The 288,358-nt window shown below is 42.2% G+C and overlaps 3 protein-coding genes and 1 non-coding gene across 5 annotated transcripts in view; 2 read left to right on the top strand and 2 right to left on the bottom strand.

Annotated features, from left to right (window-relative positions):
• Window positions 1-5,319, bottom strand: part of pik3r3b (phosphoinositide-3-kinase, regulatory subunit 3b (gamma)) — a 17,736-nt gene extending 12,417 nt beyond the window's left edge. Inside the window, exon 1 of one of the 2 annotated variants that reach the window (XM_075486091.1) lies at window positions 4,768-5,319. In XM_075486091.1, coding sequence (XP_075342206.1) covers window positions 4,768-4,882 — 115 coding nt within the window. In that variant the 5' untranslated portion in view covers window positions 4,883-5,319. Of the gene's footprint in view, window positions 1-729; window positions 841-4,767 lie in introns of those variants that run through there. The other variant, XM_075486092.1, reaches the window with a different exon arrangement.
• Window positions 5,320-56,424: 51,105 nt separating this feature from the next.
• LOC142400859 (phosphatidylinositol 3-kinase regulatory subunit alpha-like) lies at window positions 56,425-266,525 on the bottom strand. The gene is made up of 7 exons (XM_075486094.1): window positions 264,096-266,525; window positions 151,122-151,190; window positions 149,306-149,380; window positions 117,730-117,861; window positions 102,398-102,590; window positions 96,759-96,844; window positions 56,425-56,544 (listed from the first exon to the last, which is right to left on the bottom strand). Exons 1-7 carry the CDS (start codon window positions 264,391-264,393, stop codon window positions 56,447-56,449), a joined length of 951 nt encoding a protein of 316 aa, XP_075342209.1. The 5' UTR covers window positions 264,394-266,525; the 3' UTR covers window positions 56,425-56,446.
• On the top strand, window positions 249,216-249,288 carry trnat-ggu (transfer RNA threonine (anticodon GGU)). Its single transcript has one exon. It is a non-coding gene; the product is annotated as a tRNA-Thr (tRNA).
• A 15,926-nt stretch (window positions 266,526-282,451) lies between the features above and the next one.
• LOC142399956 (flavin-containing monooxygenase 5-like) overlaps window positions 282,452-288,358 on the top strand; it is a 7,509-nt gene continuing 1,602 nt past the window's right edge. The window contains exons 1-7 of the mRNA XM_075484520.1: window positions 282,452-282,586; window positions 283,417-283,605; window positions 283,707-283,872; window positions 284,177-284,319; window positions 285,866-286,062; window positions 286,280-286,427; window positions 288,256-288,358. The exon at window positions 288,256-288,358 is cut by the window's right edge and continues 105 nt beyond it. Coding sequence (XP_075340635.1) covers window positions 282,452-282,586; window positions 283,417-283,605; window positions 283,707-283,872; window positions 284,177-284,319; window positions 285,866-286,062; window positions 286,280-286,427; window positions 288,256-288,358 — 1,081 coding nt within the window. The remainder of the gene's footprint in view (window positions 282,587-283,416; window positions 283,606-283,706; window positions 283,873-284,176; window positions 284,320-285,865; window positions 286,063-286,279; window positions 286,428-288,255) is intronic.

The following is a 288,358-nucleotide window of genomic DNA, read 5'->3' as shown; positions in this document are numbered from 1 at the left end:
TTGATTAAGTTTTTCTAGACACGGATATGACCTAATATAAACGATTCTGGGGAGAAAAAAATCGATTTTTAAAATCATCCCAGAAAAAAAAAAAAAAAAATTTAAATTTAAAAAAAATAAAAATAAAAAAAATTTAAAAAAAAAATTGCGATATGTACATGAATCGATTTTTTTTTGCCCACCCCTAGTGACACCTCTCACAAAGATCTTCGCTGCAGCAGGAGTTCACACGCGGGAGGAAAATTACAGCACAGACCACCATGTGGGACGAATAAACTGTCAGTTAGTTTAATTTCCACAGATTTACATCTGGACTCGCTTTAGAGTAATGCTGCAGGGAAAGCACAGTTCAAGTGTTGTGTTGGTAAAATGTAAAGAGCAACCAAAAGAAAGTCTTTAAGTTACTAATAAAACAGAAGAGAAAAGTACTTGGATAAACTAAACCACGAACAAGCGGAAATGCAGGTAGAAGACGAGCTTTTCCCAGAGATTTTGTAAAGCAAAATATCCGGGAAAAGTTCCAGGTGGAAACGGATATTTCCCCCCCCCACACACGTTTGTTACATAATGTCTGTGCAAACAGAAACCCGAACATGTTGTATTCCCCTGAACATTGTGTTTTACTAAATATAAAAGGAAAAGAGCGGGATAATGGAATGATAAAATAATCATAAAAGTTACACAACTGAGCAACGTAAGGGCAAAGAAAACAGACCGACTGTGTCTTACCGTCCTCCTCTATCGCACTCTGTGTAAGCTGCATGCTGCCACTCGTTTCATTCAGCTGTTCCCTCCTCCCTCCTTCTTCTTTCTGTATCTCATTCACTCTCCCTCTCCTCAACCTCCTCCTCCACCGCCGCCTCCTCCTCCTAATGCCGTTGCTCTCCGCTCCGTCAGACTAAAGAAAAGACCAAGCGAGCCTGATCCTAAAAGACAGATGACACGCCGACTAATCCCTGCGAGGAGGCACGCCCCCTTAGCCAATCAGGAGAGAACCAGGGCGGTGGGGGCCAAAGGAGGGGGGCCAGGCCTCACCAGAGAAAGAAAGAAAGAAAGGAGGCAGGCGGGTGGAGTTACCCAGCGGTATATCCATTCCTTCTGGGACACCGCACACACACACACGGCATCAAGCCTAAATCAACAGGTTGTTTCTGCTGAACGCTGCAAGTGGAAGCTTAACAATGTGCAAACGTGACTCGTTCATTCTTTATTTCAGAAATGTTTCTACTTTGAGACACCAGAAATAAAAGATTGGACAGAAAACAATCTGTTGACACTTAACAGTTAGACTTAGAGGTTTTTAGTTAGAACACATTTCTTTTATAATACCAGGGGATTATGATGCTGATGCAAAGCTCTGGTCACTCAGCCACACATATGAACAGCAAACATTCAGAGGATTACGCATCTTATGGGCCAACATGTCAATCCAATCCTGCAGATGATGATTACCTCCTGTATGTAAAGAGGCTTTGACATCTCCTCTGCATGAATGAAGCCTCAGTCAGAACCACTAAGCTGCTGTCGTTTATGTCAAGTACAGCATGTTGCTCTTTTCCCGCATATTTTGTAAACCCAAAGTATGGGAAAAGGCCTGTCCCATTTTTACTGGGAGCTTTCCCCGATGTTTAGTTTAACAAACCTGATGGAAAAGATCTTTCCTCTTCCTATATTTCTGCAAATAATTGTTGCAATTGAATGGTCTTTCAGTCCATAACAGAGTCAATGTCTGCCATATAGCAATGTGTAGAACACATTCTGACTTTGCAGATTGTTCACAAAAACATCTCAGATATCCCTTCGATTGATTAAAGTATTCGAGCTGAATTCAAAAAGACCCTTTGACTGTCATTCATATCCAGAGTTTGGAAATCGACATTCTGTAAAACACGGTTTGATTTAATCAAAGAAATAACTGATTCATTGAGAGAACTCCACAGCTAACACCGATGTCTAAATTGCATTGCTGCTGCATGATTATATTGCATCAGTTGAAGACACGTGTGCAAACTCAGCTTGATAATACGAGTTCACAGAATTAGAAGCTGAAACTGTTAATGAAGTTAGATGGCTTCATGTCTGTAAAATGCTGTGAAAAGATGCCGTTTCAGAGGAAAGAAAGCAGGACAGAGAACAACAAAGTGATTTGCAAAAATGGGACAGTAGGTAAATGAGCCGAGGCATGCAAAAGAAAAGATCTGGCACGCTCCTCTAATGATAACCTCCCAGTGATTTTCCATTGAAAGATGAGACTCATCATTCAGAACACGGTTGCTTCACAGAAAGAGTTGCCAGTAGAAACGCAAGCGTCGCCTTCCCCTAAGGGCACAGCAACACTCCACCTGTGCTAATCACCCCCCCGTACTTACACACAGATTTAAACACTATAACTGTCACTGAGGCTTTTGTGTTTTAATTCCAGTGTAACAATAACCATCTGCTTCTGCGCTCACCATCATCCATCCCACTTCTACTCGTCTTTCAGCCCCTCCAGCTCCTTCCCTCCACGTCTTTGTGTTTGTGCCAGGTACGTTAGGGCAAAGACGCACATTTACTTTGAATGCAAAGCAACAAAGACGGGCTGCGAGTGAGAAAAAAGATGCAACGGCAGAGGCTCACCTGATGTGATGGATGATGGGATGAGCTCATCCGAGGTGAGAGCCAACACAATGCAAAGACATACGATACAGAAAAGGCATTTCTGCATTGTAACAAACCCTGAATCTAAACATTTAATAAATAAAAAGCAAGTAAAACTCCTGCTTTGTTCTTTTTGTTGTCATGTCGATCCTTGCATGATTATATTAATTAATCAATTGCTGTAAATGCCATGGTGTCCAGAGCCAGTTAGGCATGTGAATCACCAGCAAACAGCCAGTGTGTTACAACACATCGAGCAATCACTGTCCATCGACTCCACAAAAGCTCAAACAAAAGGCAGCGAAGAGCAGAAGCAGAAGTTGGTCAGAGGGACCGAACGGAGGCATCGACTTATATTCTTTAAGAAAAGGCAAAATATGTGGAAAAAGATTCAAGATGTGAAAACACTTGAAATAAAAAGAACCCACTCCAGGTTGCATGATCTGAGCAGAAAATGTAGCCAATGCATTTTCTTACATGCTGACACACACTTCCCATAATGCTGAATATGCATTTCAAGCACCACGAACACAGTCAAATCACTTTGATCTGGAGGTACAGGTACTTCCTTTGATAAAAGTATCTCGTCCTCGGGCAACTGCCACAGATGAGACAGAACCCCACACGTTGTGATTGCAGCAGCGTTACTGTACATTTCAGGGGATAAATGAGGAGAAAAGCGGTAGAAAAAAAAAAAAAAAAAAGGGATAGAGCGGCCGGGCAAAGAGCATTCAACAGCGCCTCCTGGAAACAAACGTCCCCCATCTGCGCCATGATCCATTCAGCACACCGAGGGGAGAGAAGAGGGGGTGGGAGTCAAATGACACTGGCACAATTGCCGAGGAATGAATGAATGAAGGAATGAATGAAGGAATGAATGAAACATATTCAGTTCTGGGTGACAGTCGGGTAAAGGAGGGTACAAAGACGTATAGTTGCATGTCAGGGACGGATGTTGGGTTCTGGAAGATGTTCTGGATCTTTTATTCCAGGTTTCCTTCACTGCTCCCGTCCCACTGAGTCCCATCCCCCCTTTCCCCCACTGTCAGCACCGGGCAAAGCTGATCTCAGAATGATCCAGAAACAACTATTCAACAAACACTCCGAATCTGGAAATGTTTGCATTTTTCCTTAAGGTGCGAAATGTTGATCCTTTCTGTTGGGCTGCGTTGGGTTTTTCTGCATTTTAACCTAGTTTTGTCAAGGATGCAGATCTTTGGAGTATAATGATCATATCAAATAAGATGATTTCTGCTGGTTCTATTTACAGATTACTGTTTTTATAAATGGAGGTCTGCAGAGCTGCAGCCAAGCTAAAAATCAGCACGAAAAAGAGGGAGAAGCGCTGTCTTTCAGCCTGGAAACCAGCTCCACGTTGCCTTTCATCACAACCGGACAGAACAAAGCTTAGTGGCAACGATTAGAAATGAAGGACACCAGGGGCGAGGCTAGGGTATTTTTAGTGGTGCCAAGGCACCCCCTGGCTCAGCACATTTTTAAAATATTATATTGTGCAAAAACACTTTTTTTTTTTTTTTTTTCTTCTCTCAAGGATGCATTATTTTAGTGACCATTTTATTTATTGTCTAGCATTTGTTTTTGTTTTAACTCTTTACTCCCAAAATAAATTCAATATCTGTCTCAGGCTCTCTGTTATCCCTGTCCAAGCCACAAAGTCTTTTTGAAATGAAGAGGTCAAAATTGAATGTTGTAGGGGAAAACACTACTCAAAGCAAAACTAATACGGCTCCAAAATTTATAAATGTACTAGTTCGCCTCAATTAGTGAGAAATAATGTGCCTCTGTGAGCACTGGGGGGGCTGGGGCACCCCTAAGACCAGATCCTAAAATCGCCCCTGGTCTGCAGAGCTGCAGCCAAGCTAAAAACCAGCACGAAAAAGAGGGATAAGTGCTGTCTTTCAGCGTGGAAACCGGCTCTAAGTTGCCTTTCAGCACAACCAGACAGAACAAAGCTTAGTGGCAACGATTAGAAATGAAGGACACCATCACAGCAAAGCTTTAAAAAACTTTCACACCGATGCAGACACAACACTGCCCCCCTAACCCGGTGCAACCTCCACCCCCCGGTGGGGTGCCAGCCGCCGCCGCCGCCGGCCCCCGGCTTACCGGGCGGTTGGTCCATTTCCAGATAAAATATCAGCTCGGTGGAGTAGGGCATCATCACATCCCGCCAGTCTCCGTCCTCGCCGGCTTTTTCCGTCGTCAATACTGTGTTGTACATCGCTTTTTCTCGCTGCTAAAAACCAGACCGTCTTCCACCGCTTAAATAGAAATTGAAAAAAAAAAAAGAAAAAAATATGCCGAGTGCTAACGTGCAAAAACGACAAAAAAACAAGTTGTAAAAAAAAAAAAATTAAATGGATAAATTAAGTCTGTCTACTTGGAAGTCTTGTGTCTGAATCCCGGCTTCAGAGTGGAATAAATAGGCGGAATGTGTGGAGCAAGCACCGGGCTGCGGCGGCTTTCTCCGGCACAGTAACAGCTCGGAGCTCTTCATCAAGGCCCTCTGTGTGTGTTGTAAATATATATAAATATATATATATATATATATATAAAAGCGGGATTCAAACGCGCGGAAAAGTAGATGCCAGCTCTACTTTTTCAGTTCCCTTTCCGTCTCCTCCGCAGGTGCTGCAGTCCGGCCGGCTTCATTTTAAGACGAGCAACTGACCAGAGGAGGCCGGCGGAGTCAGACAACGGCCGGAGCGAACCACCCACCGCGGCTCGCAGGGGGGGTGGCCGGAAATCCTTTCTGTCTCCGGCGCCCAAAAACACACATCCACACAAGATTTGTTGCCATGATTCACACAATAATACTATCTACTTCTAAATGTCATGTACACTTTTAAAAAATATTTATTACCGACCGTCCTTGCATTTAAGAAATATCGCGGTCACCCCCCGTCTCTAACTCAGAGTGTGACGGCGTTTCTCTTACGAGCCCACGTCCGACCGAGCCTCAGTGCGCATGCGCAACCAAATAATTCCAGCCTTTTAAGAACAAGTGACAAATTTTCTGTGATTTTCCAGTTAAGATTTTTGACCTTCCTGCTGGTGGACTGATCAGATCTAGATTATTCATTTCTGGTGGCATAAAACAGTTTAATCATTTTATTTATATGAATTGTTCCATAATTAGTCATTAGATTATATCTTATATTCCTTTTTTAAGCTTTAAATTGAATCTTATTTACTTTTTCTTGATGTTGAATAACATATAATTCTTATTATTGTCAGTTTTTTTCCCACTTTTCTACTTTTAGACGTGATAACATTCATTATTTTGGGATTAGGATTTTTTTAAACTGAATTTCTTATATTAATTTGACTCTTTTGGTAACTGAAAGCAGTTTTAACGTAAATGTACAAAAAAGTTGAAACTATGAAGCTGTTTTTCACAGATGCAGCTAAAGAAATGGGAACAAATGATGTGTCTCTGTGACAGGCTGCTGGGAACAAAGTGCCTAAAGATCCAGTTTAAAACGGCTTCTTTGCTAAGTTGGACACAACACTGGTTCTGGACATTATCTACTTCTAAATGTCATGTACACTTTCAAAAAATATTGATTACCGACCGTCCTTGCATACAAATTCTGTGATTTTCCAGTTAGATTTTGACCTTCCTGCTGGTGGACTGATCACAACCACAAACATTTTGATGACTCAAAACATCAATTTCCAGAATTTCCATGTAAATGTGGAAATCAACCTGTATCAGGAGGCTCAGACCTGTTTTAAATACATTTTCCTGTAAAAATGAAATGCAATATTCTATATTGCTGTCAAAAAAATTAAGTAAAAACATTTCTAACCCTCCAAATGGGTATAAAACCCATTGACAATATCTGCTCTGAGCTGCTTTCTCCTCCAACACAGCCTGAACCCTCTCAGACGAGCTTTCTGTCCTTTCTTTAAGGAGTCTTCAGGAATAGTTCTCCAGGCTTCTTGAAGGACATCCCAAAGCTCTTCTTTGCTCAGTTGTCTGTTCTGTGTGGACACAACACTGGTTCATCCCTTGAGTTAGGAGCCTTTTAGTAAGCTGAACAGAGAAAAAACACATTCCTCTGAAGATGCTCAGGTACAAGGACTGGACTGAAGATGAGGGAAGAAGCAGAAAATGTCCAACGAGAAACTCTGAGGAAATCTTGCTCTGGGTCAGGACTGTATGATTATCAACAAATGCACAGATTTTCTACAGTTTTTTTTTTTGGGTCAACTTCTGATTGAAGAAGAATCTTTTTTTAACAAGTTTTATGCTTTTGTCCTTTATAGGAATCGTTGGAGTTGGAGTTCAGAGTCACAGGAAGTTAAATTTTAATCGATAGATTAGGAAAAAAGCCGGCCTTCCATTCTAAAGTTCTTACTGCATGGATGGTGGTGCATCTCCTCCATGCCCTGCGTTGGTATGCAAAGCAACGACACTCATGGAATACACAAATAAAGCAAGTTTCAGGTTAATTTTCCTACCGCAGTGAAATAAATTCAAAGCGCGACCGACTGAAAGTTAGAGCCGGATCTAAAGTCACTGCAGCCTGTTTTGGAAAATGAACACCAGCAACGTAATGAAGGCACAATGAGACGGGGATTATGTCTGAGATTAAAGATGGTGCGATCCACCCTGAGTTTATGCTCCCACGCCCTCCACCCTGCCGAACCCTCGGCCGCTCCGGAGCTCCTTTTCTATCATCAAACCATCACTTTCTGACTTTAAAACCTCGTCCCAACGCGGGGAAATGAACACTTTTCCATCCCAGTTCCCCTTTCTGCTACAGCTTAAAGGCTTTGAAGCTATAGTTTGATTGTTCTACAGAACTGTGGAGGGAAAAGATGCCATTTAGAACCCGAGCCAAACCGCCTACAGCCAGGGAAGTACAGTTACAGAAAATGATATGGAAGCCTAACTATGAGCTTTGGGATGCTAGTCAGGTGCAAACATGCATTTAGGAATCCTAAAATAAAGGGATCACTGCGCACACATCAAAACACACGCTCGTTGAGATGGATGTTATGGATTTACATGATTGTGGGCTGTTTGTGGAGCTGCTTACAGGACAGCTGTGAGGATCAGCGAGCTTCTATGGCAGCCATGGATCAAATGAGAGTGTGTTATGGAAAAGAGCTTCCAGGGAGCGGTGTCGTGTGGTTAGGATGTTCCACGCTACAGGAGGCAGCGACTCTTCTGAAGTTTGAAAAGCCCAACTGAGTACATCAGCCAGACTGCAGATCATCCATCCATCATCTTCCACTGATCCGAGGTCAGGCTGTAGAGCCAGCAGGTCCAGGAGGGAAACCCAGACGTCCTCCTGGGAACACCTCGGGGTTCCCAGGTTAGATGGGATAGATATATATCCAGAGAGTTCTGGTTCTGACCCGGGGCCTCCTCCCAGGAGACATCCAGAACCAGAGGAACCACCTCAGCTGACTCCTTTCTCCCTCCGGACGTTGGAGCTCCTCCCCCGGATGTTGGAGCTCCTCCCCTTATCTCTAAAGCTCGTACTATGCGTACGAGTGTTTATCATGAATCCTGCGTTCATTTGGTGCACATTAGCTGCAATATGTAGGTGTCCAGTAGGGGCTGTGTAAGCTTTATCGTCAATTTACTCACATACGATACCACCATTTTTCTGTCGCGACCTTGTCGTGACCTTGAGACCAACAAAATGCTGCCCTCCTTTATTCAGCCCATGTTTTCCATTTATCAGAGGGCTTCTGGCAACAGCTCCCAGTCTGAGTGACCAGGTGCGCCCCCTTGTGGAATCAGCCGGTAACAATCGTACTACAGGAAGTATTTTATTAGCCTAAGGCTGAGCACCACCCCCCCCTGAAGGAAACTCATTTCAGCCACTTGTATCCACCACCTCATTCTTTGGGTCTCTAACCAGATCTGTGACCACAGGTGAGGAATCTGCCACCCGTGGGGAGGAACCAGAGGAACCTGCCACCCGTGGGTGAGCTGTCAGGTCCTTTCACATTATTATATCTTAGTAGGTTTCTTTCATGTCTGCACCACATTATGCTCGATGCCGACAGGTGATGTCGGCCATCTTTACACCAGCTGGACTCTCTGGAACCTTTACAGTCTGAGAAACTGAAACAGCTTCACCAGAAGAAGAGGTGCAGGGAGAACATCATCCATGCACAAACATAACAGAGTTTCAGTCTCTCTGTTAAGCTTTTTGTAAATTTCCAAAGATCAAACCTTCCTGGGTTACAGATGGACCGGCTCACGAACAATAAGTCCAAGTTTTTCTGTTTCCAAACGCACCAACCGCCCAGAACATGGCAGGACCGAGGAGGTCCGTGACCCCAGGAAACGACACCAAAGAACAGCGACCGATAACTTAGCCGAGTCCCAAACAAAGATAAATCCTGATAAATACTGGAATGGACACGTTTCCCGTTCATTATTACCATTGAACACAGTTTGATTTAACTGAATTATTACAGTTAGTGTTGGAAATGTGCTCGTTAGCAGTGAAAGCTTAAAGCTTTCATAAAGTGGAACACTGTCCATTAACAGAAGGGAACGATGGCCTCAGCCCGGCCCGGAGCCTCCTGCTAATCTGCTGCTAACAGCATCATGCTAATCTGCTGCTAACAGCCTGATATCAGCACATCTCCACCAGTAACCGGTTCCAGCTGCTCCGTCCACCACTGAGCCGTCCACTGGCCAACTTCTGGGGGCAGCCATGAATGAAATCTGCCTCCCTGAACTTTTCCTCCCGTCACAGGAGGATGGAGGGTCTTCCTCCAAAAACAAAGAGGAAGAGGGGCTGGGGGGGGTATCTGTGAATGAAACCGCTCAGATTCTGTGTTTGTGGGTGTTTCACAGATGGCTCGTGCTGGACACACACAGCCCAGAGCTCCTCTCTGAGTGTGTCAAACAGGTTTAATTACCCCCGCCGCTGTGGGCAGATTGACCCCAACAATGACACAGGAACTGACTCGGCCTACAAAGGAGGAAGAAGGCGGAGCGGCGGCGTTAATCTGTGCCGTCCTCGGCCGTCGGGTCGCTGCTCCCCATTTAACTTTCACAACAATGGGACGCAGCCGCATCCAGTGGGTCATTAGCATAGCGTCTGCAGAGCTCCAACGAGCCCCAACGAGCCCCAACGAGCCCCAATGAGCCCCAACGAGCCCCAACGAGCCTCAAAAAGCCCCAACCAGCCCCAACAAGGCCCCAACAAGCCCCAACGATTCCCAATGAGCCCCAACAAGGCCCCAACAAGCCCCAATGAGCCCCAACAAGGCCCCAACAAGCCCCAACAAGCCCCAACAAGGCCCCAACAAGCCCCAACAAGCCCCAACAAGGCCCCAACCAGCCCCAACCAGCCCCAACCAACCCCAACCAGCCTCAAAGAGCCCCAACCAGCCCCAAAGAGCCCCAACGAGGCCCCAATGAGCCCCAACCAGCCCCAACCAGCCCCAATGAGCCCCATCCAGCCCCAACCAGCCCACCGCAGCACATATTGCATACTACATACTGCATACTACATACTGCATACTCATCGATCAGACAATATGCAGAGCGTTTACCCACAATGCATCTCCCTCCTGCCCGAGCCGAAATCAGCTGGCCTGAAGCTGATTTCTTTTAAGCTCTAAACTCTGTAAACTTTAGCACCATTTGAAACATTTTCAGGTGAGAAAGTAGTCGTTTAGATCCCCAACGTGTTGAAAACCTGACAAAATACCGGCTGTTTACAATTTTGTTCCCACGAATTCGGCGCTACTAAAGCTAGCCGCAGTGAGCTAACGCACTTCCTGTTATTTTCACAAAATAAAATACCCGTTGCCTTTTATCATAGGGAAAGCCATTACCATACAATTGGTGCTTTTGTTTTGAAAACAGGAAGTGAACCTACCCTCGTTGTAGCTAGCTTGAAACTGCCGTTTTGACAGGAAATGACGATCGGCGACGTCACATTACGTTGCATCTTGGGTAGTTTGAGTATGAGTAGTAACCTCATGATGCATACCCAACATTTCAGAGAATCTAGTACGCATCCGGGAACTTCTGCTTACTCAAACTCGCATACTAACTCAGAAAGTTAGTAGGAGAAGTATGCGGTTTCAAACACAGCCATGGACTTAAACTAAGATGCATGATGAAAACATAAAACCAAAAACATGGGGAAAACCCCACAAACGTGACACCCAGCATGCAGGGAGGAGCCTGGGCGAAACAAAGCGACCCTCAGTTACCTGCATCCTCAGTTATTTACTCTCAGCTGCAGACACTCACAGCTCCAATCCCAGAGAAACTCCAACGTTTTCCTGCTTCATGACAACATTAGCTCGTCTTCAGCCAACGTTTCAGTGAAGTTCATGAAGCATGAAATCTGCTCTGTCGGATGAGAAATGAATCAGATGCTCAGATGAATCCTTTCAGTATCACACCTAGGGATGGGAATTGATAAGATTTTTACGATTCCAATTCCATTTTCGATTCTGCTTAACGATTCGGTTCTTTATCGGTTCCCTTATCGATTCTCATTTGGAGAAAAAGGACAACAAACCGGTCGATTAGCATCAACTTTGTTTAGTTTAGAAGTAACACGAGTCATGACCTCACAAACCCAACAACGGTGAGGTCCACATTGGTCTATCATGGCCTGGGTAATTTAACTCTTCCTGCTCTGGTGAAAGGAGAAGCTGGAGGTAGAGGTGAACTGGGGGTAGTACCACCAGCCTCTGGCTCTGAGCCAGTCAGGCTCTGTCTCTCATGATTTCATCTAAATGTAATGCCTGAGAAGGCATTCATTTAACCTTAACCGTTACTAACAGCAGCTTTTACAATCAGGCAAATGCTGCTAACATGATAGGCAGTGTTTGTTAGTTAGTTAGTTACCTGCAGTGTTAGCCGAGGACATGCTAACGTTGCTAACGTTGCTGGGTTCAGATTCACCAACGTTAATCATTCATTCATAGTTATTGCATGTTGGTAGTATTTCCTAGCCTGACTACGTCATACTCACGATTCTAGTCAGAATGTGAGTCTGATACCGCTCAATAGAGTTTTGAGTATGGGGCGTGTTTCAACCGAACCAGGAGAAAAAATGCCTCTTCGCTCAATTGGATAGACCTACAACCAATCAGAGCAACGTAGTATGTGACGTAGATTAAGCGTCCTTCCCAAATCCTGTTGGAAGGACGGCAAAAACATCTTTTCTATCGATAAAAGTCTTTATCGCGTTCCTCTGTTCGTCTTTCAAAATGAATGCAATGTGGAGATCCTGTAGAACAGACTCGATGGCAGAATCTACACACCCTAGCTCTCCAGCGGCAGCCATGTTTGTTTCAAACTAATTAAAACCAAGCGCTCTTTAGTGACGTAGTCGATAATGTCCCTGTTGATCATCTGTCCATCATCGTATAAAGCCCGCCCTGGCAATCTGATTGGGTCGACTGTTTTGATGTCGAGCATAGAGATTTCCCAACTGAGCAGAGCCAGACCGAACTTCCCGACCAAAAATTTTATGGCACCCAGGCTAAGTATTTCCTCCCTTTGGTGAAATATTCACTTTGCAAGTTGCCTTGTTGTCGTCTTTTTTAGGGATGTGTTACCAAACTTTCGAGTGTTTGTACCGCTTGGGCGCCATGTTTACTGTTGGCTGCTGGCTGCGCTGGACTCGCCATGCAACGCTGCGTGGTGACGTCATTCGCACCCACTGGAATCGATAAGGGAATCCTTTGCAAAATCGCCAAACGATTCCAAGGAATTGAAACACCGGGAACCGGTTCTCAACAAGAACCGGTTTTCGATTCCCATCCCTAACCACACCAGCTCATCTCTGTCTGACCCACAGAAACTCTTCTCAGGAACAGGCCCATGAGCGGTTATCCTGTGGCTCACAGCTTTAATTCGCCCCCTGAGAACGTGTCTGCATGACCGTGTGATAGAGCAGCGATTCAGACGGAGACACAACACCACCGTGCACCTCCCTGACGTGCTCCCCGGTGTCAGAGAGTCACCGCTGCACCATCTATCAGCGCCTAAGCATGTGGCTCAACGGCAGCGGGGGGAGGGGAGATGCTAATCTGCTCTGTTCCAGCGCTGCAGCGAAGCAAATCAAGAAGAAGAAGAAACGGGAATGTGGCGGCATTTGCTCTCAAGTTCATCTTCTACTGTCCAGAGCGGCTCATCATCCCTCAGCCAGAGGTGGGCAGAGCAGCCAAAAATTGTACTCTAGTAAAAGTAAAAAGTATTCATCCTAATAATTACTTGAGTAAGAGTAAAAAAGTGCTCGGTGAAAAAACTACTCGAGTACTGAGTAACTGTTGAGTAACGTCTGATTTATTTGTTAACACAAGCATTCAATCAGACAGACAAAATACTAAATAATCATCTTTAGGCAAATAAGGGTTCATCCAATTGATAAAATAAATTAAAATTAATTCATTAATTACAAAATAGCTTCAATAAAAAATAAAAGAGACTTAGGAAATGTTTAAAACATATGTAACCCATATGTAACCTAAAAAACAAACATTCACCTATCCATGGGGGGAAAAACGAGTTTAGGAAACTTAGCGCTACATGTTTCCTCAAGTTAGATGTTGAGTTTCTGCTGAAATGTGCGTTTGTTTTGGTTGCCACAGAAGACACATAATGTAGCTGCTGTTTCTCACTCTTTGTAAGGTAAACATGCTTTCAGTATGAGGCCTCGTCTGCGTCTTCATTTCCCACCGTTGGTTCTGACATTTTTCATCTGTTTCTTTCTTTGTTTGCTACGACTGCTAATGCTAAAGCTAACCCGTCCCGCCGCTGAGATCGAGTATGGTCACGTGACCAGACTGCACGGCTACGTCTGATTGGTGGAACACAGTCAGGTGGTAGAGCCTTTGGCGGAAGTCTCTGGCTGCGTTCCAAACCGCATACTTCTCCTACTACTCCTACTAACTTTCTGAGTTAGTATGCGAGTTTGAGTAAGCGAGAAGTTCCCGGATGCATACTAGATTCTCCTAAATGTTGGGTATGCATCATGAGGTTACTACTCATACTCACACTACCCAAGATGCAACGTAACGTGACGACGCCGATTGTCATTTCCTGTCAAAACGGCAGTTTCAAGCTAGCTACAACGAGGGTAGGTTCACTTCCTGTTTTCAAAACAAAAGCACCAATTGTATGGTAATGGCTTTCCCTATGATAAAAGGCAACGGGTATTTTATTTTGTGAAAATAACCGGAAGTGCGTTGCTCACTGCGGCTAGCTTTAGTAGCGCCGAATTCGTGGGAACAAAATTGTAAACAGCCGGTATTTTGTCAGGTTTTCAACATGTTGGGGATCTAAAATGTAGCGGAGTAAGAGGACAGTTTCTGCTGCACAAATCTACTCAAGTAAAAGGAAAAAGTATAGAGATTTAAAACTACTCCTAGAAGTATAATGGTTTTCAAAAACTTACTGTGGATTTGTTTGAAATTTATTGTTAATTTGTGCAATAAAAAAGTTGAATTGAAATACACAATGTAAGAATGTAATGTAATGTAATCTGCTCGATATCTTTTGACTTATCTTGACTGTTGCTTGTTTTTAAATTCATTTAAACGATTTTTATTTGTTTCTCTTTATATTCTTTTATGTATTTTAATGCTTCTTCCACTCCCTGCTGCAATGCTTTTATTTTATGTAAAGTACTTTGAATTGTTTGTACATGAAATGTGCTGTATAAATCAATTTGATTTGATTTGATTTGATAAGAGTGGTTTTGTCACAGAATAAATGAACAGAATTAGGCAGTTAGAAGGTCTCTCATAGAAACACTGAAAGCAAAAAGGGTTTTAAACGCATTAAACATGATTTTGTTTGGCAAAGTTAAGGTAAAATATAGGCTGCAAAAGATCCTAAATAAAGAGCCGAACTTCCCATCTGGGGGGGTTTCAGCTGCAGTTAGGGGACGGGCAGGTGATGGAGAATGACTCTTTTTCAGCTGAACCAGACTCAAATCCTTCCACCCTCCCTTTTCTCTCTCCTTCAGATTGCTGAATCATGCCGGCTGAATCTCGGCGAGCATCTGTGACTCTTTCACCTCGGTGTTTATCGAGTGTTTCTGTTTTTTATTTCTTTATTTTCTTGCTCTGAGATTCAGACAGATGGAAGGAGTGAAACAATCCCCGCCTCCCTGTGCAGACGAGGACTGACTCAGTAACGGTGATGTCATCCTGCAATCTGAGCATCCCCGTGGTTCTGATCCCATGATGCAACACTCCGGTGACTGTGTGAAACAGGTTGCATCTGCTGCTGCTTTCTGCATCCAAAACTGCTGAGCCGCCTCTCTGTTCCCTCTGTTTTCTCTTCCTTTTCTCAGATATTTCAGTTCCTCACCTGATCAGATCCCCCCAGCTCCATCCGTCCGACCTCCACCCTCCTCTCTTTTCCCCTCCGCCCTCCCTCGGCCTCTCATCTCCTCCTTCTCTTCTGGTTGTCAAGGCAGCGGGGCAACATGGCTCAGCATTATCCAAGCAGCAGCAGCTGGTCGGCTTCTCCGACACACAGGCAGGCATTCAGAAGGGCAGCCGGCCAGGCCCAAGAGGGTCCGGCAGAGTCCGGCTGAACCGCTTCGGAAAAACATTTAACTCTTTCCTGGGAAAAACTACGTCCGTCAGACCAAGAACTGAGAGACAGACAATAAAGAGGAACAAGAAAAGTTGGTTTTACTTTGCTCAGTTCTCCACTAAAAGATTAAGATTAAGATTAAGATCAGATTTATTGTCATGCATAAAACTCATCCATGTCAACTTAGACTGTGAATATATTTGCTTTAATGACACATTCGTATGTTTATGATGTTTATGATTGTGTAAACTCCTTCTTCCTGTTCCTGGGAGCATATATCAGGGCGTCTGAGGTGTAAACTCCTTCTTCCTGTTCCTGGGAGCATATATCAGGGCGTCTGAGGTGTAAAACTCCTGCTTCCTGTTCCTGGGAGCATATATCAGGGCGTCTGAGGTGTAAAACTCCTGCTTCCTGTTCCTGGGAGCGTATATCAGGGCGTCTGAGGTGTAAAACTCCTTCTTCCTGTTCCTGGGAGCATATATCAGGGCGTCTGAGGTGTAAAACTCCTTCTTCCTGTTCCTGGGAGCATATATCAGGGCGTCTGAGGTGTAAAACTCCTTCTTCCTGTTCCTGGGAGCATATATCAGGGCGTCTGAGGTGTAAAACTCCTTCTTCCTGTTCCTGGGAGCATATATCAGGGCGTCTGAGGCGTAAAACTCCTTCTTCCTGTTCCTGGGAGCATATATCAGGGCGTCTGAGGCGTAAAACTCCTTCTTCCTGTTCCTGGGAGCGTATATCAGGGCGTCTGAGGTGTAAACTCCTTCTTCCTGTTCCTGGGAGCATATATCAGGGCGTCTGAGGGGTAAACTCCTTCTTTCTGTTCCTGGGAGCATATATCAGGGCGTCTGAGGTGTAAAACTCCTTCTTCCTGTTCCTGGGAGCATATATCAGGGCGTCTGAGGTGTAAAACTCCTTCTTCCTGTTCCTGGGAGCATATATCAGGGCGTCTGAGGTGTAAAACTCCTTCTTCCTGTTCCTAGGAGCATATATCAGGGCGTCTGAAGTCACCAGGTGTAAAACTCCCAAAAAACACAACCCTGGTATTCATTTAGTTCCCCTTTGTTTGAAAGTTCCTCATTGAACGAGCCGTTCTGATTTTGATTTTGAAAGCAGCCACTTTTCATCCCACTGTTTTAACAACAGTTCAACGCTACTGAAGAAGCTGAGCCACAAAGAGGGATCAGTTCCAACTCTCAGAGCCTGAACTTCAGAGCAGGGAAATGGAAGCATCTGAAAAGTAACTCCTCCTGGTTTATTTACTGAGTTATTTTCTCCTTTAGCAGCTGCTAATGCTAACAGCTTAGCTAATGAAGATGACACCAGCTTCTAAGGACTTATTGCTGTTCCTTGAAGCTCTCTAGTGACTGTTTAGAGATAAAATTCAGTCTGTGACATCACAACAAACTCAGATCGATTTCGGTTGTTGAGGCTGGAAACAGAATGAAGAATTCAACCTTTTATCAGCTGGCCACAACCATACGGCAGATTTGACAGTCTAGCAAGCTTTGAAACATCACTGGAGAATCTACTGAGGACTTTGTTTGATCAAAGGTCAGATTATGATCAAGCTTTCTTTATGAGAATGCAGCAGAGACCGACCATTCATCCGGTTTCTAAAGCAGAGGAACATCAGTGGACTGGTCACACTCCAGAAAAGACCAAACTGTGTTTGAAGCTAACTGTGGAGCTGCTAAACAGTCTGAAAGCAACTGCCAGGCTTTTCTTTCTTATCTGGATGCAGCACGTCAGCCCAGGCAGATTAATCAACCACAGCCTTACTTCAGACAGGACAAGAATTTAAGCTCAGCCCATTATCCCAGTACATCAGCTGATGGCTCAGCTGACAGCTCACATCAGCTTAACACTCAGCTGATCCACTTGAATGCATCCAGTTGGCAACTTTTAAACAGGGTGTGCTGTTGTAACCGACCTCTACCCGAGCTCCTCGTTCCCACAAACAGAAAGAGAACACTTCCCTTCAGTTGAAAGTTATTCTTGACTGTAGAGGAAGCCTCTGTTAAGTACAGAAACTTCATTTTGTGGATATATTGATGATATGTTGAATACCAGAGAGTTTCTGCCAAATAATGCTAAAGGGTCCCAAAGCAGCTAATGCTAACTGAGGTACTTCCTTTGATGGAAACAGCTCTAAAAACCTAAAACATTCTTTAAAAAAACAAATGTTTGCCATCCTACAGCTGCAGGGGTTGGCTATAGGGTGGTTTCTGTTTTAAAAGCCATCAGATTTCAGAGTTCAGCAATGAATGAAGATTTCACAGAGATTTCCCGCCTTTTTCAGGGAGCGGCGGGAAGGGAGCACACGGCGAGGCGGACTGGAAACAGAGCCTCAAGGAAACACTCACTGAGTAAAAACTATAAGTGGTATTAAAAAGAGTCTTGTTCTGGACACATAGATGTATTTTATGTCAGTATAATGTGTTTTATATGTTTTTTGTACAAAGTTAAAGAGGCCACTCACCAGTCTGAAGGGAAACATCGAAGCTCAAATAAAATGGGGGTGGAACTCTAACCGTAACGCCTTTTAAAATGATGGTCACGTTGTGTGAAAGAGGGTAAAAATATCTACATTTTGTTGTAAAGGAGAACTTCTACACGTGAAAATAACAAAAATTCTGGACTGAGCTGCATGTTTTGATGTATTTTCTGTATTTCTTTTAATCAAAGCTGTAGAGTCCCGCACCGACACGTTTTAGATCAGTGATAGTTGTCTTTGCTTTGGTATCCTTAATGAGGATGAGGATAAATGGTGTCCAATTTAACTTGATATGTGTGCATCTGAGTGAAAATACTGGAAAACACCAGATAAGAAACAGTCCCCGTACAGATTTACTGTTTTATCTGTGACAGATGGAAGGACTCCATCATGGAAGACTTCATCGTATTGGCTTGATGACCCAGAAGGAACAGAGATCCAATCAAAATTCAGGCTGAAATTGTGTCTGTGATCAGATTGAAGCTTTTCAGGAATGAGTCCATGTAACGCATTGGCAGGCTGGAGGTGTGAAAGCCAAACAGCAGGTCGTTCAGACTGACAGTAAGCGGAGCAGCAGCATCCCCCCACAGCTCTAAAACAACTGTGATTGGTGTGGAGGGGGAAGTCTGTGGCAGGTGTACAAACAGATTCACCCCAGAGGCCAGAGGGGACAGACAGCGCCTTTGTTTGCCTCGCCGCCTGCTGTGGGAACAAAGGTGGAGGGCCACTGTATCTGCAGGAAGTCCACGGCTTACACTAAACCAAATGAAACGTGTCAGAGCGAGCCGAGCTGACATCCTGCGAGGAGAGGGATCCCAGTACCGCTGGGGTGGAAACGGAGGATTTACGACCAGCGGAGGGGAAGAGGAGGAGTGGGTGGCGTAAACATGGGGCATGGAGATCTGTGGTGTCACTGCCAGCAGGTGCAGAGCCAGAGCTGCTGAGCTGTGGGTGTTAGCCACGAGCACAAGCTGCAACCCAGCTCATAACAGGTAAACACCGGGGTAAACAGTGTAAACACTGAGGGAAACATGAGGTAAACACTGAGGTAAACATGTAAACAATGAGGGGAATAATGAGGTAAACACTGAGGTAAACACTGAGGTAAACACTGAGGTAAACACTGAGGTAAACATGTAAACACAGAGGTAAACAATGAGGGGAACACTGAGGTAAACACTGAGGTAAACACTGAGGGAAACATGAGGTAAACACTGAGGTAAACACTGAGGTAAACACAGAGGGAAACACCGTAACCACTGAGGTAAACACTGAGGTAAACACCGAGGGAAACACTGTAACCACTGAGGTAAACACTGAGGTAAACACTGAGGTAAACACCGTAACCACTGAGGTAAACATGTAAACAGTGAGGTACACATTGAGGTAAACACTGTACACACTGAGGTAAACATGAGGTAAACACTGAGGTAAACATGAGGTAAACATGAGGTAAACACTGAGGTAAACACTGAGGTAAACACCGTAACCACTGAGGTAAACATGTAAACATGAGGTAAAGACCGTAAACACTGTACACACTGAGGTAAACACTGAGGTAAACACTGAGGTAAACACCGTAACCACTGAGGTAAACACTGAGGTAAACACCGTAACCACTGAGGTAAACACCGTAAACACTGTACACACTGAGGTAAACATGTAAACAGTGAGGTAAAAACTGAGGTAAACACCGTAACCACTGAGGTAAACATGTAAACAGTGAGGTAAAAACTGAGGTAAACACCGTAACCACTGAGGTAAACACTGAGGTAAACACCGTAACCACTGAGGTAAACACCGTAAACACTGTACACACTGAGGTAAACACCGTAAACACTGTACACACTGAGGTAAACATGTAAACAGTGAGGTACACACTGAGGTAAACACTGTACACACTGAGGTAAACATGAGGTAAACACTGAGGTAAACATGAGGTAAACATGAGGTAAACACTGAGGTAAACACTGTAAACACCGAGGTAAACACCGAGGTAAACACCGAGGTAAACACCGAGGTAAACACCGAGGTAAACACTGAGGTAAACACTGTAAACACCGAGGTAAACACTGAAGTAAACACTGAGGTAAACACTATAAACACCGAGGTAAACAATGAGGTAAACACTGAGGTAAACACAGAGGTAAACACCGAGGTAAACACTGAGGTAAACATGAGGTAAACACTGAGGTAAACACCGAGGTAAACACTGAGGTAACCACCGTAAACACTGAGGTAAACACTGAGGTAAACACTGAGGTAAACACCGAGGTAAACACCGAAGTAAACACCGAGGTAAACACCGAGGTAACCACCGTAAACACTGTACACAATGAGGTAAACATGAGGTAAACACTGAGGTAAACATGTAAACACTGAGGTAAACACTGAGGTAAACACTGAGGTAAACAATGAGGTAAACAATGAGGTAAACAATGAGGTAAACACTGAGGTAAACATGTAAACACCGAGGTAAACACTGAGGTAAACACTGAGGTAAACACCGAGGTAAACACTGAGGTAAACACCGAGGTAAACACTGAGGTAAACACTGACGTAAACACTGAGGTAACTTACTTACTTACTTAGGCCTTTAAATTCCCATAGGAACATAGGCCATTGGCGAAACTCCTCCATCCTCTCCTGTCTTGGGCCCTCCGCTCCATTCCTTCCCAAGGCTTGAGGATTTTTTAATATTCGTCAATGTTTCTGTAGCTGAATGTTTTTTTATGGTGTGAGGTAGCTGGCCTCACGCCCAACCCCCAGTTTCGGGGGGGGTTTGGAGTTGGCTTGTTAGTCCTCTTTCTTCACCTTTTGTCTTCCAGGCAATGGATTACACCTCTTACCACGTGAGGCCAGACAGGCGTGGGGTCATGTACAAGCTGTCTCGGCACGTCAAGCCCAACCAACTCCTGCTACTGTGTATTGAAAGCTGCACTAGGCACCTGCACTAGTCCAGCTATCTCTACCAGCAGCGCGAGACAGAAAAAACACTGAGGTAAACACTGAGGTAAACACTGAGGTAAACACCGAGGTAAACACCGAGGTAAACACCGAGGTAAACACTGAGGTAAACACTGAGGTAAACACTGAGGTAACCAGCGTAAACACTGAGGTAAACACCGAGGTAAACACTGAGGTAAACACTGAGGTAAACACCGAGGTAACCAGCGTAAACACTGAGGTAAACACTGAGGTAAACACTATACACACTGAGGTAAACACTGAGGTAAACACTATACACACTGAGGTAAACACTGAGGTAAACACTGAGGTAAACACCGAGGTAAACACTGAGGTAAACACTGAGGTAAACACCGAGGTAACCAGCGTAAACACTGAGGTAAACACCGAGGTAAACACTGAGGTAAACACTGAGGTAAACACCGAGGTAACCAGCGTAAACACTGAGGTAAACACTGAGGTAAACACTATACACACTGAGGTAAACACTGAGGTAAACACTATACACACTGAGGTAAACACTGAGGTAAACACTGAGGGAAACACCGAGGTAAACACCGAGGTAAACACCGAGGTAAACACTGAGGTAAACACTGAGGTAAACACTGAGGTAAACACCGAGGTAAACACCGAGGTAAACACTGAGGTAAACACCGAGGTAACCAGCGTAAACACTGAGGTAAACACTGAGGTAAACACTGAGGTAAACACTGAGGTAAACACTGAGGTAAACACTATACACACTGAGGTAAACACCGAGGTAAACACTGAGGTAAACACTGAGGTAAACACCGAGGTAAACACTGAGGTAAACACCGAGGTAAACACTGAGGTAAACACTGAGGTAAACACTGCGGTAAACACTGAGGTAAACACTGATGTAAACACATTTATGACGCGTCCTGAGCCAAAGCTACGCTGAAGATTAATAAAGTTCTCAAGGCGAAGCGCTTTCAAATTTTCTGATAATAATACTTGTATTAAATTAATTCTTTCTGCAGATTTGACGCTGGAGCTCTCTGAAGTGGAAAAAAACCTGGTGGTGTGCTAGGCTGAGTTAGCCGCTGCAGGGCTAATAGCTAAGCTAACTCGTTAGCTGATTACCAGCAGACGAACATCTGACGCACTTAGCACGTGAAAGGAGAAGATGTACAGAGATGGCTAATAAGCTAAGCTAATAAGCTAAGCTAACAGACCTCGAATGGACCGAAAGAGGAACAAAACACTGGATTCCAAGATGGCTGCCTGAACAAAGCATGAATCTGTCACAATGTGCAAAAAGAACCTGAATGTAGGAAGTTAATGATCTTTAGGGACGCTCGGTGGGGTCAAACAGGAAGTGATGCAATATGCCTAACAGCATGTTACCGAGGACGGTTTACTGTGAGATTCAATAGGAAGTAAAGCCACGTCTTAGCTTGAATAGATCTCTGAATTTGAACTACAAACATCTTTACACACATAAACTACGCTTTAAAAAATGGAATTTGTTACTAAATAAAATAAAATAAAATAAAATCCTGATTTTAGAACCTCAGAATCAGCGTTAAAGCAGCTTAAAGACGGCGTCTGAGCTCCATGTAAACCAGGATAATAAGTCCAGCTGTAACACATGCACACTGACCAACATCCGGCCCAAATATTGTTGGTTTCTGGAAACATGCAGACGGTAGTAAGAGCATAAGCAGGTTAAAGGAGCAATCTGCTGTTTTCAGCCTCCTTTGCGTGTTCAAGCAAAGAATCCGCTTTAGCTTCTTATTGGGCCAAAACTTTGATTGGATTTGCTTCTTCTGGACTTCTCTTTGAGCCTCCACTCTGTTACCTTTTTTTAAAACTTTTTTCCAGGCTGTGATGTTAAACTGGCTTTAGATCTGGTGGGAAATACAGCAGCTGAAGTTGGGAATGATATTTTCACATCACTGCAGACTGATCTCAGTCCCATACTCACACAGAATATGTTCCAAATCGAGCTCTGAGATCATCAGGTGCTACTTTATTAAATGTTCCTAAAATTAAATATAAAAAGACGGGTGAAGCCGCTTTCTGTTTTTATGCACCAAAAATCTGGAACTCTCTACCAGTGTATATTCGTCAGTCAACAGATATTACAAACTTTAAAAAGCAGCTAAAAACACATCTATACACCCTCGCCTTCTACTAGTTTTATAAATTCTATCATTGTTATTGCTACTATTTATATATTACATTTATTGTTTCTCTATTTTGTTGGTAAATTAATTTTTCTATTTTTAGTACTTTATCTTTAATTTATATCTATTTCCCCCGAGTAACATGTTCTATTGTGCTCTATTTTGTTATTATTGTAGTTATTTTACTTTATTTACTTTGTATATTGATCTTATTTGTAAAGCACTTTGAACTACATTTTGTGTATGAAAGGTGCTATATAAATAAATAATATTTATTATTATTATATTCTCCTCTGCATTATTATTATTATTATTATTATTATTATTATATTCTACTCTGCATTATTATATTATTATTACATTATTATTACTATTATTATTATTATTATTATTATTATTATTATAATATTCTCCTCAGCTGGAGTTTTATACCTGACACAAAAGGTCTGTTTTTTTTATCTTTGGAGCCCGTTGACAGTGAGAGTTTTGCTCGCCAAAGGCTCCTTGTATCATGAATAATGAGGTGAGAGAGTCTAAAGCCCAAAAACATGACTCAGGCTTTCCTGAAAAGGCGGTTATCTTGCATCAGTGAGGCTGCTGCTGCTTTATCTTGGCCTTCGGCTGTCACAGTGATGCTCACATGCTCAGCTTCACATTCAGTTCACCGTCTGTTTGGCAGGCTGCGTTAACTCTTTGTTGGGCTGGAAGCTGCACAGTTTGGTCAGGAGGAAAGGACTTAAAACGCTCCAAACAAGCCCAATCAGAGGATTCTTTCACATCTAGGTGGCTGGTTTTCTGCTCATAAAGTAACAGGCTGAGGACTGAGGCATCAGACTCCTCTCACAACCTTTAGCCACCTGTCAGAGGCTGTTAGAGGCGCCACATGATGCTTTCTGAGGAACCTCCGTACAGATCATGCAGGAAAGGCAAGGCAATTTTATTTATAGAGCACATTTATAGAGCAAGGCAATTCAAAGTGCTTCACAGCTACATAAAGTCACAAAAAGGCAATAAAATTATTAAAAAATAAAATAAAAATAATAATAATAATAATAAAAATTAAAAAAAATTAAAAAACCCATTAAAAATAATCATTAATTAATTTAAAAGTGAAGAGTGCAGATAAAATACTTTCAGGTGTCATATGCACAGCTAAACAGAACTGTTAAGTGGCTCATTTCTGCAGGCGTCTGTGCAACCATCACAACCCAGAGAGGAACTGTTGCTCAAATATCTGCCTGAAAATGAAGCCGATCGGTTTAAAAATGTGTCGTTGTGTTTGTGCATGAACGATGCACTTCCTGCTGTTCCACTCTGCAGTGAGTCCAGCACGCCTCAAACAGCTGTGGGGGCGTTCTCACCGACACACTGACCAGTGCATCAAACAAAATAACCAAAAAGAACCCGTTTGATGTTCCCTCAACACATGAGCCTCCTTCTAGTGCTTTAACCCTTTCTGCAGAGGCCTAAATCACATCAAATCATATTTATTTGTAGCACATTTCATGTACAAACAGTTCAAAGTGCTTCACATAAAATAAAAGCATTGCAGCAGGGAGTGGAAGAAGCATTAAAATACATAAATAAATAAATGAATAAAAAAAAATTATAATAATAAAAATAATGAAAAAATAAAATAAAATGAAAAATAAATAAATAAATAAATAAATAAATAAATAAATAAAATAAAATAAAATAAAATAAAATAAAATAAAATAAAATAAAAAATAAAATACATAAAAGAATATAAAGAGAAACAAATATAATAATTAAAATGATTAAAAACCAGCAACAGTCCAGATAAGTTAAAAGATATCGTGCAGATTTCATGCATAGACACATGAGAACAGAAATGTTTTTAACCTGGATTTAAAAATGTCTCCATTTGGTGAAAGTTTAATCTCCACTGGTAGATTGTTCCACTTGTTTGCAGCATAACAGCTAAATGCTGCTTCTCCATGTTTAGTTGAGACATGTTTATCTACAAATGTTTGTCTCATTTTCTTAAAAGATGTTCAAGTGTCTCAGGATCTTGTTTATTGGTGGGTCTTTGTCCGGTTCCCTCAGAGTAGGCTGGTGCCTCGGAGGCGTTGGACGCAGCAGAATGTGGTGAACATTTCATCCTCTCCACTGAGTCGCTGCCTCAGCCTTCAGTCCACAACAGGAGTCCCTCCCATGCACGTAAAGCTTAGCTTAGCTTAGCTTAGCACTTAGCTCAGCTCCTGGGTGCATGAACCCGTCCTGAGTGGCCTCACAGCTGCTTCCAAAACGCAGGAAGCATCGAAGCTGCAGCTGCAGGCTGAACCTTTAGTGTCATTTATGGGTGAAATATTTCATTCTGTAGCTGCAGCAGCAGGACGTAGATGATGTGGAACCAGAAGCTGTTGCTGCTCACTGCGTCCACTCGTTCATGTCTGAGAGTTTATGTTTATCTGAGAGTTTATGAACTCCAGGGGTCAGAGGTCAGATCTTATTGGAAACTCCTGGTAAAGAATACAGTCACACCAAAGTGAACCCCAGTGAGTAACTTTGACTATTTTTCTCTGGACTCCGGCAGACTTTTTACTCTTTTTACGATATAATACTGATGAATGAATCTATTTCTCTGCAGAGGGAGATGACCTTTGTTCTGAGTCGGTTTTATGGAAGCATGAGGAGTGATCAGAAGACAGTTCAGAGAAACTGAACTGTTAGTTTGTAATGCAGAGTAGAGTCGGAGGGAAAGCCAGACCAACAGTTTTACAGCTTTAAACACGGCTGTTCTTCATGCTTTCTTCAGTAAACTATCACATAACAACTACTTCTTTCTCTCCTGGAAATAGTTTCTCCTCCTGCACCGAATGGAGAGCTCAGATATACAATCAATACAAATAATTAGGCATCGATTGCCTGAGCTTCTTATTGGACAGGCTACACACAGCAAACAGAGTCCAACAGGATTCCACTTCAGACTCAGGCCTGGTTTCCATGGACCTGTGCGTTCCCAGGTGAATTCATACCGAGACATTTCTGTTTAACATCTGGCGCGTTGGTAAACCTAACAACTTGTTACTACATCTAGAACCCACCAGTACTACACATTGCTAAATGTATGGATTGGGTGGGTAAGACTTTTACAGGTACTTATGGTTCCGTGATTCTTTTAGTAAAACGCTGAAAAGCGGTTGTTCATATATTTATGGACGCATACAACTCTGGGAATACTAAAGGACTTATAAGCAAGTTACACCACGGTGTTAGATCGATTCTTTCATTGGATGCTCAAGAACAAGCCGGAGTAATCTAAAGTTAAATGAAGTCTTTATTTGTGGTAGCAAATGGAGTATAACAGCGCTGGACCCAGTATGACAGAACTCTCGCAGGAAATCCATCAGACAGAGCCCCGATTTCCGGTAACATTTTGTATTTATATACCTCGTTGTTTCACATAGGTTGGACTCTTTGTCGACCAAATATGATTGGATATGAGTAGGTTCAACATGCTTCATCATATTCTCTGAATAAGCCAAATCTTCCTGCTCAGGAAGGGAAGTCATGTCAGTTAAGGTCATGTCTCGTGTCCATCGTGGAAAAGCACAGCATTTAATAAAGCCAATTTTAACAACGGCATCACCTCACTGAATAAGGACAATACGGACTATGTGAAAAAAAGTTGAACGTGGTGATAACAGAGGACATGTGGCTGAAAGCCTGGGACACACTCATCCTCCACCAACTCCTGGACCTGGAGAGACTTCTGTTGGAAAAGCTTAAATCGTTTCTTTATAACTCCCAAACAGAAGCCCAAACAGACTGGCACACGGCTGGCCTGCTGGAGAGGATGTGGATGTGTGGTCTTCGCTGATCAGGCCCAAGTGGCAAATATCATTTCAAAGGTTCTATGTTTCAGTTCTAACTCTCTATTTTGGAAATATTCCGGATGGATTGAGTAAAGCTGATGATTATCTTCTTAGGGTCTTGCTGGCAGCGAGTAAAAATGCCGTCACAAGATGTTGCCTCCAGAAAAAAGCCCCCACTACAGATACTTTTGTTGATATTGTAAAACAAACTGCACGTCCTGGAATAAATGACCGACTCAATCCGACTCCAGAAAGATCTGAGCGAAAAACCATGGCAGAAATGGACCAATGAGTGAGACCGTTTTAACGTGTTGTGTACGATATTCTGACTTTCAAAAATACTGACCACCCCCGGACCCTGAATGTGTAATTGTTCAATGTTTTGTACTATAAATAAAGATCATAAATAAATAAATAAATAAATAAAACATAATAGACATGGTTTTGTTACCAGGTATGCTTCTGGTGCCTTTACCAAGAACTAAAGCGCTAAAGAAGGCTCCAACGTACAGAGCTATAACACACTGGAATAAGCTCCCGTTACATTTAACCATGATTAACAAGAAAGTTAAAACAAGAGAAGCTGTAATTAGCAAGGAAATCCATTTTTAGTTCGTTGGCCTATTCTGAAACTCCCCAGTGTTTTGTTGTTTTGTTTTTGTTCCCAATTAAGGGTTGAATTCCATTATATCTCAGTTTCGTTTTGTTAGACGTGGTTATGTTTTAATTGTAATGATTGTATTTGATCTAATTTGATTATGTTTGTAGTTTGATGTGTGAATATTTGGACCCCAGGAAGAATAGCCTCCACTGTGGTTTGGACTATTGGATCTGTAATAATTCCGTTGCTTCTGCTCTGAAATGTGTTGAATAAACAACTTAAACAACAATAAGGCTAAAAATCAAACTGATTCCCAAGTAAAAACTTCGTTGTCACACAGTTTGCCAACAGCGCGTTGAAACGATGGGAAGCTGTGAAACGTGAAGCGGCTGTAAAGCCCAACAACGCGGTGCTGAGCCGGAAACCAAAGCGGTGAACCCTAACCATAACCTTCCGGGGAAGTTTCATGGCCAGCAAAGGTGCATAAAAACGGTCAAAATACTTTGAAAAGAGTCAGAAGCTCAGAGTTTTAAGGCTCACAAACTGCAGTGTTGATCACAGTTACAGAACTCTGGCAGCGAATGGATGAGATTAAAACGATTTCCAGTGAATCAATATGACCAAGGATAGATCCAACTGGACCGTTGATTAATAGAATAGAATACAAGTACTTTATTTATCCCAGCTGGGAAATTACTTTGCAGTTGCAGCATACAGACAAGGTTATGAATAAAATGAAATAGAATATAAAATGCTATAAAATGTAAAAATGCCGTAAAATATAAATAAAACTTAAAAGCAGTACTAGCAGAGATTCAGTTTGGAATGTATGTAAATATGTAGATATGTATATGTAAAATATGTACAGCAAATGTGCAACAAATGCAGTTGTGCGAAATTGAAATGACCATAATGACCATAATTAGTGCAGAACAATGATTAACTGTTATTATACAGAGTGATGGCATGCGGCAGGAAAGATTTCCTAAGCAACGTTTAGAAAACATACAAGTAAAAGAAGAAAGAAAAGTAAAAATCTCTTCAACACAACGAGTCTAAGCTGAGAGGCAGCTGGATGTAATCCACTAACAAGATAACAATAGATTGTGCTGGATTAATGAGGGTTAGGGTGACCTAGGGTTAGGGTTGGTAACCCTAGGTAACCGAGTCTAAAACTCTCCTCATTTCCTCAGAATATTTGTTCTTCCACCAACAACCAGGAGAAAGTGGAGGTTCCGTTGCCGTAAATGAAGGATTTATCCGACAGGTAAAAAGTTGTGAGTTCAGAGGAAGTTAAAACAGAAGCGACTCGATGCCCAGTCCTGTGTGAGCCGACAACAGAACCAGGAAAAGTAACCCAACAAGGAGCCGGCCGGACTTCAGCCCTTCAGCCCCGGGTCAGCGCAGGACAGCTGAGCTGCTCACAGAGCTAATCCTGGTGATCTCGTTAGCTCGGCTCAGTTTAATGGACGTTTAATAGCCTTTGTTCTCCATGAAGTCATGAATGTGACACTGAGACGTCCAGGAGCAGGTCGAGCTTCAGAGGGTATTTACATCCAATGGGAGTCCAAGTGTCTCCATTCTCAGTCTGATTGAGACATTCTGGAGAACAGCGTCTTCTTAGTCACCGAGTTTAAAGTTAAATTCACTGAAACTTTGGGACGTTTTGGTTAAAAAAGGGCTCAATAAATAGCTCTTTCCTGTACAATTACTTCAATCTATACACCTAGAAACTACCAACCAGGCCAGAAATCTGTTTAACATCTACATGCTCCCACTGGCACAGACTATAAAAAACAACAGAATAAACTACCACAGCTATGCAGATGACACGCAGATATATATTACTATGTCACCAGGAGACCGAGGCCCTGTACAGGCTCTTGGTAAATGCATTGAGGAGATTAATGACTGGATGTGCCACAACTTTCTCCAGCTAAACAAAAACAAAACTGAGGTAATCGTCTTTGGAGCCAAAGAGAAACGATTACAGGTCACCACAGAACTTCAATCTATACACCTAGAAACTACCAACCAGTTTTATGGTCACGTGACCGTACTCGATCTCAGCGGCGGGACGGGTTAGCTTTAGCATTAGCAGTCGTAGCAAACAAAGAAAGAAACAGATGAAAAATGTCAGAACCAACGGTGGGAAATGAAGACGCAGACGAGGCCTCATACTGAAAGCATGTTTACCTTACAAAGAGTGAGAAACAGCAGCTACATTATGTGTCTTCTGTGCCAACCAAAACAAACGCACATTTCAGCAGAAACTCAACATCTAACCTGAGGAAACATGTAGCGCTAAGTTTCCTAAACTCGTTTTTCCCCCCATGGATAGGTGAATGTTTGTTTTTTAGGTTACATATGGGTTACAGATGTTTTAAACATTTCCTAAATCTCTTTTATTTTTTATTGAAGTTCTTGAATTTACCTGGATTATTTTAATTTAAGCTATTTTGTAATAAATTAATTCATTTTAATTTATTTGATCAATTGGATGAACTCTAATCTGCCTAAAGATGATTATTTAGTATTTTTGTCTGTCTGATTGAATGCTTGTGTTAACAAATAAATCAGACGTTACTCAACAGTTACTCAGTACTTGAGTAGTTTTTTCACCTTTTTTACTCTTACTCAAGTAACGGGTCAGCGCAGGACAGCTGAGCTGCTCACAGAGTTAATCCTGGTGATCTCGTTAGCTCGGTTCAGTTTAATGGACGTTTAATAGCCTTTGTTCTCCATGAAGTCATGAATGTGACACTGAGACGTCCGCGAGCAGGTCGAGCTTCAGAGGGTATTTACATCCAATGGGAGTCCAAGTGTCTCCATTCTCAGTCTGATTGAGACATTCTGGAGAACAGCGTTTTTGATCAAGGTCTTTATTGAAGATTTTCACAATATACATAATACAAACAGTATACTGTATCTAGTCTAATCCCCAGTATCCACCCATCCTACCCACCCCACCCGCCAGACCCACCAGAGACACGCAAACGAAAAAGGCCACAAAAAGACAACAACAAAACAAAACAGAACAAAAAACAGACGCAGCACAAAACAAGTGTGTGGGGTTACATTCTCTGCTTCCATTTTTTCCACAAATGTCCGGAAAGGCTGCCAAACTGCATTGAATCTCTGAGCAGATCCTTGGAGAGAGTATCTGATCTTCTCTAGTTTAAGATGCTGCATAATCTCTTTGACCCAATGAGAATGCGTAGGGGGGGCGAGGGTCTATCCACCTGAACAGTAACAGTCTCCTGGCCAACATGTTGCACTTAGAATTACTGAGACGTACACATTGCGGTGCAACACCAAATAGGGCAATAAAGGGGGAAGGATCCAACGGCTCTTCTAGCACTTTAGAGAAAGTCTTGAAAATAGATTGCCAGAAATTATATAGTCTTGGACATGTCCAGAACATATGTAATAGACTTGCAGGAGCTTGCTTGCATCTATCGCATGTGGGGTCCAACTCTGCTCTAATTCTAGACAACCTGACCTTCAGACACGAGTTTAAAGTTAAATTCATTGTCTGAGCTGAAACCATTCTGGACAGAAATGTTCAATTCCCTATCTGTGAGTTCAGAGGAAGTTAAAACAGAAGCGACTCGATGCCCAGTCCTGTATGAGCCGACAACAGAACCAGGGAAAGTAACCCAACAAGGAGCCGTCCGGACTTCAGCCCTTCAGCCCCGGGTCAGCACAGGACAGCTGAGCTGCTCACAGAGCTAATCCTGGTGATCTCGTTAGCTCGGCTCAGTTTAATGGACGTTTAATAGCCTTTGTTCTCCATGAAGTCATGAATTTGACACTGAGACGTCCAGGAGCAGGTCGAGCTTCAGAGGCAGGCGCGTAACTCCAGCAGGTTCAGCCGGTTCAGCCGCACCGGGGCCCGTGGCCGTTGCAGGGCCCGTTCATTCTCCACTGAGCTGTCATTCGGTGGAATTTCAGCGCAACGAAATTCGGCACGCCCCTAATTCACGATGCAGGATTTATTCTACGCTCACCCGTCATCCGCTGAGCTTTCAGTCAGTGGCACTTCAGTACCCTGGCCAGCGACGGTCACCTTGTCCGTCGTAAGCAAATCTTCAGCTTCTCCGCACGTCCCGCGGACCCCGTGCAGCACTTCATGATCTGTCAGCCGCTCGGACGGCTCTCTTCGCGAGAACCGGACGATCACGAGAAGCCGGCTGCCTCCGGGCCGTTCTCTATGAGAACGAAGATGTAGCAGAGGCCTACATGTTTATTCAAATTTCAGATCGTGAACCGGTGAAATAAAATGAAATGGTCACCATTGTTTGTTGTCATTATCTTTCTTAAAAGTGCGCGAAAAAGTGTTGTTTCTATGGAGATTACAAAGAATTCTGGGTATCTATGCTGCTGATCTCGGTAACTGGTCTTTGGTGGATGCATCCCCATTATCGTTGCGAGCGAAACAATGCCCTTTAAACACAAAAGCGGCTCCCAGGAGTGACAGGAGCGCAGGGAGGAACAGGACAGGGTGGCAAAACTGCCAAAACTGGACAAATTCGGGTTTACCACCAAGAGCAGTGAGAAGAACAGAACAACACCTACACCTAGCGGCGACTGTGAAGAACCATGCAACAGGTGTGAGCTCAGGATCAAACATGTTGGATTTTACCTACAACAACATAGAAAGGGTATTCATTGTAGAACGTAGAATCCACCGAGATACATATAATCACACAGATCTGACATGATCGCTGCTAGTAGATAAGCTAAATGTTAGCTATTTGAACGTTAGCATGTTACAGTGTACCGATAGAACTATGAGGCTTCGGGAGGGAGGTTTACTAACGTTCTACGCCGAACTCTAGTTGGTAGTTGTCATCCGTTACACTAGCGCTTGTTAGCCTAGACCTATAGTAAACTGCATGCTCATTCTAAATTTCGATTCGTATAATCTTTGTTGCAGCTCTCAACAGAAAGAACCTGAAACTAGCGATGGAGTCAGTGGCGCAGGTGACCTGTCTGCAGACGAAACTGTTGGCGGTAAACAGGCGTCAGGCAGTGACAGAACAGAACAGGAGCTGGACAGGACAGGAGCGGGGGAAGAACGTTATCCTACAGACAGGGGACACTGTCAAGTACATGTCTTGGACGCTTCTGTTAAAAACTACATTTTAACAATGGGTTCATGTAAACCTAGCGGCCCTTTTCCTAAAAATAGACACAATCGCTCTTTTTCTGATGTGTTTTATCATACCCAAACAAAGGCAGGTGTCAAATTGCCACGGATGTGGCTTTGCTATTCACCAAAATTGGATTGTGCTTACTGTGAACCATGCTGGCTATTTGGAGATCGCCGTTCATCGCATTATAATAACCCATTGGGTGAATGGAGTAAATGATTGGGGCCATTTGTCGCAAAAAATTGAATGTCACGAGTCCTCTCAGCCACATGTAGCAGCCTGTGTTGTGTTTGAGCAATGGAAGCTCCATGGTACCATTGACAAAGATTTGGAGAGGGATGTGCGTAATGCCGCTCTTTTTTGGCGAGGAGTGCTGGAGCGCATAGTCAATGTTACACTTACTCTGGCGTCTTGTAACCTTGCATTCAGGGCTCATCGGGAGGTACTGGGACAGCCCAATAGTGGGAATTTTCTTTCTATACTTGAGCTGCTCGCGGGTTACGACCCTTTACTGAAAGAGCTCATAAGCCGACCACAGGGTTCCATTAAATACCTAAGTCCAGCAATCCAAAACAAGCTCATTCACATACTGTCCTTGAGAGTTCAGCACGCAATCACAGCTGATATTAATGAAGCTCCGTTTTTTTCCATCATAATGGGTAGCACACAGGATATGTCCAAGCACGACCAACTCAGCCAAGTATACAGATATGTAACAATAGTTCGAAATGCGATGGACAAAGCTGTCGATGTAAAAATAATGGAGTCGTTTTTTGGGATTTGTGGAGACCGTCGATACATCCGCAAGTGAGTTGGCAGTTAATGTGCTGGACAGCATCCCGTGCAACGGTCTTGAATTATCAAAATGCCGTGGGCAGGGTTACGACAGAGCCGCAAATATGAGTGGCATTTACTCAGGGGTGCAGGCCAGAATACGGGAGAGTGAGCCGCTTGCGACATATGTTCACTGTGCAGCGCACAATTTGAATTTGGTTTTGAATGATGCAGTGAAAAACATCCCAGAGATTGACCAGTTTTATGGCACCATAGAACACATCTACACATTCTTTGGAACCAGCATTAAAAGATGGAACATGCTCAGTGGCATAAAAACAGCAGATGGCTCAGATCACCCAGATGTGACTCTGAAGCGATTATGCCCCACTCGCTGGTCCTCCAGATTCGATTCCCTCAGTGCTATACGGTACAGGTATGTGGATGTAATGCGGGTGCTGACAAAAATAGCTCTGACAAGCGACAAAAGGGATGAGCGTAACGAAGCCGCTGGGCTTACGAAATTGATGGAAAATTTCATTTAATTTTTTTGCTCGTCGTGCAGACAAAAGTGTTGGAGACTGTCAATGCTGTGTCAAAAACACTTCAAAAGACAGACACAGATTTGCAGACCGCAATTCAGTTACTAGAAAACTCGATACAAGTCCTCTCTGAGTACCGCGGTGCATTTGACGCTCGCAGACGCTCGCATGTAAATGGGGGGTTCAGAGCGCATTTGAAAATGTTAGAGCAAAGCGAGTGAAGCGTCACTTTGACGAACTGTCTGAAGATGAGCGTTTTTCCGACGCAGAGAGTTACTTCAGAGTGCATATATTTAATGGCACTCTGGACATAATAAACGCCCAACTCTCACAAAGATTCAAAAGTATGCGGGAAACGTGTCGTTTGTTTGAAGCTTTGCGTCCTACCACCCTTCAGCTCGCAGGAGATGATGACCTGTTTGCAAAAGCGAAGCGTTTATCTGATTATTATGCCAGGGACATCGCACCAACGTTTCCAAGTCAACTCCTCTCGTTTAGGTCGTGTTTCAAATCAGAGATTGCGCAAAAAACATCCATTTTACAACTGGCCACAATGCTTGTGGTGGATTATGGTACGGTAACATCCACATTCGGTGAAGTGTGCACTGCGCTCATGCTGTTTCTCACACTACCTGTGACTGTGGCAACAGCTGAGCGATCTTTTTCTAAACTAAAACTTATAAAGACATACCTAAGGAGCAGCATGGGGCAGGACAGACTCAGTGGGTTAGCTATACTATCCATTGAAAACAGGAGAGCCAGAGCATTAAATATTGGTGACATCGTTGATGATTTTGCACAACGCAAGGCTCGTAAAATGGCATTCTAGTGATGATTAATGTACAGTGATGGTCGTATGATTTTTTCTTTGTTTCTGCACAGTTGTATGAATAATTTCAGTTTCTGCGCAGGTCATGTTTAGGGCAACCATACTGTAAGAGCTTGCTGTTTCAGCAGAAGGCGAGGTTTCAGCGCTTTGAGCCTATCCATGGCATGCACTAATGTCAATGCTGTATATATTTGATTACCGTATAGGCCTACTAATAACAATGATTTGTAACGTTTTCCCATATTATTGACTCAATATTGTGGAGTATGTTTTTATGTACAACAATATAAACTACTTCTGTGCTATCTTTGATCCTTGAGGATTAGGCACCCTTATGTTAAGTCCTCCCTTAAATGTCACTATGACCACTAAAGGGCCCGTATTCCACATGTCGCACCGGGGCCCGCGGTCAGCTTCTTACGCGACTGTTCAGAGGGTATTTACATCCAATGGGAGTCTAAATGTCTCCATTCTCAGTCTGATTGAGACATTCTGGAGAACAGCGTCTTCTTAGTCACCGAGTTTAAAGTTAAATTCACTGAAACTTTGGGACGTTTTGGTTAAAAAAGGGCTCAATAAATAGCTCTTTCCTGTACAATTACTTCAATCTATACACCTAGAAACTACCAACCAGGCCAGAAATCTGTTTAACATCTACATGCTCCCACTGGCACAGACTATAAAAAACAACAGAATAAACTACCACAGCTATGCAGATGACACGCAGATATATATTACAATGTCACCAGGAGACCGAGGCCCTGTACAGGCTCTTGGTAAATGCATTGAGGAGATCAATGACTGGATGGGCCACAACTTTCTCCAGCTAAACAAAAACAAAACTGAGGTAATCGTCTTTGGAGCCAAAGAGAAACGATTACAGCAGTAGCGAACCGTGAGCACTACGGCTGGGCCTTCACCTCAGCCCTCACTGCTGAAGAAAGACCGCCTTGAAAAAGGCGATGCTATTAAGCTAGCCACAACATTGGTCTCGTCTTCCGCCATTCTGTCTCTCAACCGCTCCACTCTGCACGCTTTTCTTCTTCTTCTTCTTCATGGGTTATTATGGCGGTTGGCAGCTTAACGGAAAATGAGCATTACCGCCACCTGCTGGACTGGGGTATGGATGCAAGAGAGCCTACTCTAATGCTAGACTGGGGTGCACGCTTTTCGGACTTCTTGAAGGCCTACGATCTTTTTTTTTGGTCCCGCCCACTTCAAATCAAACCATGATTGGTCAATTTTCCCATCACTCTCCAAACCAAAACACATAGCTTGGCCTTCCCCGAGATGCGTGAAGTCCTAACCAATTAATGAGCCGGTTAATCTTGCTTCGATAGAGATGGACGATTCTGATTGGATAGTATGTGTCAGGACAGTAACGCTTTCATTGCCGATGTGAATTTGACAGTAAACTTAACTTTGGAACATAGATTAGCGAGAATGTAGTATTAAATGTATTGTATTAAATCAAAGCAATACAATGTAACTTCTCAAAAAGCCCACTCTGGAGCTCCCCCTACAGGCTTGGAGGTAATGTACGGTTACACTGTCGTAAATACAACACCCTTTCGCTTTCACGTTTCACGTTTCATGTTCGTTGACGAACCGGCGAGGAGTCAGAAGGTGCAAGCTATGTCGACCGAGAAGGTGAGAGTAATCAAATGTACCTGGGAGCGTGAGAGGGGTCTGTTTGTTTTGGCGGTAGGTGTGCCAGAAAGCAAGTCGAAGTACTTCCGCTCAGCTCCCGGGCCGCTCCAGCAAAGTTACATAGCGCAGTTTTTCCAACTCAGACCCCCGAAGGGCATAGGAGACAGGCCGATCCTAATATTAAAACTCATTCCATCCATCCATCCATCCATCATCTTCCGCTGGTCCGGGGATCGGGTCGCGGGGGCAGCAGCTTGAGCAAAGAGACCCAGACGTCCCTGTCCCCGGCCACTTCCTCCAGCTCTTCTGGGGGGACCCCGAGGCGTTCCCAGGCCAGCCGAGAGACATAGTCTCTCCAACGTGTCCTGGGTCTTCCCCGGGGCCTCCTCCCAGTGGGACGGGCCCGGAACACCTCACCGGGGAGGCGTCCAGGAGGCATTCTCACTAGATGCCCGAGCCACCTCATCTGACTCCTCTCGATGCGGAGGAGCAGCGGTTCTACTCCGAGCCTCTCCCGAATGACCGAGCTTCTCACCCTATCTCTAAGGGAGAGCCCAGACACCCTGCGGAGGAAACTCATTTCGGCCGCTTGTATTCGCAATCTTGTTCTTTCGGTCACTACCCACAGCTCGTGACCATAGGTGAGGGTAGGATCTTGTTCTTTCGGTCACTACCCACAGCTCGTGACCATAGGTGAGGGTAGGATCTCGTTCTTTCGGTCACTACCCACAGCTCGTGACCATAGGTGAGGGTAGGATCTCGTTCTTTCGGTCCCTACCCACAGCTCGTGACCATAGGTGAGGGTAGGAACATAGATTGACCGGTAAATCGAGAGCTTGGCCTTCTGGCTCAGCTCCTTCTTCACCACGACGGGCCGGTGCAGAGCCCGCATCACTGCAGACGCCGCACCGATCCGTCTGTCAATCTCCTGCTCCATTCGTCCCTCACTCGTGAACAAGACCCCGAGATACTTGAACTCCTCCGGGAAGCAGACACCCTTTCCACTTTTAAGACCAGGCTTAAAACTTTCCTTTTTTATAAAGCTTATAGTTAGGTCTGTTGAATCTGATAGTGTGTCTGCTAGTGTGTCTTGTTCTGCCTCCACCTCTGGCACCTTCTATACTTTCATTACCCCTACCCGAACCAGGGTTTGAATCCCATTCCCGCTTATCTTACCTCTTTTATTTCTCCCCCTACCCGAACCAGGGTTTGCATCCCCACCCCGCTGTGACTGGTGTGCAGTTGGTGAGAGGCTGAGGTAGCTTGTGGCTGTAAAAAGATGGTTGTTGTGGTGTGAGGAGCAGATCTATATAGGGAGTATAGAGAATTACTCACTGAGTCTGGTCCTTTACTTTATTTTATTATTTATTTTTTCGTTAGCACAAGTTTCTTGTGTTTACCTTGAATAGGGATGGCTCATGTGATCCTGAAACATCCCATAGTTAAGCTGCTATAGGCCTAGACTGCTGGGGGGCCTCATCTGACACACCTTTCCTCACTTTACTCTCTTTATGTATATGTGATATTATTGTGGTCATTAACTCGTGTTTCCCTGTTCCAACAGATATCCTTTGAATGGTGTTACAGTGCCGCCGTCGCGGTGGCCCCCTGCCCCCCCCCCCCCCCCCCCCCTTTTTCTGTCTTCTCAAACCCCAGCTGGTCGAGGCGGATGGCCACCCTTCCTGAGTCTGGTTCTGCCAGAGGTTTCTTCCTGTTCAAAGGGAGTCGTTTCTCTCCACAGTCGCCTCAGGCACGCTCAGGCCGGGAGATTGGACCGAAAAACAAAAAGTTTTCAGTGCAATCTGTTGGTTTTCTTAGCTAGGAAATTGTTTTTGAATTGGCTCTATATGAACGAATTGGATTATTTTATGAATTATGATTATTATTAATTAATTGAATTCCAATTGGCTTGAATTGGACTTACTATCTAAGTGCCTTGAGATGACATTTGTTGTATTTGGCGCTATATAAATAAAAATGAATTGAATTGAATTGAATTTGGGGAAGGATCTCATTCCCGACCCGGAGAACTCATTCTAAAACTCATTCTAGCCGCACAATTTTTTTCAAGCTGTTATTTTAAGGTAGAAATGTTACATAGTATAGTGGTACTTTAAATGAGAGTGATTGAGTTTTTTTTTATGTATACATCTATTATTATTTAATACTAATATGTTTTTGTTCTGAATTTTTTAAGGCCTTCTCTGAAGCCTAGAAGGCCCTGAGGCTTCCCCTCTGGATTACAGGCCACCACAGAACTTCAATCTATACACCTAGAAACTACCAACCAGGCCAGAAATCTTGCCTTGCCTAAAATTATTGAATTAAATAGCTTTTTAAAATCACTTTAATATAGCAAAGATGAAAAAAGAAGGATTGTTAACTGGTCCACGTTGGCTCCGTAATAATCCGCCCATGTTAGTTACTGTAAAATAATCACATTACTTTAGGAAATATTACTAAAACTCAAATTCGTTTTAATTTATTTTATTAATTGGATGAACTCTAATTGGCCTAAAGATGAGTATTTAGTATTTTTGTCTGTCTGATTGAATGCTTGTGTTAACAAATAAATCAGACGTTACTCAACAGTTACTCAGTACTTGAGTAGTTTTTTCACCAAGTACTTTTTTACTCTTATTATTCTGAAGTAACAGTACTTTTACTTGAGTACAATTTTTGGCTGCTCTACCCACCAAGACTTCTCTTAAAAGATTGTTGTGTTTTCTGCACTGCGGTGTGTTTAACTCTTTAAATGGATGCGCAGTAGATTATCTAAATGTAAATGTACTTTATTTCTACAGCCCTTTACAGACGATCCTTACGGTGTACCAAAGTGCTTTTCAGCAGGTAATAAATAAAGAGAAGAAGAAGTAAAAACAATAAAAGTACAGTGAAAGCAATAAAATACAACAACATCGAATAAGATAAAATAAGATAAAAGTGCCATCATGTCTTATTATAAAGAAAGAAACAGATAAACACGGTGAGGATTCAACCTGTCAACGTAACGAATACGAGGTAAGAACACCGTGTTTGGTGGTGGTGGCCTCGCCACTTTGTTCGATTAAATGGTCGTAGACTTAAACAAGACAACAGGAGGGTTAAAAATGTATTTTATGAGTCCAGCCCACATAAAGTCCTGATTTTTAGACATTTTTAGAATTGTAAAAGGGTTCATTTTGAGTCAGACCCAGAGGATTTGGTGCCTGAACCTGACCAAAGCTGTTGGGTGGAGCACCGACACCTGCTCCGTGTGTCAGAGGCACCGGAAGCTTTGACATAAAATGCCATATCTGACACCCTGGAAATGAGAGCAGGTACGTCCCAAAGAATAGCGGTGACCCAGGGGTCAGCGGCTAATCTTTCCCCGCCGCTGAGCAGCTGGTCAGTTACGGCGCACCCCGGCCCGTCCGGCCCGGAGGTTACATGTGACCCGGGAGACAGGCCGGACACGGCAGATAACAGAAACTGGACCCGTCTCTGTGTCACACAACCTTTTCACCCTTTGTCTGAGCCGTACAGGAGGATGAGGAGGGCGTGTAGGCCACGCCGTCAGCCCCACGCTGAGTGATTACAGCCGAGCCGCCGGCCATCGTTCGTTCGTTAAGACTCCAGAAGCCTTAAAGAACCTCAGAGCTCCTCCAGAGATGCTCGGGTGGGAGACGCCGTCCCAAGCGCATCAACAGCCGGACATTTGTCTCGCCTTAAAGGGACAGTTCGCCTCTTTAAAGGGACAGTTCGCCTCTTCTGACATGAAGCTGTGTAACATCCCATATCAGCAGCATCATTTCTGAACATCTTCTTACTCCCTGCTGCGTCCTGTGAGCAGAGTTCCAGCCTCGTTTTGGTGCTGATGAAGGTAGTCCGGCTAGTTGGCTGGGGTTTAAGAAATAAAGCGTTTTGCTTCTCAGAACAATATGCGTTCAACAGAGTAATACATTTGCATCACAAAATGGTTCTCCAGGAAAAAGTCAGACCTCACAATCTCTGGGCCCTATTTTCTCTCCCTTCGTATCACTTAAACCCCAGCCAACTAGCCGGACTACCTTCGTCAACGCCAAAACGAGGCTGGAACTCTGCTCACAGGACGCAGCAGGGGGTAATATTAGTATTACTAAGGGCCTGAGCATTTATTCTGTTTTTGAGCAATTGTTTCTAATACAAATGTATTAAATTCCCCTATTTAAATCTTTAAAGTATTTTTTTTTCAGTATCAATATCTCAGCCTATGGAGCACCTACTAACACCAAACCTTTCCAGTTATACTCTTAGCAGTATTCTGAAGATATTTACAGAAGGGTTTGTTGATAAATCATTCCTGGCCTGATTTATGTGACATTATAATAAAAAAATATGGCGAAAATCAATGTTTTTTAGGCTATGGACAGTATATTTTGATTTCCCAGGAAATTAAAGCAGATATCCTGAAATCCCTCCATAATTTTCTTTTCATTTTGTGTGTAAACAAAGAAAGGCAAGAAACGGTTTAACCTTCCTCCTCGTTTATCTCTGTTTTTCCTTTCCGCTCTGCATCCTTAGACGTCTCCTCTTCAACTCATCCGGATATGGGGTCTTATCCCCGGCATTATTTGCAAATAAACGTTCCCGTTGCCATGGTTGCGCAGCAGAAGTGCTTCCGGCAGCATCCAAACCACAGATTTTTAAACATGTTTCTGAGCTTGTAAACCGTCACCGAGTGTGTCCGGGGGTCTTAGCAGGAAGCAGCTGCTTCCTGCTAAGACCCCCGGTGGGCGGCGTGGTCAGACCCCCGGCTGAACACGGCACAGAGCGCTCTGGATGTGATGCGCTGCACATGAAAGCTGGAGGTGAGCGTCAGGGTGCGCTCGTGTCCAGAATGATGGATTAGTGGCTGAGGTTGGTGGGATTGGTGGAAATGTAGCATGAAAGCTTTGCCCCGGGGCAGAGACGCCACGACAACTGGTGACCAGGCTGTGAGAGAGTGAGGGTGGGTGTGATGAATGTGCGGCTCAGGGAGGCATCTGTGCATCCAGATGAACAGACTCTTAAGTTTACAGCTGACCTTGAAAAGCTGGCTCAGCCTCAAACACTCTGAGGCATAAATCTGCTGTTTTCCTGTGTTTGTTGTTGTCAACAGTGTGGGGATCCCTGCTTCAGACCAAAGCTTCAGACCCATCTATTGTCCACACTGAAGCAGAAATTGGTGCTTTTTTGGGGTAAATATGTGGGGAAACACAATAGTTTACATCACAGATTGACTGGTTCATGTGTTATTTAAAACCTATTAACACCGCCTGTACAGAGCTATTATCTATAATAGCTCTAGAACATATAAAACGTCATATTAAGGCACTTCGTAGATACAGTTAAATTTAAGCCAATTCATTGTAAAATAATCTTAATCAATTTATTAAATTCTTGCGTGTTTACTTTACTCGTTATTGTCGCGTTAACGCGTTAATTATTTAAAGCGATAAATATTTTATGCATATTTTGTTTTTTTAAAAATTGAAAAAAAAAGTTACATTTTTTTTGTGCCTTTAATGGAAAGTTCAGAGAGACAGGAAAAATGGGGCAGAGAGAGGGGGAACCACATGCAGCACAGGGTCGTCCGATGTGGGACTGGAACCGGGGCCAGCTGCAGCGAGGACTATAGCCTCTGTACATGGGGCGCCTGCTCAGCCCACTACGCCACGGACCCCCCCTGTTTTATTATTTATTTTATTATTGTAAAAGTCTGTTGCTCACAGGCTTTTATTTTGTAAAAGTGTTGCTCAAAGGCTTTTATTCTGTAAAAGTCTGTTGCTCACAGGCTTTTATTTTGTAAAAGTGTTGCTCAAAGGCTTTTATTCTGTAAAAGTCTGTTGCTCACAGGCTTTTATTTTGTAAAAGTCTGTTGCTCACAGGCTTTTATTTTGTAAAAGTCTGCTGCTCACAGGCTTTTATTCTGTAAAAGTATGTTGCTCACAGGCTTTTATTTTGTAAAAGTGTTGCTCAAAGGCTTTTATTTTGTAAAAGTCTGTTGCTCACAGGCTTTTATTTTGTAAAAGTCTGTTGCTCACAGGCTTTTATTTTGTAAAAGTCTGTTGCTCACAGGCTTTTATTTTGTAAAAGTCTGTTGCTCACAGGCTTTTATTTTGTAAAAGTCTGTTGCTCACAGGCTTTTATTTTGTAAAAGTCTGTTCCTCACAGGCTTTTATTATTGTAAAAGTCTGTTGCTCACAGGCTTTTATTTTGTAAAAGTCTGTTGCTCATAGGCTTTTATTTTGTAAAAGTATGTTGCTCACAGGCTTTTATTTTGTAAAAGTCTGTTGCTCACAGGCTTTTATTCTGTAAAAGTCTCTTGCTCACAGGCTTTTATTCTGTAAAAGTCTGTTGCTCACAGGATTTTATTTTGTAAAAGTCTATTGCTCACAGGCTTTTATTCTGTAAAAGTCTGTTGCTCACAGGCTTTTATTTTGTAGAAGTCTGTTGCTCACAGGCTTTTATTTTGTAAAAGTCTGTTGCTCACAGGCTTTTATTTTGTAAAAGTCTGTTGCTCACAGGCTTTTATTCTGTAAAAGTCTGTTGCTCACAGGATTTTATTTTGTAAAAGTCTGTTCCTCACAGGCTTTTATTCTGTAAAAGTCTGTTGCTCACAGGCTTTTATTTTGTAGAAGTCTGTTGCTCACAGGCTTTTATTTTGTAAAAGTCTGTTGCTCACAGGCTTTTATTTTGTAAAAGTCTGTTGCTCACAGGCTTTTATTCTGTAAAAGTCTGTTGCTCACAGGCTTTTATTTTGTAAAAGTCTGTTCCTCACAGGCTTTTATTCTGTAAAAGTCTGTTGCTCACAGGCTTTTATTTTGTAAAAGTCTGTTGCTCACAGGCTTTTATTTTGTAAAAGTCTGTTGCTCACAGGCTTTTATTTTGTAAAAGTCTGTTGCTCACAGGCTTTTATTCTGTAAAAGTCTGTTGCTCACAGGCTTTTATTTTGTAGAAGTCTGTTGCTCACAGGCTTTTATTTTGTAAAAGTCTGTTGCTCACAGGCTTTTATTTTGTAAAAGTCTGTTGCTCACAGGCTTTTATTTTGTAAAAGTCTGTCGCTCACAGGCTTTTATTTTGTAAAAGTCTGTTGCTCACAGGCTTTTATTTTGTAAAAGTCTGTTGCTCACAGGCTTTTATTTTGTAAAAGTCTGCTGCTGTCTGCTGTGGAACAGGAAAAGAAAGTAATCGGTGGATCCACCAAACATGGAGAAGGGTACGGAACTTTTACTCGGCCATTTTCATGTTAAAGTTCTTCCAGACGGCGGAGTCGACAGAACCAAAGTCATCTGTAAACACTGCCAAGTTGAATTGTCTTCTCAGCGTAGTAGTTCCAGTCTAAAATATCACTTAAAGGCAAAACACACAACTGATAGCAGCAAGTCATTCAAGGAAACAGACAGTGGAGCGAGGCTTCTACATAAAAACTACAGAAAGATGCTGATGTTAAAAGTGTGTTTGCACAACAAATGTTATGGCACTTTCATTCATATGGCAGCACATTTAAAATAAAGCTAAATGCTAAAAGCTATACGCTACTTTTGGATTCATTTTGGGATTCTGCGTACAAATGCGATTAATCGTGATTAATCAGGGAAATCATGTGATTAATTAGATTAAACATTTTAATCGTTGCCCAGCCCTAATTTTAACAGATGATGTTTTAATCAGACTGACAGGAAGTAAAACTCAAAGTTTCCTGATTTGAGGTTGTAGATAGAAAATCAGAATCAACTGAATGAATCCTTCCATTTAATGTGTTTTGCATTCATTTCTTCAGACTTCCCTCTGTGTGTCTGCAGCTCTGTAATCACAGTGAAACCCGACGCCACGCAGAAACCGTCGGTTCGACCGTACGACTGACGCAAGAAGGAAGTAATGAACTCATCCTAATTGTATTTCTGGGGAAACAAAAACACACAAATGGAACGCTCACCTTCTCTTCAGCAGAGCAGAATGTAAACAGAGGCTCACACCCCCGCCTCATCATCATCATCATCATCATCACCTTCTTCCACGCACACTCGGGGAAACTCAGGTTACTGACAGAAGTCGGCACGCTCGTCTGATTAGCTGCAGCACAAACAGGAAAATGACGCCGAGTTTCCCAGAAGAGCCGATCTGAGCTCCCCCAGAGTTCCATCTCTGAAAACAAACCCGATCCGTTGTGTTTACGCAGAGAAATGGAAGCCAGCTCCGACTCTTACCACAGAACCCCACAAACGCTTTCATTAGAGTGCTGCAGATTAAAGAGGTTTAAAGGAGCAGCCCGGAGATTTCCTCATGAAGGCTTCATGAACCTGCTGTGTGGCAGCTCACAGGTGATGTTTTCCTGCTGCCTGAATGCTGAGAAGCCACATGGAATCTAATGTTTATCTGTCCAGAGAACTGTGAGGAGACAGAAAACTCTACTCAGAAATGTTTGAGTGGTTCGAAGCCAACGTCGGTTCATATTCACTGAAGTTATGAACCTTGTTTTAAGGTGTAAAGGTGGTGTCACACCCATGGACTCATGTTTTTAGTTTTCATGTTTAGGTTATGCTTTTGTTTTCAGTCCGTCTTTAGTTTTTGTCATGCCTTAGTTTCCCTGCACTCTGTTTATTAGTGCACTCACTCCCCAATCACTCTCACTCCCTATTTAGTTTCCTGCTTCCCCTGTCAGTTTTGCCGGATCTTTGTTGCATGTTGCTGTTGTTGCTGTTAGTTCTCATGCCACGTTGCCACGACTAAGTTAAGTATTTATTCCACGCCATGTCAAGTAATTTTGTTTTGTTTTGTTTTTCCAAGTATTTATCAAGTCAAGTATTTTGAATCCGGCTCTGCCGCGCTTTTTGTTTTTACTTTGTTTTTGTGAATAAACCCGTTACCTTTTTTTGAAAGTCCGCATCCGTGTCGTCCCTTCCACCCATTCAACCTGCCAGGTGGCTGCTGCACGTCTGAGGCTCATAGCAACCTTTGAGCAGAACTGCTGGAACACATCAAGTGTAAAAGCTTTAAGAGCCGCAGAACCGGCTGCTGATGGAGGAGCCAAAGGTCCCAACATCCTCCGTCCACCCTCTGAGTCTCTCCTCTGGATCCCACCTTAGAATGTCATCACAAAGAGACATTTCTCCATCACTTCTACCTAAACGAATGCCTCAAGGCTCAGTATTGGGGCCTCTTCTCTTTGCAATGCACAACACTTCCTTGGGGCCACTCATCCACTAGCACAGCTTCTCTAATCACTGCTATGTTGATGACACCCAACAGTTTCAGGAGGAATCTCCACTCCGGGACGTCCACGTTAGGGCTGCAGCGTATCCATTCGATACGATACGATTCGATTCGATTCGATTCGATACGATACGATACGATTCGATACGATACGATTCGATTTGATACGATACAATTTGATAGAATTTCATTCGATTCGATACGATTCGATACGATTCGATACGATTCGATACGATACAATTTGATTCGATACGATTCAATTTGATAGAATTTCATTCGATTCGATACGATTCGATACGATTCGATACGATTCGATACGATTCGATTTGATACGATACAATTTGATTCGATACGATTCAATTTGATAGAATTTCATTCGATTCGATACGATTCGATACGATTCGATTTGATACGATACAATTTGATTCGACACGATTCAATTTGATAGAATTTCATTCGATTCGATACGATTCGATACGATACGATACGATACACTTACATCATTTTCTGGGGAAAAAAGGGACAGTGTGATTTGACATGAATCGTCGGTGATTGGACCGGTGGTCCGACCTTTGACCCGGAAGGACAACACCGCCAGACAAACAGAAAGAAAGGAACATGTCACAAACGTGAGAGCTGTGCACTTTATACAACATTTTTATCAACCAATTTATTACTGTTTTGTATCATGTTACCCCCTGGCAGTGTGTTGTATTACCTTAATGTTCTGTGTTTTCACTCATTGGAACATCTGACTTTTCAATAAAGTTTGCTTTAAAAAAAAAATGAATAAAAAAAAAAAAATAATAAAAAAAAATCGATAGTTAATCGGGAAACGAAATATCGATATATATCGCAGCATCGATAAAATACTGATGCTCCTTCTGGACCGCTGAGTTCCTCTCAGGAACCTCGATCGGTTCTAACACCCCTACAAACAAGGCGGTCTGAGCTCACTGCTGGTTCCATGAAGGTGGAACCAGCTTCCAGATGTTCTTGCAACACAGCGTTCCAGATGTTCTACTTGTATTCTGTCCTTAAAGCAGATGCAGAACTTAATTCTAAGACCATAAAAGCGTCGGCTGAATGAACTGTGGTCTGAAGATGACATTTTCTCTGGTCTACAGCCACCGACAGGCTTCTTTTTCAGGTTTTTCATCTTGTAAAGTGAGAAATGAGCCGTCAGTGCGCCCGTTTGGTTCAGTTTTCATTCAGTTTTTGGACATTTCTGGATGAAACTTTCAGTTTTGCCATGTTTTCCTCTCAGCGTGCCACGAGCTTCAGCCCGAGCCCGACATGCCGGTGACATCTCTGACTGACACCGTGCAGATGCAACATCTCTCACAGCATCAGTGAGTGACGGCTGGGTTTGTGCGCTGGGCTCAGATGCCCGGCGTGCTGTAACAGCAGATATGGAGGGATGACGGAGATGTGAAGAGGAGAAAGGAAGACAGTGAAATCACCAATGTGACACACTGAAGGAGGACTGCTGCCCGCCTGCCTGAATCTGTTACACTAATGAGATTCTCCTCGGTGGCGTCCTGGTCCTCTGAACAGAGTCGGAGCAACACGAGAACATCTACAGTTCCAAAGCTCAGAGACACGGCAGGCAAAAACTGTTTTTTCATGTGGTTACTTCTGAGATTTTGGGCCGGTCTGCTCCTTCAACATGTGTTCTTTCAACCTGCTATAAAGAAAGCGTTGAAAATATAAATTAAAATGTTTATTTCATCACATTTTGTTTACTCGCTGCAGCACGTTTTGCCCGAATTTACTAAAAAGTTAGCATTCCAACGCGCCATGCCGAGCTTCGTCTGTTTACTGAAATCTGTCATGACCGGTATCGTTGGAAAGCTCTGAGTCTCCTGCACAAAGATATGTCACCCAAATAACTGCACTTCCTTTCTATCAGTAACCAATCAGGAATGTCTAAAGGCGGATTTATAGCTAATGACAATATCTGATTTCTGCTAACGTGATTCGCTCATCGCATGAAAGACTGAAAGAAAAACTGAGCTTTTAGCTGAGTTTTAAAATGTTCTAACAGATTAGAGCCTGAATGAGGAAGATAGATCTGTAGATCATCTGCAAAGAATGAGAGCCAGTGAGAAAACATGATGGACTCTGACGCTCCCGTGTTTAGCTTTCGTGGAATCTCAGAAAATGCCCCAAAACACAGAAACTTTCAAAGAAAAGAAAGCAACAACTGCGCTTTGCAAGATGCATTAAAATAAAATCTATCAGATCAGCTGATTAAGCATCAGGAAGCAGCACAGCTGACCGTAAACTTAATGACAGAGGCTGCTCATACATGTCTTTTATTGTATTTTATTGAGCTTGTATTCTTTATTAATAAGATTATTTTATTCAATATTAGTATTACTAAGGGCCTGAGCATTTATTCTGTTTTTGAGCAATTGTTTCCAATACAAATGTATTAAATTCCCCTATTTAAATCTTTAAATGCCGTTTTCTCAAAATCAGTTTTTTGTATTTTTCCAGTATCAATATCTCAGCCTATGGAGCACCTACTAACACCAAACTTTCCAGTTATACACTTAGCAGTATTCTGAAGATATTTACAGAAGGATTTGTTGATAAGTCATTCCTGGCCTGATTTATGTGACATTATAATAAAAAAAATATGGAGAAAATCAATGTTTTTTAGGCTATGGACAGTATATTTTGATTTCCTAGGAAATGAAAGCAGATATCCTGAAATCCCTCTGTAATTTCCTTTTAATTTTGTGTGTAAACAAAATGAAAAAAGAATTTTGCACCTGGCTTTATCATATGTTCAGATCTATCTTCTGGAAATATATGCAAATGTGCGCATATTTAATGAGATAATGCCTAATTTGCATAATTAAACATTGAAATTTCTAAAATTTGTCATATATTTTTTTTTCATTCTTGTATAAGTAATCAACTGAGGAAGTTTCATGGTGATATCTATTATTTTAAAATATTACCCTATTCACCTGTAGTGTCTCGCCTTAAATCATCTTAATGGCCGTTTGTATCCGGTTCATCCACCTTTTTCCAGCTCAGCTATCAGCAGCAGGACTTCTCCTTAAACCCTGAGCTTTTATAAAAGGACGCATGCATGTTTTAAGGATGCAACAAGCCTGAAATAACATCCGCTTTAGAGTCACATGCACAAAGGTCACATTCTGGGCTGTTTTCCACCTGACATTCAAATGCTGTAAAGCAGCTGAGACGGTCTGATGAGAAGCTTGTTTGGGTTCCAGCGGCATGCAGTCAGAAGCACGTCGGCACAAACGTGTGCGACCTGCGCACAAGGTCTGGGAAGCATTAGCCCAATTCAATAAATCTTAAAGCTTGTAAATAAACTTTCCCCCTCTGGCAGAGATGAGAAGCAACAACAGAGCAGACATTTGTCTTCAGTCCGACTCTTTGTTGGCTTCAGTCGGCTCTGGATGCCGTTCAAACTGCTTCTCACACAGGGAAGTTTTAAAAGTTTCTGCATCTGCCTGAGAAAACCCAACGATTACAGCCGGTTTCAAACCTGCATCATGACCAGCCTGCTTAATAAAGTGATTTATTAGGTTGTTTTAGGGTAGCAAGTCATTCAAGGAAACAGACAGTGGAGCGAGGCTTCTACATAAAAACTACAGAAAGATGCTGATGTTAAAAGTGTGTTTGCACAACAAATGTTATGGCACTTTCATTCATATGGCAGCACATTTAAAATAAAGCTAAATGCTAAAAGCTATACACTACTTTTGGATTCATTTTTGGATTCTGCGTACAAATGCGATTAATCGTGATTAATCAGGGAAATCAAGAGATTAATTAGATTAAACATTTTAATAAATGCCCAGCCCTAGTTTTTTTGATGCCCCATCCGGCCTCGGCCGTTGCCTCCCTCCTGCCCTCCTGCCCCCGACTCTAGTTCTTATCATCAGTGGGTTAATTGATTGTCAACATCATGAAAGGCAACATGCAAATGAAGCTGCGCGGCCCATTGTGGTCGCGTGGGGATAATTAACGACGGAGAAAGAGGACGAGGCAGCGGAGGACAAAGGAGAGCTCTGAATTCATACGACGCCGGGCGACAGAGCAGCGAGAACAAAAGCGATTCGGAGCCGAGGCGTCGGCGGCTCGGAGCGGGGGGGGGGTATTTGGGCCGGGGGGGTATTTGGGCCGGGGCTCGGTGAGCTGGCTTAGGACAAATGGTGAAGGCTCAGGCATCAATAATTAAGAGTGTGACTCAAACACTCGCACACGGACACAGTCTGTAAGCCATGACACAGATCGAGTATAATGCCTCCTTTCCCCAGCCGCCCCCCCCCCCTCCTCCTCCACGTTGCTATAACTATATCGGGCTTATCGCCTGGACACAGGGCACCATTCACCAGCACAATATCATCATTATTTACCCCCAGATGGAGAGGCCCATTGTTAGCCGGGCACATGTTGGGGTGTGCAGATAGAACGGAGGCTGGTGGGGGGGTGTCGGGGCAACAGATTTATGTCCACACATGTCTTGACCTGGTGACCCCGCCATCCATGGGAAGCCTCCTCAGGTCTCCGTGGTGGTGGGGGGGGGGGTTGGTTTGGGTGTCTGGCAGTGCACGCCACAGCTAACAATGGTCTGGAGATCCCATATGGAGCCTGAGCTGGGGGGGGGGGGGGGGGGCGAGGTGAGCTCTGAGGTCGGGGTGCAGGGACAGCAGACAGAGGCCTTGTTCCCAGTAATTTAAGGATCAGTATTTGGCATTTTCAATTAGAGCTCTGACCCCTCAGTCTGATCTGGAACCTTCTGACGGTAACGTCTGCTTCAGATAAAACTGGGTCGATCACCACCGGGACGGATGATCATTCATGCCGACGCTCACGGCCGATTTAGAGCCACACAGTCAGCCAAAGTCATGGTGCCGGTGGTCCGCCCGCTTCAGACCGCCCAACAGAGATCAATGTTCATGCTTTAAAATGAACAGAAAAGACATAAACTCTACGGGTTAAACACAAAGCTACAGGATACACCCATCAGCCACAACATTATGACCACCAAAGAGCCATACTGTCTGGCTGTGGGTGGTAATGGTCTGCAGAAATGTTTAGGTAGGTGTCGGGATGCAGGTTCTCCCAGCAGAACACTGCATTGGATCAAAAAAGTGTTGCTCACGTTACCTGTCAGTGGTCATAATGTTATGGCTGATTGTTATGTGTTGAGGTCATAAATCAAATAAAGACATCCTGCTCAACAAAGACTGAAAGCCAGCGAGAAAAACTGAGTTTTCAGCTGAGTTTTATAATGTTCTAACAGATTAGAGTCTGAATGAGGCAGATAGATCCGTAGATCATCTGCAAAGAATGAAAAACGATGACATACTTCATATGTAATGAGAAGAGGATGGGGCCCAGTGTGGAGCCTTGAGGTACCCCTCAACTAAGCAGGGACACGGGTGAAAAATACTGATAAAAACAGGGACCTGGCTTATGAATAGCTGGAGAAAAATCAATGCAACAAGTCAGCAGGATAACAAGAATCAACTGTGAAGTAAAACCAAGGAGAATCATGTGGGTTAAATTTGTGATTTTATTTCCTGAAAACGGATGCTGACACTAAAGTCTCATCCTGTTACCGAAGACAGAATCCCACCGGCAGGAGGAGACGTGATGAAAACTGGATTTATGCAGCTGAAACTGCAGCTGAATCTAAATAAAAGGTTAAAAAAAAGTGAGAAAGAGCCGAGACAGCCATCATCCCCGAGGAAATAAAGGGCGTTAGGTATAAAAAAAAATAAATAAATCAGGGCTTTGACACACTTTCAGTTATTTCTGTTAGTTCCCATCGCTGAGATTTGGTAAATGAGAAATAAATTGCAGCAGACATTACGACTGTCTCAAGCAAATTTATTCACAAGTGCAGCAGAGGCCGGCAGGGCTGCAAAGACTTCCAGGCCTCGGGCCGTCCGTGGGGATGTGAGAGGAGTGGAGCGGAATATTCATGGAGATCTCACAGAGAAACTACTCAGAAGGAATTTTTAACTTTAGCATCAAGCGGACTTCTTAATAAGCACTTAGGGAGACATATATATGTATAAATATACTGAAAATGTTCTATACATCTGAAAACAAAGCTTTGCTAAAGGCTAAAATCCAAAGTGAGCCTCTTCGTGTGGCTGAAAAAGAGTAATTTAAGCTTTGAAATGGCGCTCCGGCCTCTTTGTGACGGCACCCTGAAGCCATTTCTGAGGCTGAGCACTCGAACCGGCCACCCCGAGGAGCCCGATAACCAAATGTGGGGTCGCCTTATCTGTCTGAACACAGATTAAGTCCACATGTGAAAAGTAAATGTTTGGGATGAGCAGAGGGTTATCGGGCAGATCTGAATTTAGCTCCCACCACAGTCTGCTGATGGTGAACACACTTTAAGGCCAGACACTCCAGGTGAATAGGCTAATATTTTAAAATAATAGATATCACCATGAAACTTCCTCGGTTGATTTCTTATACAAGTATGAAAATGAGGCATTATCTCATTAAATATGCGCACATTTGCATATATTTCCAGAAGATAAATCTGAACATGTGATAAAGCCAGGTGCAAAATTCTTTTTTCATTTTGTTTACACACAAAATGAAAAGGAAATTACAGAGGGATTTCAGGATATCTGCTTTCATTTCCTAGGAAACCAAAATATACTGTCCCTAGCCTAAAAAACATCGATTTTCGCCATATTTTTTTATTATAATGTCACATAAATCAGGCCAGGAATGATTTATCAACAAATCCTTCTGTAAATATCTTCAGAATACTGCTAAGTGTATAACTGGAAAGTTTGGTGTTAGTAGGTGCTCCATATGCTGAGATATTGATACTGGAAAAACACAAAAAACTGATTTTGAGAAAACACATTTAAAGATTTAAATAGGGGAATTCATTTTGGTAAATTTGGGCGAAACTTACTGCTGCCATTAAACAAAATGTGATGAAATAAACATTTTAATTTATGTTTTGAAATAACACATATTGAAGCAGTAGGCTGGCCCAAAATCTAAAAATTGACCACTGCATGAAAAATCCCTGTTTTTTCCCGCCGTGTCTCGCCTTAAAGCGGCACTATGCAACTTTTTCATGGTCATAAAATTGCTTGGCAATCATCAGATAGCTTGGCTGACCCGTTCTGATGAAAACGGTGACATTTCCATCTCCATCTGGTGGCCCTTGCCCGAAACAGCGCTTGCAACTTTGCCTGTGGCGCCGCGTGCTTTGTTTACCTCTGGAAGTCTCGCGACACACGAGAGCCGAGAACTACTGCTTCACGGCAGGTCTAAAGGGCTCTGAGCCGAGCCAGGGAGCCTGATAAGACACACCTCTCTCCATTAGCTGTCGACGGCTAAATTGAATGTGGTTAGCTTCTAGAGTAGTAATATATAATATGGCTAGACTGTCGCCTTATTTGCTACGGAGCTCCCCCTACAGCTTTGGGGTGTGTATTGCATGGTAAACAAACCCCGTATTATTGAAAGTTGCATAGTGCCGCTTTAAAGTAATGTCCTCCGAGAAGGACTTAAACTCCAGATGTTTCACACCTCTGGGCCACCAGTCTGACTTAGATTTAGCTAAAGTCTAAACTAAACCATCTGTAAAACGAGGCCACTGTAGTTTCTGATTACTTTGTTCTGGACACACTCAGTGGGGTCACATGGCTCTGAAAGGATCAGATTATTGGCTAAATTACAATCAGCCTGAGTTATTAAGTGCATGTAGACAGCTTAATCTGACTAAGAACTGGATCGGATCGGATTCAGACCCCGAGATAACTGGGCTGAAAGTCACTCTAAACCTGCTTGTAAGGTTTCAGGAGGAAACTGAACTGTTTTGGTAAAGTTGTCGTGTCACACCCTTGTTGAAGGAAACCATAAAGAGTGAGCGGTACTGCCCCTCCTGCCCCCTGCAGGGGTAATAACCAGAGATGGGGACTCGAGTCGCTGTTTTGATGACTTGTGACTTGACTTGACATAAAATAAAAGACTCGAGACTCGACTCGGACTTGGAAATTAAAGACTCGGAACTTGATTTGACTTGAGACACGATGACTTGAGAGTTATTCAGTTTGAATATAAAATTAATAAATTAATTAAATAAATAACATGGATTACCCGGTAGGAGCGCAGGCTGAGAATGGCGTCCTGATTGGATCCCTACCCTGTCAGTCAGCCATGCCCTCTCTGCATACCTTAGTGTTTATTGGAGAGAATAAACTCACATCAGATATGCGTCAACATGTCAGCGGGACCGAGAGTCGTTGTCTTCGGCTTTCATAATCACCATTTTGACGGCAAAAGACGAACTTAGCCTAGTCGGTAGTTAGCTAACGTTAGCTTGATATGATACGGGGTGGACAGGTTGGACACATTGGCCAATGATGTTTACTGACAGTTACTTATATCTTTGTGTTTTCACTTTATTAAGATCAGATTCTGCAGGTAAAACTGAAATAATAAGGTGACTTAACTCAACTTGCCCAAGAAAAAATTACTTGAGACTTGAAAGCTAAGACTTGAGACTTGCACATGTGTGACTTGGTCCCATCTCTAGTAATAAGTCAGAGGAAATCAGTCGTGTTTAAAGGTGCAAACACACAGTTTCTTTGGTTGTTGTCTCTGCTCGACTTGTTGATTTGAAGCATTTTTGGGTCATTATTGAGGGTCGATCTCCTCTAATTTCTCACAAAATTTCACTTTTATGCAATAAAATTGATATTAATGGGCTGAATCTTTAGCTAAAGCGGAGCCTCCATCTCAGTCTGTTGGTATCGATCGGCTTCACGGCAGACGGCTGGAACACCAGCGTTCACCCGTCTGTGCCCCCCGCCATCCTTTCTGTCCTCTAATAGGATTTCCATCCATTAGATCTTTTATCCTGACCTCCATGCATGCTAAGGAGGCGGAGACGAGCCGAGGTGTGTCGATGCGGTGGGCTGATAGGGGATCAATAGGCCTATAAAATGGACCATCAGGCGGTGAGGCAGCGGGCCGTGGGCCCCCGACCGCCTGCTGGGAGCCCAGGGGGGGGGGGGGGTATTAGAATATTAAAACAACATTCACCACGTGCTTCAGCGTCTACAAGCAGGTTTAGAGTGACTTTCAACCCAGTTATCTCGGGGTCTGAATCCGATCCGATCCAGTTCTTAGTCAGATTAAGGTGTCTACATGCACTTAATAACTCAGTCTGATTGTTATTTAGCCAATAATCCGATCCGATCCAATTTCTTTGTCTTAAGACTATTTGTATTTTAGTATTTATCGAGCCACAGAAGTATTGGACAAGTTGAAGTTTGACACCTTGGTTCTGATCTGAGGTTGTTGGAAAAGTGAAAGTTTGACCCTAAAAGTGGAATTCTTCCCAAAACACAAACCTAACCATCAGAAATAAAAGCTGTTCACACAGACTGCAGCACTGACCAGTAAAACAGAGTTTATTCTTCAGTACTGCACTGGAAAAAATCAAAGTCTTACCAAGTAGATTTGTCTCATTTCTAGTCCAAATATCTCATTACACTTAATATCAGACACAACTGCCTAACAAGCACCATTTCAGTCAGATATAGGGACTTGTTTTAATACAATACATCTGGAATATCTTGTTAAATGAAAAAGTCTTGAAAACAAATTGTTTTGAGTCATATTTCATATGAAAAAAGCTTTTTTTTTTTCATCTTTATTTATATAGCGCATTTCATACCACAGGCAACTCAGTGTGCTTTACATAAAGACGAGGCATTTAAAAGAACAGCATAAAGCAGCATAAAAACAAGCAATTTAAAGAGAAAAAAATAGAATAAAAATGAAAAGTAATCAATCAAATTCAAGATCACTTTTATCTCAAAAGTCCTAAATATCACATTTTATTTCAAGAAATCTTGACAAGCCGATTTTCACTAGTTCCATTGGCAGATTTTTTTGCTTATTTCAAGCAAAAACGTCTTTTATTTGATGTTTTTCTTACTTATTTTTGGAGGGGCATTTTTTCCAGTGTGGAGGATGACTTTGCAGAATATTTGGTAATCTGAGACAGCTGAATGACTTCATCATTTCCAACAACAACAACAGTCAGACTCTACCTGCGTCACCACGGCACTCCCTCTCAGACATTACCGTCCTTGAAAGGTTTCTGGTGACTTTGAACGTTCAGGGACAGATGAGCAACAGAGAAGTGTGCCTCGCAAGGTTTTCACAGCGACTGGAACAGAAGAAGAGACGTAACTTTCTCCGTCTAAAAGCAGTTCAGAGCAGTTCAGATCTACATCGCAGATTTGTCACCGTTTTCTTAACCAAAACGTGCTGCTGAAGTTTGAAAATCTTTTCCATTTGGAAGTTAAAGTAAATTAGTAAACACTTCTTTCTTTATCTCTGACCATTATTTAAGCTTTTTTTTTTTACACAACACCAGCAACTTTATTTGACTTCAGCCACAGATACCATGAGAGAGCTCAACCTTTTCCAAATTGAAAAAAAATCTAAATCAAATTAAGATAAATTAAACTGAATTAGACCATTTAAATCTAAGTGCCATTTTTTAACCATTTCAATCGCTTGAAATTCTGTTGCGGAACAGGGCATTTCTCAAAAAACACAGAGAACCCCAAAATAAAACATTCAATGCTAAAACATGACAAAATGAAGGCGTGAGAATACATTTCACCCCCCAAACCACCACCTGTTGCTACCAAAATGCTGAAGTTTAAAGTAGGCGCTGTTCACAGATGATAACACACTTCATACCAAATTTTGCACAACTACTTTCTGTTTCTGAGCTTAGTTATAAATACCAAGTGTGTCATTTTTTATTTAAATTTTTTTAATTTCTTTAAATTAAATTTAATTAATTAATTAAAACATTTATTTTTCTCTTTTTCCTTATAGTGACATACATTCAAGTGCACCAGAAAACAGACATTTTGCTGTTCAATCACTAAAAGATGCCAAAAGTCCAAACTTTGACTTGTGTTGGGATGTTGAACAATACACATCAAACATGTAGAGCATTGGACTGATTTTCCGAAGCATGTATGCAAATCTGATGGACACGATCGTCCCTCAACGTTTTCCAGAGAGAAAAGGCCAAAACTGGAAAACAAAAAAAAAAGAAGAGAAAACAACATTGAAGTCTTAAAAAAAATCCAGCTAAAATACATTCTTTTTACGAGGCTCCTGTCCCTTTAATGGACGCCATTTTGACCCCTCACATGCAGTTGGTCTGAGTCCCCTGGAGACTGGTTTGAGTCTGGTTGTTTAATGTTTTAAACCACCTTTCGACTCCGTTAATCGTCACTAACAGCGCGGTGTTGTTTAGGCGCCTAAACGACGTGGTTAGGTTTAGGAAAAGAACATGATTTTGACTCATTGTGTGACGAGTTTAGGACAACGTGAGGCCTTTTTTATTCAGACGGTCGGACACTATAGTAGGGAGGCAGAAATGTAAAACAACAGCTTGTCAAAGGTTCCTTCTATTCTGTGACTGAAGGTGCATTTTTCTTTATAATAAAGTGATTTTTCCTTTGAACCCTGATGCCAGCGCACATACAAATGGCTGCTCGGCGGCTCACAAGGCTGGAGCTGGAAATGGGACATTGATTTCTGCGTGAGGAACGATGGTCCTGCTGCTGAAATGCATACACCACACGCACGTATATATGCACACAGACAAGATCATTATCATTAGGACGAGGCCTTGACTGTCTGGGTGGAGACCGAAGGCCTCCATGAGGGATATTCATCAACCCAACCACCCTCAGCTCTTTGCCTGCCTGCACACATGCAGAGGATTCATATTTCCCGGATCCGACGGCTCCCCCGTGGCTCACGCTTCTTAGTTAGCTCTGAGGCTAACCCATTAGCCGAAGCCTTGTGGTGTTGTCACCTTTACAGAGGTGAAAGTTCGGCCTCATTATCGCAGTGAACACCAAGGACTTCACCTTTTTTTCCCCTCATTTAGCCCCGCAGCAGAAAGGTCGACATCATCACCTACACTGCTAAAAGTGAAATCTAAGTAAAAAGAAATATCTTAGATCAAACAGATATATGCTTATTTTTTGTCCGGTAAGATAGTTCTTCTTAGTCAGCAGTTTTTATGTTAGACTGTTTCACTTGTTTTATAAGTGTTTCTGTCCTTAATTATCTAAATAAGATATTACAGCTTGTTACTGAGATGTTAGGACCTGTTTTGAGTAAGTTGTACATGCTTGAAGCTAGAATATCATCAGTTTCAAAGCTGGTTTCAAGAAATATAAGGCCTTAGTGCATACCACTATGTCAAGATAATGGCTCTAGCATTTACTTAATTCAAGAATATTTTTCAATACATTGAGGAAATAGGCCACGTGTATTTAATTAGAATCAAGAAAAATGTACTTGTTATTAGTTAAAATTCACTAATTCTAAGGTATTTGTCGGTTAATTGAGATTAGATATTTTTAACTTGTTTTGAAAAATCTTGACGAGCCACATTTTCTTGTTCCATTGGCAGATCATTTTGCTAATTTTAAGCAAAATACACCTAATTTTTGTACTTTTTTTTCTTGTTTTTGAAAGCTGGCTTTTTGCAGTGTACAGATGCTTCCCAAGCAACTGCACTGGAAAAATCTAAATCTTACCAAGTATATTTGTCTCATTGAGTATCTCATTACACTTAATATAAGACACACTTGCCTAACAAGCACCATTTCAGCCAGATATAGGGACTCGTTTGAAGACAATACATCTGGAATATCTTGTTAAGTGAAAAAGTCTTGAAAACAAATTGTTTTGAGTTGGATTTCATATGAAACAAGCTTTTTTTTTTACATTTGAAGAGGTTTTTAAGCTAATTTCAAGATCACTTTTATCTCAAAAGTCCCAAATATCACATTTTATTTCAAGAAATCTTGACAAGCCGATTTTCATTAGTTCCATTGGCAGATTTATTTGCTTATTTCAAGCAAAAACGTCTTTTATTTGTTGTTTTTTTAACTTATTTTTGGAAGGGCATTTTTTCCAGTGCATCCCCTTCCCTTCCCATCTTTAGTCCTCATCTCTTTTCTTGTTTTCTGCCCTCTCCGTCCTGCCTATGATCTTTTTAACCCTTCTAATTTGTCAGCTGAAGCCCGACTGGCAGCATCGTTACCTCTGGGTTAGAGTTCGGCATCGCGGCCACACTCTTTCATTCGGACATCCTTGTGTAACTCTGTTCTTCCTCCCATCCTTTGCTCCGCAGCCTGTGTCTGAGCATCATTACCTCAGCTCAGGGTCAGCACTGAATGCTTATTAATTCTATCTATCCATCTATCGGTCTGTCTGTCTGACCGACGGCCACGGCTCTTTGCCATGTCTCCTACCTCCACGACTTCTCCCTTTCTGCTCATCTTCCCCCTTTCTCTCGGTTAACTCATTGAGGACCAGAGACTGTGTCGGAGGCAGACAGCAGAGCTCAGATTAGATGTAGGCCAGACGGCATAATGCGGACAGCTGAACTAAGCCCTATTAGGGAGAGTCATTACCCCGTCTGTCTCTGCTCTGCACGCACATGTACAGAGCAGGAAAACTCTGAGCTGAAGAAATAAAGAAAACACATCTAAAGATGCAAAGTTTAGGGCTGAAGTCGGACAGGAGGAGTGTAGGTGATCTTGAACGACAGGGTTGCCAACTTTTCCAAAAACCATGGAGTGAGATTTCAGCAGGTCGGATCTCAGAAGTTGTTCCACAGTACAGATATATATATATATATATCTGTGCAGATATGATGTAGATACATGTATACATTTTATGAATATGCAATAGTGCAGAGTGTAGGGCCTTCATCTAGAAAATTTTGCATTTCTTAAATGCAATTTCTTCCATTCTAGTCGATTTTAGGGTGACCAGTTAGACATGGCAAATCCTAAATCCACATCTCATTCATAGCCTACATCCTCAGCTGCCCTTCAAAAGAAAATGTTGTTTAACAGAGAGAAACTAGTCTGGGCTGGGTAGAGGGTGACCCTAACCCTTGGACAGTGCGAGTGAAACTGAGTCGCAGGTTAGAGAATTTAAGATTCTTCTCCTCACATATAAAGCTCTGAATGAGCGAGCTCCATCACATCTCAAAGATCTCACAGCTGGATGTTTTCCCAGCAGAGCACTTTGCTCTCAGGCTGCAGGTTCACTTCTGATGTCTTTCCTCCTTGGCATGGTGTTAACTCACACCAGAATAAACTGACAGAACTTCTGCTTCCATAGAGCTGCTCGCACTGACTGAGGATCAGTTCATCAGAGCATTGATCTGAGGTTGGATTCCCTGACTATGAGACCAGATGATTTTTATCCGTTCCTGTTAGAGTCTCCGGGCTGCTGGACTTCAGCCCGAGTGTGAACGTTTAATCAGCTTGGTAAGGCATCCCTGCAGCACCGAGCCGGCCCAGTGACCCTCTGATCCCTGCCTCCTCCTCAGCCACAGCCGTGCACGCGCACACGTGCACGGGCTGACACAGCTGAAAGCCTGCAGAGCTCATAGGGGCAGCAAACATGCCGAATCCCATTCAGCGGAGGCTTTTAGTGATGGAGAGTGCGGCTGAAGCCGGAGCTGAAGCAGCGCTATGAAACCCAGCCGAGGTCAGAGAGCAGAGGGGAGAGAAGGGAAGCCAACACAGGCCGGGCGGCTTCACTCCTGGGTGGGAAGATAACCACCCGCTTAGATTTCCACAGTGGAACATTCCCACTGTGTGTTTTCCCCTGAGAGGGAACGCCTCCTCAGCACAGAGAGAGCGTGTATTTCTGGTCCCGAGTTCCCCAGGGCCGTGGTCCCTCCGTGGTGGAGGCTGCAGCAACCGGGCAGCAGGAACCGGCTGCAGGAACCGGCTGCAGGAACCGGCTGCAGGAACCGGGCAGCAGGAACCGGGCAGCAGGAACCGGCTGCAGGAACCGGCTGCAGGAACCGGGCAGCAGGAACCGGGCAGCAGGAACCGAGCTGCAGGAACCGGCTGCAGGAACCGGGCCGCAGGAACCGGGTCGCAGGAACCGGCTGCAGCAACCGGGCAGCAGGAACCGGGCTGCAGGAACCGGCTGCAGGAACCGGGCCGCAGGAACCGGGCCGCAGGAACCGGCTGCAGGAACCAAGCTGCAGGAACCGGCTGCAGGAACCGGCTGCAGGAACTGGGCCGCAGGAACCGGGCCGCAGGAACCGGGCCGCAGGAACCGAGCTGCAGGAACCGGGCTGCAGGAACCGGCTGCAGGAACCGGGCTGTAGGAACTGGGCTGCAGGAACCGGGCTGCAGGAACCGGCTGCAGGAACCGGGCCGCAGGAACCGGGCCGCAGGAACCGGCTGCAGGAACCAAGCTGCAGGAACCGGCTGCAGGAACCGGCTGCAGGAACTGGGCCGCAGGAACCGGGCCGCAGGAACCGGGCCGCAGGAACCGAGCTGCAGGAACCGGGCTGCAGGAACCGGCTGCAGGAACCGGGCTGTAGGAACCGGGCTGCAGGAACCGGCTGCAGGAACCGGGCTGCAGGAACCGGCTGCAGGAACCGGCTGCAGGAACCGGGCTGCAGGAACCAGGCTGCGTGTAACATCTCCAGCACTGAGGCTGAAGCTGGCGAGGCATCAGAGTCCACATTTTGATTTATTTTTGAAGAATTAGCGAACAGAAACTTTCCTGAACCATCCTGTGAGCACGTCGTTACTTCTTCAGATCCGGATCCTTTCCCCACAGCGTTACAGGTCAGGTTCCCCGGCTGCCTCTGCACATCTGGCTGTAAAGGCAGCGTAAAAACATGCCTTCTGCTGCTGTTGAACATGTGAGACACATTAAATATTAAAGGTGAGACATCAGCTCTTCTTCAGGTGGCTCCGCCTCTTTACCGGCTCTCAGAACGCCTTCTTCTTCTTCTTCTTCTTCTTCTTCTTTTTCTTCCTCCCGGTGTTTTAAACTCTGGATGCATCGCGCTGACCTCGCTCCTCGTTGTTTACACGCAGGCAGGACCCATCAAACTGCATCCTGTGACACGCAAAGAGACGCCAAGAAGCATCTGAGCGCCCTGACACGGCCGCAGGAGGACGGGAGGGAGCGGTGGCGTGAGAGGGCACGCCACCCCAGCAGCCCCCCGGTGGGCTGCTCCTCACCGACACACTTTATCTCAGCCGCTCTGTTGGAGGTGAAGCTCAGAGGAAAACATGCTGCAGAGCTCTTAAAGCTCCTTCCTCAAACAGCTTCACACTCTGACACGCACTCTGCTGCAGACTCCCAGAGCTGTCAGGACCACCGAGGCCCCCCGAGAACCATCTGTCGGACCGCCAGAGATGGAAGGAGAAGGAGGAGGAGAAGGAGAGGGGGATGAAAAGATGGACAGAAAGGATGGAGGTGAGAACATGGGAGGAAAATTAGAGGAAAGAAGGATGTTAAAAAAGAGAAAACGAAAGAGTAAAATGATCCTGATCAGCAGTTCTGCAGCTTCCTGAAGCTCTCTCAGAGTTTCTCTTTGGACATTTTCTGCTTCTTCAGAGGAATGTGTTTTTTCTTTGTTCAGCCACTTAACTCTGAGCTGTGAACCATTCAGGCAGGAAAAAGGCTCCTAACTCAAGGGATGAACCAGTGTTGGGTCCACATTTTAAACTGGATCTTTAGGCACTTTGTTCCCAGCAGCCTGTCACAGAGACACATCATCTGTTCCCATTTCTTTAGCTGCATCTGTGAAAAACAGCTTCATAGTTTCAACTTTTTTCTACATTTACGTTTAAAACTGCTTTCAGTTACCAAAAGAGTCAAATTAATATAAGAAATTCAGTTTAAAAAGAATCCTAATCCCAAAATAATGAATGTTATCACGTCTAAAAGTAGAAAAGTAGGAAAAAACCGACAATAATAAGAATTATATGTTATTCAACATCATGAAAAAGTAAATAAGATTCAATTTAAAGCTTAAAAAAGGAACATAAGATATAATCTAATGACTAATTATGGAACAATTCATATAAATGAAATGATTAAACTGTTTTATGCCACCAGAAATGAATCATCTAGAAGCTCTTTGTGGGTTTTAGACTGGAATTAAGATTTGTTCCCATTTCTTTAGCTGCATGTGTGAAAAACAGCAAAGATAACACAGTGTGACAGACAGAAAACAGGATTTCTGCAGCAACAAGGTGATTCCCAAAGAGCTGTTAGCTGAAAACTTGGCATATCTCAGCATGGTGTGCAGTGTGTCCTTAAAACATTTGAGGAAACTGGACAAGTGGAGGACAGAAGAAGAAGTGTCAGGCCTAAAGAACTATCGATCGAGCTTTTCTTTTCCTTTTCACCGTTTTTCAGTCTAATCTCTCGAGTGGTTTCACTAATATGACGTCTTCAGTTGTACAGAAACAGAAAAGGGGTCAGATTTAAGAAACTTAAAGAAGGAAGAGATGGTGGAGGAGGGGACAGAGTGACAGGAAACCTCCCCCTCTTCAGGGATTCCTGATGCAGAAGCATTAAAGTGGTGTTTTATTCACCACTTCTATGGAAAGGCTGAACTACTCCAGCAGAGAGCTGGAACGTGTCAGCTTCTGTCACGCAACATGTCAGCTGCACATGTCAGCGCTCTGAGGGCTGCGACACCCCGACACTCCTCACCCTGCCAGCAGAAGATGGAGGCGCGCTGCTCCTCGTGTTTCTGTTTACGCGCTCACGCTCGCCGGCGCTTAATGTCACGGTTGCAGCCGGTTCCTGCAGCCCGGTTCCTGCAGCCGGTTCCTGCAGCCCGGTTGCCGCAGCCCGGTTGCCGCAGCCCGGTTGCCGCAGCCCGGTTGCCGCAGCCCGGTTGCCGCAGCCCGGTTGCCGCAGCCGGTTCCTGCAGCCGGTTCCTGCAGCCCGTTCCTGCAGCCGGTTCCTGCGGCCCGGTTCCTGCAGCCGGTTCCTGCGGCCCGGTTCCTGCAGCCTGTTCCTGCAGCCGGTTCCTGCAGCCCGGTTGCCGCAGCCGGTTCCTGCAGCCCGGTTCCTGCAGCCCGGTTCCTGCAGCCAGTTCCTGCAGCCCGGTTCCTGCGGCCCGGTTCCTGCAGCCCGGTTCCTACAGCCGGTTCCTGCAGCTTTCATTTAACTCGTATCTCCACTTAAAGCCGGCTCGGTGGTTTTAAAGACTCGACAGAACCAGAACCGTGAGGCTGCCTCAAAGCTAACTTTAACTCGTATCTCCATCCAGAACTCACGGATCCGATCAAACTGTTGTTAGTCAGGCTGAAACTGTCACCAACATGGGGCCACGTTTTTAGTTCTTAGTTTTGTGTTTTATCATGTTTAAGTTTCTCATGCCTTGCTGTTTAGTTCCTGTTTCGTTTTAGTTTTGCCATGTTTTCCCCAAAGTTTCTCTTTGCTCAGTCACCATGTTCAGGTCATTATTCACTATCAGGCCCTACAGTATTTACAGTATTTAGGTTCCCTGTTTTCTCAGAGTCAGAATGAGGTGCCTGCACCTTCACCATTTACCTTTCACACCACACCAAGTCAAGCTTAACTCATTGGCTGCCAGCCATTTTCAGTTCAGAGAGAGCCATACTGCCAAGTGTTTTTCAGTATTTTGACTGATTTTCCAAGACCCACAGAAAAGTGTGTCTTATGACTATGTACACACCGAAATTACCAAAAGAAAGAGTAGACTCTCTTCTTTGATCAGGAAAAAAAGTTTGTTTCTACCATTTTCAGTCTTTTAGTAATAGACAGTAGAACATAGGTTGGTTTCACCAAAAACAGCTGTTTGACCAAAAAAAATGGAGAAAACGAGCTCTTTTTTTTTGTGCAAAGTGGCACTGCTGCCACCTAGCGGGTAATTTTGCCAGTATATTCTCTGTTTAGTGTTTACAAGCCTAAGATTTAGTGACGAACTCCGCTAGATTCTCCCCCAGCCCGCTCCGTTAAAAAACGCAATTGACGTTTTTTTTTAAATTGACGTCTATAGACGTCTTTGGCACCGAAAGAGTTAAGGCTGAGTTATACTTCTTTTAACTGCCCTTGCGCTTGCGTCTTGCGCTTGTGTTAATGGCTTGAGACGTTTATGCTTCATTTTGCTTTGTCGGCGGTTGCGTGTGCTGCGTGGCGATTCACCGCCAGGACAGTAGGTGGAGCAGCGAGTTTTTTCAATGACAAGCCTACTACGATGAAAGGAAATTCACCGCCAGGACCTCTTCGGCAAGTCTCTCTTCGACTGGATTCATGCTTCTTCTTCTTCTTCTTGTAAATAGCCGGTATTTTGTCAGGTTTTCGACACGTTGGGGATCTAAACGACTACTTTCTCGCCTGAAAATGTTTCAAATGTTGCTAAAGTTTACAGAGTTTAGAGCAGGGCAGGAGCGGAATGCATTGTGGGTAAACGCTCTGCATACTGTCTGATCGATGAGTATGCCGTTTTCAAGTATGTAGTATGCAGTATGCAGTATGCAGTATGTAGTATGCAGTATGTAGTATGCAGTATGTAGTATGCAGTATGTAGTATGTAGTATGCAGTATGTAGTATGTAGTATGCAGTATGCAGTATGTAGTATGCAGTATGTAGTATGCAGTATGCAGTATGCAGTATGCAGTATGTAGTATGCAGTATGTAGTATGCAGTATGCAGTATGTAGTATGCAGTATGTAGTATGCAGTATGTAGTATGCAGTATGTAGTATGCAGTATGCAGTATGTAGTATGCAGTATGTAGTATGCAGTATGCAGTATGTAGTATGCAGTATGTAGTATGTAGTATGCAGTATGTAGTATGCAGTATGTAGTATGCAGTATGCAGTATGTAGTATGTAGTATGTAGTATTTAGTATGCAGTATGTAGTATGCAGTATGCAGTATGTAGTATGCAGTATGTAGTATGTAGTATGCAGTATGCAGTATGCAGTATGCAGTATGTAGTATGCAGTATGTAGTATGCAGTATGCAGTATGTAGTATGCAGTATGTAGTATGCAGTATGCAGTATGTAGTATGTAGTATGCAGTATGTAGTATGCAGTATGTAGTATGCAGTATGCAGTATGTAGTATGTAGTATGCAGTATGTAGTATGCAGTATGTAGTATGCAGTATGTAGTATGTAGTATGTAGTATGCAGTATGCAGTATGCAGTATGTAGTATGCAGTATGTAGTATGCAGTATGCAGTATGTAGTATGCAGTATGTAGTATGCAGTATGCAGTATGTAGTATGTAGTATGCAGTATGTAGTATGCAGTATGCAGTATGCAGTATGTAGTATGTAGTATGCAGTATGTAGTATGCAGTATGCAGTATGTAGTATGCAGTATGCAGTATGCAGTATGTAGTATGTAGTATGCAGTATGTAGTATGCAGTATGTAGTATGTAGTAGGCGGTTTCGAACACAGCCAGTGGCTTGCGTTGCGTCTTGCGTCACCGACTATAAATCAGGCTTAAATCTTTTTTTGTTTTTGTCCAAGTCATGATCATGTTTTGTTTTCACAGTTTGGTTCTTGTCATCCGGCTTGGTTTTATGTTAACCTTGTTCTCCGTCTGAAAATAAATCAAGTCTTGTTTTTGAAGTCGTGTCCTTTCGCCTCCCAACCAACCAACGCATCGTAACAGAAACAGATTCAGCTCTGATGATCCTTGGACTTCCTGCTTTATTTTGTAGGATTCCTCCTCTTACTTCCTTCCCTGTGCTGCACCTGTTTCCCCCTGATTCTGTCGGGTCACTTCCTGTCTTCCTCTGGTTGGTTTTCTTGCCTCAGTTCGGTTGATTAAAGTCACATGACCTCCAGCTTCTGTATCAGACCCTGATATAAAAACATCACATTAAAGACGAGCTCATAGTTTCCATGAACTGGTAAAATATCTCACTTTTACCATCTGATATGTTCTGAAACTTTCTGTTTTTATTGGACTTCAGGTCGTGCACGTGCTCTGCAGAGCAGCTGGGATTCATCCATCTGAGAAGTGTCAAAATGTTTGTGAAACAGAAGGATTGGATGACTACGTGTTGGCGTGCATGTGTACGTGCATGTGTACGTGCATGTGTACGTGCATGTGTACGTGCATGTGTACGTGCATGTGTACGTGCATGTGCTCACTGACAGGTGGGTGTTTATCTGAACAGATCCCAGCATGTTGGGGTAAAGGGGGTAAATAGAGGGGGTTGTTGTTTGGGGATAATCAGAGGCCAGCATGAGCCCTCAGGATCCTGCCGAGGCGTCCCGGTGTGAACCTGCGAGCATGTTTACGTGCATGTGTACGTGCATGTGAGCGGCAGCAGAGACAGATTTCCCTTTTCAGAGAATAATACAAATCTTATATATTCATGGCTTCTCCCACTACTCATACTAACTTTCTGAGTTAGTATGCGAGTTTGAGTAAGCGAGAAGTTCCCGGATGCATCCTAGATTCTCTGAAATGTTGGGTATGCATCATGAGGTTACTACTCATACTCAAACTACCCAAGATGCAACGTAACGTGACGTCGCTGATCCTCATTTCCTGTCAAAACGGCAGTTTCAAGCTAGCTACAACGAGGGTAGGTTCACTTCCTGTTTTCAAAACAAAAGCCCCAATTGTATGGTAATGGCTTTCCCTATGATAAAAGGCAACACAATTCTACTGAATTACAGCCACGTTAAAAAGGTGAAACCTGGAAAAACCCGCTCAGTTTTTCAATAAAAGCAACATGTCCCCACATAGGACATAAAGAAGGTTTGGGAAGTTTGAAAGTTATGAAATTAGCTGCACCAGAAAGTTTGCACCACATTTCATCAGAGTCCAACCAAAGATGGGGAAGATATTCCAGCCTGGAGACGATGGACCGACCAACAGAATGAAAGTGAAGAAGTAAAATCGGGTAAAATCCAAACTCCTCCAGCTTCAGATTACACAACAAAGATCCATTCGTGGTTAAAGTCTGGTTAATTCGTGGTGATCTAAGTCTGAGCTACAGCCAAACCGACTCAGGCTCTGAGGCCGACCAAAAGTGAAGCCGAAGCTGGAGTCTCTGCAGAGATGTGCAGCAACTCAACACACCAGCAAGCAGGAGGCCAACTTCTCTTCCTTTGCTTTAGAGTGAATAAATTCAGCTGAAAACGAACGTGCCCGAACATTTCCAGGTGGAGAGCAGCGAACCCCAACGCCTCCAGGAGTTCAGAGTCTGACTCCGATAGGGACGGGAGTGTTTGCTCATTTTCACTCAGGATATTCAGGGGCACAGACGGCAAAGAGCCGGAGTGATGGAACACTTTTCTATAAGTCTTTAGCTCCGGTCCTTTCCTCTCAGCTCAGAAGAGCGAAGCCGATACAACAAAGACATCGAGGGACGGAGATCCTTCAGGTCAATGCTCCCTCAGATTACCACTTACTTCTTTTATTTTCCAGCCATTAGCATCTAATTCCCTGCAGCCGCTGACACGTTTGGCCAGAAAAGTCCAAGATGTAGTTTCTGGTTGCTCTTTGTGAGGCGAAAAATGGCCGAATGCAGTGCAGTTTACGTCAAAATACGAGTCCAGCGAGTGTTTTGGTGCTGCTTAGACCGGCTGCATGACTTCTGATTTGTGGAAAAACTGTAAACGCAGCAGCGAGTCAGGTTCGTCTCTGCAGGATAAACACGTCAAAAGCTAAACTAAAAGGTTGGAAACGTGCAGTTGGTTGTGTGCATGAATGCTACTTCCTGCCTTTTTCTTACCAGGGCCAAGTGTCTCTGGACATTGACCGTATGCTAACTAGCGCGGCTGCAGTGGCACAAAGTGAAAGTTTTTTTACAAGCATATAATGTCCTTATTGGACCTTTCTGTTTACAACCTCCATCCCCACCATCCAACACCAAAGCATCTCTTATCCTACATGTTTACAGAAAAGTGCTGTTCACAGATAGATGAAACCATCTATAAGTGAGTAAAGGAACCGGGTAGCATCACCGGGGAGCGGTACAGGCTGCAGTGTTAGCTGCTGGAGAAGAAGAAGTATAGAACAGGAAACAACGGCTGTGTTCGAAACTGCATACTACTCCTACTACTCCTACTAACTTTCTGAGTTAGTATGCGAGTTTGAGTAAGCAGAAGTTCCCGGATGCATACTAGATTCTCCTAAATGTTGGGTATGCATCATGAGGTTACTACTCATACTCAAACTACCCAAGATGCAACGTAACGTGACGTCGCCGATCGTCATTTCCTGTCAAAACGGCAGTTTCAAGCTAGCTACAACGAGGGTAGGTTCACTTCCTGTTTTCAAAACAAAAGCACCAATTGTATGGTAATGGCTTTCCCTATGATAAAAGGCAACGGGTATTTTATTTTGTGAAAATAACAGGAAGTGCGTTGCTCACTGCGGCTAGCTTTAGTAGCACCGAATTCGTGGGAACAAAATTGTAAACAGCCGGTATTTTGTCAGGTTTTCAACACGTTGGGGATCTAAACGACTACTTTCTCACCTGAAAATGTTTCAAATGTTGCTAAAGTTTACAGAGTTTAGAGCTTAAGGGAAATCAGCTTCAGTATGCAGTATGTAGTATGCAGTATGTAGTATGCAGTATGTAGTATGCAGTATGTAGTATGCAGTATGTAGTATGTAGTATGCAGTATGTAGTATGCAGTATGTAGTATGTAGTATGCAGTATGTAGTATGCAGTATGTAGTATGCAGTATGTAGTATGTAGTATGCAGTATGTAGTATGCAGTATGTAGTATGTAGTATGCAGTATGTAGTATGTAGTATGCAGTATGCAGTATGTAGTATGGTAGTATGCAGTATGCAGTATGTAGTATGCAGTATGTAGTATGCAGTATGTAGTATGTAGTATGCAGTATGTAGTATGTAGTATGCAGTATGTAGTATGCAGTATGTAGTATGCAGTATGTAGTATGTAGTATGCAGTATGTAGTATGCAGTATGTAGTATGCAGTATGTAGTATGCAGTATGCAGTATGTAGTATGCAGTATGTAGTATGCAGTATGTAGTATGCAGTATGCAGTATGTAGTATGCAGTATGTAGTATGCAGTATGTAGTATGCAGTATGCAGTATGAGGACCATCAGAGGACCTGAAGGTCAGCGAAGGTGAGAGCTGCTCCTCTTAAGGCCAGCATGAGAGAGGATGAGCAGGCTGTAAAGCATCAGAGAGCAGTTTGGACGAGGAGCGTCTCCACCAGACAGCAGACCTCAGCAATGAGATAAGACGCTTCAGGTTAGGAGATTACCAAAGATTACAACAGATATTCTCCAGGGAAAAAGAGATAATCGGTGAGCTGCAGTTAGTCTGTCGGTTTGGAGCGTAACTTCTGCTGGGTGCGTGTTAAAGCATCTTTTCCTGAGCGTGACCTCGCCCTGCACACAGCTCCACAATCCAACATGAAAAATGTAAGTTTCCATGTGGGGAACATTCCCAGGCCGCTGCCAATGTGTCAGCAGCTGCTGAGAAAACACCAACATGTGGGCAGAGAAACGCACCGAGGGGCCGACAGGCTGGAGCTGGAAAAAATCAAAGTCTTACCAAGTATATTCGTCTCATTTCTAGTCAAAATATCTCATTACACTTAATATAAGACACAACTGCCTAACAAGCAGCATTTCAGCCAGATATAGGGACTTGTTTTAATACAAAACATCTGGAATATCTTGTTAAGTGAAAAAGTCTTGAAAACAAATTGTTTTGAGTCACATATCATATGAAAAAAGCTTTTTTTATTACATTTGAAGAGGTTTTTAAGCTAATTTCAAGATCACTTTTATCTCAAAAGTCCTAAATATCACATCTTATTTCAAGAAATCTGGACAAGCCGATTTTCACAAGTTCCATTGGCATTTTTTTTGCTTATTTCAAGCAAAAACGTCTTTTATTTGTTGTTTTTTTACTTATTTTTGGAGGGGCATTTTTTCCAGTGTGGAGCTGGGGCCGCGGAGCCGAGCATCTGCAGATGTTTAACTTCCCAGTTTGACTTCAGGACTAAATAATCCATGTTTGCGTCACACCAAGTTGGACGGCCTGTGTTCAGAAATACTCCAGTTCTGCGTCAGAGTTAGTGAGACATATACTTCAGCTCACCACAGTGTGAAGGGAGCTGAAAGTTAAAGCCTTACACGTGCACGTGCACACACTCTGAGGAGGTGGGAGTCAGTTTTAAATGGAAAACGACCTGCATCAGGTGTGCCAAAAGGGTTTCTGCCTCAGGGGGAGGAGTCTCTGCCTCGGGGGGAGGAGTCTTTGCCTCGGGGGGAGGAGTCTCTGCCTCAGAAGGAGGAGTTTCTGTCTCGGGGGAGGAGTCTCTGCCTCAGAAGGAGGAGTTTCTGCCTCGGGGGGAGGAGTCTCCACATCGGGGAGGAGTCTGCCTCAGAAGGAGGAGTTTCTGCCTCGGGGGGAGGAGTCTCCACATCGGGGGAGGAGTGTGCCTCAGAAGGAGGAGTTTCTGCCTCGGGGGGAGGAGTGTGCCTCAGAAGGAGGAGTCTCTGCCTCAGGGGGAGGAGTCTCTGCCTCAGAAGGAGGAGTTTCTGCCTCAGGGGGAGGAGTCTCTGCCTCAGAGGGAGGAGTCTCTGCCTCAGGAGGAGGAGTCTCTGCCTCAGAAGGAGGGGTCTCCACATCGGGGGAGGAGTCTGCCTCAGAAGGAGTAGTCTCTGCCTCAGAAGGAGGAGTCTCCACATCAGGGGGAGGAGTCTGCCTCAGAAGGAGGAGTCTCCACATCGGGGGAGGAGTCTGCCTCAGAAGGAGGAGGAGTCTCTGCCTCAGAAGGAGGAGTCTCCACATCAGGGGGAGGAGTTTCTGCCTCAGAAGGAGGAGTCTCTGCCTCAGGGGGAGGAGTCTCTGCCTCAGGGGGAGGAGTTTCTGCCTCGGTGGGAGGATCTTTCTCCACAACAAGGTTCTGAGGAATCTTCTTCATGAAACTCTCCCAACATGACCGCCCAGAGGCCCTTTATCATCCCACACCGCTCTGCTGCTCATAATCAGTGGTGGGGACAAGATTAATATTTTTTTGGGATGCTTTCTTTTGGGTTTACTGACAGTTACTTATATCTTTGTGTTTTCACTTTATTAAGATCAGATTCTGCAGGTAAAGCAGCGATAATAAGGTGACTTGACTTGACCAAGAAAAAAATTACTTGGAACTTATACATGTGTGACTTGGTCCCATCTCTAAAACACACAACTGATAGCAGCAAGTCATTCAAGGAAACAGACAGTGGAGCGAGGCTTCTACATAAAAACTACAGAAAGATGCTGATGTTAAAAGTGTGTTTGCACAACAAATGTTATGGCACTTTCATTCATATGGCAGCACATTTAAAATAAAGCTAAATGCTAAAAGCTATACGCTACTTTTGGATCCAACTCTGGCTCAAACATGTACGGATTGATGTGAGATGCTGTCGAACCACTCGCATAGAGATGCTCAATATCAAGAAGTAAGCGATGGAAAATACTCGTCTTTGTTATGTGGCGCAGAACTGGACGGAGAGCTGGTTTTAAAGCTTCTCGTTCAGTCTGAGGACAGATGAAGGTGTTTGTGGTGTCTCCAGGCCTGCGTTTTCCACCGGAGGAACGCTGCTTTTTCACGTTTTAATGAGAGATTAGCCAGAAAGAAGACGAGAGCCTCTCACGTCTTCCTTTGATTATTTTAAGATGGCATTTCTAAGTGACATTTACAGAGAATTACCAGAGACCCAGCTGACACTGAGGAAAAGTAGGGAAATAAGGCCCCTCATAAGGGAAGTCCTGCTTTCTAACGCTCACAGAGAGCGCCGACGGGTCGGGATAATTAACCCGGATAATCAGAGCTCGCTCCTCCTGTTATCACTGGGTAATTGCAGACTTCTAATCCTCATTTCCAGTAATTAATCATATGTGAACACTGAACCGCTGCCAATTACGACACACAATAAGAGCTCATTTAGGATTCATAAACACAGCCTTCATCATCCTCATCATCAACAGAGAGCGCTGCCTCCTCCGGCTCAGAAATATTCTCCTCATCCTCATCATCATCCTCATCCTCATCATCATCATTTCTATCTGTATCAATAGACTCTTCATCCATTCACTTCAATTGAAATTTATTCATAAAGCGCCAACAAACGCCATCTCATGGCACCGTAAAGATCCAGTCCAATTGAAGCCAATTCAAGCAATTACAAATGAGTCCAATCCAACAAAGAAAGCTGCCCGGCTAAGGAAAGGTTATTGCATCGAATTTTAAAATGGCTGAAACAGGTTAATTAACAGAAATCCGGAGCAGCAGCCCCAGAGGATCCAGCTGGTTTGGATCCCTCCTGCATGGAAACTCTCAGCTGCTCTGTTCAGGCTCCAAACTTCCATCTTTCTGCATCTTTCAGTGAAAACACTAAAGTGTTTATTAATCCGGCTGAATTCCCCATAAAGCTGCTCTCAGTCACAGATTTTATAACCATAACGCCACAGTTGCGATAAGCTAGCACACGAAATAAAACGAATTACCGGCTGTGTGGAGTCACCAGAAGGGGGCGGTACAGGCTACGCTGTTAGTGGCTGTAATTCAGTAGAAGAAGTAGTTTTTCTAACAGGAAACAAAGGAGAAGGAGAATGCAGACGAAGTTCAAGTAGTGTGCAGTGAGGATGTGCCCAGGGAGAGAACAGGGACTGTATTCTGTCATGTTGAATAACCTAAATATATTAAGTCAATATTATTAAAGTGTGACAGCAATAATCAGAAATCAGTGTTTTAATATATGAATATACTGTAAATTCAGTAAATCAATAAATAGGTGGTTTTTTTTGGTCGGGTATGCCACCCCAAGATTTTGCCTTGCCCCCACCAGCCACCCTTAGGATTTATTTCTGCCCCACTGGATGGTGGGGCTTTCAACGGGTCGACCTGATGGTGGAGACGGGGTAAAGGTGGAGGTAGATGGGCCACAGGGGGGTCTGAATGGAAACCAGTGTGTCAGCAGTAATGAGGACTGGGTTTCTCTGAGTACTGATGAAGAACCGGGGGGGAGTTCCTGATCCTCTCTGACACTCGGCTGATCAGCTGATGATACAAAACTACTCGATAAAAACTTTCAACTGCAAACTGAAACATGTTTAATCAGTTATTCAGTCCAGCGACTTACGTTTAAACCAATATTTTAAGGTAAATATTGTTATATGAGATCTGGAAATCAATGCATTCTGTTTTTGTCTTCCTGACTTTTTGAGTTGAAATATGAACTCAGTGTTAAAAACTAAAGTCCTGGAAATGCTCTTTGAGAAAGAAAATATTTGTTTTCTTTCCCTTCACAGGTTTTCTTTAAAGTCGGGGAAGAAACTAAAAAAGTTTCCCACCGCTCGTCTTTCTTTTCTTTGAGTCCGTGAGGCTCGTGGACGTCTCGCTGTTTCTCCACCAACTCTAATCAGCTCGGGCGGCTGGAGCTTTTAGTGCTGTGCCAAAGATTGTGTGTCTGAGTGTGAATATAATATCAGATATGGATTATCTCTGCGAGGAGCCCACGGCTGCAGGGAGCCTCATCACTTATTAAGCAGCTGCACTGTGGATCTCCAACATGAAAGCCGGCTGCCTGGGAGACGCCGTGGCAGCCGGCTCAGTCACCCCTCAGTCTCGATCGATAGAAAAGTTCTTCAACTTTCAGGAGGAAGTATCGACAGTGAAGGAGTGAACAAAGCTGCACGGCCAGACAACACAACAACACTTCTGCTGTGGGAGGAACCCTGGTGCTCAGGTCCTGAAGAGAAAACTGGCCAAAGTTTTAATTTGGCTGTCCTGTTTACATGGCTCCACTGCTGTAACTGAATAATACAGAAACAGTGTGGGCGCCGGCGCCGTTATACATAAAACATGGATGCAGGACTGAAAGTTGCACGAAAACAGCTTGAATCTTTATTGTAAACCTAAAGATACGAGTGACTTCATCACCTTTGGCCAAAGAAAAACTTCTGTTTCTCATTGTTTAGACCTTCTGTAAAGGTGACATATTGTGTAAATATATATCAGGGCGTCTGAAGTGTAAAACTCCTTCTTCCTGTTCCTGGGAGCATATATCAGGGCGTCTGAGGTGTAAAACTCCTTCTTCCTGTTCCTGGGAGCATATATCGGGGCGTCTGAGTGTAAAACTCCTTCTTCCTGTTCCTGGGGGCATATATCAGGGCGTCTGAGGTGTAAAACTCCTTCTTCCTGTTCCTGGGAGCATATATCAGGGCGTCTGAGGTGTAAAACTCCTTCTTCCTGTTCCTGGGAGCATATATCAGGGCGTCTGAGGTGTAAAACTCCTTCTTCCTGTTCCTGGGAGCATATATCAGGACGTCTGAGGTGTAAAACTCCTTCTTCCTGTTCCTGGGAGCATATATCGGGGCGTCTGAGGTGTAAAACTCCTTCTTCCTGTTCCTGGGGGCATATATCGGGGCGTCTGAGGTGTAAAACTCCTTCTTCCTGTTCCTAGGAGCATATATCAGGGCGTCTGAGGTGTAAAACTCCTTCTTCCTGTTCCTGGGAGCATATATCGGGGCGTCTGAGGTGTAAAACTCCTTCTTCCTGTTCCTAGGAGCATATATCGGGGCGTCTGAGGTGTAAAACTCCTTCTTCCTGTTCCTGGGAGCATATATCGGGGCGTCTGAGGTGTAAAACTCCTTCTTCCTGTTCCTGGGAGCATATATCAGGGCGTCTGAGGTGTAAAACTCCTTCTTCCTGTTCCTGGGAGCATATATCAGGGCGTCTGAGGTGTAAAACTCCTTCTTCCTGTTCCTGGGAGCATATATCAGGGCGTCTGAGGTGTAAAACTCCTTCTTCCTGTTCCTGGGGGCATATATCAGGGCGTCTGAGGTGTAAAACTCCTTCTTCCTGTTCCTGGGAGCATATATCGGGGCGTCTGAAGTGTATAAACTCCTTCTTCCTGTTCCTGGGAGCATATATCGGGGCGTCTGAGGTGTAAAACTCCTTCTTCCTGTTCCTGGGAGCATATATCGGGGCATCTGAGGGGTAAAACTCCTTCTTCCTGTTCCTGGGAGCATATATCAGGGCGTCTGAGGTGTAAAACTCCTTCTTCCTGTTCCTGGGAGCATATATCAGGGCGTCTGAGGTGTAAAACTCCTTCTTCCTGTTCCTGGGAGCATATATCAGGGCGTCTGAGGTGTAAACTCCTTCTTCCTGTTCCTGGGAGCATATATCAGGGCGTCTGAGGTGTAAAACTCCTTCTTCCTGTTCCTGGGAGCATATATCAGGGCGTCTGAAGTGTAAAACTCCTTCTTCCTGTTCCTGGGAGCATATATCAGGGCGTCTGAGGTGTAAAACTCCTTCTTCCTGTTCCTGGGAGCATATATCCGGGCGTCTGAGGTGTAAAACTCCTTCTTCCTGTTCCTGGGAGCATATATCAGGGCGTCTGAGGTGTAAAACTCCTTCTTCCTGTTCCTGGGAGCATATATCAGGGCGTCTGAAGTGTTAAACTCCTTCTTCCTGTTCCTGGGAGCATATATCAGGGCGTCTGAGGTGTAAAACTCCTTCTTCCTGTTCCTGGGAGCGTATATCAGGGAGTCTGAGGTGTAAAACTCCTGCAAAGTGTGCGGCTTTAACCGGCTGAAGCCTGATGTGACACCAGGGCAGCAGAGCAGCACTCAGAAAGCTTTAAGGTGACATATGAAAGCCATTATCTGATATGTGACACCAGCAGGATTAATCCACAGCCCGAGCCTCTCCCACTGTTTGATTAATTAAATAAGGACCCGCTTCAGTCCATTGTTTGTTGTGTGCTCAGTCCTCTGCAGATATGTGCACATCAGGGGAATCCCTCCAGGTCGCGGCGGGTCGCAGCAGAATGAAGCTAATGAGATTAGTTAGAAGGGCCGGAATTAAAAGTCTGCACGTTGAATTCATTGAAAAGCTAATTTAATAAGAGGTCTGGGAGAGCAGCTCCGGGCAGATCAGCTCCTCCCAGTCGCCTGATAAGAAGTGGAACGATATGGTGGCGGCCTGCGAGGAGACGCTCTGATCACATGACCAGCCGAGAACACGATTAATTCTGCCACCGCCGTAAATGTGGTGAAGCACGTTCCCTTTTCTCCATCTCAGGCGGTTTGGATTTAATCTTTTTCTGCCACTTATCCCGGATCAAGTGGCAGTGAGCAGTGTGGAAGAGGAAGACGCCCCGACTGTTCCCCGGCCGTTAATCTCCCCGGTGAGTCCTGGTGTCTCCCAGGCACCAAACCCCCGCCGGGAGGCGTCCTGCCCAGGACCCCCAAACCACCTCAACTCCCTCTTTGATGCGGAGACGCAACGATTCGGCTCCTAACCTATACACAGGGGCGCGGAAAAGGAGAAGGATTATAGGGGCCCATGATTAAGGCTACACGAAACTGAAACGAGGGTTTTTTGAAAACGGGTACGAAAATTATTGCGACCACACGGGAAAGCTGCTGTAAAGACTCAGGTCCAGATGGAAAGGCTGAAAACGATGCAGTACACACGCCACGCCTCTAGGTGCGCTGTAAGCCCCCCCCACCGGTTACACCAGAACAATAGAAGAAGCAATGCGCATGCGTGTACGCCCCCACTTCTACCAGCGAAGCTCACGTTGTTCCTTCAACAACGCCGCTGCAGTTAGCAGTGTCTGCAGCAGTGCTGCTATCAATGCTGTGGGCTCCATGATGATCGCTGTCTGTCCTTGTTGTGTTGTCTTCTTCTTCCAGATTTTGAATGGAAGCTGCTTTTTGTTCTGGTCACTGACATATGTGTATAGGTCACTGCGTTGGCCATGTGGCTGTGACGCAGATGTAAACGAATCCGTTTTGGCTGTAACAATGGAAACGAAACGACGCCGTTCTCAGATCTTCCCACTCTGGAACCCGTTCTCCAAAACTATCGTTTTGGGGTAGTGGGAACGCCGGCTCCGTGTGGCCGCGACAGCCAAACGATAAGCAAAAGTATCGTTTACAGTGAAAAACGTTTTCGTGTAGCCGCAGCCTGAGAGGGGCCCAGAGAGGCCCTAATAAAATTATAATACTGACAAAAAATAATAGTTATTAACTAACTTATAATCACAAATCTATTTTATTTATATTCAACAATCATATCAAATCAGTCACCAAATATGAATTTGTGTTTCTATGTCATTTAAATATAAAATTAGTTAATTTACTGCCAGGTGTTGGCATTTCTGATCCCTTTAGTATGTTAGTAACCGATCCTCGTGCATTTCCTCCTGCTGCGATCTCTCAGAAGGCAAATTAGAGGGAAAAAGAGGCTGTACCGAGCTGCTGAGGACTCAGGAAGGAAAGCGGAGAGGCCTCACTGATGAAGACAGAAAAGGGAGGACACATGGCAGCCGGGGACGCAGAGGACATCTGTGGCTCTGCAGGTCTGAAGCGATGCCAGCGATGAGGTCATGGCGGCCTGAAGCCTGCAGGTGAGCCGCAGAGCTCCGTAATCAGAGAGGATTCAGCACCACAGCCTGATAAAAGCTGCTCTCACACCCTAATGACCCGCGTTAATGATGCGGTTTATGCATCCACCGCTCATCTCTTTCTGCCTGAAGCTAAGTTCCACTCTACACCAGAGCAGCACCCGGTTTAACCCGTGGTGTTCAGCTTAAAGAGCCCCCGTTAGGCTCATTTGCTGGTTGATCATTTCATTTGACGCTCGACTGGAGCAGGATTACACGCTGAAACGTTCAGGGAACACGTTGTGCTTTTAGAATAAAGAACAAAAAGATACATTTCAAGCATCCAAACCTGAAGTTGATGCCAGTTTGAGGGTTTCCAGTGTGATACTACTACTTCTTTATCTATAAAGCACTTTAAAACAACAGCAGCTGCGACAAAGGGACGAAAATCAATAAACATGCAAAATATGGAAAAGACAACAGAATGGCTGTGTTCCAAACTGCATACTTCTCCTACTACTCCTACTAACTTTTTGAGTTAGTATGCGAGTTTGAGTAAGCGAGAAGTTCCCGGTTTCGAACACAGCCCATGTCTCTGCTCCATGGGGGAGTATGGGTTATATTCGATACGAGTGGAAAAATGTACAAGGAAAATGTTGATGGAATATTGATATGTGGAATAAATAAAAAGTTCATTACAAAAAATAAAGAAAATGTCTGGATGGAGCATTTAAGCTAAACCTTCGATGTAAAAGAGGAACGTTGAGACGAAAATCTCGATTCAGAGCGGCCGACATGAGGATCCGTCTGATTGGACGCATCATAAACAGCAGATTTCAGACCTTTGGACACTCTTCTTCTGTGTTAAAGTGTTGAACAGCGCATCATAAACAGCAGATTTCAGACCTTTGGTCACTCTTCTTCTGTGTTAAAGTGTTGAACAGCGCATCATAAACAGCAGATTTCAGACCTTTGGTCACTCTTCTTCTGTGTTAAAGTGTTGAACAGCGCATCATAAACAGCAGATTTCAGACCTTTGGACACTCTTCTTCTGTGTTAGTGTTGAACAGCGCATCATAAACAGCAGATTTCAGACCTTTGGTCACTCTTCTTCTGTGTTAAAGTGTTGAACAGCGCATCATAAACAGCAGATTTCAGACCTTTGGACACTCTTCTTCTGTGTTAGTGTTGAACAGCGCATCATAAACAGCAGATTTCAGACCTTTGGTCACTCTTCTTCTGTGTTAGTGTTGAACAGTGCATCATAAACAGCAGATTTCAGACCATTGGACACTCTTCTTCTGTGTTAAAGTGTTGAACAGCGCATCATAAACAGCAGATTTCAGACCTTTGGTCACTCTTCTTCTGTGTTAGTGTTGAACAGCGCATCATAAACAGCAGATTTCAGACCTTTGGACACTCTTCTTCTGTGTTAAAGTGTTGAACAGCGCATCATAAACAGCAGATTTCAGACCTTTGGTCACTCTTCTTCTGTGTTAGTGTTGAACAGTGCATCATAAACAGCAGATTTCAGACCTTTGGTCACTCTTCTTCTGTGTTAGTGTTGAACAGCGCATCATAAACAGCAGATTTCAGACCTTTGGTCACTCTTCTTCTGTGTTAAAGTGTTGAACAGCGCATCATAAACAGCAGATTTCAGACCTTTGGACACTCTTCTTCTGTGTTAGTGTTGAACAGTGCATCATAAACAGCAGATTTCAGACCTTTGGTCACTCTTCTTCTGTGTTAGTGTTGAACAGCGCATCATAAACAGCAGATTTCAGACCTTTGGTCACTCTTCTTCTGTGTTAAAGTGTTGAACAGCGCATCATAAACAGCAGATTTCAGACCTTTGGACACTCTTCTTCTGTGTTAAAGTGTTGAACAGCGCATCATAAACAGCAGATTTCAGACCTTTGGACACTCTTCTTCTGTGTTAGTGCTGAACAGCGCATCATAAACAGCAGATTTCAGACCTTTGGACACTCTTCTTCTGTGTTAAAGTGTTGAACAGCGCATCATAAACAGCAGATTTCAGACCTTTGGACACTCTTCTTCTGTGTTAGTGCTGAACAGTGCATCATAAACAGCAGATTTCAGACCTTTGGTCACTCTTCTTCTGTGTTAGTGCTGAACAGCGCATCATAAACAGCAGATTTCAGACCTTTGGACACTCTTCTTCTGTGTTAGTGTTGAACAGCGCATCATAAACAGCAGATTTCAGACCTTTGGTCACTCTTCTTCTGTGTTAGTGCTGAACAGCGCATCATAAACAGCAGATTTCAGACCTTTGGTCACTCTTCTTCTGTGTTAGTGCTGAACAGCGCATCATAAACAGCAGATTTCAGACCTTTGGTCACTCTTCTTCTGTGTTAGTGCTGAACAGCGCATCATAAACAGCAGATTTCAGACCTTTGGACACTCTTCTTCTGTGTTAGTGTTGAACAGCGCATCATAAACAGCAGATTTCAGACCTTTGGACACTCTTCTTCTGTGTTAGTGTTGAACAGTGCATCATAAACAGCAGATTTCAGACCTTTGGACACTCTTCTTCTGTGTTAGTGTTGAACAGCGCATCATAAACAGCAGATTTCAGACCTTTGGACACTCTTCTTCTGTGTTAGTGTTGAACAGCGCATCATAAACAGCAGATTTCAGACCTTTGGACACTCTTCTTCTGTGTTAGTGCTGAACAGCGCATCATAAACAGCAGATTTCAGACCTTTGGACACTCTTCTTCTGTGTTAGTGTTGAACAGTGCATCATAAACAGCAGATTTCAGACCTTTGGACACTCTTCTTCTGTGTTAGTGTTGAACAGCGCATCATAAACAGCAGATTTCAGACCTTTGGACACTCTTCTTCTGTGTTAGTGCTGAACAGCGCATCATAAACAGCAGATTTCAGACCTTTGGACACTCTTCTTCTGTGTTAAAGTGTTGAACAGCGCATCATAAACAGCAGATTTCAGACCTTTGGACACTCTTCTTCTGTGTTAGTGCTGAACAGCGCATCATAAACAGCAGATTTCAGACCTTTGGTCACTCTTCTTCTGTGTTAGTGTTGAACAGTGCATCATAAACAGCAGATTTCAGACCTTTGGACACTCTTCTTCTGTGTTAGTGTTGAACAGCGCATCATAAACAGCAGATTTCAGACCTTTGGTCACTCTTCTTCTGTGTTAGTGTTGAACAGCGCATCATAAACAGCAGATTTCAGACCTTTGGACACTCTTCTTCTGTGTTAGTGTTGAACAGCGCATCATAAACAGCAGATTTCAGACCTTTGGACACTCTTCTGTGTTAAAGTGTTGAACAGCGCATCATAAACAGCAGATTTCAGACCTTTGGACACTCTTCTTCTGTGTTAAAGTGTTGAACAGCGCATCATAAACAGCAGATTTCAGACCTTTGGACACTCTTCTTCTGTGTTAGTGTTGAACAGCGCATCATAAACAGCAGATTTCAGACCTTTGGACACTCTTCTTCTGTGTTAGTGCTGAACAGCGCATCATAAACAGCAGATTTCAGACCTTTGGTCACTCTTCTTCTGTGTTAGTGTTGAACAGCGCATCATAAACAGCAGATTTCAGACCTTTGGACACTCTTCTTCTGTGTTAAAGTGTTGAACAGCGCATCATAAACAGCAGATTTCAGACCTTTGGACACTCTTCTTCTGTGTTAAAGTGTTGAACAGCGCATCATAAACAGCAGATTTCAGACCTTTGGTCACTCTTCTTCTGTGTTAGTGTTGAACAGCGCATCATAAACAGCAGATTTCAGACCTTTGGACACTCTTCTTCTGTGTTAAAGTGTTGAACAGCGCATCATAAACAGCAGATTTCAGACCTTTGGACACTCTTCTTCTGTTAAAGTGTTGAACAGCGCATCATAAACAGCAGATTTCAGACCTTTGGTCACTCTTCTTCTGTGTTAGTGTTGAACAGCGCATCATAAACAGCAGATTTCAGACCTTTGGACACTCTTCTTCTGTGTTAGTGTTGAACAGCGCATCATAAACAGCAGATTTCAGACCTTTGGACACTCTTCTTCTGTGTTAGTGTTGAACAGCGCATCATAAACAGCAGATTTCAGACCTTTGGACACTCTTCTTCTGTGTTAAAGTGCTGAACAGCGCATCATAAACAGCAGATTTCAGACCTTTGGACACTCTTCTTCTGTGTTAAAGTGCTGAACAGCGCATCATAAACAGCAGATTTCAGACCTTTGGTCACTCTTCTTCTGTGTTAAAGTGCTGAACAGCGCATCATAAACAGCAGATTTCAGACCTTTGGACACTCTTCTTCTGTGTTAAAGTGTTGAACAGCGCATCATAAACAGCAGATTTCAGACCTTTGGTCACTCTTCTTCTGTGTTAGTGTTGAACAGCGCATCATAAACAGCAGATTTCAGACCTTTGGACACTCTTCTTCTGTGTTAAAGTGCTGAACAGCGCATCATAAACAGCAGATTTCAGACCTTTGGTCACTCTTCTTCTGTGTTAGTGTTGAACAGCGCATCATAAACAGCAGATTTCAGACCTTTGGACACTCTTCTTCTGTGTTAGTGTTGAACAGCGCATCATAAACAGCAGATTTCAGACCTTTGGACACTCTTCTTCTGTGTTAAAGTGCTGAACAGTGCATCATAAACAGCAGATTTCAGACCTTTGGTCACTCTTCTTCTGTGTTAAAGTGCTGAACAGCGCATCATAAACAGCAGATTTCAGACCTTTGGTCACTCTTCTTCTGTGTTAGTGTTGAACAGCGCATCATAAACAGCAGATTTCAGACCTTTGGTCACTCTTCTTCTGTGTTAGTGTTGAACAGCGCATCATAAACAGCAGATTTCAGACCTTTGGACACTCTTCTTCTGTGTTAAAGTGCTGAACAGTGCATCATAAACAGCAGATTTCAGACCTTTGGTCACTCTTCTTCTGTGTTAAAGTGCTGAACAGTGCATCATAAACAGCAGATTTCAGACCTTTGGACACTCTTCTTCTGTGTTAGTGTTGAACAGCGCATCATAAACAGCAGATTTCAGACCTTTGGTCACTCTTCTTCTGTGTTAGTGTTGAACAGCGCATCATAAACAGCAGATTTCAGACCTTTGGTCACTCTTCTTCTGTGTTAGTGTTGAACAGCGCATCATAAACAGCAGATTTCAGACCTTTGGACACTCTTCTTCTGTGTTAGTGTTGAACAGCGCATCATAAACAGCAGATTTCAGACCTTTGGTCACTCTTCTTCTGTGTTAAAGTGTTGAACAGCGCATCATAAACAGCAGATTTCAGACCTTTGGACACTCTTCTTCTGTGTTAAAGTGTTGAACAGCGCATCATAAACAGCAGATTTCAGACCTTTGGACACTCTTCTTCTGTGTTAGTGTTGAACAGCGCATCATAAACAGCAGATTTCAGACCTTTGGTCACTCTTCTTCTGTGTTAAAGTGTTGAACAGCGCATCATAAACAGCAGATTTCAGACCTTTGGTCACTCTTCTTCTGTGTTAGTGTTGAACAGCGCATCATAAACAGCAGATTTCAGACCTTTGGACACTCTTCTTCTGTGTTAGTGTTGAACAGCGCATCATAAACAGCAGATTTCAGACCTTTGGACACTCTTCTTCTGTGTTAGTGTTGAACAGCGCATCATAAACAGCAGATTTCAGACCTTTGGTCACTCTTCTTCTGTGTTAGTGTTGAACAGCGCATCATAAACAGCAGATTTCAGACCTTTGGACACTCTTCTTCTGTGTTAGTGTTGAACAGCGCATCATAAACAGCAGATTTCAGACCTTTGGTCACTCTTCTTCTGTGTTAGTGTTGAACAGCGCATCATAAACAGCAGATTTCAGACCTTTGGTCACTCTTCTTCTGTGTTAAAGTGTTGAACAGCGCCAGCTTTCAGATGATAGCTGAGCAGATGTGTTTCCAGAGCTCTGGAATAAGGAGAAGCATCTTTATGATTCCACTGAGAGACCGCCCGTAAAGCTCCAGCAGGGAGGTGGGATCGTCTGTTTATAGGACCCTGTTGAGGAAATGACTTCCTCTTTCTCTCACTTTATCCGTCCTCGTAACGTCGGTCAGGTTTCACGTTTCTCACATAAAGCGCCGCCGACCTTCAGGCCGTACGGCGGGTTCGATGGCAGTTAGGGAAGAAGAGCGACCCGATAAAGAATAAATAAACAAACCTGGAACCCTGACCACCATGCAGCCCCAACAATAGCATTTCTTCAGTGATAATTCATGCTTTACTTTGAGTGTTTCGGCATAGAATTCATTTAAAATAGGCCAAAACAACAGAAGTAAAAATGTTCAAAGAGTTACAACATCAAAGTAAAGCTATTAAAATACATCCCAGCTGGTCAGATTGAGCTGTTTGGGGGCCAGGAACCTTCTCAAAATGATATTTGTTTGATAAAACGTGTAATGTTTCAACATTTTGAGTGTGTGTACGTAAATTTTTTAATTTTATTTATTTAATTTAATTTATTTTATTTTATATTTATATTTTTTGTTTATGTAGTCATTTATTATTATTATTATTATTATTAGTTAGTAGTAGTATTTTTACTACAATTGGTATTATTATTGTTGTTGTTAATATACAATCATTGTAAATATTTATAATTTTTTTTGAGCTCCTCGACTAATTTGAATTTCCCCCATAGGGGGATGAATAAAGTATTTTTTCTATTTCTATTCTACTTCCCATCACGGGGCATCAAAGAAAGAAACATTCAACATGTTGTGTGTTGACATGCGATATTGAGAAAGACCGACAACTAAACCAAGGAGAAATATGCGGTTTGGAACACAGCCATGATGTTCAAATATAGTTTATACCCAAAATACACTTTAAGCCACAAATATTTTGGGCATCGTAGAGTCCAGATCAAGACGTTCTGTCCCTGATACCAAGTAACTTAAAACTGAGTTTTAAAGTCTTTCCCACATCAATGTCACACAGTTTGGAAACCCATTAACTACATTACCATGCTATTGTTTTTGCATTTCAACATAGCTCTACACGGCTTTTCTTTTAAACAAAAACAACTATTTCAAATTAAATTCGTATATGTGGTCGAGCCGACTGCGACCTTGTAGGTGGTGGCGAACTCTTTGGTCCATTTCAGGTGTTTCTGTGGGCCTGTCGTCCAAATTCTGCTTCTTTCTCCAGGGTTTGCTGCTTCAGCGGAGCCCCAGCCCGTCTAATCAAACTGGTTATCGAACGAAGCTCTCGTACTTCTGACTACTGACGAGACTGAGACCAGGAGACAAGAAAGAAGAATCCAACAGAATCCAACAGAATCCAACACTGAGGACTGAAAACCAAACAGGACACAAAGAATAAACCAAGATACCAAAGAATAACCAAACCAGAGCTAAACCCATGGACCATGACAGCTTGTGATTGGACAACAGATGATAATAAAAGTCTTCAAAGTGTTTGGAAAACACTCCTTAAAACATGATCTTTGGCGAATGAATTGGATGGATGGAATAAATAATTATGATTACAATGAATTGAATTCCAATTGGCTTGAATTGAACTTTATTATCTAAGTGCCTTGAGATGACATTTGTTGTATTTGGCGCTATATAAATAAAAATGAATTGAATTGGCGATTTGCTACATTTTCAGTGCGAAAACCTAAATTATCTTAAAAAAAATGACTTAATGCAGCTTTTTTATTGCTAATTTTTTGGCTTTGACGGCCAAAGATGGCGCCCCTCACCTTGACCCCGGTAACAAACCTTCAGCTGGCCACATAATGACTTCTGAGCACTGAAGCATGTTCCAGAGGAGATCAATACCAGCTTTTAAAGATCTACCGGAGCCCCGGTTTGGCACATGACCTTCACCAGACAAAGGAAATAAAATGCACAGCATGGGCCTGTAATCTGCCTCTGCCTGTAACCCTGTCGGGTCACTCAAACTACGGTTAAAGTCGAAGTTTTAACTCCTAAAACAAGGAGAAAGTCACACTGTTTTTCCTAGAGGCTGAGGGGACCATATGTGGAGAAGAACGAGTACAAACATGGATCTTTAAGGACGAATATCAGTGAACTTATGGAATTATTTTCCAAAGAGGCGACAACAGATGTCAGAATGAGTAAATCTAGCAAAAGACACCAAACTGAGTCACTTTTAAAGGTCGCCGACTCAGCGTTTCACAAAACAAGGCGATGCTTTCGGAGCAAAAGCCAGAGATGTTTTAGCACCTGAAAGGTTCTTTGACTCAACGTAAAACAGCCAAATGTTCAGTTCTGGAGTTCATACGGTTTAAAAACTTTCAGAAGAAGTTCTAAAACCCACAAAGAGCTTCTAGATTATTCATTTCTGCTGGCATAAAACAGTTTAATCATTTCATGTATATGAATTGTTCCATAATTAGTCATTAGATTATATCTTATATTCCTTTTTACGCTTTAAATTGAATCTTATTTACTTTTTCTTGATGTTGAATAACATATAATTCTTATTATTGCCTGTTTTTTTCCTACTTTTAGACGTGATAACGTTCATTATTTTGGGATTAGGATTTTTTAAAAACTGAATTTCTTATATTAATTTGACTCTTTTGGTAACTGAAAACAGTTTTAACGTAAATGTAGAAAAAAGTTGAAACTATGAAGCTGTTTTTCACACATACAGCTAAAGAAATGGGAACAAATGATGTGTCTCTGTGAAAGCTGTAACATGTGAAACCACTGATTTCTGGGGATCCCTTTTTATCTAATATTTGGACATAATTTGGACAATATTTGGATATAATTTGGACATAATTTGGATAATATTTGGATATAATTTGGACATAATTTGGATATAATTTGGACATAATTTGGACATAATTTGGGATAATTTGGATAATATTTGGATAATATTTGGATAATATTTGGACATAATTTGGATAATATTTGGACATAATTTGGATAATATTTGGACATAATTTGGATAATATTTGGACATAATTTGGATATAATTTGGACATAATTTGGATATTAGTAACTACAGTATGACACGTGTAAAAGCAGAGCACCAGTTTGTGATTTTGCTCACATATCACAGAAACCCGCTGCTGGTTTTACTCGGTCACTCGGTGTCCTTTCATGCCAGGAAGCGGAGCTTCTGCTCCAGCCGCCTCGGGCTCCTCAGGTGACGTCAGACGGAACAATAGAGGAACAAAGGGAAGAGGAGGCAGTCAGAGACGCCGACCGGAAGCCGCACATTGATATTCACGGCTGGGTTCGGCTCATCCATCCGTCCCCGCCTCGTACTCTTTACATCACGTTTGCCCTTCAGCAGCGAGCGCCTCGCACAGCTGCTGGAGACGCTCCGCTCAGCTCAGCTCAGCTCACAGGGGAGTGTGTTCACAGGCAAAAACAAGCTTCTTTAATTGCTACACGGCGCCGTCTTCATTTTATCACACCGTTATGGACATCATTACCACTTTGGGTCGAAAGTTCACCGCAGTGTTGACAGCTTCCAGGGAGGAAAACAACCGTTTCATCAGAAACTTTTTGTCCTCGCCGTATAAGACTGTGGCGTCTTCTGTAATGACCAGGTCCACAGCGCTGGAGGGAAGACATGCTGAAGATGGCAGAGACTGAGGCTGGTGACGTGGGCTGTGTTCCAAACCGCATACTACTCCTACTACTCATACTACTCCTATTAACGTTTTGAGTTAGTATGCGAGTTTGAGTAAGCGAGAAGGTCAAACACTTCCTGTTAGCTGCACGAGCTAACGGTCAAACACTTCCTGTTAGCTGGATGAGAAATCAAAGCTGATTTTGGCTCAGGCAGGAGCGAGATGCATTATGGGTAAACGCTCTGCATACTGTCTGATCGATCAGTATGCAGTTTGTAGTTTGCAGTATGAATGTAGTATGCAGTATGTAGTATGCAGTATGCAGAATGTAGTATGTAGTATATAGTATGTAGTATATAGTATGCAGTATGTAGTATGTATGTAGTATGTATGTAGTATGCAGTATGTAGCATGCAGTATGTAGCATGTAGTATATAGTATGCAGTATGTAGTATGCAGTATATAGTATGCAGTATATAGTATGCAGTATGTAGTATGCAGTATATAGTATGCAGTATGTAGTATGCAGTATATAGTATGCAGTATATAGTATATAGTATGCAGTATGCAGTATGCAGTATGTAGCATGTAGTATATAGTATGCAGTATGTAGTATGTATGTAGTATGCAGTATGTAGTATGCAGTATGTAGTATGCAGTATGTAGCATGCAGTATGCAGTATGTAGTATGTAGTATGCAGTATGTAGTATGCAGTATGTAGTATGCAGTATGCAGTATGTAGCATGCAGTATGCAGTATGTAGTATGCAGTATGCAGTATGTAGTATGTAGTATGTAGCATGCAGTATGCAGTATGTAGTATGTAGTATGCAGTATGTAGCATGCAGTATGCAGTATGTAGTATGTAGTATGTAGTATGTAGCATGCAGTATGCAGTATGTAGTATGTAGTATGCAGTATGTAGTATGTAGTATGTAGTATGTAGCATGCAGTATGCAGTATGTAGTATGCAGTATGCAGTATGTAGCATGCAGTATGCAGTATGTAGTATGCAGTATGTAGTATGTAGTATGTAGTATGTAGCATGCAGTATGTAGTATGTAGTATGCAGTATGTAGCATGCAGTATGCAGTATGTAGTATGTAGTATGTAGTATGTAGTATGCAGTATGTAGTATGCAGTATGTAGTATGCAGTATGTAGTATGCAGTATGTAGTATATAGTATGCAGTATGTAGCATGCAGTATGTAGCATGCAGTATGTAGTACTCAGTATGTAGCATGTAGTATGCAGTATGTAGCATGCAGTATGCAGTATGTAGTATGTAGTATGTAGTATGCAGTATGTAGTATGCAGTATGTAGTATGCAGTATGTAGTATGCAGTATGTAGTATGCAGTATGTAGTATGTAGTATGCAGTATGTAGTATGCAGTATGTAGTATGCAGTATGCAGTATGTAGTACTCAGTATGTAGCATGTAGTATGTAGTATGCAGTATGTAGTATGTAGCATGTAGTATGCAGTATGTAGTATGTAGTATGTAGTATGCAGTATGTAGTATGTAGTATGTAGTATGCAGTATGTAGTATGTAGTATGCAGTATGCAGTATGTAGTATGCAGTATGTAGTATGTAGTATATAGTATGTAGTATGTAGTATGCAGTATAGACTCCTGTCCTTGCAGCAGCAACGTGAGACAGGATTTCACAGTAAGACATCAAATTATCCGACTCTAAACATAGTGATGAAGCTGTTAAAAACAGCTGAAAACAAGAGGAGGAAACAGGTGGAGGGGGGGCAGGTGTAGCTTCCATGACCTCATGATCCTGGAATTACACATGAAGGGATAAACGCCGCAGCCATGAGCCGTTTGATGTTAATTCAAGCTTTACATGAGCACATTACGGCAGAGTTTGGACATTAAGCGGAGCAGAGCTCCTCTCCAGAGGACATCATAAAACAACTCAGCCAGAGCAGCGAGCTGGATGATGGGTGTTATAGGATCATCTTCTAACAGTCTGAGCCGAGGCCGAGGCCGAGCAGGGCTGAGCGATGCGGCGGGGACCAGGACATCTCCGAGTTCCTGCTTTTTAGATGCCAAACTGCTGCAAAGCAACATAAAATCCACCTGTTTGTGGTGCTGAAAGACATAAAGAGGCGTTTGAACATTTGAAACATTTTCAGGAGAGAAAGTAGTCGTTTAGATCCCCAACGTGTTGAAAACCTGACAAAATACCGGCTGTTTACAATTTTGTTCCCACGAATTCGGCGCTACTAAAGCTAGCCGCAGTGAGCAACGCACTTCCTGTTATTTTCACAAAATAAAATACCCGTTGCCTTTTATCATAGGGAAAGCCATTACCATACAATTGGTGCTTTTGTTTTGAAAACAGGAAGTGAACCTACCCTCGTTGTAGCTAGCTTGAAACTGCCGTTTTGACAGGAAATGACGATCGGCGACGTCACGTTACGTTGCATCTTGGGTAGTTTGAGTATGAGTAGTAACCTCATGATGCATACCCAACATTTCGGAGAATCTAGTATGCATCCGGGAACTTCTCGCTTACCCAAACTCGCTTACTAACTCAGAAAGTTAGTAGGAGAAGTATGCGGTTTGGAACACATCCGTATATCTGTGGTTATTTGGGAGTTATTTGAGGGATGCCCATAACTGTGCCTGGCTTCTCTAAAGGTCCCAGTTTACATATAATCAGAGTAAAGAGTAATCTAAGCTGTGATGAGGGGGGGGGGTTCCCTACCTCCGGGTAAAATCTACCTGCAAGCATTGACCAGATGGGCTTAATTTGGGATGGTGGGGAACAAGGAAAACCCTAAAATGATCCCAGGTGGCTTATTTTGGGATGGTGGGGAACAAGGAAAACCCTAAAACGATCCTAGGTAGCTAATTTTGGGATGGTGGGGAACAAGGAAAACCCTAAAACGATCCCAGGTGGCTTATTTTGGGATGGTGGGGAACAAGGAAAACCCTAAAACGATCCTAGGTAGCTAATTTTGGGATGGTGGGGAACAAGGAAAACCCTAAAACGATCCCAGGTGGCTTATTTTGGGATGGTGGGGAACAAGGAAAACCCTAAAACGATCCCAGGTGGCTTATTTTGGGATGGTGGGGAACAAGGAAAACCCTAAAACGATCCTAGGTGGCTTATTTTGGGATGGTGGGGAACAGGGAAAACCCTAAAACGATCCTAGGTGGCTTATTTTGGGATGGTGGGGAACAGGGAAAACCCTAAAACGATCCTAGGTGGCTTATTTTGGGATGGTGGGGAACAACGTAAACCCTAAAATGATCATAGGTGGCTTATTTTGGGATGGTGGGGAACAAGGAAAACCCTAAAACGATCCCAGGTGGCTTATTTTGGGATGGTGGGGAACAAGGAAAACCCTTAAACGATCCCAGGTGGCTTATTTTGGGATGGTGGGGAACAAGGAAAACCCTAAAACGATCCCAGGTGGCTTATTTTGGGATGGTGGGGAACAAGGAAAACCCTTAAACGATCCTAGGTGGCTTATTTTGGGATGGTGGGGAACAAGGAAAACCCTAAAATGATCCTAGGTGGCTTATTTTGGGATGGTGGGGAACAAGGAAAACCCTAAAACGATCCCAGGTGGCTTATTTTGGGATGGTGGGGAACAAGGAAAACCCTGAAACGATCCTAGGTGGCTTATTTTGGGATGGTGGGGAACAAGGAAAACCCTAAAACGATCCTAGGTAGCTTATTTTGGGATGGTGGGGAACAACGGAAACCCTAAAACGATCCCAGGTGGCTTATTTTGGGATGGTGGGGAACAAGGAAAACCCTGAAACGATCCTAGGTGGCTTATTTTGGGATGGTGGGGAACAAGGAAAACCCTAAAATGATCCTAGGTAGCTTATTTTGGGATGGTGGGGAACAACGGAAACCCTAAAACGATCGTAGGAAACCCCGGTCTTCGGGAGGACTCCTAGAGATGGATGGAAGTGTGTTTGTGTGCGTTCATTGAGCCATACAACCCCTGACTGAGCTCACAAAGACGGATAAATGCTGCTGCAGATTGCTTGCAGCTCATTGGACCCTAATCACATTACACAACCGTGATGCCTGCACACATTCACACGTTACAGTACAGAGCGATCGTGCCCTGCTGCTGACCCTGTGCAGCAGGATTATGCTGCATGTTAAGCCGGCACTTTCCACCCACTGGGACAGACAGGGCATGACTTCAGAGTGAACCCGGCACACCAGCATATGTCTGCGTTTCACCCGCATGTGGAACATCCATCTAACGGACAGCCGAACCTTTGCATTACTGCTGTGGCACTGAGAAACTGCTCCTCACTCACCGTCGGCTACAGATTTATTCTAAGTTTTTCACTTTAACTTTCACTTTTTGGGAGTTCAATTCCTTTCAGGACGGACATTAAAGGATAAAGATGGAACTTTAGGAGCAGCTAATGTAGCACACTACTGAACATTTATGTACACAAGCTAGATTTCTATATTATTATTTCTATATTTATTGTTGTATGCTTATTTTATCTTATGTTATATTATATTTGGACATCCAGTGCGGGCAACAAAGTAAAGTATTTCATTGTACAGGGAAACACGTTTCTAACTGCACATATGATGATAAACCTTTGAATCTTGAATCTTGAGTTTCATCGTATTTAGAACCAAACATAGAACCTGCTGTAGCAACAGTTTTATTGAAAATAACCTATAAAAAGCAGAAATAACATAAATGCTTCAGTTAATAGATAAGATTATCGGCCCATCTTTTCTTGGACGAGTAAATGACTCAATCCTGCGCAGCTTCATCTGAAGTTCAGCTTAAAAACGACATTTTAAAATGCAACAAAAAGCTAAATCTGAAGTTAATCAGGAGGTTTGAGTCTTTATTGAGCAGACAGAGTCTCCACTGATCAATAACCTGCTGCAGCAGCACTCAGTGAAAGTTGTTCTGGAGTCCCAGACAGACAGAAAGTTTACAGAATCTACAGGAACAGCGTTCTGGAAGCTGCTCCAACCAGCAGGTCACCTGCCGACAGGTGAGGGTGTCAGGATGGGGTATAACAGCAGCTTCCACCAAAGGTTCAGCCTCTCCGTAAGGACGGGTCGGGGCTCACCGCTCTGGGCCAAACTCCATCAGAGAACCATCAATAAGTTCAGCAAATGTTTCTCAGGAAACGATCAGGAATAAATTAAATGATAAATTAAATAATTTGGGGTATTAACACAAAGTTTAAAGAATAAAGCTGAAAATTAAAGCAGAAATATTAATTTAATTTACTTAATACACTTAATATCTGTTAAAAAAAAAGGTTTTTTAAAACCATCTTTTTCATGATCTTAATGTGTTATCTCGTGTTTAAATAAAGAAACAAAAGAATAAACGTAGAAATAAAGAAATTAATAAATTAAATTAAATCACAAAGTAAATCATTTACGGTATTAACACAAAGTTTAAAGAATAAAGCTGAAAATTAAAGCAGAAATATTCATTTAATTTACATTTGAGTGAATTTCACTGAGTGTTGATGCTTCAGATTCTGCTTCTAAATATAATGAAGTCGGTCAGAGAAGATGCTTTACGTCCAGTTTTTTTCCAAATGGAAATGGGAGCTTATAGATCAAATCAAAAGCAAATGCAGTGAAAGAATAATTCCTCTTCCACATTACAGAGTGAGGCAAAAAGCCGGTTTAACCAGAAAGATCCTTAAAGACTAAATGATTTTATGATGGAACCTTTGTTATCAGCCGGCCAACAGAGGACACATGAGTGTGTGAAATCTGTTCTGTGTGTTGTTTTCAGGCCGAGGAAAAAAGAAGGGGAGGCCCAGAATGAGAATATGAGAATGGATTCTCCCGTTTTTATTTGCTTGTGAAACTCGCCCAGCTGCACACAGAGAGGCTGAGCACTCAGCTGGAGAACCGCTCGTATATTCAGACTCCATTTTGCAAACCCTCTCCTGAGGGGTCACCGGGCCCCCCGACCTCTGCAGAGGGTTAACACACAGCCAACAAGCACTGCGGCGACCCCCGACCTCCACTAATGCTGTGAGGGGGGGAGGCGGGGGAGCTAATGGGTGAGAAAAATGCTCTCACATGAATCTGACCTCTGGGCTTCAGCCCGTCGCCCCTCCTCTGCACACATCCATCACACAGAAAGAGGCTCGCTCGGATGTGTCGTCACCCCGAGGAGCTCCGTCACCCACGTCTTCATCCGTCGGGTGAGCGAACAGCTCCATGTGGGCTGAGGGGGGGGCAATTATATCACAAAACCCAGGAAAAAACCCTAGAAAAAAAACAAAAACAGGGAAAAACCAGGAAAAAAACCCAGAAAACCACAAAAAACAAAGTTTTCACCCAGCGTTCCTCAGAGCTAGCGTTAATGCTAACGCTAAAGCTAATGCTAAAGTGAACAAAAAACAGAAAACCATGGAATCAAAGTGATTCCATGAAAGATCTAACATCTCCAAGGCTTTAAAACAGATCGTCAGCAGAGGTTATAATCATGGTGGGAATGGAGTCTTGAAAGATGCTAACAGGGTTAGCAGTTGCTAACATTAGCTCATGACAGAGTAGTAGGGATTTACATTGTTCCACAGTGCAAAACTTTGCAGTTTATTTACTGTTGTCCCGACACCCTGAAGTTTCTCTTCATGTTGACTACATCAACATATGTTTCCACGTGATGACTCACAACACTTACAAAGAGGTCAAAACGTGGCTAAAGATCACACATTTGTGCATTTTTGCTCTGCTAAACAGCTGAGCGATAAGCTACAATCTCACAATATGCAAATGTGGCACGACTACTTATTAGAAAACACATTTATATACACTCATACTCATAAATATATCAGGATTTGTGGTGAGACTGGGCTGAAGTGTCACAGGAGGAAACATGAGGAACATCGTATCAGATACCAGATTGTAAAAAGAATCTGAAAAGCTGTTATCAGTCGTTCATCTGGCGTATCAAAGATCTGCTTATCAGGCTGATTTTGCTCAGACGGTGACCCTGCTGGTCACGTTTCAGCCTCCTCGTATCCGCTCAGCGGTCCAGCAAGCTTTTAGCCCCGCCTCCAGCGAGCTTTTAGCCCCGCCCCCAGCGAGCTTTTAGCCCCGCCCCCAGCGAGCAGAATCCCTGAGCAGCTTTTTAATCACTGGTACCAGCAACATGTCGGCCGAGGTCTTAACACGGCACTCTACAACACACGAGCTGACATTTATACCCTCAGAAGCGCTGACCCGCACACGGTGACCTCAGCAGCCCGGCGTGCAATCAGCTGCCCCCCCGCTGTCCGACCTTTCTTTGGTCTTCAGGGGGTCTGATTGATGTTTCCAGCACATTTTATTTCTGCAGACGTGCACATCCGGGTTAAAGCTTCTGTGTGCCAGGCCTTCTTTACGTCCGCCTGCACAGGTTTAGGTTTTTTCTCAGAGTTTAACAACGCACCTGTAGAGGAAAACTTACTGAAGAAAAACAGCTGAACGGGATGCAGGACGACCAACGTTGCTCCAGAACAAACTAATCTGAGAGCAGACGAACATGTTTATTCAACAGCATCATCACCGGTACCTAAGTAACCGCAGGGTCAGCAGGACAACACTTTACACATGAATTATCCTCTAACACAGCTGGACTTTAACTACTGTAATGTCTAAAATGAGTAAATAATGTACAGTAAAGTCTTAACATTGCAGTTTACTTGGAGACTTTTACTTTAGCAAATAAAAATCGATACTTTATCGGGAAACAAAATATCGATATATATATCGCAGTATCGATAAAATTGCTCAGCCTTATGCTATATCGTGTCCACCCGTCACCAACATCCTGAACTGCCTCCAGGAGATGAAATGCTAGATAGAAAATAACCGTCTCCCACTAAATGATTGTGTTGCTTGGCTAGCCTTTGTCTTCCAACCTCCATCCACATGCCAGGAGCCTTGGTGCCATATTTGATTTAGAACCAGATAAACTATGTTCCTGAATGAATATACGTAAGCAGTTAAAGCTTTAGCTCAGAAATCCAACCCGTTCGTCATCGTCATTCAGCAGACGACAGGAAAAAGCGGCAGGAAGTCAGAGAGCTGTCGTCATATTTATTCTGATCCAGTGGAGTCGAGTTGGGAAGTTCTGTAGCTGCCAATATCTGCAAAGTTTCATGTTTCAGCAGCCCAACACATACATCCTGACCGTCTGTAAGCAGAGATGGGGACTCGAGTCGCTGTTTTTATGACTTGTGACTTGACAAAAAATAAAAGACTCGAGACTCGACTCGGACTTGTAAGTTAAAGACTCGGCACTTGACTTGACTTGAGTGTTATTCAGTTCATGTTTTCAGTTTGAATATAAAATTAATAAATTAATTTAAAAAATAACATGGATTACCCGGTAGGAGCGCAGGCTGAGAATGGCGTCCTGATTGGATCCCTACCCTGTCCATCAGCCATGCCCTCTCTACATACCTTAGTGTTTATTAGAGAGATTAAACTCATATCAGATATGCATCAACATGTCAGCGGGACAGAGAGTCGTTGTCTTCGGCTTTCATAATCACCATTTTGACGGCAAAAGACGAACAGCACAGTGCAAGACATGCGGCATCAACATCTCAGACAGCCAGACGACAACTTCCAACTTTGTTCTTCATTTGAAGATCCATTCTGACCAGTAAGTGCTGTTAAATTAGCTAATATTATCCTGTTAGCCTAGTCGGTAGTTAGCTAACGTTAGCTTGATATGATACGGGGTGGACAGGTTGGACACATTGGCCAATGATGTTTACTGACAGTTACTTATATCTGTGTTTTCACTTTATTAAGATCAGATTCTGCAGGTAAAACTGAAATAATAAGGTGACTTTGACTTGCCCAAGAAAAACTTACTTGGGACTTGCACATGTGTGACTTGGTCCCATCTCTGTAATCCAAACACAGCACTGTGGCAGCAGCTCAAACAGTGGCGTAACAAAGAGGAGGGGCGCCTGGGTTATGCAAAGAAAACTCAAAGTGAACCCCTGACTGGGTCTCAGTCCCAGAGCAAAGAGAGAGGAAGCATCAGAACTCCAGCCTGGCTGGAACGGTTGTGATTACAGGATATTTCCACATGTTTACATCACATTTCTCTGTTTTCTTTGCTCTTTATCACAAAGGTTGGCATGAATTAGAGTGTTTAAAAGTGTCAGCTGCATCTCATGTTTTCTCACAGTCACATTCAGTAAAACACCAGGAACCCATCGGGTTCAGTCCCCAGAATCTGAACTCTCAGAATCTGAACTCAGACTTTCCCCTCCATGCTGCAGTGATCACAGCAGCAACAACATTTACGCATCCACATATTTCACAAACCAAATGTGTGTTCTGAGCTGCCGTTTGTGGTTCAGCGGGGAAGGAAAAGAGGGAAACGCTGTTTCCACTCAGAGAAAGGCAGCTGAAGGGAAATAAATGGAACATTTACAGCATGTTAGAGGTACAAAGGTTCCTACCAGGAGCAGGCTGCATGTCCATCAGGCCGCCGCTGCTGATGAGCGCCTCCAAGATCCTGATGTGATGCTCCAGGTTCACCTCCGCACTGTGGACACAAACACAGAAACGCATGAGCTGAAAGGACATGCTGACATCTATAAGTCCTGTTATATATTATATAATTATTATATATAATATATAACATCTGCAGATATTCACCTTAAAGCTGCTCAGAACTGAACTAACTCTGCTTCTGCCTCAGATTCTGGGTTTATGTTCATGTTGGAACATGTTTCAGTGAATCAGCTGCTTCCTGTTTGTATATAAAACATAAAGAACTGAAGCTGATCAGGACTGTTACACAGAACTGTGTTTTCAGACAGGTTATCCTGGTGATTTCATAATCTTTCTCCACAACAACCCTTCAGCACGCAGCGTGTGAGGCTTTAAACACTCACAGACGGCAGAGTTTCCTCCAGCAGCATCAACGTTTCCACACACGCAGAACAAGCTAACGACACATGTGCAGCGAGCAGCCCGACACGCCACGAGACGCCGCCCTGCGCTTCCTCTGCCGGGCGTGCACGTCAGAGGCCGATTGTTGGACCGCAGCTACACAAACAATCAGCATTCCTGACTCACCCAGCGTCCCCCCAACGCACCCCACCTCCACCCACAGCAGCTCCATCCAGCTCTGGGACGGCAGCACCTCACAGCCCAGCCAAACATCATGGGATGGATCTGTTACCATGGAAACACCAGCTCTCTGTGTTGGATCAGAACTCTTCACTCAGTTCTGATTTGAGTTTTTTTAATGGGAATAAGAAGCTGTTAGCCTGTGGAAGGGGGTTAAAAGATGCTCCTCTCACGTCCTACAGGCAGCCAGAGGGCTGGTGTGGTTACTCAACAGGCTGATTCACTAATGCAGAATGCGCTGGGAATACCCCCCCCACCCACAGGCTGTGGGAAGACTCGGACTCACGCAGGACCTGTGCAGGGAACAGAACGGCTGATACTTCACAGCTGGGTGGAAAGTCCCTGAACATGTGTGATGCTTCTGCAGCTTTGTGATGGAATCACCGTCTAATTATCTCAGAAGTGTACGAGTGGGAAATATAAGCCAAACAATCAGCAGTTATAGAGTTCGTTTAAATGTTTTATCATCTTCAGAGTGTTCGGTTTCCCTTTAACGACACTTCTGAAAAGGGACACTGTGTAATATATTAAGTAATTTATTAGCTCAAATCAACATATTCATTCATAAATTAGTCCTCATTGGTGTAAAATTATCTCTGTCAACAATCTCACTTATCCTCCTGAGTGAAGAATAACTTGTCTGTATCTACATGGAGCGGGCAAGCTCTATGGAGGCTGCCATGTCCTTCCGCTCTATGAAAAACGATGAAGTGCCGAGAGGGACATAAAGCACTTCGAATCGCGTTTTCCCAACGCCAGGCCTGCAAGCGGAAATGACGTCACGTTTGCACGCAGGTATAAACAGAGCCAGTCTACGCCATGAGACATTCTCTGGTATAAACCAGCCTGAACGGCCGGCACTTTTGTTCGCAATGGAAGACCAGAGTTATGCCACGCCACAGGAGAAGGGATCCTCGTCACCAAAAAAGCCAAAAAGAGAATCTTGACACGAGGCTGAGGGTGCTCTTGCGGACCAGATTATGTGCGTGGAGCGGTCTTTTCCGGACTCCCTAGTTATAATCCTCGGAGATTTTAACAAAGGGAATCTCAGTCATGGTACAAACAGTTTGTCACATGCCCGACCAGAGAGGGGAACACGTTGGATCACTGTTACACTACAGTGAGGGGTGCTTATCGTGCTGTGCCCCGCGAGGCTTTGGGACTCTCAGACCACGTCATGGTCCACCTGATCCCCACGTACAGGCAGAGACTCAAGCTCTCAAAGCCTGTAGTGAGGACTTCTAAAAAGTGGACCAGTGAAGCTGTGGAGGAGCTACGCACGTGCTTGGACACCACAGACTGGGACATGTTCAAGGCCTCTACAGACAGCTTAGACGAATACACGGACACCGTGACGTCATACATACACTTCTGTGAAGACAGCATCATCCCATCACGCTCCAGAGTCTTCTTCAACAATGATAAACCCTGGTTCACACCAAAACTCAGACAGCTCCGTCGACAGAAGGAGGTTGCTTTCAGAGAGGGAGACGGAGACAGCTACAGAGGTGCGAAGTATGGATTTAGCAGGGAGATGTCGAAGGCTAGCTCCAGGTACAATGCACGTCTGGAGCAGCGGTGCTCTGCTAACGACTCTGCCACTGTATGGAGGGGGCTGAAAGAGATCACCAACTACAAGCCCAGAGCACTTCATTCCTCAGACGATCTGAAACTGGCCAACGACCTGAACGACTTCTACTCACGCTTTGAAGTCACTAGCCCCTTTCACACTGAGGAAGAACCCGCGTTTAATCCGCGAATTTAGCGTGTCTGCTGTTGCGTTCACACTGCCGACCCGGGCTGCCGCGTCAACTCGACTCGCCTTTCGACCCGCGTCGGACCCTAGTCTTTTTGCCGAGCCGAGTTTGGTGTGAACGCAATTGACGCGGGTCGGACGTGGGCGTGACGTGAGGAGTTTAAAAGACAGAATGGACAGCTGATTCAGAACAACAGCGACAGGTGAGGACAAGTTTCACTTCAAGTTTCACTCTGTTTTAGCCTACATCAAGTGGAGACATTTTTTAATATGGCCAACTGGGGAGACAAGGAGGCCCGCGAGCTCCTCAGCCTCCGAGCAGAGGACGTTATTTACCGCCGTCGGGGACGGTGAAAGATGGACCTCTGCTGGAAGGGCTGGCGAGAAAGATGGGAGAGCGCGGTTTCCCACGCAGCAAGACGCAGGTGACCAACAAATTAAAGGCCGTGAGGAAAAAGTTCCATGCGGTTAATGGCCACAACGGCAGGAGTGGCAGAGGGCGATTGGACTCGCCATATTTTGACATGTGCCACGCCATCTGGGGAGGAAGCCACTCTGTATTTAACCCTACCTCCGACGCATGGCTTGTGCCTACGTCATTGTACACGCCCAGCATTTCATGTGTTCCCTGTGACGCTCTGCCACTAGGCAACGCCCCCTGAACTCGGCTTCAGGCGACACGGGTCACCAACACGCCAAGCGTTCACATTGCTCGACGTGGGTCGAAGGTGCAATTTGGACCCGCTAAGGTAGCGGGTCTCAGTGTGAAAGGGGCTAGTGACTCACCCCTTACACCACCCTGAACTCATCCACCTTGGATTGCCCCCCTCCCCCCTCTGCCCTCTCAGTCCGAGAAGAGGACGTGAACAGGCTGTTCAGGAGGCTGAATCCACACCAGGCTGCGGGCCCTGACTCTGTGTCTCCCTCCACCCTGAGACACTGTGCTGATGAGCTTCCCCGGTCTTCACAGGGATCTTTAACTCTTCCCTGGAGTCATGCCACGTCCCAACCTGCTTCAAGTCCTCCATCATCGTCCCTGTCCCCAAGAAACCACGTGTCACAGGACTCAATGACTACAGGCCTGTGGCTCTTACGTCTGTAGTCATGAAGACTTTTGAACGTCTGGTTTTATCCCACCTCAAATCCATCATCAACCCTCTCCTGGACCCTCTGCAGTTCGCCTACAGAGCCAACAGGTCTGTAGGCGACGCCATAAACCTGGCCCTGCACTTCATCCTGCAGCATCTGGACTCCCCAGGAACCCACGCCAGGATCCTGTTTGTGGATTTCAGCTCTGCATTCAACATGATTCTTCCCACTCTGCTCCAGGACAAGCTCTCTGTGCTCTCCGTGCCCGACTCCACCTGCAGGTGGATCACAGACTTCCTAACAGACCGGAGTCAGCGCGTGCGGCTGGGGAAGAGTGTCTCTGCAACTCGGACCTTAAGCACAGGATCTCCACAGGGCTGTGTTCTTTCTCCTCTACTCTTCTCCCTGTACACTAACTGCTGCACCTCCAGCCATGACTCCGTTAAGCTTCTTAAGTTTGCGGACGACACCACCCTCATCGGACTCATCTCGGGCGGCGATGAGACTGCCTGCAGGAGGGAGGTGGACCGGCTGGTGACCTGGTGCAGCAGCAACAACCTGGAGCTCAACGCCCAGAAGACAGTGGAGATGGTCGTAGATTTCAGGAAATCCACAGCCCCCCTGCCCCCCTGCCCCCCCTCGCCCTCACCGACACCCCCATCACCACTGCGGACTGTCACCGGTTCCTCGGCACCACCATCACCCGGGACCTCAAGTGGGAGCCGCCCATCAGCTCCCTCACCAGGAAGGCCCAGCAGAGGATGTACTTCCTGCGACAGCTGAGGAAGGCCAAGCTGCCGGCCCAGCTGCCGGCCAAGCTGCCGGCCCAGCTGCCGGCCCAGCTGCCGGCCCAGCTGCCGGCCCAGCTGCCGGCCCAGCTGCCGGCCCAGCTGCCGGCCCAGCTGCCGGCCCAGCTGATGGTGCAGTTCTACACGGCCATCATCGAGTCCATCCTCTGCTCCTCCATCACGGTGTGGTATCCCGGGGCCTCTGCCAGGGACAGACAGACTGCAGCGAGCTGCGCGCTCCGCTGAGAAGGTGATCGGCTGCAGCCTCCCATCCATCCATGACCTGCACGTCTCCAGGACTATGGGGCGAGCAGGTCGGATCACAGCTGACCCTTCTCTATTTGCACCACTCCCCTCGGGCAGGAGGCTTCGGTCCATTCGGACCAGAACCTCCCGTCACAAAAACAGTTTTTCCCCCTTGCAGTTGGACTTATGAACACTTCATAATCACTTCATAACCTGCCCCAGTCACTTTACCATCATTAAAATTGCACTAATGAAGCTGCACTGTTGTTGCTCTGTATATTGGATACTGTGTATTGCTGTACACACCTTGTACATTTTATATACATATATTTTTATTCTTTATTTTTTATCATTATATCCTATGTTACATGTTTGCACCTTACGCCGCAGCAAATTCCTAGTTAGTGAACACTGTTCACTAACAATGGCAATAAAACAAATTCTGATTCCGCCTGCCGTAGTTCAACAAGTTGCAACGCACATTTGAAAACGCGAGGCGCTAGAGAGCAGATTCATTCGACTTTGCAAAATAAAATTGCACCACTAGATGGGGGAAGAAATTACACAGTGTCCCTTTAACTCTTTGTGAACTGAGGACACTGATTGCTGCAGTTTCTCAGAGGAATCTGGGTCCATTCCTGCTGAATCCCAGATTCCAGCTGGTTGTTGTTGTCTGGTTCTCCTCTTCATGATGCTCCAACAGGTTCAGCAGGAGGCAGATGAAGCTAATAAAGTTTCTCTGAACTAAATGAGAAACCAAATAACTTTAATAAAACTGATAAGTTTGAATAAAAAAAATTAAAAATGTAAATTAAATGAATATTTTTGCTTTAATTTTCAGCTTTATTCTTTAAACTTTGTGTTAATACCCCAAATTATTTACTTTATTTTCTACGTTTATTCTTTTGTTTCTTTATTTAAACACAAAAACACGAGATAAAACATTAAAATCATGAAAAAAGTTGAACAAAAACTTAAATCTGTAATTTAGTAATTAGTTCGAACCTTTTTTTTAACAGATATGAGTCCAAATAAATTATTTTTACCATAACCTAGGAGTCCCTGACTGACTGGAGCTCGGTACCTGAGAGCAGAGGGCTTGAACACCAGGTGGGCGAAGGCCTGCCCCAGAAGCCGGGGGCCGGCCCGGCCGTGCTGCCCGACCCGGTCCAGGTGCCTGCTGAGCCGGGCCAGCAGCCGGTGGTTGGCCTGAGGGACGCTCGGGGACTCCAGGATCCTCTGCAGCCTCTCGCCGCACTCGTCCACAGTTTGACTCTCTGAAAGACAAGAGAAAGCCCAGAAAGGGTTGTTTAGGTCAGGGGTGGAAGACCCGCGGCTCCCCAGCCTCTTTGTCTGGTTTCATATCAAAATTTATGTTTTTTAATTCGCTTCGTTTGAGTTCCATACGGCAGCGGTCTCAAACCTTTTTTTGCTCCACGGACCGGTTTAATGTCAGACAATATTTTCACAGATAAATTCAACAAAATAAAATGATACGACCAACACAGATATTTAGTAAATACAATAATAAACTTGAACTTGTGTACTCATATGTTTTTTGGGGTTTTTTTGGCAATTAAAGAACAATGACAGAGACATGGTATGACAATAAGGCAAAACAAGGATATAACAATGTAAAGGACAATTTAGATTAGGTTAGGCTACATTAAACAACTAAAAGAAAAACAAACAATAAACAAAACTAGAGGAATACATTAAAGAACATTCAAAAGTCTTTCATTTTTCTTATTATTTACAAACTTAAGAGACTTGAAAAGAGCGGAGATTTCTAACATAAAAACATTAAAGAAAGGCTGATTTTTCTGCCATTTCTGTTTATGAATAAAAAACTTAGCTTGCAAAATATAAAAGTTAACTAAAAAATCAAACGATGGATCTATTGAGTTTTCATAGTAAAAGAAAATATCTTTAAGAGAGAAAACATAATGGCCATGCTGTGCAAAAAGATAACTGAAGTTTGCTAGAAATTGATTCACTATGTTACAGTCAAAAAATAAAGAGTTTCTGTGTACTTGTATGTAACTTTATTAGCAGCGTCCTCCTGACAACATCCTCTCTGCCTCCTAACGCTCTCTGGTCGCTATGGTAACGCTTAAACATGCCTTTCAAAATGCAGCTTTCTTTTTCTTGGTGGTCACAGCCTCTTCTTCTGTCTCCTCGCTGGGAAGAAACTCTCCAAACACGTCTGTTTTCGACTCATTTTGCTCGGTTCGTGGGTTTAATATCAGCGCCGATGCGTCACGAGACCGAGACGAGCGAGTCAAGAACAGACGGATGTAACGGAGAGAATCATTTAACCCATTTAGGCCTAAGACGCCTGGAAAAGAATGCCTGTAAAACCTATGGGCGATTTCAGAAAGACCCCCTAAAACCTGAAGTTTTTCTGGAAATTCAGCAATTGTGTCAACGCCTACTAAATGATGGATTTCTCAGCCTCTGCAGCAGATAGAAACAAAATCCAAAAAGTATTTGAGAGCTTACACCTGTGGCTTTCTTTGGAAATTGAGTTTATTTACATACACCTTCACAAAAATAGAAAATGTAAAAAGTAAAGTGCAGGAACGGCACTATTTTCAATATGATTAAATGCCTGCAACGGTGTGGCATCTGCAGGTAAACCGACTTTCACCCCTGGTGTGAAATCTCTGTCGATTACGGTGGTAATTGTCAGTCTTCCACTCACATTCAAACCCTTCAAAATCATCCTCATCGTCATCCTCAAACACATGTGCTCGCCATAAATCTCCATCAGTTGGGTTAGCACGTTCATCAGCTTCATCAGAGCCAAGAAACTCCTCACAATCGCTACCGTCTGAAATGTCTTCCCACTGAAAGTCCTCCATGCTTGTTCGATGTAACTTAACTTCAAAACAATGAGACGAGGAACATGACGACACTCTCACGTGTCTATTATAATGCATTTATTTGGCGCAGAGGTCAATAATTGGTGCAAAACAACCTTATACATGAGAAAAAGACGTGTACGCTTTCCCGGCCTTAAAGGTAGAATAACGCAACAGCGCCCCCGGCTTTAAAGGTAGAAATGCGCCAATGCTTTCCCGGCCTCAATGGGTTAAGGGTTAGCTAACCCTCGGCTGAACTGGCTCTGTATGAACTCCATGAAAAGCTTTATCAATGAAATGAATTGCAGGTGAAGCTGTTGGAGCTTGAAGGCGCTCTTTTTGGTGTCGGCATGGTTGTCGCACCCGTGGGGGATGGGGGTGTTTCGACACCCCCACTTTTACAGCAAGATGATTTGCCCACCCTCGTAGTGCACCAACATACGATGTGTTTTAATTAATCTACAGCCTCTTTAGAATAATTCTATCCAGATTTGAGCAGTGTAACTATTGTAGTTTCCAAACAGGATCTAGTTTAGGGCGATCAAAATGCAAAAATGCAGTGAAATGGCCCTTAATGCCCATCCATTTAATTCGCGAATCGGATGCCAACTTCAGCGTCGTGTCTCTGGGCTTGATGTCCCCCTGGAACATTTAAAATCAATGCTCCACCCCTGGGTGTCGGGTCAGTTCTCCTGCAGCTGCAGTTCTTTACACTTCATACGACGAGGCCGGTAACGTGTGCAGAACCGAAACATTAAAGCCTTGAAACGCTGTAGATGAAGGTGAGCGGACCCCCTCTGTGTGATGCATCGCTCTGCATGTGTACATGTCGGAGCCATCTTGGTGTTGTAATGCTGATACGTATTGATTAACCACATGAGCTACTGCTGCTTCGGCCCGTCAGGAGCTAAAGTGTTCGGATCAATCCCAATAAGCCAGAGTGCCCACGGTGAGACGGAAGAACTGACAGAACTACTGAGGCATTTGATCAACATCTGAGCCGAGTTACAGATGCTGAAAGGGATTAACTGTCTTATACAACAGAGAGTGAGGGTTTTAAGTTTTAACTGTGCAAATAAAATACAAAGATCCTACAAACTGTAAGAAAATCTGTCCTTTTTCTACTTCTAGTAGTCGTTTAGATCCCCAACGTGTTGAAAACCTGACAAAATACCGGCTGTTTACAATTTTGTTCCCACGAATTCGGCGCTACTAAAGCTAGCCGCAGTGAGCAACGCACTTCCTGTTATTTTCACAAAATAAAATACCTGTTACCTTTTATCACAGGGAAAGCCATTACCATACAATTGGTGCTTTTGTTTTGAAAACAGGAAGTGAACCTACCCTCGTCGTAGCTAGCTTGAAACTGCCGTTTTGACAGGAAATGACGATCGGCGACGTCACGTTACGTTGCATCTTGGGTAGTTTGAGTATTCAAGGTAAACACAAGAAACTGGTGCTAAAGAAAAAAATAAATAAATAAAAAGGACCAGACTCAGTGTACTTTCCCTATTATATAGATCAGTGAGCAGTGCTGACCAACATGTCATTGGGGTCATCAGGTGGGAACCTCCTTTCATCAGTGTTTCATCTAGTTGGGCCCACGACACCTCCAGGAGGCTAGAGAATGACCACTGATGTCCCAGAGTCACCCCCCTAATGCCAGCCAACACTGCCCCTCACACCACAACAACCATCTTATTTTTTTTATATATTTCTCCCACAGCCACAAGCTACCTCAGCCTCTTCACTAACTGCACACCAGTCACAGCGGGGTGGGGATACAAACCCTGGTTCGGGTAGGGGGTAATGAAAGTATAGAGGGTGCCAGAGGTGGAGGCAGGACAAGACACACCAGCAGATTCAGCAGATAAACTCACCTGAACAGTCCTACAGTCACTAAAAATACCAGCAGAAACAAGGCCATACAACTCACTCAAAGCCAACTCACCCAAAATGGCCGCCTGGTTTCAAAAGGATCACATGGGCCAAACCCTCCACTTAAATATCCTGAATTTCTTCTTTGCTTCTTCCAAAAGTCTGTTTACCCTAAGTGCTCCCCCTGCTGGGCCCCCAGCTGCTATTGCTTCTTCTTCTAATCCAAATCCATTAGTAAAAAAGTTAGTATGAGTAGTAGGAGAAGTAGGAGAAGTATGAGGTTTCGAACACAGCCAATTTTTAGGCAAGGCAAGGCAATTTTATTTATAGAGCACAATTCGTACACAAGCTAATTCAAAGTGCTTTAGAGCTACATAAAATCACAAGAAGGCAATAAAATCATAAAAAAAATTATAATAAAAAATAACAATAATGAAATTAAAATTAAAAAATAATAAATTAAAATTAAAATTAAAATTAAAATTAAAATTAAAATTAAAAATTAAAAATTAAAAATTAAAAATTAAAATTAAAATTAAAGTCTGAATAAGTCGGAATCAAACCTAAACAGCTTCCTGAAGTGAAAGAAAACCATTCAAACATCTCCAGAACGGTCCGGTTTCACTGCAGCCTGTGGACACCACAGGGAGCTCTGATTGGCTCACAGAGCTGTCAATCAGTTTGGAATCACCCATATAAGGAAGTTTACATTAAAACCAGCAAACAGGCTCTCAGGCTACGGCTACACGAAAACGTTTTTCACTGTAAACGATACTTTTTCTTATCGTTTGGCTGTCGCGGCCACACGGAGCCGGCGTTCCCACTACCCCAAAACGATAGTGGCGTGTGTACTGCATCGTTTTCAGCGTTTCCATCTGGACCTGAGTCTTTACAGCAGCTTTCCCGTGTGGACGCAATAATTTTCGTACCCGTTTTAAAAAAACCTTGTTTCGTTTTCGTGTAGCCTTAGCCTGAGTTCTCTGAGATTCTTCCGCCATCTTGCCCTGAACTGCTTTCACAAGGTTTATTGTTCCATTTCAACACAATCAGGCCACCGAGCTGGTGTCCAAAAGGCATCGGGGCCGTTTAGGTGTTCATCTGTCATCTGGTGGGGAGGATGCAGGGAAAGGTTTCCTCCGACGAGTCCTCAGAGCTCATAACTGAGGAACAGAGCACCACCACTTCAGAGTCTGATCAATCAGCCCCGAGCTTCCTGAGGCCCCGAGAAGAAACTCTTTCTAAAAGTTTTGGTGATCTTTCAAACCATAACGAGATAACTTTTCTTATTGAACTTTATTTCTTAATTAAATCATAAACTGAGGAAACGGCTCCCTGAAAACTTCTTATAGTTTCTCCTGCTTTGTTGCCATCAATTATTTAGATTAAATTTTCTCAGTGACGGCAGCTCCTTTGAAGACTTGTATTATTTATAAAGATGTGAAATTCATATAATCTCGTCACAATGACAACTGAGAGCACTAAAAAGGATTCAGAAAAGTTATGTGGATGTTTCAATGTTCCAACATGAACATAAACCCAGAATCTGAGGCAGAACCAGAGTTAGTTCAGCTCTGAGCAGCTTTAAAGTGAATATCTGCAGATGTTTCCATGGTAACAGCTGCAGAGATTCACTGAAACATGTTCCAACATGAACATAAACCCAGAATCTGAGTCAGAACCAGAGTTAGTTCAGTTCTGAGCAGCTTTAAAGTGAATATCTGCAGATGTTTCCATGGAAACAGCTGCAGAGATTCACTGAAACATGTTCCAACATGAACATAAACCCAGAATCTGAGGCAGAACCAGAGTTAGTTCAGTTCTGAGCAGCTTTAAAGTGAATATCTGCAGATGTTTCCATGGTAACAGCTGCAGCCGATTCACTGAAACATGTTCCAACATGAACATAAACCCAGAATCTGAGTCAGAACCAGAGTTAGTTCAGTTCTGAGCAGCTTTAAAGTGAATATCTGCAGATGTTTCCATGGTAACAGCTGCAGAGATTCACTGAAACATGTTCCAACATGAACATAAACCCAGAATCTGAGGCAGAACCAGAGTTAGTTCAGTTCTGAGCAGCTTTAAAGTGAATATCTGCAGATGTTTCCATGGTAACAGCTGCAGCCGATTCACTGAAACATGTTCCAACATGAACATAAACCCAGAATCTGAGGCAGAACCAGAGTTAGTTCAGTTCTGAGCAGCTTTAAAGTGAATATCTGCAGATGTTTCCATGGAAACAGCTGCAGAGATTCACTGAAACATGTTCCAACATGAACATAAACCCAGAATCTGAGGCAGAACCAGAGTTGGTTCAGTTCTGAGCAGCTTTAAAGTGAATATCTGCAGATGTTTCCATGGTAACAGCTGCAGAGATTCACTGAAACATGTTCCAACATGAACATAAACCCAGAATCTGAGGCAGAACCAGAGTTAGTTCAGTTCTGAGCAGCTTTAAAGTGAATATCTGCAGATGTTTCCATGGTAACAGCTGCAGAGATTCACTGAAACATGTTCCAACATGAACATAAACCCAGAATCTGAGGCAGAACCAGAGTTAGTTCAGTTCTGAGCAGCTTTAAAGTGAATATCTGCAGAAGTTTCCATGGTAACATGAGTCAGGACCTTGGATCAGGACTTTTGGGGGGTTCTGTAAACTCATTTTGCTTAAAACTTGAAGAAAAAGAACGCCTTTAATCAGTTCTTCTTCTTTCGGGACTTTTTCTGTCGACACAAACGTCTTCATTAGTTTGCAGTTTTTATCTGGACAGCCTGTAAAGACATTTAGAGGAAAAACTGCTTCTTTTAAACAGTAAGTTTAACATTTAAATATTTTAATGATGGAATATTCCATGATATCACGACTAAAACTGTGAGACTACGTGTGAAATGTCTTTTTATGGAGGATAATTTGTAGCCGAGTCTCAGGGGAAGGTGGGTGGTGACGGATGGCTGCCGGTCTGCTGGAGGTCATGGACGCCCGTCTGAACACTATCGATAACCAGCGTCTTCCTCCTTCTGTTGGTATGGATCCTGGCCGACCCCGCCGGTCAATAGAGGTCAAGGCTGCGGAGGGAGCTCGGTCTGCCCATCTGGCCCCGCAGGACCGTGGGAGGCTGGACCACCGGCATGGAGGGGGGGCACCGGACTCTACCACACAGAATCCCAAAATGAATCCAAAAGTAGTGTACAGCTTTTAGCATTTAGCTTTATTTTAAATGTGCTGCCATATGAATGAAAGTGCCATAACATTTGTTGTGCAAACACACTTTTAACATCAGCATCTTTCTGTAGTTTTTATGTAGAAGCCTCGCTCCACTGTCTGTTTCCTTGAATGACTTGCTGCTATCAGTTGTGTGTTTTGCCTTTAAGTGATATTTTAGACTGGAACTACTACGCTGAGAAGACAATTCAACTTGGCAGAGTTTACAGATGACTTTGGTTCTGTCGACTCCGCCGTCTGGAAGAACTTTAACATGAAAATGGCCGAGTAAAAGTTCCGTACCCTTCTCCATGTTTGGTGGATCCGCCGATTACTTTCTTTTCCTGTTCCACAGCAGACAGCAGCAGACTTTTACAAAATAAAAGCCTGTGAGCAGCAGACTTTTACAGAATAAAAGCCTGTGAGCAACAGACTTTTACAAAATAAAAGCCTGTGAGCAACAGACTTTTACAAAATAAAAGCCTGTGAGCAAAAAGCCCCCCAAAAATATTTAAAAATAAAACCTGCGTTAATGCGGGATAAAATATCTATCGGCGTTAAATAATTAACAAGTTAACGCGATAATAACGAGGTTAACTCGCCCAGCCCTATTTAAAACACCACAGCACGTCTCGTGGGTTTGTCCAAATGCTTCTGGCCTTTCAGGGTGATTGTGTAACAGGGTCTTCAGGTCCAGATGGACACTGAGACTCAGCCAGCTGGGCTTCATCCCCACAGACGATGACCTCAGACTGCTGAAGGTTAAGCAACGAAGGAGAGAGAATCAGAGAAGCTGCTGATTAAAGTGTTAAAACTCAGACCAGTGACAGGAGGAGAAGAAGAAAGAATGAAAAATGAACCAAGAGAAAATCCTTCAACCTGAAACCTAAAGAATAATCTCCGTTTCCTTTGAAAATATAGAAAACTCAAAAGGTTTTAAAGTATGCCAAACAGCTGCTGCCCACTGACTTTACTTTAAAGATCCTGAAACTTCCAGGAAGACGACAGAAAACAGAACAAAAAGCAGCTCATCTGCAGAGGTTAAGACATAACGAAGTGGACTTTATGTTTTAAAGAAAGCAGCAAAATCAACCAACCTTACTACATACTGCATACTCATCGATCAGACAGTATGCAGAGCGTTTACCCACAATGCATTTCGCTCCTGCCCGAGCTGAAATCAGCCGGCCTGAAGCTGATTTCCCTTAAGCTCTAAACTCTGTAAACTTTAGCAACATTTGAAACATTTTCAGGTGAGAAAGTAGTCGTTTAGATCCCCAACGTGTTGAAAACCTGACAAAATACCGGCTGTTTACAATTTTGTTCCCACGAATTCGGCGCTACTAAAGCTAGCCGCAGTGAGCTAACGCACTTCCTGTTATTTTCACAAAATAAAATACCCGTTGCCTTTTATCATAGGGAAAGCCATTACCATACAATTGGTGCTTTTGTTTTGAAAACAGGAAGTGAACCTACCCTCGTTGTAGCTAGCTTGAAACTGCCGTTTTGACAGGAAATGACGATCGGCGACGTCACGTTACGTTGCATCTTGGGTAGTTTGAGTATGAGTAGTAACCTCATGATGCATACCCAACATTTCGGAGAATCTAGTATGCATCCGGGAACTTCTGCTTACTCAAACTCGCATACTAACTCAAAAAGTTAGTAGGAGTAGTAGGAGAAGTATGCGGTTTCGAACACAGCCACGGTATTTTCTGGGATTACTTCCCATCATGCACCTGGGGGTAATTCTTAACAACCATGAAGCTTTTTAGACGGCTCACTCAGAACTGTTTTCATGATAGTGGTGTTTAAGACCTGTGAAGAATCTTCGAACACTCCAAGAAAACTAAAGAACTTCAATTTTTAGATGTTCTCGCTGTCAGATTCAAGGTTAAACGTGCATCTTACAACATGCATGCATCACCAGATGTACTCAGAAGGTGAAGTACAGAACAGAAATGTCCCACCGGTTTAGAGGGTTCAGAAGGTCTCTGAAAAAATCCCTCCAGCTTCAGAACATTTTATTGCTCTGTGCAACAGTGTGGGGGGATTTCCCCACGATGTGCCACCGGCTGCAGAAACAAACGCCGATCAGATGGATACAGATGAGAAAACGATTTGCAGCCCAGACAGCAGAAGAGCCAGAGGAAAGGTAAGAAATAAGAGGGGATTTCACGTCTTACAACATCCAGAGATCTCACGGGAGCAGATCAAGTCTTTACACGAGGCATCTTCCTAATCCCGTCCATATGGAGGGAATCTAAAACATATTCCTCCAAAGTCCAAAACACACAGAAGAGTGCACATGGATCAGTTCATCATTAGCAAAATGGAATGTGAGAGAAATAACTCAAATCTTTACTGATGATGCTGCTGCTGCTGCGCAGGATAACATCAGGTTTCCTTCTTCTTCTGCAACATTTCCAAACTCTGCAACAGGAGCTGAACGACAGAAGTAAATCTCAGGTTGTGTTCGAAACCGCCGACTTCTCCTACTACTCCTACTAACCCTAACTTTTTTTAAGTTCCCGGATGCATACTAGATTCTCCTAAATGTTGGGTATGCATCATGAGGTTACTACTCATACTCAAACTACCCAAGATGCAACGTAACGTGACGTCGGCGATCGTCATTTCCTGTCAAAACGGCAGTTTCAAGCTAGCTACAACGAGGGTAGGTTCACTTCCTGTTTTCAAAACAAAAGCACCAATTGTATGGTAATGGCTTTCCCTATGATAAAAGGCAACGGGTATTTTATTTTGTGAAAATAACCGGAAGTGCGTTGCTCACTGCGGCTAGCTTTAGTAGCGCCGAATTCGTGAGAACAAAATTGTAAACAGCCGGTATTTTGTCAGGTTTTCAACACGTTGGGGATCTAAACGACTACTTTCTCACCTGAAAATGTTTCAAATGTTGCTAAAGTTTACAGAGTTTAGAGCTTAAGGGAAATCAGCTTCAGGCCGGCTGATTTCGGCTCGGGCAGGAGCGAAATGCATCGTGGGTAAACGCTCTGCATACTGTCTGATCGATGAGTATGTAGTATGTAGTATGCAGTATGTAGTATTTAGTATGTAGTATGTAGTATGTAGTATGCAGTAAGTAGTATGCAGTATGTAGTATGTAGTATGCAGTATGTAGTATGCAGTATGCAGTATGTAGTATGCAGTATGTAGTATGCAGTATGTAGTATGCAGTATGCAGTATGTAGTATGCAGTATGCAGTATGCAGTGTGTAGTATGTAGTATGCAGTATGTAGTATGCAGTATGTAGTATGTAGTATGCAGTATGTAGTATGCAGTATGCAGTATGCAGTGTGTAGTATGTAGTATGCAGTATGTAGTATGTAGTATGTAGTATGCAGTGTGTAGTATGTAGTATGTAGTATGCAGTATGTAGTATGTAGTATGCAGTGTGCAGTATGTAGTATGCAGTATGTAGTATGCAGTATGCAGTATGTAGTATGTAGTATGCAGTGTGCAGTATGCAGTATGTAGTATGCAGTATGCAGTATGTAGTATGTAGTATGCAGTGTGTAGTATGTAGTATGTAGTATGCAGTATGTAGTATGCAGTATGCAGTATGTAGTATGTAGTATGCAGTGTGTAGTATGTAGTATGCAGTATGCAGTATGTAGTATGTAGTATGCAGTATGTAGTATGTAGTATGCAGTATGCAGTATGTAGTATGTAGTATGCAGTGTGTAGTATGTAGTATGTAGTATGCAGTATGTAGTATGTAGTATGCAGTGTGCAGTATGTAGTATGCAGTGTGTAGTATGTAGTATGTAGTATGCAGTATGTAGTATGCAGTATGCAGTATGTAGTATGTAGTATGCAGTGTGTAGTATGTAGTATGTAGTATGCAGTATGTAGTATGTAGTATGCAGTGTGCAGTATGTAGTATGCAGTGTGTAGTATGTAGTATGTAGTATGCAGTATGTAGTATGCAGTATGCAGTATGTAGTATGTAGTATGCAGTGTGTAGTATGTAGTATGCAGTATGCAGTATGTAGTATGTAGTATGCAGTATGCAGTATGTAGTATGTAGTATGCAGTATGCAGTATGTAGTATGTAGTATGCAGTGTGTAGTATGTAGTATGTAGTATGCAGTATGTAGTATGTAGTATGCAGTGTGCAGTATGTAGTATGCAGTATGTAGTATGCAGTATGCAGTATGTAGTATGTAGTATGCAGTGTGTAGTATGTAGTATGCAGTATGCAGTATGTAGTATGCAGTATGCAGTATGTAGTATGTAGTATGCAGTGTGTAGTATGTAGTATGCAGTATGCAGTATGTAGTATGTAGTGTGTAGTATGTAGTATGCAGTATGCAGTATGTAGTATGTAGTATGCAGTGTGTAGTATGTAGTATGCAGTATGCAGTATGTAGTATGCAGTGTGTAGTATGTAGTATGCAGTATGTAGTATGTAGTATGCAGTATGTAGTATGCAGTATGTAGTATGTAGTATGCAGTGTGTAGTATGTAGTATGCAGTATGTAGTATGCAGTATGCAGTATGCAGTATGTAGTATGTAGTATGTAGTATGCAGTGTGTAGTATGCAGTATGTAGTATGCAGTATGTAGTATGCAGTATGTAGTATGTAGTATGCAGTATGCAGTGTGTAGTATGCAGTATGTAGTATGCAGTATGTAGTATGTAGTATGCGGTATGTAGTATGTAGTATGCAGTATGCAGTATGTAGTATGTAGTATGCAGTGTGTAGTATGCAGTATGTAGTATGCAGTATGTGGTATGTAGTATGCGGTATGTAGTATGCAGTGTGTAGTATGTAGTATGTAGTATGCGGTATGCAGTATGTAGTAGGCGGTTTCGAACACAGCCCAGGTTTCCTTCTTCTTCTTCTGCAACATTTCCAAACTCTGCAACAGGAGCTGAAAGTTTCTGAATATGTAAAGAAAGGTAAAACTCTACAGTTTCCATGGAGACAGTTTATCTCCTCGTACTCCCACTTTCATCGTGACACAAACGGATGACTTAAAAGAAATGTCATGTCACCAATCCAACTGGATGTTGAGTCTTCAACTTCAGGACGGATCTTTGTGTTGCACGAGCGCTTAAAACCTGACGCCTGAGCTGTCAATTACCCTGACTGACCTCCTATCGCCTTTCCCATGACCTCCATTGAAAACATCGGCTCTGAAACTACAGACGTTCTATAAATATTCCACAAAAAGAACTTTATTTGCTTCATTTATCACGATCTTATCACAAAGTTCCACAAAAGTTGTGCCATTTATTTCAGAACGTGTCACAGGCTGCCGACTCCAACCCTCCTGTTCTCACATTTATCCACATGAACTTAGCACACAGTTAGTCGGACAATCAAACATCAGTGTGAACAGACTATTGGACCAAACACAGCAGAAATCACTGAGCCATTAACTGGCAACATCAAACAGAAGAAGAATCACCGACTGCAGAGAGGAGTTAGTAGTCAGAAAGTTAGTAGGAGTAGTAGGAGAAGTATGCGGTTTCGAACAGAGCCATACTGATCGATCAGACAGTATGCAGAGCGTTTACCCACAATGCATTTCGCCCCTGCCCGAGCTGAAATCAGCCGGCCTGAAGCTGATTTCTCTTAAGCTCTAAACTCTGTAAACTTTAGCAACATTTGAAACATTTTCAGGTGAGAAAGTAGTCGTTTAGATCCCCAACATGTTGAAAACCTGACAAAATACCGACTGTTTACAATTTTGTTCTCACGAATTCGGCGCTACTAAAGCTAGCCGCAGTGAGCAACGCACTTCCTGTTATTTTCACAAAATAAAATACCCGTTGCCTTTTATCATAGGGAAAGCCATTACCATACAATTGGTGCTTTTGTTTTGGAAACAGGAAGTGAACCTACCCTCGTTGTAGCTAGCTTGAAACTGCCGTTTTGACAGGAAATGACGATCGGCGACGTCACGTTACGTTGCATCTTGGGTAGTTTGAGTATGAGTAGCAACCTCATGATGCATACGCAACATTTAGGAGAATCTAGTATGCATCCGGGAACTTCTCGCTTACTCAAACTCGCATACTAACTCAGAACGTTAGTAGGAGTAGTAGGAGAAGTATGCGGTTTGGAACACAGCCCTGGAAAACATGCCTGTTAAAGTTTAGAAGAAGACATCTTGATACCACTTATCTGTGGACCTGAAACCTGACGGACAGGACAGACTCAACACAGCAAATAGTTTCCCTTTCAGGGATCTCCCGTTATTATTGCACATGTCCTCTCCATGCGCTCTCAATGCCTCGGACGTCATCTCATAATATCCTCAGATTTCACAGGAGAACCCACGTGGTGCTCTGCAGGGGACCTTTTCCCTGAATAAGAAGTTCAATTTCAATAGGATTAGCCTCAGACGGTCTCCGGAGAAGACTGCGATGGGGTTGATCCTCACTTAAAATGTTTCCATGAATAGTTAAAATCAAAAAGCTGCTTCCACTTCAGGACGAGGCCCAAACAGACAAGAGGAGCCCTTACATAATTCAGGGGGTTTGCAGCTGGAAGTCGTGTTGAAAAGCTCAACGGCAGCCAAGTGCAGGAGTTCAAGGTTGGAGAGTCTTATGAAATATGGAGAGAGTGAGGATCCCTAAAAGCTGCCGGACGGGGAAATGAAAGCCGTAGTTTGACGATGACGAGAGTTTACAGCCTCGGTGTGTTCCCATCCAGATCTGGCGGCGTTCTGTCAGGTGTGACGAGTGTCTGCGCTCATGTGAAGTGACGCCACGAGTTCAGATTGAGCTCCGGAGGAGACGAGAAAGTGCAGCAACAGCTGGAGGCCTAAAGTCACACCGATCAGCGGCCATGAAAACAAACCCTGCATCCGGCTCCAGCCTGGACTGCCGGGGGTCGTAGCTGTGTTAGCTTTGGAAGGGCTGCAGCCTCTCACTGGTAAAAACATCCTGATCTGCAATTCAATTCATTTTTATTTATATAGCGCCAAATACAACAAATGTCATCTCAAGGCACTTAAGTCCAATTCAAGCCAATTGGAATTCAATTAATTGTAATCATAATTATTAATTTGCAAGCAGAAATATCAATATTCAGAAGAATTCTGTTCATCTGGGACTATAACATATATAACTCTAACATAACTGAATGGTTATGAGAGTGAAGGACTGATTTTTGCCACCAAAAGGCTGTTAAATCAGCTCATTTGTGACGTCTTGGCCTGTCGCGATAGTCAATAAATCAATTAATCGCATGATAATTAAAATTAGCTCGATCATTTTTCTGGCCTTTTGCATGCTTGTTGTTTTCCTCGTCTCTCTCTCCCCCCCTCGGGTCCTTCAGACCAGAGATGGGGACTTGAGTCACTGTTTTGATGACTTGTGACTTGACTTGAAGACTTTGCAAATGGTGCAATTCGAAGAGAGCGTGTGTTCAGAGACAGAGAGGATTTGCTGGCACATGATGGCGACTGGCTCATCAGCCACATTGCTATAAAAGCGCCATCACATGATAAATTTGTATGTTAACAGGAAACATTTTCATGTGATCCGTAAATGCAATTAACCAACATTGTGGCGAGGTGCCGTGGTTCAACACACGGCAAGTTAATGTTAATGTTAAAGCCAGCTGTAAACAGGGTAAAAACAGCTGCTACAGTCTGAGCTCTGTTGGTATCATCACTGCAGGAATCTGTTTTATGCTCCATAAAGTAGTTTTTTAGTTTTCTTCTGTTATTTTTTAGGATTGAGGTTATTTAAGAATTTTTGATTGTTATTTATATTCTGTATTTCACTTAGTTAGTAATTAGTATCTGTAAGGATTTTTCTTTCTTTCTTTCTTTCTTTCTTTCTTATTCTTTGCAAAAGGTATGCGAAAACTCATGAAATTTTGCGAGCGCCACCTGCCAGTCGACGACATGAAAGAATCTAAACTTTATATTTTTGGGAGTCGCTCATTGGCTCTGTAGTGCCCCCTACGATGCTTAAAAATGGTCCCCGCATTGGGGTTAGTTTTGCGTGGGACGACGAAATTCGGTACACTCATTCATCATGCCCAGACGCACAAAAAAGTCTCAGGCCGCCATGGTCCCACGTCCACAGAAAGGCGGCCATTTTGGATGGAAAGTGTGTTTTTGTGCCATTTTTGACCGATTCCACGCCTTGCATTTGATCGAACTCGTCCTATAGATTTAATTTATCGTGTTTTTTCTCAGTTCTTTTTGTATTTAAGATTATATATAATAAAATAATACAAATAATATAATATGTTGGTGGGATGGTTTGCCCAGGGCGTAAATCTCGCCAGGACCGCCTGTGGTGACCACCAAAACAACACAACTTAAATGTCCTCATGGCGTTCAGAACTGAGCCCATGTTCGGTACAGTAAACCCAGTCTTTGATGGTTTGATGTTTTAAGCTGTGAGCTGATGAGCACACTGAGCAGGGCTGCAGTAAGCTGGTGCTTTGGTAGGTTTTCTGACACGCTAACATCGGCCCTACCTTGAGCAGTGTAGACCAGCTCGCTGTAGACCGTGTCGGGGATGATGGGGCCGGGCAGGTCCTGCAGGAAACCTCTGAGGGCATCGGTCAGGGAAACCACATCGTACTGGTCCAGGTCCACAGAGACCGGATCTGAGAGGAGGAGACATAGATGGGAGAAGAGAGAGCTGTGATGTTGGTGATCTCTGACAGAAACTGGAGCTCTGAGGAAGCCTTTTACAGCCACGACTGTCGTTTCCTTTGCTCATTGGACACTAAATTTATTTAATTTTTTTTAAATTTATTTGTTTATTTAGTCATTTATTATTATTATTAGTTAGTAGTAGTATTTTTTACTAGAATTTGTATTATTATTGTTGTTGTTAATACAATCATTGTAAATATTTAAAAAAATGATTTTGAGCTACTTGACTAATTTGAATTTCCCCGATTGGGGGATGAATAAAGTATTTTTCTATTTCTATTTTTTCTATTTCTAAAAAGCAGTGGCATCAATTCAGCCAAAGCTAAAGTATGACAAGGTCACTATGGTCACATGACTACAGTATCAATCAATTAATAAATATACAATAATCACCACAAAAGTCTGCTATGTAGCTTATCTGTGTGCAAATGCAGTCTCACTCACATAGCCGCTAACATAACAATGGACTCGTCTCCGTCTCCCTGTTAGCATTGGCCTTAGCATTAGCATTTTGCATTAGCATTAGCATTAGTGGCGGAGGTGCTGAAGTGGACAGCCGGGCTAACAGCCTGAATCCCGCCTTCACTACCTGGTCCTCCTTCCTCCGCCGCTGGGGCAACATTGGACCCATCATCACCCTTTGTTTGGTGATAAATAAATCTAAAGTTTTCTGCTTCCTTTTCATATTTTACATTAAAGGGGCACTAGGTAGCATTTTCACCTAAAATTATAGCCTTCAGGAGTTTAACAAAGGTTAAACAAGTTAATGGTAAGCGAATGAAGCCTGTCTCGCTCCCAACAGGGGTTTGTATGCTGAGAATCCCATATGTAACTTCGGCAGGAGCGACCCGCTTCTGAAGTGTCGTGATGCGCGAGACGAGTCGTTTGTGTTTACGGCACTTAGCTAGGTACTGTATGCTAGCTGTAGCTGTAGCTATGTGTTCGCTTGCGTTGAAGAGCCAACACCAAGCGTTTCATATTCTGCCTTTCACAGACTGAATATGAAACGTTCGATGTTGGCACTTCCCATCTTTGTGAAATTTCTCCAAGCGTGATCTTGTTCATCTACCATAGTGACCTGCGTTTTAGATCGCAAAGAGACAGGTGATGACGGTGCTCTAATTCCTCCTGAGTTTGAGACGTAGCCTAGCTTCAGAAATACACGGACTGACCTGATTAGAATAAGAATAGCGTTTTGATCCGAACAAGAATTGTTATCTACAAATGAAAATTGATTAATTTGTGATTGTAATCGGAATAGTGTAGAGCTAGTCTCCGTTTATTGTGGCGTGTGTTGGTAGTGCCTGCGCGCATCTCTGTCTAAGATGTAACTTTTGTAAGTGTCTGCTAATACAAAGGAATCACTCCACGAATACACCATGATGAGGGAAGAATCCCATTCAAGATCAGCAACAGTCCATCCATACATCCATTATCTGCCGCTTGTCCGGGGGTCGGGTCGCGGGGACAGCAGCCTGAGCAGAGAAACCCAGACGAGCTGTCCCCGGCCACTTCCTCCAGCAACAGGATTATAGCATATTATCTTGAGTTCTCGCTTCAGAAAATCTCTGATTATAGTATCTTACGTGGGCGGTCTACACTTGTGAATCAGATGACCTAACTGCACTGACTAAATAACACAACGGCAGCATTCGCCACGATGTTTAGTTAGTGGGTGTGTACAGGTGGGCATTTTTACGACAGTGTAGAATTTCAGTTTGACCAATAGAGATCGCTATACTGCCGCTAAACTACCTTGTATCCCTTTAATTAGCAAACAACAAATCCCGCTAATAGCATCAGCTTTGACCTCCAGGCTCCGTCATCTCGTGGGAGGGGGGGGGGGGGGGGGGGGGGCTGGGAGATACCACATTTCAAAAGGGAAGATGATTCTGAGATAAATTTATTGTGTTCTTCAAAATTACATTTGTAGTTCATTTATATGTATTAAACAATAGAATAATAATACAAATTGGCACAGGGTAATTCCATAAATTATTATTTATTTTTTTAAAGAAAAACGAGCATTTACATTTTCCCCTGGAGCCGAGGTGTGGTAGCTGCCATACCCAATGCTAAAAAGGACAAAAACTCTCTGAAAAGCTGAAACTGCCACCAACACATCTAAATGTTAAAAGAGAAAATCTGAGATGCTGCTCAGGTCTGCAGCAAATTACTGCACAAAACTACTCAAAGGCTGTGTTTGAAACTACATACTACATACTAATCGATCAGACAGTATGCAGAGCGTTTACCCACAATGCATTTCGCTCCTGCCCGAGCCGAAATCAGCCGGCCTGAAGCTGATTTCCCTTAAGCTCTAAACTCTGTAAACTTTAGCAACATTTGAAACATTTTCAGGTGAGAAAGTAGTCGTTTAGATCCCCAACGTGTTGAAAACCTGACAAAATACCGGCTGTTTACAATTTTGTTCCCACGAATTCGGCGCTACTAAAGCTAGCCGCAGTGCGCTAACGCACTTCCGGTTATTTTCACAAAATAAAATACCCGTTGCCTTTTATCATAGGGAAAGCCATTACCATACAATTGGTGCTTTTGTTTTGAAAACAGGAAGTGAACCTACCCTCGTTGTAGTTAGCTCGAAACTGCCGTTTTGACAGGAAATGACGATCGGCGACGTCACGTTACGTTGCATCTTGGGTAGTTTGAGTATGAGTAGTAACCTCATGATGCATACCCAACATTTCGGAGAATCTAGTATGCATCCGGGAACTTAAAAAAAATTAAAGTTAGTAGGAGTAGTAGGAGTAGTAGGCGGTTTGGAACACAGCCAGAGTCAGACTGACGATCAGATCCTGACGCCTACAGATGGTTGTTCAAGGCAACAAAGATAATTTTCAAACATCTCAATGATAAACCATCAATGTAAATGTGAAATCATCTGTAATAAATTCAGCAATCGGCTGAATTTATTACGTGTGTCATCTCAGAAGTGAATTTAATATTTAGTTAAAAAGTTGGTACAAGAAGAGGAAAAAATTAAAGCTTATTTGTTTTTTTAGATCAGGTCAGCGGTGAGTTCACTGGCCTGAGTGTCTGGAGTCTCAAGGCAAGGCAAGTTTATTTATAGAGCACAATTCGTACACAAGGCAATTCAAAGTGCTTCACAGCTACATAAAATCACAAGAAGGCAATAAAATCATTAAAAAAAAAAAATTAATAATAATAAATAATAATAAAAAAATAATAACAATAATAATAAAAATTTATAAAATTTAATAATAATTAATGAATTAATTTAAAAGTGAAGAGTGCAGATGAAATACTTTCAGGTATGCACAGCTAAACAGAACTGTTTGGTGGTCGGTGGTTTCTGGGAAGCTGGGAACTCGGTTTCTCAGCTGCTGATAAAGAATTTGCTGAGGTGTCGGATCCACAAGGAGAATTTACAAAAGTGCGAGGCGGCAGACCAAACAGCAGATAAAAGTGAACGGCCTCCATGCGCCCCTGCAGATTACAGAAGGACACGCCGCATGTCGTCATATGGGGCGACTCAGCCGTCCTCCGGCCGCCTCCTCCACCTTCCTCCTCATCTACGCTCCCGGCTTCCTCCTCCATCCTGACCTTTATCCCTGATCTTCCTGCCTCTTATTATTACACCATATGGAGTCAAAACGCCAGTTAAATCCCATTGATTTGCTCCTGTAACTCACGCCTGAGTGAACGCGGGTCGGTGGAACATCAGCCCGCTGATATCTGGTGACCTCCTCACACGGCAGCGTTTCGGCCTCGGGTTATCGTGTCGTGATTAGTTGGGATCTGATCGTCTTATCTCGTGGCCCAGACTCATGAAAAGATATTTTTTACACTGTTTCCTGCATGTAGGAGTGTCTAAAAGCATTAAAACATGCATTTTCATAAAGAGAAAATTGTTATTTGTTCATTTGAGAGAGTTATTTTCATCAGTTTTAGATTTTTGCTGATGATAAAAACATCAGTTTGCACTAATGAGCGAGTTAATCTGACACCTTGTGTTTCATCTCTGGATGTTTTATGTAGAAAAGAGCCGGATAAATAATAAAAACTGTCACCGGACCGAGGGAGAAACTGCTGCTGCTGTCGGGGAACTTCGTCCACATCTGGATCGTGACCTAAATATCTTGGATCAGATTTTGTTTTTGACTTTATTACATTAAAAACGTCTCAAAGGGGAAAAATAGGTGAAATGTATCCTTTCAGACTGATCTTGGATTGTATATTGATAACCTAATAGAGATATATATGTAAAAAAAATGATAACAATAATAAAATAAATAAATAAATAACTAAAAACGTCTCAACTTCAACCCATTAAGGCTGGCTTATCGACCTGCATGCAGGCACACATTACCAACAATAACAATATAAATGCATTATCTATCCTAATCTATAATAAATAAATAATAAATGGATGGCTGTGTGTTCTTATGTGAGCCAACTGGAAGTTCCATCTTTCCTGTGAGAATCACCATAATCTCCAACCAACATGCTGTGAGTCAGGCAGTTGGACAAATGAGGAAGCTAACATGCTAACGGTGAATAAAACAACACTCTGAATGCTGTTTGGAACCGGTTCGGTTCTCCAGACTCAGACCTGGAACAAACCTCGGCCCATTGCTGAGTTTGCTCAAAGGTTGTTGCACCGCCAACTTATTTCATCGTCTCAGACTGAGGCATCCAGGCCGGGGGGGGGAACTGTGGCCACTACCAGATGCTAAACACCGCCACAAACAGCTGCTGCAGAGCAGGTAAAGTTAGTGGGACCCAGCGGCGGCTGGTAAGATATTTTGAAAGGGACAGTTCGCCTCTTTAAAGGGACAGTTCGCCTCTTTAAAGGGACAGTTCGCCTCTTTAAAGGGATAGTTCGCCTCTTCTGACATGAAGCTGTGTAACATCCCATATCAGCAACATCATTTCTGAACATCTTCTTACCCCCTGCTGCGTCCTGTGAGCAGAGTTCCAGCTGAGTTTTGCAGACTGTGCAGTCCTTTTGTTTCCTTTCCTTTTCTTCTCTTTCCTTCCTTTCCTTGTTTCCTTTCCTTTCCTTCTCTTTCCTTCCTTTCCTTCTGTTTCCCTGCTGTGCAGAGCGAGCAGTCCCCTGCTTCCAAGCAGCAGGCAGTGATACGAAGGGAGAGAAAATAGGGCCCAGAGATTGTGAGGTCTGACTTTTTCCTGGAGAACCATTTTGTGATGCAAATGTATTACTCTGTTGAACGCATATTGTTCTGAGAAGCAAGACGCTTTCTTTTTTAAACCCCAGCCAACTAGCCGGACTACCTTCATCAACACCAAAACGAGGCTGGAACTCTGCTCACAGGACGCAGCAGGGGGTAAGAAGATGTTCAGAAATGATGCTGCTGATATGGGATGTTACACAGCTTCATGTCAAAAGAGGTGAACTATCCCTTTAATATCTCAGTCTGATTGTAATTCCGTAATCCGATCCAGTTCTTAGTCAGATTAAGGTGTCTACATGCACTTAATAACTCAGTCTGATGGTAATTTAGCCAATAATCCGATCCTTTCAGGGCCATGTGACCCCACTGAGTGTGAAAGAGTAGAGCTCTGTATAACTCTGCTGGGTCTGTGCATCGTGCAGACAATGGCCCTCATTTATCAAACTTGCGTAAGACGAAAAACGTGCGTAGGTCGTGTGTACGTTCTTTTCTGCGCAAAGGTTGGCATTTATCAAATCCATCGTGAACGCAGGAAAGATGAAATCGCCACGACAAGTCTGAGGCCGGTGTACGCACTTTTCCATTTTGACTTGCGGTGACTGCAACACAGCAGCGTCACTAGTGCGTGCTCAGGAGTCGCAACAAATCCCTAGGTTAAAATGACAGACTTATCACTTTAAAGAAGGCCCATGTTTTATTTGACTTCAACATAAATATAAACATAAACGCAAATTAAATAAATTAAACAAGTACAACTCCGTAATTGGGAGAGTGATGGCTCATTATTCAACCGTGCACCCTCACACCGAACAGGAGAGGCGCTTTAACACTGCGCATTCGCGCACGCGTACCACTGTGGAGAGGTGTATATGGCTCCTAAAGCTGGATCTGTCTCTCGGCTGCGGGGGGAACCCTATACGCCCGAAAAGGTATGCAATATTATTATAGCATGCGGGGATCTCCATAACATTGCCCAAAAAAATGGAGTGCCATTTCCAGATGTACATCCAGAGGACCCCGCACCCAGAGATCCCTACCACCAGCCTGCAGAGCCAAGAGCGCTCAGGAGGAGAGAGGAACGTATTCAGCGATTCTGACTTTTGGTAAGCATTCTGTTATTCAAGGAAAAAAGAAAGGAGAACAACGATTTCTTTCAGCATTTATTCTGTGACTTCAGTGTTTCATTTATGTCTTTCAATGTACTGTCGATAGATTGCACGGTGTGTGTTAAAGCCATCATCCACTTCACGATCTCTGTTTGTCTTTCTAGGACCTCTGTGGTTAACACGGCTGGCCGGTGTGACGCTGCAGACCGGGGGGCAGAGGCAGAGGCAGACGCTTCGGATGTTGACGGGGCCGCGTATTCGTCGCGCGGGTCAGGTTGCCCGGATGCCATTTTGGATTCATCTGTGAATGAAAAATATTAGTTTGATTAGGAAACTCATTTGTGTTGAAAATTAAAGCAACTGTTTTATTTAAACGTCTTGGGTGTGCAGTCATTCTTACCATTCTTGAGCTCTAGCATGGGCGCATCAGTGTCAAGTTTCCCTGGCACGCCTGATGAGGACGTAGCTCCGATCACGCCAACCACCATCTCCTCCCAAGGCACTCAAATCCAAACCTGGATCCCCCCCCCCCCGTTAGTGACATGCTGCGTCGGACAGCTGTGACCTTCTTTTTTGGCCAATTTCATATCGGACCACTTCTTCCTGATCTTACTGGAGAAAAAGTAAAACATCGCTCAATTTTAGATTTTATTTAATCTGGAGTTTATCACATTTTATTGACCATCACAGTAGGGGAAAATACATAACTCGTCCGGTCTGCGATTTACATCGCCAACGCTGTTGACAGCTGGGACGGCTGTCAACAGTGTTGACAGCGTTTCTTTGCCGCCTTTCGTCTATCCATGTCGCAAACTCTAGAGGTGCGGCCTCTCAGCCCCTTTTTGTAGAAGGCGTGGTTAGGATCATTACGATGGATTTCAGCCACCGGATTTATCAACAGCCGCTCTGTTTTACGATGGGATTGGTGTGGTACGCATGTTCTGTAAATCTCACTTGAACCTCTGCGTACGACGAGTTCTCCGCTCATATCTACGATGCTTTCTACGACGGCTTGATAAATGAGGGCCAATGTGTTGGCCGGTCATGTGTTAGTTGTGCCTTCAAAGAGTGGAGGCAGAAAGGCAGCCATGACAAAAAGCGTTTGTTCGGGACACAGAAGAGACTGTCCGTCGTTCCCACGGCAGCAGAAAAATGGCACGATTGTTCAGACGAGACGCACATGATTTCTTTGAAGTTTCTGGCTTCTTTATTTCTGGCTGTGAATAATCAGAGGAACACAGTCTGGACACGAATAAGAAAAACTTTACAAGGATGCAGCTCCGTGTTGTCCCGCAAAAACATTACGAGAGTCGGTTTTTATTCCAAGACAGCAGCTACTTGTTCTTATCAGACGTCGACGTTATCAGCGTCTGATATCTGATGGCTTTTCTAACCCGGATCCGTCTGTGCCCTCACGGAATCAAACTTCTTTACTCTCATATCGCCGCAGGCGTGGCGCAGCTGAAGATAACAAACAAACGCACGACAACAAAGCTGAGTTCCATTTATCATCTAAGTCAGGGGAGACATTATCCATGAAGGTTTCTTACTTCCCCGTTCTGTGGGACAAACATCCTCGTTGTTGTCTGTCATGGGAAAACACCGGCTCTATCGTCTGAACACCAAATCAAATCTTCTAATCAACTTCTGTCTTCCCAAAACTACTAGTTTTACCAATGGAAGCGTAGTCGGCTGCATGAACCACTACAGACTGATGGATTGGCATCATCGTGGTCATGGACATAAAGAAATTCTTACAGAGTCAGAAGCAGCAAGGAGAGCTGAGCATGAAGAGGAGGGAGGTGAGAGGCCGACCTATAGGCCTCTGTAATGTCTTACGCCAAATACACAACGTTTGCATTTAGGCTGAAACAGCGTCTGGTTCCACGGCAGATGAATTAACGCGAGACAGTATCCTATTCTGCCTCTTATAGCCCATTTACTAAACTACCTTAGGCATTATAAATGGGTAAAATGTGGGTAGGCTAGTTTAAAAGGCTACTCAATCAGGGGAATAACTTCTCAGACCATATCAGGGACTCTTAATTTAAGATTCTGACTTTTTATTTTGCAATATTCCCTCTTGTAGAAGTATTTATTGACTGTGCTGCAGTGAGATTAAAACATGTTCAGAACCTGGACTGAAATATTGTTCATTATTCTGTATCTTAGTGTTTTTTAGTAATATTTCCTCTTGTTAAAGGCTGACTTGATTATGTTTGATGAGCTACAGAAGGAGGAATAGAAAAGCTAAATGGCTGAACTCAAAGGTGTTTTTATTTGCTTGGACAGCCTGTAGCTCTGTTAAACCTGTTGAGGTTTGTGCACATTTGAATAAATGTTCCTATGCATCAGTACAGGCTGATTTTCTGTATACAGTAAGGCAGTGTTGGTGTGGGGGTTCTGGGGGGCCTGGGCCCCCGTAGAGCTGTATGCCGAGTACCGCCCCTGGTTCAGCATCAGTTACTATGGTGATCCATCAAGTTAAACCCAAAAAACTCTGAAGTCAGGCTCAACATACCTCACTAAGCCGACAATCCTGCTTCGTCCCTACGAACCTTAAATAAAGAAGGTGACTTAAATCCAAACTAAACCATTTTACCAACATGAGACGCAGTAACGTTCAAGTTGGACTGTAGCAAAGTTTAGATTTTACACTTCTGTTAAAGCTCTCAGTGGCAGCACAGACACATCACCGGCCAAACAACCACATGTTGGTACAACGACTGCACATCTCACGCACGTTCTTCTGTCAAAGGAGCGCCTGTCACGACAGTGATGCTCTGAAAGCAGCATCCAGGTCACGCAGGAGCTATTTTTAACTTCTTTAGTTCAGAGACATCAGCGGTGGGAGGGTGAGACATCTGAGGTAGAGGAATATCCCGTCTCTCTCTGGGCCTCTGCTGGTTAAAATGCTCCCATTGGTGAGCAAATATGACCGAATAAACTAAGCTGTGCAAGAAAAAAAACGGTATTTTTAAAATACAGTTTAATCATAAGTGTTTTGATGGTTATGAATAAAGGAGTTACAATTGTTAGGTTTAGGAGTCAAAGATACATGATTAGGGTTAGGAAAATATTTTCAGAACACAGATTGTGACACAGCTATGTTTTAAAGAAGTGGACAGATTTAATCATGCAGAGACGGGGCTATTTAGAGCCCCCCCCAACCCCCTCCTGCCCAGGAATAAGAACATGTTGTTGCTCAGTAAAGCGTGAGGAATGTATGAAATCTAATGTTATTGTTGTTTCCTGTCTTGTAAGTGGTGTAGGTTTAAGTTTTCATGGCTTTAAAACAGCTACCAGCCAAAGAGGAGCTGATGGAGAACAAAAGAGGCTTAAAGCGACACCAGGGAAGTTTGTGAACCTTAAAACTATGCCGACGTTTGTTGTTCACATTCCAGAGCTGGAGATGTTGGACTGTTTTACTTCATGGTCGTCTCTGTGGCCTCTTCAACATGACAACAAATGAATGTGCACGGCTCACATGGAGATTTATTTCTATAACAGGGGTGTTACATCCCCAACTGTCGGGGCAGCCTACTCTGGTAGGCTCTGGTGTTACTTTAAAGGTGACATATTCTGCCCTTTTTAACAGTTTGACACTTTTCTGAGGTCTAACTGAGACGTTTGAGACAGACTTTGGTCCAAACTCCTGTTGGTTTAAGCACAGCGGCTCTCTGTCTCAGCCCTGTTTTAACACTTCTCTGTTAACAGGTGGAGACTTAGCAGGTGCTAAACTCCGCCCCTTTTGGTGAGGTCAGCAGCGACTCGCTCACCTCAACATAATGAAGCTGTTCCTCCAGTCAGACAACCCTCCAGCTCTGCATACAGATACAGATAGTTCCTCTGTTGATCCCAGAGGGAAAAAGGCAGTGTTCGAAACCGCATACTTCTCCTACTACTCCTACTAACTTTCTGAGTTAGTATGCGAGTGTTAGTAAGCGAGAAGTTCCCGGATGCATACTAGATTCTCCTAAATGTTGGGTATGCATCATGAGGTTACTACTCATACTCAAACTACCCAAGATGCAACGTAACGTGACGTCGCCGATCGTCATTTCCTGTCAAAACGGCAGTTTCAAGCTAGCTACAACGAGGGTAGGTTCACTTCCTGTTTTCAAAACAAAAGCACCAATTGTATGGTAATGGCTTTCCCTATGATAAAAGGCAACGGGTATTTTATTTTGTGAAAATAACCGGAAGTGCGTTAGCTCACTGCGGCTAGCTTTAGTAGCGCCGAATTCGTGGGAACAACATTGTAAACAGCCGGTATTTAGTCAGGTTTTCAACACGTTGGGGATCTAAACGACTACTTTCTCACCTGAAAATGTTTCAAATGTTGCAGCTGCAGGTTGATGAGTTACAGAACGGAACCGTTCAGCTAGAAAGCTTCAGCTAACAAAGTGATGTGGGAACAATGATGTTCATCTTTCAGAAAGGAGCAGCAATAACTCCTCAGAAGCTGGTGTACGTCACCTTCATTAGCTAAGCTGTTAGCTAAGCTGTTAGCGTTAGCTGCTGACTGGTAAATAAGAGTCATATCAGTCAGGTAAGTAGGTTTAATTACACTTCTTGAAACATTTGCCTCAACCAACAAAGCATCGTTGAACTGAGAAGGCTAAATCCAGCTCCAGCAGGAAGACGGATACACTTGGAATCACCTCCCATCTTTTTGCTCAGCTTAGCATTTAATCAGCGTGACCCGAACACATGCAGAAGCACACAGAGCTACACACTCCTGCGTGTACTCTCATGCTCAGATAGATCATTATTGATTATCACTTCATGTATATGCCCGAGTACTGATGCGGTGACAGGTTTTAGTCGGATTTTTCTAATCTTTCTCCCGGAGGAACAACTTCACCCTGTCACCTCGCCTCTGATCTATGGCCAGACGCCGTTCCTCTTTTCATCAACTCTGCATTCCTCTTTGTCTTTCATTTTTCATCGAATCCTCCTCTCTTCTTTTCACTTACATCATCCACAGAACACACACTGGTGCACAGTCCTGTTTCACACTTCATCCATCCATCAGTTAATCAAAGCCCGGCCCGACACGGCTATGGATCAGCTGACAGCAGATGAATTAAAGTGTGGACGGATGGACGGATGAACGAGAGCCAGTTATTGAACTGCATCTCGGCTGATTGGCTTGTGAGACGTACATGACTGTGCCTCCTACAGGAAGGTCACATGAAGTAATTTCTATTGGGGCCGCGCTGTATTTTATCACAGGACGTGATTTAAAGCCAGGGCCAAAGTCAGATTTAAATTTTCGCAGAAAAAATGAAGCCAAAGCTCGACAACGGATCCATTTGATAGCAAATATGAATATAAATGGTTAGATGCTCGGATAAAAAAGTCCAAAGTGACACCTTATTTTCTTATTATTCCTCCCTAATGCGCACCGGGAGCATCACGTACGCTTTAACATCTATTCAAATCCAGACTATTTGAAAGGCTTTGCAACAGATGACCCATTCCAGAGTCAAAAATGTGAAATTTATTCAGTTATCTGGAAAAGATCCTTTCAGGAGAACCGTATCCCACAACGAAATATTCTCGTAAATATTAGCAAAATCTTTTACTAATACTTTGTACATATGTTTGTATTATTTTAAATTAGGGCTGGGCAACGATTCAAATGTTTAATCTAATTAATCACGTGATTTCCCTGATTAATCGCGATTAATCTCATTTGTACGCAGAATCCCAAAATGAATCCAAAAGTAGCGTATAGCTTTTAGCATTTAGCTTTATTTTAAATGTGCTGCCATATGAATGAAAGTGCCATAACATTTGTTGTGCAAACACACTTTTAACATCAGCATCTTTCTGTAGTTTTTATGTAGAAGCCTCGCTCCACTGTCTGTTTCCTTGAATGACTTGCTGCTATCAGTTGTGTGTTTTGCCTTTAAGTGATATTTTAGACTGGAACTACTACGCTGAGAAGACAATTCAACTTGGCAGTGTTTACAGATGACTTTGGTTCTGTCGACTCCGCCGTCTTCTGGAAATATATGCAAATTTAATTAGATAATGCCTAATTTGCATAAGTAAACATACAGATTTCTAAAACTTGTAATACATTTTTTTTTCATACTTGTATAAGTAATCAACTGAGGAAGTTTCATGGTGATATCTATTATTTTTTTTTTAAATTACCCTATTCACCTGTAGTGTCTCGCCTTAATAAGATTATTTTATTTAATATTAGTATTACTAAGGGCCTGAGCATTTATTCTGATTTTGAGCAATTGTTTCTAATACAAATGTATTAAATTCCCCTATTTAAATCTTTAAATGCCGTTTTCTCAAAATCAGTTTTTGTATTTTTCCAGTATCAGTATCTCAGCTATGGAGCAGCTACTAACACCAAACTTTCCAGTTATACACTTAGCAGTATTCTGAAGATATTTACAGAAGGATTTGTTGATAAATCATTCCTGGCCTGATTTATGGGACATTATAATAAAAAATATGGCGAAAATTTATGTTTTTTAGGCTATGGACAGCGTTTGATACTGTAGATCACAGAATCCTGTTGCACAGGCTGGAAAACTGGGTTGGACTTTCTGGAGCGGTCCTTAACTGGTTCAGGTCCTACTTAGAAGGCCGGAGTTATTTTGTTACAGTTGGCAGCTATGAATCTGAGCGAGTGGCCATGACTTGTGGAGTCCCCCAGGGGTCAATTCTTGGACCTCTTCTGTTTAACTTGTATATGCTCCCTTTGGGTCAGATATTGCAGAATTTTAACATCAATTATCACAGTTATGCAGACGATACACAACTTTATGTGTCTCTGTCACCATGGCGACTGCAGCCCAGCAGACGTACTGTGTCAGTGTCTGGAGGAAGTAAACACCTGGATGAGAGATAATTTTCTACAATGAAATGAAGACAAAACTGAGATCATTCTGTTTGAGAGCAAAGAGAAGAGGGTCAGCGTTGGTAAATATCTTGAGACTCGGGACCTTACAATCACTGACCAGGTTCGTAACCTCGGCGTGTTGATAGACTCAGATCTGACTTTCAGCAGCCACATCAAAGCTGTCACCAAGGCAGCTTTTTACCATCTCAGAAACATCAACAGAATTAAAGGTTTCCTCTCCCAAACAGACCAGGAGAAACTCATCCATGCATTCATCTCCAGTAGACTCCATCACTGTAACGCTCTTTTTAACTGGACTTCCCAAAAAGAGCATTAAACATCTGCAGCTCATCCAGAACGCTGCTGCTGGAGTTTTAACCCGGACTAAGAGATCTGAACACATCACAGCAGCTTTAAAATCTTTACTCTGGCTTCCAGTCAGTCACAGAATAGATTTTAAAAGCCTGCTGATGGTTTACATCTGTGATGTGTTCAGAGAATATAAAGCCAGCAGAGCTCTTAGATCCAAGGACTCAGGTCAGCTGGTCCAGTCCAGAGTCCAGACTAAACATGGAGAAGCAGCATTTAGCTGTTATGCTGCCAACAAGTGGAACAAACTGCCAGTGGAGATTAAACTTTCACCAAATGTAGACATTTTTAAATCCAGGTTAAAGACATTTCTGTTCTCATGTGTCTATGCATGAAATATCTTTTAACTTATCTAGACTGTTGCCTGATTTTAAATTCATTTAAATGATTTTATTTGTTTCTCTTTATATTATTTTATGTATTTTTAATGCTTCTTGCACTCCCTGCTGCAATGTTTTTATTTTATGTAAAGCACTTTGAACTGTTTGTACATGAAATGTGCTATAAAAATAAATTTGATTTGATTTGATTTATATTTTGATTTCCTAGGAAATGAAAGCAGATATCCTGAAATCCCTCTGTAATTTCCTTTTCATTTTGTGTGTAAACAAAATGAAAAAAGAATTTTGCACCTGGCTTTATCATATGTTCAGATCTATCTTCCGTAAATATATGCAAATGTGCGCATATTTAATGAGATAATTCCTAATTTGCATAATTAAACATACACATTTCTAAAACTTGTAATACGTTTTTTTTTCATACTTTTATAAGTAATCAATTGAGGAAGTTTCATGGTGATATCTATTATTTTTAAATATTACCCTATTCACCTGTAGAATAGAAATAGAAATAGAAAAATACTTTATTCATCCCCCAATGGGGGAAATTCAAATTAGTCAAGTAGCTCAAAATTTTTTTAAATATTTACAATGATTCATAGTGTCTCGCCTTAAGATACAAATCTCAATCGGAGCAGAAAGGTTCAAGAACATGAAAGGTTCTGTACGGTTCCCCGTCTAAATGTCCATTCAGTTTCTTTTATCTGGAACCAGAATGCACAGGTACGCGAGATGGATGGAGGCCACGTCTAAGATGTAAAAGAGCTGAAGGACTCCATCGTCTCTTCGTGCCGTCCGAGGCCACGAGAGAAAAAACAGCCGTGAACTTGAGCTACAGGAAATTTGAAGGACAAAATCCATCCTGTGTTCATATACAATGAGGGCAGTATGGTTTAATCAGATAAAGCTGCACTTTAATGCAATACACAACACGCCGTGTTCGTGTCTGTTTCGCTGTGTGGTTGGACGGCGTGTATGTGCATTCCAATAAGAATCTCATTAAACTACAAAAGCTGTGTGATCATCTGCTCTCGCCAGCATTACAGCAATCTGATTCAGTCCAACAAGCAATTTTCAGGGAAAAAAAAAAAAGAACTGCAATTCAATCCAGCAGATTCGTGGAAATGTTGGTCCGGCTAATCCAATAGCTGTGATTAAACTAAAGCAGAAGAGTTAGACACAGAAGAGGGGGAATTAGCTGTCAGAGAATGAAAGGACAGTAAAGATTCTCATTTAAATCTGAGCCGTTTGGGAGAAGAGCTGCCACTCCACCGAGCAGATCCCCTGAAATTAATCACCACTGGGGTTCTGGGGAGTTGTTAACGTGGTGAAGTATTATGAGATCCAGCACGGCAGCGGACTCTAATTCTGCTAATACACAATATAATCATCTTCATGAGCGAATGTTAGAATGCTGATCGCAGAATTTAGTCGAGGTGGAACATGGGTTTTACAAATAAACTGAGATAATGCAGCTAAAATGAAAGGATGTTCAGTCTGTGACATGCTGTACGTAAAGCAGAACAGCTGTTTGTGATGCAGGAGAACACGCTCCATGAAGACATCCCTGTAATATATGAATTATTCCAACGTGAGCCGAGGCGTGACGCGCTCCAGGGAAATCACAGATCTCTTCTCCCGTAATGTTCATTTAATAAAGAAATGATCATCCAAAAACCTCACCGATGCACAGTTCCTGTTAGCAAAAAATAAAACAGAAATGTACAGCCTGCCATGTTTAAACAAATAACATAAAACATATAAAGAAAAGTCAAGTAGTAATTATCAAAAAATAACTTCTGAATATTCAAAGCCTGAAGCGTGATGACGAAGAACTTAACTCCACACTTTGAGCTAATGTTAGAAAGCAGAACCATTCACAGAACTATGTGCGATGCATTCCTCAATTTAGCTCCCCAACAGCAGCACAAGCTAACGCCAGTTAGCTAACATTAGCTAGCTACCATCTGTTAGCAACAAACAACACAGCACACCACAGACTTAAACAGCCAGAAAACAGAGACTAGAAAAGCTGTGAAGTGTTCTAAATTACTGTAAAAAAAACTTAAGATCTGTAATTAGTTCATTTGGTTGAAGCTTTATTTGACAGACATTAGTCTTAATTAATAATTTTCTGTCTCTTTACAGTCCAACTTCACTGTTTTTATAAAACAGAAATGAAGAGCCTGCAATGTTTAAACAAAATATAGCTGCAAGCAGCAATGTGGGGGTCCTAGCAGAATGGCCCAATAGGCAAGGCTTGGGCTGCTCAGGAAGGCGTCGTGAGTCCATGCACCAAGTTTGGCATCGATACATCAATGCATCGCAGAGATACGGCCAAATGTCCCATTTGCGCGTCGGCATGGAGTTTGATTGGCTGCCGCGGTTACACGGAAGTTAAATAAAAAAATCCACATAATAACTTATGTGCGGCTTGGTCTGAAGATTCTATGTGCCAAGTCTCGTGGAGATTGGACAATCTTAGTGGCCTGAAATGCGTTTTGAAGGTTTTTGATTAAATTCAAAATGGCGGACAATCCAAGATGGCGCAAATGACGTCATTAAGTGTGTTGACCTCGACCTTATCCAGGGATTCTATTGATACCTCATTTGTGAAATTTGGACCAAGGGGTCCAAAGATATGAGCAAAAATGCATTTCTGCTACATATAGCGCCACCTATAGGCCGAACGTCACCAAACTTCTTGGGCCTCTTACCTTAGCAGTCTTGAGTCTGTGTGATAAGTTTGACGTCATGATATCAAATGGTTGCCAAGATATGACCTCACTTCCGGTTTGTGGGCGTCAACCTCAAGTTTGATTGGCTTTTAAGGAAAAATGGAAGCCTAATTAAAAATTCCACACGATAACTTTTGTGCGGCTTGGTCTTAAGAGTCTATGTGCCAAGTTTCGTGATACTTGGACAATCTCTGTGACCTGAAATGCTTTTTTAAGCTTTTTGATAAAATTCAAAATGGCGGAAAATCTAAGCATACGCAAATTGACGTCATAGGGTGCGTTGGACTCGTTATGATCCAAGGATTCCAACGATGCCTCATTTGTGAAATTTGGACCAAGTAGTCCAAAGTTATTAGGCTGAATGCACTTTGAACTTTGGCGTGTTGGTGGCGCTAGAGAGTAAGCTCTTGGGGCATGAAAATTCTTGATATTGGCTTTGGCACTTAGCTGATTACGTGTGCCAAATTTCACAACTTTTTACCATTGCGTTCATGGGGCTGCCATAGACTTCAATTGCAGCAGAAACGGATTAATAATAATAGGAAAAGCTACTAACTCAATGGGTTCCTGCAGCTTCGCTGCTAGGACCCCCAATAACGTAAAACATATGAAAGAAAAGTCAAGTAGTAATTATCAAAAATGTCTTCTGAATATTCAAAGCCTGAAGCGTGATGACGAAGAACAAAGCAGAAGTCAAGTTGGTTTAAAATTAGCATTTTTTAAATCTTAACTCCACACTTTGAGCTAACGTTAGAAAGCAGAACCATTCACAGATCACTTTTATGTGAGCTGACTGCTGACTAACTAAGAAAAATTACATCCTCCGTTACTTTCTAAAAAATTTTCCAGTAAAATTCAAACTACACGCGATCCATTCCTCAATTTAGCTCCCCAACAGCAGCACGAGCTAACGTCTGTTAGCTAACGTTAGCTAGCTACCATCTGTTAGCAACAAACAACACAGCACACCACAGACTTAAACAGCCAGAAAACAGAGATCACAGGTTTGCTGATTCATGGAGACACACATTCTCAAGAGATGATGACAGATAAATATCTGGGTGAAAAGTCAAGACAAGTTCAGGATGCAGAGATAAAGAGGTTTTTGGTCAAATTAATTCTGTCATCAGAAGTTACGTTACTGTCTGACAAAGCAGGATCTTTAATGTGAAGACAAACTACTACATGGACTATGTGGTGAACTGATGTTTAGAAGGTCGTGACAAGATAATTAACTTTAAATCCCATGACTTAAAACAGAAATCCCCATTAAAGGGACAAAACACCATAGGACCAGTGCAAAATGGGACAGGGAATACAACTAAAAAGCCTGGTTGAACTCTAAGCTTCATTATGGTTTTCCAAGAAGCTTAGAGTTCAACCATGTGCACTTTATCTGATGGTACTTAAATATTCAGCCTGGATTATTATTCTATTCTGGTCCCAGATGCTCTGTTCAGGCTCCAAACTTCCATCTTTCTGCTTCTTTCAGTTAAAACAGTAAAAAGTGTTTATTAATCCAGCTGAATTCCCCATAAAGTTGCTCTCATTCACACATTTTAATGTACAAAATAACCAGATAAAATAATTACCAAAGAGACCAAAGACTCATCAAGAAATACATTTTTAATGTGCCTTTTTAATGAGTTCCACGAGATGAGAGAACAAAAGCTAAAAGCCCAGGCTCAGCAGAGCCCTGAGGCATCTGTAATAAGCAGAACTGCACATGTATGTGGGAAATAAATGCACTAAATATATTCCATTTCATCTACCTGAGTGTACATTAAACTTAAAGTTTACTATTTGGAACAACTAGTTTTGTGTTCGGTTCATTTTAGTTGGAATTGTAGAAAAGCAGAATTTGACATTAACTTTACACATATTAATAGTAGGGCTGGGCGAGTTAACTCGTTATTATTCAACGCGATAAATATTTTATCGTGCATTAACGCAGGTTTTATTATTCATTTTATTTTGTAAAAGTCTGTTGCTTACAGGCTTTTATTTTGTAAAAGTCTGTCGCTCACAGGCTTTTATTTTGTAAAAGTCTGCTGCTCACAGGCTTTTATTTTGTAAAAGTTTGTTGCTCACAGGCTTTTATTTTGTAAAAGTCTGCTGCTCACAGGCTTTTATTTTGTAAAAGTCTGTTGCTCACAGGCTTTTATTTTGTAAAAGTCTGCTGTTCACAGGCTTTTATTTTGTAAAAGTCTGCTGCTCACAGGCTTTTATTTTGTAAAAGTCTGCTGCTCACAGGCTTTTATTCTGTAAAAGTCTGTTGCTCACAGGCTTTTATTTTGTAAAAGTCTGCTGCTCACATGCTTTTATTTTGTAAAAGTCTGCTGCTCACAGGCTTTTATTCTGTAAAAGTCTTCTGCTCACAGGCTTTTATTCTGTAAAAGTCTGCTGCTCACAGGCTTTTATTTTGTTAAACTCTGCTGCTCACAGGCTTTTATTTTGTAAAAGTCTGCTGCTGTCTGCTGTGGAACAGGAAAAGAAAGTAATCGGCGGATCCACCAAACATGGAGAAGGGTACGGAACTTTTACTCGGCCATTTTCATGTTAAAGTTCTTCCAGACGGCGGAGTCGACAGAACCAAAGTCATCTGTAAACACTGCCAAGTTGAATTGTCTTCTCAGCGTAGTAGTTCCAGTCTAAAATATCACTTAAAGGCAAAACACACAACTGATAGCAGCAAGTCATTCAAGGAAACAGACAGTGGAGCGAGGCTTCTACATAAAAACTACAGAAAGATGCTGATGTTAAAAGTGTGTTTGCACAACAAATGTAAGAAAAAATAAGTAAAAAAAACAACAAATAAAAGACGTTTTTGCTTGAAATAAGCAAATAAATCTGCCAATGGAACTAGTGAAAATCGGCTTGTCCACATTTCTTGAAATAAAATGTGATATTTAGGACTTTTGAGATAAAAGTGATCTTGAAATTAGCTTAAAAACCTCTTCAAATGTAAAAAAAAAAGCTTGTTTCATATGATATGTGACTCAAAACAATTTGTTTTCAAGACTTTTTCACTTAACAAGATATTCCAGATGTATTGTATTAAAACAAGTCCCTATATCTGGCTGAAATGGTGCTTGTTAGGCAGTTGTGTCTCATATTAAGTGTAATGAGATATTTGGACTAGAAATGAGACGAATATACTTGGTGAGACTTTGATTTTTTCCAGTGTAAACACTACTTTTGGATTCTGCGTACAAATGCGATTAATCGTGATTAATCAGGGAAATCATGTGATTAATTAGATTAAACATTTTAATCGTTGCCCAGCCCTAATTATTAATATTAATGTTTCTCTTTTGTGAAGCACTTTGACATTTTCTATCTAAATAAAATATACTCAGTTATTTCTGTCTGACTGAAGTTCACAGGGTTCAGACAGTCTGTTGGTGCTTTGTCCTCGGGGTGGAAGTCTGACTCATGCGACTTATTTTGTTTCTGAACAAAGATAAAGAGTTCCCATCACAGATACTGTGTGTGGAAGAACTCATTCACCATCTAACCACACGTCCTTGGCATTCCACCCACAATCACACACATATATATACACCCACCGATATCCCAGCGGGGGCTCAGAGAGATGCAACAGGAGGACACCGAGAATAAAATATAAAGAGACATAAAGCAGATGGAACTAAAAGATGAGAGCGGCTCAGGCACACTGCAGAGGGAAAGAAAGTTCATCCAGAGGCCAAAATTCAATAATAGTTCACAGAGAATCGGCATTAAAGGTAAATCAGTTGCTCTGAAATAATTCCAATTTTTCTAAAAGTTCTGGTTTTGGTCTGTCAGCTTCACAGACTCAGCAGCCTGCGTCCATCCAAGCAGCTTATATTTCATTTTTCATCGTCACACAATAAAGCCCTGACAGTTTGGAGTTGACACAAAGTGCAAAAAAAAAACGTCCTTTCGTCTGAATCAGGATTCCTCAGAGCGATTATACGTCTGTAAGGCTGAACTCTGATCAGAAACACTGTTATTCTGTGGGATGTTTCACACCGTGCATGACTTATAGTCCCGGTATCTGGCCCAACGGGCACCAAAACGGGTGTTTTCAGGGTATTTTCAAGGCCTTGAAATGCACCATCAGCCTCCACAAAGATGACGACGTACAAAATAAATCTTCTGAATATTCAAAGCGTGATGACGAAGAACAAAGCAGAAGTCAAGTTGGTTTAAAATTAGCATTTTTTAAATCTTAACTCCACACTTTGAGCTAACGTTAGAAAGCAGAACCATTCACAGATCACTTTTATGTGAGCTGACTGCTGACTAACTAAGAAAAACGACATCCTCCCTGACTTTATAACAAATTTTCCGGTAAAATTGAAACTATGCGCGATCCACTCCTCAATTTAGCTCCCCAACAGCAGCACGAGCTAATGTCTGTTAGCTAACGTTAGCTAACCAATTTAACTAAATACCTTAATAACTATACAATAGTTACAATAAATAATAACTAACTTTAACCAAGTAGTTTTATTGGTTAACCATAACCAATAACTTTTACTAACTAACTTTAACCAAGTACTTTTATTGGTTAACCATAACTAATAACTTTTACTAACTAACTTTAACCAAGTACTTTTACTGGTTAACCAGAACTAATAACTTTTACTAACTAACTTTAACCAAGTACTTTTATTGGTTAACCATAACTAATAACTTTTACTAACTAACTTTAACCAAGTACTTTTACTGGTTAACCATAACTAATAACTTTTACTAACTAACTTTAACCAAGTACTTTTATTGGTTAACCATAACTAATAACTTTTACTAACTAACTTTAACCAAGTACTTTTATTGGTTAACCATAACTAATAACTTTTACTAACTAACTTTAACCAAGTACTTTTACTGGTTAACCAGAACTAATAACTTTTACTAACTAACTTTAACCAAGTACTTTTATTGGTTAACCATAACTAATAACTTTTACTAACTAACTTTAACCAAGTACTTTTACTGGTTAACCAGAACTAATAACTTTTACTAACTAACTTTAACCAAGTACTTTTACTGGTTAACCATAACTAATAACTTTTACTAACCAACTTTAACCAAGAACTTTTACTGGTTAACCATAACTAATAACTTTTACTAACTAACTTTAACCAAGTACTTTTACTGGTTAACCATAAATAAGAACTTTTACTAACTAACTTTAACCAAGTACTTTTACTGGTTAACCATAAATAAGGAACTTTTACTAACTAACTTTAACCAAGTACTTTTATTGGTTAACCATAACTAATAACTTTTACTAACTAACTTTAACCAAGTACTTTTACTGGTTAACCAGAACTAATAACTTTTACTAACTAACTTTAACCAAGTACTTTTATTGGTTAACCATAACTAATAACTTTTACTAACTAACTTTAACCAAGTACTTTTACTGGTTAACCATAACTAATAACTTTTACTAACTAACTTTAACCAAGTACTTTTATTGGTTAACCATAACTAATAACTTTTACTAACTAACTTTAACCAAGTACTTTTATTGGTTAACCATAACTAATAACTTTTACTAACTAACTTTAACCAAGTACTTTTACTGGTTAACCATAACTACTAACTTTTACTAACTAACTTTAACCAAGTACTTTTATTGGTTAACCATAACTAATAACTTTTACTAACTAACTTTAACCAAGTACTTTTATTGGTTAACCATAACTAATAACTTTTACTAACTAACTTTAACCAAGTACTTTTATTGGTTAACCATAACTAATAACTTTTACTAACTAACTTTAACCAAGTACTTTTACTGGTTAACCATAACTAAGAACTTTTACTAACTAACTTTAACCAAGTACTTTTACTGGTTAACCATAAATAAGAACTTTTACTAACTAACTTTAACCAAGTACTTTTACTGGTTAACCATAAATAAGGAACTTTTACTAACTAACTTTAACCAAGTACTTTTACTGGTTAACCATAAATAAGAACTTTTACTAACTAACTTTAACCAAGTACTTTTACTGGTTAACCATAACTAATAACTTTTACTAACTAACTTTAACCAAGTACTTTTACTGGTTAACCATAACTAATAACTTTTACTAACTAACTTTAACCAAGTACTTTTACTGGTTAACCATAAATAAGGAACTTTTACTAACTAACTTTAACCAAGTACTTTTACTGGTTAACCATAAATAAGGAACTTTTACTAACTAACTTTAACCAAGTACTTTTACTGGTTAACCATAAATAAGAACTTTTACTAACTAACTTTAACCAAGTACTTTTACTGGTTAACCATAACTAAGCATTTTTAATAACTAACTTTAACTAAGTACTTTTATTTCCTAACCCTAACCCTAACTCCATCACAGTCTGGAGGATCAGATCTGACCCAGTCAGCTTACAAAGATCTTTGGAGGTGAAACTAAGGTAAAGAAATCTTTGTGGACGAAGACAGAACTGAGGATATGACTCAACAGATCTTCAGTATTAGAGAGAAATAAGAAACTCAGTGTGAGTGTTTCCAACAGCCGGCGGAGCCGCAGGTATCGCTCAGCCGTTCATGCTACAGGACGACATATGGCGGAGAAAAGCATCTGAGACAGGAAGCGTGCACACAGAGACGAGCAGAAGATACGAGGACATTTACTGAGGAAAGTCATCCGTTTTCAGACATCACATCACCACATGTGACGCTGCCTTCCACATTCATTTGGACTTCTGCAACACGTTGTGACTGAAAATCTGACATGTCAGCATGTGGTGGTCGGCGGGAGTTGTTCCAGCGTTGGGATTTGTGTTGTAGAAAGGTCCATTTCAAGCCAAACCGTGGCCCGACCAGCTGCCTATCCAGCAGAAATGTTTTCACCGGCAGCAAGCTGCTGGTTCTTAATACCAGAGATGGGGACTCGAGTCGCTGTGACTTGGACTCGAGTCGACTCGAGTCGCTGTTTTGATGACTTGTGACTTGACAAAAAATAAAAGATTTGAGACTCGACTCGGACTTGGAAGTTAAAGACTCGGGACTTGACTTGAGACTCGATGACTTGAATGACTTGAGAGTGTACAGCGCGGCTACTTTTTCCGGCTCCATGCCGAAAATGTCCGGCCCCGCAGCTCGCTGTACACGCCTCGCCTCATCCCAGATGTGTAATGTGTTCACAGCCCAAGTCTCGATAACCTGCTTTCTCAAAAAAATAAATCCAGGAGTTCATTAGACACCTTGACCAAGAGCTGCTGTCCCGTGCCGAGCAGCTCCAGAGTTTACCGGCCAGCTCCCAGAACGCCTCCATGTTTGGTCAGATGAAAACACTCAGCTTGGTTCGGCATGAAGACGCGGCGTGAATGTGCAAGGACCTGACCCCGTGCATGGGGAAACCTGGGAACTAAATACTGTGGAGGGTGACTGGTGAGTGCAGCTGATGGGGGGAACAGGTGAGGGAAGGGAAGCTGATGGCAGGGCAGACTGAGCTGGCATCGCATGGCAAAAACTAAAAACAGGACCTGAACCTAAAACCTAACTAAACTAAGACATGAACAACTAAAACATGGTAAAACTAAGAACTTAAACAGACACTAAAAACGTGGCAAAAACCCACAGACATGACATTTTTCTGAGAACAATAAGCTAATAATCAGTTTTTTTGTTGTGTGTTTAGAGCTCTGGTGTCTCGAGATGAAACAGATCAAACATATAGATGTTTCTGATGCTCTGTAGTATGTTTTTTCTTTCAGAAGATTTTTATGTTTGCCTTTTTTCTTGTAAGGCAAATAAAATACTAAACTAGTGGCAGAAGTGACCCTGTTTAGATTGAAAGCCATCAATAAATCATTTTATGAAGTCATTTCTGTTTTGTTTGATTCCATTATGTATTTTACTGATGACCAAATTATTGTCATATTTTTTAAACAGGTTGGACACATTGGACAATGATGTTTACTGACAGCTACTGATATCTTTGTGTTTTCACTTTATTAAGATCAGATTCTGCAGGTAAAACTGCAATAATAAGGTGACTTGCCCAAGAAAAAATGACTTGGGACTGACTTGAGACTTGCACGTGTGACTTGGTCCCATCGCTGCTTAATACTCAGGCACCTCAGCGAGTTCCTGAAGACTTTCTGACAGACGCTCTGAATGCAAACGTCTCAGAAGGAAAGCTTTTAGTGCAGAGCAATTATATATTTACCTCAGAAAAAGGATGTCTCAATTCAGGGTTTGAATCAAACTGTATTTCTACTGTAATGTGCCTTCCTTTTTTTTAAAGTTTCCCAAAAGAAGTGAAAGTTCAGGCTGGTGTCGGCACGATGAGCCATTTTTACATCAACACATTAAAACCTTGTTATTGGTTATGGTTAACCAGTAAAAGTACTTGGTTAGAGTTAGTTATGAGTTATTGTAACTATTGTATAGTTATTAAGGTATTTAGTTAAATTGGTTACTAAAAGTACTTAGTTAAAGCAATGACTTGTCCTGCACAGAGAAGGCAGAACCTAATTTTTATAAAATCATGCACAGCGATTGGTTGTTCTGGATCAGTCCACCGGAGCCGACCAATCAGAGCAACCTCCAAAACAGAAACCAACGCTCAGAGAAAAGGCTGCAGAGGGACAAACGTTCTCCTCCAACGGCTGATCGATGTTCACAGAAAACCTGGATCATGTCCTGCGTTGCCACCGCTCACTTCTGGAAAAAACACGGCTTCTGATAGGTTAGTGACGGGCGCCACGGGAGGATGATGACATCACCTCTGACCAATAGCAGCGAAGAGGACGGAGGGATGCAGATGGAAGACAAAGAGGGAGCTTTTAATTTGTGTTTTGCTGAACTCAGCGGCTCCTGTCAGCGGAGGGGAAGAAAGGGATTTGATGAACGAGTGAATAAAAGAGGCAGAAAGGAGAGATGGAGGATGAGAGGGGAAGACGGGGAGAGAGTGAGGACTGCATAAAGGAGGCGCAGTGAAATAAAAGATCATTTAATGGTTCCACGGCTGAGATGGGTTATTAGAGGCGAGCGGTGAGCAGATTGGATGGGAGGATGGGAGGAAGAAAGAGTGTCTCCGTCTATCTGAAGCATCAATCAGGGAAACAGGTGGAGAGAGGAGAGGATTCACACGGTGTCGGTCAAACTTTCAGAGATGATTACGAGCAAAATGCACGATTATTGGACGTTGCTGGAAAAAATCTAAATCTTACCAAGTATATTTGTCTCATTGAGCATCTCATTACACTTAATATGAGACACAACTGCCTAACAAGCACCATTTCAGCCAGATATAGGGACTTGTTTTAATACAATACATCTGGAATATCTTGTTAAGTGAAAAAGTCTTGAAAACAAATTGTTTTGAGTCGGATTTCACATGAAACAAGCTTTTTTTTTTACATTTGAAGAGGTTTTTAAGCTAATTTCAAGATCACTTTTAACTCAAAAGTCCTAAATATCACATTTTATTTCAAGAAATCTGGACAAGCCGATTTTCACTAGTTCCATTGGCAGATTTTTTGCTTATTTCAAGCAAAAACGTCTTTTATTTGTTGTTTTTTTACTTATTTTTCGAGGGGCATTTTATCCAGTGTGTATCGGGCTGAAATGGTGCTTGTTAGGCAGTTGTGTCTGTCTGATATTAAGTGTAATGAGATATTTGGACGAGAAATGAGACAAATATCAAGACTTTGATTTTTTTGCCAGATATAGGAACTTGTTTTAATACAATACATCTAGAATATCTTGTTATTCCAGATGAAATGCTCTCTGTTTATCTTTAGGAAAACGTCCAAACGCAGCACACCAGCCGTGATCCCCTAGAGGGGATCTGATTGTTGCAGATAAAAATAAACATTTTCTCCCATTTTTTTCATATTTTCTGCTAAACTGGAACATAAACTTATATTTAGACTGAAATGAGACACAATAATTCCTAAATTAATCTTAACCTGAGTGTAATTCTTTTCAGTTTTTACACCGATGAGAGTTTTAAGTGTTGGGAGAAGGAAACGTTACAGAGTGCACTGGAAAAAAATCTAAATTACCAAGTATATTTGTCTCATTTCTAGTCAAAATATCTCATTACACTTAATATAAGACACAACTGCCTAACAAGCACCATTTCAGCCAGATATAGGGACTTGTTTTAATACAACACATCTGGAATATCTTGTTAAATGAAATCTTGACGAGTCGATTTTCACTAGTTCCATTAGCAGATTTTACTGCTTATTTCAAGCAAAAGCGTCTTTTATTTGGGCATTGTTTCCAGTGTGGGAACAGATTTCCTCTTCCAACCCGTTTCCGTACGTTGACTCTACAGCCTTCCGCATGTTTCAGGCTGTCAGCTTAAAACGAGAGAAGACAGAAGGATAACTTCCTGTGACTGCAGGTTTCTCCCTCTCCACTCCTGCCTCTCCTCAAACATCCCAAACCAGACGTCAGCACAGATCTGCTCCCCAGCTGCAGCTCTGCATGCATCTCCTGTAGAATCTGTGCACGCCTGTTCGGCCTGTGTGGGATTCCTCTGCTGCAGCCCCCTGTATGTGTCAGCACATACGTGGGTGTGCACGTCAGCTCCTGTAAGTCCTTTAGTGAGACCTCCCACTTCTGTCCAAGGAGGCAGGTGTGTTAGAGATTATTGAGAAAGCTTTCTGAATGAAAGTGGAAGTCTTGATAACTTTCTTCAGGCTTCAGACGTCCTCACAGCACTGAAACAGCTCTGGTCAAAGTGTTAAAGCACATCAGGTTGAACACTGATTCTGGTAATGTTTCAGTCCTGGTTCTGTTGGACCTCAGCGCTGCGTTTGATACTGTAGATCACAGAATCCTGTTGCACAGGCTGGAAAACTGGGCTGGACTTTCTGGAGCGGTCCTTAACTGGTTCAGGTCCTACTTAGAAGGCCGGAGTTATTTTGTTACAGTTGGCAGCTATGAATCTGAGCGAGTGGCCATGAGATTGTGAGGTCTGACTTTTTCCTGGAGAACCATTTTGTGATGCAAATGTATTACTCTGTTGAACGCATATTGTTCTGAGAAGCAAAACGCTTTATTTTTTAAACCCCAGCCAACTAGCCGGACTACCTTCATCAACACCAAAACGAGGCTGGAACTCTGCTCACAGGACGCAGCAGGGGGTAAGAAGATGTTCAGAAATGATGCTGCTGATGTGGGATGTTACACAGCTTCATGTCAAAAGAGGCAAACTGGCCCTTTAAAGAGGTGACTGTCCCTTTAGAGGCGAACTGTCCCTTTAGAGGCTAACTGTCCCTTTAGAGGCTAACTGTCCCGCTAACTGTCCCTTTAAAGAGGCTAACTGTCCCTTTAGAGGCTAACTGTCCCGCTAACTGTCCCTTTAAAGAGGCTAACTGTCCCTTTAGAGGCTAACTGTCCCTTTAAAGAGGCTAACTGTCCCTTTAGAGGCTAACTGTCCCTTTAGAGGCTAACTGTCCCTTTAGAGGCTAACTGTCCCTTTAGAGGCTAACTGTCCCTTTAGAGGCTAACTGTCCCTTTAAAGAGGCTAACTGTCCCTTTAGAGGCTAACTGTCCCTTTAGAGGCTAACTGTCCCGCTAACTGTCCCTTTAAAGAGGCTAACTGTCCCTTTAAAGAGGCTAACTGTCCCTTTAAAGAGGCTAACTGTCCCGCTAACTGTCCCTTTAAAGAGGCTAACTGTCCCTTTAAAGTGGTGAACTGTCCCTTTAAAGAGGCGAACTGTCCCTTTAAAGAGGCGAACTGTCCCTTTAAAGAGGACTTTTTTCTGTTCCTGCTTTTGGTTGTGATGAACATCTGGATCTGTGTGAACTTTGAACTGATTCTTCTGTACAAACACAGACTGGAACTGCTTTATGATCTCTGAGACGTTCGGCTTGTTTTCATGAAATTAAAAAAACCTTCTGAAGCCCAAAGGATGGTTTTTAATGTCTTACCGCATTAAAAGTGCAAAGAAATACCATACCAACTTTATTTATAAAGCACTTAAAACACCCACAGGACCAAAGTGCTATACACAATCATAAAATAAAAGGGTCAAATATAAAAGCAGTACTAAAGTAATTAAAATGTAAACACAATAAAACGAAGTCAAACATCTCAGATTGTGCCAAAAGCCAAAGAAAAAAGATGGGTCTTAAGTTGGGATTTAAAAACAGCAAGTGAAGAGGCCTGTCTTATGTCCAAAGGAAGGTTATTCCATAGCTTGGGAGCTGCCACAGAAAAAGCACGGTCCCCTCTGAGCTTGCGCTTTGTGTAAAATAAAATAAATAATAATTTTCAATTCATTTTTATTTATAAAGCGCCAAATACAACAAATGTCATCTCAAGGCACTTAGATAATAAAGTCCAATTCAAGCCGATTGGAATTCAATTAATTGTAATCATAATTATTCATAAAATAATCCAATTCGTTCATATAGAGCCAATTCAAAAACAGTTTCCTAGCTAAGAAAACCAACAGATTGCACTTGAACTTTGTTTTCGTTCCACTCTCATGAGTTAAACAGGAGTGCAGACAGAACAGGCGAGGGGATCGCATGATGTTCGAGGTGTTGAGGACGCGACCTTTAAGGGCGGAAACGCCCTTAGTGTGCAGAGATGTGCCCCCCCGTGGAGCTCAGGAACAGGACATATGAAACCAGACGGGTAACAGAAGCCTTCCTGCCCCCCCCGCCTCCTCGGTTCTGCTCAGAGAGGCAGCCGGAGTCAGATTTTTGGGAGTTCCCCTCCTCTTCCTCCCAAAATAAGCAGCGGAGTCAGAGCTCTCTCTGCTGGCGCCAAACCTGAACTTCAACAACTACAACTTGGGCAACTTTTTTTAGTCTGAGGGGGCAAAGCTGCAGCGTCTGCCCGGCTCAAAGACCCCCGGACACCTCAACTCAACCCAACTTTATTTATAAAGCCCTTTAACACAGCCGCGGCTGAAACAAAGTGCTGCACATGAGTAACAACACCAAATATAAGGCATAAAACACAACAATATTAAAACAATAATAAACAATAACAGAAACAGAGTCTCACGCTGGGTTAAAAGCCAGGGAATAAAAATGTTTTTGTTTTTTTCTTTTATTTAAAAAACCCATTCACCCATAAGGAGGCGGAAACTGCCATAATCTGAAAAATGTACACAAATATATCAGTGTGTGAATATGTGATGATAAATGCTGCTAAAATCCAATTGAAAAATAATTTAGGCTCAAATAAATATACACTGGAAAAAAAATCAAAGTCTTACCAAGTATATTTGTATCATTTCTAGTCCAAATATCTCATTACACTTAATATCAGACACAACTGCCTAACAAGCACCATTTCAGCCAGATATAGGGACTGGTTTTAATACAATACATCTGGAATATCTTGTTAAATGAAAAAGTCTTAAAAACAAATTGTTTTGAGTCACATATCATATGAAACAAGCTTTTTTTTTTTACATTTGAAGAGGTTTTTAAGCTAATTTCAGGATCACTTTTAACTCAAAAGTCCTAAATATCACATCTTATTTCAAGAAATCTTGACAAGCTGATTTTCACTAGTTCCACTGGCAGATTTATTTTGTTTATTTCAAGCAAAAATGTCTTTCATTTGTTGTTTTTTTACTTATTTTTGGAGGGGCATTTTTTCCAGTGCAAAGAATTCAAACTGCATTCACTTCAGCTCATGTTAACGTCACTATTTAAGCACTTTAACACAATATATTTAATTTCTTTCATGTTCATGCGTCGTCACATAAAGGTAAACTGCTGTAAAGTGATGCTGATCACATGTAGAACAAAGTGATCAACATTTGTTTCATGTAATATTCATGGGATTTTCTGTGGATGTCTCCTGGATCATCCCAGAACTCTGTTAGCTACAGAAACACATCCAAAGCTTTGAAGCTAGCTCCAGCTAACAGCTAATGTTGTTGATGTTAACAACAGCAACATCCCTTCTTGTAGAGAGAACGTTCACAAACCCGTGTTAGTCCATTTTCTTCCCGTTTTGGGTGAAATATGCTTCCACTCCTGATATTTGGACCTTTTCCTGTATCTATTTGTCCGTCTCAGTAACACTATGGCTGTGCTCGAAACCACATACTTCTCCTACTACTCATACTAACTTTAACTTTTTTTCGGTTCCCGGATGCATCCTAGATTCTCTGAAATGTTGGGTATGCATCATGAGGTTACTACTCATACTCAAACTACCCAAGATGCAACGTAACGTGACGTCGCCGATCGTCATTTCCGGTCAAAACGGCAGTTTCAAGCTAGCTACAACGAGGGTAGGTTCACTTCCTGTTTTCAAAACAAAAGCACCAACTGTATGGTAATGGCTTTCCCTATGATAAAAGGCAACGGGTATTTTATTTTGTGAAAATAACCGGAAGTGCGTTAGCTCACTGCGGCTAGCTTTAGTAGCGCCGAATTCGTGGGAACAAAATGGTAAACAGCCGGTATTTAGTCAGGTTTTCAACACATTGAGGATGCAGTATGCGGTATGCAGTATGCGGTATGCAGTATGCGGTATGCAGTATGCGGTATGTAGCATGTAGTATGCAGTATGTAGTATGCAGTATGGAAGTATGTAGTATGCAGCATGTAGCATGTAGTATGTAGTATGTAGTATGCAGTATGTAGCATGTAGCATGTAGCATGTAGTAGGCGGTTTCGAACAGCCTATGAATGATTCTGACTGAGCGTTAGCTTCCAACAGAGAGCAGAATCGAGCCTTTATTCCTGTACGACCCGTGAGGACCACACTGTTGTTCAGCTAGCAAAGCCCAAACATATTGATCGAAACACACCGGAGACGGACTCGTATTTACCTGAGTCCAGAGCCTGCCTGAGCTCGGGGGGTCCGCCGGAGGCTGCGGGGGCTCGATACAGATCGCTGTTCAAACCTGCAGAAGAGGCAGCAAATCAGCACAGAAGCAGAAGGCATCCTGTTTGTTTGGAGGAAAAAAAGTCTGAAATACTACCAAACACATGTTTTCAGAAGTTCCAGAAAATTTCCAATTCTTCCCAGTTTTAGATTCAGATTAATAACATGTGGCTCAGGTTGGAAACAAAAAAAAAGATGAAGATGAGAAATGTATCAATATTCACCCTGTCGTACCACAAACAGTCTCATATTAGCAGAAAAATATTTTATTTTTAGTTCACTTTGCCTACAGTTTAGCTTGTAGCCTATCCAAGCTAACCGGCTGATATGAAAAGGCCTTTAAAAAGTCACAAAAATATCAACACAAAGCATATCACCATGATATGATATGCCCAGTAACTTTATTTAACTGAGTTTCTTTTTTCAATTATTCACTCTTTAATGGAAACTTTTTAAGCGGTGGCTAGTGCAAAGCTTGCATTATGCTATGCTAATGTTTAGCAAAGGAGACCAAGCTACTAAATGGATCATTTTTAAATTCGATTTAATTTAATTTATTTTTCTTACAGTTGGGTAGTGAGAACCAATTGTTAGCTGTCAATAGATCAAAGTCAGGCTCTCAGTTCGGAGAATCAGACGAGAATCTTGAAACGTGAACTAAGCTAACAGCTACTCATCAGTTAACAGCTAAACTAAGCTAACAGCTACTCATCAGCTAAACTAAGCTAACAGCTACTCATCAGCTAAACTAAGCTAACAGCTACTCATCAGCTAAACTAAGCTAACAGCTACTCATCAGCTAAACTAAGATAACAGCTACTCATCAGTTACCGCTAAACTAAGCTAACAGCTACTCATCAGCTAAACTAAGCTAACAGCTACTCATCAGTTAACAGCTAAACTAAGCTAACAGCTACTCATCAGTTAACAGCTAAACTAAGCTAACAGCTACTCATCAGCTAAACTAAGCTAACAGCTACTCATCAGTTAACAGCTAAACTAAGCTAACAGCTACTCATCAGCTAAACTAAGCTAACAGCTACTCATCAGCTAAACTAAGATAACAGCTACTCATCAGTTACCGCTAAACTAAGCTAACAGCTACTCATCAGCTAAACTAAGCTAACAGCTACTCATCAGCTAAACTAAGCTAACAGCTACTCATCAGTTACCGCTAAACTAAGCTAACAGCTACTCATCAGCTAAACTAAGCTAACAGCTACTCATCAGCTAAACTAAGATAACAGCTACTCATCAGTTAACAGCTAAACTAAGCTAACAGCTACTCATCAACTAAACTAAGCTCACAGCTACTCATCAACTAAACTAAGCTAACAGCTACTCATCAGCTAAACTAAGCTAACAGCTACTCATCAGCTAAACTAAGCTAACAGCTACTCACAGAGGACCTATGACGCCAAGTTTTTCTAAAACAACTTAGATGTATCATGGACAGCTTCTGCTTCTAGTCAAAGATTGGTAACTAATTCCAGGTGTTGAAACCCTGGTATGCACAAACCACTTCAGGTCCTTATTATTTCTTTTAACTTTAAATTGCAGTTCACCAATCTGAACTATATTCGGTGGATCCATCAAATAGAAACAGGTTTTATGACAAAAAAAAAACCAGAGTAAAATTCACAGATATGACAGATCGTAGCAGCAGTAATCACAGTGTCTTCTCAGTTTGGTTGCCAGGTTGGGCACCACAGTGGGCACCTCTGTTGTTCAGATGAATCTGTTTATCTGCGGTAGCTCACCCTGTTTCTCGATGGCCTCGATGAGTCTCCAAACGACCACCGGAGCTGCTGCACACAGGACCTCCACACCTGAAACAGACAGAGTTCATCACCATCTGTAGTTTTATTCCATAAACCAGCCGCACAAAACTCAGCATTTGTGTTTCTTATGACTGAATCTCTGCAGACGGGGGCAACAAAGGCGTCAAGCGTCCACATAAGCACAAAGAAAATCAAAGTGGTGGAGCCGTGCATAGGAACTGGGACCTCGACCGAAGTCTGAGCAGAACTTCCCCCCAACAATAACCTAGTCTTGACTTTGTTCTACTTTTTATTTGTCGCTTTACTTCTTTCAGTTACCCTGCTGCCTGTTATCCTGCCCTGATGTGCATCCAGCTGTGGTCACACCTGGGACCTGCACTTATTCAGGTGACTTCAGGTTCAGGCCGCATCACAAAGCTGGTTAAACTTCTCACCAGTTCTATCACCATAGTGACCGACTCTGGAGTCTAAAACCCGCCGGCGGGATTTTTGACACTTCTCCAAAAACACATCTGTAACTCTGTGAGTTTTTGTCATTGAAACATATAAGTGACACCATTAAAAACCTTGAGACTTCTACTTTTCAAATATATATATATTAAAATAAATGATATAGCTGGCCCTTTTTAAAGACAGTGAACAGAAATCTTTGGATTTTCTGTACATAAAGCCAGCATAAACAGACAATTATCACATGGAGAGTGACATCTAATTAGTATTCAACTAACAGAGACATTGACTTGAGTTACAATTACGTTTTTAAAGTTTGTGTGGAAACAAAAGAACATTTCTGAGTGCACTTTTTACTTTTATGCAGCCAACACTTTTGTTTACAAGGTTCAACCTTCAAAAGTCTTGGCTAGATATATTTATAGTGTGTTTTCTTGCACTGTTTGAAGACCATATGCATCACTTTTGCATAGATGTTTACAGTTAGTTGAAATACTTGAAAATGTCAAGGTGGTGACAACTGCCTCAAAGTCTCTGAAAGGCCTCAGACCCCAGAGGGTTAACCGTCCGAACGTCCCCCTCAGACCGATCACTGGGAGGACGTCGGTGCGTTAACAGAAAGAATCTTTGACCGATGAGTCGCTTTGAGCGTCTTTATTAGAGACGTGAATGTTTCTGAAGGATAAACGGGGAGCGAGTCCTCTTAAACCTGCCGCTGCTGACTTTTAAAGACTCAGAACTGACATTTATGACTGTATAAAACATTTCTTTGCCTTTTTCTCCTTCATTATACGTGTGCGGTGAATTAAATTCACGGAACTGAACCTCGGGGAGACCACTGAGCTGCACATACTGCAACCGAGCGGAAAGTCGCCCGCCCCCCTCTGAAGGAAACTCATTTCGGGCGCTTGTATCCACGACCTCCTTCTTTGGGGTCACCAACCAGATCTGTGAGCTCAGCTGAGGGATGGAGCAGCAACCTGAAAGCTTCTCCTTCCTTCTTCACCACAACGGACCGAACTCTCTGAGTTAGTATGCGAGTTTGAGTAAGCAGAAGTTCCCGGATGCATACTAGATTCTCCTAAATGTTGGGTATGCATCATGAGGTTACTACTCATACTCAAACTACCCAAGATGCAACGTAACGTGACGTCGCCGATCGTCATTTCCTGTCAAAACGGCAGTTTCAAGCTAGCTACAACGAGGGTAGGTTCACTTCCTGTTTTCAAAACAAAAGCACCAATTGTATGGTAATGGCTTTCCCTATGATAAAAGGCAACGGGTATTTTATTTTGTGAAAATAACCGGAAGTGCGTTAGCTCACTGCGGCTAGCTTTAGTAGCAGCCCGGCTCTAAGGCTGCAACAAAAATGGGAGCAAGTTTCCAAAAACAACTTTTACTTACAAAATAATCTAAACTAAAGAAACGTGGAAGTCAGTTGTCAGTGGTGTATGCATGCCTGAGTGTGTGAATGTGTACGCGATCACAAAGCAACAAAACAGCAGCCGCCCTGCAAGTCAAAGGCAAGTCAGGAGGGGCCGAGACTGGCAAGAGGGGAGCTTTTGAAGCACAAGCCCCAGGTGTGGCTCAATCAGTCTGACGAGCACTCCGCCTTCCTCTCTGCAGAAGGGAAGAAGCACTAAAGAGAACAGGGACAACTAGTGGAGCGCAGGGGTCGTCACAGGAACAAAACTGTAAACAGCCGGTATTTTGTCAGATTTTCAAGACGTTGGGGATCTAAACGACTACTTTCTCACCATATTATCATATCTATGTTCATATATTATTATTATTAAATATCACCATATCATCCCAAATTGGGATGAATAAAGTATTTATCTATCTATCTATGTTCAAATTCATCATATTTATGTTCATTATTCTTGTTTTATATTAAATATATGGGCTGTTCGGTCCCTGTATGACCGGTGCCAGAGTTTGGTCCGCATTGCCGGCAGTAAGTCGGACATGTTTCCTGTGAGGGTTGGACTCCGTCAGGGCTGCCCTTTGTCACCGATTCTGTTCATAATTTTTTTGGACAGAATTTCTAGGCGCAGCCAGGGCGTTGACGGGGTCCGGTTTGGCGACCTCAGAATCGGGTCTCTGCTTTTTGCGGACGATGTGGTTCTGTTGGCGTCGTCAGGCCATGACCTTCAGCTCTCACTGGAGCGGTTCGCAGCCGAGTGTGAAGCGGCTGGGATGAGAATCAGCACCTCCAAATCTGAGACCATGGTCTTCGGCCGGAAAAGGGTGGAATGCCCTCTCCGGGTCGGGAATGAGATCCTTCCCCAAGTGGAGGAGTTCAAGTATCTCGGGGTCTTGTTCACGAGTGAGAGACGAATGGAGCAGGAGATTGACAAACGGATCGGTGCGGCGTCTGCAGTGATGCGGGCTCTGCACCGGCCTGTCGTGGTGAAGAAGGAGCTGAGCCAGAAGGCCAAGCTCTCAATTTACCGGTCAATCTATGTTCCTATCCTCACCTATGGTCACGAGCTGTGGGTAGTGACCGAAAGAACGAGATCCTACCCTCACCTATGGTCACGAGCTGTGGGTAGTGACCGAAAGAACGAGATCCTACCCTCACCTGTGGTCACGAGCTGTGGGTAGTGACCGAAAGAACGAGATCCTACCCTCACCTATGGTCACGAGCTGTGGGTAGGGACCAAAAGAACGAGATCCTACCCTCACCTATGGTCACGAGCTGTGGGTAGTGACCGAAAGAACGAGATCCTACCCTCACCTATGGTCACGAGCTGTGGGTAGTGACCGAAAGAACGAGATCCTACCCTCACCTGTGGTCACGAGCTGTGGGTAGTGACCGAAAGAACGAGATCCTACCCTCACCTATGGTCACGAGCTGTGGGTAGGGACCGAAAGAACGAGATCCTACCCTTACCTATGGTCACGAGCTGTGGGTAGGGACCGAAAGAACGAGACCGCGAATACAAGCGGCCGAAATGAGTTTCCTCCGCAGGGTGTCTGGGCTCTCCCTTAGAGATAGGGTGAGAAGCTCGGTCATCCGGGAGGGGCTCGGAGTAGAACCGCTGCTCCTCCGCATCGAGAGGAGTCAGATGAGGTGGCTCGGGCATCTGGTGAGAATGCCTCCTGGGGCATCTGGTGAGAATGCCTCCTGGGGCATCTGGTGAGAATGCCTCCTGGGGCATCTGGTGAGAATGCCTCCTGGGGCATCTGGTGAGAATGCCTCCTGGGGCATCTGGTGAGAATGCCTCCTGGGGCATCTGGTGAGAATGCCTCCTGGGGCATCTGGTGAGAATGCCTCCTGGGGCATCTGGACGCCTCCCCGGTGAGGTGTTCCGGGCCCGTCCCACTGGGAGGAGGCCCCGGGGAAGACCCAGGACACGTTGGAGAGACTATGTCTCTCGGCTGGCCTGGGAACGCCTCGGGGTCCCCCCAGAAGAGCTGGAGGAAGTGGCCGGGAACAGGGACGTCTGGGTCTCTTTGCTCAAGCTGCTGCCCCCGCGACCCGATCCCCGGACCAGCGGAAGATGATGGATGGATGGATATATTAAATATTTCTTTGATGGAGCCAAAATATTTTCTGATTCAGCTGCTGCTGGAACACAGAAACATCTTCAGGGATCAGTGAAGTAAATCTCATCCTGGAATCAGCATCTTCTCATCGATCGGACCGAAGCCGGCGGACCTCAGTGATGCTCAAAGTGCAACAGGTGCACGGACAAACGTGCACTTTAAACGTCCTGATGGGATAAAGTTCTCAGGCTGGTGAGAAAGTAAGTGAACCTGCTCTGAAATCAGCGTCGGCTTCCTTTGTTCCCTCTGTCCTCCTCTTCTTCTTCTTCTTCTTCTTCGTTGGTGTTGCTTCTTGGCAGCGCTATCCTCATCACCACCCAGCTCGCTCTTTGTTGTCCTTTTGTTGTCCAATCACAACAAACGCAGCCCCGGTCACATGATCACAGGTGTGTGCGTCGCTGCTTTCATTCACTCGAGTGTTTCTCTGCAGAGAAACGTGCGCAGATGTGGAGCTGCTAAACGTGCACAGCCTCCATTAACGGCCGTGTCACAAAGCATCAGAGACGCAATAATTCAGCCGGAGGAGAGGAAGGAAAGGAGGAGGAAAAAGGGATAAAGAGACGGAAATGAACAACGGAGATAAGAGGAGGACACACAAGGAGTGAGCAACACAGATGATGGGAGGGTGAAGAAAGAGGGGAAGGAGGAAGAGAGAGAAGGACAAAAGCAAACAGGAAGAAGAGGAGAAGAAGAAGAGGATGAAAACAAAGAAAATTAGAGAAAGAGAGGATGAAAAGAAGAAAAGGGTAAACACTGAAGAAATGAGAAGGAAGTGAATATGAAAGAAGGGGTGTACAGGATGTGAAGAAGAAAGAGAAGGACAAAAGCAAACAGGAAGAAGAGAAGAAGAAGAGAAAAGGGAAACTAGACAACAAAGACGACAACAATGAGGAAGAAGAAGAAGATGAAAAACAGGAGGAAAACAGAGAAATGAAGAAGATAAGCAAGAGTAAACGGAGTGGAGGAACAAAAGAGAAGTGATGGATCAGGATGTAGAAAAGAAAAGAGAGAGAGAAGAAGTGAGACAGAAGGAGGACAAAAAAGAAAGAAGACCGAGGACAGCAGAAGAAGAAGAGAGAAAGGATGTACCGCGGATCATGAAGAAGACGTCTGAAGTGGGAAAAAGAGAAGAAGAAAAAGAAGAAAAGAGAATAAAGGAAGAGACAAAAGAGAAGAAAAAGAAAAGAGAATAAAGGAAGAGATAAAAGAGAAGAAGAAGAAAAGAGAATAAAGGGAGAGACAAAAGAGAAGAAAAGAGAATAAAGGAAGAGACAAAAGAGAAGAAGAAGAGAATAAAGGGAGAGACAAAAGAGAAGAAGAAGAGAATAAAGGGAGAGACAAAAGAGAAGAAAAAGAAGAAAAGAGAATAAAGGGAGAGACAAAAGAGAAGAAGAAGAAAAGAGAATAAAGGGAGAGACAAAAGAGAAGAAAAAGAAGAAAAGAGAATAAAGGAAGAGACAAAAGAGAAGAAGAAGAATGAGGCTGAGCATCAGAGCTCCTGCAGAGCAACAAAGAAGTCGTTAGAACGACTCTGATCAGCGTCGTTAGAAAATGATTTATCGATCAGAGTCGCTGTTATGAAGTCACACACACACATAAATAAACACTCACACACACAGTAACACTAATAAACACACACACACTAATAAATACACACACAGTCTCACACACACACAGCTATATATATATATATATTAGATGGAGATAAGGAATCGGAGTTCTTCCAGGAGCTGCTCGCTGCCTGTGGGCGAAACTCTCCTGATGAATAATAAATCACATTTAGCTCCAACATTTAGGCGAAAGTGGAAGTTCGTTTCACTTTGATATTTCCACCTCAGAAGGTTTGATCTTTATTATTTCTTTGGTTTCTCCGGCAGGGCTGCAGTGACCTGCCGGGCCACCAGGGGGCGGCGGATTCAGACCTCCGGGAGAAAACTTTGATTTCCAAAGGCCGCAGTTTAAAAACGCTCGGAGATAAAGGGAAACTGTAAAAGGGAAAAACACCGAGTGGAACCCAAACTTTATGAAGGTGGTAAATTAAACTGCCTAATTCGCCTGTGGTGACATCACTGATGACATCACTGCGTGGCGCCACCTTAGATTCCACAACTTCTGGTAAACTCTGAACACATTTCCACACAGTTTTCCTTTATTCTTTCCTTTTATGATTGTTTTCTGAACATATACACACACCTATGAACAAAGCTGCTCCAACTTAGGATCTTTTTTGTTTGGTCATTTTAACCCTGCTCAAACTGACTCGGCACACAACAAACACGTCCGCCATCTTGCTTTAATTAACCAGATTCAATTCAATTAGTTTTTATTTATATAGCGCCAAATACAACAAATGTCATCTCAAGGCACTTAGATAATAAAGTCCAATTCAAGCCAATTGGAATTCAATTAATTGTAATCATAATTATTCATAAAATAATCCAATTCGTTCATAAAGAGCCAATTCAAAAACAATTTCCTAGCTAAGGAAACCAACAGATTGCACCGAAACTTCAATCCAATCTCCCGAGATCTGGTTTTAGAAACCCAATTCATCGTCGGGATTTGACTGTTTGCTACAAACTGGTATAAATCAGTCAGTTGCAACGGGGAACCATGGTTCCAACAGGAGTGGACGAGACCAAGACAACCGAGTACATTCAGAGGGAAATGACCAGAAATAAGAGTCCAACAGGAGGTAACGAGCTCTGAAAACTAAAAACATAACTGCATACTACATACATCAATACTACATACTCATCGATCAGACAGTATGCAGAGCGTTTACCCACAATGCATTTCGCTCCTGCCCGAGCCGAAATCAGCCGGCCTGAAGCTGATTTCTCTTAAGCTCTAAACTCTGTAACCTTTAGCAACATTTGAAACATTTTCAGGTGAGAAAGTAGTCGTTTAGATCCCCAACGTGTTGAAAACCTGACAAAATACCGGCTGTTTACAATTTTGTTCCCACGAATTCGGCGCTACTAAAGCTAGCCGCAGTGAGCTAACGCACTTCCTGTTATTTTCACAAAATAAAATACCCGTTGCCTTTTATCATAGGGAAAGCCATTACCATACAATTGGTGCTTTTGTTTTGAAAACAGGAAGTGAAGCTACCCTCGTTGTAGCTAGCTTGAAACTGCCGTTTTGACAGGAAATGACGATCGGCGACGTCACGTTACGTTGCATCTTGGGTAGTTTGAGTATAAGTAGTAACCTCATGATGCATACCCAACATTTAGGAGAATCTAGTATGCATCCGGGAACTTCTGCTTACTCAAACTCGCATACTAACTCAGAACGTTAGTAGGAGAAGTATGCGGTTTCGAACACAGCCAGAATAAAAGGATTATAGGATTTGGGCCGCCTTGCTGTAACCCCGCCCACATTGAGATGGTGCTGAACTGTAATGGAACCAACAACCCAAACCGAGTAGAGTTGGGCGCTAATGGAAATGAGCCGTTGGTAGCTGTAACTCAGCTCTTCTTCTATGGTTTTGGGGGATTCTGGAATCCTGCTTTTGAATCTAAAACATACAGATTAAAGATGGACACATGAAGAGTGTGTCCCCGGGGTCCGTCGGACTTCAAATGAAGTGTCGCTGTGGGATGAGCAGGAAGGACGGGTGGGATGGAAAATAAATGGCGACGGACAGATGAGCTGACCCGCAGGCTGCCGGAGCGTGACGGCCCAATCCGAGCACCGATGCGAGGGATCTGCTTCCCACCACGGATCGGATAATTTGTTTCCTCTTCCTCTGCTCTCTGACTTCAGTCTGTGGCGAGTCGAACAAATACTGTTGGATCATCCTGCTCTTCAGGGAGGAGAATAAAAGCCTCATAACTGCTCATAATGTGGCTACTTTTAAGCTAAAATGTGAAACCTTTGATGGTTTCGGATGTTTCAGGGACTTTGCACTTTCTGCTCCATTACATCCAACTTACAGCTTCAGATATCAGTAACTGGGCGAGTTAACTCGCTAATTATTTAACGCCGATAAATATTTTATCCCGCATTAACGCAGGTTTTATTATTTATTTTATTCATGTAAAAGTCTGCTGCTCACAGGCTTTTATTGTTGTAAAAGTCTGCTGCTCACAGGCTTTTATTTTGTAAAAGTCTGTTGCTCACAGGCTTTTATTTTGTAAAAGTCTGCTGCTCACAGGCTTTTATTTTGTAAAAGTCTGCTGCTCACAGGCTTTTATTTTGTAAAAGTCTGCTGCTGTCTGCTGTGGAACAGGAAAAGAAAGTAATCGGCGGATCCACCAAACATGGAGAAGGGTACGGAACTTTTACTCGGCCATTTTCATGTTAAAGTTCTTCCAGACGGCGGAGTCGACAGAACCAAAGTCATCTGTAAACACTGCCAAGTTGAATTGTCTTCTCAGCGTAGTAGTTCCAGTCTAAAATATCACTTAAAGGCAAAACACACAACTGATAGCAGCAAGTCATTCAAGGAAACAGACAGTGGAGCGAGGCTTCTACATAAAAACTACAGAAAGATGCTGATGTTAAAAGTGTGTTTGCACAACAAATGTTATGGCACTTTCATTCATATGGCAGCACATTTAAAATAAAGATAAATGCTAAAGGCTATACGCTACTTTTGGATTCATTTTTGGATTCTGCGTACAAATGAGATTAATCGTGATTAATCAGGGAAATCATGTGATTAATTAGATTAAACATTTTAATCGGTGCCCAGCCCTAGTTGTAACCTTTGAGCTGAAGCTCTCACACAATGAAAGCGACACCAAGGTTTCTCTTCATGGTGAAGCCTCAGAACATTAAAGGGAAACAGTTCAGTGATATACAGCAGCTCCAACATAAGAAGGCAGAGATCCACACACCTTTCTGGCTGCATGTGAGGAAACTATCTGCATAATATCAGATATATGGAAGCACATTATGCAACATCTGACAGACAAGGACCCTCCGTGTGCCTCTGATGTTAAAGTAAACATGGATTTACATAAACAGAAGTGACAGTTTGCCTCTAAAAACAGCAAACACCAGTGCTTTGTTGCGCTTTGTGGCCACAGAAAGTGAAAGTTTACCATCTCCACATTATATCTCCCAGGCTGTAAGGCAACAATCTCTGCTTGAATACGGCATCCCGTTGATGCCAAATATGCTGCTGCTGCTTATTCTCCTGCGAAATTGGTTTATTTTTAAACTTAAGACAAAAGGAAAAGCGCGGCTGAGCCGGATAATAATACTAAATTGTGGGTCAAAGACATGAATGTAATTGTGACAAAACAAAACACTTGACATAACATGGAAAAAGCACTTAGCTTAAATCGAGTGGCGTGAAAGGTGAAAATCAGGGTAAAGGATTCCACAAACTGAAAGGGGGAGCCTGGGAACTAAATACTAAACTGGGAGTGATTGGTGAGTGAGTGCAGCTGGGGACAATGAACAGGTGAAGTGAGTGACAACTAATGAGCTGCTATGGGAAGTGAGGGGAAAAGCAACTGAAAAACCAAGACATAAAACAACCTAAAACATGATAAAACATTTATTTTATCAATTGTATGAACTCTAATTGGCCTAAAGATGATTATTTAGTATTTTGTCTGTCTGATTGAATGCTTGTGTTAACAAATAAATCAGACGTTACTCAACAGTTACTCAGTACTCGAGTAGTTTTTTCACCAAACACTTTTTTTCTCTTACTCAAGTAATTATTTGGATGAATGCTTTTTACTTTTACTTGAGTCATATTATTCTGAAGTAACAGTACTTTTACTGGAGTACAATTTTTGGCTGCTCTACCCACCTCTGGTCTCAGGATAGACCGTTTCACCCAGTATTACACTATTACAGTATTACATTATTGTGTTTCTGAACAGGATTACCAACCGTGCCTTTAAGGCGAGACACGGCCGGCAAAAACAGGGATTTTTCATGCAGTGGTCAATTTTTAGATTTTGGGCCAGTCTACTCCTTCAATATGTGTTATTTCAAAACATAAATTAAAATGTTTATTTCATCACGTTTTGCCCAAATTTACCAAAATGAATTCCCCTATTTAAATCTTTAAATGATGTTTTCTCAAATTTATTTTTTGGTATTTTTCCAGTATCAATATTTCAGCCTATGGAGCACCTACTAACACCAAACTGTCCAGTTACACACTTAGCAGTATTCTGAAGATATTTACAGAAGGATTTGTTGATAAATCATTCCTGGCCTGATTTATGTGACATTATAATAAAAAAATATGGTAAAAATCGATGTTTTTTAGGCTATGGACAGTATTTGATTTCCTAGGAAATGAAAGCAGATATCCTGAAATCCCTCCATAATTTTCTTTTCATTTTGTGTGTGAACAAAATGAAAAAAGAATTTTGCACCTGGCTTTATCATATGGTCAGATCTATCTTCTGGAAATATATGCAAATGTGCGCATATTTAATGAGATAATGCCTAATTTGCATAATTAAACATACACATTTCTAAAACTTGTAATACTTTTTTTTTTCATACTTATATAAGTAATCAACTGAGGAAGTTTCATGGTGATATCTATTATTTTAAAATATTACCCTATTCAGCTGTAGTGTCTCTCCTTCAAGCCGAACTTCAGAGGCAGCAGTTAGAATCTAGCAGCTAAAGTTTAGAAAACATGTCTAACGGATGTTACTGTTGAGTCCTTTATTGTTTTGACGTGTTTGTCCTGCTTCCAGGGAGCCACTGGGTTCCACTCACTTCGAATCAGAGTGGAAATTAACCGGCTGGGACTTAAATATCACATCTGCATGGCTTTCTGTGGAAAGTGTGTTATTATTGCGCTCTGATCTTAAAGCCGGCCCGTGGAGGGTCCAACACGCAGTGATTCTCAGCGTGACCTCCAGGAAAACAACCAGCGCTTTCCTTCAACACTCCCCAGCATCTCCTGCCAGCTGGAATCTGCATTATGTGCCACTGTTTTCATACGATAATAACACCGGGATGCCGTGATTAAAGGAGGTCTGAAGCCTCAGAAAGGCTAATTCATGCCCGCTCTGCGTTATATTCAGGAACGCTGTTGGAAAACAGCCGTGGGCAGAGCGGTGCGTCATGTGGCCTTTAATCCGGAGCTGACCTCTTCCTCCTTAATTCAAGCGGAGCCACAGGGCAGCATGTTTATGTGTTATCGTTCCTCTCTTCACACACAAACAGCTTTTTATGGATATAAGATTCAAGATTCAAGATTCAAAGTTGTATTTGTCACATGCATAGTTTTACACGGTACAACATGCAGTGAAATGACCTTTGACCCCCGTCCACAAAATACAAACCATAAAAATATAAACTAGGTAGCAAAGTAACATTAATAGAAAGTTAAAGTAAAATTAAATATTCCTAAATTAGAATAGTAGAATATCAAATATAATATATAATATATAAGCAAGATTAAAATACAAAATAAGATTAAAAATATATACATATAGAATAGAATAGAGTACAAAATAAAGTAAATATATGTATATATATATTACACCACACAGAGGTTTCATACCGGTTACATGTGCAAAAGTCCGAGATATGTACACCATGTGTGCAAAACCGCAGATTTGTGCATGTGCGGGTGTGAGCGAGAGAATGTGCAAAAATGTGCAAAAAATGCAGTTTGTTGTGTGAATGTGCAAAAAAAATGATCTAAACAAGGTGAGACGTCCAAAGTGGCAAAAAAACGAGTCCAGAACAGGTCCGGGCGTTCCAGAAAGCAGAGATGGAACCCTAAGGTTCCCAAACCAGACGCCCAACAGGTCCGTGAAACCACAAACAGGACCGGAGACGAGGGGCAGAACTGGTGGAGTCCAACACCAGGTCCAAGAACAAGGAAACAGCTCTTTACTTTGGTTCTACAGGGACCGGATAACCACAGAATCCCTCAGTGGACACAAACACTATGGCTGTGTTCGAAACCGCATACTTCTCCTACTACTCCTACTAACTTTAACTTTGTTTAAGTTCCCGGATGCATACTAGATTCTCCTAAATGTTGGGTATGCATCATGAGGTTACTACTCATACTCAAACTACCCAAGATGCAACGTAACGTGACGTCGCCGATCGTCATTTCCTGTCAAAACGGCAGTTTCAAGCTAGCTACAACGAGGGTAGGTTCACTTCCTGTTTTCAAAACAAAAGCACCAATTGTATGGTAATGGCTTTCCCTATGATAAAAGGCAACGGGTATTTTATTTTGTGAAAATAACAGGAAGTGCGTTGCTCACTGCGGCTAGCTTTAGTAGCGCCGAATTCGTGGGAACAAAATTGTAAACAGCCGGTATTTTGTCAGGTTTTCAACACGTTGGGGATCTAAACGACTACTTTCTCTCCTGAAAATGTTTCAAATGTTGCTAAAGTTTACAGAGTTTAGAGCTTAAGAGAAATCAGCTTCAGGCCGGCTGATTTCGGCTCGGGCAGGAGCGAAATGCATTGTGGGTAAACACTCTGCATACTGTCTGATCGATGAGTATGTAGTATTTAATAATGCGCGATAAAATATTTATCTGCGTTAAATAATTAGCGAGTTAACACGATAATGAGTTAACTCGCCCAGCCCTACTAAATATCTTGAATGATAATGTTCTAATCCATTCTAACGATCTAATTTGAGGCTTTTAAAGTTATATTTCCTCTTTATTGTTAAAACGAAGATCAAATGTCTCCAGAAGTGTCCTGTAACTCTTGTACTTTGAGTTAAATTGTGAATGTTGAAGCTAATTTTCATGAATCTCATCAAGTTTCCTAAAAGGATCAGAAGCAGAAATAAAATCTTAGTTTTAGGAGTTTTGAGTGAAAGTTCTGCACCTCCCTGTCAGAAAAGATGTAGAGAGCGTCATCGATCAGCTGTTTTCAGAACAAAAAATGAGCGTCAGCAGCTTAAATTCCTAAAAGTCGGCTTTAATTGAGCGGATTTTAAACTCAAACCCAACATGTTCAGGGGTCAAATAATTTCAGAAAGCCATCGAAGTGGACAAAGAAGTAATCCATCACAGATAACTGTTTCTCCACTTTTAGATTTTTCTTGTTTTGTTTGTTTTATATTAGATATCGTCATATTTATGTTCATTATTCCTGTTTTATATGAAATATCACCATATTTATGTTCATTATTCCTGTTTATATTAAATGTCACCATATTTATGTTCATTATTCCTGTTTTACATGAAATATCACCATATTTATGTTCATTATTCCTGTTTTATATGAAATATCACCATATTTATGTTCATTATTCCTGTTTTATATTAAATATCACCATATTTATGTTCATTATTCCTGTTTATATTAAATATTACCATATTTATGTTCATTATTCCTGTTTTATATGAAATATCACCATATTTATGTTCATTATTCCTGTTTATATTAAATGTCACCATATTTATGTTCATTATTCCTGTTTTACATGAAATATCACCATATTTATGTTCATTATTCCTGTTTTACATGAAATATCACCATATTTATGTTCATTATTCCTGTTTATATTAAATATCACCATATTTATGTTCATTATTCCTGTTTATATTAAATATTACCATATTTATGTTCATTATTCCTGTTTTATATGAAATATCACCATATTTATGTTCATTATTCCTGTTTTAACATAAATATTACCATATTTATGTTCATTATTCCTGTTTTACATGAAATATCTCCATATTTATGTTCATTATTCCTGTTTTATATGAAATATTACCATATTTATGTTCATTATTCCTGTTTTATATGAAATATCATCATATTTATGTTCATTATTCCTGTTTTAACATAAATATTACCATATTTATGTTCATTATTCCTGTTTTACATGAAATATCTCCATATTTATGTTCATTATTCCTGTTTTATATGAAATATTACCATATTTATGTTCATTATTCCTGTTCTATATGAAATATCACCATATTTATGTTCATTATTCCTGTTCTATATGAAATATCACCATATTTATGTTCATTATTCCTGTTTTATATTAAATATCACCATATTTATGTTCATTATTCCTGTTCTATATGAAATATCACCATATTTATGTTCATTATTCCTGTTTTACATGAAATATCACCATATTTATGTTCATTATTCCTGTTTTACATGAAATATCACCATATTTATGTTCATTATTCCTGTTTTACATGAAATATCACCATATTTATGTTCATTATTCCTGTTTTACATTAAATATCACCATATTTATGTTCATTATTCCTGTTTTACATGAAATATCACCATATTTATGTTCATTATTCCTGTTTTACATTAAATATCACCATATTTATGTTCATTATTCCTGTTCTATATGAAATATCACCATATTTATGTTCATTATTCCTGTTTTATATTAAATATCATCAAAGTGGACAAAGAAGTAATCCATCACAGCTCACTGTTTCGCCACTTTTAGATTTTTCTCGTTTTAACTGGACTGGATAGAAAAGCAGAAAGAACTCGGAACTCTTTCTCCGAATGTTTCAGGGCGTTTAAAATCCGATCAGAGGCAAGAAGTAATGTAAATGTAATTTTCTCTGCCTTCATTAATCATGTTTTTCTTTTGGACTGAAAGATTTATAAGCAGTTAGGTTCAGACTGAGTGTATCTGAGTAGAAAGAGTTGATTTGGGACTTGCAACGCTCGAAAGGCCACTAAATAAATCTATCTGCCACCTAATCTGTTTTTAATTATTACTTCTATCGGATAGAGTGAGGATACAGAATACTAATTAGGTTAAGGCAGTGAAAATTATTCCAGTGAGTAACCGGTTTGATTAAAAGCTTCGTAAAGCTGGACTTCACAGCCGGTCTCTGCAGACGGGAGCCACACAGCGAGTCCTAATTCATCCTCCTTCCTCTCATCTATCGCCTCAGATTGATCGCCCAGCAGCTGATGCTAACGCTAACGAGCTAACATGGTGAGGCGTTCAAAGACAAACTCACGTAGCTTCCTTTCAAGACTTTAAAGTCTATAATGTTAAATATGTTATTTTTAAATACTTTTACGAGCAAAAATTAATCTACATTAATTGATCAAAAAGCATGTAATTATTCATTTCCAATTGCTTGATAGCCCTGAAATGAATATAAATACATATTTCTAGATGGTTCTTTATGCTCCCAGGAACAGGAAGAAGGAGTTTTACACCTCAGACGCCCTGATATACGCTCCCAGGAACAGGAAGAAGGAGTTTTACACTTCAGACGCCCTGATATACGCTCCCAGGAACAGGAAGAAGGAGTTTTACACCTCAGACGCCCTGATATACGCTCCCAGGAACAGGAAGAAGGAGTTTTACGCCTCAGACGCCCTGATATATGCTCCCAGGAACAGGAAGAAGGAGTTTTACGCCTCAGACGCCCTGATATATGCTCCCAGGAACAGGAAGAAGGAGTTTTACACTCAGACGCCCTGATATATGCTCCCAGGAACAGGAAGAAGGAGTTTTACACCTCAGACGCCCTGATATATGCTCCCAGGAACAGGAAGAAGGAGTTTTACACAGTATGTCACCTTTAAAGCTTTCCTTCATAGACGGGCTTTAAGTGTAAAGAAGTAAAATTGTTGAAATGATATGTTTGTACATTTGTCTCTGTCCTTTGGTGTGGTTCATTCAGCCGATTCATGTTCAAACCTGAGCAGAGCCCTGACGCTGACCTGCATTTGTTCAGCCCACCTTCACTAATCAGTGTTTCAGGGGTTTGTGCTGAATCTCAGAAGCAGGAAAACAAGCCACAGCCTGAGTGTGTGTCCGATGACGTTACGCCAGCCCGGGATCAGATGGAGTTCCTGAGTGGCTTTTATTGATCCATTACTCCTTCAGGAATTCAGAACTCTCCGTCACTCGATCAATGAACAGTAAGAGGGTTGGTGAGTCAGAGGGATCATTTTACTGCAGACCGAAGCCATGACATCAGGAGCACATTGTTTACGGTGGCCGACTGTTTACACCCCCGCTAAATCCTTCAGGAAAAAAGAAAGCAAGACTTTCTGCATCAGGACATCATGAAAAGTCCACCTTAAAAATGAGGTAAATACAACCTCTGATGAACAAAAACAGTTAAGTTAGCGTGTTAAAGGTTAAAGGTTAAAGGTCACCCCGAGGTCAGAAACCCAAGAGCTACATCTCAGACTCTGCAGGCCTCAGTTAGCATGTTAAAGGTTAAAGGTCACCCCGAGGTCAGAAACCTGAGAGCTACATCTCAGACTCTGCAGGCCTCAGTTAGCATGTTAAAGGTTAAAGGTCATGACAGCACAGTTAGAAACAGACTGAACAGGTATGGCTTGTGTGGAAGGGCTGCAGGAGAAAGCCTCTTCTCTCTAAAAAGAACATGGCAGCACAGCTTAGGTTTGCAAAGCTGCATCTGAACAAACCACAAGACTTCTGGAACAATGTCCTTTGGACAGAGCAGAGCAAAGTGGAGATGTTTGCTCAGAATGCACAGCAGCACGTTTGGAGGAAACCAAACACAGCATATCAGCACAAACACCTGTTTGGAAGGTTCGCCTTTGGCTGAACTCTTCTTCTTTGGTTAATTCCCCTCATGGCTTAGGCCCGAGGACTGTGAGAACAAACCAGAACAAAGTGTTGCAGCCAACCAGAGGCAGAGCCAAGAGTGAGGGTGAATCTCAGGGCAGGACGGAAAATATTACCAGGCAACCAGGCTTAAAACAACATGAATGTACTTAAAGTCCTGATTTGCTGTCACTAAATCATGTTATTTTATCTGTTTACCAAGACGCATCAAAGTTATATCAAAAATATGTGCTTAGAGTCTCAGCTTCCATTTGTGTCTATTCATGTCCAAACTGCAGGAAGGTGAACTTTTATTTTTATTGGTAGTATTTTATTATTAGTCTACTTATTATTCATTTTAATTGGCTTTAATTAAATTATTTAAATACATTAAATAAATTAAATAAATTAAATAATTAATTGTATGAATTGGACCAGTTTAATTGGATTCTGTTTGTGTCCCGTTTAGTTCCTGGTTTAGTTTAGTATTCCTCTAGTTATCACCCCTAAATGTCCTCAGTTGACTTATTTCTCGTTAGTCACTCGTGTTCAGAGGTGGGTAGTAACGAGTTACATTTACTGGAGTAAGTTTTTGAAAACATTATACTTCCAGGAGTAGTTTTAAATCTCTATACTTTTTACTTTTCCTTGAGTAGATGTGTGCAGCAGAAACTGTCCTCTTACTCCGCTACATTAGGCTACAATGAGCTGGTTACTTTTCTTCTTACCTCTTTGGTATTCTACGCCTCATTATTTTTATCCCCCCGCGTACGCCTCATTTTAATGTTTTATTCTGACAGAGAGAGAGACTTCCGCCAAAGGCTCTACCACCTGACTGTGTTCCACCAATCAGACGCAGCCGTGCAGTCTGGTCACGTGACCGTACTCAATCTCAGCGGCGGGACGGGTTAGCTTTAGCATTAGCAGTCGTAGCAAACAAACAAAGAAACAGATGAAAAATGTCAGAACCAACGGTGGGAAATGAAGACGCAGACGAGGCCTCATACTGAAAGCATGTTTACCTTACAAAGAGTGAGAAACAGCAGCTACATTATGTGTCTTCTGTGGCAACCAAAACAAACGCACATTTCAGCAGAAACTCAACATCTAACTTGAGGAAACATGTAGCGCTAAGTTTCCTAAACTCGTTTTCCCCCCCATGGATAGGTGAATGTTTGTTTTTTAGGTTACACATGGGTTACACATGTTTTAAACATTTCCTAAGTCTCTTTTATTTTTTATTAAAGTTCTTGAATTTACCTGGATTATTTTAATTTAAGCTATTTTGTAATTAATTAATTAATTTTAATTTATTTTATCAGTTGGATGAACTCTAATTGGCCTAAAGATGATTATTTAGTATTTTTGTCTGTCTGATTGAATGCTTGTGTTAACAAATAAATCAGACGTTACTCAACAGTTACTCAGTAACTGAGTAGTTTTTTCACCTTTTTTACTCTTACTCAAGTAATTATTTGTATGACTACTTTTTACTTTTACTTGAGTCATATTATTCTGAAGTAACAGTACTTTTACTTGAGTACAATTTTTGGCTGCTCTACCCACCTCTGAGGGTTTTCATCCTCCCATTCCCTCCCAGTTTTTATAGTTCTCTGGTCTCTTTGCCTTTTGGTTTTCCTGCTGCTTTTTCTTCTGTTTGTTTAATAAAAACCTTCCACGCCAGTAAGAATCTGTGTCCAGCATCACCTCTTTGCTCGTGGATCACAACAAACACTCGCTCTGGTGCACTCAGTGAGTTCTATAAAACATGTTGGTCCAAAGATGCGTGCATGTTTGGCTCGTTGACACGTATTTATGAGCTCCTCAGGTGGATATCAGTCATTACTCTTGATATTTTCTTCCTACAAAAAGCTAGCTGGAGGGCATCTGCCGTGACAGGCCAATTTCCTGCAGGCAGCAGTCAATTTTCTGCAATTTCTTGCTTCAGTTCATGCACTCTGAGGGGCTCGCTGCAGATTTAGTCTTCGTCCTCTTGTTTAATTGTGCTTGCTCTGTGTGGCCAGTTTCTCTGATGTTGGAACTATGTGGCTGAACACAGTTCCATGTTAACACAGAAGGGACGGAAACAGTTATTGGACAATAACTGAGAGTGTCTAACAACTAAAACTACCAGGTTTGTTGCTCATTTCAGTGTATCTGAGAAGTTAGAACCCCATTTTGGAAGTAAATTCTAAAATGCAATAAAACTTAATTCAGTAATTAGTCAAATAAAAGATAATCTTATCAACTAACCGAAGCATTTATGCATTATTTTGAATAAAACGTAATATTTCCAGAATTCTTTTTCAGGTTCTGGAAACAGACTATTATATGATCGCAGAATAAATCTCTCCCTAAGATGCTTATTAATACATATTATGTACCGTTAACTTAAAAAACACTTGGGTTGTTTTATTAAAGCACTGAAAAACTTTCTTAATAGTTTATAAATGTTTATAAAAATGAAAAAAGGCCTGGTTCCATTACATTTCCCTACAGAAACCAACCAAGTCAGCGCTGTAACAGACCTGTGACTTTACTGAGATTAATAACAGCTGAAGTGTGCAGCTACAAGAATCTATAAGCAGCTATAAGCAGTTATAAGCAGCTATAAGCATATGTAAGCAGCTATAAGCATATGTAAGCAGCTATAAACATCTGTAAGCAGCTATAAGCATCTGTAAGCAGCTATAAGCATATGTAAGCAGCTATAAGCATCTGTAAGCAGCTATAAGCATCTGTAAGCATCTATAAGCAGCTATAAGCATCTGTAAGCAGCTATAAGCATCTGTAAGCAGCTATAAGCATCTGTAAGCAGCTATAAGCATCTGTAAGCAGCTATAAGCAGCTATAAGCATCTGTAAGCAGCTATAAGCATCTGTAAGCATCTATAAGCAGCTATAAGCATCTGTAAGCAGCTATAAGCATCTGTAAGCAGCTATAAGCATCTGTAAGCATCTATGAGCAGCTATAAGCATCTGTAAGCAGCTATAAGCATATGTAAGCAGCTATAAGCATCTGTAAGCAGCTATAAGCATCTGTAAGCAGCTATAAGCATCTGTAAGCAGCTATAAGCATATGTAAGCATCTATAAGCAGCTATAAGCATTTATAGGCATATATAAGCAGCTATAAGCATCTGTAAGCAGCTATAAGCATCTGTAAGCAGCTATAAACATATGTAAGCATCTATAAGCAGCTATAAGCATTTATAGGCATATATAAGCAGCTATAAGCACATATAAGCAGCTATAAGCATCTGTAAGCAGCTATAAGCATCTGTAAGCAGCTATAAACATATGTAAGCAGCTATAAGCATCTGTAAGCAGCTATAAGCATCTGTAAGCAACTATAAGCATTTGTAAGTATCTATAAGCAGCTATAAGCATTTATAGGCATCTATAAGCAGCTATAAGCATATGTAAGCATCTATAAGCAGCTATAAGCATCTGTAAGCATCTATAAGCATCTATAAGCAGCTATAAGCATCTATAAGCAGCTACAAGCAGCTATAAGCATCTATAAGCAGCTACAAGCATCTATAAGCATATATAAGCAGCTATAAGCATCTATAAGCAGCTATAGGCATATATAAGCAGCTATAAGCACATATAAGCAGCGATAAGCATTTATAAGCAGCTATAGGCATATATAAGCAGCTATAAGCATCTATAAGCAGCTATAAGCATCTATAAGCAGCGTTAAGCATCTATAAGCATCTATAAGCAGCTATAGGCATATATAAGCAGCTATAAGCACATATAAGCAGCGATAAGCATTTATAAGCAGCTATAGGCATATATAAGCAGCTATAAGCATCTATAAGCAGCTATAAGCATCTATAAGCAGCGTTAAGCATCTATAAGCATCTATAAGCAGCTATAGGCATATATAAGCAGCTATAAGCACATATAAGCAGCTATAAGCATCTATAAGCATAAATAAGCAGCTATAAGCATATATAAGCAGCTATAAGCATCTATAAGCAGCTATAGGTATATATTAGCAGCTATAAGCATATATAAGCAGCTATAGGCATATATAAGCAGCTATAAGCATCTATAAGCATATATAAGCAGCTATAAGCATATATAAGCAGCTATAAGCATCTATTGGAGACCTTCTACCACAGTGTTGTTGCCGGTGCCATCTTCTTTGCTGCTGTGTGTTAGGGAAGCAGCATCAGAGCCAGGGACTCTAACAGGCTGGATAAAATCATAAGGAAAGCTGGCTCTGTACTGGGACAAAAGCTAGAGTCCCTGGAAACCATGGTGGAGAGGAGGACACTGAAGAAGCTGTTATCTATCATGGACAACAAACAGCACCCTCTCCACCACACAGTGGACAGACAGCGGAGCACCTTCTCACACAGACTGCTACAAGCATCTATAAGCATATATAAGCAGCTATAAGCATATATAAGCATCTATAAGCAGCTATAAGCAGCTATAGGCATATATAAGCAGCTATAAGCATATATGAGCAGCTATAAGCATCTGTAAGCAGCTATAGGCATATATAAGCAGCTATAAGCATATATAAGCAGCTATAAGCATCTATTGGAGACCTTCTACCACAGTGTTGTTGCCGGTGCCATCTTCTTTGCTGCTGTGTGTTAGGGAAGCAGCATCAGAGCCAGCGACTCTAACAGGCTGGATAAAATCATCAGGAAAGCCGGCTCTTTACAGGGACAAAAGCTAGAGTCCCTGGAAACCGTGGTGGAGAGGAGGACACTGAAGAAGCTGTTATCTATCATGGACAACAAACAGCACCCTCTCCACCACACAGTGGACAGACAGCGGAGCACCTTCTCACACAGACTGCTACAAGCATCTATAAGCATATATAAGCAGCTATAAGCAGCTATAAGCAGCTATAGGCATATATAAGCAGCTATAAGCATATATGAGCAGCTATAAGCATCTGTAAGCAGCTATAGGCATATATAAGCAGCTATAAGCATATATAAGCAGCTATAAGCATCTATTGGAGACCTTCTACCACAGTGTTGTTGCCGGTGCCATCTTCTTTGCTGCTGTGTGTTAGGGAAGCAGCATCAGAGCCAGCGACTCTAACAGGCTGGATAAAATCATCAGGAAAGCCGGCTCTTTACAGGGACAAAAGCTAGAGTCCCTGGAAACCGTGGTGGAGAGGAGGACACTGAAGAAGCTGTTATCTATCATGGACAACAAACAGCACCCTCTCCACCACACAGTGGACAGACAGCGGAGCACCTTCTCACACAGACTGCTACAAGCATCTATAAGCATATATAAGCAGCTATAAGCATATATAAGCAGCTATAAGCATCTATAAGCAGCTATAAGCAGCTATAGGCATATATAAGCAGCTATAAGCACATATAAGCAGCTATAAGCATATATAAGCAGCTATAAGCATATATAAGCAGCTATAAGCATCTATAAGCACATATAAGCAGCTATAAGCATCTATAAGCATATATGCGCAGCTATAAGCAGCTATAAGCATCTATAAGCAGCCATAGGCATATATAAGCAGCTATAAGCACATATAAGCAGCTATAAGCATCTATAAGCATCTATAAGCAGCTATAGGCATATATAAGCAGCTATAAGCATATATAAACAGCTATAAGCATATATAAGCAGCTATAAGCATCTATAAGCATATATGCGCAGCTATAAGCATCTATAAGCAGCTATAAGCAGCTATAAGCATCTATAAGCATCTATAAGCAGCTATAGGCATATATAAGCAGCTATAAGCACATATAAGCAGCTATAAGCATCTGTAAGCAGCTATAAGCATCTGTAAGCAGCTATAAACATATGTAAGCAGCTATAAGCATCTGTAAGCAGCTATAAGCATCTGTAAGCAACTATAAGCATATGTAAGTATCTATAAGCAGCTATAAGCATTTATAGGTATATATAAGCAGCTATAAGCACATATAAGCAGCTATAAGCATCTATAAGCATCTATAAGCAGCTATAGGCATATATAAGCAGCTATAAGCATATATAAGCAGCTATAAGCATATATAAGCAGCTATAAGCATCTATAAGCATATATAAGCAGCTATAAGCATATATAAGCAGCTATAAGCATCTATAAGCAGCTATAAGCATCTATAAGCAGCTATAAGCATCTGTAAGCAGCTATAAGCATCTATAAGCAGCTATAAGCATCTGTAAGCAGCTATAAGCATCTATAAGCAGCTATAAGCATCTATTGGAGACCTTCTACCACAGTGTTGTTGCCGGTGCCATCTTCTTTGCTGCTGTGTGTTAGGGAAGCAGCATCAGAGCCAGGGACTCTAACAGGCTGGATAAAATCATAAGGAAAGCCGTCTCTGTACAGGGACAAAAGCTAGAGTCCCTGGAAACCGTGGTGGAGAGGAGGACACTGAAGAAGCTGTTATCTATCATGGACAACAAACAGCACCCTCTCCACCACACAGTGGACAGACAGCGGAGCACCTTCTCACACAGACTGCTTCAGCTCCGCTGTCCAAGGGACAGATACAGGAAATCTTTCCTGCCACATGCCATCACTCTGTTTAATAACAGTTAATCATTGTTCTGCACTAATTGTCATTATGGTCATCTCAATCTTACACATCTGCATTGTTGCACTTTTGCTGTATATATATATATATATATACATATATATATTTATTTTTTTCGTGTTATTTTTTTATTCTTATTTTTATTCTTATTTTTACTTGTCTGCAACTGCGAAGTAATTTCCCGGCCGGGATGAATAAAGTACTTCTATTCTATTCTAAGCAGCTATAAGCATCTATAAGCAGCTATAAGGTATTCTAAATACAAAGATGTTGGTCAGTGAAGGCTGAAAATAATTTCCTTGGACTTTTGTCTGCTAAATTAAATTTAAACTGAATTACCTAGTTAGAGATTAAAGTTTGTGTTACATTTAAGAGAATTTCTTGAGTTTTCTGGAAAGGAAGTTTGTAAAAAAAAAACAACAACAAGAGCATTTTATGGACTCCGTCCAAGCAAAAAACGTTGCTAAATATAAAAAGCCTGTAGACAATGTAAATAAAATAATATGTGTAATATAATAATAATGTGGACTGTCCTTTGAAGTGTGTGTTGTCCCAATAAGTGTAGATTGTAAACAGCAGCCGCCTGCTCGGCGCTGTGGGCACTGACTCACATTAATATTTGACTAAGACTGTTGACAAACGCCGAGCGCCTCACGAGCCTCACATAAACACACACGGGAGCCTCAGATCTCCATCACCCGAGGCAATCTGCCGCTATATCTCTGCTGGAAGAAAGCTCATTATTGGAGTGAGAAAGAAAACAGAGTCTCTGAGATGAATGAACACAGTCGCAGTTAGGACAAACAGAGATTCAGCGGATACTGGAAGCGCACGTGGGTAAAAGTGAGCAAATGTTCCGTTCACACTGAATTTTATAAGCCAGTTGGAACATTTCTGTCCCCACAAAAAGTACAGAGGAGGTGGAGGAAATCTGAAATGTAGCATTTAACCCTTTAAGCTCCAAATATTTCTTAAAAGAAGCATTTTAACAACCAGGTTCCAACAGGCTGCAGAGATAAAGAGATGCTGTAAATGGGAAAAGTGCTGAGTGTGACCCAAAGTTTATGAAGGGAGTGAATTTAGTCACCTAATTTACATGTGGTGACATCACTGATGACATCACTGATGACATCACTGTGACGTCGCATTGGATTCTGAACACATTTCCACATGTTTTTATTTTATTTTTCCCTTTTTGATCCTTTTCTGAACGCAACTATGAACAAAGCTGTTCCAACTTCTGATCTTTATCATGTTTTTTTTGTCATTTTATCCACATAAAAACAACAGAAAATCAGTGAAATGAACCTCAGTAAGAATCAGTGAAACGTCTTTCCATCCGATCCTGATTCTTCAGTGTTTGAGTGGCCAAGAACTGTTTCATCTGTTCTCAGAGTCCAGAGGTCATCAGTTAGGAAAAGGGACAGCAGCTCAGTGGGCTCAGCATCTGGCACATCTGTCTCCTCGATGGCCAACAGGCTCATCAGAGTGTCTGATCCCCCCGGTACTTCATCAGGACTCAGAGAAACCCAGTCCTCATTACTGCTGACACACTGGTTTCCATTCAGACCCCCCCTGAGCCCCATCTATGCCTATTCCTTTTCTCTAAATTTCACCCAGACATCTTCCATAAAAACACTTCCTGTTAGCTGCATGAGCTAACGTCCAAACACTTCCTGTTAGCTGCACGAGTTAATGTCCAAACACTTCCTGTTAGCTGCATGAGCTAACGTCCAAACACTTCCTGTTAGCTGCACGAGTTAACGTCCAAACACTTCCTGTTAGCTGCACGAGTTAACGTCCAAACACTTCCTGTTAGCTGCACGAGCTAACGTCCAAACACTTCCTGTTAGCTGCACGAGTTAACGTCCAAACACTTCCTGTTAGCTGCACGAGTTAACGTCCAAACACTTCCTGTTAGCTGCACGAGTTAACGTCCAAACACTTCCTGTTAGCTGCACGAGTTTACGTCCAAACACTTCCTGTTAGCTGCACGAGCTAACGTCCAAACACTTCCTGTGAGCTGCATGAGCTAACGTCCAAACACTTCCTGTTAGCTGCATGTAGGAGCCATTCTTGATATTTGATTTGGTATTTGTTTTTGGTTTGACATGTGGTTTGTTGTCATTTGGGTTTTGGAATTGTGACACCTGCTGGTGGACATTTGTACCTGCATGTTGGAATTTGTTTAACCTGGCTGGTGATTCACCTGGCTTATTTGGCCCAGGTGAATAATCAGGCCACAGCTTTGGAACAAAGAGAGCTCTCAGTGAGCATTAGGCTTTTGGAAAGGAACAAAGACGCCAGCAGGCAAATGATTTTCAATGTAGCATATTTATTTATGTTGTTTTCTGGACGGTTTTTTTTTGTTTATGGAAACTTGGGAAATGGAAACATTTATGATTTAGTGATGGACTTTGAAACTGGAAGAATCTTGAGTTTGGAACAATGGAATAAAACCGTTTGTAAACAATTGAAATCACCTTTGGCGTCACAATGCAAGTGCTTATAAGAGGACACTTCATAGTTTGAAAATCCCTCTGCATTGGAAGCATAGTTTGGACATACTCTTGCGTTTGGACTGGAACCTGGATTCATGAACTGGACTGCAAACATTTCACTTTCATTCGGATATCCTCTTCAAAGACAAAGACTGCACTCATCTCTTGCAACGGTGGAGTGAGTATAAAAAAGTATTGCACACAACGGGCCGCCGTGCTCGCAAAGACTTTGCGCTTTAAGTTTGGAACATTGCCATATTTGAGTTTGGGACTTACAGAAACATTGAACTGATTTAGAACCTTTTTGAGTTTGAATTGAAAATGGCAGAGACAGTAGAAGAGGAACCGAACACAGAAGAAGAGAACTTAGTAGAGCGGCAGCACATGGAAGCCGAAAGGAAACTTTTACAGTTAATAGGCAGCCGTAGGGGAAAACTTGGATACTTGACAAAGAAAAGAAATTAAATTGACGCTTTAATTACGGCTGGAGAAGACAAGGAAGATGTGCTAAAGCAAATTGATATTCTTGAAAGAAGCTTTAATGAGTTTAAAGAGTTACAAGACACAGTGCAAAGTTTGATGAAGGATGAATACGAGAGAGAGGCTGATCAAGCTGATTGGTTTATCCCGAAATATACCAGTTTCAGCACATTTCTGGAAGACGTTACGAAATGGGCAATGAGCAGCGAAGAAGTAGTTCTACAGGAGGGAGAAGATCTGGTAGTCCCAGAAGACAGCGTATCTCAAACTGGCCGAAAGGCAATGAGCAAAGCCCCTAGTGAATATGGGAGTGTTACATCCAGACAGCCATCTAACGCGCAAGTAGTGGCAGACTGGCAGCGCGCAGAGGCAGACTGCGCAGCATTGAAAGCAAAAAGTAAAGCGTTAAATGAAAAGTTACAACTGGACATTGAGGAGGTCAGGTTAAAGGCGCGCAAAGAAAAACTTGAAATGGAAACTGAGCTGGCTGCTGCACAAGCAAAGGCAAAGACATTGCGTGATTCGGAGGAAAGACGCTCACTGATTGGCGCCTATCCATACGATACACCGACCGAATATAATATTCCCACAACAGCGCAGAGGCCAGTGAAACCACCAGCTCAGACACCAATAACTCCCCAAAGTCAAACAACTCATGTACAAAGGTCTGTTCCTGCTGCTGATGGCAACAAACGAATTGCTGATGTTTTGAAAAGGCAGACGGAAATAACTGAATTACTTGTTAAACAACAAACACTGTCTTTGTTGCCGGATAGGAATGTCCCAATTTTTGATGGCGATGCACTTGAATTTAGAACGTTCATCAAGGCATTCGAACAGTGTGTAGAAAGGCATGCAGCTAGCTTGGCAGACTGTCTTTACTACCTACAGCAATATACCAAGGGCCAACCTAGAGATCTTGTAAGCAGTTTCTTGCACATGGACCCAAATGTAGGCTTCAAAGAAGCAAAAAGGCAACTGGAAAAACAGTTTGGAAACCGCCACAAGATAGCATCTGCTTTCATGTCCAAAGCATTAAATTGGCCAGACATAAAACCTGAAGATGGCAATGGGCTGAGGTCTTATGCTCTGTTTTTAAACAGCTGCTACCATACCATGCAGGACATAGATGGCCTAAAGGAATTGGAGAACTCCACCAACCTCAGACAATTAGTGTCTAAACTCCCCTACAGAATGAGAGACAAATGGCGTGGGCATGTGAGTGCCTTACAAGATAAAGACCATCAAGTGACATTTAAAGACCTAGTGGACTTTGTTGACAAGCAGTGCAGGGCAATGCTAGACCCGGTTTTTGGAGACATAAGTAGCACAGTGGATGCTAAAAGGGCCCCTAGAACAAAACAAACTGTGACCAGCAAATCCAATGCCAGATCCAGCTTTGCAACCACCGTCGATCATGTACCTGCCAACAACAATGACCCACCTGGACATAAGCAAAAAACAAAAAAGACTGCATTCAACAAGCCATGTTTATTCTGTGGAAAGAATCATACATTTGAAAACTGCCAGCTGTTTGCAAGAAAACAAAACAATGAAAGAATTCAATTCTTAAAAACAAATGGAATGTGCTTTGGATGCTTGGAGAAAGGACACATGAGTAAGACGTGCTCCAATAGAATGACTTGTGACAAATGTTCGCTATCTCACCCTACTGTTCTGCATATCCACACAGGAAAGCCAAAGGATCACGGACAAGCAGATCATGCATTACCTGCAACAAGTGCACTGGTGTTTGTGGGAAAAGACCACCTGCAGGACAGTGAGTCACAATGCACCTTAGCCATAGTCCCCGTAAAGGTTAAAGTTGTCAATTCAGAACAATTAGTACATACTTACGCCTTTTTAGATCCCGGTAGCTCCTCCACGTTCTGCACTGATTCCCTGAAAAGAAAGTTAAACACCTGTGGAAAAAACTGCACAATTCTACTGAGAACCATGGGACAGGAGAAGCCTGTCAACAGTAGTGTAGTCACCGGCCTAGAGGTCAGCAGTATAGAGGAGCACAAGTTTCACAAGCTCCCAGACGTTTACACACAACCAAAATTGCCAGTGTCAAAACAGCACATACCCAAACAGGAGTCAGTACAGAAATGGTCATACTTACATGAAGTCAAACTGCCACAACTGGATGCTGAAATAGAATTGTTAATTGGAACAAATGCTGCCAAACTCATGGAACCCTGGAAAGTCATTAACAGTAGAGGTAGTGGGCCGTATGCTGTTAAGACCCCCCTAGGCTGGGTCCTCAATGGACTCATGCAAGAAAGCACATGTGACCTCAAAGGTAGCCATGCATGTGCGGCGGTAATAAATCGCATTTCAGTGGCCAACTTGAATGAGTTGTTGGTAAACCAATACCATCACGATTTCCCAGAGAAAGAATCTGAGGAGAAAACCGAAATGTCAATAGCAGACAAACAATTCATGTCGATTATGGAAAAATCAAAAGAATGGAAAAATGGCCATTACTACTTACCTTTACCCTTGAAGGAGGAGAATGTAAACATGCCAAAAAATTACCAGCAGGCACAGCAACGTGTTATTTCCCTGAAAAGAAAATTAGAGAAAAATGCAGAACATCATTCTGAATACACAGCCTTCCTACAGGGAGTGATTGAAAGTGGCTATGCAGAAATGGTGCCAGATGATAAGCTGAACAAGGAAAGCGGAACAGTCTGGTTTCTTCCACACCACGCTGTACATCATCCCAAAAAGGGCACTCTGCGTGTAGTTTTCGACTGCTCAGCATCCTTTCAAGGAACATCTTTGAATAGTGCACTGATTCAAGGCCCAAACCTCACTAGCAACCTGTTGGGTGTTCTCATGCGTTTCCGCCAAGAGCCTGTTGCATTAATGGCGGACATAGCAAGCATGTTCCACCAGGTGAGGGTAGCTGAGAGACATATCAACCTCTTGCGCTTTCTATGGTGGCCAAATGGTGACACAAGTCAGCCACTCAGACAGTACAGAATGACCGTGCACATATTTGATGCAACATCTTCACCAAGCTGTGCCAGTTTTGCACTCAGACAGATAGCAGAGGACTTCAAAGATCTCTTCTCTGTGGAAGCAATGGAAACGATCAAGTCCAATTTTTATGTTGACGACTGCTTAAAATCAGTGGCAACCAAGAATGATGCAATATCCTTGTGCAAGGAGCTGGAAGCTGCATGTGCAATGGGAGGTTTCCGCTTGCACATATGGATAAGCAATAACCGAAATGTTCTTATGTCCATTCCACAGGCAGACAGAGCACAACAAGTGAAAGATCTTGACCTTGAAAAAAGTGAATTGCCTGTGGAGAGAAGTCTTGGAATTCAGTGGCATGTGGAAAAGGATGAACTGACCTTTTCTGTGAGCCTAAAGAATCAGCCATGCACAAGACGAGGTGTACATTCTGTAATAGCATCTGTATATGATCCTCTTGGCTTCATCTGCCCATTCGTCCTTACAGCTAAAAACATCCTGCAGGACCTTTGCAAACAAAACCATGCCTGGGATAAAGACCTACCAGCGCACCATGTGCAGATGTGGCAGGAGTGGCTGACTGGACTGAGACACATTGGAGAGCTTGCAGTCACCCGGTGCATGAAGCCTGCGCACTTCGGTCAGGTAACCTCTGCACAATTACACCTCTTCAGTGATGCCTCAGAAAGTGGATATGGTTGTGTCTCCTACCTCCGTCTTGAGAGTGCAAACCAGGAAGTACACGTCTCCTTTGTCATGGGAAAGTCACGTGTAGCACCCCTGAAGCAAATGACCATACCAAGACTGGAGCTTACTGCAGCAATGCTCGCAGTTAGAATAGACAAGCTAATTAGAACAGAGTTGCAGCTCACACTGGAAAGTTCAGTGTTCTGGACCGACAGCACAGCAGTGCTAAAATACATAAGAAATGACAACAAAAGGTACAAAACATTTGTGGCCAATAGGGTGCACACGATAAGAGAAATGACCAAAGTCAAACAGTGGAGACACATTGAGACAAAACTCAACCCAGCAGACAGTGCATCTCGTGGTTGTAAAGCCATTGCACTTACCCAGTCCACCGCATGGCTTAGTGGCCCACACTTTCTTAGGAAACAAAATTCTGAATGGCCAAAGTCTGATATTGACACACAGACATGTAACGATGGTGATGTTGAGGTGAAGAGAGATGTTGTAGTTATGGCAACCACAACCAACCAGAATCCAACCCACGATTTCATTCATCACCACTCAAATTGGAACAAACTTAAGAGAGCGGTCGCATGGCTACTGAAGCTAAAAGACCTACTGTTGAGTCTAAGTCAGAAAAGAAAGGAAATACTTACCGGGATTAGTCCCACACCTGAAAGGGAAGACCTGTTGGAAAGAAAAATGAAGACAGTGAAAAAATGCATGATCACACAACCTGTGACCTTGAATGACCTTAAAAGAGCAGAAAATGCAATCATCCACTTCACCCAACTGGAAGCGTTTCCTGAGGAAATGGAAGCCCTGCAAAGGAAAAATGCATACCTAAGCCGAAAGAGCCACATTCGCATGCTCGATCCTATACTGCAAAATGGACTGCTGCTTACAGGAGGAAGGCTGAGCAGAATGGCCATGCCGGAACGTCAGAAACATCCAGTCATCCTCCCAAAGGACCACCATGTGTCCAAAGTGATACTAAGAAACATTCATGAACAACTAGGACACTGTGGACGGAATCACATGCTGGCCAGATTAAGACAGCAGTACTGGATACCAGCAGCAAACGCTCTGGCCAGAAAAATCAGATCTGAGTGCGTGTTCTGTAGAAGACAGCATGCACGCTTAGGAGAGCAAAAGATGGCAGACCTGCCAAAGGAGAGAGTGACACCTGACTTACCACCTTTCACCTATGTAGGAGCTGATTACTTTGGCCCAATAATGGTAAAAAGGGGACGAAGCGAAGTTAAAAGGTATGGCGTTATATTCACATGCCTCACAACTAGAGCAGTGCACTTAGAAATAGCAAATTCCCTTGACACTGACTCGTGCATACACGCAATTCGTAGGTTTGTCAGCAGAAGAGGTCAGGTTCTGCAGATAAGATCAGACAACGGAACAAATTTGATTTCCGCCGACCGTGAGCTTCGAAACGCCATAAAAGAATGGAACAAAAGCCACAAACTACACGTTGCTCTACAGCAGAAGGGCATTGAATGGGTCTACAACCCGCCTGCCGCCTCACATTATGGAGGAGTCTGGGAAAGGTTAATAAAACAAGTGAAACTAGCACTCGTGGCCTTAACCAAAGCACAAACACTGGATGACGAGTCCCTTCATACGTTCCTTTGCGAAGTAGAGGCGATCATTAATAGTCGCCCACTTACCACCATCTCAGATAGTTCTGATGACCTTGAACCCTTAACACCCAACCACCTTTTACTTCTTAAAGGTCAGCCCACATTATCACCTGGGTTGTTTCAGAAATCAGACACATACAGTAGACGCAGATGGAAACAAGTACAATACTTGGCTGACACATTCTGGAAACGATGGGTTAGGGAGTATCTTCCAACCTTACAAGCAAGACAAAAATGGTTAAGAATAAAACGCAATTACATGTGTGGGGATGTTGTGTTAATTGCCGACCCTACAGCCCCTAGGGCATCTTGGATGTTGGGGAGGATTATTGACACAAAGAAGGATTCAAAGGGGGTGGTACGTAGTGTAACACTGAAAACTAAGACAAGTGTCTTAGAGAGACCAATTACAAAGGTCTGTTTGTTGTTGGAGAATGACGTATGAATCAATGAGTGACACTGTGATATATGAACAGGTACTTTGAATTACTGTTTTGTGTGAATCTCACATACACTGATGGTTCCAGTCTTCACATGCGCACACATGGACCATGGACATCCGAAGATCTATCCGTGCACACATGAGCGTCGTATCCATACACAGACACTATGCACAACATGCACCACTTTATGGACTCTTGAGTGAGCAATGCCTGCAATGGCAAACGGACTCTATGGACTGAACACTGAAATGATTTTGAAAAAAAAAAAAAAAAAAAAGGGGTACACCTTCTGATGCCTTTATTTGTGAATGATTGATGTGAATTATGATTGATTGAATTGACTTGTGTATATATGGCTCCTTAGTTTATTTGGTTTGTTATTGTACTTGTCCTTAGCCAGTAGCAATAAGGGGGGGATGTGTAGGAGCCATTCTTGATATTTGATTTGGTATTTGTTTTTGGTTTGACATGTGGTTTGTTGTCATTTGGGTTTTGGAATTGTGACACCTGCTGGTGGACATTTGTACCTGCATGTTGGAATTTGTTTAACCTGGCTGGTGATTCACCTGGCTTATTTGGCCCAGGTGAATAATCAGGCCACAGCTTTGGAACAAAGAGAGCTCTCAGTGAGCATTAGGCTTTTGGAAAGGAACAAAGACGCCAGCAGGCAAATGATTTTCAATGTAGCATATTTATTTATGTTGTTTTCTGGACGGTTTTTTTTTGTTTATGGAAACTTGGGAAATGGAAACATTTATGATTTAGTGATGGACTTTGAAACTGGAAGAATCTTGAGTTTGGAACAATGGAATAAAACCGTTTGTAAACAATTGAAATCACCTTTGGCGTCACGATGCAAGTGCTTATAAGAGGACACTTCACTGCACGAGCTAACGTCCAAACACTTCCTGTTAGCTGCATAAGCTAAAGTCCAAACACTTCCTGTTAGCTGCATGAGCTAACGGTCAAACACTTCCTGTTAGCTGCATGAGCTAACGACTAAACACTTCTTGTTAGCTGCAGAAGCTATCGGCGTCAATGATAAGCCGTTTTATTTAATTTATCAGTTTACTGGAACATTTGAAACATGAAGACGCCTTAATTCAGGGGATAATTCAGATAAAACGTCAGTTATATGGTGTTAATGTGGGACTTTCAGCCTGTTTTATTCAGCCTGGTTGGGTGCGATTAAGAGGTTTAAGAACTGAAAATAAAATGTGCTCGCGCACCAGACTGCTTCCTCTGCATGATGCTGCTCAGTCTCTGGGGTTTCTGTTCCAGCTCAGGTTAGGAGCAGTTTAAGGACATTAGGACTCTAATGTACCAGAAAAAGACAGAGCACTCACTCACACGTTAATCATCTAAATCAGTGTTTCCCAACCTTTTTTGAGTACCCCCGCGTGCGATGATTCTCCAAAAGTAGAGCAACACAGTGGTTATTACATGAAAATCATTTTATTTAATATCCTTAACTTGAACATAAAATTCTCAGGCTTTCTCTCTCTTTTTTTTAACCTCAGTTGAATTCAACATAAGAATAAAAAACATTTTCTTGAAATATAAACAATTAACCAAAATAGTATAAATACTAAATCAAAATAATATTCCTTTGTTAAAAAAAAAACTCCTCTGCAGTACCTCCGTGTACCACTAGGGGTACGCGTACCCCCGGTTGGGAAACACTGATGTAAATGACTAGCACATAGTTATTTACTAATAACACCACTTTACCACGATGCTGCTGAAGAAGACAAGAAGCCGAAAGGCTCAGATTCTGTTGGTGTGGATGCAGTCAAAATAAAGCTGGTTAGAAGTCACATTCACACCAAAGATTCAATAAAAAAATCGGAACTAACAACGTCCAGAAAACAAAATCAGTTGTTCTCTGTACACAGAATGTGAGTCCCGCTAAAGAGCCTCTGATTCAGAGTGTGAAAGTCCTTCTGCAATCCTGTTAAATGCACTCACAGAAAACATCAGATCGACTGTAATTAAATGACTCAAAGCTAAACAAGGTTACACAGTACAGCCTTCCACGCTGCAGTGTTCGGCTAATGATTCGTCTCTTTGAGGCTGTCAGCTTTTATAAACCTAAACATGTTTGCACACACAAATCTGGTTTATAAGCCTATGGGGACGCTAACATTCCCTAACCTCCCGTCCTAACCTTAACCATCACTACTGAAAACCTTAACCCGATTCTAACCCTGACCCAAAAACCAACTCTTTATCCTAAAAAAAAATCACTTAGTTTTGTCCCCACATTCACAGGTCGTCCCCACGAGGTGGTGCGCAGACAGACTGGGGTCCTCACAGTGTACAAAAAGAAGAACACACACACACACACACACACATATATATATATATATATATATATATATACATACATATACACATATATATACATATATATATATATATATATATATATATATATATATATATATATATATATATATATATATATATGTATATATATATTAGGACTGGGTGCATTAACTCATTTATTATTGCGTTAACTTGCTAATTACTTAAGTCTGTTGAATGCATCACATTCACAGTTACAGCAAACACCACAAAGCATGGAGTAATAAAATATAGATAAACTAGCAGCTAATATCAACGCTACAGGTGTGAAGCTCATGGAGCTAACCGGCGCTACTTCCTGTTTTACTTGTTTCAACATAAAAGCACGTATTTCAAAATAAATTTTAAAAAAACTCCTGCAATTTACAGCCAAGTTGAATTGTCTTCTCAGCGTAGTAGTTCCAGTCTAAAATATCACTTAAAGGCAAAACACACAACTGATAGCAGCAAGTCATTCAAGGAAACAGACAGTGGAGCGAGGCTTCTACATAAAAACTACAGAAAGATGCTGATGTTAAAAGTGTGTTTGCACAACAAATGTTATGGCACTTTCATTCATATGGCAGCACATTTAAAATAAAACTAAATGCTAAAATCATGTGATTAATTGGATTAAACATTTTAATCCACAGCAGACAGCAACAGACTTTTACAAAATAAAAGCCTGTGAGCAACAGACTTTTACAAAATAAAAGCCTGTGAGCAGCAGACTTTTACAAAATAAAAGCCTGTGAGCGACAGACTTTTACAGAATAAAAGCCTGTGAGCAACAGACTTTTACAGAATAAAAGCCTGTGAGCAACAGACTTTTACAGAATAAAAGCCTGTGAGCAACAGACTTTTACAAAATAAAAGCCTGTGAGCGACAGACTTTTACAAAATAAAAGCCTGTGAGCAACAGACTTTTACGAAATAAAAGCCTGTGAGCAACAGACTTTTACAAAATAAAAGCGTGTGAGCAACATACTTTTACAAAATAAAAGCCTGTGAGCGACAGACTTTTACAAAATAAAAGCCTGTGAGCAACAGACTTTTACGAAATAAAAGCCTGTGAGCAACAGACTTTAACAAAATAAAAGCCTGTGAGCAACAGACTTTAACAGAATAAAAGCCTGTGAGCAGCAGACTTTTACAAAATAAAAGCCTGTGAGCAACAGACTTTTACAAAATAAAAGCCTGTGAGCAACAGATTTTTACAATATAAAAGCATGTGAGCGACAGACTTTTACAAAATAAAAGCCTGTGAGCAAAAGACTTTTACAAAATAAAAGCCTGTGAGCGACAGACTTTTACAGAATAAAAGCCTGTGAGCAACAGACTTTAACAAAATAAAAGCCTGTGAGCAACAGACTTTTACAAAATAAAAGCCTGTGAGCAGCAGACTTTTACAAAATAAAAGCCTGTGAGCAACAGACTTTAACAAAATAAAAGCCTGTGAGCGACAGACTTTTACAAAATAAAAGCCTGTGAGCAACAGACTTTAACAAAATAAAAGCCTGTGAGCGACAGACTTTTACAAAATAAAAGCCTGTGAGCAACAGACTTTAACAAAATAAAAGCCTGTGAGCAATAGACTTTTACAAAATAAAAGCCTGTGAGCGACAGACTTTTACAAAATAAAAGCCTGTGAGCAACAGACTTTTACAAAATAAAAGCCTGTGAGCAACAGACTTTTACAGAATAAAAGCCTGTGAGCAACAGACTTTTAAAAAATAAAAGCCTGTGAGCAACATACTTTTACAAATTAAAAGCCTGTGAGCAACAGACTTTTACAAAATAAAAGCCTGTGAGCAACAGACTTTTACAAAATAAAAGCCTGTGAGCAACAGACTTTAAAAAAATAAAAGCCTGTGAGCAACATACTTTTACAAAATAAAAGCCTGTGAGCAACAGACTTTTACAAAATAAAAGCCTGTGAGCAACAGACTTTAACAAAATAAAAGCCTGTGAGCGACAGACTTTTACAAAATGAAAGCATGTGAGCAACAGACTTTTACAAAATAAAAGCCTGTGAGCAACAGACTTTTTCAGAATAAAAGCCTGTGAGCGACAGACTTTAACAAAATAAAAGCCTGTGAGCAACAGACTTTTACAAAATAAAAGCCTGTGAGCGACAGACTTTTACAAAATAAAAGCCTGTGAGCAACAGACTTTTACAAAATAAAAGCCTGTGAGCAACAGACTTTTACAGAATAAAAGCCTGTGAGCATCAGACCTTTACAATAATAAAATAAATAATAAAACAGGCGTAAATACACGATAAAATGTTTATCGGTGTTAAATAATTAATGAGTTAACTCGATAATAACGAGTTAATGTGCCCAGCTCTACTTAATAATGAAGTAATTCAACTCAAGTTTGAGGTGAAACAAGTCCACAGCTGCCATCTTCACAAAGTTACACCACCGGGTCGGGTTCAAGCACCATCAATACAAATATTGACCAAATTCTGGCCATACTGATCCATGCAAAGGATTATGTTCACTGCCTCTTTATCTGCTAATTAGTTTCTTAATTAATCAATAAGTGTTTAGCATGTTAATACAGGAGCTGACTGAAGTCACATGACCCGCTTCTTATTGATGTTTGGAGAGGTGTTGCTGTCGAAGGTCACAAGCAAACAAAACCTGATGCAAATATTCAAAATAATCACACAGAGTGGTAATTAAATGTATAAAATGTGCCTTGAAAATATTCAAAATAATCACAGAGGGGTAATTAAATGTATAAAATGTGCCTTGAAAATATTCAAAATAATCATACAGATGTATATAATCTGCCTTGAAAATATTCAAAATAATCACACAGAGTGGTAATTAAATGTATAAAATGTGCCTTGAAAATATTCAAATGCAAAAAGAAAACAGCAGAGAGGTGAAAAGGTTCTCTGTTTCAGTTTGATGAATATTGCTAATTAAATTCTCCAGCGTGATGGGTAAAAAGAAAAACTCGAGTATTTTTCAGCTCAAACATGAATATTCATGCGTAGACGAACGTGCTCGCAGGAGTGAGACCATGTGTGAAGTTGTGTAGGCGGCCATTTCTAAAGATACGTGTCTGAACTGTAAAGGAGTATCAATAATAAAGGAGCAGAATCTGCCCGCCATGTGGGCATCCATCTGGATTGGGCTTATTTCGGTATGAAGGAACAAACAGCGCAGACAGTGTTTTGCACCCCGGGGGGCCGCGGAGCCCCGACCTACACAACCTGATGCAGTTTATTCACCTTTTCAGAGCTCAGACAGGATTTTCCTGACATGCAGTCGGAGGATAAAATGGAGAGCAGCAGGAGGCATGTGAGTTTATCGCCGTAATAATGTTTCTTATTGATTCCTGGAGGAAAATGCCACTTGTGTTCACTCCCCCAGAAGCTGGGAGACGTGAGGTTTCCTGCTGAGTCGCTCGGCTGGAGGAGGCGGGAATCATCAGTGTCTCTGCAGTGAGTTGGACGGTTGTCAAGAAGGCCAGAAAACTAACTTCTGGAAGCAGTAATCAGTTTTATGATGGTGGAGGTTTGGTTTGGGTTTCTGCAGAAAGAAGAGTGGGCCGAGATTCCTCCTCAGCCACGAGAGAGACTGAGAACGTCCCACAGGAAACCATTACTTCAACTAGGGCTGGGCAACGATTAAAATGTTTAATCTAATTAATCACATGATCTCCCTGATTAATCACGATTAATCTCATTTGTACGCAGAATCCAAAAATGAATCCAAAAGTAGCGTATAGCTTTTAGCATTTAGCTTTATTTTAATGTGCTGCCATATGAATGAAAGTGCCATAACATTTGTTGTGCAAACACACTTTTAACATCAGCATCTTTCTGTAGTTTTTATGTAGAAGCCTCGCTCCACTGTCTGTTTCCTTGAATGACTTGCTGCTATCAGTTGTGTGTTTTGCCTTTAAGTGATATTTTAGACTGGAACTACTACGCTGAGAAGACAATTCAACTTGGCAGTGTTTACAGATGACTTTGGTTCTGTCGACTCCGCCGTCTTTTTTTTATTTATTTTTTTTAAAATAAATAAATAAAACCTGCGTTAATACGCGATAAAATATTTATCGGCGTTAAATAATCAACGAGTTAACGCGATAATAACGAGTTAACTCGCCCAGCCCTAGATGAAACAGATTAGCGGTATTCCCCGTCTTTGTCGGAACACGTGCTCGACCTAATTTGCAGTGCACGCTACTCTGTTTCGTGTCGGATTTCAACACCACCAAACTTTTCGGGCCCTTGGGCGGCGTCTTCCGCCGTTTCTTCAGAGGGAGCACTCATTTTCTGTTTTTATACAGCTGCAGCATGGGTGTTTTATATCATCTGGATACCGGACCACAAAATGGCCGCCGTTGATTTCAATGGAGATGCTCGCCTGGCGCATACGCCGAAAAAGTTTCTGACTTCCGGGTTTACTTCCGCGTTATGCGGTCCATAGAGCATGCGCAGTAGAGTCACCCCCCATGATGCTTTGGGGCCTCCCATCATGCCCCGGGGCGATGAGGATGTGCACGTACGTACACATCATAGAGCACGTACACAGCTGTGACGTCACGCTGGGAAAATAAACTTTTCTGGGGCTTTTCTGGCCGTTAGAAAACTTTTTGACGGATAAAAAGTCCATGACTTAAAAATATAGAATACAAAGATGAGTGAATAACAGCAGTTACAGCTGGAGGCGTCCTGTGAACAGTTTTACAGGCGTCTCTTTTACTGTTGCGGTCTATTTGGGCCACAGGGGATTTTCTGTTGCAATACCACGAGTGGCCACTGGGAAATCGGCGTGATACATCCATGGGCTTCAGCAGCACAAACAAACACGCCACGTGATTGGTTCAGCCCGGCGCAACTCTTGTTGTCATTGGCTGTTCGTGTTGTCTGTCAAAAGATGGGCGAACGTAATCTATCGAAAAGTATATCGACCATGTTTCATATCGCTTTTAAGGGTGTGACGATAAACTGAGCTCACGAGAATGAGACGAGACGAGATTTTAAGAAAACTACGGTGACAAATTATATGACTGGACCAACAGACAGTTGCATTTTGAAATGTTTTATTATAACTCTTTACATGAATGATGTAAGCATTAGCTTTTAATAAACTTCTTCTTCCACAAATTGAAACTAAAACAAAAAGTTATAAAAGTTAAAATAAAATAGATAAAATTTTATATTTCTTTCTTTTTTTCAAGGGCAAACCAAATCAAAGTTCTACTCTGTCAACACAGAGTGCAAATAGTGCAAACAGAGCCTGACCAAGTATGTCACTGACAATTTGCTGCCATGTTCTTATTGAAGAATATCAGCATGTCCACATTCTCTGACAACAGTTGGGATCTTTGCGCATTGACTATGTCCGTGTCTTATCAGTCACTCTAATGCCATTTATCATATCCGCCGGGTAGCCAAACTGCAGCCAAACAAACGATTTGAAAGTGGCGGGGGCATCTTCGATGGGAATATCGGTATTTTCCGACGTCATTCTGGCTGCTTGCTGGCTCACAAATCTCGCAAGATAGATTTTTAACGCGACAAGAAATGACGTCGAGTTTAATCTCACGAGATATCGTCACACCCCTGATCGCTATCGATGAAAAGTTTTATCGTTTTATCGCCCAGCCCTACTTCAACTCAATGAATTACTAAACTTAACCATTTGATCCTGCCCAGAAAAGGTCGCACCATCAGGAAGCAGCACAGCTGACCGTAAACTGTGGTTAGGAAACCGAGTTAATGACAGAGGCTGCTCATACATGTCTTTTATTGTATTTTATTGAGCTTGTATTCTTTATTAATAACATTATTTTATTCAATATTAGTATTACTAAGGGCCTGAGCATTTATTCTGTTTTTGAGCAATTGTTTCTAATACAAATGTATTAAATTCCCCTATTTAAATCTTTAAATGCCGTTTTCTTTAAATCAGTTTTTTGTATTTTTCCAGTATCAGTATCTCAGCCTATGGAGCACCTACTAACACCAAACTTTCCAGTTATACACTCAGCAGTATTCTGAAGATATTTACAGAAGGATTTGTTGATAAATCATTCCTGGCCTGATTTATGTGACATTATAATAAAAAAATATGGCGAAAATAAATGTTTTTTTAGGCTATGGACAGTATATTTTGATTTCCTAGGAAATGAAAGCAGATATCTTTCATTACCCCCTACCCGAACCAGGGTTTGAATCCCCACCCCGCTGTGACTGGTGTGCAGTTGGTGAGAGGCTGAGGTAGCTTGTGGCTGTAAAAGATGGTTTTATATATGGATCTATATAGGGAGTATAGGGAATTACTCACTGAGTCTGGTCCTTTATTTATTTATTTATTTTCGTTAGCACAAGTTTCTTGTGTTTACCTTGAATAGGGATGGCTCAGGTGATCTTGAAACATCCCATAGTTAAGCTGCTATAGGCCTAGACTGCTGGGGGGCCTCATCTGTCACACCTTTCCTCACTTTACTCTCTTTATGTATATGTGATATTATTGTGGTCATTAACTCGTGTTTCCCTGTTCCAACAGATATCCTTTGAATGGTGTTACAGTGCCGCCGCCGCCGCGGCCCCCCCCCTTTCTGTCTTCTCAAACCCCAGCTGGTCGAGGCGGATGGCCACCCTTCCTGAGTCTGGTTCTGCCAGAGGTTTCTTCCTGTTCAAAGGGAGTCGTTTCTCTCCACAGTCGCCTCAGGCACGCTCAGGCCGGGAGATTGGACCGAAAAACAAAAAGTTTTCAGTGCAATCTGTTGGTTTTCTTAGCAAGGAAATTGTTTTTGAATTGGCTCTATATGAACGAATTGGATTATTTTATGAATTATGATTATTATTAATTAATTGAATTCCAATTGGCTTGAATTGGACTTACTATCTAAGTGCCTTGAAATGACATTTGTTGTATTTGGCGCTATATAAATAAAAATGAATTGAATTGAATTGAATATCCTGAAATCCCTCTGTAACTTTCTTTTCATTTTGTGTGTAAACAAAATGAAAAAAGAATTTTGCACCTGGCTTTATCATATGTTCAGATCTATCTTCCGGAAATATATGCAAATGTGCGCATATTTAATGAGACAATGCCTCATTTTCATAATTAAACATACAAATTTCTAAAACTTATAATACATTTGTTTTTCATATTTTTTATAAGTAATCAACTAAGGAAGTTTCATGGTGATATCTATTATTTTAAAATATTACCCTATTCACCTGTAGCGTCTTTAAACCAGATGATCACATCAGCATAGAGTAAATAACATCATTATTTCTGGAAACGATGGGAAATTATAACAAATTTACAGCAATAAATGAAGAATAATTAAAGTATTAGAGTTTATAAGTAGTTTTGAAGGAGTGCTGAACATTTTTACATGTTTGTGGGACAGTAGGAGTATCCTATGACCTGAATATATTCTTTCTGGTTGCACTGCGCATGCATTTATGAATATCTAATAGCAGTCATTATTAAAATATCACAGATCGGCTCAGATGAGTCCATCTGCCTGCGCCGCTTCCCCGCTGAGAGCACAATGAAGCTTTTCCTCGTCAACATCTTTCTATTTATCTCACTTTCAATTTACTGGCCCATTGGTCAGCTTGAGGAGATGAATCCACAGCTCGTCCTGCGGGAAATCCGCTCGGCAGGAAACCGGCCGGAGCTCTTTAGCTGGCTGAAGCCGGAGAAAGTGAACATGTAAATTAAATGAACCGAGCAGAAGCAGGTGAGCTGTAAAGGTGTGATGGTGTCCCGGACTTCTGCCAGCCGAGGGAGCGGCTCGATTCTCACGGGAGAGTTTCACCTTTACGTCGATTTAATTGTTCATCAGCTGAAGTTCAAACAATCAGAGATGCAGGCGCTGCAGGTGCTTTTAGAAAAGTAAGAGTTGATTCATCCACTTTCCAGCAGAAAAAAAGGGTAAATAAAATTGTTTGTTTGTTTTATATTGATCTAAAAAACCCTTTGAAAACAAGAAGAAAGAATCTGTCATTCGTTACTTTTAAGGCTCATTTATGCTCACTTTATGTACAGTATATAAATTGGTTTAGAACGTTATGAAGTGTCACTGCGCACGTACCCGTGCATGCTTTACGTTGGCGTCGTTGTTAGGCAGTACAACCACCAGAGGGCAGTGCAGAGTTCACTTATGAGTTCCTTCGCTGCCTTCGGACTCACCGAGGCTGTGTTCAAAACCGCCTACTTCTCCTACTACTCCTACTAACTTTAACTTTTTTAAGTTCCCAGATGCATACTAGATTCTCCGAAATGTTGGGTATGCATCATGAGGTTACTACTCATACTCAAACTACCCAAGATGCAACGTAACGTGACGTCGCCGATCGTCATTTCCTGTCAAAACGGCAGTTTCAAGCTAGCTACAACGAGTGTAGGTTCACTTCCTGTTTTCAAAACAAAAGCACCAATTGTATGGTAATGGCTTTCCCTATGATAAAAGGCAACGGGTATTTTATTTTGTGAAAATAACCGGAAGTGCGTTGCTCACTGCGGCTAGCTTTAGTAGCGCCGAATTCGTGGGAACAAAATTGTAAACAGCCGGTATTTTGTCAGGTTTTCAACACGTTGGGGATCTAAACTAAATTTGAATTTAATAACTCAATTTTATTGTAATTTAGCCAATAATCTGATCCTTTCAGAGCCATGTGACCCCACTGAGTGTGTTGTCTGATAACAGATCATAAAAAACCTGTCCGATCCGTCTCTGAGACATTCTCACGCTCTGAATCTCGGTTTGATGTGTTATGTGGGACTTTCAGCCTCTTTTATTCAGCGTGGTGGCATTTAATTTCACTGTGATGGTGGTTCTTATTGTGGTTAAGTGTGAATCAGGAGAGTACGCAACAACATCGGTACCTCTTTCTCCAGCCGTCCTTTTTCTGGCCACATCAGCTAATTTCTCCGGTGCAGTGGCTCCTGAGTGTAATTACCCTTTCTCTCTACCTGGGACTGAACGCTCCCTCCTCTTCCATCTTTAACCTTCAGCCCTACTTCTCGGCTCTCATTAACCGACTGAAATGACTGCCTGGGAACGGGGGCGATATGTTGGCTCCACGTGGGAGCTGTTTGAGGCGATTTGGGAGGCAGCGAAGATGCAGCCAATGACATTCACACTTTGTATAAAAGGATCAAGCTAAACCCTAATCCCGTCAAAGGGGGAGACGGGAAACTTCAACACAACACAAAGTGCCACATAAATCCTTCTGCCACCTTTAAAGGGACAGTTCGCCTCTTTAAAGGAACAGTTCGCCTCTTTTGTCATGAAGCTGTGTAACATCCCATATCAGCAGCATCATTTCTGAACATCTTCTTACCCCCTGCTGCGTCCTGTGAGCAGAGTTCCAGCCTCGTTTTGGTGTTGATGAAGGTAGTCCGGCTAGTTGGCTGGGGTTTAAAAAATAAAGCGTTTTGCTTCTCAGAACAATATGCGTTCAACAGAGTAATACATTTGCATCACAAAATGGTTCTCCAGGAAAAAGTCAGAGCTCACAATCTCTTGGCCCTATTTTCTCTCCCTTCTAGCGCTGCTCGATTATGGAAAAAATCATAATCACGATTATGTAACACGATTATTTCACATGACTTTGGGAACTTTGGATTTATTGAAAAGACACCTTTCAACAATTCTTAAAAAAAAAAAAAAAATCTGACATTTGTTGCACTTTTTGAATTATCAAAATAAATAATATACTCTCGAGAAATGGTGTCGAGATGGCAAAGCATAGCGCTTATCCAACGTATGGACCATTTTCTTGAATCCAACATTGCCAACTGTGCTAGTGGGGCGCATATCTTTAGCTAAGTGAAAGGCAACGGAGTCTGTAGAGTCTGTGATGGATGTCTGGGTTGAGGGGGTTGTGGATGGCTTTTTCTGTTTCTTTATTAAATTGTCATGGGTCACTCGGTGTTCAGCTTTCAAGTGGTTGAACACATTCGTAGCGTTCCCTTGCGTTGCAGCCACACTACCACATAGCAAATCTTAAACGTAACAAGACACCTTGTGATGTGCTACGGTCAGAAATACGACCAGAATGTTACTTTGATTTCATTTCAAAAGGGGAGACGACATTTTGTGACCAAAATATTCTTTTTAGTATTTTGAAGTGAAAAATAGCATCGCTGTTACCTCAGGTTCCATTTATTTAGAGACGTTTTTATGCACTTTTTGATGTTCTTATGTCAGATATGTTTTTTTCATTTCAAAAGTAAAAACCATTTCATCAGCATGGATGTGCACTTTTTGTTTTAATGCCCGGGTTATTTCAGGAGCGAGAGTATTGCGACTACCTCAGTTCATTTAAAAGTTTTGAAATGTGTTTTTGTGCACTTTTTGAAGCGGCTTTGTTTTACAAAAATACAAAGAGGGGAAATAATGAATAAAAATAACATGTTATTTCATTATATTTGTGTTGGTTTTAAATGTAGCATTACGTCCTCCTTACTGACCGCTGAAAATGTCCGGCCCAGATTACGGTCTCGCTTTTAAAATCTGGCCCAACTGAATTTGTAATTGAACAGCCCTGCCATATAGCAAATCTTGCACGTAGCACGTTTCTGCTCGTGGTCAGATTCCTCGAAGCCAAACTGTTCCCGGACTACAGAATTGGTTTTCCCTTTTTTGCTCACGAAACGCTGCCGTGCCTCCTTCTGTTTTTATGCCGGCGGATGATGCACGACCTTCCTTCCTCTGGCTGAGAGAGTTCGAGGCTTCGGGAGGAGCGGATGTGCGCGTGTCATTCAGAACGCAAGATACGAGTCCTGGCAAAACAGAACTTTATACTATTTCAAAATTAATCGTTTTTTCTCGATTGTATTATTTTGGTGATCGTTGGGAGCCCAAATCGAAATTGAAATTGAAATGCAATTAATTGCACAGCCGTACTCCCTTCGTATCACTGCCTGCTGCCGCCTGCCGACAGCCGACAGCCGCGCCTGTTACGCTGTTTGCTGCTCGGAAGCAGGGGACTGCTCGCTCTGCACAGCAGGGAAAGGAAAGGAAAGGAAAGGAAAGGAAAGGAAAAGAAATGAAAGAAAAGGAAACAAGGAAAGGAAAGGAAGGAAAGAGAAGGAAAGGAAAGGAAAGGAAAGGAAAGGAAGAGAAGGAAAGGAAAGGAAACAAGGAAAGGAAAGGAAAGGAAGGAAAGGAAAGAAAGAGAAGGAAAGAAAAGGAAAGGAAAGGAAAGGAAAGGAAAGAAAGGAAAGGAAAGAAAGAGAAGGAAACAAGGAAAGGAAGGAAAGAGAAGGAAAGGAAACAAGGAAAGAGAAGGAAAGGAAACAAAAGGAAACGAAACGAAAGGAAGGAGAGAGAAGGAAAGGAAACAAGGAAAGGAAGGAAAGAGAAGGAAAGGAAAGGAAACAAGGAAAGGAAAGGAAAGGAAGGAAAGGAAAGGAAGAGAAGGAAAGAAAAGGAAAGGAAAGGAAAGGAAAGGAAAGAAAGGAAAGGAAAGAAAGAGAAGGAAACAAGGAAAGGAAGGAAAGGAAAGAGAAGGAAAGGAAAGGAAACAAGGAAAGGAAGGAAAGAGAAGGAAAGGAAAGGAAACAAGGAAAGGAAAGGAAAGGAAGGAAAGGAAAGAAAGAGAAGGAAAGAAAAGGAAAGGAAAGGAAAGGAAAGGAAAGGAAAGGAAAGAAAGGAAAGGAAAGAAAGAGAAGGAAACAAGGAAAGGAAGGAAAGAGAAGGAAAGGAAACAAGGAAAGAGAAGGAAAGGAAACAAAAGGAAACGAAACGAAAGGAAGGAGAGAGAAGGAAAGGAAACAAGGAAAGGAAGGAAAGAGAAGGAAAGGAAAGGAAACAAGGAAAGGAAGGAAAGAGAAGGAAAGAGAAGGAAAGGAAACAAAAGAAAAGGAAACAAAACGAAATGAAAGCAAAGGAAAGGAAGGAAAGAGAAGGAAAGGAAAGGAAACAAGGAAAGGAAGGAAAGAGAAGGAAAGGAAACAAGGAAAGGAAGGAAAGAGAAGGAAAGGAAACAAGGAAAGGAAGGAAAGAGAAGGAAAGAGAAGGAAAGGAAAGGAAACAAAAGAAAAGGAAACAAAACGAAATGAAAGCAAAGGAAAGGAAGGAAAGGAAACAAGGAAAGGAAGGAAAGAGAAGGAAAGGAAACAAGGAAAGGAAGGAAAGAGAAGGAAAGGAAACAAGGAAAGGAAGGAAAGAGAAGGAAAGAGAAGGAAAGGAAAGGAAAGGAAAGGAAAGGAAAGGAAACAAGGAAAGGAAGGAAAGAGAAGGAAAGGAAACAAGGAAAGGAAGGAAAGAGAAGGAAAGGAAACAAGGAAAGGAAGGAAAGAGAAGGAAAGAGAAGGAAAGGAAAGGAAAGGAAAGGAAAGGAAAGGAAACAAGGAAAGGAAGGAAAGAGAAGGAAAGGAAACAAGGAAAGGAAGGAAAGAGAAGGAAAGAGAAGGAAAGAGAAGGAAAGGAAAGGAAACAAAAGAAAAGGAAACAAAACGAAATGAAAGCAACGGAAAGGAAGGAAAGGAAACAAGGAAAGGAAGGAAAGAGAAGGAAAGGAAACAAGGAAAGGAAGGAAAGAGAAGGAAAGGAAACAAGGAAAGGAAGGAAAGAGAAGGAAAGAGAAGGAAAGGAAAGGAAAGGAAAGGAAAGGAAAGGAAACAAGGAAAGGAAGGAAAGAGAAGGAAAGGAAACAAGGAAAGAGAAGGAAAGGAAACAAAAGGAAACGAAACGAAAGGAAGGAGAGAGAAGGAAAGGAAACAAGGAAAGGAAGGAAAGAGAAGGAAAGGAAAGGAAACAAGGAAAGGAAGGAAAGAGAAGGAAAGAGAAGGAAACAAGGAAAGGAAGGAAAGAGAAGGAAAGAGAAGGAAAGGAAACAAAAGAAAAGGAAACAAAACGAAATGAAAGCAAAGGAAAGGAAGGAAAGAGAAGGAAAGGAAAGGAAACAAGGAAAGGAAGGAAAGAGAAGGAAAGGAAACAAGGAAAGGAAGGAAAGAGAAGGAAAGAGAAGGAAAGGAAAGGAAACAAAAGAAAAGGAAACAAAACGAAATGAAAGCAACGGAAAGGAAGGAAAGGAAACAAGGAAAGGAAGGAAAGAGAAGGAAAGGAAACAAGGAAAGGAAGGAAAGAGAAGGAAAGGAAACAAGGAAAGGAAGGAAAGAGAAGGAAAGAGAAGGAAAGGAAAGGAAACAAAAGAAAAGGAAACAAAACGAAATGAAAGCAACGGAAAGGAAGGAAAGGAAACAAGGAAAGGAAGGAAAGAGAAGGAAAGGAAACAAGGAAAGGAAGGAAAGAGAAGGAAAGGAAACAAGGAAAGGAAGGAAAGGAAGGAAAGAGAAGGAAAGGAAACAAGGAAAGGAAGGAAAGTATGGAAAGAGAAGGAAAGGAAACAAGGAAACAAAAGGAAGGAAAGCCGCCTGCCGACAGCCGCGCCTGTTACGGTGTTTGCTGCTCGGTCTACACAGCAGGCAGTGATACGAAGGGAGAGAAAATAGGGCCAAGAGATTGTGAGGTCTGACTTTTTCCTGGAGAACCATTTTGTGATGCAAATGTATTACTCTGTTGAACGCATATTGTTCTGAGAAGCAGAACGCTTTATTTTTTAAACCCCAGCCAACTAGCCGGACTACCTTCATCAACACCAAAACGAGGCTGGAACTCTGCTCACAGGACGCAGCAGGGGGTAAGAAGATGTTCAGAAATGATGTTGCTGATATGGGATGTTACACAGCTTCATGTCAGAAGAGGCGAACTGTCCCTTTAAATCCTGGACGATAAACCACATATTCAACAGTAAAAGTGTGTGAGACTCCTGACCACCTTCACGATTTCCCCGTTTCACTTCTGACCTGCTGTCGGTACTTTTGATAAAATGTTTCCAGCTCATTTGAAGTCGTAACAGGATAGAAAACTGCACGAGAACCGGAGCTAACGTGGCGGAGAAGGAGAGCAAACACAGAAGAAGCAATTAAAGCGTCTTCTTTTCTCCCCGCCGCTCACACGGTCTCACGGGACCGAGCGAGCGTCAGAGACACTTACAGGTGTCAGACCTCTTTATCAGGTGAGCGCCGCGGCGCCGCTCCACGATGGGCGCAGCTGGGTCGGTGTGTTCGTAATGAGGTGAGGACCCAAACACTGCTGCTTTCGCTCTCCTTTCATTTCCATCCGCCCGCCGTCTGTTCAGTCTCCCTCCGTCGGACGCCAAACTTATCAAAAGCTTTTCCCAAAGCGTAGCAGAAGAGAGGGAAATTCAGTAAAATAGGTTGAGATAAAACGCTTTAAATTCACTGTTCGCATCCATCTAATCAGATTTAAACTGGGGCTGGGCGAGTTTACCCGTTAATCATTTAACGTCGATAAATAATTTATCGCGTATTAACGCAGTTTTTAAATTTTAATTATTATTATTTTTGGGGGATTTTGTTGCTGTATTCGAAACCGCCTACTACATACTGCATACTACATACTGCATACTGCATACTACATACTACATACTGCATACTACATACTACATACTGCATACTACATACTACATACTGCATACTACATACTGCATACTGCATACGGCATACTGCATACTGCATACTGCATACGGCATACTGCATACTGCATACTGCATACTGCATACTACATACTGCATACTGCATACTACATACTACATACTGCATACTGCATACTGCATACGGCATACTACATACTGCATACTGCATACGGCATACTACATACTGCATACGGCATACTACATACTGCATACTGCATACTGCATACGGCATACTACATACTACATACTGCATACTACATACTGCATACTGCATACGGCATACTACATACTGCATACTGCATACTACATACTGCATACTGCATACTACATACTGCATACTGCATACTGCATACTGCATACGGCATACTGCATACTGCATACTGCATACTGCATACTGCATACGGCATACGGCATACTACATACTGCATACTGCATACTGCATACTGCATACTGCATACTCCATACTGCATACTGCATACTGCATACTCCATACTGCATACTGCATACTGCATACTCCATACTGCATACTGCATACTCCATACTGCATACTGCATACTGCATACTGCATACTCCATACTGCATACTGCATACTGCATACTCCATACTGCATACTGCATACTCCATACTGCATACTGCATACTCCATACTGCATACTGCATACTGCATACTCCATACTGCATACTGCATACTACATACTACATACTGCATACTGCATACTGCATACTGCATACTGCATACTCCATACTGCATACTGCATACTGCATACTGCATACTCCATACTACATACTGCATACTGCATACTGCATACTCCATACTGCATACTGCATACTGCATACTCCATACTGCATACTGCATACTACATACTGCATACTGCATACTCCATACTACATACTGCATACTGCATACTGCATACTGCATACTCCATACTGCATACTGCATACTGCATACTCCATACTGCATACTGCATACTACATACTGCATACTGCATACTCCATACTGCATACTGCATACTACATACTGCATACTGCATACTACATACTGCATACTACATAATACATTCTGCATACTGCATACTACATACTGCATACTGCATACTCCATACTGCATACTGCATACTGCATACTCCATACTGCATACTACATACTGCATACTGCATACTGCATACTGCATACTCCATACTGCATACTGCATACTGCATACTGCATACCGCATACTACATACTGCATACTGCATACTATATACCGCATACTACATACTGCATACTACATACTGCATACTACATACTGCATACTGCATACTACATAGTACATTCTGCATACTGCATACTACATACTGCATACTGCATAATACATTCTGCATACTGCAAACTACATACTGCATACTGCATAATACATTCTGCATACTGCATACTACATACTGCATACTGCATACTACATACTGCATACTACATACTGCATACTACATAATACATTCTGCATACTGCATACTGCATACTGCATACTACATACTGCATACTACATACTGCATACTGCATACTGCATACTACATACTGCATACTGCATACTACATACTGCATACTGCATACTGCATACTGCATACTACATACTGCATACTGCATACTGCATACTACATACTGCATACTGCATAATGCATACTGCATACTACATACTGCATACTACATACTACATAATATATACTGCATACTACATACTGCATACTACATACTGCATACTGCATACTACATACTGCATACTACATACTTCCATACTACATACTGCATACTGCATACTGCATACTGCATACTACATACTGCATACTTCCATTCTACATACTGCATACTACATACTACATACTGCATACTACATACTGCATACTACATACTTCCATACTACATACTACATACTTCCTACTACATACTGCATACTGCATACTATATACTGCATATTACATACTACATACTGCATACTACATACTGCATACTACATATTACATACTGCATACTACATACTGCATACTACATACTGCATACTACATACTTCCATACTACATACTTCCGACTACGTACTGCATACTACATACTGCATACTAAATACTGCATACTGCATACTGCATACTACATACTACATACTACATACTACATACTGCACACTGCACACTACATACTGCACACTGCACACTACACACTGCATACTGCATACTACATACTACATAATACATACTGCATACTACATACTACATACTGCATACTACATACTGCATACTACATACTACATACTGCATACTACATAATACATACTGCATACTGCATACTGCATACTGCATACTACATACTGCATACTGCATACTGCATACTGCATACGGCATACTGCATACTGCATACTGCATACTGCATACTCCATACTGCATACTGCATACTGCATACTCCATACTGCATACTGCATACTGCATACTCCATACTGCATACTGCATACTGCATACTCCATACTGCATACTGCATACTGCATACTCCATACTGCATACTGCATACTCCATACTGCATACTGCATACTCCATACTGCATACTGCATACTGCATACTGCATACTACATACTGCATACTCCATACTGCATACTGCATACTGCATACTGCATACTCCATACTGCATACTGCATACTGCATACTGCATACTCCATACTGCATACTGCATACTGCATACTCCATACTGCATACTGCATACTGCATACTGCATACTCCATACTCCATACTGCATACTGCATACTCCATACTGCATACTGCATACTGCATACTCCATACTGCATACTGCATACTACATACTGCATACTGCATACTCCATACTACATACTGCATACTGCATACTGCATACTGCATACTCCATACTGCATACTGCATACTGCATACTCCATACTGCATACTGCATACTACATACTGCATACTGCATACTCCATACTGCATACTGCATACTACATACTGCATACTGCATACTATATACTGCATATTACATACTACATACTGCATACTACATACTGCATACTACATATTACATACTGCATACTACATACAGCATACTACATACTGCATACTACATACTTCCATACTACATACTTCCGACTACGTACTGCATACTACATACTGCATACTACATACTGCATACTGCATACTACATACTGCATACTACATACTACATACTACATACTACATACTGCACACTGCATACTACATACTGCACACTGCACACTACATACTGCATACTGCATACTACATACTACATAATACATACTGCATACTACATACTACATACTGCATACTACATACTGCATACTACATACTACATACTGCATACTACATAATACATACTGCATACTGCATACTGCATACTACATACTGCATACTACATACTGCATACTACATAATACATACTGCATACTGCATACTGCATACTACATACTGCATACTGCATACTGCATACTACATACTGCATACTGCATACTGCATACTGCATACGGCATACTACATACTGCATACTGCATACTGCATACTCCATACTGCATACTGCATACTGCATACTCCATACTGCATACTGCATACTGCATACTCCATACTGCATACTGCATACTCCATACTGCATACTGCATACTCCATACTGCATACTGCATACTGCATACTCCATACTGCATACTGCATACTCCATACTGCATACTGCATACTCCATACTGCATACTGCATACTGCATACTGCATACTGCATACTGCATACTACATACTGCATACTGCATACTGCATACTGCATACTGCATACTGCATACTCCATACTCCATACTGCATACTGCATACTGCATACTCCATACTGCATACTGCATACTGCATACTCCATACTGCATACTGCATACTACATACTGCATACTGCATACTCCATACTACATACTGCATACTGCATACTGCATACTCCATACTGCATACTGCATACTGCATACTCCATACTGCATACTGCATACTACATACTGCATACTGCATACTCCATACTGCATACTGCATACTACATACTGCATACTGCATACTACATACTGCATACTACATAATACATTCTGCATACTGCATACTACATACTGCATACTGCATACTACATACTGCATACTGCATACTGCATACTGCATACTGCATACTCCATACTGCATACTACATACTGCATACTGCATACTGCATACTGCATACTCCATACTGCATACTGCATACTGCATACTGCATACCGCATACTACATACTGCATACTGCATACTATATACCGCATACTACATACTGCATACTACATACTGCATACTACATACTGCATACTGCATACTACATAGTACATTCTGCATACTGCATACTACATACTGCATACTACATAATACATTCTGCATACTGCAAACTACATACTGCATACTGCATAATACATTCTGCATACTGCATACTATATACTGCATACTGTATACTACATACTGCATACTACATACTGCATACTACATAATACATTCTGCATACTGCATACTACATACTGCATACTACATACTGCATACTACATACTGCATACTGCATACTGCATACTACATACTGCATACTGCATACTACATACTGCATACTGCATACTGCATACTACATACTGCATACTGCATAATGCATACTGCATACTACATACTGCATACTACATACTACATAATATATACTGCATACTACATACTGCATACTACATACTGCATACTGCATACTACATACTGCATACTACATACTTCCATACTACATACTGCATACTGCATACTGCATACTACATACTGCATACTTCCATTCTACATACTGCATACTACATACTACATACTGCATACTACATACTGCATACTACATACTTCCATACTACATACTACATACTTCCTACTACATACTGCATACTGCATACTATATACTGCATATTACATACTACATACTGCATACTACATACTGCATACTACATATTACATACTGCATACTACATACTGCATACTACATACTGCATACTACATACTTCCATACTACATACTTCCGACTACGTACTGCATACTACATACTGCATACTACATACTGCATACTGCATACTACATACTGCATACTACATACTACATACTACATACTACATACTGCACACTGCATACTACATACTGCACACTGCACACTACATACTGCATACTGCATACTACATAATACATACTGCATACTACATACTACATACTGCATACTACATACTGCATACTACATACTACATACTGCATACTACATAATACATACTGCATACTGCATACTGCATACTACATACTGCATACTACATACTGCATACTGCATAATACATTCTGCATACTGCATACTACATACTGCATACTGCATACTACATACTGCATACTACATATTGCATACTGCATACTACATACTGCATACTGCATACTACATACTGCATACTACATATTGCATACTGCATACTACATACTGCATACTACATAGTATATACTACATACTATATACTTCCATGCATTTGGCTCCTGCCCGAGCCGAAATCAGCCGGCCTGAAGCTGATTTCCCTTAAGCTCTAAACTCTGTAAACTTTAGCAACATTTGAAACATTTTCAGGTGAGAAAGTAGTCGTTTAGATCCCAAACGTGTTGAAAACCTGACAAAATACCGGCTGTTTACAATTTTGTTCCCACGAATTCGGCGCTACTAAAGCTAGCCGCAGTGAGCTAATGCACTTCCGGTTATTTTCACAAAATAAAATACCCGTTGCCTTTTATCATAGGGAAAGCCATTACCATACAATTGGTGCTTTTGTTTTGAAAACAGGAAGTGAACCTACCCTCGTTGTAGCTAGCTTGAAACTGCCGTTTTGACAGGAAATGACGAACGTCACGTTACGTTGCATCTTGGGTAGTTTGAGTATGAGTAGTAACCTCATGATGCATACCCAACATTTTGGAGAATCTAGTATGCATCCGGGAACTTAAAAAAAGTTAAAGTTAGTAGGAGTAGTAGGAGAAGTAGGCGGTTTCGAACACAGCCTGTGCCTTTAATGGAAACTTCAGAGAGACAGGAAGCAGGGGGCAGAGAGAGGGGTAACGACATGCAGCACAGGGCCGTCCGATGCGGGACTCAAACCGGGGCCAGCTGCAGCGAGGACTATAGCCTCTGTACATGGGGCGCCTGCTTAACCCACTACGCCACAGACCCCCCCTGTTTTATTATTTATTTTATTATTGTAAAAGTCTGTTGCTCACAGGCTTTTATTTTATAAAAGTCTTTTGCTCACAGGCTTTTATTGTGTAAAAGTCTGCTGCTCACAGGCTCTTATTTTGTAAAAGTCAGCTGCTCACAGGCTTTTATTTTGTAAAAGTCTGCTGCTCACAGGCTTTTATTTTGTAAAAGTCAGCTGCTCACAGGCTTTTATTTTGTAAAAGTCTGTTGCTCACAGGCTTTTATTCTGTAAAAGCCTGTTGTTCACAGGCTTTTATTTTGTAAAAGTCTGTTGCTCACAGGCTTTTATTCTGTAAAAGTCTGTTGCTCACAGGCTTTTATTTTGTAAAAGTCTGTTGGTCACAGGCTTTTATTTTGTAAAAGTCTGCTGCTCACAGGCTTTTATTTTGTAAAAGTCTGTTGCTCACAGGCTTTTATTTTGTAAAAGTCTGCTGCTGTCTGCTGTGGAACAGGAAAAGAAAGTAATCGGCGGATCCACCAAACATGGAGAAGGGTACGGAACTTTTACTCGGCCATTTTCATTTTAAAGTTCTTCCAGACGGCGGAGTCGACAGAACCAAAGTCATCTGTAAACACTGCCAAGTTGAATTGTCCTCTCAGCGTAGTAGTTCCAGTCTAAAATATCACTTAAAGGCAAAACACACAACTGATAGCAGCAAGTCATTCAAGGAAACAGACAGTGGAGCGAGGCTTCTACATAAAAACTACAGAAAGATGCTGATGTTAAAAGTGTGTTTGCACAACAAATGTTATGGCACTTTCATTCATATGGCAGCACATTTAAAATAAAACTAAATGCTAAAAGCTATACACTACTTTTGGATTCATTTTTGGATTCTGCGTACGAATGCGATTAATCGTGATTAATCAGGGAAATCATGTGATTAATTAGATTAAACATGTTAATCGTTGCCCAGCCCTAATTTAAACACAAAGATGTAGAGATGCTTCATCTGGGACTCATTTCTCAGATGATTTACAGATAAAATCTGCGTTTCTTCAGCCTTAAAACACGTTCCTCGTGTCTCATCCATGCGTTCAGTCACGGCCTTTATCCAAACTAAATTACTTCTTTGAGAGCTCTTTAATTAAACGACGTATCGAGCTCTTGGTTGGAGTGCCAGAGGAACCGTCTGACAGTTGTAATGATGACATGAAGCGATTCCATCAAAGACTTCCAGCAGCAGGATTTTTCCCTTTCGTCACAAACACGACCCAACGCCAGCAGATGAGTTAACGGCGCCGTTTCACGTCGAAATGACTCGCTAATTGGCTCGACTTGTCCGTGTTGAGAGGATAATTACTGCTGCGGCGTTTCCAGCAGACAACAAAATGGATTTTATGATTGAACGTAATGTTTTCCTGGATGCCGGAGCTGCGCGGCCGTTTGGCTTTTGTCACTTTGATTGCAGGTTGTTTTTAGCGGGCTCGTTTTACATCCGACAAATCATCCGACGCTCGCCTGACAAACAAAGGGAGGCCAGAGCAGCTCTGGAGTTCAGCCTCTTCCTCTGCTCAGCTTTCAGTCGGCTGAGTAATGAAACATGAAGCTCATTTATCATTTCCCTAAGGCCCACGTTTAAAAATACAAATTTCTACAACGCATATTTAATGAGATAATGCCTTAAATGCCGTTTTCTCGAAATCAGTTTTTTGTATTTTTCCAGAATCAATATCTCAGCCTATGGAGCACCTACTAACACCAAACTTTCCAGTTATAAAGGATTTGTTGATAAGTTATTCCTGGCCTGATTTATGTGACATTATAATAAAAAAATATGGCGAAAATAAATGTTTTTTAGGCTATGGACAGTATATTTTGATTTCCTAGGAAATAAAAGCAGATATCCTGAAATCCCTCTGTAATTTCCTTTTAATTTTGTGTGTAAACAAAATGAAAAAAGAATTTTGCACCTGGCTTTATCTTATGTTCAGATCTATCTTCCGGAAATATATGCAAATGTGCGCATATTTAATGAGATAATGCCTAATTTGCATAATTAAACATACACATTTCTAAAACTTGTAATACATTTTTTTTTTCATACTTGTATAAGTAATCAACTGAGGAAGTTTCATGGTGATATCTATTATTTTAAAATATTACCCTATTCACCTGTAGTGTCCCGCCTTAAGGCCCACGTTTTAACGATGAGGACCGCAGCAAACGGGCAGAAACAGTCTAAAATGTGAGGCGAGTGTCGGCGTTAATGGGTGGATTTTAAAAGCATTAGCGCCAATGTTCCCGTCTCACACTTTTGCTCAAACCTGAAGCTTTTTTGTTGACCTTGCAGGTCTCGTTCTGAGTGTTTTACCCCCTCTGTGCCCGGGTGTCACCTTTATTTACTCAACATTTTGCTGAATGTGTTCGTTTTCACCGCTCAGGAGCATCCTGCTCTTCTTCGTGGATCTTTTACCACCAATTTGGCACATTTTTAATGTTTGTCAAACATTAGTTTGCTTATGTTGCGTATTTTATGATTGTGAAAAGTTAATAATATATGTCATCAGTCCAATTCAAGCCATTAAAATCCAATTATGTGTAATACAATTATAATGCAGTGAAATTTAATTCTAAATTAGTCCAATTCATGCAGTAAATGAAAGAAAAAAGGAAACTAAGGAAACTGACAGATTACATCGAACTTCTTCGTAGCGAGGTCTGCTCCGGACGTAACGGATACAACAAAGAAATTACTCTTTTCTTTATAAAACTAATTATAAAAAGTTGTTGCTCTTAAATGCTTTAAGACCGTAAAACGGAGAAAGGTTCAGTCTCTGATCTAATTTTGGTTTAATTAATGAAAACAGAATAAACGAACAACACATTTTCTGATTCTTTCCTCCTCAAACGACATGAAGGAAACAAATGAACTAAAAATAATAATCCACTTTACATAAAACAACTTCTGTTTGTTTGTCATGTTTCACACTTTAACTGTGTTTAATTTGTTTATACCATTTTCATTATTGTTTTTCCTATTTTCGTTCACTAAACCAAAACGAAAAGTCAGACACCAAACTGTTTAGATTATATTTAGATTATTTCGTGAGACAAGTTTCGTGACCTTCCGTGTTTGATTGGGACATTGGATATTCATCACTCTGTGATTTGCCCCCTTAAACCACCACTTCATGTCTGAAAATACTGTAAAACGGGTTGTTTTTGTATTTTAATTAATTATGTCATCAGTCCAATTCAAACCTTTAAAATACAATTATGTCGAATACAACTATAATGCAATGAAATTTAATTGTAAATTAGTCCAATTCATGCAGTCAATGAAAGAAAAAAGGAAACTAAGGAAACTGACAGATTACATCGAACTTCTTCGTAGCGAGGTCTGTTCCGGACGTAACGGATACAACAAAGAAATTACTCTTTTCTTTATAAAACTAATTATAAAAAGTTGTTGCTCTTAAATGCTTTAAGACCGTAAAACAGAGAAAGGTTCAGTATCTGATCTCATTTTGGTTTAATTAATGAAAACAGAATAAACGAACAACACATTTTCTGATTCTTTCCTCCTCAAACGACACGAAGGAAACAAATGAACTAATAATAATAATAATCCACTTTACATAAAACAACTTCTGTTTGTTCGTCCAGTTTCACACTTTAATTGTCTTTAATTCGTTTATACCATTTTCATTATTGTTTTTCCTATTTTCGTTCACTAAACCAAAACGAAAAGTCAGACACCAAACTGTTTAGATTATATTTAGATTTTTTCGTGACCTTCCCGAGAGTCCGTGTTTGATTGGGTCATTGGATATTCGTCTCTCTGTGATTCGCCCACCACTTCCTGTCTGAAAATACTGTAAAACGGGTTGTTTTTGTATTTTAAAGAACTGAAAATGTTTTTATTTATTCATGTTTGGGTGAAAGAGGACGTCTGGTCCAAAACGAGCAGTTCCAAACAAAAATTGTGCTTCTTTCTGTTTTTCCTTTCCCTGTTAATTCTTTTCTCTTTGAAAATTGAATGATTCACAGATTTAAAGGGACAGTTCGCCTCTTTAAAGGGACAGTTCGCCTCTTTAAAGGGACAGTTCGCCTCTTTTGACATGAAGCTGTGTAACATCCCATATCAGCAACATCATTTCTGAACATCTTCTTACCCCCTGCTGCGTCCTGTGAGCAGAGTTCCAGCCTCGTTTTGGTGTTGATTAAGGTAGTCCGGCTAGTTGGCTGGGGTTTAAAAAATAAAGCGTTTTGCTTCTCAGAACAATATGCGTTCAACAGAGTAATACATTTGCATCACAAAATGGTTCTCCAGGAAAAAGTCAGACCTCACAATCTCTTGGCCCTATTTTCTCTCCCTTCGTATCACTGCCTGCTGTGCAGACCGAGCAGCAAACACCGTAACAGGCGCGGCTGTTGGCAGGCGGCAGCAGGCAGTGAAAAGGTAAAGGAAAGGAAAGGAAAGGAAAGGAAAGGAAAGGAATGGAATGGAAAGAGAAGGAAAGGAAATAAGGAAAGGAAAGTAAGGAAAGAGAAGGAAAGGAAATAAGGAAAGGAAAGTAAGGAAAGAGAAGGAGAGGAAACAAAAGGAAAGGAAAGGAAAGGAAAGGAAAGGAAGAGAAGGAAACGAAAGGAAAGGAAAGTAAGGAAAGAGAAGGAGAGGAAACAAAAGGAAAGGAAAGGAAAGGAAGAGAAGGAAACGAAAGGAAAGGAAAGTAAGGAAAGAGAAGGAAAGGAAAGGAAGGAAAGAGAAGGAAAGGAAACAAAAGGAAAGGAAACAAAAGGAAAGGAAAGGAAGAGAAGGAAAGGAAAGGAAAGTAAGGAAAGAGAAGGAAAGGAAAGGAAGGAAAGAGAAGGAAAGGAAACAAAAGGAAAGGAAAGGAAGGAAAGAGAAGGAAAGGAAACAAAAGGAAAGGAAACAAAAGGAAAGGAAACAAAAGGAAAGGAAAGGAAGGAAAGAGAAGGAAAGGAAAGGAAGGAAAGAGAAGGAAAGGAAACAAAAGGAAAGGAAACAAAAGGAAAGGAAAGGAAGAGAAGGAAAGGAAAGGAAAGTAAGGAAAGAGAAGGAAAGGAAAGGAAGGAAAGAGAAGGAAAGGAAACAAAAGGAAAGGAAAGGAAGGAAAGAGAAGGAAAGGAAACAAAAGGAAAGGAATGGAAAGGAAGAGAAGCAAACGAAAGGAAAGAAAAGGAAGGAAAGAGAAGGAAAGGAAACAAAAGGAAAGGAAAGGAAGGAAAGAGAAGGAAAGGAAACAAAAGGAAAGGAATGGAAAGGAAGAGAAGCAAACGAAAGGAAAGAAAAGGAAGGAAAGAGAAGGAAAGGAAACAAAAGGAAAGGAAAGGAAGGAAAGAGAAGGAAAGGAAACAAAAGGAAAGGAAAGGAAGGAAAGAGAAGGAAAGGAAACAAAAGGAATGGAAAGGAAGAGAAGCAAACGAAAGGAAAGGAAAGGAAGGAAAGAGAAGGAAAGGAAACAAAAGGAAAGGAAAGAGAAGGAAACGAAAGGAAAGGAAAGGAAAGAGAAGGAATAGAAAGGAAACAAAAGGAAAGGAAATGAAGGAAACAGAAGGAAAGGAAAGGAAGGAAAGAGAAGGAAACGAAAGGAAACAAAAGGAAAGAAAAGGAAAGGAAACAAAACAAAAGGAAAGGAAGGGAAGGAAAGAGAAGGAAAGGAAACAAAAGGAAAGAAAAGGAAGGAAAGAGAAGGAAAGGAAAGGAAAGGAAGGACAGAGAAGGAAAGGAAACAAAACAAATGGAAAGAAAAGGATGGAAAGAGAAGGAAAGGAAAGGAAAAGAAGGACAGAGAAGGAAAGGAAACAAAACAAAATCACCACTCCGACTTTGTTCCGTACGAAGCGGCGGCGGCATGTCAGCACTCACCCTGATGTCCATCTTTTTCTCGTGTCTCGCTTTCCTTGGTCGCCAGCCCACCTGAGTCTCTGTGTGTGCACTTCTATGGTTATTAACCTGCTGTCAGGTGCAGGGCTTCATCCATTAGCCCTGAGCACCTCTGGGCCCTTGGGAACCCTCCGTATACACAGGAAGTCTCATGGGAGCCACGCCGCCCTGATGGAGGGCCTCCTCTGCATTATGATGTCACTCACCTCGCCACAAAGTCGTAAAAACTTGGACTGAATATTTCTCCTTTACGCTCATCACCACTTCTTCTTATTCACACTGTAAAAAATATCCGTAAATTTTTACAGTTAAGATTGTAAACCATAAAAGTAAAAAAAAATAAATCCGTTTAAACAGTTTCTTTCACAAGTAATTACCGTAAATAAGTACGGTATTAGGAAAAATTTTAATTTTTACTGGTTTTCTCCTGAAAATATACATAAAAAATCTTGTACTACTTTTAACAGTAATATACTGTAATCTTTCTAGCAGCACATACCGTACTTTTACTAGCAGCACAGTTCTGTGTATTCGGAGTGTACACAGTGATTTTAGAGCCTCACAAATTTTCATTACAATGAAAAATTACAGTGTAAAAGTTTGTTTTTTGGAAGTTTTATGTACAACGTACTGATAGTTTTCAATGTTTTCACCATTAGACAAAACTGGTAACACATTATTTTTCTTCTCTAATCGATTGACAGTTTTACCAAGTAAATTTTCACTTTTAAATTAATTTACAGTTAATCCTTTCATATTTCATGGTACAAACTTTAATTTTCTTTTATGTTTTAATGTTAATTTTTAAGCAAAACAAGTTTTTTTTCCAGGGGTAAAAACTTGTATTTTTACAGAACATTATGGATTCATTATGGACACAATAATTAACTGTAAAATCAGCAATACTGGTGCTCTTTTACCGTTATAGTATAGAATATATAACCATCATTTTTACGGTAAAGTTCTGGCAACTGCAGCTATCAGTTTTTTACCGTTTAAAAATGCAGACAAAAACTGTATTTATACAGTAACGTAGGGACATGTTTACATGTTTTAGACTGTGAATTCTACAGTAAAATATTTTTATTTTTCATCCGTATTTGAGTACACACAAGATGAAAAGAAAATTACAGAGGGATTTCAGGATATCTGCTTTCATTTCCTAGGAAATCAAAATATACTGTCCATAGCCTAAAAAACAATTGATTTTCACCATTTTTTTTTTATTATAATGTCACATAAATCAGGCCAGGAATGATTTATCAACAAATCCTTCTGTAAATATCTTCGGAATACTGCTAAGAGTATAACTGGAAAGTTTGGTGTTAGTAGGTGCTCCATAGGCTGAGATATTGATACTGGAAAAATACAAAAAACTGATTTTGAGAAAACGGCATTTAAATACATTTTAAATCTTTTTAAAGTAGGCGGTTTCGAACACAGCCTAAAACAGACGGAAACCCTCCGTAGATGTTGTTTGAAGTTCTCTGCACACACAGCAGAATTTAATATGATGAATGTATAAAGTTAATGATTTCTGCAACTTTAAGGAAAAACTGCATCATTCTCCAATTTCAACGTTATCACGAAGCGATGCAACATATCCCCCCTCAGTGTTTATTATTTTACATTATGCAGCTGCGCCCGTGCTGACGTGCTCATTCTCTCTGAAGTGCGTTCACCTGGAATCTAATCTCAGCCTGTGTGGGGGGGCAGGAGTCTGTGGCCCGGGTCGGGTACAGTTTCTGGGAACAGAGGACCTCCGACGCTGAATATTTATGGCCCGAGCGTTGGGAGCCACAGCAGCAGCGAGGTGTCAGGAGGCAGGCGGCATGAAAAATGGATGAACTTCCGCTGGAACTGGACCGTTTATTCTTAGAAAGGTATAAGGAGGCCACAAAGAGGAAGGCGAGTGGGGTCGCCTCCTGTGTGGGGGAGGTCAGCGGGTCAGTCCGACCTTTTAGAGTCAGAGGACGAAGCTGCAAAGTGAGGTCAAAGCATTTCAGCGCGGGAAAATAAAAGCCTGTGAGCAGCAGACTTTTACAAAATAAAAGCCTGTGAGCAACAGACTTTTACAAAATAAAAGCCTGTGAGCAACAGACTTTTACAGAATAAAAGCCTGTGAGCGACAGACTTTTACAAAATAAAAGCCTGTGAGCAACAGACTTTTACAGAATAAAAGCCTGTGAGCGACAGACTTTTACAAAATAAAAGCCTGTGAGCAACAGACTTTTACAAAATAAAAGCCTGTGAGCGACAGACTTTTACAAAATAAAAGCCTGTGAGCAGCAGACTTTTACAAAATAAAAGCCTGTGAGCGACAGACTTTTACAAAATAAAAGCCTGTGAGCAGCAGACTTTTACAAAATAAAAGCCTGTGAGCAACAGACTTTTACAAAATAAAAGCCTGTGAGCAACAGACTTTTACAGAATAAAAGCCTGTGAGCAACAGACTTTTACAAAATAAAAGCCTGTGAGCAACAGACTTTTACAAAATAAAAGCCTGTGAGCAGCAGACTTTTACAAAATAAAAGCCTGTGAGCAACAGACTTTTACAAAATAAAAGCCTGTGAGCAACAGACTTTTACAAAATAAAAGCCTGTGAGCAACAGACTTTTACAAAATAAAAGCCTGTGAGCAACAGACTTTTACAAAATAAAAGCCTGTGAGCAGCAGACTTTTACAAAATAAAAACCTGTGAGCAACAGACTTTTACACAATAAAAGCCAAAATAAAAACCTGGTTCGAGTCCCGCATCGGACGGCCCTGTGCTGTATGTCGTCCCCCCTCTCTCTGAACTTTCCTATCCATTAAAAGCACAAAAGTTCCCCCCCCAAAAATAAAATAATAATAATAATAATAATAATATTTTAAAAAATGGCGCTAATGCATGATAAAATATTCATTGGCGTTAAATAAATAACGAGTTAACTCGCCCAGCCCTAATAAAAACATGTGGAATTGTGTTCAGAATCCAATCTTCACTACAAGTTGTGGAATCCAAAGAGCAGTGATGTCATCAGTGATGTCATCAGTTAATTAATTAGTTCCATTAAAGGCAGAAAAGCCCTTGGCTGTAAATGCAGGAGTTTTTTTTAATTTATTTTGAAATACGTGCTTTTATGTTGAAACAAGTAAAACAGGAAGTAGCGCCGGTTAGCTCCATGAGCTTCACACCTGTAGCGGTGATGTTAGCTGCTAGTTTATCTTTATTTTATTCCTCCATGCTTCGTGGTGTTTGCTGTAACTGTGGGAATGTGATGAATTCAACAGACTTTTACAATAATAAAACCTGCGTTAATGCGCCATAAAATATGTAGCGGCGTTAAATAATTAACGAGTTAACGCGATAATAACGAGTTAACTCGCGCAGCCCTAATTATAATTGGTAAATAATGAATTGGATCGTAATTGGCTTGAATCAGACTGTATCTGAAATGCCTTCAGATTTATAAATAAACTGAATTAAACTGAATTGAATTGTCATTTAACCACCAACAAACGTCTGTGAGTTATGTTACCTTCCAATGAGAAAACAAATAACTTGGGTAACACCCCCCAGACTGATACACTTCATCATTTCGGAGAATCACAGCTCAGTCTTGAAGTCCTGAAGGATGATCTATTCAATTCAATTCATTTTTATTTCTATAGCGCCAAATACAACAAATGTCATCTCAAGGCACTTAGATAATAAAGTCCAATTCAAGCCAATTGTAATCATAATTATTCATAAAGTAATCCAATTCGTTCATATAGAGCCAATTCAAAAACAATTTCCTAGCTAAGGAAACCAACAGATTGCACTGAACCTTTGTTTTCGGTCCAATCTCCCGTCCTGAGCGTGCCTGAGGCGCCTGTGGTGATACACTGGGTGTTCGCTAACACTCCCCCCCCGACTGAAAGGCTGGGGTGGAACTTATGGAAGTACAGTTCCACATGTTGAGTGCTTTGATTGAATAAACAGTTTGAAGTCAACTGATCTCCCACAGACTTTGTTTTACAAACACTATAAATGATAAATTGAAGACGATTCCAACTTAAAAAAAGAATACACAATGAATCCCTCAAGTAAAAATAAAATGTGGTCCATTAATATTCTTCGATAGAAGCATCTATGTATAAATTACACAGGCGTTTACATACTGTACAGATGTTAAGTGTGGAGGCAAAAACCAACACACGTCTCTGTGGATCGTATGTAAATGTCTGTGGGAGCATCATAAGCTGCTTTCTGTACATGCAGGATGTGAATCTGTCCGTGTTTAGAAAGAAATAATCTCCAGCTGTGCTCATCTGAATCTTTCCTGCTGTCACTTCAAATAATAAAAGTGTAGAACATCTCCGCAGCCTCATCAATAAGGTTCAATAAAAGCTGAAAAAACACAGGAGCTTACTGCAGTTTGGCTGCTAGAAATAAAGACTTTATAACGATGACACATTTAGTTCAATACCTGTTATTTTTATGCATGAAACCAAATACATTTCTGTGTGTCTTAACTGGGTTTTATCTCTGTTTTGGTTGACACAGAAGACACATAATGTAGCTGCTGTTTCTCACTCTTTGTAAGGTAAACATGCTTTCAGTATGAGGCCTCGTCTGCGTCTTCATTTCCCACCGTTGGTTCTGACATTTTTCATCTGTTTCTTTCTTTGTTTGCTACGACTGCTAATGCTAAAGCTAACCCGTCCCGCCGCTGAGATCGAGTACGGTCACGTGACCAGACTGCACGGCTGCGTCTGATTGGTGGAACACAGTCAGGTGGTAGAGCCTTTGGCGGAAGTCTCTCTCTCTGGCTGTGTTCGAAACCGCCAACTACATACTACATACTGCATACTCATGGATCAGACAGTATGCAGAGCGTTTACCCACAATGCATCTCGCTCCTGCCCGAGCCGAAATCAGCCGGCCTGAAGCTGATTTCCCTTAAGCTCTAAACTCTGTAAACTTTAGCAACATTTGAAACATTTTCAGGTGAGAAAGTAGTCGTTTAGATCCCCAACGTGTTGAAAATCTGACAAAATACCGGCTGTTTACAGTTTTGTTCCCACGAATTCGGCGCTACTAAAGCTAGCCGCAGTGAGCTAACGCACTTCCTGTTATTTTCACAAAATAAAATACCCGTTGCCTTTTATCATAGGGAAAGCCATTACCATACAATTGGTGCTTTTGTTTTGAAAACAGGAAGTGAACCTACCCTCGTTGTAGCTAGCTTGAAACTGCCGTTTTGACAGGAAATGACGATCGGCGACGTCACGTTACGTTGCATCTTGGGTAGTTTGAGTATGAGTAGTAACCTCATGATGCATACCCAACATTTAGGAGAATCTAGTATGCATCCGGGAACTTAAAAAAAGTTAAAGTTAGTAGGAGTAGTAGGAGAAGTATGCGGTTTTGAACACAGTCTCTCTCTGTCAGAATAAAACATTAAAATGAGGCGTACGCGGGGGGATAAAAATAATGAGGCGTAGAATACCAAAGAGGTAAGAAGAAAAGTAACCAGCTCATTGTAGCCTAATGTAGCGGAGTAAGAGGACAGTTTCTGCTGCACACATCTACTCAAGGAAAAGTAAAAAGTATAGAGATTTAAAACTACTCCTAGAAGTATAATGTTTTCAAAAACTTACTCAAGTAAATGTAACTCGTTACTACCCACCTCTGTAAATGGTGAACATGGGGTGAATACAGCAGGTTAGCGTTATGTTGAGCTTAAGATCACGTGAGACAGCCATGATGTGTAGTTAACAGCAACCGTACTTTAAGTTTAAGTCGAGCAAATACTGAATAATTCCGTTTAATATGCTCCTGATTTATAACAGGCCACATTAAAGTGTTGCCAGTCTTTACATCCATCCTCTCAATATGAAGTAGATTAATGAGTAAAGTTCCTTATTTTTGTCCATAATAATCTTCTGATTAATAACTTCTGAACCCTGAATTGCTGGCGCAGTGTTAGCATGTGTTAAACCAACTTAAAATGACTTGTTTCCTCATTATAACGTAACAAATGTCTCTATTTCAGAGCAAGAAAAAGATTAACTTGTTTTTTTGTGTATCTAAATGCTAATTTGTAACGCTAAGCCATTCCCGGTAAGTATGTTTTAATGGTCGAGTTTGTCATCTTTGCCATCTTTCTTTCATTTATCTCCCTTTGTTTAGATCTCCAGCTCGTTTCACAACCACTCTCCTGAATCAGAGAGGAAACAGCACCTTTAAATATTTAAAGATAAGCTCGAAAGAACCCCACAAACGAGTAAAAAGGATGTGTTTAAAATCACGAGAGATGGAACACGAGGGGATTAGGGAAGAGATAAGTCAAAGGAGTGGAAGGCAGATGAATAAAAAGGATGGATGGAGGGGAAAGGACAGGGCAGGGGGTAAATTAACTTGAAAACACACACTAACACATCGCCTTCCTTTACATCCAGGGACGACGCAAGCTAGCAGACGTTTCTGCGATTAATGTGTGTTCACACGGCTGCTGCTGTAGCTTATTTACATACATATTAAACATACCTGCAAACACACACATTAACGCACATGTATGTCCCATTCACAGGACATATTTCAACAAAGACCGGCCTGACATCTCTGCTCCATCCTCCGTCTGAACACACATTACGTGTTTGTGGGGTTTTTTTTTCCAGAGGGGTGTCTCTGCCCGAGATAAACAATAAAAAAGCTCCGACTTCTGAGCTTATCTGCTTAGAAACGCAGCAAATTCAAAACACCGACGCGCCGATAAGCTCTCCGGCAACACCGCTGCCCTTCCAGAATTAAAAGGAAAGACACATAAACACAATGCATATTGATAGGTTGTACTACACCTCCACACCTGTCACTTTTAAATTAAAACATAACACCAGAGATGAAGATAAAGCCAAAGAGGCGAGTGTCCATCTGAGGTGTTTTGATTCTAAATGCTAATGAGAAAAAAACTGTTTCGGTGAGGTGGGAGAAAACAGACGGTTTGTTTGAGTGACAGGCAGCAACCAAACAAGCCAACAAAGAAAAATAGAATTTAATATGTGTTAAAGTTTGGTTTGTGAACATATGGGACACATAAAGATGTGCATGTTCATTAGACTTCTGCACTTAAAAGGAGTCCAACATGATCATCTTCTCCTAATAAAAAGACTGATCTGACTGCTTATATTATGGATAGATAGATAGATAGATAGATAGATAGATAGATAGATACTTTATTCATCCCAATTTGGGAAATTATTGTGTTGCAGCAGCATACAGTATAAAAGATATGTAAACAATTAAAGTAAAAACAAGCAAATAGAATAGAATAAAAATAGTGAATTAACATTAGCTATATACAAATCTACAGTATGAAGAGTAGGGTAAATAATAATAGTAATAATAATAATAATAATAGTAATAATAATAATAATGAACATCAGTAAACTAAATAAAAACAGATTTGTACATTTAACAATAAAGGTAAAAATAAACTTAACTAATTTAGTGCGTTAAACTCAAAATAAAAGGCAAGAGAACACACATGAACACACTTTTCGCAAACAGGAAGGCTTTCAGCTGCATTAAAATACAGTTTATGAAAGCAGAGCCAGCAGGAGAGAAGCTAACAGATGTTAGCACACAGGCATGCAAACTTGCCACCTTTCGGCGAAATTCGCCGTTTTGAAATCAAAATGGGTCATTCTTCTGAATCGCGTAGATCCGAGGAGAAAAAAAAATGGGGGGGGGGGGGGGGGGGGGGTGAGCATGTCAACTAGCGAGTGGAACTGTGAACCTCAAAACTACACTAGACCTATCACCGCCGCTCTCTTCTCGTGACAACAAATGACTGACAAGAGTGGCGTGTGAGAGAAGCACTATCACCAATCAGAAGTGAGGAGGGCGAACCCCTATTTCCCCCCCCCCCCCCCCCCCGGACCCCAATTCCCCCCCCCCCAATTCCCCCGGACCCCACACGGTGGAAATTGCGACAAGGACAGGTAGGGATTAATGTTCACAGTTAACTTCTGAAGCTAAAATGCTACAATTTGACTGATGTCCTGAAATAGTCTTCATAACGAATTGTGTCGTTAGATCAATTAATGTGCTTTTAATAGTGTCTTTAATACAAGTGTCAGCTAAATGTCTTGATAACAGACTTGAAATAGTCTACAATTCCTCGATATTTCACCGCCTCACAGAACGCTGTTTGTGTTAGTGCTACTCGAGGTAACTGTAGAGTGGCTAACTAGCGCCTCCAACACAAGTTCAGGGCTTTGCTAATACTTTTAGCCAATGTCAATGGAGACCTTAATTGTCGCCGGACTTGGCTTTTTAACGAGGTATGCCCCTTCATAATACCCTCCGATAATCACGGAAAGGGAACATTTTGCCCATTTGAGGAGGTCGTTTCATTCGTCGTGAGTTTATCAATGCAGAGTCCGGAGAGCTCTGCCACAGGTCGTATTTGAGAGTGCGACCCCCATCCCCTCGCTGTTCGCCCAAACCCCCGTTGATGATGACAGCCTACAGGTGCACTCGTGTTCATCCAGTATGATGCACCATCAATCGAAGTTAAAAGGGGCACAATGTAGGATTACGTAGTGCTCGTGGCATGCATGTCTCAAAATTTACAGTGTCATGAAAAAATGCCGTTTAACTAAGCTTGCCGCGAGAATGTTTTTCATGTTAGAGTGCCAGCTGTCGATACAAATTTGTCTCTGGCGGTACGTCAAGTGAATTGCTGATATAAGTTTTTCCCGTGGAGCTCGTTTGGCTCGGCATGCCAAACGTTCACTTTCATGGTTTAATGACAGCGGACCGCGAAAGTGGTCGGGAGAGTTATCGTTCAGGCTATTACTAAGCGTAGGCTGTCTTGGGGCAGTAATTAATTAAACTTTTAATCCTACATACTTGTAGTATCCATTTAAGGACCATGGGACTAACTTTTTCGTTAAATTTAATGTAATTAAATGTATGATACTACAGTTAAATGCTTTTGAAGACCTGTGATGTTATATATCAAACACATAATAATACAGTAAATGCAATTGATAGGCCTACTGTACCTATAAATTCATCTTTATGCTGCACAGCTGTTCTCTACTTAATGCAAATGGGACATATTGTATATTTTATAATATATATTTTGTATAATTTACAACTTAATGCGTCTCATGTTTCCGCTTTTCCGCGCGTGCCGTGTGTCCGTGTACCCTTGTCACCTTTTTCACCCCTGACCAGTTTGCATGCCTGAGCACAGCAGGATGTTAGCTAGGAAGCTAATAGCTGCTGTTTTATAGTCCTGTCATCAATAAATATGTTTTTTGTTCATATCACCCAGAAATAACTGAGTTTAAAAGCTTGTTCAGATGTAAAATTTTCACTTTTAAATCCGATTACTCGACGGAATACTCGATTATGTAAATAATCGCTTGCTGCAGCCCTAATTTAGTGCATTAATCTCAAAATAAAAGGCAAGAGAACACACATGAACACACTTTCGCAACCAGGAACACTTAAATAATTCATTAAATGAGCTGTTAATGAGATAATCATCCCTTATGTACTGAGCGCTGCCTACTGCAGCCTTTAAACATGTGTGTGTATGATTCCATAGGGTTCAGTGTAATCCTCTTATGTTGCAGCCTATGGTTCGTACAGCATGTGCCTGTTTTCATGGTGAGCTAACACGTGTTTCCATAGTTACACTGCAAATCTTCAGCTGATGCACATTCAGACTCAGATCAGCATTATGGTAGATGTGCGTCTTAGCAATCAGATTTCTTTCATCCGTGTTGTGAAGAAATGTGACGCGTTATTCGGACACGAAACGTTCGGAAGCGGCTTGTGGCAGCTAAACGTAACAGTTGATGAAATGTCAACTAAAACAAGATTAGTTATTGTAAAATACATACCAATTATAGAAGGAAGGAATATATATATAAATTATATATAATTATAGAAGGAAAAGACAAGATTTTCAGGTTGTTTTCGCCAGAAAAGTTCGAACAAATTTGCGTTGCCTCATTTCTAAGGAAACCAATATATTCGAAATAGTCCGTGTTTCTTATTCATGGTTAAAGATTTATTTGGAAGCAGCCCAGATGTGCAGCCTGAGGCAATGTTGTCTGATTCCGAGTCTTAGTTCTTATTATATATAAATTCTATATAAATATATAAAGTTAGAAGGAAAAGACCAGATTTTCAGGTCGTTTTCTCCAGAAAAGTTCGAAGAAATTCGTGTTCCCTCATTTCTAAGGAAACAAAAATAGTGGAAATAATCCATTTTTACTTATTCATGGTTAAAGATTTATTTGGTAGCAGCCCAGATGTGCAGCCTGAGGCACTGTTGTCTGTTTCTGAGCCTCAAAGAAAGAAGGTTCCAGTCCTATTTTCTACCTGAGAGCAATAATCAACTCTGACACTCAATTTAAAGAGAAAATGTGCTGAATGGACTTAATTTTTTCTGAGGAGGATGTGAGATATAGGTGTGACGGAGATAAAAACCTTTTCATTTCTCGATTTTCCAGTAGCAACGCAGATAAAGTAAAGGTCAGAGGCCAATCAAATTTCAGCTGCATCCCCGTCTAATGGATTATGGTTTCAATTTTACATTCAGTTTTTAATAAGAAGCCTTTCCAATAGAGGGAACCTGACAACGATTAACAGGAAGAGACCAGAACATTTCAGTCTACAAGGTCACAAAACAGTGTAAAAAGAGCGCACCTTAAATATTAGTATTTTGATTTATTCAAATATATGGCACATTTAACCATTTAATTAAGTAATTCAAACACACCAGAACCCAAACCTTAAGTTAAAGGTTTAAATAAACAGTATTTTGAACGGTATTTTTAAAGCTTTTTACCTTTAACCCTAATTCTTAACTACATTTGCAATGGACACAATCACTGATTCTTTAAATGATATTAATATATATATCAGGATAAAGTCAATATTTAACCATAAAAACTGAGGGTTTAAACTCAGAAGTGGTTTCTATTTTCTCCTGAAAAAGAAATGTTTTACTGGACAGTTTTCACCTGTTAAAGCAGCTTTCAACGATCACTCAGGTTTTACGATGTTTGTTAACGATTTCTATTGAAAAACACGCTCACTCACGTACACAACTCGGTCCGTTCACACACTTGAATTCGGTTTTATTCATAAGGCGCTAAATCGCATCATTGTCATCTCAGGGCACTTCCAATTCAAACCAATTACAATACGATTCATTGCAATCAAATCCAAGTTAGTCCAATTCACTCAGAGCCCATTCAAAAATGTAGCCTAGCTAAGGAAACGGACAGATTGCATCGAAACACCATCAGAACCAGAACCAGGAAAGTTTCTGACTTCCGGGTTTACTTCTGCGTTATGCGGCCCATAGAGCATGCGCAGTAGAGTCACCCCCCATGATGCTTTGGGGCCTCCCATCATGCCCCGGAGCGATGAGGACGTGCACGTACGTACACATCACAGTGCACGTACACAGCTGTGACGTCAGGCTGGGAAAAGAGACTTTTCTGGCCGTTAGAAAACTTTTTGAAGGATAAAAAGTCCATGGCTGTGTTCGAAACCACATACTCATCGATCAGACAGTATGCAGAGCGTTTACCCACAATGCATTTCGCTCCTGCCCGAGTCGAAATCAGCCGGCATGAAGCTGATTTCCCTTAAGCTCTAAACTCTGTAAACTTTAGCAACATTTGAAACATTTTCAGGTGAGAAAGTAGTCGTTTAGATCCCCAACGTGTTGAAAACCTGACAAAATACCGGCTGTTTACAATTTTGTTCCCACGAATTCTGCGCTACTAAAGCTAGCCGCACTTCTGGTTATTTTCACAAAATAAAATACCCGTTGCCTTTTATCATAGGGAAAGCCATTACCATACAATTGGTGCTTTTGTTTTGAAAACAGGAAGTGAACCTACCCTCGTTGTAGCTAGCTTGAAACTGCCGTTTTGACAGGAAATGACGATCGGCGACGTCACGTTACGTTGCATCTTGGGTAGTTTGAGTATGAGTAGTAACCTCATGATGCATACCCAACATTTAGGAGAATCTAGTATGCATCCGGGAACTTCTGCTTACTCAAACTGGCATACTAACTCAGAAAGTTAGTAGGAGTAGTAGGAGAAGCATGCAGTTTCGAACACATAGAATACAAAGATTAGTAAATAACAGCGGTTACAGCTGAAGGCGTCCTGTGAACAGTTTTACAGGCGTCTCTTTTACAATGTTTTTTTATAAGCGAGCTGGAGGTCATTGGGGAAATATTTCTCTTTAGATGTGGATTTTTGTCCATTTAGATTTCAAATACAACTCTCAGAACATCTGTACAGAAACATGGTGGCATTTTTAGGTCTTCATTGGACCTTCAACATTAACTTTAATTCTGTCCTTAACATAAACCAATCCATAATCTCATGCCTTTAAGTCTTTATACTTAAGTTTAAATAATTATTTTCGTAATTTATTTTGATCTTTTATCGTTTTGCCTCCTCCTCCGACCGGCAGAAGGAGCCCATCAGATGGTACCGTAGGGAGTTCTGCAGTAACAGCCCACGACCTGCATCAGCAGTTTTTATTAATACAACTTCCATTCATCAATCCAATTATTGATCCAATTAAAGTAGCAACTGCAGCAGGATGAGCGGAGCTGCATGAAAACAGGAAACTGGACGACGAGAAAGACAAAAACGCAGCAAGAGCAGGTGGAGGTAAGCCAATTTTCTTTGGGAGATGAAGGCTCAGAGGTCGTATAACCACTGAAATACCCCCAAACGCAGCAGTTAAAAGGCTCGATGACCTTTCAGACTTTGGGCTTGATCCATGTTAGAGGTAGAGATGCGGTTTGGGCCAAGAGATGCAGCCCAGGGGAGGAACTGGGATTGGGATCTAATTATTAGGAGTCTCTGAACATTCAGCTTCTTATCGGTCACATCTTTAAATGTTGGCATCTCTAAAAGTGAGAACAACAACCGGATTTGTTGTAAAATTAAGTAATTTTCAGTGCAAATGTGTTGGTCAGCATATAAATCTGTATTTTTTTTATACATAAAGCTTTGAATGATAAAGCTGTTGCCGACACTGCATGTGATGTCATCAGTTCCGTTGTTGCTAAGATACAGACACAACACCCCAATTCTTTTGTGGCAATATCTGGTGATTTTAATCATGCCTCACTCTCTGCTACACTGCCAACTTTTCAACAGTTTGTCAGCTGCTCTACCAGAGAAAACAAGACATTGGATTTGTTTTACACAAATGTCAAGGATTCATACATTTCCAAATCAAGACCTCCCCTGGGAAAATCAGATCACAACCTTGTTTTTCTCTGTTCAGCATATAAACCCCTTGTCCAGAGACTACCTGTCACAAAAAGGACTGTTAGAAAGTGGTCAGAGGAAGCTGAAGAAGCCTTACAGGGTTGTTTTGATGCAACTGATTGGATTTCTCTTTGTAAGCCACATGGAGAGGACATTAATGCCATGACTGAGTGTGTGACTGACTATATAAACTTCTGTGTGGACAACACCATCCCCACCAGAACAGTGAGATGCTTCCCTAATAACAAACCCTGGATCACCAGTGAGCTAAAGGAACTATTGAACAAGAAAAAAAGAGCCTAGGGAGCGAGACAGGGAGTTACTGAGGAGTATACAGAAGCAGCTCAAAGTCAAGATCAGAGAGAGCAAGGAGGTGTATAGAAAGAAACTTGAGAGTAAACTGCAGAGGAACAATATCAGAGATGTGTGGTCAGGAATGAAGAAGATCACAGGCCTCAAGCAGAGGGAGGATCGGATGGATGGAAGTCTGGACAGAGCAAATGAGCTGAACACATTCTTCAACAGGTTCAGTTCAGGAACAAGCTCACCATCCTCCCATCCTGTTCCCAGCCAAAGAGACATCCCACCCTCCTCTGACCCACAGCTTTCCTGTAACATCTCCACCTCCACCTCAGTCATGGATTCTTCTGCTTCCACTAGTTTGTCATCAACCCAATCAGGAGATGCTGCTGTCCCCTTTGCCTCCCCCTCCCACTTTTCTGTTTCTAGAAGTCAGGTGAAGAGGCAGTTGGAGAGACTGAACCGGAACAAGGCTGCAGGTCCAGATGGTGTCAGCCCCCGAGTCCTGAAGGCCTGTGCAGAGCAGCTCTGTGGGATTCTGCAACACCTTTTCAACCTCAGCTTGACCCAAGAGAAGGTACCACTGTTGTGGAAGACATCCTGTCTGGTTCCGGTACCAAAGAAAACTCACCCTTCAGACATCAATGACTACAGACCTGTTGCCCTGACATCCCACATCATGAAGGTCCTGGAGAGACTCCTGTTGACCCACCTGTGTAAGCAAACCAGCACATATCAGGACCCCCTGCAGTTTGCTTATCGCCATGGAGTTGGAGTTGAAGATGCTATCATACACCTGCTTCAACAAACCCACTGTCATCTGGATAAAGCAGGCAGCACTGTGAGGATCATGTTCTTTGATTTCTCCAGTGCATTTAACACAATCCAGCCTGATCTGCTTCGTCTGAAACTCCAGAAGACTCAGGTGGAGGCCTCAACAATCACCTGGATTAATGACTACCTGACAAACAGACCACAGTTTGTCAGACTGAAGAGTTGTGTGTCTAACCAGGTGATCAGCAGCACAGGAGCACCACAGGGGACTGTCCTCTCACCATTCCTTTTCACTCTGTACACTTCAGACTTCCAGTACAAGTCAGACTCCTGTCATCTACAGAAATATTCAGATGACTCTGCAGTTGTCGGGTGTATCAGAGATGGACAAGAAGCTGAGTACAGAGAGCTGGTGGACCGCTTTGTGGCATGGTGTGGGAACAATCATCTCATCTTGAATGTTAACAAAACAAAGGAGATGATTGTAGATTTCAGGAGAAACAGGGTCAAATCGAACCCTGTTTCCATCATGGGAGAAGAAGTGGAGGTGGTTGAGGAATATAAATACCTTGGTGTTCATCTGGACAACAGACTGGACTGGAGACACAACAGTGAAGCCATCTACAAGAAAGGACAGAGCAGACTGTACTTCTTGAGGAAGCTAAGGTCCTTCAAGGTTTGCAACAAGATGTTGCAGATCTTCTACAAGTCTGTTGTTGAGAGCGTCATTTCCTCTTGCGTCGTCTGTTGGGGCAGCTGCATCAGAACCAGGGACCTAAAAAGACTCAACAACCTGATAAGGAAGGCTGGTTCTGTTCTGGGGACGACTGTGGAACCTCTGGAGACAATAATGCAAAGAAGGATTTTGCATAAAATCAAGAGAATTATGGACAACCCTGAACATCCTCTCCATGAGACTGTTATCAGAAAACAGAGTCTCTTCAGTCAAAGGCTTCTTCAGTTTGGATGCAAAACGGACCGCTACAGGAAATCTTTCCTGCCCACAGCCATCAGCATCTATAATAACTCTTTGATTTAATTGAGCTACATCAACATTTAATTTCCCTCTGGGATAAATAAAGTATTTTGAATTGAATTGAATTGAATTGAATCCACATGAGGAGCTAAATGGACCTAAACAAATAATTTATTTTAGCTGAGAATAATTATTTCGCTCATATTTTAACTGTCTAAGCATCCAAATTAAGATGTATTCAAAATTAGGGCGAGTTAACTCGTTATTATCGCGTTAACTTGTCAATTATTGTAAAAGTCTGTTGCTCACAGGCTTTTATTTTGTAAAAGTCTGTTGCTCACAGGCTTTTATTTTGTAAAAGTCTGCTTTTACAGACTGTGAGCAACAGACTTTTACAAAATAAAAGCCAAAATAAAAACCCGGTTCGATGGCCCTGTGCTGCATGTTGTTCCCCTTCTCTCTTCCCCCTGCCTCTCTGAACTTCACTATCCATTAAAGGCACAAAAGCTCCCCCAAAAAAATAATAAAAAATAAAAATAATAATAATAATGATAATAATAATAAAACCTGCGTTAATGCGCGATAAAATATGTATTGGCGATCCAATCTTCACTACAGGTTGTGGCATCCAAAGAGCAGTGATGTCATCAGTGATGTGGTTAAAGTTACTACCTTCGTCATATTCAGTATTTTTCCCCATTTTTAAACTGCAAACTGTTGAAATCTGGATGTAAAACTGTGGATTTTCTTAAAAAATAAAAGACAAAAAGTTCTTTGAAACGACACTTCCTTCGCAGATGTTTACCGTGAAAGTCACAGAGAAGCAGCCCAACATTAGCGGCGTTGTGCTAACAGAAGCGCTGCCTCCTGCAGAAGAAGCAGGTCAGCGCTTGGTGGGATTTTCCAACGAGCCGTGCGTGTCGCTCGGGAAGATAAAAGCTGAGCCGCGGGACAGATGATGATGATTATTTCAGCCAAGACAACGGCGATGACTCTGTTAAGGCTGTGCATGTGTGTGTGTTGGGCAGGATAACGGAGGCGTGTGATAAACCAGGATTTTCTGAGGTCTGGCTCAACATTAATACCTCCCTATCACAATGGACAGATGGGAATGACTAATCTCAGGTGATGTGCGAGTGTGTGTGTCGATGTGTCATCAAATCTGTGACAGCCGAGAGGTAGGAAGGCTTAAAGCTCAGTAATACTGAGGCTCGTGCCTTCTGCTCCCGTTTCTGTCTGCACAAAGCGACACAGAAAAGTCTCAATTCTCTCATTTTGTTAAAGTTGGAGGTTAGTTTCTGAATTAAACATAAAACCTGACCAACACACCATGTTTCCCAGAACAACTGAAACCTTTAATCGAGGTAAAAACCTAACAATAAATCGTATTCAGTTGGTCTAAAGGACTCACTGTGAGCCCTCGCGTGCACCATTGTATCAACACTTCAATAAGATAAAGATTATTGTGATGAGCACAATGGGATTAACGCGAGAGTGAGATTATGATGCATGCAACACCAGAGGAAGAGGGGGGGGGGCACTATTCACCTCCTTTTCAATGTCAAAGTTACCTTGGATTCTTCCTGTAAGGAAACAGTATTAATGGTTCCACTTTCTCTTTCAAGCAACACTTAGGCTGTGTTCCAAACCGCATACTTCTCCTACTACTCCTACTAACTTTAACTTTTTTTAAGTTCCCGGATGCATACTAGATTCTCCTAAATGTTGGGTATGCATCATGAGGTTACTACTCATACTCAAACTACCCAAGATGCAACGTAACGTGACGTCGCCGATCGTCATTTCCTGTCAAAACGGCAGTTTCAAGCTAGCTACAACGAGGGTAGGTTCACTTCCTGTTTTCAAAACAAAAGCACCAATTGTATCGTAATGGCTTTCCCTATGATAAAAGGCAACGGGTATTTTATTTTGTGAAAATAACCGGAAGTGCGGCTAGCTTTAGTAGCGCCGAATTCGTGGGAACAAAATGGTAAATAGCCGGTATTTTGTCAGGTTTTCAATACGTTGGGGATCTAAACGACTACTTTATCGCATGCTATGATGCAGATGAGCAACTGGTAACATGTTAGCACAGGATTTCTGAGCTGCTAGCATGGCTATAGATGCTTAAAGCCCATTTGAACAGGTTTAACATTACAGGGGAAGGATGATGTAAAAGTTATGCTAACTGTTAACGTGTTAGCAACTACTAGCATGTTAGGCAAGGCAAGTTTATTTTATTTGTAGAGCACAATTCGTAAAAAGTGCTTTGAGTGTTAGCACAGGATGTTAGCTGCTAGCATGGCTGTAGATGCTTCAAGCAATTTGGACAGGATTACACAACACTGGTTCATCCCTTGAGTTAGGAGCCTTTTTCCTGCCTGAATGGTTCATATCTCAGAGTTAAGTGGCTTAAAAAAGAAAAAACACATTCCTCTGAAGATGCTCAGGTACAAGGACTGGCCTGAAGATGAGGGAAGAAGCAGAAAATGTCCAAAGAGAAACTCTGATCAGGACCGGTCTGATCAGGCTGGATCAACAGTAATCATGTTTCCTGAATGTTAAATCTCTCTGAGAAGCCGTCTCTCAGAGGTTTGAGGTGTTTTTCTGTGAACCTGATGGATCAGGATGGAGATCTGACGGCCTCTATTATGGCGAGCAGTGGCGTAGATGACAGAGCTGGCAGCCCTGCGAGTGCTAAAGCTTCACAAATCCGGCCACGTTTTTCCCTGAGAGCAGCTGAACTGTGGCTGGAGTTTGACAAAGAAGACGAGGAGGGTATTACAGAGGATGGAGGTGAGAGCAGCCGGCCGCCGGCAATTATGGCAGCAAGCAAGTGGGAGGCAAGGGGAGCGTGAGAAAATGAGGGTTTCTGAGCCGGCCGGCTGTAATCACACAGAGTGTCGCTGCCTGGGAGCTGCGAGGCTAAAACGCTGTCAAACAATCAAAGTGGCAGGGCTGGGGAGGATTTCAGCCTCTCAGACCTTTCAGAGACATCCTACCTGCACATAATGAACCTTTCAGCTCCCAGAGCTGTTCGCTCTTTCCTTCCTCCTTTAAAGCTGCTTTAAAAGGAAAACAGGTTTTTAACCCGAACCCGAACAAAAGCACAGCAGTAATAATTCTGTAATGAAGATAATCAGATAATGAGGAGTCTTTCATGCTGTAGCTGAAGCTTTATTCAGTTTTTTTCTCATTTCACCACATTTTCACCCTTTGATAGAAAATTTCTTAAAACGTGACATTTTCCAGCATTTTTAACAATTTCACACACTTTTCTGAGGTCTTATTGGGACGTATGAGGCAGTCAGTGGATCTCTGTGTCAGGCCTGTTTTCACAGCCGTGAACCACAGAATTACGTCAGTTTGAACCAGAGTCAGACCCTAAACTAAAAGAACCATCAACCTTTGACAGGATGTGGATGATGGATTAGTTTCTGTATGTTTGTAGGTTGGCTGAGGACACACTTTCATGCTGCTTTGACTAAGAAGCAGAAGAAAAGTTTCTGCTGCACAAATCTACTTTTATGGCATTTTCAAAATGCATTTTGGGGCTCGTTAAGTGCTTTTCAATCGATTTTCCCATTGAATTTTGGGCTTCTGCGAGAACCAAAATTCATAAGACATGTCTGCTGTAGACAGCTCTGTCATTTTTTATCAAGGTCCTGTTTAAAATACAGCCTTTTATGGCATTTTCAAAATGGCCTTGTTAAGTGATTTTCAAACTTCCCCTCACTATCAGTTTAAAGGAGAAACGCAGATTTATAACATGAAGCTGTTATAACAGGGCAGCCATCTTGGCTCTGCCCTCATAAGCAGTCTTAGAACAGAGCAGGCTAGCAAGGCGTTGCCCCGGTAACAGGAGCAGGTGCGGCTCGTCTGTGTCTCTGACATGTACGCTCACTATGGCTTCTTAAGATCGCACTATAATTTTGACTGCACTCGACTGTCTCGAACAAACGGTCGCTATTTGAAAAGTAAATGCCGTATCCAAATAATTCTTGAACTGTCAGCGCCCCAAGAGACAGCAGAAGCCAGCGGTGTAATTTTCATTCAGCTACAATGTGTGGCTCGTTTTTTATGGCAGTTTTAAAATAATTTTTCACCTGAATTTGATGACTTTATAATGGAAATGGAGAGTTGACCTCTGGGCTCAGAGGCAATTTGTAAGAAATAAGTGTGGCAGAGCTCAATGAGTGTGACTTTGGGTGAAAGAGGACAAAAATGCCTACGTTTTGAAGTAAAATTTGTCCAGATCGGGCAGATATTTTGGACAAGAGAGACATTTGTTCGAATTGGTGCAGTATCGAAGTTAGAGTGGGAGAGACACCTCAACTGAGATGTAGTCTTCCTAAAACGTAAACTGCCGTTGTGTCAAAGCTGTATAATGTATTAACAAACCCTTTGGTTCAGTTAAAGCCGAGAGTCTCCTGTCACATGTAAACTTTGAATGAGGTCTGTGTTATGCTTTATGAGTTATAAGGCCTCTAAACTAGGCCATTTTGACACTCGTTTACTCAAGTAAAAGTAAAAAGTATAGAGATTTAAAACTACTCCTAGACACCCTCCCAGAAATCTCACTATGACGATAACTCCTCGGTCTGCTGGAGGAACTGTGGAAATCAATGCAAACCATTATCACATTTTCTGGGATTGCCCGGTCATGAAGGACTATTGGAAAAAGATACACAACGCCCTACAGGACATCTTCAAATGCAAAATACCCCTTGACATTAAGACTATGTTTTTCGGACACATACCTGAGGGATGGCTGAAAAGAGATAAGCACCTCATAAATATCCTGCTAATGGCTTCCAAAAAGAATATAACCAGGAAATGGCTATCACAAGAGAGCCCAACTGTCAACATCTGGATGGACATCACAATGGACATATATAAAACGGAGAGAATAACAGCATTTGTTCATTTTAAACTGGAGAAATTCACCTCATACTGGGAAAACTGAGTCAACTATGTCACGCCCCATAGGCCTGATTTTATTTTTACAAATCAATAACTATGCCATATAAAAAGGATCACTCCCCCCCAAAAAATAAAAAAATAAAAGTACAATGTTTTCAAAAACTCGTTACTACCCACCTCTGGATATAAACTGTGTTTAGTTTTTGAAGATTTTTAGCCTGAACTCACCTGCAGGAACTTTAGTTTCATAAGAGCAGCATCTCAGCCTCATTCATCTTTCCTATCATGAATATTAAAGTCTGGCTTCCCTCCGGCTGTGAGGAGTTATGCAACCTTCCTCCGCCCTCCGTGTTGTGGTTGTGTTCGTTTTCTGGATCTCCCAGCAGCAGCTTTTCCTCCACAAAGAGAGAACTTGGCAACAAAAAGATCAAACACAGAAACTCTGGCTGGTTCCTGCAGCCCTGGCAGGGAGAATCGGGGTTTGGATGAGTGTGTGCTGAGCTTTCAGCCTGCAGGACCAAGCGGCAGCGACGGGGATTGTAGTGCAAAACTTAGATGTTTGGTAACAGAAAACCTGGAGCCCAGAGGATGCTCTGCTTCTCTTATTAACATCAGCTTGGGCAGCTTTGCAGAAGCATGCAGAGGAGTGTTCTTTGTTGTTTAAAAACGGCTGCGTATATATGCATGATGTTACCCACTCCCACAAATGTTCTCAGCAGAAGAGAGACGGATATTTTAAGGTGCTGTTTGGAGGAAGCGTTGCATTGTGGGATGAAAGAAAAAAAAGACGATGCCGGGAGTTTGCTTCTGGGATGCTTTGTGCACATTTGGGGACGTGATCAAAGCCAATTATCCTAAATTTTTAAAGGAAAGTCAGGTTTTAGCTGTCATGGTTGGTGCTGCTCAGCGGGAAGTCTTCTGTGGATAAACATAGCTAAGACCAGAGTTTACCAGGCAGGATGTAATAAAGCAAATGTTTTTTGTAGGGCTGGGAGCGTTAACTCGTTATTATTTAACGTCGATAAATATTTTATCGCGCATTAACGCAGGTTTTATAAATTTTTTTTATTTAAAAAAAAAAAAAAAAAAATTGGGGGGGGGGGGGCTTTTGTGCCTTTAACCCTAATCCCTGATGGGGACATTTTTCTCCACTTGGGGTGAACTTTCTCCTCTAATTTCACACTGGAAATAGTGATACTCAGCATATTTGGTCCAATTGTGCAATTTTTCATTGTGTAGAAAAAAAAACTCCTTAATTTTTTAAAAGGGACATTTTTGCCCCCTTTTAAAACGACCTTAAAACATCATATATAAATTTTTTTCCCACTTTTTTTCATAAATGTTTTATTCCACTCCAGTTCTGATCATAACTACCAAGTTTTCAATTATTTTCAAAATGAACCCTTTAAATACCAGTTTATATGAGGTAAACACCAATTTATACACAAAAAACGCTATATTTTCAATAGATAAAATAGATAATAAATCCGTTTGTTTGGGATCAAAAAGATGGTTCAGATATCAAAGTCAAACTCCGCCTAGCTGACATAAATAAATCAAACGTTTACATGATGAAAATGGAGGACCGAAGCTGCCATAATCTGAAACAAATCCATAGATACGTTTATTTGATGACAAATGCGACCAAAATTACATAAAAAGAACAATTCATGCAAAAATAATTGAAAAGAGTGAAATAATTACATTTTTCTGCTTTAATTTTGAAAATAATTATTAAAGTCTTGTGTTAATGTTTCTATTTGTTTACTTTGTGACAGTTTTAATTCAGTTTATTAAACTGGAAGAAATAACATTTCTTGCTGTATTACTTACCTATTTCCTTTATTCCCTCCAAATCAGAAATATGTTCTACAGTTTGACTGAATGAAAAACGGAGATGAGAGGACGTGCTGCTTTCAAAACCGAATAATAAAATGATAAATGAGAAGGATAAATGGCAGAATGCGAGACGTATAACAACGTTTTCCACAAAGAGGACGAGCTGGAGGTAAAGATTAGATAAGAGGCAGAAAGCAGAAGATAAATGAGGCGGAGATAGTTTCAGAGGTAATGCCGTAGTGAAGTGGTGTTTTATTAAATGAGGAAAGTAAGAGATGGAGGGAGAGTTGAGGCGGAGGGGGGGAAGCAGAGTGCTTTAAAGTGTTTAAAGTGTGAGCGGCTGGATGTTTGTGAGGCCTGAAACACTGAAACAGCCTTTAATTAAATCTGTGATGGAGGCAGCGGGCGCCGAGCGGCTAAAGATGCACGGCTCCGCTAATGCAGGCCGACACACGCACACAGGAGAGGCACGAGAGCGTGCACGTTATCAGAGTGCATGTAATCAGAGTGCACGTTATCAGAGTGCACGTAATCAGTGTGCATGCAATCAGAGTGCACGTAACCAGAGTGCACGTAATCAGAGTGCACGTAATCAGTGTGCACGTAATCAGAGTGCACGTAATCAGAGTGCACGTAATCAGTGTGCACGCAATCAGAGTGCACGTAATCAGAGTGCACGTAACCAGAGTGCAGGTAACCAGAGTGCACGTAACCAGAGTGCACGTAACCAGAGTGCACGTAACCAGAGTGCACGTAATCAGAGTGCACGTAATCAGTGTGCACGTTATCAGAGTGCACGTAATCAGAGTGCACGTAACCAGAGTGCACGTTATCAGAGTGCACGTAACCAGAGTGCACGTAATCAGAGTGCAGGTAACCAGAGTGCACGTTATCAGAGTGCACGTAACCAGAGTGCACGTAATCAGAGTGCAGGTAACCAGAGTGCACGTAACCAGAGTGCACGTAACCAGAGTGCACGTTATCAGAGTGCACGTAACCAGAGTGCACGTAATCAGAGTGCATGTAACCAGAGTGCACGAAGAGTGCACGTAACCAGAGTGCAGGTAACCAGACTGCACGTAATCAGAGTGCACGCAATCAGAGTGCACGTAATCAGAGTGCACGTAACCAGAGTGCACGTAGAGTGCATGTAACCAGAGTGCACGTAACCAGAGTGCACGTAGAGTGCACGTAACCAGAGTGCACGTAAGCAGAGTGCACGTAGAGTGCACATAACCAGAGTGCACGCAATCAGAGTGCACGTAATCAGAGTGCACGTAACCAGAGTGCACATAACCAGAGTGCACGTAACCAGAGTGCACGTAGAGTGCACGCAATCAGAGTGCACATAACCAGAGTGCACGTAATCAGAGTGCACGTAATCAGTGTGCACGTAATCAGAGTGCACGTAATCAGAGTGCACGTAATCAGTGTGCACGCAATCAGAGTGCACGTAATCAGAGTGCACGTAACCAGAGTGCAGGTAACCAGAGTGCACGTAACCAGAGTGCACGTAACCAGAGTGCACGTAACCAGAGTGCACGTAATCAGAGTGCACGTAATCAGTGTGCACGTTATCAGAGTGCACGTAATCAGAGTGCACGTAACCAGAGTGCACGTTATCAGAGTGCACGTAACCAGAGTGCACGTAATCAGAGTGCAGGTAACCAGAGTGCACGTTATCAGAGTGCACGTAACCAGAGTGCACGTAATCAGAGTGCAGGTAACCAGAGTGCACGTAACCAGAGTGCACGTAACCAGAGTGCACGTTATCAGAGTGCACGTAACCAGAGTGCACGTAATCAGAGTGCATGTAACCAGAGTGCACGAAGAGTGCACGTAACCAGAGTGCAGGTAACCAGACTGCACGTAATCAGAGTGCACGCAATCAGAGTGCACGTAATCAGAGTGCACGTAACCAGAGTGCACGTAGAGTGCATGTAACCAGAGTGCACGTAACCAGAGTGCACGTAGAGTGCACGTAACCAGAGTGCACGTAAGCAGAGTGCACGTAGAGTGCACATAACCAGAGTGCACGCAATCAGAGTGCACGTAATCAGAGTGCACGTAACCAGAGTGCACATAACCAGAGTGCACGTAACCAGAGTGCACGTAGAGTGCACGCAATCAGAGTGCACATAACCAGAGTGCACGCAATCAGAGTGCACGTAATCAGAGTGCACGTAACCAGAGTGCACGTAATCAGAGTGCACGTAACCAGAGTGCACGTAATCAGAGTGCACGTTATCAGAGTGCACGTAACCAGAGTGCACGTTATCAGAGTGCACGTTATCAGACTGCACGTAACCAGAGTGCACATAATCAGAGTGCACGTAACCAGAGTGCACGCAATCAGAGTGCACGTAACCAGAGTGCACGCAATCAGAGTGCACGTAACCAGAGTGCACGTAATCAGAGTGCACGTTATCAGTGCACGTAACCAGAGTGCACGTAACCAGAGTGCACGCAATCAGAGTGCACGTAACCAGAGTGCACGTAATCAGAGTGCACGTAATCAGAGTGCACGTAATCAGAGTGCACGTTATCAGAGTGCACGTAACCAGAGTGCACGTAACCAGAGTGCACGTAGAGTGCATGTAATCACAGAGACATCTCTGAAATGTTTCACCTGGAAGCAGTCGGAGTTATTTTTAGCCCGCAGAGACGATGAGAAGCTCAGAGAGGAAGAAGAGAAGAAGAGTCCAGGCAGAAAGAGGAGAACCGAGGTCCAACAGAACCAGAACCGAGGTCCAACAGTACCAGAACCAAAACCGAGGTCCAACAGAACCAGAACCAGAACCGAGGTCCAACAGTACCAGAACCAAAACCGAGGTCCAACAGAACCAGAATCAAAAACAGAACCGAGGTCCAACAGAACCAGAACCAGAACCGAGGTCCAACAGAACCAGAACCAGAACCGAGGTCCATCAGAACCAGAACCAGAACCTGAACCAAGGTACAACAGAACCAGAACCTGAACCGAGGTCCAACAGAACCAGAACCAAAACCAGAACCGAGGTCCAACAGAACCAGAACCAGAACCGAGGTCCATCAGAACCAGAACCAGAACCTGAACCAAGGTACAACAGAACCAGAACCTGAACCGAGGTCCAACAGAACCAGAACCAGAACCGAGGTCCAACAGAACCAGTACCAGAACCAGAACCGAGGTCCAACAGAACCAGAACCAAAACCAGAACCGAGGTCCAACAGTACCAGAACCAGAACCGAGGTCCAACAGAACCAGTACCAGAACCAGAACCGAGGTCCAACAGAACCAGAACCAAAACCAGAACCGAGGTCCAACAGAACCAGAACCAGAACCGAGGTCCAACAGAACCAGAACCAGAACCGAGGTCCATCAGAACCAGAACCAGAACCTGAACCAAGGTACAACAGAACCAGAACCTGAACCGAGGTCCAACAGAACCAGAACCAGAACCGAAGGTCCAACAGAACCAGAACCAGAACCAGAACTGAGGTCCGCGGGTCTGTGATGTGACTTTCATGATATTTCTGTATAAAGTCCTCGCTGACATAAATAAAACAAACATGAGGGAGATGCTGTTAAATATGGAGGACCGAAGCTGCCATAATCTGCAACAAATCCATGGATACGTCTAATTATTGAAAAGAGTGAAATAATTTAATTTTTCTGCTTTAATTTTGAAAAGAATTAATTAAATCTTGTGTTAATGTTTCTATTTATTTACTTTGTGACTCAGTTTTATTAACCTGGAATAAATTCACTTTCTTTCTGTATTACTTTCCTATTTATTCCCTCCAAATCATTTATTTCTTTTTTCTTTTTGATTTCACAATACATTTTGGGGGATTTTTGTAGATGTATTTACTTCTCTGTTCAGAGTGCACGTTATCAGAGTGCACGTAACCAGAGTGCACGTAACCAGAGTGCACGTAGAGTGCATGTAATCACAGAGACATCTCTGAAATGTTTCAGCTGGAAGCAGTCGGAGTTATTTTTAGCCTGCGGAGACGATGAGAAGCTCAGAGAGGAAGAAGAGAAGAAGAGTCCAGGCAGAAAGAGGAGAACCGAGGTCCAACAGAACCAGAACCAGAACCGAGGTCCAACAGAACCAGAACCAGAACCGAGGTCCAACAGAACCAGAACCGAGGTCCAACAGTACCAGAACCAGAACCGAGGTCCAACAGTACCAGAACCAAAACCGAGGTCCAACAGTACCAGAACCAGAACCAGAACCGAGGTCCAACAGTACCAGAACCAAAACCGAGGTCCAACAGAACCAGAACCAAAACCAGAACCGAGGTCCAACAGTACCAGAACCAGAAGTAAAATTTGTCCAGATCGTGCAGATATTTTGGACATGAAAGACATTTGTTCGAGGAATTGGTGCAGTATCGAAATTAGAGTGGGGATCTGAGTGGGAGAGACACCTCAGCTGAGATGTAGTCTTCATGAAACGTAAACTGCCGTTGTGTCAAAGCTGTATAATGTATCAACAAACCCTTTGGTTCAGTTAAAGCCGAGAGTCTCCTGTCACATGTAAACTTTGAATGAGGTCTTTGTTATGCTTTATGGCAGAATTATAAGGCATCTAAAATAGGCCATTTTGGCGCTCATTGAGCGTTGAGCGCCAAAATGACTCGTTAAGTGCTTTTCAATGCATTTTCCCATCCACATTTTTCCCATTTTGCCGGAATTCCTTTCGACTAATGAGAACCAAACGTCATAGCACACCGATCGAGGTCGTTGCGCACGTGGCGGTGTGCTTTTTATGTCGGTCGGACCATCGGTGCTAGACTAGTAGCAAACCGAAATTCATGACGGAAACAGAAGAATAAGAGTCTGGCAACAGAGTAATATGTGTGTCTAATGCCTTCGGCATTGGCACCCATAATAATGAGTTCTGGGTTCTGAGATGAGAGTTTTTCTTTATCTTATCGTGTGTTTAACTGGACACGAATTCATTCATTCACTCATTCAACACCCCCCTTAAAGCCAAACCAGATAAGTTTGTCCTTCGTTCATCACCTTTGGGTCAACATTTCTCCATCCACAGTTTCCCTTCATCCGCAGCCTTTTGAAACCTGGTTTTCAAAGTTTAAAGTTTTCTTTCTGAAATTCTCTGTTTAAAAAGTTCAACCAAAACTGGATGAAAAACAGATCAGAAAACTCCAGAGTCAAAGAGGAGGTGATAAGAAGGAGGAATAACTGATGCCTTGATGGTAAACGCGTCTCATCTGCGAGCGCCGTCATTAATAAAACATCAGACCGTCTCTCCAGAATATTACTTTTCATCTTTAATTATGTCTGAGCTCCCAACACTGCGAATACCCACAGCAGAACGCTCTTTATTCACCAATTACGGCTAAAATCCACCTTTTCTCTCCACAGGTCTGAAGGAGCATCGTGTTCAGGTGTTCAAAGAGGGAAGAGTCATGAAGCCCAGAAAATTCAAGTAAAGTCTGCAGTGCACAGACTGAACACAAATACGGGTTTTAACCGTTATCTGCTGCTGTGAGAGAGGCAGAAACAGCTCAAAGGTTGGAGGCTGAAACTCTGCGAAGAGAAGAAGACGAACAAAACAACAGCGATTCTCCGGGTAAACAGAACTGACACCGGTGATTCATCCCGATCCAAACTCATCCTGATCAAACACCAACGTCTTTACAGAAGTCTAAACCTGCCCAATGGTTCCTTTAACGTGTGCAGGACAAACCCAGAGAAGCTCGATATGATGAAGACACTCAGTTTGTTCATTTAAGGCGAGACACTACAGGTGAATAGGGTAATATTTTAAAATAATAGATATCACCATGAAACTTCCTCAGTTGATTACTTATACAAGTATGAAAAGTTTTGTTTACACACAAGATGAAAAGAAAATTACAGAGGGATTTCAGGATATCTGCTTTCATTTCCTAGGAAATCAAAATATAGCCTAAAAAACATCGATTTTCGCCATATTTTTGGATTATAATGTCATATAAATCAGGCCAGGAATGATTTATCAACAAATCCTTCAGTAAATATCTTCAGAATACTGCTAAGTGTATAACTGGAAAGTTTGGTGTTAGTAGGTGCTCCATAGGCTGAGATATTGATACGTATTCATTTAATATAATGTTAATATATTTAATATTTATTAACATTAACGATCACTGACGTATTATTAACGTTTTGCACGACATGACTGATTTTGGGAGAGGAAGTCTGTATAGTTTTGTCCTTCTCCAGTAATCTTTAAAAGAGCAGAATTTTACAAATTGTAAATCACGCATGACGATACCATCACCATAGCAACCAGTGACTCAGCAGAAACCGTCATGGCCCCACAGGCCCTGTAGGATCTCAGACTTTGTGTCATCTCTGATCAGAACTTATCGACTGTTGTGATGCACATTTGTGGAAGTGAAACGGCCCTGACTCACCCGGGGAGGCTGAGATACTTTGGTTTCACCGTGTTTTGTTGTGTCTCTGTAGCTTCTTCAACATGACAACAAATTCAGGTGTAAGGCTGTGCATGTGCAGGGTTTGTTTTTATGTTTTTATATATCGAGTTTTAATCCTGCTTCAGAGCTCAGAAATGAGACGTGTGAATAAATACTTTTCCTCTGTTTTCGTGCTAATTTTGGTAAACTGTGGAACAACTGACATCACTGATCTCTGCCTTTTAAAATCGAAGCTTAACACCTTTTTAGACTGGCGTTTGAACTCTGATTAGGGCCACTATGCATCCATTCTATCCGCTCTTTTTTAAATATCTTAATTTTATACAAATTTTATTCAATTCATTTTATTGCACTTGTGGAAGGCTTTTAATGCCCTGCAGCACTTTTACCATTTCTGAATCCTGTTTTATGTATTGTTGTTTTTATCCTGTTGTAAAGCACTTGGAGTACCAGTTGGCTATTGTAAAGGGCTATATAAATAATGTTTGTTTGATTGATTGATTGATTGATTGATTGATTGATTGATTGATTGATTGATAAATAAAATAAAAGATAAATAAAAGATAAAACAAATAAATAAAAATAATAAATAAATAAAAGATAAAATAAAAGATTAGTAATAAATGAAATATTTAGAAAATAAGTTTAATCTAATTGGTGTCCTGCCTTGGTGTTCAGTAATGTGTGTGTTAAAGGGGTAGTTCGCCATTTTGCACATTAAGCCCTGCTTTTAGGTAGTCTGGGGTGAATTATAGATGTTCTGGTCACAATTTGGACATTTGGTGCTGAACGGAGCATTTAGGTATCCACTGCTGCAGCCCCCCCACCTTTGCATTGAGTCAATGACCACTCAAGCAAACAATCATAAAACGGCATTAAACTTTCGTTTGCAGAGACATGGAACTCACCGTGTGGTCTGTGGTGGACAGCGATACGTTGGCTCGAAAATCACCGCGAAATACGCTTCCAGAGAAGTTATATGACCATTATTGTCCGTCTGCATTGATTTGTATTGTACACAAACAACGCACTATCGCCACCTAGTGGCTGGATGTCTTGCTGCTGCTATTCAACGGTGTCCGGAAAAATAGGTCCACCAAATGCTAAAACAACTGTTAGAAATTGACCCGAAATTGACCCGAAAATCGCAGCGAAATGTGCCTTCTAACAGTTGTTTTAGCGGTGGATACCTAAATGCTCCGTTCAGCACCAAATGTCCAAATTGTGATCAGAACATCTATAATTCACCCCAGACTACCTAAAAACAGGGCTTAATGTGCAAAATGGCGAACTAACCCTTTAACACGTTCTTCTCATTTGCTGATCAATGCATTAATTAGTGGAATTAATGAGCATGTGAGCAGAAGTGGTGATGGTGGCTAAATGGTGGCGAAAACAGCAGAAAGTCATTAAACTTCCATAAAAACGTCTTCTTCTCCGTGTGATGGTCGGGATAATAACCGAGGCCATTAGTGTGAGGAGCGCGCACACGCCTCCGTGCACGGCGTGTAAAGCCACACAGCGTGACCGGGAAAAGGCAAGCTAAGGATTTCAGAAAGGCCAGCAGGAAAATGTTTCCACTCAGATCACAAACGTAGCAGGAACGAGGAACAATGGAAGAGGAGGGGGGGGGAACCAGATCTGTCAGGAGGAGCACAAAATGCTGAAAAAGCAAAACAACAGGAATGTGGAACAAAGCGCCATCAGGCATCGGTTGTGTTTACGTTCTGGATTTCACAAACAGCTGAACCCAAAAGGAGAGGAAGCAACAAGCTCACAGGTGACGATGTAAAACACCAGCTGAGGCTGTAAAATGACTTTTAACAAGTGGAAATTAGTCACAACTAGGGATGAACTAGGGGCCCGATACTATTCTAATAATGTACTCGTACTCGTTAAAGTTAACCGATACCAATTTATTGCATGAAGACGGCAATCAGGGGGTGGTTGTTGTCATTTTTGTTGTATTTTTTTAGATTGGCGGCTCGGGGAGATGTTCAGCTAATCAGGAACACAGTAAACAGGATCTAAAGAAAGATTTCAGACCCACTTTTGCTGCTTTAAAGACGAACTGAACATGTTTTCTCACATCTGAATTGGTCCCCAGCCCAAACAGCCTCTTTTCTCTCCAGTTGGCACCAGACAGGCCTCTGTGTCTCCATCACACGACTCTTTTTATCTTTATTTCTCGGTGTACCAACTGGTGCCACCACCACCACCGCGACGCTCCCCTCAGCCACCAACACAAACACAGCTGCTCAGCTCATCATCCTTTTCTGTGAAATCCCTTTAATTCGGATTCTCTGTCAGAACTCCACAGCCGACTGTTCTCCTCGGAGGTCAAACCCTCCGACTGTAAATGAGACGGTTTATCTGCTCATTCATATACAAGCCTCTGCAGCATTATTAAAAATACTTCAGATCGGTCGTAATGTTCTAATGTTACATCTCAAATTTAAAGGTCAAACATGGAGGCAATCAAAGACTGAATGTTTGACGCCACCTTAAATCCAGAACCAGCTGACATAGACAGGGATGTGAGAGTTAGACGTGAAAATTAAGGCTTTATCATTAACAGGGGTGGACCTGGCTAGATTTACGCCCTGGGCGAACCCCCCCCCCAACCACCACCAACAACATATTATATTTAGGGCTGGGCAAGTTAACTTGTTATTTATTTAACGCTGATAAATATTTTATCGCGCATTAACGCAGGTTTTATTTATCTTCTTCTTTTTTTTTTTTTTTAAATATATATTTTTTAAATTTTTGGGGCTTTTGTGCCTTAAATGGATAGGACTGTTCAGAGAGACAGGAAGCAGGGGGCCGAGAGAGGGGGAACAACACGCAGCACAAGGCTGTCCGATGCGGGACTCGAACCGGGGCCAGCTGAACCCACTACACCACGGACCACCCCTGTTTTATTATCTATTTTATCACTCTGTGATAGTCTGTCGCTCACAGGCTTTTATTTTGTAAAAGTCTGCTGCTCACAGGCTTTTATTTTGTAAAAGTCTGCTGCTCACAGGCTTTTATTCTGTAAAAGTCTGTTGCTCACAGGCTTTTATTATTGTAAAAGTCTGCTGCTCACAGGCTTTTATTTTGTAAAAGTCTGCTGCTCACGGGCTTTTATTTTGTAAAAGTCTGTTGCTCACAGGCTTTTATTTTGTAAAAGTCTGTCGCTCACAGGCTTATTTTGTAAAAGTCTGCTACTTACAGGCTTTTATTTTGTAAAAGTCTGTTGCTCACAGGCTTTTATTTTGTAAAAGTCTGCTGCTCACAGGCTTTTATTCTGTAAAAGTCTGTTGCTCACAGGCTTTTATTATTGTAAAAGTCTGCTGCTCACAGGCTTTTATTTTGTAAAAGTCTGCTGCTCACGGGCTTTTATTTTGTAAAAGTCTGTTGCTCACAGGCTTTTATTTTGTAAAAGTCTGTCGCTCACAGGCTTATTTTGTAAAAGTCTGCTACTTACAGGCTTTTATTTTGTAAAAGTCTGTTGCTCACAGGCTTTTATTTTGTAAAAGTCTGCTGCTCACAGGCTTTTATTTTGTAAAAGTCTGCTGCTCACAGGCTTTTATTCTGTAAAAGTCTGTTGCTCACAGGCTTTTATTATTGTAAAAGTCTGCTGCTCACAGGCTTTTATTTTGTAAAAGTCTGCTGCTCACGGGCTTTTATTTTGTAAAAGTCTGTTGCTCACAGGCTTTTATTTTGTAAAAGTCTGTCGCTCACAGGCTTATTTTGTAAAAGTCTGCTACTTACAGGCTTTTATTTTGTAAAAGTCTGTTGCTCACAGGCTTTTATTTTGTAAAAGTCTGCTGCTCACAGGCTTTTATTCTGTAAAAGTCTGTTGCTCACAGGCTTTTATTATTGTAAAAGTCTGCTGCTCACAGGCTTTTATTTTGTAAAAGTCTGCTGCTCACGGGCTTTTATTTTGTAAAAGTCTGTTGCTCACAGGCTTTTATTTTGTAAAAGTCTGTCGCTCACAGGCTTATTTTGTAAAAGTCTGCTACTTACAGGCTTTTATTTTGTAAAAGTCTGTTGCTCACAGGCTTTTATTTTGTAAAAGTCTGCTGCTCACAGGCTTTTATTCTGTAAAAGTCTGTTGCTCACAGGCTTTTATTATTGTAAAAGTCTGCTGCTCACAGGCTTTTATTTTGTAAAAGTCTGCTGCTCACGGGCTTTTATTTTGTAAAAGTCTGTTGCTCACAGGCTTTTATTTTGTAAAAGTCTGTTGCTCACAGGCTTTTATTTTGTAAAAGTCTGCTGCTCACAGGCTTTTATTCTGTAAAAGTCTGCTGCTCACAGGCTTTTATTTTGTAAAAGTCTTTTGCTCACAGGCTTTTATTCTGTAAAAGTCTGCTGCTCACAGGCTTTTATTTTGTAAAAGTCTGCTGCTGTCTGCTGTGGAACAGGAAAAGAAAGTAATCGGCGGATCCACCAAACATGGAGAAGGGTACGGAACTTTTACTCGGCCATTTTCATGTTAAAGTTCTTCCAGACGGCGGAGTCGACAGAACCAAAGTCATCTGTAAACACAGCCAAGTTGAATTGTCTTCTCAGCGTAGTAGTTCCAGTCTAAAATATCACTTAAAGGCAAAACACACAACTGATAGCAGCAAGTCATTCAAGGAAACAGACAGTGGAGCGAGGCTTCTACATAAAAACTACAGAAAGATGCTGATGTTAAAAGTGTGTTTGCACAACTAATGTTATGGCACTTTCATTCATATGGCAGCACATTTAAAATAAAGCTAAATGCTAAAAGCTATACGCTACTTTTGGATTCATTTTTGGATTCTGCGTATCAATGCGATTAATCGTGATTAATCAGGGAAATCATGTGATTAATTAGATTAAACATTTTAATCGCTGCCCAGCCCTAATTAAAAACATGGTTGTTAAATTAGGGAATTAGTTTCAGACGTGATAACTAACCTGTAGCAGTTTAAATCTGTCGCTTTGGTACAAAACCCGAAACACTTTGTTGGTTTCTAAGCTGTAAAAAGATGTTTACGACCCCCACGGGATCCATCATAATAACCCGGTGATTACACAACTAAGTTTAATCTTCAGGAAGACGACGACCTCCTAAAACCTCTTCAGTGCTCAGAAGCTTCTCGGTTTATTTCTCAGTGACGTCGAGCGGTAACATTTAGCAGAACAAACACTGATCGATCACAGCGACGAGTCAAATTCCAGTGAAATCATGAATAATAGAGGAAAAACATCTTTCCATTATCTTTTTATTGAGACATCATGTGAGTAATGTGTGGTAATGGCCGTAATAAACTGCTCGTTAAAACCAATCCTGCTGCAACCTGCAGCTGCATTAATGAAACACATGGCCGCTGGGCCCGAAACGTCCCGCTTAAACGATCTTTACGGCGTCTCCGACCGCTGAAACGGGGACGCTCAGAGGAGCTGTACCCGAGTTTATCGCAACACTTCAGGAGGCATTAAAATGCAGCCAGGAGGCCGTAAAAGCCTTTTTACAGCCTTCAATAAACGGGCAGCAGAGCGACTCCTCTCAGCTCAACTTTTAAATATGAAACCTGGTCCTGGTTCTGGTCCGAGCTCCTTTTAAAGGTGGCTGCTATGGCTGCTGGTGTAGGAGGGGGGGAGGAGCTGTGCAGCACAGCTGCCTCTTCTGGCTCCAAGCTGGAAATGTTCAGCGAGGCAGTGTGCTGCGCAGTCCTGGCGTGGACCCAGCGCTCTCCAGTTTGGCAGTCCACCCCCGGAGCCCCCCCCGCCTCTTCGATAGGAAAACCAGGAGCTCACCTGGCACCCGCAGTTTCTCGGCTGCGGCGGCGTCCCGCTCCAAACAGCGCCATAGGTTGTCGTAAAGGTCCCAGAACAGGTCAACGGCTTCATTTACTCTGCAAGTCTTCATGCCCAGATCTGATTTTTTTTACCGTGTGGTTACACGTACTTTAATAATGTGACTCATATCCGATTCACGCGATGACACTTGCCTATCACCTGAAACATGGCGCATGCCTACTGAAGTGTTCACCAAACTCTGCTGCTGAGGCAGATGGACGACGTTGACGTCGGTGTGATGCTGGTGTTGCGCTACATGAGAAGTTTTGGACACTTCCACTTCGATTGTTCTGGTCTTTCACTTCTTTATATTTGGTCTTTAGGGCCTTAACTTTCCTTTGGCAGCGGAGCCAGGTCCGCGTAAAGGCCTTCTCCGCCATTAAGTTAGAAAAGTCTTGAAAGACTGATTTATTACGATAGGTGCCTTTCATTTTGGTTTGTATCTCCTCCTCTCCCCAAAGACCGAGAAGACGGGTCACTTCCTCAACTGTCCACTGCGCCTCGTTGGTTTTGACCTCCTCCGAAATGTTCCTTGTACGTTCATGCGTCTCGCATTCACTAGCTTACCACGTGCGACAAAAAATCTAAATCGTCGCATATTTAATCACGTGTGGAACGCAGTGTGTAAGAATATCCGATCTGCCTGTTTACACGGCGGTCGCATCGTCACATATCCGGTTCGTATCTGATAAATTTCCACATATGAAGGAGGCCTGTATCCGATCTCAAAATATCCGAATGCATGCGTTATTGTCCTGTTTACGTGGTCAAAAAACATCTGTGTCACATGAGAGCAAAAAATGGGAATTGGGTAACATTTAGCTGACAGTGTAAATGTAGCCTAAGTCCGCCGCGTCCATGGTTGGTCGGATCTTTCTGTCAGGGTGGGGGTGGTGAAGTAGGACACGGATGCGGACTTTTCAAAAAAGGAAACTGGATTTATTCACAAGAAAAAAACAAAGTTCAAACAAAAGGCGCGGCTGAGCCGGATTAAAAAAACTCGACTGTGAAAAACCAAACAAAAGACTTAACTTCAAGTGGGTGACGAAGAACATGGGTAACACAGGTATCATGGGAGGTAAGGTAGGCAAAGATCCGACAAAGTGACAAGGTAGACTGGAAACTAAATAGAGGGCTGGGAGTTATTGGAGAGTGAGTGCAGCTGAGGGGAAACACACAGGTGGGGTGAGTGAAACTAATAAACTGAATGAAGTGAAACTAAAACATGGCAAAACTAAAAACTAAACATGGACTACAAAACTAGGACATGATTAACACTAAAAAGCAAAATGTAACCTAAAACACGAAACTTAAAACATGAGTCCCGTGGCGTGACAGAGCCCCTCCCTCAAGGGGCGGAACCCAGACGACCCAAAAAGTCCAAAGAGTCCCGTGGCGTGACATAATCACATGATTTCCCTGATTAATCACGATTAATCTCATTTGTACGCAGAATCAAAAAATGAATCCAAAAGTAGTGTATAGCTTTTAGCATTTAGCTTTATTTTAAATGTGCTGCCATATGAAGGAAAGTGCCATAACATTTGTTGTGCAAACACACTTTTAACATCAGCATAAATAATTAGCAATAAAATAACAATAACAATAAAAGTAGCACCATTTCAGCCAGATATAGGGACTTGTTTGAAAACAACACATCTGGAATATCTTGTTAAATTAAAAAAGAGGTTTTTAAGCTAATTTCAAGATCACTTTTAACTCAAAAGTCCTAAATATCACATTTTATTTCAAGAAATCTTGACAAGCCGATTTTCACTAGTTCCATTGGCAGATTTATTTGCTTATTTCAAGCAAAAACGTCTTTTATTTGTTGTTTTTCTTACTAATTTTTCCCAGTGAATGGCAGCGCTGCGCTGCACATTTTTACTGATTTTCTGATGAAGGCTAGCCGCAAATTCAACATGGCAGACTCACCAGGTGTTGGCAATCGCTCATCAACCTCCAGGTGTTGGCAATCGCTCATCAACCATCCAGATCCACATATAAGGCGCTCCTGCATGGGGCTTTACCGGTTCATCGGCAAGCTGCATACATTAGCTCTCGCTTGTTGGTCAAGCCCACAGGAGTATCATGTCTGACTCGGATTCTGACGCCGCTCAGAGGCCTCCGAGCCGTCATTCTGGCATTTCCAAACCTGCTTTACCCGCTCCCTTTCGTCGGAGCGCCCGGCTCGCCCGGCTCGCTCCTCTCTCTGCTGCCGGCTCTTCAGCATTTGTTCTCTGGTACAAGAGCATCCGCCCAGCCGATGGCCTCGGCTCCGATCAGCTCGCTTCTTTGGCAGAGCTTCTCCAAACCGGCGATTCATCCACTCCTTCCCCACCCACAGCTGGTAAGGTCCAAGAAGCGATCCCCGCCTCCGGCTAAGCGAAGCCGAGGCCGAGAACCGCCCTGCGGTTCCTCCGCTCCAGCTCCGGGGCCCACCTCAGCCGCGAGCCGCTCGGATTATTCCGCCCCGGTTGGTTCTCCGCTGGCTTCGACTTCTGCCCCCCCCCCCCTCCTCGCTTCCCGATCTGTCTTCAGCTCTGCCTCCCCTGGACGCCTAGCAGCTCACGGCAGCTCTCATCTCCTCCATGGATATATTGCAACAATCCATCGCAGCTCTCTCCACACACCTCCTGCCTGCCGCAGCAGCTAGCCGCACAGCCCCCCCTCCGACTTCCTCGGAGCAGCCGAATCAACAGGCTTCTCAACTTCTCCAGGGTGCGTTTTCCCTCGCCGAAGCTCGCCCCGGCTCATCACAGGGTAAGATGCGGGACTCTGTCTCCGTTGTTTTAACATGCCTCACCTGGTCTCCCTGTTTGCTTCCCCATGCTCTCATGCTAGGCCGTCGGCCACAGTAGCACCCTCTGTCACTCCAGTCCATTAAGCCGGTCCCCTCCGCTCCCCCAGCTGATCACCGTACAGGTAACAGCCCGGCTAGCTCAGTCGGTAGAGCATGAGACTGGTAATCTCAGGGTCGTGGGTTCGAGCCCTACGTTGGGCGTAGCAGTATAATCAACAAATGTTTGCACTGAAGTCAAAGTTCAGCTCTGTTACCACCATCGCAGCATCCTCAGTGGTGCCTCTTTGAATGATCCAAAAAAAAAAAAAAAAAAAAAAATGATGTCTTGCTAACAAGGACCATTTATTTCTTGGTCTAACGAAATGATGTTGCAGCCAAGAACTGACCAAACTGTTGGGTAAGGCGTTGTTAACACATGATAAGCATGTAAAGATGTTGGCGACACCATGTTTCATAAGTGTTGCAGCTCAACTATGATAGACTATTAACTTGTAATGATATTGACTAAATCAGACCAGGAAGAGAAAAGATGACCGGAATATCGATAACGATGGAACTGACTATGATGTTGACTCTGATGTGAAAACAGTCGTGTGCGTATTAAGTGAGAAATGCAGGCGTATTTTCTCTTGCTGTCTGGAAGGCAGAACTTACAATTGGAGGAAATGTTCTTATTACCTCAAACGGTCTTCACATTGCATTTCCCACAAGGGAAGTCAGGGCTGTGCGTGACACAATACGTTTGGTATGCGGACATGTTGCAGACCACATAAAGAGTCCTTCAGCGTGGCGACATGTACACAGCTACACCACTGCATTCAAATGTATAGAGGAGCTCCTCGAACAGCTAGCTGCGATTGTGAGTGCAGCCTTGAGATGAAATGGCTGTCACTGGGGCTGCTGTTGGCGTTGTTAGGATTATGGCTGCAGCACATTTGTTTAGTGTTCATGACATGCAACAGCTCGATGCAAAGCGACGGCTGCTGCAATGCAGCATTAAAGCTGCCGTGTTCTGGAGCAGCATAAACTGTTACAGCTGGACATAACCACAGTAGTAGCCATCACAGCGAGTGACTGCGTTCACATACCTGCTCTGCTGTGCTCTGCTTTGGTCTCCAGTGCTCTGCTCTGCCCTGCTCTGCTCTCCCCTGCTATGCTCTGCTCTCCCGTGCTTTGCCGTGCTTTGCTGTACCCGGCTCTGCTCTGTTCTCCCGTACTCTGCTGTGCCCGGTTCTGCGCTGTGTGCCCAGCTCTGCAGTGCTCTGCTGTACCCTGCGGTGCCCTGCTCTACTGTGCTCTGCAGTGCCCTGCTGTAGCCGGCTCTGCTCTGTTCTCCCGTGCCCGGTTCTGCGCTGTGTGCCCTGCCCTGCTCTGCTCCGCAGTGCCCTGCTCGGCTATGCTCCTTGGCACTGCCTCATGCCCTGCTGCTGCCCCGTTAGACAGGGCTTTAATCTTTACTGCTGGCAGCTGCTCGAATGTTGTGACGCTTCTGCCTCTTGCACAAGGCCACACTGATCTGTGGGACATTTGCAGAGTATCGTGCCGCATGATAGATTTTGTTATTAGTTGTTTTTAAACCAACGCCACCATATTCTCAATCAGCCGCTCCCAAGGCAGTGTGACAGCAGTCATCTCTCATTGTGTCTGGGCGCACCTCACACAGCTACTTTCGTCCCGGATCAATGAAATATTGTTTTTAAAAGATTTTAGCCACTCGGAGCTGTTAATACTTGAATAAGTAAATGGGTGCTTTCGTGTAGCAGCTGATCTGCTGGCTCTACTTTGTCTTTCAGCGGCTCGTGTTTTGCATCCATGCCAATGGTTGCAGGGTTGCTAACCTTTGCTTTGAATTTTCCCCTTTTGTAAAGGACGAAAACACGTTTTACATTTAATAGTTTATTTAGGCTCTCCTGCATAGCTTTGACCAGCGACATTTCAAGCTACCTTATATTTGATCCCTCCTAGCTGGCTTTAACTTCCATGCAAAACTCTATCATCTGGGCTCATGCCCAAGTCTGTTCTCTAACCATGCCATTAAGCCCCTCCTGAAGGGCATGGCTAAGCACGCCCCTCCCCAGCTCGATGGCAGAAAATCCATCACTTTTCTTAAGAGCCTTCTTTTAACCCAGAGGTCGTCCCCCTTTTCTTCGTACCTTAAAGCAATCCTGTCAAGCGTTTTCTCTTGGCCTTCTACGGACTCCTTCGGGTAGGCGAGTTCACATCTCAGGGCGTCTTCAACCCGTCAGTAGATCTGATGCCCGACGACTTGGTTTTGTTCCCGATCACTTTGACCTCCACCTCAAACATTCCAAGGGCAAAGGCCCTGCCGACATCTCCATATCCTGTCTCAGCGGCCCGTTTTGTCACTTCCTAGCCATGATTTAATTTGCTGACAAACGCCATAAGCGCCGCCCCTTCATTGGCCCCTCGTTTCTCACTCCCGACGGCTCCCCCATGACTGCAGCATGGTTCATCAGATTCCTTAGGAAATCCCTGGCTCTACCGGGCCTTTCCCCTCTCCAATACTCCGGACATTAGTTTCGGATTGGGGCAGCTACCTCTGCAGCCGTCCAGGGTGTTCCTGAGGCATCTCTCCAACAGCTCGGTCGCTGGTCTTCGGCAGCCTACTCCTCCTACATCCGTCCAGACCTTCAATCCGTGCTCGCTGCTCAGCGCTCGCTCAGCTTATAGGTAAGCTCTCGCAACTACTGGTGGTGGAGTCTTTCAGCTCTAATCGTCGCTTCTCTCTCTCTCTGGCAGCACTATCTCTTTGGCAGAAAAAGGGGGCTTGCGATCTCTATGGCAAATCAAGTGAGCTCACTCTCCCCGTTCTCTCACTTCCCCTGCAGCCCAGGCGGGCTCACTGTTCCTGCCGCAGCCCAGGCGGGCTCACTGTTCCTGCCGCAGCCCAGGCGGGCTCACTGTTCCTGCCGCAGCCCAGGCGGGCTCACTGTTCCTGCCGCAGCCCAGGCGGGCTCACTGTTCCTGCCGCAGCCCAGGCGGGCTCACTGTTCCTGCCGCAGCCCAGGAGGGCTCACTGTTCCTGCCGCAGCCCAGGAGGGCTCACTGTTCCTGCCGCAGCCCAGGAGGGCTCACTGTTCCTGCCGCAGCCCAGGAGGGCTCACTGTTCCTGCCGCAGCCCAGGAGGGCTCACTGTTCCTGCCGCAGCCCAGGCTCAGGCTCACTCTCCCTTTCTTTCTCTCCGCAGGCAGCCCAGGCGGGCTTAATCTACTGCAGCCAGGCAGACTCACTCTCCCTTTCTCTCTCTCCGCAGGGAGCCCAGGTGGGTTCACTCTCCCTTTCTCTCTCTCTCTCTCACTCTCTCCGCAGGCAGCCCAGACGGGTTCTATCCACGGCAGCCAGGCGGGCTCACTCTCACGTTCTCTCTCTCCTCAGGGAGCCCAGGCGGGCTCAATCTGCTGCAGCCCAGGCGGGCTCAATCTGCTGCAGCCCAGGCGGGCTCAATCTGCTGCAGCCCAGGCGGGCTCAATCTGCTGCAGCCCAGGCGGGCTCAATCTGCTGCAGCCCAGGCGGGCTCAATCTGCTGCAGCCCAGGCGGGCTCAATCTGCTGCAGCCCAGGCAGGCTCAATCTTACGTTCTCTCTCTCTCCGCAGGCAGCCCAGGCGGGCTCAATCTGCTGCAGCCCAGGCGGGCTCAATCTTACGTTCTCTCTCTCCGCAGGCAGCCCAGGCGGGCTCAATCTGCTGCAGCCCAGGCGGGCTCAATATAACGTTCTCTCTCTCCGCAGGCAGCCCAGGCGGGCTCACTCTGCTGCAGCCCAGGCGGGCTCAATCTTACGTTCTCTCTCTCCGCAGGCAGCCCAGGCGGGCTCAATCTGCTGCAGCCCAGGCGGGCTCAATCTGCTGCAGCCCAGGCGGGCTCAATCTGCTGCAGCCCAGGCGGGCTCAATCTGCTGCAGCCCAGGCGGGCTCAATCTTACGTTCTCTCTCTCTCTCCGCAGGCAGCCCAGGCGGGCTCAATCTGCTGCAGCCAGGCGGGCTCACTCTTACGTTCTCTCTCTCTCTCCGCAGGCAGCCCAGGTGGGCTCAATCTACTGCAGCCAGGCGGGCTCACTCTTACGTTCTCTCTCTCTCTCCGCAGGCAGCCCAGGCGGGCTCAATCTACTGCAGCCAGGCGGGCTCACTCTCACGTTCTCTCTCTCTCTCCGCAGGCAGCCCAGGCGGGCTCAATCTACTGCAGCCAGGCGGGCTCACTCTCACGTTCTCTCTCTCTCTCCGCAGGCAGCCCAGGCGGGCTCAATCTACTGCAGCCAGGCGGGCTCACTCTTACGTTCTCTCTCTCTCTCCGCAGGCAGCCCAGGCGGGCTCAATCTACTGCAGCCAGGCGGGCTCACTCTTACGTTCTCTCTCTCTCTCCGCAGGCAGCCCAGGCGGGCTCAATCTTACGTTCTCTCTCTCTCTCTCCGCAGGCAGCCCAGGCGGGCTCAATCTACTGCAGCCAGGCGGGCTCACTCTTACGTTCTCTCTCTCCGCAGGCAGCCCAGGCGGGCTCTGTCTGCCTTTCTCTCTCTCCTCAGGCAGCTCAGGCGGGCTCAGAATACCGCAGCTCAGGCGGGCTCACTCTCTCGTTCTTTCTCTCCTCAGGCAGCCCAGGCGGGCTCTCTTCTTTTTTGGAGGGTGGGCAACCCTTCTCACAGGCTCCTTCCTCACCTTGCAGCCAGTCCCTCACCAGCTCGGCCCCGGCTCAGTTTTTTGGGGGAAGATATTCAGCATCCATCTCCCTATGCCGGACTTGCAAGCTCACAGCGGTTCAGCTTGCATGTCCTCTGCCGGGGCCCGAGCGCCAAAGAAATATTGACAATAAACCTTGCAATTGTCTCCTATCTCTCCGTCTGAGTCTCTCCAGGTTGAAATGAAGGCTAGCCGCAAATTCAACATGGCAGACTCACCAGGTGTTGGCAATCGCTCATCAACCATCCAGATCCACATATAAGGCGCTCCTGCATGGGGCTTTACCGGTTCATCGGCAAGCTGCATCCCACCACCTCCCCATCTCCACCCGATGTCTCGAGATCTCCTTCCTTTGTATGACTCCGCCACCAGGTTCGGGTCCCAAGGGGGGAAGATATTCAGCATCTATCTCCCTATGCCGGACTTGCAAGCTCACAGCGGTTCAGCTTGCATGTCCTCTGCCGGGGCCCGAGCGCCAAAGAAATATTGACAATAAACCTTGCAATTGTCTCCTATCTCTCCGTCTGAGTCTCTCCAGGTTGAATTGTTTTTATGTGGATAAAATGAGAGAAAACACGGAAAAGGTTCAGAAGTTGGAGCAGCTTTGTTCATAGTTGTGTTCATGAGTTCAGAAAAAGATCAAAAACAGAGAAAATAAAAGAAAAATGTGTGGAAATATGCTCAGAATCCAATGTGATGTCACAGTGATGTCACCACATGCAGATGATTAAATTCCCTCCCTCCCTAAACTCTGGGTCCCTCTCTGTGGTTTTCCCTCCACAGCATCTCTTTATCTCTTTTTCACGCTGCAGCAGCCTGTAAAATGTAAAAGTTTTCAGCCATTAGGCCAATTAATAAAAGCTTCACTGGCAGCCTGCATCTCCCAGCATGCTCTGCTCCGCCCCTGTTTATCCAAAGCTGGTTGTTTGGATCACTTTCACCTTTCAGGGAACAAGTTTTCTGCTTCGCCTCATTCATCAGTTAAACGCGGCCCCCACTCAGACCCCTGTAATTGAATTTCAGAGCAGGGGCAGTAAATCTTCCCTCCTACACAAAGAGCAACACTTCCATTTTTTATTTTATTTCTTCCACTTCCAGATTAGAAATGAGCACCGAGCAGCAAATACTTAAACTAAGGTAAAAAAAAATCTGTGTTTTCTGTTTTAAAATCAAAACAAATAAAACGTTAATTGCAAGAATATCACATTTTTTCTCCTTTAAAATAGATTCAATAACATTCTACAGGAATACGGGGCTGAAAAGTTAGATCACATTAAGGATAAGTGGGAGCAGGATTTGAACAAAACCATTAGTGAAGAGGAGTGGAAAAGGTGTCTGAAAGATACCAACACCTATACAAGATCCCCCTACTGGCAGGAGTATGCCTGGAAGATAAATATTAGATACTTCTTAACACCATCAATAATAGGTAAATACGCACAAACCAATACCAGCTGCTGGAGGGAATGTGGTGTAAACTACGCTGATTATACACATGTATTTTACTCTTGTGATAAACTTGACAAATATTGGCAAGCGGTTCAACATCTTATGCGAGAAAAATTAAGTAAGGAAGTGTCAATACAACAACATTATGCTATTTTGGGCATAATACCAGAAGGATTGGAAAAGGAACACCTCTACCTGTTTTGGGTCTTTAGAATAACAGCACTTAAACAAATAACAAGAAATTGGAAAAAAAAAATACAACCACCGAGTACAGATAAGTGGCTGGAAAGTATAGAAGAAATGAGAAATATGGAAAGAATAATGTATAGACTTAATAATAAAGAAAATGTATATGACAAAAAATGGGCCCTTTACAATGAGGAGCCATCTTAAACCACCCTCATGAGAAATTAATACTTAATACTCAATTCATATTTATGCATACCCTCTGCAGTGTATTTTGGTTAAATTGGTTACTTATTTAAGTTTTTCTTTTTCTTTTTTTTTTTTTTTTTTTAGATTAATTGTTATTTTGTTTATGGGGGTTTAGACATGAGTGTGTTTGTATATAGATGGAATGCATGTGTGTGAGTGTGTATGTGAGGGGGGGGTGTCAGAAAGAAGGGGAGGGATGGGGGATTGTGAGTGCATGTGGATGCATTTATGCTGATGAGAATGTGGGTGTATGTGTGGATAGATGAACATATGCTGATGCATTTATATGGGTGTGAATGTGGGCGTATGCGTGGATGGGTGGATGTATGCTTGGAGATGGGAGGGGAAGAGGGGTTAGAAGGGCGGGAGGGTCTAAGAGTACATGTACATTAAAATGAAGAGGAATACTGCTAAGCACAGGTTAAATTGCATACATAGGTGCATGCATTGCATTGGTACATATTTATGTTTTCTTTTTGTTCAATGTATTTAATGCATATTTTACTATTACTATGATTATTAGTATTTATTTTTTGTTTATTTATTTGTTTATCACGACTATAACTCATATTTCATTTAGTCTATTTCACGGGTTGGGAAGGTGGAATGCACATAAGGGGAGAAAAAAAAAATGAGAAAATGTGTTCACAATATGAATTATCATGACTGTTTGTGAAGTGATTGAGACCTGAATGAACACAATAAAGTATTTAAAATAGATTCACATTAAATAATGCAAAGTTAAAGCTAATTTCTGCCTTTCTACCTATATTTTGTACCAATATACGCATTGCTGGAGGCATTTCTGGGTTATTATGGAAATGAGGGGACAGTCATACATGCCAGCTGATACAATGATGAATTAAAACCGAAGCACAGAACTTTTGAATAAAAAACAACTCGTTTCAACCATTTCTTTAGACAAAGGAGCTGAGACACCAGGTGACGTGTGGCGGTAAAAACAGACAGGATGCAGAATCAGGGCTGCAGGAGAGGAATAAATCAAAGATGTTCACACAGCAGAGAGTAAAACCAGTAAAAGGAGTTTTACAGTGTCACAAACACGACGTTTAAATCAGCAGAATCAGATACGAATGAGACAGGAAGTCTAAGGGAAGGGAAAACTAATTCTCCTGTTTTCTTCTTGCTGCTCTCAATCAATGAATATTCTGCAGAGCGACATATTTCCTGCCGAGTCGGCTTATTGAATCAGGACAGAACGAAGCAGAGCAAAATGATTCCACGGGCTGAAAACAAGAGAAATTCTGTCCAATTTGTTTTCCGTTTTCAGCGCTCGTCGTGCAGCGATACGCAAACTGAATGCAAAACGGATCCGCTTGGGTTCGAAGGAGCAGAAAAACTGGGCCAGAACCTGGAAAACAACACGTTTTCTCACAGGGAGAGGACGCTGTCGGCAGAAAAAAGCTCCCAAAGGTCGTTTTTTAACAGTTAAATGTTCGATTAAAGGAAAAAAATACTAAACCGACAGTCAGAGGTGGGTAGAGCAGCCAAAAACTTATACTGAAGTAAAAGTAAAAAGTAGTCATCCAAATAATTACTTCACTGGAAAAAATCAAAGTCTTACCAAGTATATTTGTCTCATTGAGTATCTCATTACACTTAATATAAGACACAACTGCCTAACAAGCACCATTTCAGCCAGATATAGGGACTTGTTTTAATACAATACATCTGGAATATCTTGTTAAGTGAAAAAGTCTTGAAAATAAATTGTTTTCAGTCATATTTCATATGAAACAAGCTCTTTTTTTTTTTTACATTTGAAGAGGTTTTTAAGCTAATTTCAAGATCACTTTTATCTCAAAAGTCCTAAATATCACATTTTATTTCAAGAAATCTGGACAAGCCGATTTTCACTAGTTCCATTGGCAGATTTTTTTGCTTATTTCAAGCAAAAACGTCTTGTATTAGGCAAATTAGAGTTCATCCAATTGATAAAATAAATTAAAATGAATTAATTAATTACAAAATGAATTAAAATAATCCAGGTAAATTCAAGAACTTGAATAAAAACTAAAAGAGACTTAGGAAATGTTTAAAACATATGTAACCCATATGTAACCTAAAAAACAAGCATTCACCTATCCATGGGGGAAAAACGAGTTTAGGAAACTTAGCGCTACATGTTTCCTCAAGTTAGATGCTGAGTTTCTGCTGAAATGTGCGTTTGTTTTGGTTGCCACAGAAGACACATAATGTAGCTGCTGTTTCTCACTCTTTGTAAGGTAAACATGCTTTCAGTATGAGGCCTCGTCTGCGTCTTCATTTCCCACCGTTGGTTCTGACATTTTTCATCTGTTTCTTTCTTTGTTTGCTACGACTGCTAATGCTAAAGCTAACCCGTCCCGCCGCTGAGATCGAGTACGGTCACGTGACCAGACTGCACGGCTGCGTCTGATTGGTGGAACACAGTCAGGTGGTAGAGCCTTTGGCGGAAGTCTCTCTCTCTGTCAGAATAAAACATTAAAATGATAAAAATAATGAGGCGTAGAATACCAAAGAGGTAAGAAGAAAAGTAACCAGCTCATTGTAGCCTAATGTAGCGGAGTAAGAGGACAGTTTCTGCTGCACACATCTACTCAAGGAAAAGTAAAAAGTATAGAGATTTAAAACTACTCCTAGAAGTGTAATGTTTTCAAAAACTTACTCAAGTAAATGTAACTCGTTACTACCCACCTCTGCTGACGGTTGATTGTAGATGTTAGAAACTAAACAGCTCAGGGCGTTTAAGAATAAAGTAAACACATGAATGATTTAAAGGCTGGAAACACAAACTGAATTAAAAGCAGTTCAGCAGGAACTAATCGTGCCTTCACTCTCAGACGCCGGCCCGTTGCAGCTGAGAGTCGGGCTACATATAAATCTATAATCCATCTGAGGCCGTTGGCTTGTTAGAGGGATGCTGTCGCCATCGATCCGCTGAACTCTGAGCTCAGAGCTGATCACAGGCGGCCGCACACCTCTGTGAGCACGGCGAGGGTTTTCCCACCGTGTTTGATCCCGGTCGTCACGCAGCGCAGCGGCGTTTCATCAGCACGCCACGAGGACGCCACACACGCTGTGAGCCTCAGATCTGCTCCGCTGTCGGCAAATGCTTTTAATCTTTTAATGCTTTGGATGTTAATAACTGGTTATTATCGCGTTAACTCGTTAATTATTTAACGCCGATAAATATTTTATCACACATTAAGGCAGGTTTTATATAATTTTTCATAAAAAAAATTTTTTATATAAGAATAATTTTTTTTTATACAAATAATTTTTTTTATAAAAGTATTTTTTTTATAAAAACAAATATATATATAAAAAAAATTTCTTTTATTAAAATATTTTTTTTTATAAAAAAAAATATATATATATAAAATTAAATTTTTTTTATTAAAAAAATATATATTAAATAAAAAATACATTTTAATTTTTTTTTTTATAAGAATACAATTTTTTGGGGGGCTTTTGTGCCTTTAATGGAAACTTCAGAGAGACAGGAAGCAGGGGGCAGAGAGAGGGGGAACAACATGCAGCACAGGGCCGTCCAATGCGGGACTTGAACCGGGGCCAGCTGCAGCGAGGACTATAGCCTCTGTACATGGGGCGCCTGCTCAACCCACTACGCCACGGACCCCCCCTGTTTTATTATTTATTTATTATTGTAAAAGTCTGTTGCTCACAGGCTTTTATTTTGTAAAAGTCTGTTGCTCACAGGCTTTTATTTTGTAAAAGTCTGTCGCTCACAGGCTTTTATTTTGTAAAAGTCTGTCGCTCACAGGCTTTTATTTTGTAAAAGTCTGTCGCTCACAGGCTTTTATTTTGTAAAAGTCTGTCGCTCACAGGCAATCACTGCCTGCTGCCGCCTGCCGACATTAATGATGTTGCTGATATGGGATACATACAGCTTCATGTCAAAAGAGGCGAACTATCCCTTTAAGTGTAGCAATGATTAGTTAGTTAACTCATTTTGTTCTAAGTTGTAATTAAATAGTAGAAAAGCAGAATTTGAAGTCTATTTATTGTACTTTTGTGTGTTAAAGTATACTTGGTACATATACAGACACGTATTAGTTTACATGCTAAATTAATAAAATAAAGTTGATTATTTTGTGCTATCAGAATAACGGAAAAACGTATTTAATTTAATATGCCACAAATATTAAGCCAGCGCACCAGAAATGTTTCTTATTTTCTATATAGCACGATAAGTCAACGGTTTGGTTCATTTCTATCAGTAAAAATGAAATACAAGAGTAAAAAGTCAAATTAAAACGAGGCACAGATTTAAAATCTGATTTAATCTCATTTTAAATCTACTGAAAACGTTCGGTTAACTTTCTGTTCACTGTTACAATGATTCAGAGGATAAAAGCCGGGCCAGATGCAGCATTTTCAGGCTTCTGACATTCAGAGCCAACATTTCGTTATGTTTCGGACATGTTCCAGGGCCTTTGGGCAGGGCATCTGGCTTTGTGATGAAACTGATGACGCTGCGTTGCGTTTCCTCTCCTTCATCGAGCTCCTGTGAGTTCCTCCGGGCAGACGGAGCTGATGATGTCTGGTTTACATCTAATTGCCTCCCTGATTTACAGCTGTGGGGCTCCGCAGAGATCTGTGATCGGCTCTGATTAACACGAGTTCTGCTGTTTACATGCGAGCAGACAGCGCCGCATCCAGGGTTCATTAGCCGACTGTCAAAACCAGGAGCCAGGAAAGGGGAAGGCGTCGGGCTGGGAAACGTCTGAGGGTTCGGTGTCAGAAAGCGTTAGACGCTGATTAGAGCTGTGAGGTATCAGCCTGATTTCATCAGGGTGGCTGATGGGAGGAAAACCAACAAGAAAACCAAGAGGAAAATATGCAGAGAGGCAGCGTTCCTCAGTAGTTTATGACCTATGTGTGATTTAAAGGTGGCATACTGTGTAAATATATCATATATCAGGGCGTCTGAGGTGTAAAACTCCTTCTTCCTGTTCCTGGGAGCATATATCAGGGCGTCTGAGGTGTCAAACTCCTTCTTCCTGTTCCTGGGAGCATATATCAGGGCGTCTGAGGTGTCAAACTCCTTCTTCCTGTTCCTGGGAGCATATATCAGGGCGTCTGAGGTGTAAAACTCCTTCTTCCTGTTCCTGGGAGCATATATCAGGGCGTCTGAGGTGTAAAACTCCTTCTTCCTGTTCCTGGGAGCATATATCAGGGCGTCTGAGCAGGGAAATGAAAGCATCTGAGAAATAACTCCTCCTGGTTTATCTATTGAGTTATTTTCTCCTTTACTAACTAATGCTAACAGCTTAGCTAACAGCTTAGCTAATGAAGGTGGCGTACACCAGCTTCTGAGGAGTTATTGCTGCTCCTTTAGCAGCAGCTAACGCTAACAGCTTAGCTAACAGCTTAGCTAATGAAGGTGGCGTACACCAGCTTCTAAGGAGTTATTGCTGTTCCTTTAGCAGCAGCTAACGCTAACAGCTTAGCTAATGAAGGTGGCGTACACCAGCTTCTAAGGAGTTATTGCTGTTCCTTTAGCAGCAGCTAACGCTAACAGCTTAGCTAATGAAGGTGACGTACACCAGCTTCTAAGGAGTTAATGCTGTTCCTTTCTGAAAGATGAACATCATTGTTCCCACATTACTTTGTTAGCTGAAGCTTTCTGGCTGAGCGGTTCCGTTCTGTAACTCATCAGCCTGCAGCTGTGTGGATAAGGTGTGTTTCCAACACAACACCGGTCCTCTCCTCACTCTCTGTGTGCTAACGTTACATTATCGGCATGTTTCTTATGAAGATGGAGGTCTCCCAGTACAACTGTTTAATGAGGTTAAAATATCCAAAATGTTTAAACGCAGTAATTAACGGTACACATGCATTACTACAAGTTGCGCTGTGTACATCTCCGGCTTGGTCCATCACTGCTGATGAGAAAGCATCGTTTGCTAGCATCTGCCGCTAGCTTAAAGCTACACTGCTAACCTGTTTCCCTCTGGGATCAACAGAGGAACTATCTGCATCTGTGATTAAACCAACAAATATTTTGACCAAAGCCCGTCTCATTCATCCCAGAATATGTCACCTTTAAATCTAATTTCTTTATCTCTGCAGCCTCATGATCAACAACAAAACTACGAAATTTTGCTCAAACTTCAAAAGTAAGATCTGAGTTTTATTAAACCAGATTTTAAAGATTTGTCAGAGTTCGACTTCATGATTTTGTCGCTCATAAACTGCAGTTTGAACCTTGATAAGAACCCGTTTAACTCCCGCACTGCCTCATTGTATTGATCACAGAGTATTTGATTCCACACGTTTGTATCAGTTTGATCTATTTCCAGCGAGAGACTCGGGTCCAAAAACTGTGAGAAAAACAGGCCGTCCCACTTAAAGGTCTATTCTGAGGCTTTGATGGGTGTTTTCCAGGGTCGGGGGGGGTTTTCAGATCCTCTGTGGTAAATAGGTCAGACGCAGAGTGGCGTTCCCTCCTCTGCTGCCTGCTCGTTCGTCTCTGTTATGGCCGCCGTCGCCCGGCTGGAGGCGGCAGCACCTGCAGCCGCTCGGCCTGAATAATTAAACATTCCTGCAGCCTCCCTGTTTCACTTCATCGTGTTTCATCTTTTATGGTTTTTATAGAAACTGATCAAATATCACCGATCGATTGAGTTGAAGTCTGAATTCTACAACGTTCTGAAGAAATATGCAAACCACCTCCAAGCCTTCTTAGAGGAACACTTTAAACACCAGCTGGAGAACCTCTGAACATCTTTGCTCCTCAAACACTCAGCCTGTTACGCTCTGTTGTTGACCTGCAACATGAACCTATTTTGATGCTCAGATTGTATTATTTATTGCAGAGGTATATTATATTATGAACTGAGCAGATATGTGACCAGTGAGGTGGGAGTTCATGAGCTCCTCATCGTCCACACACTCTCAGAAACAGGGGTACAGTACGAGTCCTTTTTCGTCCCCTGAGGTACAATCGATACTAATGTACCCCCCAGGGTTAATTATTGGACCTAAAGGTGCATATATATACCTTTTTTTCTACATGCTGGGGTACAACAGACAGTCTGTGTTAGGCTACTTCAGTATAAGGGTACACAATTGCCACCAGAGGTACAAAATTGGTCTCTGTAAGGTACAAACCACAAGGGTACAAAACTATCCCTTCTGAGGGTACTGCCCCAGTGACAAACCATCGTACCCCTAAAGGTACAATTCTGTACTTTATTTCCTGAGAGTGCATTTACACGAGTTTACATCCAAAAATCTAACCGGTGGCAGTTCGACGTAGAGCAGCTGGAATCTCACTCAGTGGGGTCACATGGCCCTGAAAGGATCGGATTATTGGCTAAATTACAATCAGACTGAGTTATTAAAGGGTAATTCTCCTTGGATATGTGGCGGTGAATGAATGGGATCAGAGGCACAAAGCGTGTCATACCCCGGTATGATAGGTGGCGCTGTACCCATTCCAACTGTTGCTAATAGAGCCACTTCCTGTTGACCTCTTCACCACCAACAACAACAACAAACTCAGGCATTGGAGAAAGATGGAGAACGCAGAGCCAGATGAAGCTACGTCCCTCTACATTTGCTCTGTGATGAGCTGCTTGTTGCACAAACTCGATGCCCAACGGAGCATTCTCCATCGCGTTGTTTGTTTCTTTCTGACGGCGACAACAACAGGAATATCGTCTCCTTTGACTTCCGGGTCACGACCCCGGGAAAACATCTGGAGCATGCGCAGAACGCAAAGTCTGATTCACCACGAGCTTCAGCGTCTACAAGCAGGTTTAGAGTGACTTTCAGCCCAGTTATCTCGGGGTCTGAATCCGATCCGATCCAGTTCTTAGTCAGATTAAGGTGTCTACATGCACTTAATAACTCAGTCTGATTGTTATTTAGCCAATAATCCGATCCTTTCAGGGCCATGTGACCCCACTGACAGACAATATATATATATATGTCACAGCTGCCCTGACGCTTTGAGGTAAACGCTAACAGAGGATGCTAACAGCTGAGGATAACCAGCTGTTAGCATCTTAGCTTAGATGGTAATATTTCCCAGATGATGCCCTCACAGAACAGGAGCTGTTTCCTCTTTGATAGAACGCTTCTTAACTTTTCCACAGTTAAAGCCTCCAGAACTTATCCATTTCAAATGGATGGCGAGCCAAACTAACGCCTCACCAGCGTCCTGTGGCGGCCTCGTTGAGTTAAAACAACAGAGATTTTCACCAAAGTCTCAGTCAAACCTCAGGAAATTATGGCAAATTGCTACATAAAAAGGCATAAAATGTCCGCTTTAAATTCCACTTATCAAGAGTTCAGACTGATTTCCAAAAAGCTCGATCATAAGTAAAACAGGTTTCTGCTGAACCAGAACCACACACCACATTTGTTTTTGGACCCAGAGAACCCGAGCCAGAACTCACCTGAAGCAGCAGCTGCTCCGGGCACCGCGGCCGGCGGCCCCCCGGGGGTCTGAGGCGCCGGACGGGGCCGGGGTTTAGCCCCCCCCACGTACTCCACGTAGGTCCGGGGAAAGTCTCCCTTCTCCTTGGTCCTCTCGTTGACGCCGTGCAGCCAGCCCTCCCGGTGCTCCGGCGGCGAGGCCCTCTGCACCGTGAGCAGGTCGCCCGGCTGCAGGTCGCCCGGCTGCAGGCCGACGCCGTCGCCGCGCTCCCGCTGGTACTCAAACAGCGCCCGGTACTGCAAGCTTTCAGATGCCATGGCAACGGGTCAGCTCAAAAACCTGAGAAGTTCTGCATTAAAGGTGAATAAATCTGGGGAAAGTCCCTGAGCTGAAGGTTGGATCCCTGAGGAAGTCCAGACTTTATCCAGAACTATTCTGCAGGCTTTAATCCAAATGTTTTCAGCTGTCAGGCTCCTGAACTGCAGCAGATGTGCTGTTTAAATCCAGATGTTTTCAGCTGTCAGGCTCCTGAACTGCAGCAGATGTGCTGTTTAAATCCAGATGTTTTCAGCTGTCAGGCTTCAGGCCTGAGCAGATGTGCTGTTTAAATCCAGATGTTTTCAGCTGTCAGGCTCCTGAACTGCTGCAGATGTGCTGTTTAAATCCAGATGTTTTCAGCTGTCAGGCTTCAGGCCTGAGCAGATGTGCTGTTTAAATCCAGATGTTTTCAGCTGTCAGGCTCCTGAACTGCAGCAGATGTGCTGTTTAAATCCAGATGTTTTCAGCTGTCAGGCTCCTGAACTGCAGCAGATGTGCTGTTTAAATCCAGATGTTTTCAGCTGTCAGGCTTCAGGCCTGAGCAGATGTGCTGTTTAAATCCAGATGTTTTCAGCTGTCAGGCTCCTGAACCGCAGCAGATGTGCTGTTTAAATCCAGATGTTTTCAGCTGTCAGGCTCCTGAACTGCAGCAGATGTGCTGTTTAAATCCAGATGTTTTCAGCTGTCAGGCTCCAGGCCTGCTGCAGATGTGCTGTTTAAATCCAGATGTTTTCAGCTGTCAGGCTCCTGAACTGCTGCAGATGTGCTGTTTAAATCCAGATGTTTTCAGCTGTCAGGCTCCAGGCCTGCTGCAGATGTGCTGTTTAAATCCAGATGTTTTCAGCTGTCAGGCTCCTGAACTGCAGCAGATGTGCTGTTTAAATCCAGATGTTTTCAGCTGTCAGGCTCCTGAACCGCAGCAGATGTGCTGTTTAAATCCAGATGTTTTCAGCTGTCAGGCTCCAGGCCTGCTGCAGATGTGCTGTTTAAATCCAGATGTTTTCAGCTGTCAGGCTTCAGGCCTGCTGCAGATGTGCTGTTTAAATCCAGATGTTTTCAGCTGTCAGGCTCCTGAACTGCAGCAGATGTGCTGTTTAAATCCAGATGTTTTCAGCTGTCAGGCTCCTGAACCGCAGCAGATGTGCTGTTTAAATCCAGATGTTTTCAGCTGTCAGGCTCCAGGCCTGAGCAGATGTGCTGTTTAAATCCAGATGTTTTCAGCTGTCAGGCTCCTGAACTGCAGCAGATGTGCTGTTTAAATCCAGATGTTTTCAGCTGTCAAGTTCCAGGCCTGCTGCAGATGTGCTGTTTAAATCCAGATGTTTTCAGCTGTCAGGCTCCAGGCCTGAGCAGGGGGGATGCTGCTGGGTCCTCTGAGGGCTGAAGGCTCGCCCTCCTTGGTGACGGCACCCCCTGGCTCAGCACAGTTTTAAAATATTATATTATGCGAAAAACACTTCTTTTTTTTTTTTTGCTCAAGGATAGATTATTTTAGTGACCATTTTGTTTATTTTCCAGCATTTGTTTTTTCGTTTTAACTCTTTACTCCCAAAATAAATGCTGAGTTATCTTCAGTATGTGTCTCAGGCTCTCTGTTATCCCCGTAAAGCCACAAAGTCTTTTGAAATGAAGAGGTCAAAATTGAATGAAAGCAAAACTAATACGGCTCCAAAATTGATAATTGTGCTAGTTCGCCTCAAATAGTGAGAAATAATGTGCCTCTGTGAGAACCGGGGGGGGGCTGGGGCCCCCTAAAGACCAGATCCTAAAATCGCCCCTGACCTGAACCCGCAGGGCTGAGCTCCGGAGCTCCGGCAGCGGGGCGGACGGCGGGGCTGATCCGGCGGACAGCGCACTCTGCTCGGCTCCTCCTGCAGATCACACCGGCGGGGCGGCGCGCGGCTGATGCTTCTCCATCCTCTCATCCGACTCTGAGCTGCACGCGCTGCAGAGGTGATGCATTATGTAAACAACTCCTGTGACCTGGAAGCGAGGCGCGTCGTGAGCGCGAGGGTCGCGTTTCCGTAACAAACAAACAAACAAACAAAGCTGGAGACGCACGGACCACCTGCTGTGACGAGGACCGCCGGAGTCCCGCGTGTTTGTTGTCCCGTGCGCACGTGACGCAGCACCAGACACGCGACAGACTGCTGCGTCATCAGGTGATGAGCAACTTTTCAGTCTGGAGCTGCAGAGCGCGGTCACGAGCAGCGTGCACGGAGGAGGAGGAAGAAGAGGAGGAGTTTTCCCCAAAACTGTTCAGCTCTTTTTCATCGATTATCTTTTTTATTAAAAGCTTAAAAAAGCCTCGAAATGAAAGAAAAAGGACAATTCTGTACAGTTTATTTACTTAAAACATGACATTAAGTTGAGATTTATAGGGTTCATATGAGCAAAGCATCTGTTCCAGGTGTGAGAAACTAAGTGAACCCCTGATCCAGCAGCTGGTAGCAGCAGTGAGAAACTAAGTGAACCCCTGATCCAGCAGCTGGTAGCAGCAGTGAGAAACTAAGTGAACCCCTGATCCAGCAGCTGGTAGCAGCAGTGAGTGAGAAACTAAGTGAACCCCTGATCCAGCAGCTGGTAGCAGCAGTGAGTGAGAAACTAAGTGAACCCCTGATCCAGCAGCTGGTAGAAGCAGTGAGTGAGAAACTAAGTGAACCCCTGATCCAGCAGCTGGTAGCAGCAGTGAGTGAGAAACTAAGTGAACCCCTGATCCAGCAGCTGGTAGCAGCAGTGAGTGAGAAACTAAGTGAACCCCTGATCCAGCAGCTGGTAGCAGCAGTGAGTGAGAAACTAAGTGAACCCCTGATCCAGCAGCTGGTAGCAGCAGTGTGTGAGAAACTAAGTGAACCCCTGATCCAGCAGCTGGTAGCAGCAGTGTGTGAGAAACTAAGTGAACCCCTGATCCAGCAGCTGGTAGCAGCAGTGAGTGAGAAACTAAGTGAACCCCTGATCCAGCAGCTGGTAGCAGCAGTGAGTGAGAAACTAAGTGAACCCCTGATCCAGCAGCCGGTAGCAGCAGTGAGAAACTAAGTGAACCCCTGATCCAGCAGCCGGTAGCAGCAGTGAGTGAGAAACTAAGTGAACCCCTGATCCAGCAGCCGGTAGCAGCAGTGAGTGAGAAACTAAGTGAACCCCTGATCCAGCAGCTGGTTGCAGCAGCGAGTGAGAAACTAAGTGAACCCCTGATCCAGCAGCTGGTAGCAGCAGTGAGAAACTAAGTGAACCCCTGATCCAGCAGCAACACCTTGATTCTTCTCTTTTTCACACATTCTGTTGTAGATCTGCTGCTGTGTTTGATGATGAGCTTTGAAATCGTCGTGTTTTATTTATTTACTTGTTTAAATAATTACAAAAGGCTCGAATAAAATGAATTATTTTGATTTCAAATTAGCTTAATGTGCCGGATGAGGATTGGCCTGATTGGACGGTCCGTTATCCTGGAACATGCCAGGATTGGAGGCGTTTCTCTTTATCATATTTTGGTTAGACAGGCATTTAGTTCATTTTCTTTTTTCCTTAAATAGCTAGTTAGACTTTTAAGTTCCTGAGTCGGTTTATTCTTTTGAGTAGCACCTTCCAACCGTAGTTCCTCCCTGAACTCCATCATCTACCTCCAGTAGCTCCTTGATTCCTGTTAAAACTGATTCAAGTCCAGGGTTCTGTCGAGGAAAGTCACCTTTTGTTTGGAAACTTCTTTGAGAAACTTTGAAAACTTCCGAACAGCACAGCCTGAGTTTCTGCCTGTTAAACAGACTGTTAAAAAGCGAGGATCAAAACACCAACAGGTATTATGACCAAAGCAAATCCCCCTCCATTTTCCAAAAGTAAACCTGTTTGCTCCATGGATGTATTATATTAACGGTTTGCCCACCCTCGTAGTGCACCAACATACAAAATGGAGCGCACCTCAGCCCCTTACGCTGCACGAAAAGGCATCGGTCAAACTGAACGGACATTTGTGCTGAATAATTAAGCCCATATTTAATTATATTTCATACAGGTTCTGGTTTTGGATGATCCAAATGAAAATAAAAAAAGAAAGAAGAAAGAACTCTTTAGAATATCTATCCAGATCTGAGCAGTCTAACTATGGTAGTTTCCATACAGGACCTAGTTTAGGGTGATCAGAATGCAGTAAAATGGCCCTGTTCTGCATTTTCACAAATCAGAAAAAGGTTTCACAAATCCCAAACAAGGTTTTAATGAGTCTATAGCTTCTTTAGAATAATTCTGTCCAGATTTGAGCAGTGTAACTATTGTAGTTTCCATACAGGACCTAGTTTAGGGCGATCAAAATGCAAAAAATGCAGTGAAATTGCCCTTTATGCCCATCCATTTAATTCGCGAATCGGATGCCAACTTCAGCGTCGTGTCTCTGGGCTTGATGTGGCGCTCATGTAACACCCCCATATTTAATATCACCACAGATTCTATAATAGTACAGATACGCCACTCACGGTGCATTTCCGGTTTCCAAAGAGGCGATTTTGGTTGCAGTTCCACCCTTTTTCCACGTGGGGCGCTCAATTTTGGAGACCAGAATGAATGGAGTCCTATGGAGTTATACGCCCTAGCGTGCCCTTATCTCAAGATATAATTTTTTTCTCTAGTAATTCGAATGTTGTTTTCGAAAGAGGATGTTTAGAAAATACCCATGGCTGAGTTTTAGATTTTTAGAGCCACTCATTTGCTTAAAAAAAGGATTTGAAGTGTATATGACGTCATACATAGCTTACGACCGGAGATGCCGCTTTACGGCAACAATCCTGCTTGTTGTTGGTCTCAAAGGCAGCAGCGTTTTCAAGAGCTGTAGTAAGAGAGAATGTGTGGTAACATCACAGGTTCTTAGGTTGTGGTAACATAAGCGGAAAAAGTCCATCTTAATTCTGTTGTCGCTTGGTATGGAGCCAGCCGTCAAGCGGTGCCTCTGGTCGTAATTCTGGTCGAGCGCTGTCATTAGCACAATGCTAGCGCGTGGTGGACAACAAGAAGCCAACCTGTAAGAAATCAAAGGGATATATGTACTCGTTCAGTAGATTTTTGACTTGAAACCCATGTTGAGCTCTCAGAAACTACATTCAAATCTGAGCGCTCTTGAGGAGACTTGGGTGAAACTGACCATTTGTAGCATCTAGCTCCATTGGGCCCCATTCATTCTGGTCTCCACCGACGCCCCCAGTGGAATTCTGGTGGAACTGCAGCCAAAAAGCCGGTACAATGGGGCTTAATAGAGAGTGGCAAGGCTGTTCGTTATAATGGCTGTGTTATCACTGCTCCATCCCTTCCTCACAGAGTCTTTATGTCAAAGTGTTAAAAAGGCAGAATTTTTCACTCTTAAAGCCCATCCTCGTTTTTTTCCCCGCCTGAAACGACCCTCCGTCCTTCTCTGTTCTCAGAGCTGTTGACATTTAGTTAAGCCGTCGTGTATGCAAATGCAAAGTGACAGAAATCAATACAGATCTGGGCGAGCAGCAGAGACGCTGTAATGGGGATCAAACAGGCGCTAAGCGGCGTCTGCTTCTCGGTGTCACCGTGTCAGACGGCGGTGATTGTGTTTGCGGTGGCTTTGCTCTCCAGGAGCTTTTCGACCAATGAGACGTGGAGGAAATACTCGAGGGAAAAGTCAGAGTTCCCAGGACGCTCGTTGGCTCAAATCAAATGTGGCAGATTCAACAGGCTTCATCATCCTTTTATCAGAGTTATTCACACATGCTAACAACCTGCGGGGCTCCCAGGGAAGCATGGATGTGGAGGGCGTCAGGACCCATTCCAGCTGTTGCTAATAGAGCCACTTCCTGTTGACCTCTGCACCACCAACAACAACAACAAACTCAGGCATTGGAGAAAGATGGAGAACGCAGAGCCAGATGAAGCTACGTCCCTCTACATTTGCTCTATGATGAGCTGCTTGTTGCACAAACTCGATGCCCAACGGAGCATTCTCCATCGCGTTGTTTGTTTCTTTCTTCTTTCGCTTTCACTTTCTTTACTTTCCCATCGCTTTCTTTCCTTTCACTTTCTTTCCTTTCGCTTTCCTTCCTTTCCCTTCGCTTTCTTTCCTTTCACTTTCTTTCCTTTCGCTTTCTTTCCTTTCCCTTCGCTTTCTTTCCTTTCACTTTCTTTCCTTTCCCTTCGCTTTCTTTCCTTTCACTTTCTTTCCTTTCCCTTCACTTTCTTTCCTTTCGCTTTCTTTCCTTTCACTTTCTTTCCTTTCACTTTCTTTCCTTTCCCTTTGCTTTCTTTCCTTTCGCTTTCTTTCCTTTCCCTTCGCTTTCTTTCCTTTTACTTTCTTTCCTTTCGCTTTCTTTCCTTTCCCTTCGCTTTCTTTCCTTTCACTTTCTTTCCTTTCGCTTTCTTTCCTTTCCCTTCGCTTTCTTTCCTTTCACTTTCTTTCCTTTCACTTTCTTTCCTTTCACTTTCTTCCCTTTGCTTTCTTTCCTTTCGCTTTCTTTCCTTTCCCTTCGCTTTCTTTCCTTTTACTTTCTTTCCTTTCGCTTTCTTTCCTTTCCCTTCGCTTTCTTTCCTTTCACTTTCTTTCCTTTCGCTTTCTTTCCTTTCCCTTCGCTTTCTTTCCTTTCACTTTCTTTCCTTTCACTTTCTTTCCTTTCACTTTCTTTCCTTTCGCTTTCTTTCCTTTCCCTTCGCTTTCTTTCCTTTCACTTTCTTTCCTTTCACTTTCTTTCCTTTCCCTTCGCTTTCTTTCCCTTCGCTTTCTTTCCTTTCACTTTCTTTCCTTTTGCTTTCTTTCCTTTCCCTTCGCTTTCTTTCCTTTCCTTTCACTTTCTTTCATTTCACTTTCTTTCCATTTGCGTCACGTTCTTTCCTTTCGCTTTCTTTCCATTCACTTTTTTAACTTTCGCTTTCTTTCCTTTCACTTCGCTTTCTTTCCTTTTGCGTCGTTAATTCGATTATAGCTATAGTTGGGTAATTCTCCTTGGATATATGGCGGTGAATGAATGGGATCAGAGGCACAAAGCGTGTCATACCCCGGTGTGATAGGTGGCGCTGTACCCATTCCAGCTGTTGCTAATAGAGCCACTTCCTGTTGACCTCTTCACCACCAACAACAACAACAAACTCAGGCATTGGAGAAAGATGGAGAACGCAGAGCCAGATGAAGCTACGTCCCTCTACATTTGCTCTGTGATGAGCTGCTTGTTGCACAAACTCGATGCCCAACGGAGCATTCTCCATCGCGTTGTTTGTTTCTTTCTTCTTTCGCTTTCACTTTCTTTCCTTTCACTTTCTTTCCCTTCGCTTTCTTTCCTTTCACTTTCTTTCCCTTCGCTTTCTTTCCTTTCACTTTCTTTCCTTTCGCTTTCTTTCCTTTCCCTTCGCTTTCTTTCCTTTCGCTTTCTTTCCTTTCACTTTCTTTCCCTTCACTTTCTTTCCTTTCACTTTCTTTCCTTTCACTTTCTTTCCCTTCACTTTCTTTCCTTTCACTTTCTTTCCCTTCGCTTTCTTTCCTTTCACTTTCTTTCCTTTCACTTTCTTTCCCTTCGCTTTCTTTCCTTTCACTTTCTTTCCCTTCGCTTTCTTTCCTTTCACTTTCTTCCCTTCGCTTTCTTTCCCTTCGCTTTCTTTCCTTTCACTTTCTTTCCTTTCACTTTCTTTCCTTTCACTTTCTTTCCCTTCGCTTTCTTTCCTTTCACTTTCTTTACTTTCCCATCGCTTTCTTTCCTTTCGCTTTCTTTCCTTTCACTTTCTTTCCTTTCACTTTCTTTCCTTTTGCTTTCTTTCCTTTCCCTTCGCTTTCTTTCCTTTCACTTTCTTTCCTTTCCCTTCGCTTTCTTTCCTTTCCTTTCCCTTCGCTTTCTTTCCTTTCACTTTCTTTCCTTTTGCTTTCTTTCCTTTCCCTTCGCTTTCTTTCCTTTCCTTTCACTTTCTTTCATTTCACTTTCTTTCCATTTGCGTCACGTTCTTTCCTTTCGCTTTCTTTCCATTCACTTTTTTAACTTTCGCTTTCTTTCCTTTCACTTCGCTTTCTTTCCTTTTGCGTCGTTAATTCGATTATAGCTATAGTTGGGTAATTCTCCTTGGATATATGGCGGTGAATGAATGGGATCAGAGGCACAAAGCGTGTCATACCCCGGTATGATAGGTGGCGCTGTACCCATTCCAGCTGTTGCTAATAGAGCCCCTTCCTGTTGACCTCTTCACCACCAACAACAACAACAAACTCAGGCGTTGGAGAAAGATGGAGAACGCAGAGCCAGATGAAGCTACGTCCCTCTACATTTGGTCTGTGATGAGCTGCTTGTTGCACAAACTCGATGCCCAACGGAGCATTCTCCATCGCGTTGTTTGTTTCTTTCTGACGGCGACAACAACAGGAATATCGTCTCCTTTGACTTCCGGGTCACGACCCCGGGAAAACATCTGGAGCATGCGCAGAACGCAAAGTCTGATTCACCACGTGCTTCAGCGTCTACAAGCAGGTTTAGAGTGACTTTCAGCCCAGTTATCTCGGGGTCTGAATCCCATCCGATCCAGTTCTTAGTCAGATTAAGGTGTCTACATGCACTTAATAACTCAGTCTGATGGTAATTTAGCCAATAATCCGATCCTTTCAGAGCCATGTGACCCCGCTGAGTGATGACTCCATTGTCATTTTCATTTATCCCTCATACTTGATTTAAAACACAACTTAATTTCTGAAAAGGGACATTTTTGTCCCCTTTTAAAACGTCCTAAAAACATCACATGTTAATATTTTTTCCACTTTCTTTTCACAAATCTCTTATTCCACTTCAGTTTTGATCATAACTACCAAGTTTTCAATTATTTAAAAAAATGTAACCCGTTAAATACTGGTTTATATGATGTAAACGCCAATTTCTGTAAAAAAAAAAAAAAAAAACACAAAAACTGCTATATTTTCAATATACAGAATTTAAAGTGGAATTGTTGAGCGGGGATAATTATGGTTTAGGATATGTCAATGATCAACAACAACATTGATTTTTAGGGATTTAAATTTTTTTGCTCTGTCTGATTTAAAAACAAAAAAAACTCCTTAATTTCTGAAAAGGGACATTTTTGTCCCCTTTTAAAACGACCTAAAAACATCATATATTAATATTTTTTCCACTTTTTTCATAAATCTTTTAACTACCAAGTTTTCAAAAAAAAAAAAAAAAATTAAATGAACCCTTTAGATGCCAATTTGAACTTTTTAGCCTAAATTTTAAGCCTTTAGGTGCCATTATTTTCAAAATATGGAATGCAAAATAGAATTATTGGGTAGGGATAATTATGGTTATTATGGATAATATGGTTATTATCCTTAATTCAGAAATTAAGGAGTTTTTTTCTACACAATGAAAAATTGCATTGTATATGATGTGTTTGAAATTTGAAAAATGCACAACTGGACCAAATATGATGAGTATCACTATCTACAGTGTGAAATTAGAGGAGAAAGTTCACCCCAAGTGGAGAAAAATGTCCCCTATCAGGGATTAAGGCAAGGCAATTTCATTTATAGAGCACAAATCATACACAAGGCAATTCAAAGTGCTTCACAGCTACATAAAATCACAAGAAGGCAATAAAATCATTAAAAATGTTTATAATGTTTATATTTTCTATTTTATTTTGTTTTCTATTTATTTATTTTATTCTCTTCTATTTGCTTGTTTTTACTATTTTAATTGTTTTCAGCATACAGTAATATCTTTACTGTATGCTGCTGCAACAAAACAATTTCCCAAATTGGGATCAATAAAGTATCTATCTATCTATCTATCTATCTATCTATCTAAAAGAAATAAAAAATAATAAAAATAAAAAATAATTAAAAATAATCATTAATTCATTCATTTAAAAGAGAAGAGTGCAGATAAAATACTTTCAGGTGTCATATGTACAGCTAAACAGAACTGTTTTCAGCCTGGATTTAAAAATTGTCAGATTAGGGTTAAATGACTGAAGTTCATCGTGACTCCATCGCTTCATTCATCCTCATTTATACAGCCCTCTGAGCACCGGTGAGCAGCAGGGGTCAAGAGCTCAGCGCCGGGCCGGGAGAAACCTTTACTGCAGGGCAGGGCCGGCCCAAGCCTTTATGGGGCCTTAAGCAGAATTTCATTTGGGGCCCCCCTACCATCACCTCAGCTCCAGATGCCTCATTATTCCACAGGCTACACTGTTATGTGTGTAACGGACCCACAATCATTAGCATTATTTGTAATCCTCTTACATTAAACAGGTGTCATTCTTGTTTTTAACCTTAAAGGGATAGCAAACTCATAAATATGGTTTAATTAACTTCTACATAAAGAGTGATGTATAAGTATGGCTCATTAATTTAACTATTTGAAAGTAACATCAGCAGGCTGGAGACTGCATTTATAGTAAACATGTTAAATAGTTTCATTTCTTTCAGATGTGCAATGGTGTGCAAAATGTTCAAAATCCAAATACAAAATGGAATCAAATGACATTCACATTATCTTACAGAAAAATAAAGTTGTAATCAAAATGAAATACTTAAATAATAAATGCAATACTTAAATAATTTTGCCCAACGGTGGCAGCAGCCAACAGGAGGCATAAATTAACCTAGTATTAGTACTTTGTCAAAGTTTTTTTTTTTTTTCTGGTGTAATACAATTTTGTTTAAATTATTCAATGTTGTTTTAATTTCATGTATATATTTACTTTTTTTATCACAACGTCTCGGTGCTCTCTGGGGCCCCCTGGTGGCGTGGGGGCCCTAAGCGACCGCGTAGTTGGCATATGCCTTGGGCCGGCTCTGCTGCAGGGAATATTTGTTTCCCTTATCGGAAGCAACCATGTGTTCTGAATTTACAGAAAGTTGGAGAGAAGCATGAAGCATGTGAACATACAGAAAGAGCAGGTTGGGGGACGATTCATTCGCGAATCGGATGCCAACTTCAGCATCGTGTCTCTGGGCTTGATGTGGCGCTCATGTAACACCCCCACATTTAAAATCACTGCTCCACCCCTGGTCGCTGGTGTTGCAGGTGAAGATTCGTCAGTGTTTATGATGCATATCAGGCGAGATAGACGATGAATGAAAACTTATTTCACAGAGGCGTTGCTGCTCGTTCACTCTTGCCCGTCGTTTCATAGCCTGGCAATGTTTGAAAACTTTGTCAGGGCGAGGGCTGCTTGTAGCCAGGCTACGTCTCCTGGTGCGCTCTTGCTTGGTCGAGGTTTGTCGGAGATTTGTTGGTGTGTCAAGGGCTGTGCAATAACTGAAATCGTGTCTTGTACTAAAATGCGGATTTTGAAATACGAATAGGGCCTACTCTTAAAGTGATGGTCCGGAGTAGATTCAACCTGGGGTCATTTGAACCGTGACATCCAGCCAAGTAGCCCACCCGAAGCAAGGCTGCTCAATTTCTCCATTGATAAAATAAATTCACAACTCTACAACATAAAAAATCATAAAAAATCATGTAGAATATAGCATATACTTTGTTGTCTACAGTAGTAGATCAACCCTCATCTTATTTTGAAGCTCCCAGCTCTCTGAAGTGACGTTGACGCAGCTTTAGCCGCAGAGAAGCTATCAGGCTTGTGTTGATAATAATAATCTCCTGGACTATTTTCAAACTTCCAAATGCATCGTTTTGTGAGTACAGACCATATTTGTACTACTGTAGAAGTTTGGTGTCATGGCATGTGATTTTAGTGTGGTAATTTTGGAGATACTGCCAGGGTCCAGTAACCCTTGTACGAAGCTATTCGGAATAACTCAGTAACTCAGCTGATGTTCAGCCAATATCGAAAAAACTTTGGGTGGGCTACTTGGCTGGATGTCACGGTTCAAATGACCCCAGGGTAAATCTACTCCGGAGTATCACTTTAAGTTTGTCCCGACCCAGGATGTTTCCGACGGCCTAAACAAGACCGTGCAGATGGCTTTTAACTTTTAATTTGGGGACAATGTCGCGTCAATACGCATCATCTAATGCAATGCCTATTATTTATCATGAAACCTCAATTCGGAAGTATTGGGCCTAGCTTGTACCCAGCACTTTTCAAACCTTACTCAGGTTTATGGTAATTGTCCCCAGCACTTCTGAAATCAAACTGACGCCCATGCCTGGGATCAGTGCCCCCCCCCCCCCCCCCCTCCCTCGTGCGCCCTCACATAGAGGTGCACAGGGCGGCTGCACCCACCTGTGCGAGCAGGGGGGGTGTTTTAGGATGGAGTTCGAAAAACATGCACAGACTCAGAATATTCTGTAGGACAAACAGGGTGAAATATGGATGGTCAGTCAGCGAAGGAACAAGACCAGACGAGTAACCTGCAACTAAGAATTGTCATTGTTGTGGCTGTAGGAGGTGCAGCTGCTGTTGGCTACAGGGACACCGGAGAATCTGAGCATGTGACGGCAACACGGAGCATTTTCTTAAGACATCAAAAGCCAAAAACCTTCAAATCCACTGGTTTAATCTTTAACTCTGCATTACTGTAAACCTTTATCCTAAAACTTAACAGTAACTCATTTTTTTCCCAAAGCCACATGTAGAGAACAATGTGGATTTTTTCCCTCTGAAGTGCAGTGAATGGACAGATTGGCGGCCAATTACATGAAGGTTGTATGTGGGTCTATGTTCATTTTAGGACTGAAATACAGTTTATTTGGATTGGAAGCAGTTTGTGTTGTGTGTAGTCCATTGTTCTAAATGGAAATCAAATTACGACATGTATATCTATATCTATGTGTGAACTGTGATGTATTAACTCAAAGATTGTACCTGTGTACAATCCTTTGTCGAAATATACTTGAAATCAAGATTGCCTCTTTCAGCTGTAAATAATATCATGGACAAAACGTAAAAAACGTCCACACCATAAATCCTTCATCCCTTTTACATCCATGGAGGCCAATTTCTGCCACTGATATGAAAAGAAAAACAGTCATCAAGACGCTGCGATGCCGTTTCAAAAAGTCTTAGTTTGTTTGTTTAGTTTTTTTTTTTTTTTTACAATCTCTGAAGGAACCATTAAGGGTCACGATATCTCCAGCTTGACTTAAAACGGCCCGGTCAGAGTCTCTGTTTGCCCTGCCTCTGTTAATAACTGCCCCCGCAGTAAATCAACAACAGACCGCCAACAAGTCGCACCCCCCCACTGCTGAGCTGCGTGCGCAACGCGCCAGGAGCTGTTTATGGGGGAAATTTTGGGTCGAAAAAATTTATATAAATATGAACGAAGTTATAAATGTATATATAATTAATATAAATATAAAAATTTGACCCACAAATAAATGTATATATGTATATAAATATACATACATTTGTAAATATATTTTTGAGATTTTAAAATAAATGTGCTTGACTTTGTGTGTGCAGTCTGGCAGTCTGCATTTGTGGATCCATTGTTTGCTCTCGTGTCCATGGCATAATTTTGACACACTCCTACTGTGCTGCACGATGCACAAACAAATGCATGCCGATTTGAATGTGAACAGCGGCACAGCCCGCTATTCACGGAGCATCCACCAGATGGCAGTGTGCAAGGCACAGGGCAATGGCAGTGCCTAGCAGTCCAAGACAGAGGCTTTGGACGATCAATATGGAGTCGACAAGTGGAACAACTGGATGGGTATGACTAGCAGTTTAATCATTTGTAACTTTTCCTAAATCCCTTTGGCTAGGCAGAATGAAAGGTAAAATGTATTAAACTTATTAGTTCAGGGTATTCTTCATTAAAACTGGTCTGGAGCTAGCATTGACGTAGATAGAATCAGAGTAGATAGAACCTAGAGAATCTTTGATAGATTCCGATTCAGGTTCTAGGTCAGTGGGAGAAAGCATTCCGACAACAGAATAGCTATTGATGCTAGCGGAGCTGCTATGACTAGCGTCATTGATCATATGTTCTGAACATTTAGATAACAAATATAACACAATGAACATCAGCTGCACTATGTTATAAGCTGCAGGTTTCAAAGCATGAGGAAAAAAAAAAAAAAAAAAAAAATAAAAAATTCGCTGGTTATAGTATACATTACATTACATTTTACCTTTCATTCTGCCTAGCCAAAGGGATTTAGGAAAAGTTATAAATGATTAAACTGCTAGTCATACCCATCCAGTTGTTCCACTTGTCGACTCCATATTGATCGTCCAAAGCCTCTGTGTTGGACTGCTAGGCACTTCCATTGCCCTGTGCCTTGCACACTGCCATCTGGTGGATGCTCCGTGAATAGAGGGCTGTGCCGCTGTTCACATTCAAATCGGCATGCATTTTGCTGCATGTACACCAAGAGCGACCTACGCTACCTGAGCGCCGGAAATCATTATTTCTCTATGGAGGTTGAGCTAACTGGGCGACCAGAGCGGATTCTCCAGTGGCGAAGAGAACTGCGCTACCAGAGCGGATTCAAGCGATTAAACTCAAGCTTACATTATGGTAATGAGCTATGACGCGTTTCGGCGAAAACCAATGACAATCCACAGATTGTAGGGGTCCGACAATCTGCGGGGTTCGCGGAAACAAACGTGTAAACTTTAGTTCCTATCCAAACAATACTCGTTTAATCCTGAGTTGCATGCCGTGTCGAGTGCTTCAATACAATAGTGTAGTAACCCCACGTATACCTTTCTCACTGCAATTAAGTTTTATTTTGCATTTATTTGGGATTTTATTTCGAATTTAGTTTCTTTTTCACAGCTGCCTCTGCTATTCCTGCTCTTCTCAGGTGTACCTAATGTAGTTTTACATCATTTGTAACGTGATGTATATCTTGTATAACAAATTGTAAATAACAACACGTTTATTCGTGTCCCTGCCCTCTCTTTCCTCGTGTTTTTTTCTGCGGGGGTGCTGCACAGCCGCGGGGCCTTTAAAAATTGAACATTGTAAATGTGACGTCACGAGCGAACAAAGCTACCAAAGCAAATTCTCAAGCGAAGCTTCTCCAGCGACCTGCGCTACCAGGCAGCGTAGGTCGCTCTTGGTGTACACGCAGCATTAGCTTGTGCATCGTGCAGCACAGTAGGAGTGTGTCAAAATTATGCCATGGACACGAGAGCAAAAAATGGATCCACAAATGCAGACTGCCAGACTGCACACACAAAGTCAAGCATATTTATTTTAAAATCTCAAAAATATATTTACAAATGTATGTATATTTATATACATATATACATTTATTTGTGTGTCACATTTTTATATTTATATTAATTATATATACATTTATTAATTTGTTCATTTTTATATTAATTTTTTTGACCTGAAATTTCCCCCATACATTTCCTACTTGGAGCCGAAAAGTTGAGCAGCTGCAGATCATTTGCGGGAACTTTACAGTGCGTCTCTTTCACAGATAAAGTGCGTCTCTTTCACAGATAAAGTGCGTCTCTTTCACAGATAAAGTGCGTCTCTTTCACAGATAAAGTGCGTCTCTTTCACAGATAAAGGCTCTGATGGTGGCCGGCACCTGTGCAGGCAGCAAACAACAGGAGCTCCGGCAGCCTCAGCGCGTTGTACGGCATCAAGCAAGGTACGGTGAAGGATTGGGTGCTTTTTGTTTAAGTTTGTGGGGGTCGTATGAACTTGTTAATCAAGAGCTGACGGGCAAGTGAAACTACATGAGTCTGCCGTTGGAAAAAAAAAAAAAAAAAATCTGGTTTAATCGATCAGATAAAGGTGAAGAAATTCTTTATTGTGGCGTTGCTGTTAGCTCCGTTGCATGGATTCTTGTTCACAATAAAAGACTTTTTCGCAGTGTTGTATATTTAGAAGAAAAAATACTTCACTACTGTACTTAAGTATATTTTGGAATACTTTGTACTTTCCTCGAGTTTAAAATTTGTTGACAACTTTCACTTTTACTTCACTATATTTCCGAACTTAATTGCATACTTTTACTCCGATACATTTTCATTGTTCGGTTTAGTTACTCGTTACAAAAAAGAGAGAGAGAGAAAAAACGCAACAGTGTTTTGACCCTCTGCATGTTCTGCCTTAGCCTGGGCGAAAGCCGACTGTTGACTCCGTCAAACAGTCTGGAAAAACCCAAGAGGAATCTGTTTCCATGGAGGGTGGGACCTTACTCAGCAACTTAAATTCATTGGTGTTCCCTTAACCAATCATAATGTTTAGAAAGGACGTAGGTTATGCGCCGAGGTTCATGCTTGCTCGCGAATCACGCTTCCCACATCCGCTTTCATTATACCGGTACCATTTGATAAATCAAACTTTTCCCAAAGCCAGTTGGAAGGAGAGCTTCGACATCCTTGCCACTAACAAAGTTGACGAGGCATTCCTCTTGCTCTCGTTTTAATTGTGTAATGATCTCCAGAGTTGAGACAACTTCATGGATAGCTTCTAGCGTTCTTCCGTCGCCATGTTTATTTCCGCTGCGGTTGAACTACAATTATATGGACTACAATGGACTCCGCGCGCGAGTTCTGCGTCACCACTCGCAACTGTTTGCTGATTGGCAAAACACTGAGCGAACCGAGGTAGGGGGATTTGGCCAGACTATGTGCGGAGCCAAAATCTTTGGGCGGAAGTACGTAGGATGGCGTCGCCAGGCTAGTTCTGCCTGCCCAAAGACGTGGAAATCCTATCTTACAGAAACTCCCCTTTTTTAGGTTTTAAGGTAGTTTTACAAAAAAAGCTCTTCCTCTTCAGATGCCAGATAAGCTGCAGTTTTTTCTTTAAATTTTGTTTATAATGATGGCAATAACAGCAGCAGCCTCTTTTGTTTCATTTTTTTCTTAATGGTGTAATGTACGCCTCATTTTCAGCACTGACCTTACATGAAGAAGAAACACTTAAAGGTTCACAAAGTTTGTATTTTCTGTCTAAATGTTGCCTGCACTTGGTTGTGTGCAGATTTTAAGTGTATTTGACCTTCAAAGTTTACCAAAATATAAAAAATGTCATTCAAACTGCATTTGCCTTGTTTACTTTTTACTTATACTTTTCATTACATTACTTAACCCATTGGCGCCTAAAGCACCTGCAAAAAAGGCTGCTCAATGCCTAAGCCAGTTTTTAGAAAAGGTCCTCAATGCCTGAGGGTTTTTTTAACTAAAAACAATTCATTGAAAACACCTAAGAAAAATTAAAAAAATTTTCGCTGGCTGGATTGTATTACTTTTTTTTTAATCAATGTTGGACATTTGGTTCATGTAGTTTTGCTTTATGATTCAGGATAATACCCAATGCTCCTATTTATTATACTACTATTACTATACTGTTACTATACTATAACTAAATCATAATCATAATATCAGCAATAATAATGAATGATAAAAAAAAACCTGCAATACATCTTGCATTGTGCAGTTATACTGTAAACTTCAGTGACACGACTTCTAAAACATCATAGTTGTCATACTGCAGTAATTCGCACCGGGCTCTCTTTTTTTTGACATAAGGGCAACGCCACTCAAATAAGAATGAGAAGTCGTCAGAATGCAGCGCAAGAATAAATAATTACCTCCAGATCATGTCGAAACGATCTCGTGCCATCACTCGGGCTACAATTGTCTGATACAGCCACTTGCTCTGCCTCCAGTAATCCCGGCGAGTTGGTAGTTTGATTATTCCAAAAGTTAGGCAGAGACCGATGAAAGATTTCATCTCCTGCTTTGACACGGGGCTCCACTTCGAGTTGGGTGGTGTGGCCGCGCCAACTCCACATCACTTCCATCGCTGTCACAGTATGTCTCGTTAACCGCAGCCATTGTAGCCGAGCTGTCAAATTAGCTCCAAACGCACTATTGCAGAACAGGCTAATCGAAAACACCCACCTCATGTGTATTTGAACCAATTATTGTGCATTACATGCTGCATGCGTCTTGAAAATAATGAGAAATGAACAACGTTGCGCTAAGCAACATGCGGCGTCAATGGGTTAAGTACATCTATTTTTACAGTAATTCTCATACTTAAGTACAAGACGTTTCGGATACTTTAAGACTTTAACTCCAGTAACATTTCAGTCAGGGACTTGGACTTTTACCAAAGTCATATTTTGGAGGGGAACCTATACTTTTACTTGAGTGTGAGATTTCTGCTTTTTGGGACCATCTGGTTCACAGAGTTGAAGCATGTCTCGTCGTCGTGTGGCCGTTGTCGGTGGGGGGAGTTCTGGGCTGGCCTGCATTAAGTGCTGCCTGGATGAGGGGCTGGACCCCGTCTGCTTTGAAAGCAGCGACGACATCGGTGGTCTGTGGAACTTTAAGGTGGGTGTGTGCAGGTACGGTTCCGACTGCTCCTGCATGAAGACGGATGCAGGGTTGCCAACTTTTCCAAAAACCTTGGAGTGAGATTTCAGCGGGTCAGATCTCAGAAGTTGTTCCACAGTACAGATATATATATCTGTGTAGATATGATGTAGATACATGTATACATTTTATGAATATGCAATAGTTCAGAGTGTGGGGCCTTCCTCTGGAAAATTTTGCATTTCTTAAATGCAATTTCTTCCATTCTAGTCGATTTTAGGGTGACCAGTTAGACATGGCAAATCCTAAATCCACATCTCATTCATAGCCTACATCCTCAGCTGCCCTTCAAAAGAAAATGTTGTTTAACAGAGAGAAACTAGTCTGGGCTGGTTCAACACATTTCAATGCAAAGGTTTAGATGGTATATGTAGATTTTTAATAGAGTTTCATGCCATAGTCATAGATCAATTCAGAATTTAACAGAAAATGTACAAAATGACAATGTACACGGTCCCTCTTAAAAATAACTTAATATATACAATATAATTACAAATATACCAATCAGATTTGGCCTTGGCAGACTGACGTAATGACAAGCCGTGTCCAGCGAATCAACGATCAGAGAGGGATTAGACGCTCTGCTGTGGTCCAATGAGTTTAAGCATTCGGAAATGATAGAACGAGAGTGAAAAAATGATCTAGCGTGAGATTTCTTTGTTAAGTGTGAGAGCGTGACACTAAGTCTGAAAGAGTGAGAGTCACGGCAGGTGCGTGAGAGTTGGCAACCCTGCAGATGTCACAATAAAGCTTTTTTTTTGTTTGTTTGTTTTTAACCGTCATTTCAGGAGAATACCGAGTCAGATCGGGCCAGCATCTACCACTCTGTCATCATCAACACCTCCAAGGAAATGATGAGTTTCAGTGACTTTCCCATCCCTGCGCACTTCCCAAACTTCATGCACAACTCCCTCATCATGGACTACTTTCGGACGTATGCTGACCGCTTCCAGCTCACCAAGCGCATACGCTTCAATGTGAGGCTTTAATCCCTTTCACTCTCCTGTGTGTCTAAAATGGCATGATAAAGAAAGCTTTTGCTGAGGGTTTCAATGCTTTCTGTCTCTTTCTGCGCCAGACCAAAGTCTTGCAGGTGAAGCAGAGGTCAGATTTTTCTCATTCAGGCCTGTGGGATGTTGAAACGGAGAATAAGGATGGCAAAAGGGAGAAGCACATCTTTGACGCTGTGATGATCTGCATTGGACATCACTGTCACCCCCACATGCCTCTCCACGACTTCCCAGGTAACACTTGCATGCAGTAAAAGCTTTATTATGTTCCAGGGCAGCCGACTGAGTCCAGCTCTGTTAATACCCAAACTACTGACTCAGCATTACTGAGCTTGTTTTGGTGACTTTGTACAGTACGGTATCAGTACAATGCGCTAACACCCACAGTGTAAAGCACTGTCGTTTTAATGTCCTTAACCTGAGTTTTAGTCGTCTATTCACAGCAAAGCATTAATGCATTCCTTAATCAGTCTTTCAGAGGCAGATGTTATGAGACACTGGGGCTGGTTTTCATAAGATTCTCTCTTACTTCCCACAGGCATTGACACTTTCAAGGGACAGTATTTCCACAGCAGAGACTACAAAACTCCCGAGGAGTGGAGGAATAAAAAGGTTGTAGTGATTGGAATAGGCAACTCTGGAGGAGACATAGCAGCTGAACTGAGCAGAGTCACCAAGCAGGTTGGACTGAGATGATACTTATTTCCATATGTTCTATATGTATATACAGTGCTTGCGTGTCTGTTTGGTCGGACATGCCACATGCTTAATTGATTTCACATCTTATTGAATAGCCTATGGATGATGCATTGCTCACAGTATCACAGCAGCATCCATTACAAAGCTGCACGGGCTTCTGTAGTCATTAAAGGAGAATTCCGGCATTTTTACAAACATATCCCATCTGCTGGAGACCAAGAAAAGTTGGCCAAAGAGAAAAACGCGAGAAATTTTCATGCCCGCTGCGCAAAGTTGTCCGATTGCGCTGATTTCCATGAAAGCGGGCTCTATCGGGCAAGCGTTTAACCTTTCCTGAGGCTCTTAATGTGTATCAAAATACTTTTTACCGAATTGGCCGTGGTGTCAGTAGCAATACAATTCAACCCAGGGGCTAACCATACCATTAGCTAGCACAGACATGATACATTTTGAGATTTCAAAAACAGCGCACCTACCTTTCTCAGCTTCCGTGTTCCTCAGGCGTGCGCACAAATTAATCGATCGCCGAAGTCATACACTATAGTATTCCAAAGTACTGTCTTCCTCTGGTCAGTGCAATACAATGTCCACATCTGCACCACCATGTCTCCCCAATGCGTGACCGAGCAGCAGCTCCCGTTTCTGGATCATCGGTTTGAGCCATCCTCGCTGCATCTTGTGCCAACAACTCTTCATCTGTATTCTGGTTCAAAAAGATAACCCCGACCATCGAACTCGTCAAACTCTTCCATTCCAACATCAGAATCTGACCAACTATCCATCTCTAAATTGCTTCCAATAAATTCCCGAGGGTTCTTATCTCCCGCAGCTGAATAATAATAATAATAATAATAATAATAATAATAATAATAATAATAAGGTGCGCTCCTTCCAGCAGTCATGTGACACGTCATGACATCACGGCGAATATGGGTGTTGAAACGAGTCAGCTGTTCGATAGGAAACAATAACAAACATGGCAATGTGTAGTTCGGTTCCCGAGGGTCGTTTTTGGTGGACAAAAAGACCATTTTGGAATACTATGGTGTATGACTTCGGCGATCGATTAATTTGTGCGCACGCCTGTGGAACACGGAAGCTGAGAGAGGTAGGTGCGCTGTTTTTGAAATCTCCAAATGTATAATGTCTGTGCTAGCTAATGGTATGGTTAGCCCCTGGGTTGAATTGTATTGCTACTGACACCACGGCCAATTTGGTAAAAAGTATTTTGATACACATTAAGAGCCTCAGGAAAGGTTAAAAGCTTGCCCGATAGAGCCCGCTTTCATGGAAATCAGCGCAATCGGACAACTTTGCGCAGCGGGCATGAAAATTTCTCGCGTTTTTCCCTTTGGCAAACTTTCCTGGGTCTCCAGCAGATGGGATATGTTTGTAAAAATGCCGGAATTCTCCTTTAACATCAAACAGTATGGTCAGTGTAAAGACACTTGCAATGGACAGGTGTGACTCTGTAATTCTAACTGTTGACATTAAAGCCACAAAGATTCCTTTTTTTTCTCTCCCATAGCTTTACATGAGCACTCGAAGGGGAGCCTGGGTCCTGAACAGAGTTGGGGAGAGTGGGGTGCCCCTTGATTTGCAGTTCAACAGGCTGACGGCTTTTCTACGTAAAATACTTCCCTTTGGCTTTCTTTGCTCCCTTGTAGAGAGCCGACTCAATCACAGATTTGATCACGCTCTCTACAATCTAAAGCCAAAGCACAGGTACTGTGTTTTTACAGGTTTTATTTAAATCTACTCTTTATGGTGGGATGTAGTCTGTAGAAAGCATTGACAATTAAGATCATTGTAATCCAAAGAGTTGGACCTTTTTAATGCAATTCTTTTTTTCAGTTCATCCCATAATATTCTTTTATGATTTGTCCCTAAAATCTACATGTCTGTGTAACAAGTGTTGTGCGTTGCATCACTGCTGTCGCAGGCTGTTTAGCCAACATCCTACTGTGAACGATGAGCTTCCAAACCGCATCCTCTCTGGAACGATTCAAGTGAAGCCAAACGTTCGCAGATTTCAAGGCTCCAGCGTTGAGTTTGATGATGGGAGTGTAGTGGATGATGTTGACCTGGTGGTAGGTTCGATCATTTGTGTGTAAAAACTCACCCACTCTCATTCCTATCTTTTTTTTTTTTTTTCCTCCCCACACTTTGAAAGGCAACTTTCTAATAGCTGGGTTTCAGTTACGTCATCACGGGAGCGCGCAAATTTAAGTTGGTGGGCAGGAAGCTTGACTACAGCATAGCAACAACATGGAGAATGTGGAGATGAGTGAATATTGTAGTGGTTTGGAGCCGGCACATAGGGAAAGGTATTTGGCGTTAGTTGAGAAATACATTGAGTGTGACACATACTTAAAGCGATACTCCGGAGTAGATTCAACCTGGGGTCATTTGAACCGTGACATCCAGCCATGTAGCCCACCCAAAGTTTTTCCGATCTTGGCTGAACATCAGCTGAGTTACTGAGTTATCCCGAATAGCTTCGTACAAGGGTTAATGGATCCTGGCAGTATCTCCAAAATTACCACACTAAAATCACATGTCATGACACCAAACTTCTACAGTAGTACAAATATGGTCTGTACTCACCAAACGATGCATTTGGAAGTTTGAAAATAGTCCAGGAGTTTATTATTAACAACACAAGCCTGATAGCTTCTCTGCAGCTAAAGCTGCTGGGAGTCACTTCAGAGAGCTGGGAGCTTCAAAGTAAGATGAGGGTTGATCTGCTACTGTAGACAACAAAGTATATGCTATATTCTACATGTTTTTTTTATGTTGTAGAGTTGTGAAATTATTTTATCAATGGAGAAATTGAGCAGCCTTGCTTTGTTGTCTACAGTAGTAGATCAACCCTCATCTTACATTGAAGCTCCCAGATCAAGGAAGTGACGTCGACGCAGCTTTAGCAGCAGAGAAGCTATCAGGCTTGTGTTGATAATAATAAACTCCTGGACTATTTTCAAACTTCCAAATGCATCGTTTGGTGAGTACAGACCATATTTGTACTACTGTAGAAGTTTGGTGTCATGGCATGTGATTTTAGTGTGGTAATTTTGGAGATACTGCCAGGGTCCGTTAGCGCTTGTACGAAGCTATTCGGGATAACTCGGTAACTCAGCTGATGTTCAGCCAATATCGGAAAAACTTTGGGTGGGCTACTTGGCTGGATGTCACGGTTCAAATGACCCCAGGGTGAATCTACTCCAAACCATCATTTTAAGCACTTCGTGGATACTACTGAAACGTGAAGATTGTGACGACGTGACAAATTTGTTTTGTTTAGATCAACCACTCTCAGAGATCGCATGAAACACCGATGTCGGTGTGTTAGCTCTGTGTTTGGGTAACCCAGCTTGACCGTCGGAGCCCAGTCCACTGACTCAGTAGCTAACAACGCGCTGGGGCAGCCTTCAAAACAAAGCCCAAACGTAGCCCGTATTACATTACTGTTGATTGGCGTTTAACAACATAATACTTTACTGCACTACTACTAAACAGTTAGATTTCGCACATACGTTTGACGAAGTGGTCACCGCAGACACGAGCATTTGCAGATTCAGCTCCTCCAGTCTGTAAACGTAGGTTAGCTATCCACTTTTGGCGGCGTTGTTCTGTGAGTTTTTTCCATTTCTCACCTCTATGGGCGATTACCTTCGGTACCCGATAGTAACCCTTTCCCTTCTCTCGGTTAGACCGATTGCTACATCCAAAAACGGCACAAAACTGAGGCATTTTGGGCAAAAAGTGGCAGACAAAACACAGTGTTTTCAATGGGAGCCAGCTCCAGTCGCCCACCACTTGGGTTCGCGCGCTTAGAAAATACGGAAGTGACGTCAACTGAAACCCTCCTATGGGCAGGTGTTAAACTACCGAAACGAGCCTCCCTTTATCTTGCAGGTGTTTGCCACTGGCTACAGGTTTTCCTTTCCATTCCTGCCTTCGCACGTCGTCTCGGTGTCTGAGAACAGAACATCTCTGTACAAGTATGTGTTCCCTCCAG

Source organism: Odontesthes bonariensis, chromosome 15, assembly GCF_027942865.1.
Source record: "Odontesthes bonariensis isolate fOdoBon6 chromosome 15, fOdoBon6.hap1, whole genome shotgun sequence".
NCBI classification, from domain to species: Eukaryota; Metazoa; Chordata; class Actinopteri; order Atheriniformes; family Atherinopsidae; genus Odontesthes; species Odontesthes bonariensis.
Note: the sequence above shows the minus strand (reverse complement) of the source record. Positions and strands in the feature narration are given on the sequence as shown.

Excerpts from the sequence above, each read along its gene's own strand:
- LOC142400859 (XM_075486094.1), bottom strand. The coding sequence starts at position 264,393 with ATGGCATCTGAAAGCTTGCAGTACCGGGCGCTGTTTGAGTACCAGCGG. Across the intron at positions 117,862-149,305 it reads CAGGCAGGCTCTGGACTCAG|ATCCGGTCTCTGTGGACCTG; the intron begins GTAAATACGAGT and ends TCCTCCTCTCAG. Across the intron at positions 96,845-102,397 it reads TTCAAGCCCTCTGCTCTCAG|TGCGGAGGTGAACCTGGAGC; the intron begins GTACCGAGCTCC and ends TTGTGTCCACAG.